This window comes from Panicum hallii, unplaced genomic scaffold (assembly GCF_002211085.1).
Source record: "Panicum hallii strain FIL2 unplaced genomic scaffold, PHallii_v3.1 scaffold_15, whole genome shotgun sequence".
NCBI classification, from domain to species: Eukaryota; Viridiplantae; Streptophyta; class Magnoliopsida; order Poales; family Poaceae; genus Panicum; species Panicum hallii.
Window position 1 is genome coordinate 2914 of NW_020356158.1, and position 288358 is coordinate 291271.

Below are 288358 nucleotides of genomic sequence, written 5' to 3' on the forward strand. Positions count from 1 at the left end.
AGTTACGGAGGTCGGGGCAATATCTCTGGGTGGTTTCTTAATGGCATGGCTAAAACTATACTAGAAAGGGAGTGGTGAAGTTTCGGGTCGATCGGAGGTCGTTTCGCGCATAAAATGACGCACTAAGGAGGGTTTTAGGGGTTAAACGGGGTCTAAGGACCTGTTCGTAATTATCCAGGAAGAGTGAGGACTTATTTACGATTTCCTAAAGGTATCCTAAGTATGTTAAAAAGTGTGTCGAATATAACTAGGTTTGCGTATTGAGGGGTTTGTTTTGAAATAATAAAGAGAGTAGGGTCTCATTAGCAAAAGAAGTAGTTAAAGGAGAGGGGGGGGGGTCCTTTGGGGAAAATAGGAAAACAGGAGGGGGTTTTGGGCAAAACGGCCCCCTTTCTTCCTCCCCTCGCTAACAGGAACAGAGGAGGAGTGAGGAGGGGCGCCGGCGGCCAAATCCGGCCACCTAGGGCTCGGGGCGGCTCGGGTGAGAGGGGGAAAAGAGAGAGGGGGTCACGGGGAACTCGTTCCCGGCCTCACCTCGGGCCGGGGTGGTGCGTGGGGGCGGGGCGACGGCGGGCCGTGGGTGGCGGCGGAGGTGTTCGCGGCGGCGGCACTGTGAGCCGGGGAAGGAGCGGGCGGTGGCAGTGAAGGCTGTGGGGAAGGAAGGAGCGGGATGGGAGCCTATTTATAGGCAGGGGAAGGCGGTGGGGAGGCGGGGCCGCGCGGTGACCGGCCTCCGGGCTCGGCGGGGCGCCATTAAAGGCGTGCGTCTGCTTGCCCGCGTCGTGACGCGGCGCGCGTGCAAGCACAGGACGGTGAGGCGGCGGCGCGTGCGGCGGGACGGGACACGGCACGGCGGGCGGCGCGTCGTTGCAGCTAGGCGTGCGCGTGTAGGCGGCGTGCGGCTCGGCGGGCGGCGCGCCACGCGGGAAAAACAGGGCGCGCGCAGGCGACGCGCTGCACGGCGGGCGGCGCGGCACGCGGCGCACGCGCGCGCGGGCGCGGGTGGCGCGACACGGCGTCGCGCAGGTCAGGGGCGTGGCTCGGCACGGCACGGCGCGGGGGCGTGGCGCGGCGCGACGCAGTGCACGACTGTGCGGCGCGGCCGGGCAGGGGCTGGCGCGGTGGTGCGGCAGGGGTGCGCGGCGCGCACGGGCACACGCGCGTGCGTGTACAAGGGAGGAGGGGCCGAAGCTCAGTACCAAGCAGGAGGGGCGGCGCTCGGGAGCAGGGGAGAGGAGAAGGAGAAGAGGAAGGGAGGGAAAAGAAGAAAGGGAGAAAGAAAAGAAAGAGAAAAGAAAAGAAATAGAGGGAAAGAAAAGAGAAGGGAGAGAGAGGGAGAAAGGGAGGGGCGCGCCGGCGCCGATCGCGGAGGCGACCGCGGTCGGTCGGCCGCGCGCGTGCCTCGTTCGCGTGTGGCGGGATTCGTGTGCGCGACGCGCGCACGCAGCGCGAGGAGATCAGAGGGGGGAAAAGAAATGCGTCGGCGCCATTCGCGGCCGCAGCCGCGGCCGGTCGACCACGCGCGCGGTATTCGCGCGAAGAAAAGAAGTCGCGCCGGCGCTAATCCCGGCGGGCGGTCGCGCGTGGGCAACGAGCCATCGAGCGACGCGGAGCGATCAGTTAGAGTTAGGGTTTTGACATCGGATCGTTTTTACGAACTATTCTAGCGCAGGATTTAATTAAGTGAATTTTCGGGGCGTCACAGTACTTGGGCCAAGACGCGGGGAACATACAACCCCATTTCGATGGGGTTGCTCGTGCGTCGGTTCCACATGGTGCCCGCCACCCGCGCAAATCTTTTGGGGTTCCCGAAGCCTTTTGACCCATGATTTGCTTATCGTCTAGTGAGAGGGAAAGTCGCCCATTAGTCCAAGTGCTAGTAGGAGGGACGTGGCACTTGGGGTAATGCGGTTGTAAGGCGGAATTAAGCGCTAGGACATTAAGATGCGCTCATTTTGTGTTGGTTAAACTCTATTGGATGCTTGTGAACTAAGTCAAGTTAGTCTCATGATTATGGTTATGCCCCGATGTGTTATTAGTAGATTATTTATGCGAGTTATTTGTGTACTTTTCATGCGTGCTTCCTTAAGAGTTAATTATGAGCCCTATATTATCATGTGGAAACGATGTGAGGTAACGACATATTGCACTCATATGTTGCATGCATGCACGCATACGCATATAACAATTATAAAGCATGTGGGTGACCGTTTTCCGTCTATCTTGCTCTCTAAATCTGCCCTAGCGACCTTGAATGGTGATGTTCAAATCTTTGGCAATCGTCACATTTATATATATTTTATTTGATAAGTTATCATCCGAATTTTGATCTTAAGTCAAATCATTATCTACGCTTTATCATTCCATCATTTCTCCTTAAAGATTATTACTTATCTTCCTTGGTCGCTAACTTATCTTAAACTCTTGCTAGGATGAATTTGCGTTCGGAAACCGGCGCGAACCGCGGGAATGGTTCGGGTGGGAATAACAATAACAACAACAACAACAACAATCTTCCCGAACCTCCCGTCCACCCCACTTTCGCGGATGTGCTTGCCCAACAAACTCAACTACTTGGGCAATTGGTCAATCATATTGGCAATTTGGGCAACATTGGAATTCAAGCTCCTAGGGAGGAGCCGCAAGTGAACAAATTTGGAGATTTCTTCCGCACCAACCCACCTATCTTCCGTGGCTCCAAGGATCCACTTGATGCGGATTTTTGGCTTCATGTCATTGAAGAGAAGCTCAATCTCATCCAATGTGATGAGCATGATAAGGTCTTATTCGCCGCTCACCAACTCCATGATGCCCCGGGGGCTTGGTGGCGGAATTGGAAGGCTTCTCAACCCGCCAATCACCGTTTCACATGGGAAGAATTCCGGACGGCTTTTCACTCCTTCCATATTCCCAAGGGTATCATCGACATCAAGAAGAAGGAATTCCTCAATCTCACCCAAGGCCATCGGGATGTAATGGCTTATGTCAATGCTTTCAATACTCTATCTCAATATGCACCCGATGAAGTGTCCTCCGATGCTAAGAAGTGGGAAAGGTTCTATGACGGCCTCTCGGAAGAGCTACAAGACAAGCTATCCAACAACAAGTTTGATGATTTCAATGACTTGGTCAACATTGCTATCCGCGCCGAGCACAAGATGAAGAGACTCGAGGCCAAGCATAAGCATCCCGCTCCTACCTCGGCAGGTGGTAGCTCATCTCGCCCACGTGTGGGGCCTCAACCTCCCCCACCTCGTGCGCCGGGTGCGCAACCACCGCGCCCGATGTGGGTTGTACGTCATCCTCAACCACCTCAAGGACAACCCCCAAGGCCGGCCAATGCCTTTTGGAACCACCCAAGCGGCGCCACAAGGGGTCCGTGCTACAATTGTGGTGGCACGGGCCACATCTCCAAGTATTGTCCTTCTCCAAGGCAAGGCGGCACCTCCAATGCACCAAGACCTAACAATCCTCCATCGCAAGCTTCTAAGCGTGGCCGTCTCAACTACACCACCGCGGAAGAGGTTCCGGATGATGCCGAAGTGCTCATGGGTACGCTTCTCATAAACTCCCATCCCGCCCTTGTTCTTTTCGATTCCGGAGCAACCCTTTCTTTCATTAACAAGAAGTTCACGATGCATAGCAAACTCCAAATGCAAACTCTACCACAACCATACCACATAGAATCACCGGGTAGGGAAATCATATCAAAACATTTTGAAGATAAAGTCCCGATTCTTATTGAGGGAGCCACCTTTCGAGCAAATCTCCTCATCCTAGATAAGCTAGGCTTAGATGTAATTCTTGGGATGAATTGGTTGGGAAAGCATGATGGGGTTATCAAATGTGGGCCATGCACCATCGATCTCTTGCACCCCTCCGGGGATAGGGTTCTTCTCTCTCTCGCCACAAAGAAAGCTTGTCTCTATGCCTTGATGGGTACCGAAACCATGGCGTTGGAAGATATTCCCGTGGTTTGCGAGTATCCGGATGTCTTTCCGGAGGAATTACCGGGCATGCCTCCCGATCGTGAGGTGGAGTTCGTTATTGAATTAATGCCCGGGATGGCTCCCATTTCCAAGCGTCCCTACCGTATGCCTCCTAATGAGTTAAAAGAATTGAAAGAGCAACTCAAGGTCCTTTTGGATAAGGGTTTTATTCGTCCGAGCTCCTCTCCTTGGGGATGCCCGGCTCTCTTTGTGAAGAAGAAGGATGATAGTCTACGGATGTGCATTGACTACCATCCGTTGAATGAGGTCACCGTCAAAAATAAGTACCCCCTTCCTCGAATCGACATCTTGTTTGACCAATTATCGGGAGCTTGCTATTTCTCCAATATTGATCTAAGATTGGGTTATCATCAAATTAAAATTCATCAAGAAGATATTCCAAAAATGGCTTTCTCTACTAGATATGGTCTCTATGAGTACACCGTCATGTCCTTTGGCCTCACCAACGCACCGGTGTATTTCATGTACTTGATGAATAGTATCTTCATGGAGGAACTCGATATCTTTGTGGTTATCTTTATTGATGACATTCTTATCTATTCGAAGACTCGGGATGATCATGCTCACCACATCCATATTGTGTTACAAAAACTTCGGAAGCATCGTCTTTATGCCAAGTTTAGCAAGTGCGAATTTTGGCTTGATAAAGTATCCTTTCTTGGTCACATTCTCTCCAAGGATGGCGTCGCCGTCGATCCTAGCAAGGTGCAAGATGTTCTTGATTGGAAGCAACCTCGAAACATCACCGATATCCAGAGTTTTCTTGGGCTTGCGGGATATTATCGCCGATTCATAGAAAATTTCTCAAAAATTGCCAAGCCTATGACCGAATTGTTGAAAAATGGGGTCAAGTTCGAATGGTCCCAAGCTTGTGAAGAAGCCTTTCAAACTCTTAAAGATCGTCTTACTACCGCTCCCGTTCTAGCTCAACCAAATATTCACAAGAATTTCGATGTCTATTGTGACGCCTCTCGCGTCGGTCTTGGTTGCGTTCTTATGCAAGAAGGCCAAGTGGTGGCCTATGCCTCTCGTCAACTCAAGCGACATGAAGAAAATTATCCAACCCATGATTTGGAGCTTGCGGCCGTTGTCCATGCTCTAAGGATATGGTGTCACTATCTTCTTGGTAATCATTGCAATATCTACACCGATCACAAGAGGCTTAAATATATCTTCACCCAATCCGATCTCAACATGAGGCAACGTCGATGGCTTGAATTAATCAAAGATTATGATCTTGAAGTTCACTATCATCCCGGTAAGGCGAATGTTGTTGCCAAGGCACTAAGCCGCAAGGCCCAATGCAATTGTTTGACCATGGGACCTCCTCTTCATACTCTTTGTGATGAATTCCGAAAACTTGAAATGGGAATGGTCATGGAAGGTCATCTCGGTGCTCTTATAATCAAGTCCAATCTCTATGATCAAATTAAGGAAGCTCAAAAGAATAACAAAGGTATGGCCCAAATTCGTACGTTAATGAAGGAGGGTAAAGCTCAATGTTTTTCTTGTGATGATCAAGGAGTCCTATTCTTTGGGAAACGTATTGTCGTGCCTAAGGATCACAACTTGAGGTGTTTAATTCTTGATGAAGCTCATAATTCTCAATTCTCTATTCATCCGGGTAGCACTAAAATGTTTCAAGATCTTAAGCAAAGATTTTGGTGGACTCGCATGAAGCGGGAAATCGCTCGATATGTCGCCGAGTGCGATGTTTGCCAAAGGGTTAAGGCCGTGCATCTCAAACCGGCCGGTACTCTTCAACCTTTGCCTATTCCATCATGAAAGTGGGAAAATATTGGGATGGACTTTATCACCGGGTTGCCGAAGACTATTCATGGGTATGATTCCATTTGGGTAATTGTTGACCGTTTAACCAAATTGGCTCATTTTCTTCCGGTCAAGACTACCTATCGAGCCAAGCAATATGCGGAGTTGTATCTTACTCGCATTGTATGTCTTCATGGTGTTCCTAAAACAATTGTCTCCGATCGTGGTCCTCAATTTGTTGCCCACTTTTGGAGAAGTCTTCATGAAGCCATGGGAACCGACCTCACCTATAGTACTGCTTACCACCCTCAAACTGATGGCCAAACCGAGAGAGTGAATCAAATCCTTGAAGATATGTTACGGGCTTGTGTTCTAGTGTATGAGAAGAAGTGGGCCACTTGTTTGCCGTTTGCAGAATTTTCCTATAATAATAGCTATCAAGCAAGTATCAAGATGTCTGCTTTTGAAGCTCTTTATGGACGGCGTTGTAGAACGCCTATCAATTGGTCCGAATCCGGGGAAAGGCCTTTCTTTGGCCCGGATTTGGTGAAAGATGCCGAGGACCAAGTCAAGATCATTCGCGAAAATCTTCGCATTGCTCAATCCCGTCAAAAGCTATATGCCGATCGTCGCCGCCATGAACTCCATTTCAAGGTCGGTGATTATGTTTATCTTAAGGTCTCTCCTTTCAAGGGTACTCGTCGCTTCCGGGTTAAGGGTAAATTGGCACCTCGTTTTGTCGGACCTTTCCAAGTCACTAAAAGGATTGGAATGGTGGCTTATCAATTGGATCTTCCCCAATCACTTTCCACCGTTCACAATGTGTTTCATATCTCTCAATTGAAGAAATGCCTTCGTGTTCCTACCGACGCCATCGACCTTGAATCACTCAATCTTCAAGCGGGTCTTACCTACGAAGAGCATCCTATTGCCATCCTAGATCATGTTGAAAGGAAGGTAAAACGAAGTATGGTGAAGTTTGTGAAAGTTCAATGGAGCAACCATTCCGAAGACGAAGCCACATGGGAACGCGAGGATCGTTTGCGTCAAGACTACCCCGACTTCTTCTTCCATGAGTGAGTCCTCAAGCCCTTCTCCCACCGCACCCAACTTTCTTTAAGGAGTTCATCCTTCTAGATATCTTATACGTGTACACAATCACCATCAAAGAGAAATTAGGGATGTCCTACCACGCCACACCACCCATGCCTTGTACATTCTTCCTTCGATGTTTATCTTGTATAGGTGAATATGGCCTTTTTACACCCGAAGCCTTATCGTTTCTATCTACCAAATCTCGGGACGAGATTTTCTTAGGGGAGGGGGGAGAATTGTCACGACCCACAAATTAAAACCACAAGGAGAAAAATTTAAGTACATCATCATGAGCATCATACAAGCATCAAGGAGCATCATATGCACTTAATTACATCATGATCATCCATTTTCTTGTGTGATTTAATGTGTAAGTTGTGAAGAAAGTTTAAAAATTGCTATGTGGCTGTGTCCCCAAATAATTGATTCAAATACTAGATTTCAAATTTTAATTTTAGATAATTTTATTCAATTTTTCGATGTTTAACCCGAGCTATAAAATTCTTGGAAAGTTTGAAAACTGCAGTTTTCTATGAATTATTGTGGGCAATTTTTGACATCTTTTTGAGTGTTTGTTGCTGCATTATATTCTTGGTAGTATGATCTTACTTCAGTAAAAATTTAGTGATTTTTGGAGCCCGGGAAATATTTTTGTTAGAGTTTTGAAGTTGGCCTTCCATTTTCGGTTGTTCTCTTCTCTCCCGGCCCCACCCGTCAGCTCCTCTCTCTCTCCCGCGCGCCCGGGCCCACGCGTCAGCCTCCCCCTCCGCGCCTCCCGTGCCTCTGCCCCCGCCCGTTGGGCGCTCGCGTGGTGGCGCACGCCGGCGGCCACTGGCTGGGCCAGCGTGGCCGCCGCCCCTTCATTTCCCGTGCCGCCCGCTCACCTTCTTCCCCTCCCCGCTTCAAACCGCGCACGCCCCCTCTTCTTCCCCGGCCAAACCCGCACGCCTCCGCCTCTTCCTCTTCCTCCCGCCGCCTTTTCCCCTTCCGCCGACCGCCGCATTCCGCCGACGCCGGTAAGCCCCCGCCCGATTGGCCGCGCCTACACCACCACCTCCTCCTCCTCGTTCGGTTCCGACCAACCGCCGCCGCTTCCTCCGCCCGCAATCCCCTTCCCGACACGCCCCTTCCTCCGCCGCCGCCGTGCTCTGTCGCGCCGCCGCTCCCCGCCTTGCCCCGCTCGCCCGTGCCATGGGCGAGCACCGCCGTCACGCCGTGACCCTCGTGCGCGCGCCGCCCCCATCCGTTCGCGCCCCCGCCGCGTTGCCGCCGGTCGGCCGCCGCGACGCCGCGCCGCGCGCACGTGCGGGCTGCGTCGTGGGCGCGCCCCGGCTGCGCCGTGGTGAGTCAAGGCCGCGCCCCGGCTTTGACTCCGCCCAGCCCGGAGCTGGCAGCCTGGGCCCACCTGTCGGTGCCCAGGAGCGCTAGATCCGGGTGGATCTAGCGTTTTCAGCCTTCCCCCCCCCATTATTTCATGCTGATTCTTGTAAATTGCATAGAAATTGTTTTTGATCTCCAAAAATTGTGAAATTTGTTTTGTTTGACTCCTCTGTAATAGGTCTACTTAGAGAAATTAGTTTTATACATGTTAGAGTTCTGTACCTTGAGTTATAGGTTATTCTTGCTAAACCAAGTTAATTGTTAAACTTGTTGTGTGATGCTTTAGAAATGCTAAACTAAATCTTGTTAAATTTCTGTGTATATGCTTTATCTCATGGTGCAGCTTGTGTAAATGTTCCTAGGCTGTTTGATAGGGTTTTAATGCATTTTTGGTTTTGCTGCCTGCAAACTTGTAAAATGAATAACTTTGATATAAAATTGATAAAATGATAAAACCTCTTCTGTTACTTTTGTTATCATGTCCTCTGTCTCCAGTAATTCTTTGAGAATTTATAGAGATGCTTTGTGTATCTTTTAAAATTTAACTTGAGTTTAGCTGCTGAAAGTTATAAATAACATAAGTAATTCCACAAATATGCTTTTGATGCAATTTCAACTCTCATGATTTCCTCTTGAGATCCCCTGTGTGCAGAAATAAAATCATGATTTATTCTTGCTATATGTTGTGTGAGCAAGTTCGCCTTCGGGCTTAGATTTTGAATTATTGATCGAGCTTCGTCTACTTTGCTTGCGTGCCTCCTTGTGTTGAGTGGTACTTCATTTCCATTTCATATCATACCAACTCTTTTCATATCATTAGCATCATCCTAATGCACACATCTCATTCATGCATTTTAGTGACCGAGACGCCGGAGGAAGCACCCGTTGAGCCCAACGAGTTTGTTGAGACCAAGCCGGGAGCCGAGTGTGTTGTTGAACAAGAAGAGAACCAAAGCAAGCAGCTAAGCATGATCCCTTGACCTACTTAACTTGCTCAAATTTAGTTATTTCACTTGGGATATCTATGTTTATGTTAAATATTTACCTATTGCATCGTTGGTCCTATTTTCATGCAATGTCCTCTCTTGATTTTGTATATCCATGCCCTTGGCACACGTAGCTAGTTGCAACCCATTTAACTAAATGCTTAGTCGTGCCTAGAGTGGTAGATATCTCGTAGGGAAAATTGGAATAGGATCACTTGTTTCACCCACATTCTATTATCTTAAACATGTTGTCCGGTGTCGGGATGTTGGTTTGGATCGGTCTAGTTGGAAGTGTGGTTTTGAGGTTTGAGCGGAAGGTAGGGCCTAGAGAAAGGAGTCTCGGAGGTTTAGTCCACTTGAACCGATTAAGGACCGTCTGTGGATGACCTCGGAAAATGAGCACTTATCGTACTACCACATATCCATTCATGGGGTGGATAAACCGATTACCCTCTAGTTCTAATCGTTGATGCACGGTCCTAGATGCGTGGTCGTAGGGCTTTGTAGAGAGGCTTAGGGGTGTCCCCGGTGGATCTAGGTAACTCTCCGCGCAAGCTAGGTGTGATGTTCAACGGTTACAACTTGTCGGGAAAGGTTGGTGCGAGTACCCCCTTGCCCAATGTAATCGGTTGGGTAAGTCGCATGGTCCTTGTATCGTGTGGGTAAAGATGTACACCTTGCAAGGTTAATGAATCAATTCGAATTGCCGCGCTCTCGGTTATGAGCAAGCTCTTTATCCTACGAAATCTTCGTAGAAGTTTTGGTCAAATGGTTGGTTACATGATGCGTTCCCTCTTGTTGATGCTAGGAATTGAGTTATCTAACTAACTAAAATTTGAGGTGGGTTGGGCAAGTTAATTAAAATGCTAGGAGGCTAGATGGTGGAATTAGGGAGCTCATGCTTATTTAATTTACTTAACCCTAAAGCCTTTTTGTGAGCCTTCATATGCATTTTCTTGATCTATTTATTCGCGTAAGTCTTGCTAGTACCTTTGTACTCATGTTGCTTTATTATACTAAGTTGCAGGTGAGCCGGAAGTGGTGTTCGGCCATTTCTACCCCGTCGAACCCGGCGCAGGCGAGGAATAGGCCGATATGGTCAATGGTGTCCTTGAGCAAGACGCCATTAATATTATCCATCGTTATATTTTCCGCTGCGTATCGTATTTGGGATTATCATGATAAACATTAAACTTTATGGTTTTACCCCTTCTATGTTATTGTGAGCCCGAGGCTTGTATCCTTATTGAACCTTAAAATTCAGATTTGGAACCTTCCCTTATGTCAATGTTGTAATGGTTAATGGCTTAACTTTGTATTAAAATTTGCTCTTTGTGGATCAATGGTGATGTATGAGCTCGTGACGATATGTGCATGTGCGAGATCTTGGGCATATGTTGGAGCACATACCGAGACTACCGGATTTAATATTATTTTTGACGAAAGGTTAAGTTGGTTCTTGCGAGTTTAGATGTGGGTTAACCCGTGGCGCGCCATTGGTGCGAGCGCGAGTTAACTCTCATCTTCAGAATAAGGACCGACGGATTCGCTTAAAATAATATTAAATTAGGCGGTTCTCACGCTAATAGTGGCAGCTGGCTAGCCTGGGGAACGTGACTCCTCTGGTGTTGATATTGGTCACTGACTGACGTGTGGTCCTGGACCTACGCGTCAGTGAGCGCAGCACGTTAGAGGAACTGTGTCTAGTCTATGAGGGAGTGGGAGGAGCAGGAACGGAGGGAGTGGTAGGAGCAGGGACGGAGGAGGGGGCGAAGGCCGCCGCTACCGGCGTCTGGATTTCCGCGCGTGGTCTCGTTATCTCGTTGCCTCGCCGAGGGGCGGCGCCAGTGGCCGCCTCTGCCTAGGCGGTGGGAAGCACCCTGACCTCTACCCCCGGTGATGCAAGTAATAGACCACGATAATATGAATTTATTTTGGACTAGCAAATATGTCCGAACGTTGCTAGGAAAAACCATATAAATATATTGATTAGCATATAAAAATATATATTATACATCATATATAATTTATAATAATATAGTACGTATCGGTTGACTATGTCAATCTTTTTCCATTTTACTTATGGAACGCTAATTCTAAACGGTTTCGAGCCCTCAACTCAACGTATGGTCACTCTGATTTAGGACTCCGATTGACTAACAAAAAATCATTGCTTGATTTAGTAATAGTAGAGATAGAGACGTGACTCATCGTACGGACTGTTATATTCTTTCCTTAGTTTATTTTTTTTACGATTTGGCACCTTACGGTTTCTATGTATACCACCTAGCATAGATATAATTCAGCCATTTAATATTTTATGATCTAGATGTATTTTGATTTAACCCATAAAATATGCTGAGTTTGATATTTTCCTCTTTTCTTTTCTTTTCTTTTCAGCTATATTTTTGCTATGTTCGGCCATTTTTCAAGTATACATACTTTTATTTATTAATCTGTATAATTTGTTCTAGATATACAAATTTTAATTCCAGAAGTATACATATTTTGTTCCAGACAAATAACTATTTATTCGGCTCTTTGATTTATTGTTGTATATGATAATATTTTGTTACACGTGTATAAACTTTTGTTCCCTTAGTGTATATTGTTTGTTCAGGGTATGTAATTTTTTGTTCTACTTGAACTATTTTAAATGATTTTTGTTGTAGTATTATATTGTTTCCGCATACAATTTATATGTATCTCTATATCGATGATCTGTTATATGCGTTTAAATTTATATTTCACTTGAATGAATTTTTATTCCTTGAGTTTGGATAATTCATTCTAGGTATTTAAAATTTTAATCATCATCTACATCGTTTTGTTTCTAAATTTTATATATTTTGTTCTATGTCTCAATTTTTTTCTAAAATGAATTGTCTCACGTGAGCAATTTTTTATTCCCCAAGTTCGGGTGATTTTTTCAAGGTATTTATTTATTTTCCTCCTATGAACTAATTTTTGTTAGTGTTAGATCCGGACCCACGAAACTGCACATATAGTCTACATCTTACAGGATAATGGGCGGGATATAGCCCATGTCCTACACCAGTTACTCGTAGCGTAGTAGAACTACTCATACAGTAGTAAAACTAGTTGAAACGGAAGAAAACTACCTGAATACGACTCGGTAGGACTCCTAAGCTCGTATTTGACTAGGACTTCCATGTAGCCATGTCTCCCCAGACTATATAAGGGCGGGCAGAGACCCCTTCCAAATAGGAGATCACCCGATCATCGCTTAAAGCAATACAAGCAACACAAAACGTAGGGTATTACGCTCTCGGTGATCCGAACCTGTCTAAACTACTTTATGTTCCTGACACTTTCGAGTTCCTGGTCTCGATGATACCCTACCTGCAAACTCATCACCTGTATTCCTCGGTGGACGTGGCGGTAAAACACAGACAGTCAGTCAAGATTGGATGATTTGTTCTATATATTTAAATTTTTGTTTCATCTATAAAATATTTTGTTCTAGTTGATTTTGAGTGATTTGTTCATGTTCAAATTTTTATTCTCTTATACAAAATTTAATATGCAAATATAGACAATTCTAACTATAACTACAAATCATTTGTTTGAACTAAAGAACAAAAAATTAGTTATATATTTTTGAGGAAATTAATGAAACTTATGGCCTTTGTATATGACCTCTGCGTTGGCATAAAAAATGATATTTAGTTACGATTGGTTAAACTAATGTTGTGCATCAATATCGTTTTACTTTTCGGATGCCCTGCGATTCACGGAGGAGTTGCTCGAATTGTAGTAGTTCATTTTTTTATCCTTGATTGAATAGCTATTATTTTATTGTGTGTTTATAGATTTTCCTTTTTTCAATATGTAGGAGTACTACTGCACATTTTGTTTTACAAGAAGAATAGATTCCTCTTAATTGAGCCATGTATTTACTCCCCTTACTTCTTAGAGGCAATAGCTTAAAAAAATCACGACCATCCATTTTTAAACAGATAAAACATTTGAATAATTAAAACAGAAAATCCCTGCCACGTATGGCTGTCCTTTACAAGAGCGTCCCTTTTCTTCTCGCGCCCAAGCTATGCCGTTTGCATGGTGGCGTCTTCAAATCCTCCCACCGGTTCTTCCCTCAAACATGTAAGAAACATGCCCATTAGACCATAATTATGATTTTGGTGACTCAGTGATGACATAGTTATTGCTACTAATATGTGTGTCAAGAATGAATATTTGTAGGGTTTTATAGGTTCTAAAGATGCACCACAAAGAAAACCTCTAAAGCCGGAACAATGAGAGGAATGAATTGGAAATATCCTATGATATTTATATTTTTACTAATCAAATGGGCTATATTTCTAGAGAATCTTGTAGCGCATTTCACAAGCTTTACATAGAGCCTAAGATAATCAAAATCGGAGTCCCGAGTAAAAAGTTATGATCAAAACAACAAAGGCAACAAAGAGAGAAAAGAGGTGACCGGATCAACCGAAGCAATGTTAGTGTTTTGGCATTTAACCGGTACTTAAAATGTGATATAATGAGATTGACTTCTGGATAATCTCGTACAACATCTTACAAGCTTTCCATAGAGTACAGGATCATCGAAATCGGAGTTCGGAGTAGAGAGTTTTGACCAAAATACGAAGCATCATGAAGCTGATCCGTGCGAGTGACAGGTTGATCCGAGGCATGCGTAGGTTAAACCGTTGCACACTAAACTGCACTCATATGTTTAATCGATCTGTACAAAAATAGAAGCATCGTTTCAACTGACCCTACCATTGGAGTTTCGATCAGATGAGCGTCCAGAGAGCATGTTTGTATGAAGAAATGAAGATGGGGGGCATCAGATGATCCGACGCTAGCGTAGTTTAAACCGGTGCTACTGTACTTTTACTTAGCCGTTACTAGCCGTTAGAGCAACAACTCTTTTGAGTTGTTGGGCTAATTATACCCCCTCTACTCACCCATTTGGAGTTGCTGAAGTCTAGAGGAAGCTCATACACATTCTAGAGGACATCCTAGCCACCATAGTGCTTAGTGATCATATCCATAGGCTTTAGTACAAGCTTTGAGAGTGTTAGTGTTAGATTAGGCCAAAAGAGAGTGAGAGGGCAAGGTGTATTTGCCTTGTGTTTGGTTCTAGAGTGAACCATCGCTATAATCTTGGTGTGCCGCCCCCTTGGAGTCTTGGTGATTCGCCGGTAAGTCTACGACCCTCCGGCTTTGGTGTGTAGCGGCGACGACGGCTTTGTGCGGGGGACGAGGAGAGCCCTCCTTTGTGGGAAGCTCTGCAGTGAAGGCGGTATCAAGGTGACCGGGGAACTTGGCGTGAGCGTTAGTGGCCAAGCCTTTATGGCAAGTCAAGGGTTATCCTGGAAGAGACTTGGTGACCGGAAAGCAATACTCTTATGAGTGCTTCAACAACGTGGACTAGGGGTGGCTTAGGGTGCCTTTGGTTGAGCTTTTGCACCTGCTTTTGCTTTTGCAAAAGCCAAAAGCCAACAAAAGGGTGCGTCGGGTTGGCGCAGCGCGGCGGCTGGGGCGTCGCGGCGCCGGATCCAGGCGGGGCGGCGGCGGGCCGGGAGCGGGGGGCATGATTGGGACGCTAGAGCGGATGGCGACGCGAGGTGGATAGAACGGACCGTTTTTTTCATAATCAGTGGTAGGTGGGTAATTTTTTACCCCAAAAGCCACTGAAAGTAGGGGGAGGTGCTTTTGCATTTGTACTAGGGTGAAATCTGCTTTTGGGCAAAAGCACCTGAGCCGTTTAAGCCCTTTGGTTTGCATCGACTTTCGTGCAGTAACGAAACGGTCCGAAACGCTTCAAAACATGAGTTTTGGGTCCAATGGAGTGGATCACATGTGTTCGTTGCAAAAAATTTCGAACTAACTTTCTTTAGCAAACTTGTGCCTTAATGGCACATGTTCGTCCAGCTTGCATCGACTTTCGTGCAGTACCGAAACAGTCCGGAATGCCCCAAAACATGAGCTTTTGGTCAAATGGAGTGGATCGGGTGCGTTCGTTGCGAAAAATTCCGACGCAACTTTGTTTACTGAACTTGTGCGATAATGGCACCAGTTCGGCTAGTTTTGCATCCACTTTCGTGCACTAACAAAATGGTTCGAAACGCCCCAAAATATGAGTTTTGGGTCCAATGGAATGGATCTGGTGCGCTCGTTGCGAAAAATTCTAACGCGACGTTGTTTAGCGAACTTGTGCGATAATGGCACCAGTTCGGCCAGTTTTGCATCGACTTCCGTGCAGTAACGAAACGGTCCGAACGCCCCAAAACATGAGTTTTGGGTCCAATGGAGTGGATCGGGTGCGTTCGTTGCAAAAAATTCCGACATGACTTTGTTTAGCGAACTTGTACGTTAATGGTACCAGTTCGGCTAGTTTAGCATCAACTTTCGTGCTGTATCGAAATGGTCCGAAACTCTCCAAAATATGAACTTTGGGTCCAATGGAATGGATCGGGTGCATTCGTTGCGAAAAATTCTGACGCGACCTTATTTAGCGAACTTGTGCGTAAATGGCACCTGTTCAGCCAGTTTTGCATCGACTTTCGTACAGTAACGAAACGGTCTGAAATGCCCCAAAACATGAGTTTTGGGTCAAATGGAGTGGATCGGGTGCATTCAATACGAAAAATTCCGACGCGACTTTGTTTACTGAACTTGTGCGATAATGGCACGAGTTCGGCCAGTTTTGCATCGACTTTCGTGCAGTAATGAAACGGTCCGAAACACCCCAAAACTTGAGTCTTGGGTCCAATAGAGTGGATCGGTGCGTTCGTTGAGAAAAATTCCGACGAGACTTTGCTTAGCGAACTTGTGTGATAATGGCACCAGTTCGGCCAGTTTTGCATCAAGTTTCGTGCAGTAACGCAACGGTCCGAAACGTCGAAAACATGACTTTTTGGTCAAATGGAGCGGATCGGGTGCGTTCGTTGCGAAAAATTCCGACGCGACTTTGTTTACTGAACTTGTCCGATAATGGCACCAGTTTGGCCAGTTTTGCATCGACTTTCGTGCAGTAACAAAATGCTCTGAAACACCCCAAAACATTAGTTTTGGGTCCAATGGAGTGGATCGGGTGCGTTCGTTGCGAAAAATTCCGACGCGACTTTGTTTAGTGAACTTGTACGATAATAGCACCAGTTCGACCAGTTTTGCATCGACTTTCGTGCAGTAACAAAACGGTCCGAAGCGCCCCAAAACATGAGTTTTTGGTCAAATGGAGTGGATCGGGTGCGTTTGTTGGGAAAAATTCCGACACGACTTTGTTTAGCGAACTTATGCGATAATGGCACCAGTTCGGCAAGTTTTGCATCTACTTTCGTGCAGTATCGAAATGGTCGGAAACGCCCCAAAACATGAGTTTTGGGTGCAATGGAGTGGATCAGGTGCATTCGTTGCGAAAAATTCCGATGCGACTTTGTTTAGCGAACTAGTGCGATAATGGCACCAGTTCGGCTAGTTTTGCATCGACTTTCGTGCAGTATCGAAATGGTCCGAAACGCCCCAAAACATGAGTTTTGGGTCCAATGGAGTGGATTGGATGCGTTCGTTGCGAAAAATTTTGACGCGACCTTGTTTAGTGAACTTGTGCGTTAATGGCACCAGTTCGGCCAGTTTGCATCGACTTTCGCGCAGTAACGAAACGGTCCGAAACGCTCCAAAACATGAGTTTTGGGTCCAATGGAGTGGATCACGTGCGTTCGTTTCGAAAAATTTCGAAGCAACTTCCTTTAGCGAACTTGTGCGTTAATGGCACCTGTTCGGCCAGTTTTGCATCGACATTCGTACAGTAACAAAACGGTCTGAAATGCCCCAAAACATGAGTTTTGGGTCAAATGCAGTGGATCGGGTGCATTCAATACGAAAAATTCCGACGCGACTTTGTTTACTGAACTTGTGCGATAATGGCACGAGTTCGGCCAGTTTTGCATCGACTTTCGTGCAGTAATGAAACGGTCCGAAACACCCCAAAACTTGAGTCTTGGGTCCAATAGAGTGGATCGGTGCGTTCGTTGAGAAAAATTCCGACGCGACTTTGCTTAGCGAACTTGTGTGATAATGGCACCAGTTCGGCCAGTTTTGCATCAAGTTTCGTGCAGTAACGCAACGGTCCGAAACGCCGAAAACATGAGTTTTTGGTCAAATGGAGCGGATCGGGTGCGTTCGTTGCGAAAAATTCCGACGCGACTTTGTTTACTGAACTTGTCCGATAATGGCACCAGTTTGGCCAGTTTTGCATCGACTTTCGTGCAGTAACAAAATGCTCTGAAACACCCCAAAACATTAGTTTTGGGTCCACTGGAGTGGATCGGGTGCGTTCGTTGCGAAAAATTCCGACGCGACTTTGTTTAGTGAACTTGTGCGATAATAGCACCAGTTCGGCCAGTTTTGCATCGACTTTCGTGCAGTAACAAAACGGTCCGAAGCGCCCCAAAACATGAGTTTTGGTCAAATGGAGTGGATCGGGTGCATTTGTTGGGAAAAATTCCGACACGACTTTGTTTAGCGAACTTGTGCGATAATGGCACCAGTTCGGCTAGTTTTGCATCTACTTTCGTGCAGTATCGAAATGGTCGGAAACGCCCCAAAACATGAGTTTTGGGTGCAATGGAGTGGATCAGGTGCGTTCGTTGCGAAAAATTCCGACGCGACTTTGTTTAGCGAACTAGTGCGATAATGGCACCAGTTCGGCTAGTTTTGCATCGACTTTCGTGCAGTATCGAAATGGTCTGAAACGCCCCAAAACATGAGTTTTGGGTCCAATGGAGTGGATTGGATGCGTTCGTTGCGAAAAATTCTGACGCGACCTTGTTTAGTGAACTTGTGCGTTAATGGCACCAGTTCGGCCAGTTTGCATCGACTTTCGCGCAGTAATGAAACGGTCCGAAACGCTCCAAAACATGAGTTTTGGGTCCAATGGAGTGGATCACGTGCGTTCGTTTCGAAAAATTTCAAAGCAACTTACTTTAGCGAACTTGTGCGTTAATGGCACCTGTTTGGCCAGTTTTGCATCGACATTCGTACAGTAACAAAACGGTCTAAAATGCCCCTAAACATGAGTTTTGGGTCAAATGCAGTGGATCGGGTGTGTTCAATACAAAAAATTCCGACGCGACTTTGTTTACTGAACTTGTGCGATAATGGCACGAGTTCGGCCAGTTTTGCATCGACTTTCGTGCAGTAATGAAACGGTCTGAAACGCCCCAAAACTTGAGTCTTGGGTCCAATGGAGTGGATCGGTGCCTTCGTTGCGAAAAATTCCGACGCGACTTTGCTGAGCCAACCAGTGCGATAATGGTACCAGTTCGGCCAATTTTGCATCGGCTTTTGTGCAGTAACGAAACGGTCCAAAACGCCCCAAAACATGAGTTTGGGGTCCAATCGAGTGGAAGGGTGCGTTCGTTGTGAAAAATTCCGACGTGACTTTTTTTAGCGAACTTGTACGTTAATGCCACCAGTTCGGCTAGTTTTGCATCGACTTTCGTGCAGTATCGAAATGGTCCGAAACGCCCCAGAACATGAACTTTGGTTCCAATGGAATGGATGGGTGCGTTCATTGCGAAAATTCTGACGCGACCTTGTTTAGCGAACTTGTGTGTTAATGGCACCTGTTTGGCAAGTTTTGCATCGACTTTTGTGCAGTAACGAAACGGTCCGAAACGCTTCAAACCATGAGTTTTGGGTCCAATGGTGTGGATCACGAGCGTTCATTGTGAAAAATTTTGAAGCGACTTCCTTTAACGAACTTGTGTCTTAATGGCACCTGTTCGTTCAGTTTTGCATCGACTTTCGTGTAGTAACGAAACAGTCCAAAACGCCAGGTGAAATGGAGTGGATCGGGTGCGTTCGTTGCGAAAAATTCCGACGCAACTTTGTTTACTGAACTTGTGGGATAATGGCACCAGTTCCGCCAGTTTTGCATTGACTTTCGTGCAGTAACGAAACGGTCCAAAACGCCCCAAAACATGAGTTTTGGGTCCAATGGAGTGGATCCGGTGCGTTCGTTGCGAAAAATTCCGACGCAACTTTGTTTAGCGAACTTCTGTGATAATGGCACGAGTTCGGCTAGTTTTGCATCGACTTTAGTGCAGTATTGAAATGGTCCGAAATGCCCCAAAACATGAGTTTTGGGTCCAATGTAGTGGATCGGGTGCGTTCGATGCAAAAAATTCTGACGCAACCTTGTTTAGCGAACTTGTGCGTTAATGCACCAGTTCGGCTAGTTTGCATCGACTTTCGTGCAGTAACGAAACGGTCCGAAACGCTGCAAAACATGAGTTTTGGGTCTAATGCAGTGGACCACGTGCGTTCGTTGCGAAAAATTTCGAAGCAACTTCCTTTAGGGAACTTGTGCCTTAATAGCACATGTTCGTCCAGTTTTGCATCGACTTTCGTGCAGTAAAGAAACAGTCCGAAACACCCCAAAACTTGAGCTTTTGGTCAAATGGAGTAGATCGGGTGCGTTCGTTGCGAAAAATTCCGACGAGACTTTGTTTACTGAACTTGTGCGATAATGACACCTGTTCGGCCAGTTTTGCATCGACTTTCGTGCAGTAACAAAATGGTCCGAAACGCCCCAAAACATTAGTTTTGGGTCCAATGGAGTGGATTGGGAGCATTCGTTGCCAAAAATTCCGACGTGACTTTGTTTAGCGAACTTGTGCCATAATGGCACCAGTTCGGCTAGTTTTGCATCGACTTTCGGGCAGTATCGAAATGGTCCGAAACGCCCCAAAACATGAGTTTTGGGTCCAATGGAGTGGATCGGGTGCATTCGTTGCGAAAAATTCCGACGCGACTTTGTTTAGCGAACTTGTGCGATTATGGCACTAGTTCGGCTAGTTTTGCATCGACTTTCGTGCAGTATCAAAATGGTCCGAAACGCCCCAAAATATGAGTTTTGGGTCCAATGGAGTGGATCGGGTGCGTTCGTTGCGAAAAATTTTGACGCGACCTTGTTTAGCGAACTTGTGCGATAATGGTACCAGTTCGGCCAGTTTGCATCGACTTTCGTGCAGTAACGAAACGGTCCGAAACGATCTGAAACATGAGTTTTGGGTCCAATGGAGTGGATCGCGTGCGTTCGTTTCGAAAAATTTTGAAGGAAGTTCCTTTAGCGAACTTGTTCATTAATGGCACCTGTTCGATCAATTTTGCATCGACTTTCGTACTATAACGAAATGGTCTGAAATGCCCTAAAACATGAGTTTTTGGTCAAATGGAGTGGATCGGGTGCGTTCATTACGAAAAATTCCAACGTGACATTGTTTACTGAACTTGTGCGATAATGGCACCAGTACGGCCAGTTTTGCATCGACTTTCGTGTAGTAATGAAACGGTCCGAAACTCCCCAAAACTTGAGTCTTGGGTCCAATGGGGTGGGTCTGGTGCGTTTGTTGCGAAAAATTCCGACCTGACTTTGATTAGCGAACTTGTGCGATAATGGCACCAGTTCGGCCAGTTTTGCATCGAGTTTCGTGCAGTAACGAAACGGTCCGAAACGCCCCAAAATATGAGTTTTTGGTCAAATGGAGTGGATCGGGTGCGTTCGTTGCGAAAAATTCCGATGCGACTTTGCCTAGTGAACCTGTGCGATAATGGCACTAGTTCGGCCAGTTTTGCATCGAGTTTCGTGCAGTAACGAAACGGTCCGAAACGCCCCAAAATATGAATTTTTGGTCAAATGGAGTGGATCGGGTGTGTTCGTTGCGAAAAATTCCGACGCAACTTTATTTAGCGAACGTGTGCGATAATGGCACAAATTCGGCTAGTTTTGCATCGACTAACGTGTAGTATCGAAATGGTCCGAAATGCCCCAAAACATGAGTTTTGGGTCCAATGGAGTGGATTGGGTGCGTTCATTGCAAAAATTTCTGACACGACCTTGTTTAGCGAACTAGTGCGATAATGGCACCAGTTCGGCTAGTTTTGCATCGACTTTCGTGCAGTATCGAAATGGTCCGAAACGACCCAAAACATGAGTTTTGGGTCCAATGGAGTGGATTGGATGCGTTCGTTGCGAAAAATTCTGACGCGACCTTGTTTAGTGAACTTGTGCGTTAATGGCACCAGTTCGGCCAGTTTGCATCGACTTTCGCGCAGTAACGAAACGGTCCGAAACGCTCCAAAACATGAGTTTTGGGTCCAATGGAGTGGATCACGTGCGTTCGTTTCGAAAAATTTCGAAGCAACTTCCTTTAGCGAACTTGTGCGTTAATGGCACCTGTTCGGCCAGTTTTGCATCGACATTCGTACAGTAACAAAACGGTCTGAAATGCCCCAAAACATGAGTTTTGGGTCAAATGCAGTGGATCGGGTGCATTCAATACGAAAAATTCCGACGCGACTTTGTTTACTGAACTTGTGCGATAATGGCACGAGTTCGGCCAGTTTTGCATCGACTTTCGTGCAGTAATGAAACGGTCCGAAACACCCCAAAACTTGAGTCTTGGGTCCAATAGAGTGGATCGGTGCGTTCGTTGAGAAAAATTCCGACGCGACTTTGCTTAGCGAACTTGTGTGATAATGGCACCAGTTCGGCCAGTTTTGCATCAAGTTTCGTGCAGTATCGAAATGGTCGGAAACGCCCCAAAACATGAGTTTTGGGTGCAATGGAGTGGATCAGGTGCGTTCGTTGCGAAAAATTCCGACGCGACTTTGTTTAGCGAACTAGTGCGATAATGGCACCAGTTCGGCTAGTTTTGCATCGACTTTCGTGCAGTATCGAAATGGTCTGAAACGCCCCAAAACATGAGTTTTGGGTCCAATGGAGTGGATTGGATGCGTTCGTTGCGAAAAATTCTGACGCGACCTTGTTTAGTGAACTTGTGCGTTAATGCACCAGTTCGGCCAGTTTGCATCGACTTTCGCGCAGTAACGAAACGGTCCGAAACGCTCCAAAACATGAGTTTTGGGTCCAATGGAGTGGATCACGTGCGTTCGTTTCGAAAAATTTCGAAGCAACTTACTTTAGCGAACTTGTGCGTTAATGGCACCTGTTCGGCCAGTTTTGCATCGACATTCGTACAGTAACAAAACGGTCTGAAATGCCCCTAAACATGAGTTTTGGGTCAAATGCAGTGGATCGGGTGTGTTCAATACAAAAAATTCCGACGCGACATTGTTTACTGAACTTGTGCGATAATGGCACGAGTTCGGCCAGTTTTGCATCGACTTTCGTGCAGTAATGAAACGGTCTGAAACGCCCCAAAACTTGAGTCTTGGGTCCAATGGAGTGGATCGGTGCGTTCGTTGCGAAAAATTCCGACGCGACTTTGCTGAGCCAACCAGTGCGATAATGGTACCAGTTCGACCAGTTTTGCATCGGCTTTTGTGCAGTAACGAAACGGTCCAAAACGCCCCAAAACATGAGTTTGGGGTCCAATCGAGTGGAAGGGTGCGTTCGTTGTGAAAAATTCCGACGTGACTTTTTTTAGCGAACTTGTACGTTAATGCCACTAGTTCGGCTAGTTTTGCATCGACTTTCGTGCAGTATCGAAATGGTCCGAAACGCCCCAGAACATGAACTTTGGTTCCAATGGAATGGATCGGGTGCGTTCGTTGCGAAAAATTCTGACGCGACCTTGTTTAGCGAACTTGTGCGTTAATGGCACCTGTTTGGCAAGTTTTGCATCGACTTTTGTGCAGTAACGAAACAGTCCGAAACGCTTCAAACCATGAGTTTTGGGTCCAATGGTGTGGATCACGAGCGTTCATTGTGAAAAATTTTGAAGCGACTTCCTTTAATGAACTTGTGTCTTAATGGCACCTGTTCGTTCAGTTTTGCATCGACTTTCGTGTAGTAACGAAACATTCCAAAACGCCAGGTGAAATGGAGTGGATCGGGTGCGTTCGTTGCGAAAAATTCCGACGCAACTTTGTTTACTGAACTTGTGCGATAATGGCACCAGTTCCGCCAGTTTTGCATTGACTTTCGTGCAGTAACGAAACGGTCCAAAACGCCCCAAAACATGAGTTTTGGGTCCAATGGAGTGGATCCGGTGCGTTCGTTGCGAAAAATTCCGACGCAACTTTGTTTAGCGAACTTCTGTGATAATGGCACGAGTTCGGCTAGTTTTGCATCGACTTTAGTGCAGTATTGAAATGGTCCGAAATGCCCCAAAACATGAGTTTTGGGTCCAATGGAGTGGATCGGGTGCGTTCAATGCAAAAAATTCTGACGCAACCTTGTTTAGAGAACTTGTGCATTAATGCACCAGTTCGGCTAGTTTGCATCGACTTTCGTGCAGTAACGAAACGGTCCGAAACGCTGCAAAACATGAGTTTTGGGTCTAATGCAGTGGACCACGTGCGTTCGTTGCGAAAAATTTCGAAGCAACTTCCTTTAGGGAACTTGTGCCTTAATAGCACATGTTCGTCCAGTTTTGCATCGACTTTCGTGCAGTAAAGAAACAGTCCGAAACACCCCAAAACTTGAGCTTTTGGTCAAATGGAGTAGATCGGGTGCGTTCGTTGCGAAAAATTCCGACGAGACTTTGTTTACTGAACTTGTGCGATAATGACACCTGTTCGGCCAGTTTTGCATCGACTTTCGTGCAGTAACAAAATGGTCCTAAACGCCCCAAAACATTAGTTTTGGGTCCAATGGAGTGGATCGGGAGCATTCGTTGCCAAAAATTCCGACGTGACTTTGTTTAGCGAACTTGTGCCATAATGGCACCAGTTCGGCTAGTTTTGCATCGACTTTCGGGCAGTATCGAAATGGTCCGAAACGCCCCAAAACATGAGTTTTGGGTCCAATGGAGTGGATCGGGTGCATTCGTTGCGAAAAATTCCGACGCGACTTTGTTTAGCGAACTTGTGCGATAATGGCACCAGTTCGGCTAGTTTTGCATCGACTTTCGTGCAGTATCAAAATGGTCCGAAACGCCCCAAAATATGAGTTTTGGGTCCAATGGAGTGGATCGGGTGCGTTCGTTGCGAAAAATTTTGACGCGACCTTGTTTAGCGAACTTGTGCGATAATGGTACCAGTTCGGCCAGTTTGCATCGACTTTCGTGCAGTAACGAAACGGTCCGAAACGCTCTGAAACATGAGTTTTGGGTCCAATGGAGTGGATCGCGTGCGTTCGTTTCGAAAAATTTCGAAGGAAGTTCCTTTAGCGAACTTGTTCATTAATGGCACCTGTTCGATCAATTTTGCATCGACTTTCGTACTGTAACGAAATGGTCTGAAATGCCCTAAAACATGAGTTTTTGGTCAAATGGAGTGGATCGGGTGCGTTCATTACGAAAAATTCCAACGTGACATTGTTTACTGAACTTGTGCGATAATGGCACCAGTACGGCCAGTTTTGCATCGACTTTCGTGTAGTAATGAAACGGTCCGAAACTCCCCAAAACTTGAGTCTTGGGTCCAATGGGGTGGGTCTGGTGCGTTTGTTGCGAAAAATTCCGACCTGACTTTGATTAGCGAACTTGTGCGATAATGGCACCAGTTCGGCCAGTTTTGCATCGAGTTTCGTGCAGTAACGAAACGGTCCGAAACGCTCCAAAATATGAGTTTTTGGTCAAATGGAGTGGATCGGGTGCGTTCGTTGCGAAAAATTCCGATGCGACTTTGCTTAGTGAACCTGTGCGATAATGGCACTAGTTCGGCCAGTTTTGCATCGAGTTTCGTGCAGTAACGAAACGGTCCGAAACGCCCCAAAATATGAATTTTTGGTCAAATGGAGTGGATCGGGTGTGTTCGTTGCGAAAAATTCCGACGCAACTTTATTTAGCGAACTTGTGCGATAATGGCACAAGTTCGGCTAGTTTTGCATCGACTAACGTGTAGTATCGAAATGGTCCGAAATGCCCCAAAACATGAGTTTTGGGTCCAATGGAGTGGATTGGGTGCGTTCGTTGCAAAAATTTCTGACACGACCTTGTTTAGCGAACTTGTGCGTTCATGGCACCTGTTCGGCCAGTTTGCATCGACTTTCATGAGTAACGAAACGGTCCAAAACGCTTCAAAACATGAGTTTTGGGTCCAATGCAGTGGATCACGTGCGTTCGTTGCGAAAAAATTCGAAGCAACTTCCTTTAGCGAACTTGTGCCTTAATGGCACATGTTCGTCCAGTTTTGCATCGACTTTCGTGCAGTAACGAAACGGTCCGAAATGCCCGAAAACATCAGTTTTGGGTCAAATGGAGTGGATCGGGTGCGTTCGTTGCGAAAAATTCCGACACGACTTTGTTTACTGAACTTGTGCGATAATGGCATCAGTTCGGCCAGTTTTGCATCAACTTTCGTGCAGTAACAAAATGGTCTGAAATGCCCCAAAACATTAGTTTTCCGTCCAATGGAGTGGATCGGGTGCGTTCGTTGCGAAAAATTCCGACGCGACTTTGTTTGGCGAACTTGTGCGATAATGGCACCAGTTCGGCCAGTGTGCATTCGTGCAGTAACGAAACGGTCCGAAACGCCCCAAAAGATGAGTTTTGGGTCCAATGGCGTGGATCGGGTGCGTTCGTTGCGAAAAATTCCGACGTGACTTTGTTTAGCGAACTTGTACGTTAATGGCACCAGTTCGGCTAGTTTTGCATCGACTTTCGTGCAGTATCGAAATGGTCCGAAACGCTCCAAAACATGAACTTTGGGTCCAATGGAATTGACCGGGTGCGTTCGTTGTGAAAAATTCTGACGCGACCTTGTGCGTTCATGGCACCAGTTCGGCCAGTTTGCATCGACTATCCTGCTGTAACGAAACGGTCCGAAACGCTCTGAAACATGAGTTTTGGGTCCAATGGAGTGGATTGGGAGCGTTCGTTTCGAAAAATTTCGAAGCAACTTCCTTTAATGGCACCTGTTCGGCCAGTTTTGCATCGACTTTCGTGCAGTAACGAAACAGTCCGAAACGCTTCAAAACATGAGTTTTGGTTCCAATGGAGTGGATCATGTGCGTTCGTTGTGAAAAATTTCAAAGCAACTTTCTTTAGCGAACTTGTGCCTTAATGGCACCTGTTCATTCAGTTTTGCATCGACTTTCGTGCAGCAACGAAACAGTCCAAAACGCCCGAAAACATGAGCTTTTGGTCAAACGGAGTGGATCGGGTGCGTTCGTTGCGAAAAACTCCGACGCGACTTTGTTTACTGAACTTCTGCGATAATGGCACCAGTTCGGCCAGTTTTGCATCGACTTTCGTGCAGTAACGAAACGGTCTGAAACGCCCCAAAACTTGAGTGTTGGGTCCAATGGAGTGGATCGGGTGCGTTCGTTGCGAAAAATTCCGATGCGACTTTGTTTAGTGAACTTGTGCGATAATGGCACCAGTTCCGCCAGTTTTGCATCGACTTTCGTGCAGTAACGAAACGGTCTGAAATGCCCCAAAACTTGAGTCTTGGGTCCAATGGAGTGGATCGGGTGCGTTCGTTGCGAAAAATTCCGATGCAACTTTGTTTACTGAACTTGTGCGATAATGGCACCAGTTCGGCCAGTTTTGCATCGACTTTCGTGTAGTAACGAAACGGTCTGAAACGCTCCAAAACATGAGTTTTGGGTCCAATGTAGTGGATCATGTGCATTCGTTGCGAAAAATTTTGAAGCAACTTCCTTTAGCGAACTTGTGCCTTAATGGCACCTGTTCGGCCAGTTTTGCATCGACTTTCGTACAGTAACGTAACGGTCCGAAATGCCCCAAAACATGAGTTTTGGGTCAAATGGAGTGGATCGGGTGCGTTCGTTGCGAAAATTTCCGACGCGACTTTGTTTACTGAACTTGTGCGATAATGGCTCCATTTTGGCCACTTTTGCATCGACTTTCGTGCAGTAACGAAACGGTCCGAAACGCCCCGAAACTTGAGCTTTTGGTCAAATGGAATGGATCAGGTGCGTTCGTTGCGAAAAATTTCGACACGACTTTGTTTACTGAACTTGTGCGATAATGGCACCGGTTCGGCCAGTTTTGCGTCGACTTTCGTGCAGTAACAAAATGGTCCGAAACACCCCAAAACATTAGTTTTGGGTCCAATGGAGTGGATCGGGTGCGTTCGTTGCGAAAAATTCCGACGCGACTTTGTTTAGCAACATGTGCGATAATGGCACCAGTTCGGCCAGTTTTGCATCAACTTTCGTGCAGTAATGAAACGGTCCAAAATACCCCAACACAAGAGTTTTGGGTCCAATGGAGTGGATCGGGTGCGTTCGTTGCGAAAAATTCCGATGCGACTTTGTTTAGCGAACTTGTGCGTTAATGGCACAAGTTCGGCCTGTTTGCATCGACTTTCCTGCAGTAACGAAACGGTCCGAAATGCTCCAAAACATGAGTTTCGGGTCCAATTGAGTGGATCACGTGCGTTCGTTGTTAAAATTTTGAAGCAACTTCCTTTAGCGTACTTGTGCGTTAATGGCACCTGTTCGGCCTGTTTTGCATCGACTTTCGTACAGTAACGAAACGGCTCGAAATGCCCCAAAACATGAGTTTTGGGTCAAATGGAGTGGATCGGGTGCGTTCGTTGTGAAAAATTCCGACGCGACTTTGCTTAGCGAACTTGTGCAATAATGGCACTAGTTCGGCCAGTTTTGCATCGAGTTTCGTGCAGTAACGAAATGGTCCGAAACGCCCCAAAACATGAGTTTTGGGTTAAAGGGAGTGGATCGGGTGCGTTCATTGCGAAAAATTCCGACGCGACTTTGGTTACTGAACTTGTGCGATAATGGCACCAGTTCGGCCAGTTTTGCATCGATTTTCGTGTAGTAACGAAACGGTCCTCAACGCCCCAAAACTTGAGTCTTTGGTCAAATGGAGTGGATCGGGTGCGTTCGTTGCAAAAAATTCCGACGCGACTTTGCTTAGCGAACCTGTGCGATAATAGCACTTGTTCGGCCAGTTTTGCATCGAGTTTAATGCAGTAACGAAACAGTCCGAAATGCCCCAAAACATGAGTTTTTGGTCAAATGGAGTGGATCGGGTGCGTTCGTTGCAAAAAATTCTGACGCGACCTTGTTTAGCGAACTTGTGCGTTCATGGCACCTGTTCGGCCAGTTTGCATCGACTTTCGTGAGTAACGAAACGGTCCGAAACGCTTCAAAACATGAGTTTTTGGTCCAATGCAGTGGATCACGTTCGTTCGTTGCGAAAAAATTCGAAGCAAGTTCCTTTAGCGAATTTGTGCCTTAATGGCACATGTTCGTCCAGTTTTGCATCGACTTTCGTGCAGTAACAAAACGGTCCGAGATGCCCGAAAACATCAGTTTTGGGTCAAATGGAGTGGATCGGGTGCGTTCGTTGCGAAAAATTCTGATGCGACTTTGTTTACTGAACTTTTGCGATAATGGCACCAGTTCGGCCAGTTTTGCATCGATTTTCGTGCAGTAACGAAAATGATCCGAATCGCCCCAAAACTTGAGTCTTGGTTCCAATGGCGTGGTTTGGGTGCATTCGTTGCGAAAATTCCGACGCGACTTTGCTTAGTGAACTTGGGCGATAATGGCACCAGTTCGGCCAGTTTTGCATCGTGTTTCGTGCAGTAACAAAACGGTCCCAAATGCCCCAAAACATGAGCTTTTGGTCAAATGGAGTGGATCGGGTGCGTTCGTTGCGAAAAATTCTGACGCGACCTTGTTTAGCGAACTTGTGCGTTCATGGTACCAGTTCGGCCAGTTTGCATCGACTTTCGTGCGGTAACGAAACGGTCCGAAATGCTTCAAAACATGAGTTTTGTGTCCAATGGAGTGGATCACGTGCGTTCGTTGCGTAAAATTTCGAAGCAACTTCCTTTAGCGAACTTGTGCCTTAATGGCACATGTTCATCTAGTTTTGCATCGACTTTCATGGAGTAACGAAAACGGTCCGAAATGCCCCAAAACTTGAGTTTTGGGTCAAATGTTGTGGATTGCGTTCGTTGCGAAAAATTGCGACGCGACTTTGTTTACTGAACTTGCGCGATAATGGCACCAATTCGGCTAGTTTTGCATCGACTTTCGTGTGTATCGAAATGGTCTGAAACGCCCCAAAACATGAGTTTTGGGTCTAATAGAGTGGATCGGGTGCGTTCGTTGCGAAAAATTCTGACGCGACCTTGTTTAGCGAACTTGTGCGTTCAGGGCACCATTTCGGCCAGTTTGCATCGACTTTCGTGCAGTAACGAAACGGTCCGAAACGCTTCAAAACATGAGTTTTGCGTCTAATCGAGTGGACCACGTGCGTTCGTTGCGAAAAATTTCGAAGCAACTTCCTTTAGGGAACATGTGCCTTAATGGCACATGTTCGTCAAGTTTTGCATCGACTTTCGTGCAGTAAAGAAACAGTCCGAAACACCTCAAAACTTGAGCTTTTGGTCAAATGGAGTGGATCGGGTGCGGTCGTTGCGAAAAATTCCGACGCGACTTTGTTTACTGAACTTGTGCGATAATGGAACCAGTTCGGCTAGTTTTGCATCGACTTTCATGCAGTAACAAAATGGTCCGAAACGCCCCAAAACATTAGTTTTGGGTCCAATGGAGTGGATCCGGTGCGTTCGTTGCAAAAAATTCCGACGCGACTTTGTTTAGCGAACTTGTGCGATTATGGCACCAGTTTGGCTAGTTTTGCATCGACTTTCGTGCAGTAATGAAACGGTCCGAAATGCCCCAAAACATGAGTTTTGGGTCCAATGGAGTGGATCGGGTGCGTTCGTTGCGAAAATTTTTGACGCGACCTTGTTCAGCGAACTTGTGCAATAATGGCACCAGTTCGGCAGTTTGCATAGACTTTCGTGCAGTAACAAAACGGTCCGAAATGCTCTGAAACATGAGTTTTGGGTCCAATGGAGTGGATCACGTGCGTTCGTTTCGAAAAATTTTGAAGCAACTTCCTTTAGCGAACTTGTGCGTTAATGGCACCTGTTCGACCAGTTTTACATCGACTTTCGTACTATAACGAAATGGTCTTAAATGCCCTAAAACCTGAGTTTTGTGTCAAATTGAGTGGATCGGGTGCGTTCATTACGAAAAATTCCAACGTGACATTGTTTAGTGAACTTGTGTGATAATGGCACCAGTTCGGCCAGTTTTGCATCGACTTTCGTGTAGTAACGAAACGGTCCGAAACTCCCCAAAACTTGAGTCTTGGGTCCAAGGGAGTGGGTCCGGTGCGTTTGTTGCGAAAAATTCTGACCTGACTTTGATTAGCGAACTTGTGCGATAATGGCACCAGTTCGGCCAGTTTTGCATCGAGTTTGATGCAGTAACGAAACGGTCCGAAACGCCCCAAAATATGAGTTTTTGGTCCAATGGAGTGGATCGGGTGCGTTCGTTCTGAAAAATTCCGACGCGACTTTGCTAAGCGAACTTGTGCGATAATGGCACTAGTTCGGCCAGTTTTGCATCGAGTTTCGTGCAGTAACGAAACGGTCCGAAACGCCCTAAAACATGAGTTTTGGGTCAAAGGGAGTGGATCGGGTGCGTTCATTACGAAAAATTCCAACGTGACATCGTTTAGTGAACTTGGGCGATAATGGCACCAGTTCGGCCAGTTTTGCATCGACTTTCGTGTAGTAACGAAACGGTCCGAAACTCCCCAAAACTTGAGTCTTGGGTCCAAGGGAGTGGGTCCGGTGCGTTTGTTGCGAAAAATTCCGACCTGACTTTGATTAGCGAACTTGTGCGATAATGGCACCAGTTCGGCCAGTTTTGCATCGAGTTTCGTGCAGTAACGAAACGGTCCGAAACGCCCCAAAATATGAGTTTTTGGTCAAATGGAGTGGTTCGGGTGCGTTCGTTCTGAAAAATTCCGACGCGACTTTGCTTAGCGAACTTGTGCGATAATGACACGAGTTCGGCCAGTTTTGCATCAAGTTTCGTGTAGTAACGAAATGGTCCAATGGAGTGGATCGGGTGCGTTCATTGCGAAAAATTCCGACGCGACTTTGTTTACTGAACTTGTGCGATAATGGCACCAGTTCGGCCAGTTTTGCATCGATTTTCGTGCAGTAACGAAACGGTCCGAAACGCCCCAAAACTTGACTCTTTGGTCAAATGGAGTGGATCGGGTGCGTTCGTTGCAAAAAATTCCGACGCGACTTTGCTTAGCGAAACGGTCCGAAATGCTCTGAAACATGAGTTTTGGGTCCAATGGAGTGGATCACGTGCGTTCGTTTCGAAAAATTTTGAAGCAACTTCCTTTAGCGAACTTGTGCGTTAGTGGCACCTGTTCGACCAGTTTTACATCAACTTTCGTACTATAACGAAATGGTCTTAAATGCCCTAAAACCTGAGTTTTGCGTCAAATTGAGTGGATCGGGTGCGTTCATTACGAAAAATTCCAACGTGACATTATTTAGTGAACTTGTGCGATAATGGCACTAGTTCGGCCAGTTTTGCATCGACTTTCGTGTAGTAACGAAACGGTCCAAAACTCCCCAAAACTTGAGTCTTGGGTCCAAGGGAGTGGGTCCGGTGCGTTTGTTGCGAAAAATTCCGACCTGACTTTGATTAGCGAACATGTGCGATAATGGCACCAGTTCGGCCAGTTTTGCATCGAGTTTGATGCAGTAACGAAACGGTCCGAAACGCCCCAAAATATGAGTTTTTTGTCCAATGGAGTGGATCGGGTGCGTTCGTTCTGAAAAATTCCGACGCGACTTTGCTAAGCGAACTTGTGCGATAATGGCACTAGTTCGGCCTGTTTTGCATCGAGTTTCGTGCAGTAACGAAACGGTCCGAAACGCCCTAAAACATGAGTTTTGGGTCAAAGGGAGTGGATCGGGTGCGTTCATTACGAAAAATTCCAACGTGACATCGTTTAGTGAACTTGGGCGATAATGGCACCAGTTCGGCCAGTTTTGCATCGACTTTCGTGTAGTAACGAAACGGTCCGAAACTCCCCAAAACTTGAGTCTTGGGTCCAAGGGAGTGGGTCCGGTGTGTTTGTTGCGAAAATTTCCGACCTGACTTTGATTAGCGAACTTGTGCGATAATGGCACCAGTTCGGCCAGTTTTGCATCGAGTTTCGTGCAGTAACGAAACGGTCCGAAACGCCCCAAAATATGAGTTTTTGGTCAAATGGAGTGGATCGGGTGCGTTCGTTCTGAAAAATTCCGACGCGACTTTGCTTAGCGAACTTGTGCGATAATGACACGAGTTCGGCCAGTTTTGCATCGAGTTTCGTGCAGTAACGAAATGGTCCGAAACGCCCCAAAACATGAGTTTTGGGTCAAAGGGAGTGGATCGGGTGCGTTCATTGCGAAAAATTCCGACGCGACTTTGTTTACTGAACTTGTGCGATAATGGCACCAGTTCGGCCAGTTTTGCATCGATTTTCGTGCAGTAACGAAACGGTCCGAAACGCCCCAAAACTTGACTCTTTGGTCAAATGGAGTGGATCGGGTGCGTTCGTTGCAAAAAATTCCGACGCGACTTTGCTTAGCGAACCTGTGCGATAATGGCACTAGTTCGTCCAGTTTTGCATCAAGTTCGTGCACTAACGAAACGGTCCGAAATGCCCCAAAACATGAGTTTTTGGTCAAATGGAGTGGATCGGGTGTGTTCGTTGCGAAAAATTCCTACGCAACTTTGTTTAGCGAACTTGTGCGATAATGGCACCAGTTCGGCTAGTTTTGCATCAACTTTCGTGCAGTATCGAAATGGTCCGAAACGACCCAAAACATGAGTTTTGGGTCCAATGGAGTGGATCGGGTGCGTTCATTGCGAAAAATTCTGACGCGACCTTGTTTAGCGAACTAGTGCGTTCATGGCACCAGTTCGGCCAGTTTGCATCGACTTTCGTGCAGTAAGGAAACGGTCCGAAAAGCTTCAAAACATGAGTTTTGGGTCCAATGGAGTGGATCATGTGCGTTCGTTGCGAAAAATTTCGAAGCAACCTCCTTTATCGAACTTGTGCCTTAATGGCTCCTGTTGGTCCAGTTTTGCATCAACTTTCGTGCAGTAACGAAACAGTCTGAAACGCCCCAAAACTTGAGCTTTTGGTCAAATGGAGTGGATCGGGTGCGTTCGTTGCGAAAAATTCCGACACGACTTTGTTTACTGAACTTGTGCGATAATGGCACCAGTTCGGCCAGTTTTGTATCAACTTTCGTGCAGTAACAAAATGGTCTGAAACGCCCCAAAACATTTGTTTTCGGTCCAATGGAGTGGATCGGGTGCGTTCGTTGCGAAAAATTCCGACGCGACTTTGTTTAGCGAACTTGTGCGATAATGGCACCAGTTCGGCCAGTTTGCATCGACTTTCGTGCAGTAACGAAACGGTCCGAAACGCCCCAAAAGATGAGTTTTGGATCCAATGGAGTGGATCGGGTGCTTTCGTTGCGAAAAATTCCGACATGACTTTGTTTAGCGAACTTGTACGTTAATGGCACCAGTTCGGCTAGTTTTGCATCGACTTTCGTGCAGTATCGAAATGGTCCGAAACGCTCCAAAATATGAACTTTGGGTCCAATGGAATGGACCGGGTGCGTTCGTTGCGAAAAATTCTGACGCGACCTTGTGCGTTCATGGCACCAGGTCGGCCAGTTTGCGTCGACTTTCATGCAATAACGAAACGGTCCGAAATGCTCTGAAACATGAGTTTTGGGTCCAATGGAGTGGATTGGGTGTGTTCGTTTCGAAAAATTTCAAAGCAACTTCCTTGAGCGAACTTGTGCGTTAATGGCACCTGTTCGACCAGTTTTGCATCGACTTTCGTGCAGTAAGGAAACAGTCCAAAACGCTTCAAAACATGAGTTTTGGGTCCAATGGAGTGGATCATGTGCGTTCGTTGTGAAAAATTTCGAAGCAACTTCCTTCGGCGAACTTGTGCCTTAATGGCACCTGTTCGTTCAGTTTTGCATCGACTTTCGTGCAGTAACGAAACAGTCCAAAATGCCCGAAAACATGAGCTTTTGGTCAAATGGAGTGGATCGGGTGCGTTCGTTGCGAAAAACTCCGACGCGACTTTTTTACTGAACTAGTGCGATAAAGGCACAAGTTCAGCCAGTTTTGCATCGACTTTCGTGCAGTAACGAAACGGTCCGAAACCCCCCAAGACTTGAGTCTTGGGTCCAATGGAGTGGATCGGGTGCGTTCGTTGCAAAAAATTCCGATGCGACTTTGTTTAGCGAACTTGTGCGATAATGGCGCCAGTTCGGCCAGTTTTGCATCGACTTTCGTGTAGTAACGAAACGGTCCGAAACGCTCCAAAACATGAGTTTTGGGTCCAATGGAGTTGATCACGTGCGTACGTTGCGAAAAATATTGAAGCAACTTCCTTTAGCGAACTTGTGCCTTAATGGCACCTGTTTAGCCAGTTTTCCATCGACTTTCGTACAATAACGAAACGGTTCGAAATGCCCCAAAACATGAGTTTTGGGTCAAATGGAGTGGATCGGGTGCGTTCGTTGTGAAAAATTCCGACGCGACATTGTTTACTGAACTTGTGCAATAATGGCACCAGTTCGGCCAGTTTTGCATCGACTTTCGTGGAGTAACGAAACAGTCCGAAACGCCCCAAAACTTGAGTCTTGGGTCCAATGGAGTGGATCGGGTGCATTCGTTGCGAAAAATTTCGATGCGACTTTGTTTAGCGAACTTGTGCGATAATGGCACCAGTTCGGCCAGTTTTGCATCAACTTTCGTGCAGTAACGAAACGGTCCGAAACGCCCCAAAATATGAGTTTTGGGTCCAATGGAGTGGATCGGGTGCGTTCATTGCGAAAAATTCTGACGCGACCTTGTTTAGCGAACTTGTGCGTTCATGGCACCAGTTCGGCCAGTTTGCATCGACTTTCGTGCTGTAACGAAACGGTCCGAAACGCTTCAAAACATGAGTTTTGGGTCCAATGGAGTTGATCACGTGCGTTCGTTGTGAAAAATTTTGAAGCAACTTCTTTTAGCGAACTTGTGCCTTAATGGGACCTGTTCGTTCAGTTTTGCATCGACTTTCGTGCATTAACGAAATAGTCCGCAACGCCCCAAAACATGAGCTTTTCGTCAAATGGAGTGGATTGGGTGCGTTCGTTGCGAAAAATTCCGACGCGACTTTGTTTACTGAACTTGTGCGATAATGGCACCAGTTCGGCCAGTTTTGCATCGACTTTCGTGCAGTAACGAAACGGTCCGAAACGCCCCAAGACATGAGTTTTGGGTCCAATGGAGTGGATCCGGTGCGTTCGTTGCGAAAAATTCCGACGCGACTTTGTTTAGCGAACTTGTGCGATAATGGCACCAGTGCGGCTAGTTTTGCATCGACTTTTGTGCAGCATCGAAATGGTCCGAAACGACCCAAAACATGAGTTTTGGGTCCAATGGAGTGGATCGGGTGCGTTGGTTGCGAAAAATTCTGACGCGGCCTTGTTTAGCGAACTTGTGCGTTCATGGCACCAGTTCGGCCAGTTTGCATCAACTTTCGTGCAGTAACGAAACGGTCTGAAACGCTTCAAAACATGAGTTTTGGGTCTAATTGAGTGGACCACGTGCGTTCGTTGCGAAAAATTTCGAAGCAACTTCCTTTAGGGAACTTGTGCCTTAATGGCACATATTCGTCCAGTTTTGCATCGACTTTCGTGCAGTAACGAAACAGTCCGAAACGCCCCAAAACTTGAGCTTTTGGTCAAATGGGGTGGAGCGGGTGCGTTCGTTGCGAAAAATTCCGACGTTACTTTGTTTACTGAACTTGTGCGATAATGGCACCAGTTCGGCCAGTTTTGCATCAACTTTCGTGCAGTAACAAAATGGTCCGAAATGCCCTAAAACATTAGTTTTGGGTCCAATGGAGTGGATCGGGTGGGTGTCGGTGTTTAACCAGCTGCCCACCGAGGGATATACCCAAGGTGGTAAGTTTTGGGTGAGGAGACGCCGAGATCAAGAACTCGAAGGTGCAAGGAACACAAAGCTTAGACAGGTTCGGGCCGGAAGATGCGTAACATCCTACGTCCTGTATGGTGGTTTGTATCGCCTTTGGCGTAGAATGACCTAAAGATCATGTTTTGAGAGTCCAGGGTTACAAAGATACTAACCAACACCAGCTTAGGAATCGTACCAGAACATATCTCGAGTACATTCCCTCTGTATCAGTTAGCTCTATCTCCTATTTAAACGGGATAAATAAGAGATAAACGAGATAAATAAGAGATAAGACAAACTTAATCTCTTAAACCTCTTTAAACTATGTTATGTACCCAGTCCCGTGGTCCTAGGTCTGACAAGCCCCCGAGCTCTTCATAGCTGAGTACTGCAGGCTTATCGAGTACTTCCGAAGCAGTCTTCGACTTCCTCTGAAACTTCGCCTTGAAGTCCTTCTTCGAGTACTTGCTTGGCTTCATCGAAGCTATGAGGTGCTCGTGCCCCAAATTTTTATTTTTAACATGGTGTGCGATTTGAAAAATCGCACTCCATATGGATTAGCCCCCGAGCCTTAGGTTGAATCGGAGAATCAGGCTGAGGGTCCCATTAGTCTGTAATCCTCCTTATCCGTCAAAGAAATTTGAAAAATAAGTAGTCGATGCCACGTACCCCGTAGCCCCCGAGCCTTAAATCCAAATCTCACAAATATGGAGATAAGGATCCAAAAACCATGGCATGCAGCCTAAAAATGATGACTTGAGAAATTACCAAAATGATGATACAAATGATGGAAACTAGATCATGAACCCAAAAAACCCATTTTTTCGGGCTAACTAGCCCTGAAAAAATGATTAATCGGATATTTAATCCAAACAGTCCACCAAATGACCTCTCATCTTTGGAATGTTCCCAAAAACAACCCTTGAACTTCGGAACAGTAACTTTTCCCCACCCCGCTGGTTATTTAACCCCACGACAACAGTGGGAAAAGACTGTGCTTTCAATCTGCATTTTGCCAAGAGCCGCCAAAATCCCCAAACAGAGCCAAACGCCGCCGCCACCTCTCCAAGGAAATCCTCCCCCTCCAACCTCCCCGCCCCTCTCCCCGCAGCCCCCGAGCATCTCGTGGCCAGCAAATCGGAGATGGCGCCCAAAAAAGCAGAGATCAAGGGGAAGAAGAAAGAGGCGCAGCCTTCGACCGCGGAGTGGACACACAGTAAGTGCTCCCTCAACCATCTGAACAACCTAGTTTCCGAGGGGTTTCTTCAAGAAAAGAACCTTGTCAACTGGCGCCCCTCTTACCGTGAACCTTTCCCCATGGAAAATGTTGACGAAATCGTCACATTTCTCCATTTTGCCGAACGGGGATTGGCCCTCCCCTCTTGTTCCTTTTTCCGAGGCCTTCTGTATTACTACGGGCTTGAGCTTCATCATCTCAACCCAAATTCTATCTGCCACATTTCAATTTTCATCTATTTCTGCGAGGCTTTTCTCGGAATCGAACCCCACTGGGATCTTTTCCGCTTCCTCTTCCGCCTCAAACCACAGCCCACCTCCAAGAATCTTTCCGTTGTGGGGGGCGCCGGCATCCAACTGCGTCAGCAGGCCGGCGACAAATATCTCACATACAAATTCCCCTCCTACCTTCCTCGATGGAAGAACCATTGGTTTTATATCGAGAACCATGCTCCCCACCTCCCAACGAAATCAAACATACCACCTGTAGTGAGGCCCGAGTGGAACCTTGAACCCTCCGGCGGGGAGATGGATCAGGTCAAGGAGCTGCTGGACATCATAGAGGCATAGAAGAAGAAGGGATTGACCGGTGCCTTCATCATGTTCGCATTTTACAAACGCCGCGTCCAACCAATCCAGCAGCGCCATCGCCTGGGATTCGAGTACACAGGCCTCGCTGATCCTTCTCGCATGTGCGCAGAGGATTTGCCAGATGAAACCGCGCTCCAGCGAGTTCAGCGGGTGCTGCTAGACGTGGACGCCGTGCCGTACGTGCCCACATTATTTTCCGCACGAAATCCGCCCAAACCAATAAGTATTCGACATCTTTTTTGCGGAAATCAACCTCTGTTACTCCGTTACTTAACTGAAGAACCTTCTGCAGGGACACACAGAACTGTACCGCAGCTACCCGCCACGACCCGACATCAACCCGACCAGACCACCTCCTCCCCAGTGCCGCTGTTGAGGCCAAGAGAGCTCGCATTGCTGCAGCTCAAAGCAGCAGCGTGTCCACCGAGGGCGTGAGTTCTCAGGCGGGGGAAGGAGCCGAAGGAGAAGCGCGCCGGGACAACTCCTCCGAGCAAAGCGTGGAGTTGATCGGCGCTTTCCCGCTGGTGCGCAAACGGAAGGCACAGGATCTCGAATCCACCGGGTAAGAACCTACTGGTTTGTTGTAATGCGGTACCTTAACATTGAGTCGTACTTACGACATCCTCCTGTAGCCCTTCCGCGTCCTCCTCCTAGGCCAAGCCCGACGAAAAAAGGACGAGCCCGGCGACCGCCGCAGCCGTCACCATTGCCGTGGCGGGTACCACGCCACAAGCTAGTGAAACCCCGCCGCCAGCAACGGGGACGCCGCGTCAGGCCGTGCGGATGAAGAGAGCCATTAAGAAGAAATCTGTATTGTAAGTCTGCCTCTGGTTGCACAGCAAATATTTTGATCTTTCGACTTATGTGTTGATTAACTTTATCGGCCCCGGAAGGGTCGACGCCCACGAAGCCAGCCCCTGGGTAGACGCGACGCTGCCCGACCTACCGCCTCCAGGGCTCCGACAAGTCGAGGTCGGGGCCGGTGGCGAGAAACAAGTTGAGGCCCCTAGCACCGCACCTACGGATGGCGCAGGTGAGCATCTGATCGCCCCGGCTAGCTACCGGGATCCGCATGCTGTATACTGAGAACATTTGTGATTGCAGGTGCGCAGCAGCTGACTACTGAAGAAGTCGCGGGAGCCTCCGGGAGGCCCGTTGAGTTGCTGCTGGCCGGGTCAGGTTGTCAGGATGCCGTCGCCGCCGACCTGGTGGGTGACCTGCTGTTGACGGATGGCAACATAGAGAACCTCAAGAAGGTGCATGACTTTGCCATGGTAAGGCCTGAAAACTTTTTTGCTAGTAAATATATCGAGTTGCTTATCTGGATTTCCCCTTTTTGCAGAGTGTGATCGCTCACTCCCGGAAACAAGCGGAAGAATTGAAGGCCATTGCCTGCGACCGCAAGGAACTTGCTACCCTGAGAAGGCGCCTTGACGATGAGAAGAAGGAGAACGTGCATCTTGAGAAGGTCAACGCCGAGCTCCAGCGACAACTCGAGGAACAGAAGAAGGAGCTCGAGGCACATAAGCTGGCGCACCAGGAGCAGCTCAAGGAGCAAAAGAAAGCGCACCAAGGTAAACCATTGCTTCCCTCGGGTACTTGCATTGTATGACTCAACCTGGATTCTGAAAAGCTTTCCACCACAGAGCTTAGGAGAATCTTAATGAGTAAAGAAGAGCTATTTACTGACGTGAAGAACCTGCTCTATCACCGTACAGATGACGTCGAGAGGCTGCAGAAGGTGATCAGCGACACTGAGCAACAGTTCATTGACAGCCTTCAACGAATCAAGACGCTGGGCGAAGAACTCGAAGACCTCAGGGGGGCCGCCCTGGAGCTGGTGGACATGGTGGATCCACCAGAAGAAAGCGAAGCAAGCCCCCGGCCCCTGCTAGAGCATCTCCGCGAGGCCCCAAAGAATGTAATGAAGTTCCTTTCCGAGGCACCTATCACGTGCGTCAACAACGCCCTCGCAATCGTGAGGTCCTTCCTGCCAAGCGCGCAACTGGAGATATTTGCTCAAGGCATGGCGGCGGACTGCACTGAGGAACAATTCGACAGATACCTTCTGGAAGCCCAACCTGTATCAGAACGTATAGTTCAAAGTGTAATGCAGGATTAGGGTGCTAAAAACAAGTGTTCGCTTCCTTGTATATATGGTTTCTTTTGATGTCTCTACTTGTGTATGTGCCTAGGCTGAATTGGTATCCAGGCTTACAACGCGTAAGTAGTAGACACTACCCTGGGTGCAACGACCCTAAAGGTAGCCATAGCTCCATGTACGAACTTATCTAACAAGTTATCCACAACCCAAACTCGTGGGTTTAGAACTGTTAGGAAAGAACGCGAGCAACGTCGCGCGATTGCTGAGCTTAAGGCAAAACTACCCCGAGTGCATCGACTCTGGACGTAGTCGGGGTCGCTCCTTATAGAAGCGCGCTCCGCAAGTTAGATAGGACCCGGACGGATGGATTGGTCTTGCTGGGCGTGAAAGCGGGCATCGCCGCTCGTATGCCGTGCTCTTGGCAGGGACGAGACTACTCTGGGTGCAACCATGCAGGATATAGTCGAGGCAGCTCTTTGCACGAGCTCATCCAACAAGCTGGGAATAAACCAGTTGAACGGGTCGATTATGTTGGGGAAAATGCGACTGCTGTCGCGTGCGACCATCCAAGGTCGCGGCGGAGATCGATATGTAGAGGGGTTAGACGGAGCCGAGTGTTCCGTCAAAAAATGAAGTCAAAAGGATATGAACGTGGCCGTAGCCCCCGCAACATTCACGACAAGAAGTCGATTTATATAAGTGTTTACACGTGACCGTGGCCATCGTGCGAGTATGAAGGAATGTACAACCCGAATCTTGTGGCTCATAGCCTCCAAATTGATTCGAGGAAAATAAATCTTCTAAGCCCCCGGGGATTCAGCTATCACCGGGCCTCATCTTATGGGTAGAACTTGCGCAGGTTCTGAATGTTCCAGGAGTTCAGGACATCCTGACCCTCAGGATATTGTAGCCGATAAGACCCTGGCCTTATAACTTGCTTGACGACGAACGGGCCCTCCCACCTTGAGTTGAGCTTGTGTAGGCCAGATTCATCCTGAATGCGACGCAAGACCAAATCACCAACACTGAATGACCGCACCCTGACGTTGCGATCATGATATCGCCGGATCCCCTGTAGGTACCGAGCTGACTGAACAAGGGCGGTGCAGCGAGCTTCTTCCACAGAATCGAGCTCTAATTGCCTCGCCTCGTCCGCCTCGCCTTCATTGTACATTTCGACCCTTGGAGACTTCCACATGATATCGGCTGGTAAAATTGCTTCAGATCCATATACGAGGAAGAAAGGTGTTTATCCTGTGGCTTTGGACGGCTGAGTCCGAAGCCCCCAGACAACATGTGGCAGCTCATGCACCCATTTGCTTCCCTTCTTGCTGTTTTCATCATAAAGTCTCTTCTTGAGGCCATCAATTATCAAGCCGTTCGCCCTTTCGACTTGTCCATTGGCCTTGGGTGTACGACCGAGACATATTTAACTTCGATGCAAGCATTCTCGCAGAACTCCCAGAACTGGTTTGCCGTGAAATTTGATCCCAAGTCCGTGATGATGGTGTTGGGGAAGCCGAAACGGTGCAAAATATCTGAGATGAAGTCGACAACCCAATCTGGCGTGAGCTTGGCTATCAGCTTGTACTCAATCCACTTAGTAAACTTATCGATAGCCACCAGAACATGGATGAAACCGCCTGGCGCCATCGTGAAGGGCCCGATCATGTCGAGGCTCCAACAAGCAAAAGGCCAGGATGGCCGTATAGTGATGAGGCTATGGGCTGGAACATGAGTCTGTTTGCCGAAGAATTGACAATTTTGGCACCTGCGCACGAGATCCTCCGCGTCGGTCACTGCAGTGGGCCACCAGAAACTGGCCCTGTATGCTTTCCCCACCAGCGTTCTTGAAGCCGCATGGTTTCCGCAGACGCCCTCGTGGATCTCCCGCAGTATGTCATAACCATCTTCCTTTTGTGACGCACTTCATGAGAACTCCTGACCGAGCGCCACGCCGATAGAGCTTGCCGCCGACCAGGACAAAACCCTTGCTTCTACGTAGGACGCGTGCCGCCTCGGTGCTCTTGGCGTCAATTCCCGCTGGTAGCCTTTGATCTCGAATGAAGTCAATAAAAGCCTCTCGCCAGTCCTCGCCTAGCACCATAACCTCTCGATCGGGTTGTTGGGGACCCGCGTCGATGGTTACCTGCAGAGAAGACTTGATGGATGGCTGCTTGAGCTCTTGGACAAAAACTCCCGGCAGAACCTGAGCACGTGTTGACCCCAACTTGGACAGGATATCCGCGCCAACATTGTGCTCCCGCAATACATGGTGAACCTCCAAGCCGGAGAATTTGCTCTCCAACTTGCGCACTTCCTGTACATAAGCATCCATCGTCTCCTTGTTGCAGTCCCATTCTTTGTTGACATGTTGAACGACAAGGAGAGAATCGCCATACACAAGTAGTTGCTTGATCCCTAGTGATATCGCCAAACGAAGCCCGTGAAGCAAGGCTTCATACTTGGCTTCATTGTTGGATACCTCCCACAGGATCTAAAGGACATATTTCAATTGTTCACCTCGTGGAGAAATAAGCAGAACACTAGCGCCGCCGCCGTCGAGCTTGAGGGACCCATCAAAATACATGGTCCAGTGCTCTGGCTTGTCTACTGGAGTTGGAACTTGATTCTCCCTCCATTCAGCCATGAAGTCGACTAGCGCCTGTGACTTGATTGCAGTGCGTGACTTGAAGTCAATTGACAAAGCCCCCAGTTCCACTGCCCACTTGGATATGCGTCCCGTGGCATCTTGATTATGGAGAATATCCGCCAACAGGAAGTCCGTGATCACAGTGATCGTGTACTCGTCAAAGTAATGGTGTAACTTTCTTGATGTGATTAAGATTGCATATAAAAGCTTTTGAACAGCTGCATACCGTACCTTGGATTCGGAGAGGACCTCGCTGATGAAGGAGACAGGCCTCTGCACTCCAAACGCATGGCCTTCCTCGCTGCGCTCGACTACAATAGCACTACTGACAACATGGGTTGTTGCCGCGATGTAAAGTAGTAGATCCTCCCCTGGTAACGGTGCTGTAAGGATTGGATGTGACTGAAGATGATGTTTCAGATCCTGCAGGGCCCGCTCGGCCTCCTCCGTCCATTAGAACTTATCTTGGCGTTTCAGGAGCTTGAAGAAGGGTAGTCCTCTTTCCCCGAGTTGGGAGATGAACCTGTTCAGGGCTGCCATACAACCTGTTAACTTCTACACATTCTTGATTGTGGCCGGAGCCTCCATATCAGTGATGGCCATGATCTTTACAGGGTTGGCTTCGATGCCCCGGTTGCTGACGATGAACCCGAGCAATTTCCCTAAAGGTACTCCAAAAACGCACTTGGTGGGATTGAGTTTCCACCGAAATCTGCGTAGACTGCTAAATGTTTCCTCCAAATCTGCAATCAAGTCGCTGGACTCCCTAGTCTTGATGACTACGTCGTCCACATAAGCTTCAACATTCCGGTGCAGCTGATCCGTGAAACACATCTGGATCGCACGATGATAGGTTGCTCCTGCATTCTTCAACCCGAAGGACATGGTTTTGTAGGCATAAGTCCCATACGGGGTGATGAATGCAGTCTTGATTTGGTCCTCCTCCTTGAGCGTGATCTGATGATAACCTGAGTAACAATCAAGAAAATAGAGAAGGACACAACCAGCCGTCGAATCGATGACTTGGTCAATGCGCGGCAGCCCAAAATGGTCCTTTGGGTAGTGCTTGTTGAGATCAGTGTAGTCGACACACATTCTCCATTCATTATTCTTTTTCTTTACAAGAACGGGATTCGCTACCCACGAGAAGTTTAGCGATCTCCCGTTTAATGGCCTCACGCTTATCGTGGGCAAACCTTCGTAGGCGTTGCTTTTTAGGCGTAGCCTTTGGGTGTACATTCAAAGCATGCTCGATCAACTCCCTAGGCACCCTGGCATATCCGCTGGTTTCCACGCGAATATGTCTCGGTTAGCCCGAAGGAAGCTGACGAGCGCGAGTTCCTATTTGGCACCTAAGCCCGCGCCGATGACAGCGGTCTTAGATGAATCTCCCTCCTGAAGCTGGATCGTCTTGAGGGCCACGTCATCAGTCGACTGGATGCTCGACTTGCTGGCCTTCTTGGAAGGAATCTCCAGCCTTGACTGGGAAAGCTGCTGCGCGGCCGTGAGTACTTCTCCCGAAGCATCTGGCACGCGAGTAGTCGAAGCATACTGGATTGCCTCCTGATTGCAGTCGTATGACTTCTTCAAGTTCGTTGTGAAAAATTCCGATGCGACTTTGTTTAGCGAACTTGAGCGATAATGGCACCAGTTCGGCCAGTTTTGCATCGACTTTCACGCAGTAACGAAACGGTCCGAAACGCCCCAAAGCATGAGTTTTGGGTCCAATGGAGTGGATCGGGTGCGTTCATTGTGAAAAATTCTGACGCGACCTTGTTTAGCGATCTTGTGCGTTCATGGCACCAGTTCGGCCAGTTTGCATCGACTTTCGTGCTGTAACGAAACAGTCTGAAATGCTTCAAAACTTGAGTTTTGGGTCCAATGGAGTTGATCATGTGCATTCGTTGTGCAAAATTTCGAAGCAACTTCCTTTAGCGAACTTGTGCCTTAATGAGACCTGTTCGTTCAGTTTTGCATCGACTTTCATGGAGTAACGAAATAGTCCGAAACGCCCCAAAACATGAGCTTTTGGCCAAATGGAGTTGATCGGGTGCGTTCATTGCGAAAAATTCCGAGGTGACTTTGTTTACGAACTTGTGCGAAATGGCACCAGTTCGGCCAGTTTTGCATCAACTTTCGTGCAGTAACGAAAAGGTCCGAAACGCGCCAAGACATGAGTTTTGGGTCCAATGGAGTGGATCGGGTGCGTTCATTGCGAAAAAATTCCGACGCGACTTTGTTTAGCGAACTTGTGCGATAATGGCACCAGTGCGGCAAGTTTTGCATCAACTTTCGTGCAGTATCGAAATGGTCCGAAACGCCCCAAAACAAGAGTTTTGGGTCCAATGGAGTGGATCGGGTGCGTTCGTTGCGAAAAATTCTAACGCGACCTTGTTTAGCGAACTTGTGCGTTCATGGCACCAGTTCGGCCAGTTTGCATCGACTTTCGTGCAGTAACGAAATGGTCCGAAATGCATCAAAACATGAGTTTTGGGTCTAATGGAGTGGACCACATGCGTTCGTTGCGAAAAATTTCGAAGCAACTTCCTTTAGGGAACTTGAGCCTTAATGGCACCTGTTCGTCCAGTTTTGCGTCGACTTTCGTGCAGTAACGAAACAGTCCGAAACGCCCCAAAACTTGAGCTTTTGGTCAAATGGAGTGGAGCGGGTGCGTTCGTTGCGAAAAATTCTTACGCCCCGAAACATGAGTTTTGGGTCCAATGGAGTGCATTGGGTGCGTTTGTTGCGAAAAATTCCGACGCGACTTTGTTTAGCGAACTTGTGCGATAATGTCACCAGTTTGGCTAGTTTTGCATCGACTTTCGTGCAGTAATGAAACGGTCCGAAACGCCCCAAAACATGAGTTTTGGGTCCAATGGAGTGGATCGTGTGCGTTCATTGCGAAAAATTTTGACGCGACCTTGTTCAGCGAACTTGTGCAATAATGGCACCAGTTCGGTAGTTTGCATCGACTTTCGTGCAGTAACAAAACGGTCCGAAATGCTCTGAAACATGAGTTTTGGGTCCAATGGAGTGGATCGGGTGCGTTCGTTGCGAAAAATTCCGACGCGACTTTGTTTAGCAACATGTGCGATAATGGCACCAGTTCGGCCAGTTTTGCATCAACTTTCGTGCACTAATGAAACGGTCCGAAACGCCCCAAAACAAGAGTTTTCGGTCCAATGGAGTGGATCGGGTGCGTTCGTTGCGAAAAATTCCGACGCGACTTTGTTTAGCGAACTTGTTCGTTAATGGCACCAGTTCGGCCAGTTTGCATCGACTTTCCTGCAGTAACGAAACGGTCCGAAATGCTCCAAAACATGAGTTTCGGGTCCAATTGAGTGGATCACGTGCGTTCGTTGCGAAAATTTTGAAGCAACTTCCTTTAGCGAACTTGTGCGTTAATGGCACCTGTTCGGCCTGTTTTGCATCGACTTTCGTACAGTAACGAAACGGCTCGAAATGCCCCAAAACATGAGTTTTGGGTCAAATGGAGTGGATCGTGTGCGTTCGTTGTGAAAAATTCCGACGCGACTTTGCTTAGCGAACTTGTGCGATAATGGCACTAGTTCGGCCAGTTTTGCATCGAGTTTTGTGCAGTAACGAAACGGTCCAAAACGCCCCAAAACATGAGTTTTGGGTCAAAGGGAGTGGATCGGGTGCGTTCATTGCGAAAAATTCCGATGCGACTTTGTTTACTGAACTTGTGCGATAATGGCACCAGTTCGGCCAGTTTTGCATCGATTTTCGTGTAGTAACGAAACGGTCCTAAACGCCCCAAAACTTGAGTCTTTGGTCAAATGGAGTGGATCGGGTGCGTTCGTTGCGAAAAATTCCGACGCGACTTTGCTTAGCGAACCTGTGTGATAATAGCACTTGTTCGGCCAGTTTTGCATCGAGTTTCGTGCAGTAACGAAACAGTCCGAAACGCCCCAAAACATGAGTTTTTGGTCAAATGGAGTGGATTGGGTGCGTTCGTTGCAAAAAATTTTGACGCGACCTTGTTTAGCGAACTAGTGCGTTAATGGCACCTGTTCGGCCAGTTTGCATCGACTTTCGTGAGTAACGAAACGGTCCGAAATGCTTCAAAACATGAGTTTTTGGTCCAATGCAGTGGATCACGTTCGTTCGTTGCGAAAAAATTCGAAGCAACTTCCTTTAGCGAACTTGTGCCTTAATGGCACATGTTCGTCCAGTTTTGCATCGAATTTCATGCAGTAACAAAACGGTCCGAAATGCCCGAAAACATCAGTTTTGGGTCAAATGGAGTGGATCGGGTGCGTTCGTTAAGAAAAATTCTGATGCGACTTTGTTTACTGAACTTGTGCGATAATGGCACCAGTTCGGCCAGTTTTGCATCGATTTTCGTGCAGTAACGAAAACGGTCCGAAACGCCCCAAAACATGAGTCTTGGTTCCAATGGCATGGTTTGGGTGCATTCATTGCAAAAATTCCGACGCGACTTTGCTTAGTGAACTTGGGCGATAATGGCACCAGTTCGGCCAGTTTTGCATCGAGTTTCGTGCAGTAACAAAACGGTTCCAAACGCCCCAAAACATGAGCTTTTGGTCAAATGGAGTGGATCGGGTGCATTCGTTGCGAAAAATTCTGACGCGACCTTGTTTAGCGAACTTGTGCGTTCATGGTACCAGTTCGGCCAGTTTGCATCAACTTTCGTGCGGTAACGAAACGGTCGGAAATACTTCAAAACATGAGTTTTGTGTCCAATGGAGTGGATCACGTGCGTTCGTTGCGAAAAATTTCGAAGCAACTTCCTTTAGCGAACTTGTGCCTTAATGGCACATGTTCATCTAGTTTTGCATCGACTTTCATGCAGTAACGAAAACGGTCCGAAACGCCCCAAAACTTGAGTTTTGGGTCAAATGGAGTGGATTGCGTTCGTTGCGAAAAATTGCGACGCGACTTTGTTTACTGAACTTGTGCGATAATGGCACCAGTTCGGCCAGTTTTGCATCGACTTTCGTGCAGTAACAAAATGGTCCGAAACGCCCCAAAACATTAGTTTTGGGTCCAATGGAGTGGATCCGGTGCGTTCGTTGCCAAAAATTCTGACGCGACTTTGTTTAGCGAACTTGCTCGATAATGGCACCAGTTCGGCTAGTTTTGCATCGACTTTCGGGCAGTATCGAAATGGTCCAAAACGCCCCAAAACATGAGTTTTGGGTCCAATGTAGTGGATTGGGTGCGTTTGTTGCGAAAAATTCCGACGCGACTTTGTTTAGCGAACTTGTGCGATAATGGCACCAGTTTGGCTAGTTTTGCATCGACTTTCGTGCAGTAATGAAGCGGTCCGAAACGCCCCAAAACATGAGTTTTGGGTCGAATGGAGTGGATCGGGTGCGTTCGTTGCGAAAAATTTTGACGCGACCTTGTTCAGCGAACTTGTGCAATAATGGCACCAGTTCGGCAGTTTGCATCGACTTTCGTGCAGTAACGAAATAGTCCGAAATGCTCTGAAACATGAGTTTTGGGTCCAATGGAGTGGATCACGTGCGTTCGTTTCGAAAAATTTCGAAGCAACTTCCTTTAGCGAACTTGTGCGTTAATGGCACTTGTTCGACCAGTTTTACATCGACTTTCGTACTATAACGAAATGGTCTGAAATGCCCTAAAACATGAGTTTTGGGTCAAATTGAGTGGATCGGGTGCGTTCATTACGAAAAATTCCAACGTCACATTGTTTAGTGAACTTGTGCGATAATGGCACCAGTTCGGCCAGTTTTGCATCGACTTTCGTGTAGTAACGAAACGGTCCGAAACTCCCCAAAACTTGAGTCTTGGGTCCAAGGGAGTGGGTCCGGTGCGTTTGTTGCGAAAAATTCCGACCTGACTTTGATTAGCGAACTTGTGCGATAATGGCACCAGTTCGGCCAGTTTTGCATCGAGTTTCATGCAGTAACGAAACGGTCCGAAACGCCCCAAAATATGAGTTTTTGGTCAAATGGAGTGGATCGGGTGCGTTCGTTCTGAAAAATTCCGACGCGACTTTGCTTAGCGAACTTGTGCGATAATGGCACTAGTTCGGCCAGTTTTGCATCGAGTTTCGTGCAGTAACGAAACGGTCCGAAACGCCCTAAAACATGAGTTTTGGGTCAAAGGGAGTGGATCGGGTGCGTTCATTGCAAAAAATTCCGACGCGACTTTGTTTACTGAACTTGTGCGATAATGGCACCAGTTCGGCCAGTTTTGCATCGATTTTCGTGCAGTAACGAAATGGTCCGAAACGCCCCAAAACTTGACTCTTTGGTCAAATGGAGTGGATCGGGTGCGTTCGTTGCAAAAAATTCCGACGCGACTTTGCTTAGCGAACCTGTGCGATAATGGCACTAGTTCGGCCAGTTTTGCATCAAGTTCGTGCACTAACGAAACGGTCCGAAACGCCCCAAAACATGTGTTTTTGGTCAAATGGAGTGGATCGGGTGTGTTCGTTGCGAAAAATTCCGACGCAACTTTGTTTAGCGAACTTGTGCGATAATGGCACCAGTTCGGCTAGTTTTGCATCAACTTTCGTGCAGTATCGAAATGGTCCTAAACGCCCCAAAACATGAGTTTTGGGTCCAATGGAGTGGATCGGGTGCGTTCATTGCGAAAAATTCTGACGCGACCTTGTTTTGCGAACTAGTGCGTTCATGGCACCAGTTCGGCCAGTTTGCATCGACTTTCGTGCAGTAAGGAAACGGTCCGAAAAGCTTCAAAACATGAGTTTTGGGTCCAATGGAGTGGATCACGTGCGTTCGTTGCGAAAAATTTCGAAGTACCTTCCTTTATCGAACTTGTGCCTTAATGGCTCCTGTTGGTCCAGTTTTGCATCGACTTTCGTGCAGTAACGAAACATTCTGAAATGCCCTAAAACTTGAGCTTTTGGTCAAATGGAGTGGAGCGGGTGCGTTCGTTGCGAAAAATTCCGACGCGACTTTGTTTATTGAACTTGTGCGATGATGGCACCAGTTCGGCCAGTTTTGCATCGACTTTCGTGCAGTAACAAAACTTGAGCTCTTGGTGAAATGGATCGGGTGAGTTCATTCCGAAAAATTCTAACGCGACCTTATTTAGCGAACTTGTGCGTTAATGGCACCTGTTCGGCCAGTTTGCATTGACTTTCGTGCTGTAATGAAACGGTCCGAAACGCTCTGAAACATGAGTTTTGAGTCTAGGGTCTAATGGAGTGGGTCCGGTGCGTTTGTTGCGAAAAATTCCAACGTGACTTTCATTAGCGAACTTGTGCGATAATGGCTCCAGTTCGGCTAGTTTTGCACCGAGTTTCTTGCAGTAACGAAACGGTCCGAAACGCCCCAAAATATGTGTTTTTGGTCAAATGGAGTAGATCGGGTGCGTTTGTTGCAAAAAATTCTAACGCGACCTTGTTTAGCGAACTTGTGCGTTAATGTCTCCAGTTCGGCCAGTTTTGCATCGACTTTCGTGTAGTAACGAAATGATGCGAAATGCCCCAAAATATGAGTTTTGGGTCGAATGGAGTGGATCGGGTGCGTTCGTTGTGAAAAATTGTGTCGCGACTTCGTTTAGCGAACTTGTGCGTTAATGGCACCAGTTCTGCCAATTTTGCATCGACTTTCGTGCAGTAACGAAATGGTCCGAAACGCACCAAAACATGAGTTTTGGGTCCAGTGGAGTGGATTGGCTGCATTCGTTGCGAAAAATTGTGTCGCGACTTCGTTTAGCGAACTTGTGCGATAATGGCACCAGTTCGGCCAGTTTTTGCATCGACTTTCGTGCAGTAACGAAACGGTTCGAAACGCCCCAAAACATGAGTTTTGGGTCCAATGGAGTGGATTGGCTGCATTCGTGTCGAAAAATTGTTTCGCGACTTCGTTTTGCGAACTTGTGCGTTAATGGCACCATTTTGGCCAGTTTTGCATCGACTTTCGTGCAGTAACGAAATGGTCCGAAATGCCCCAAAACATGAGTTCTGGGTCCAATGGAGTGGATCGGCTGCGTTTGTTGTGAAAAATTCCGACGTGACTTTGTTTAGCGAACTTGGGCGATAAGGGCACCAATTCGGCTAGTTTTGCATCGACTTTCGTGCAGTAACAAAACGGTCCGAAAGGCCCAAAACATGAGTTTTGGGTCCAATGGAGTGCATCGGGTGCGTTCATTGCAAAAAATTTTGACGCGACTTTGTTTAGCGAACTTGTGCGTTAATGGCACCAGTTCGGCCAGTTGTGCATCGACTTTTGCGCAGTAACAAAATGGTCCGAAACGCCCCAAAACATGAGTTTTGGGTCGAATGGAGTGGATCGGGTGTGTTCATTGTGAAAAATTCCTTCGCAACAATGTTTAGCGAACTTGTGCGTTAATGGCACCAGTTGTGCTAGTTTTGCATCGGCTTTCGTGCAGTAATAAAACGGTCTGAAATGCCCCCAAAATAAGTTTTGGGTCAAATGGAGTGGATCGGGTGCGTTCGTTGCGAAAAATTCCATCGCGACTTTGTTTAGCAAATTTGTGTGCTAATGGCACGATTTCGGCCAGTTTTGCATCGACTTTCGTGCAGTTACGAAACGGTCCGAAACGCACCAAAACATGAGTTTTGGGTCCACTGGAGTGGATCGGGTGCGTTCGTTGCGAAAAATTGTGACGCGACTTTGTTTAGCGAACTTGTGCGTTAATGTCTCCAATTCGGCCAGTTTTGCATCGACTTTTGTGCAGTAACGAAATGGTCCGAAACGCCCCAAAACATGAGTTTTGGGTCCAATGGAGTGGATCAGCCGCGTTCGTTGCGAAATATTGTGACGCGAGTTTGTTTAGCGAACTTGTGCATTAATGACACCAGTTCGGCCAGTTTTGCATCGACTTTCGTGCAGTAACGAAACGGTCCGAAAGGCCCAAAACATGAGTTTTGGGTCCAATGGAGTGGATTGGCTGCATTCGTTGCGAAAAATTGTGTCGCGACTTTGTTTAGCGAACTTATGCGTTAATGGCACTAGTTCGGCCAATTTTCAATCGACTTTCGTGCAGTAACGAAATGATCCGAAATGCCCCAAAATATGAGTTGTGGGTCAAATGGAGTGCATTGGGTGCGTTCGTTGGGAAAAATTCCGACACGACTTTGTTTAGCGAACTTCTGCGATAATGGCACCAGTTCGGCCAGTTTTGCATCGACTTTCGTGCAGTAACGAAACGGTTCGAAACGCCCCAAAACATGAGTTTTGGGTCCAATGGAGTGGATTGGCTGCATTCATTGCGAAAAATTGTGTCGCGACTTCGTTTAGCGAACTTGTGCGTTAATGGCACCAGTTTGGCCAATTTTCCATCGACTTTCGTGCAGTAACGAAATAGTCCGAAACACCCCAAAACATGAGATTTGGGTCACATGGAGTGGATTGGCTGCATTCGTTGCGAAAAATTGTGTCGCAACTTCGTTTAGCGAACTTGTGCGTTAATGGCACTAGTTCGGCCAGTTTTCAATCGACTTTCGTGCAGTAACGAAATGATCCGAAACGCCCCAAAATATGAGTTGTGGGTCAAATGGAGTGCATTAGGTGCGTTCGTTGGGAAAAATTCCGACGCGACTTTGTTTAACGAACTTCTGCGATAATGGCACCAGTTCGGCCAGTTTTGCATCGACTTTCGTGCAGTAACGAAACGGTTCGAAACGCCACAAAACATGAGTTTTGGGTCCAATGGAGTGGATTGGCTGCATTCGTTGCAAAAAATTGTGCCGCGACTTCGTTTAGCGAACTTGTGCGATAATGGCACCAGTTCGACCAGTTTTGGATCAACTTTCGTGCAGTAACGAAACGGTTCGAAACGCCCCAAAATATGAGTTTTGGGTCCAACGAAGTGGATTGGCTTCATTCGTGGCGAAAAATTGATTCGCGACTTCGTTTAGCGAACTTGTGCGTTAATGGCACCAGTTTGGCCAGTTTTGCATCGACTTTCGAGCAGTAACGAAATGGTCCGAAACGCCCCAAAATATGAGTTCTGGGTCCAATGGAGTGGATCGGCTGCGTTCATTGTAAAAAATTCCGAGGTGACTTTGTTTAGTGAACTTGGGCGATAATGGCACCAGTTCGGCTAGTTTTGCATCGACTTTCGTGCAGTAACAAAACGGTCCGAAAGGCCCAAAACATGAGTTTTGGGTCCAATGGAGTGGATCGGGTGCGTTCATTGCAACAAATTTTGACGCGACTTTGTTTAGCGAACTTGTGCGTTAATGGCACCAGTTCGGCCAGTTGTGCATCGACTTTTGCTCAGTAACGAAATGGTCCGAAACGCCCCAAAACATGAGTTTTGGGTCGAATGGAGTGGATCGGGTGTGTTTATTGCGAAAAATTCCTTCGCAACTTTGTTTAGCGAACTTGTGCGATAATGGCACCAGTTCTGCCAGTTTTGCATCGGCTTTCGTGCAGTAACAAAACGGTCTGAAATGCCCCAAAAATAAGTTTTGGGTCAAATGGAGTGGATCGGGTGCGTTCGTTGCGAAAAATTCCATTGCGACTTTGTTTAGCGAATTTGTGCGATAATGGCACCAGTTCGGCCAGTTTTGCATCAACTTTCGTGCAGTTACGAAACGGTCTGAAACGCACCAAAACATGAGTTTTGGGTCCACTGGAGTGGATCGGGTGCGTTCGTTGCGAAATATTGTGACGCGACTTTGTTTAGCGAACTTGTGCGTTAATGTCTCCAGTTCGGCCAGTTTTGCATTGACTTTTGTGCAGTAACGAAATGGTCCGAAACACCCCAAAATATGAGTTTTGGGTGCAATGGAGCGGATCGGGTGCGTTAGTTGCAAAAAATTCCAACGCGACTTTGTGTAGCGAACTTGTGCGTTAATGGCACCAGTTCGGCAAGGTGCCATCGATTTTCGTGTAGTAACAAAATGGTCCAAAATACCCCAAAACATAAGTTTGGGTCGAATGGAGTGGATCGGGTGTGTTCGTTGCGAAAAATTCCTTCGCAACTTTGTTTAGCGAACTTGTGGGACAATGGCACCAGTTCTACCAGTTTTGCATCGCCTTTCGTGTAGTAACGAAACGGTCCGAAACGCCCCCAATTATGAGTTTTGCTTCCAATGGAGTGGATCGGGTGTGTTCGTTGCGCAAAATTCCGACCCGACTTTGTTTAGCAAACTTGTGCGATAATGGCACCAGTTCGGTTAGTTTTGCATCGACTTTTGTGTAGTCATGAAATGGTCCGAAACGCCCCAAAATATAAGTTTTGAGTCCAATGGAGTAGATCGGGTGCGTTCGTTGCGAAAAATTCCGACGTGACTTTGTTTAGCGAACTTGGGCGATAATGGCACTAGTTCGGCTAGTTTTGCGTCGACTTTCGTGCAGTAACGAAATGGTCCGAAAGGCCCAAAACATGAGTTTTGGTCCAATGGAGTGGATCGGGTGCGTTCATTGCAAAAAATTGTGACGCGACTTTGTTTAGCGAACTTCTGCGTTAATGGCACCAGTACGGCCAGTTGTGCATCGACTTTTGTGCAGTAACGAAATGGTCCGAAACGCCCCAAAACATGAGTTTTGGGTCGAATGGAGCGGATCGGGTGTGTTCGTTGTGAAAAATTCCTTCGCAACTTTGTATAGCGAATTTGTGCGATAATGGCACCAGTTCTACCAGTTTTTCATCGGCTTTTGTGCAGTAACAAAACGGTCCGAAACGCCCCCAAAATGAGTTTTGGGTCCAATTGAGTCTATCGGGTGCGTTCGTTGCGACAAATTCCGACGCGACTTTGTTTAGCAAACTTGTGCGATAATGGTACCAGTTCGGCCTGTTTTCATCGACTTTTGTGCAGTAATGAAATGGTCCGAAACACCCCAAAATATAAGTTTAGAGTCCAATGGAGTGGATCGGGTGCGTTCGTTGCGAAAAATTCCGACGTGACTTTGTTTAGCGAACATGTGCGATAATGGCACCAGTTCGGCCAGTTTTGCATCGACTTTCGTGCAGTAACAAAACGGTCCAAAAGGCCCCAAAACATGAGTTTTGGGTCCAATGCAGTGGATCGGCGGCGTTCGTTGCAAAAAATTATGACGCGACTTTGTTTAGCAAACTTGTGCCTTAATGGCACCAGTTCGTCAGTTTCGCATCGACTTTCGTGCAGTAATGGAACGGTCCGAAACGATCCAAAACATGAGTTTTGGGTCAACAGAGTGGATCGCGTGCATTCGTTGCGAAAAATACCGACGCGACTTTGTTTAGCGAACTTGTGCGATAATGGCACTAGTTCGGCTAGTTTAGCATTGACTGTCGTGCAGTAACGAAACGGTCCGAAATGCCCCAAAACATTAATTTTCACTGGAGTGGATCGGGTGCGTTCCTTGCGAAAAATTGTGACGCGACTTTGTTGAGCGAACTTGTGCGTTAATGGCACCAGTTCTGCCAGTTTTGCATCGACTTTCATGCAGTAATGAAATGGTCCGAAATGCCCCAATACAAGAGTTTTGGGTCCAATGGAGTGGATCGGCTGCGTTCGTTGCGAAAAATTGTGACGCGACTTTGTTTAGCAAACTTGTGCGTTAACGGCACCAGTTCGTCAGATTTGCATCGACTTTCGTGCAGTAATGAAATGATCCGAAAGGCCCAAAATATGAGTTTTGGGTCGAATGGAGTGGATCAGGTGCGTTCGTTGCGAAAAATTCCGACGCGATTTTGTTTAGCGAACTTGTGTGATAATGGCACCAGTTCGGCCACTTTTGCATCGACTTTTGTGCAGTAACGAAACGGTCCGAAACGCCCCAAAACATGAGTTTTGGGTCCAATGGAGTGGATCGGCTGCGTTCATTGCGAAAAATTGTGACGTGACTTCATTTAGCAAACTTGTGTGTTAATCGCACCAATTCGGCCAGTTTTTGCATCGACTTTCGTGTAGTAACGAAATGGTCCGAAATGCCCGAAAATATGAGTTTTGGGTCAAATGGAGTGGATCGGGAGCGTTCGTTGCGAAAAATTCCGACGCGACTTTGTATAGCGAACTTGTGCGATAATGGCACCAGTACGGCCAGTTTTGCATCGACTCTCGTGCAGTTACGAAACGGTCCGAAATGCCCCAAAACATTAGTTTTGGGTCCAATGGAGTGGACGTTCATTGCAAAAAATTGTGACGCGACTTTGTTTAGCGAACTTGTGCGTTAATGGCCCCAGTTCGGCCAGTTTCGCATCGACTGTAGTGCAGTAATGAAACGGTACGAAACGATCCAAAACATGGGTTTTGGGTCAATGGAGTGGATCTGGTGCGTTCGTTGCGAAAAATTCCGACACGACTTTGTTTAGCGAACTTGTGCGATAATGGCACTAGTTCGGCCAGTTTTGCATCGACTGTAGTGTAGTAATCAAACGGTCCGAAATGCCCCAAAACATGAGTTTTGGGTCCAATGGAGTGGATCGGCTGCGTTCGTTGCGAAAAATTATGACGCGACTTTGTTTAGCGAACTTGTGCGTTAATGGCACCAGTTCGGCCAGTTTTGCATCGACTTTCTAGCAGTAACGAAATGGTCCGAAACACCCCAAAACATGAGTTTTAGGTGCAATGGAGTGGATCAGGTGCGTTAGTTGCAAAAAATTCCGACGCGACTTTGTTTAACGAACCTGTGCGACCATGGCACCAGTTCGGCCAGTTTTGCATCAAGTTTTGTGCAGTAACGAAACGGTCCAAAATGGCCCAAAACATGTGTTTTGGGTCCAATGGAGTGGATCGGGTGCATTCGTTGTGAAAAATTGTGACGCGACTTTGTTTAGCGAACTAGTGCGATAATGGCACCAGTTCGGCTAGTTTTGCATCGACTTTCGTGCAGTATCGAAATGGTCTGAAACGCCCCAAAACATGAGTTTTGGGTCCAATGGAGTGGATCGGGTGCGTTCATTGCAAAAAATTGTGACACGACTTTGTTTAGCGAACTTGTGCGTTAATGGAACCAGTTCTGCCAGTTTTGCATCGACTTTCATGCAGTAACGAAATGGTCCGAAACGCCCCAAAACATGAGTTTTGGGTCCAATGGAGTGGATCGGCTACGTTCGTTGCGAACAATGGTGACGCGACTTTGTTTAGCGAACTTGTGCATTAATAGCACCAGTTCGTCAGTTTTGCATCGACTTTCGTGCAGTAATGAAATGATCCGAAAGGCCCCAAAATATGAGTTTTGGGTCGAATGGAGTGGATTGGGTGCGTTCGTTGCGAAAAATTCCGACGCGACTTTGTTTAGCGAACTTGTGTGATAACGGCACCAGTTCGGCCACTTTTGCATCGACTTTTGTGCAGTAACGAAATGGTCTGACACGCCCCAAAACATGAGTTTTGGGTCCAATGGAGTGGATCGGCTGCGTTCGTCGCGAAAAATTGTGACGCGACTTCGTTTAGCAAACTTGTGCGTTAATGGCACCAGTTCGGCCAGTTTTGCATTGACTTTCGTGTAGTAACGAAATGGTCCGAAATGCCCGAAAATATGAGTTTTGGGTCAAATGGAGTGGATCGGGAGCGTTCGTTGCGAAAAATTCCGACGCGACTTTGTTTAGCGAACTTGTGCGATAATGGCACCAGTTCGGCCAGTTTTGCATCGACTCTCGTGCAGTAACAAAACGGTCCGAAATGCCCCAAAACATTAGTTTTGGGTCCAATGGAGTGGACGTTCATTGCAAAAAATTGGGAGGCGACTTTGTTTAGCGAACTTGTGCGTTAATGGCCCCCGTTCGGCCAGTTTCGCATCGACTGTAGTGCAGTAATGAAACGGTCCGAAACGATCCAAAACATGAGTTTTGGGTCAATGGAGTGGATCTGGTGCGTTCGTTGCGAAAAATTCCGACACGACTTTGTTTAGCGAACTTGTGCGATAATGGCACTAGTTCGGCCAGTTTTGCATCTACTGTAGTGTAGTAATCAAACGGTCCGAAATGCCCCAAAACATGAGTTTTGGGTCCAATGGAGTGGATCGGCTGCGTTCGTTGCGAAAAATTGTGACGCGACTTTGTTTAGCGACCTTGTGCGTTAATGGCACCAGTTCGGCCAGTTTTGCATCGACTTTCCAGCAGTAACGAAATGGTCTGAAACACCCCAAAACATGAGTTTTGGGTGCAATGGAGTGGATCAGGTGCGTTAGTTGCAAAAAATTCCGACGCGACTTTTTTTAACGAACCTGTGCGACCATGGCACCAGTTCGGCTAGTTTTGCATCAACTTTCGTGCAGTAACGAAACGGTCCAAAATGGCCCAAAACATGTGTTTTGGGTCCAATGGAGTTGATCGGGTGCGTTCGTTGCGAAAAATTGTGACGCGACTTTGTTTAGCAAACATGTGCGATAATGGCACCAGTTCAGCTAGTTTTGCATCGACTTTTGTGCCGAAAAGAAACGGTCCGAAATGCCCCAAAACATGAGTTTTGGGAACAATGGAGTGGATCGGGTGCGTTCATTGCAAAAAATTGTGACGCGACTTTGTTTAGCGAACTTGTGCGTTAATGGCACCAGTTCTGCCAGTTTTGCATCGACTTTCATGCAGTAACGAAATGGTCCGAAATGCCCCAAAACATTAGTTTTGGGTCCAATGGAGTGGATCAGCTACGTTCGTTGCGAAAAATTGTGACGCGACTTTGTTTAGCGAACTTGTGCGTTAATGGCACCAGTTCGTCAGTTTTGCATCGCCTTTCATGCAGTAATGAAATGATCCGAAAGGCCCCAAAATATGAGTTTTGGGTCGAATGGAGTGGATCGGGTGCGTTCGTTGCGAAAAATTCCGACGCGACTTTGTTTAGCGAACTTGTGTGATAACGGCACCAGTTCGGCCACTTTTGCATCGACTTTTGTGCAGTAACGAAACGGTCTGAAACGCCCCAAAACATGAGTTTTGGGTCCAATGGAGTGGATCGGCTGCGTTCGTCGCGAAAAATTGTGACGCGACTTCGTTTAGCAAACTTGTGCGTTAATGGCACCAATTCGGCCAGTTTTGCATTGACTTTCGTGTAATAACGAAATGGTCCGAAATGCCCGAAAATATGAGTTTTGGGTCAAATGGAGTGGATCGGGAGCGTTCGTTGCGAAAAATTCCGACGCGACTTTGTATAGCGAACTTGTGCGATAATGGCACCAGTTCGGCCAGTTTTGCATCGACTCTCGTGCAGTAACGAAACGGTCCGAAATGCCCCAAAACATTAGTTTTGGGTCCAATGGAGTGGACGTTCATTGCAAAAAATTGTGAGGCGACTTTGTTTAGCGAACTTGTGCGTTAATGGCCCCAGTTCGGCCAGTTTCGCATCGACTGTAGTGCAGTAATGAAATGGTTTGAAACGATCCAAAACATGAGTTTTGGGTCAATGGAGTGGATCTGGTTCGTTCGTTGCGAAAAATTCCGACACGACTTTGTTTAGCGAACTTGTGCGATAATGGCACTAGTTCGGCCAGTTTTGCATCGACTGTAGTGTAGTAATCAAACGGTCTGAAATGCCCCAAAAAATGAGTTTTGGGTCCAATGGAGTGGATCGACTGCGTTCGTTGCGAAAAATTGTGACGCGACTTTGTTTAGTGAACTTGTGCGTTAATGGCACCAGTTCGGCCAGTTTTGCATCGACTTTCCAGCAGTAACGAAATGGTCCGAAACACCCCAAAACATGAGTTTTGGGTGCAATGGAGTGGATCAGGTGCGTTAGTTGCAAAAAATTCCGACGCGACTTTGTTTAACGAACCTGTGCGACCATGGCACCAGTTCGGCCAGTTTTGCATCAACTTTCGTGCAGTAACGAAACGGTCCAAAATGGCCCAAAACATGTATTTCTGGTCAGATGGAGTGGATCGTGTGCGTTCGTTGCGAAAAATTGTGACGCCACTTTGTTTAGCGAACTTGTGCGATAATGGCACCAGTTCGGCCAGTTTTGCATCGACTTTTGTGCCGTAACGAAACGGTCTGAAATGCCCCAAAATATGAGTTTTGGGTCCAATGGAGTGGATCGGGTGCGTTCATTGCGAAAAATTGTGGCGAGACTTTGTTTAGCGAACTTGTGCATTAATGGCACCAGTTCGGCCAGTTTTGCATCGACTTTCATGCAGTAACGAAATGGTCCGAAACGCCCCAAAATATGTGTTTTGGGTCCAATGGAGTGGATCGGCTGCGTTCGTTGCGAAAATTGTGACGCGACTTTGTTTACCGAACTTGTGCGTTAATGGCACCAGTTCGTCAGTTTTGCATCGACTTTCGTGCAGTAATGAAATGATCCGAAAGGCCCCGAAATATGAGTTTCGGGTCGAATGGAGTGGATCGGGTGCGTTCGGTTTGAAAAATTCCGACGCGACTTTGTTTAGCGAACTTGTGTGATAATGGCACCAGTTCGGCCACTTTTGCATCGACTTTTGTGCAGTAACGAAACGGCCCGAAACACCCCAAAACATGAGTTTTGGGTCCAATGGAGTGGATCGGCTGCGTTCATTGCGAAAAATTGTGACGTGACTTCGTTTAGCAAACTTGTGTGTTAATCGCACGAATTCGGCCAGTTTTGCATCGACTTTCGCGTAGTGATGAAATGGTCCGAAATACCCGAAAATTTGAGTTTTGGGTCAAATGGAGTGGATCGGGAGCGTTCGTTGCGAAAAATTCCGACGCGACTTTGTATAGCGAACTTGTGCGATAATGGCACCAGTTCGGCCAGTTTTGCATCGACTCTCGTCAGTAACGAAACGGTCCGAAATGCCCCAAAACATTAGTTTTGGGTCCAATGGAGTGGACGTTCATTGCAAAAAATTGTGACGCGACTTTGTTTAGCGAACTTGTGCGGTAATGGCCCCAGTTCGGCCAGTTTCGCATCGACTGTAGAGCAGTAATGAAACGGTCCGTAACGATCCAAAACATGAGTTTTGGGTCAATGGAGTGGATCGGGAGCGTTCGTTGCGAAAAATTCCGACACGACTTTGTTTACCAAACTTGTGCGATAATGGCACTAGTTCGGCCAGTTTTGCATCGACTGTAGTGTAGTAATCAAACGGTCCAAAATGCCCCAAAAAATGAGTTTTGGGTCCAATGGAGTGGATCGGCTGCGTTCGTTGTGAAAAATTGTGACGCGACTTTGTTTACCGAACTTGTGCGTTAATGGCACCAGTTCGGCCAGTTTTGCATCGACTTTCCAGCAGTAACGAAATGGTCCGAAACACCCCAAAACATGAGTTTTGGGTGCAATGGAGTGGATCAGGTGCGTTAGTTGCAAAAAATTCCGACGCGACTTTGTTTAACGAACCTGTACGACCATAGCACCAGTTCGGCCAGTTTTGCATCAACTTTCGTGCAGTAACAAAACGATCCAAAATGGCCCAAAACATGTGTTTTGGGTCCAATGGAGTGGATCGGGTGCATTCGTTGCGAAAAATTATGACCCGACTTTGTTTAGCGAACATGTGCGATAATGGCACCAGTTCAGCCAGTTTTGCGTCGACTTTTGTGCCGAAACGAAACGGTCCGTAATGCCCCAAAACATGAGTTTTGGGTCCAATGGAGTGGATCGGGTGCGTTCATTGTGAAAAATTGTGACGCGACTTTGTTTAGCGAACTTGTGCGTTGATGGCACCAGTTCTGCCAGTTTTGCATCGACTTTCATGCAGTAACGAAATGGTCCGAAACACCCCAAAACATGAGTTTTGGGTCCAATGGAGTGGATCGGCTGCGTTCGTTGCGAAAAATTATGACGCGACTTTGTTTAGCGAACTTGTGCGTTAATGGCACCAGTTCGTCAGTTTTGCATCAACTTTCGTGCAGTAATGAAATGATCCGAAAGGCCCCAAAATATGAGTTTTGGGTCGAATGGAGTGGATCGGGTGCGTTCGTTGTGAAAAATTCCGACGCGACTTTGTTTAGCGAACTTGTGTGATAATGGCACCAGTTCGGCCACTTTTGCATCGACTTTTGTGCAGTAAAGAAACGGTCTGAAACGCCCCAAAACATGAGTTTTGGGTCCAATGGAGTGGATCGGCTGCGTTCGTCGCGAAAAATTGTGACGCGACTTCGTTTAGCAAACTTGTGCGTTAATGGCACCAATTCGGCCAGTTTTGCATTGACTTTCGTGTAGTAACGAAATGGTCCGAAATGCCCGAAAATATGAGTTTTGGGTCAAATGGAGTGGATCGGGAGCGTTCGTTGCGAAAAATTCCGACGCGACTTTGTTTAGCGAACTTGTGCGATAATGGCACCAGTTCGGCCAGTTTTGCATCGACTCTCGTGCAGTAACGAAACGGTCCGAAATGCCCCAAAACATTAGTTTTGGGTCCAATGGAGTGGACGTTCATTGCAAAAAATTGTGAGGCGACTTTGTTTAGCGAACTTGTGCGTTAATGGCCCCAGTTCGGCCAGTTTCACATCGACTGTAGTGCAGTAATGAAACGGTCCGAAACGATCCAAAACATGAGTTTTGGGTCAATGGAGTGGATCTGGTGCGTTCGTTGCGAAAAATTCCGACACGACTTTGTTTAGCGAACTTGTGCGATAATGGCACTAGTTCGGCCAGTTTTGCATCGACTGTAGTGTAGTAATCAAACGGTCCGAAATGCCCCAAAAAATGAGTTTTGGGTCCAATGGAGTGGATCGGCTGCGTTCGTTGCGAAAAATTGTGATGCGACTTTGTTTATCGAACTTGTGCGTTAATGGCACCAGTTTTGCATCGAGTTTCCATTAGTAACGAAATGGTCCGAAACACCCCAAAACATGAGTTTTGGGTGCAATGGAGTGGATCAGGTGCGATAGTTGCAAAAAATTCCGACGCGACTTTGTTTAACGAACCTGTGCGACCATGGCACCAGTTCAGCCAGTTTTGCATCAACTTTCGTGCAGTAACGAAACGGTCCAAAATAGCCCAAAACATGTGTTTTGGGTCCAATGGAGTGGATCGGGTGCGTTCGTTGCGATAAATTGTGACGCGACTTTGTTTAGCGAACTTGTGCGATAATGGCACCAGTTCGGCTAGTTTTGCATCGACTTTCCAGCAGTAACGAAACGGTCTGAAATGCCCCAAAACATGAGTTTTGGGTCCAATGGAGTGGATCGGGTGCGTTCATTGCGAAAAATTGTGACGCGACTTTGTTTAGCGAACTTGTGCGTTAATGGCACCAGCTCGGCCAGTTTTGCATCGACTTTCATGCAGTAACGAAATGGTCCGAAACGCCCCAAAACATGAGTTTTGGGTCCAATGGAGTGGATCGGCTGCGTTCGTTGCAAAAAATTGTGACGCGACTTTGTTTATCGAACTTGTGCGTTAATGGGACCAGTTCGTCAGTTTTGCATCGACTTTTGTGCAGTAATGAAATGATCCGAAAGGCCTCAAAATATGAGTTTTGGGTCGAATGGAGTGGATCGGGTGCGTTCGTTGCGAAAAATTCCGACGCGACTTTGTTTAGCGAACTTGTGTGATAATGGCACCAGTTCGGCCACTTTTGCATCGACTTTTGTGCAGTAACGAAACGGTCCGAAACACCCCAAAACATGAGTTTTGGGTCCAATGGAGTGGATCGGCTGCGTTCATTGCGAAAAATTGTGACGTGACTTCATTTAGCAAACTTGTGTGTTAATCGCACCAATTCGGCCAGTTTTGGATCGACTTTCGTGTAGTAATGAAATGGTCCGAAATGCCCGAAAATATGAGTTTTGGGTCAAATGGAGTGGATCGGGAGCGTTCGTTGCGAAAAATTCCGACGCGACTTTGTTTAGCGAACTTGTGCGATAATGGCACCAGGTCGGCCAGTTTTGCATCGACTCTCGTGAAGTAACGAAACGGTCCGAAATGCCCCAAAACATTAGTTTTGGGTCCAATGGAGTGGACATTCATTGTAAAAAATTGTGACGCGACTTTGTTTAGCGACCTTGTGCGGTAATGGCCCCAGTTCGGCCAGTTTCGCATCGACTGTAGTGCAGTAATGAAACGGTCCGAAACGATCCAAAACATGAGTTTTGGGTCAATGGAGTGGATCGGGTGTGTTCGTTGCGAAAAATTCCGACACGACTTTGTTTAGCGAACTTGTGCGATAATGGCACTAGTTCGGCCAGTTTTGCATCGACTGTAGTGTAGTAATCAAACAGTCCGAAGTGCCCCAAAAAATGAGTTTTGGGTCCAATGGAGTGGATCGGCTGCGTTCGTTCCGAAAAATTGTGACGCGACTTTGTTTAGCGAACTTGTGCGTTAATGGCACCAGTTCGGCCAGTTTTGCATCGACTTTCCAGCAGTAACGAAATGGTCCGAAACACCCCAAAACATGAGTTTTGGGTGCAATGGAGTGGATCAGGTGCGTTAGTTGCAAAAAATTCCGACGCGACTTTCGTGCAGTAACCATGGCACCAGTTCGACAGTTTTGCATCAACTTTCGTGCAGTAACGAAACGGTCCAAAATGGCCCAAAACATGTGTTTTGGGTCCAACGGAGTGGATCGGGTGCGTTCGTTGCGAAAAATTGTGACGCGACTTTGTTTAGCGAACATGTGCGATAATGGCAACTGTTCAGCCAGTTTTGCGTCGACTTTTGTGCCGAAACGAAACGGTCCGAAATGCACCAAAACATGAGTTTTGGGTCCAATGGAGTGGATCGGGTGCGTTCATTGCGAAAAATTGTGACGCGACTTTGTTTAGCGAACTTGTGCGTTAATGGCAGCAGTTCCACCAGTTTTGCATCGACTTTCATGCAGTAACGAAATGGTCCGAAACACCCCAAAACATGAGTTTTGGGTCCAATGGAGTAGATCGGCTGCGTTCGTTGCGAAAAATTGTGACGCGAGTTTGTTTAGCGAACTTGTGCGTTAATGGCACCAGTTCGTCAGTTTTGCTTCGACTTTTGTGCAGTAATGAAATGATCTGAAAGGCCCCAAAATAGGAGTTTTGGGTCGAATGGAGTGGATCGGGCGCGTTCGTTGCGAAAAATTCCGACGCGACTTTGTTTAGTGAACTTGTGCGATAATGGCAGCAGTTCGGCCAGTTTTGTATCGACTTTTGTGCCGTAACGAAACGGTCCGAAATGCCCCAAAACATGAGTTTTGGGTCCAATGGAGTGGATCGGGTGCGTTCATTGCGAAAAATTGTGACGCGACTTTGTTTAGCGAACTTGTTCGTTAATGGCACCAGTTCGGCCAGTTTTGCATCCACTTTCATGCAGTAATGAAAGAGTCCGAAACGCCCCAAAACATGAGTTTTGGGTCCAATGGAGTGGATCGGCTGCGTTCGTTGCGAAAAATTGTGACGCGAGTTTGTTTAGCGAATTTGAGCGTTAATGGCACCAGTTCGTCAGTTTTGCATCGACTTTTGTGCAGTAATGAGATGATCCGAAAGGCCCCAAAATAGGAGTTTTGGGTCGAATGGAGTGGATCGGGCGCGTTCGTTGCGAAAAATTCCGATGCGACTTTGTTTAGCGAACTTGTGCGATAATGGCACCAGTTCGGCCACTTTTGCATCGTCTTTTGTGCATTAACGAAACGGTCCGAAACGCCCCAAAACATGAGTTTTGGGTCGAATGGAGTGGATCGGCTGCTTTCGTTGCGAAAAATTGGGACGCGACTTCGTTTAGCAAACTTGTACGTTAATGGCACCAATTCGGCCAGTTTTGCATCGACTTTCGTGTAGTAACGAAATGGTCCGAAATGCCCGGAAATATGAGTTTTGGGTCGAATGGAGTGGATCGGGTGCGTTCGTTGTGAAAAATTCCGACGCGACTTTGTTTAGCGAATTTATGCGATAATGGCACCAGTTCGGCCAGTTTTGCATCGACTTTCGTGCAGTAATGAAACGGTCCGAAACGATCCAAAACATGAGTTTTGGGTCAATTGAGTGGATCGGGTGCGTTCGTTTCGAAAAATTCCGACGCGACTTTGTTTAGCGAACTTTTGCGACAATGGCACTAGTTCAGCCAGTTTTGCATCGACTGTAGTGCAGTAACGAAACGGTCCGATTTGCCGCAAAACATGAGTTTTGGGTCTAATGGAGTGGATCGGCTGCGTTCGTTGCGAAAAATTATGATGCGATTTTGTTTAGCGAACTTGTGCGTTAATAGCACCAGTTCGGCCAGTTTTGCATCAACTTTCGAGCAGTAACGAAATGGTCCAAAACACCCCAAAACATGAGTTTTGGGTGCAATGGAGTGGATCAGGTACGTTAGTTGCAAAAAATTCCGACGCGACTTTGTTTAACGAACGTGTGCGATAATGGCACCAGTTCGATCAGTTTTGCATCAACTTTCGTGCAGTAACGAAACGGTCCAAAATGGCCCAAAACATGTGTTTTGGGTCCAATGAGGTGGATCGGGGGTGTTCTTGCGAAAAATTGTGACGCGACTTTGTTTAGCGAACTTGTGCGTTAATGGCACCAATTCGGCCAGTTTTACATCGACTTTCATGGAGTTACGAAATGGTCCGAAATGCCCAAATATATGAGTTTTGGGTCGAATGGAGTGTATTGGGTGCGTTCATTGCGAAAAATTCCGACGCGACTTTGTTTGGCGAACTTGTTCGATAATGGCACCAGTTCGGCCAGTTTTGCATTGACTTTCGTGCAGTAACGAAATGGTCTGAAACGCCCCAAAATATGAGTCTTGAGTCCAATGCAGTGGTTCGGGTCCGTTCGTTGGGAAAAATTCCGGCGCGACTTTGTTTAACGAACATGTGCGATAATGGCACCAGTTCAGCCAGTTTTGCATCAACTTTCGTGCAGTAACGAAACGTCCAAAATGGCCCAAAACATGAGTTTTGGGTCTAATGGAGTGGATCGGGTGCGTTCATTGCGAAAAATTGTGACGCGACTTTCTTTAGCGAACTTGTGCGTTAATGGCACCAGTTCGGCCAGTTTTGCATCGACTTTCGTGCAGTAATGAAACGGTCCGAAACGATCCAGAACATGAGATTTGGGTCAATGGAGTGGATCGGGTGCGTTTGTTGCAAAAAATTCCGATGCGACTTTGTTTAGCGATCTTGTGCGACAATGGCACCAGTTCGGCCAGTTTTGCATCGACTTTCATGAAGTAACGAAATGGTCCGAAACACGCCAAAACATGAGTTTTGGGTCCAATGGAGTGGATCGGTTGCGTTCATTGCGAAAAATTGTGACGCACTTTGTTTAGCGAACTTGCACGTTAATGGCACGAGTTCGGCTAGTTTTGCATCGACTTTCGTGCAGTTACGAAATGATCCGAAACGCCCCAAAATATGAGTCTTGTGTCGAATGGAGTGGATCGGGTGCGTTCGTTGTCAAAAATTCCGACGCGACTTTGTTTAGTGAACTTGTGCGATAATGGCTCCAGTTCGGCCAGTTTTGCGTCGACTTTCGTGCAGTAACGAAACGGTTCGAAATGCCCAAAACATGAGTTTTGGGTCCAATGGAGTGGATTGGCTGCATTCGTTGCGAAAAATTGTGTCGCGACTTCGTTTAGCGAACTTGTGCGTTAATGGCACCAGTTGGGCCAGTTTTGCATCTACTTTCGTGCAGTAACGAAATGATCCGAAACGCCCCAAAATATGAGATGCTGGTCGAATGGAGTGGATCGGGTGCGTTCGTTGGGAAAAATTCCGACGCGACTTTGTTTTGCGAACTTGTGCGATAATGGCGCCAGTTCGGCCAGTTTTGCATCGACTTTCGTGCAGTAACGAAACGGTTCGAAACGCCCCAAAACATGAGTTTTTGTCTCAATGGAGTGGTTTGGCTGCATTCGTTGCGAAAAACTGTGTCGCGACTTCGTTTAGCGAACTTGTGCGTTAATGGCACCAGTTCGGCCAGTTTTGCATCGACTTTCATGGAGTTACGAAATGGTCCGAAACGCCCAAAAATATGAGTTTTGGGTCGAATGGTGTGTATTGGGTGCGTTCGTTGCGAAAAATTCCGACGCGACTTTGTTTAGCGAACTTGTTCGATAATGGCACCAGTTCGGCCAGTTTTGTATCGAATTTCGTGCAGTAACGAAATGGTCCGAAACGCCCCAAAATATGAGTCTTGAGTCCAATGCAGTGGTTCGGGTCCGTTCGACGCGAAAAATTCTGGCGCGACTTTCTTTAATGAACCTGTGCGATAAGGGCACCAGTTCGGCCAGTTTTGCATCAACTTTCGTGCAGTAACGAAACGGTACAAAATGGCCCAAAACATGAGTTTTGGGTCGAATGGTGTGGATCGGGTGCGTTCGTTGCGAAAAATTCCGACGCGATAATGGCACCAGTTCGGCCACTTTTGCATCAACTTTTATGCAGTAACGAAACGCCCCAAAACATGAGTTTTGGGTCCACTGGAGTGGATCGGGTGCGTTCGTTGCGAAAAATTGTGACGTGTCTTTGTTTAGCGAACTTGTGGGTTAATGGCACCAGTTCGGCAAGTTTTGCATCGACTGTCATGCAGTAACGAAACGGTCCGAAATGCCCCAAAACATGAGTTTGGGGTCCAATGGAGTGGATCGGGTGCGTTCATTGCAAAAAATTGTGACGCGACTTTGTTTAGCGAACTTGTGCGATAATGGCACTAGTTCGGCAAGTTTTGCGTCGAGTTTCGTGCAGTAACGAAATGGTCCGAAACGCCCCAAAACATGAGTTTTGGGTCCAATGGAGTGGATCGGCTGCGTTCGTTGCAAAAAATTGTGACGCGAGTTTGTTTAGCGAACTTGTGCGTTAATGGCACCAGTTCGGCCAGTTTTGCATCGATTTTCGTGCAGTGATGAAATGGTCCGAAATACCCCAAAATATCAGTTTTTGGTGCAATAGAGTGGATCGGATGCGGTAGTTGCATAAAATTCCGACGCGACTTCGTTTAGCGAACTTGTGCGTTAATGGCACCAGTTCGGCTAGTTTCGCATCGACTTTCGTGCAGTAATGAAACGGTCTGAAACGATCCAAAATATGAGTTTTGGGTCAATGGAGTGGATCGGGTGCGTTCATTGGGAAAAATTCCGACAGGATTTTGTTTAGCGAACTTGTGCTATAATGGCACTAGTTCGACCAGTTTTGCATCGACTATAGTGTAGTAACGAAACGGTCCGAAATGCCCCACAACATGAGTTTTGGGTCCAATGGAGTGGTTTGGCTGCATTCGTTGCGAAAAACTGTGTTGCGACTTCATTTAGCAAACTTGTGCGTTAATGGCACCAATTCGGCCAGTTTTGCATCAACTTTCGAGCAGTAACGAAACGGTTCGAAACGCCCCAAAACATGAGTTTTGGGTCCAATGGAGTGGATTGGCTGCATTCATTGCGAAAAATTGCGTCGCGACTTCGTTTAGCGAACTTTTGCGATAATGGCACCAGTTCGGCCAGTTTTGCATCGACTTTCGTGCAGTAACGAAACGGTTCGAAACGCCCCAAAACATGAGTTTTGGGTCCAATGTAGTGGATGGGCTGCATTCGTTGTTAAAAATTGTGTCGCGATTTCGTTTAGCGAACTTGTGCGTTAATGGCACCAGTTCGGCAAGTTTTGCATCGACTTTCGTGCAGTAACGAAACGGTCCGAAATGCCCCAAAACATGAGTTCTGGGTCCAATGGAGTGGATCGGGTGCGTTCGTTGCAAAAAAAAATTCCAACGCAACTTTGTTTAGCAAACTTGTGCGATAAGGGCACCAGTTCGGCCAGTTTTGCATCGACTTTCATGCAGTAACGAAACGGTGCCAAACGCGCCAAAACATGAGTTTTGGGTCCAATGGAGTGGATCGGCTGCGTTCGTTGTGAAAAATTGTTACGCGACTTTGTTAAGCGAACTTGTGCGTTAATCTCACCATTTCGGCCAGTTTTGCATCGACTTTTGTAAAGTAACGAAACGGTTCAAAATGCCCAAAACATGAGTTTTGGGTCCAATGGAGTGGATCGGGTGCGTTCGTTGCGAAAAATTTCTTCGCGTCTTTGTTTAGCGAATTTGTGCGATAATGGCACCAGTTCGAGCTGCATCGACTTTCGTGCAGTTACGAAACGGTCCGAAACACGCCAAAATATGAGTTTTGGGTCCACTGGAGTGGATCGGGTGCGTTCGTTGCGAAAAATTGTGACGCGATTTTGTTTAGCGAACTTGTGGGTTAATGGCACCAGTTCGGCAAGTTTTGCATCGACTGTCATGCAGTAACGAAACTGTCCGAAATGCCCCAAAACATGAGTTTGGGGTCCAATGGAGTGGATCGGGTGCGTTCATTGCGAAAAATTGTGACGCGACTTTGTTTAGCGAACTTGTGCGATAATGGCACCAGTTCGGCAAGTTTTGCATCGACTTTCGTGCAGTAACGAAATGGTCCGAAACGCCCCAAAACATGAGTTTTGGGTCCAATGGAGTGGATCGGTTGCGTTCGTTGCAAAAAATTGTGACGCGAGTTTGTTTAGCGAACTTGTGCGTTAATGGCACCAGTTCGGCCAGTTTTGCATCGATTTTCGTGCGCTGATGAAATGGTCCGAAATACCCCAAAATATCAGTTTTTGGTGCAATAGAGTGGATCGGGTGCGTTAGTTGCAAAAAATTCCGACGCGACTTTGTTTAGCGAACTTGTGCGTTAATGGCACAAGTTCGGCCAGTGGTGCATCGATTTTCGTGCAGTAGCCAAACGGTCCGAAACGCCCCAAAATATGAGTTTTGGGTCCAATGGAGTGGATCGGGTGCGTTCGTTGCGTAAAATTCCGACCCGACTTTGTTTAGCGAACTTGTGCGATAATGGCACCAGTTTGACAGTTTTGCATCGACTTTTGTGTAGTAACGAATTGGTACGAAATGCCCCAAAATATAAGTTTTGAGTCCAATGGAGTGCATCGGGTGCGTTTGTTGCAAAAAATTCCGAAGTGACTTTTTTTAGCGAACTTGTGCGCTAATGGCACTAGTTCAGCCAGTTTCGCATCGACTTTCGTGCAGTAATGAAATGGTCCGCAATGATCCAAAACACGAGTTTTGGGTCAATGGAGTGGATCAGGTGCGTTCGTTGCGAAAAATTCCGACGCGACTTTGTTTAGTTAACTTGTGCGAAAATGTCACTAATTCGGCCAGTTTTGCATCGACTGTTGTGCAGTAACGAAACGGTCCGAAATGCCCCAAAACATGAGTTTTGGGTCCAATGGGGTGGATCGGCTGCGTTCGTTGTGAAAAATTGTGACGCGACTTCGTTTAGCAAACTTGTGCGTTAAAGGCACCAATTCGGCCAGTTTTGCATCAACTTTCGTGGAGTAACGAAATGGTCCGAAATGCCCGAAAATATGAGTTTTGGGTCGAATGGAGTGTATCGGGTGCGTTCGTTGTGAAAAATTCCGACGCGACTTTGTTTAGCGAACTTGTGCGATAATTGCACCAGTTCGGCCAGTTTTGCATCGACTTTCGTGCAGTAACGAAATGGTCCGAAACGCCTCAAAACCTGAGTTTTGGGTCGAATGGAGTGGATCGTGTGTGTTCGTTGCGAAAAATTCCTTCGCGACTTTGTTTAGCGAACTTGTGCAATAATGACACCAGTTCTGCCAGTTTTGCATCAACTTTCGTGCACTAACGAAACGGTCCGAAACACCCCCAAACATGAGTTTTGGGTCCAATGGAGTGGATCGGGTGCGTTCGTTACGAAAAATTCTGACGCAACTTTGTTTAGCGAACTTGTGTGATAATGGCACCAGTTCGGCCTGTTTTGCATCAACTTTTGTGCAGTAACGAAATGGTCCGAAACACCCCAAAATATAAGTTTTGAGTCCAATGGAGTGGATCGGGTGCGTTCGTTGCGAAAAATTCCAACGCGACTTTGTTTAGCGAACTTGTGCGATAATGGCAGCATTTCGGCCAGTTTTGCATCGACTATCGTGCAGTAACGAAATGGTCCGAAACGCCCCAAAACATGAATTTTCGGTCCAATGGAGTGGATCGGCTGCGTTCGTTGTGAAAAATTGTGACACGATTTTGTTTAGCGAACTTGTGCATTAATGGCACGAGTTCAGCCAGTTTTGCATCGACTTTCGTGTAGTAACGAAAGGGTCCGAAACGCCCCAAAATATGAGTTTTGGGTCGAATGGAATGGATCGGGTGCGTTCGTTGCGAAAAATTCCGACGCGACTTTGTTTACTGAACTTGTGCGATAATGGTACCAGTTCTGCCAGTTTTGCATCGACTTTCGTGCAGTCATGAAACTGTTCTAAACGCCCCAAAACATGAGTTTTGGGTCCAATGGAGTGGATCGGGTGCGTTCATTGCGAAAAATTGTGACGCGACTTTGTTTTGCGAACTTGTGCGATAATGGCACCAGTTCGGCCAGTTTTGCATCGACTTTCGTGCAGTAACGAAATGGTCCGAAACGCCGCAAAACATGAGTTTTGGTTCCAATGGAGTGGATCGGCTGCGTTCGTTGCGAAAAATTGTGACGCGAGTTTGTTTAGCGAACTTGTGCGATAATGGCACCAGTTCGGCTAGTGTTGCATCAATTTTTGTGCAGTAACGAAATGGTCCGTAATGCCCCAAAACATGAGTTTTGGGTCCAATGGAGTGGATCGGGTGTGTTCATTACGAAAAATTTTGACGCGACTTTGTTTAGCGAACTTGTGCGTTAATGGCACCAGTTCTGCCAGTTTTGCATCGACTTTCATGCAGTAACTGTGAGACTCAGGTACTTAGTATTGTCACACACTAGATTTTAGTATGAAGTTAGGCGCAAGATATGGTGAAAGTGTTTTTAAAAATTTAAATGATAAGGAAAAAGAGTATTTATATAATTATAATTTAATAAAGGTCCTATATTGTTAAATGAGTGAACATGGGAGGTAGAGTCCGAATATGTGAAGGTTGTTTTGGCAAAAGTCAAAAACTTGTGTTTAAATCACAAATATAGGTGAAACTGCACATAGGATGTACATGTAGTGTAGTTTTTAAATAGGATTTATATAAAGTTTAGAAAGTTTGCTAAGTTTTATGTTAATTTCAAATCCTTAGCTCTTCTGCAAATGAACCTTAAAGCAAAGTTGTAGATTTTGATAAACCCTACACTTTTGCTTTTGGACCCATTTCCATTTGAGCTCTGGTTTGAAAGTTACCAAAATATTACAGTAAGGTCCCTATACTTTTGGAAAACCACAGATCAGTCCTTGTCTTCCTCCTTCAGCTCCCTTCCTCCTCTGTTTCTCTGCGCCCGACTGCCGCCGCCCTCGCCGGCCGCTCTCTCGAGGCCTTTGCCTCAGCGTCGCTCTTTCTCGTGCGACGTGTCGCCTGGCTACTCCTCCCACCGCTCCCACCGCCTCTGCTGGCTCCCTCTCGCCCTGCCACGCCGGGCCGCCTGTGCCGTGCGGCCGCCACGCATGCCCGAAGGGCACGGCGCCGCCGCCCATCGACCTGAGCCTGGCTGCACGACTGCTCTCCCTCTCCCTCCCTTCCACAGAGCAATGGGCCCCTATAAAGCCGACCGAGCCCTTCCTTTCTGCTGTTTTTCCCTTTCTTCTTCCTCGTGACCACCAAGCCGACCGCCAGCCGCTCGCCGGAATTCTCCACGGCCGCTCCACCCCGCCCAAATTCCAGCGCCCCGAAGCTTCCTCTCCCTCCCCACCAGCCTCCCGACCCGCTCTAATCGAGCCTCTGACATCCCTTGGCTGGAATCAACACGACCCCGTGCCGCTGCTCGCCGGAGGCGCCCGAGGTCCACCTCACCGTCGACGACCACCTTCCGCCCCATCTCCAACCAAATTGGAGTCAGCAACGCTCGACGACGGAGACTATGAGCTAGTCCTGGAACAAGACCAAGGGTGTTCTAAAGACCCGATAAACGTCACCGAGACTATAACTGAAGCTCCGAACCAAGGTATGGAAATCCTTGACACTCCTGCTCCCAACCCCACTCAAGAAGGCAAGCCCCGTTGCATAATCCAGTATTTCAATTTACTATAATTTTATACTTATATATATATTATATCTTGCATTAAGTCTAGGAGTTGAAATGGAACCCTAGATGCATTGGTACTAGGAACCTATGTATTGTGCCTGAGTCCTTATCGCATAGATGCTCTGCTAATAGGACCGGCAGAAGTCGAGTGATTTCCTGTCACTCGCACGATATAGGAGTTGCATGTTTACTATTTTGCAATCATTATAAGGATAATGATGTGAACCCGTTAGGGTTTATTCCTGATCTTTCGATGAGAGGCGTGGAATAACTCGATTGATGGAGGAGATGACGTTCACCGCCCGACTACAGCCTTCCAAGGATGCTGCACCTTAGCAACCGATACACCACCTCCTTTGGTTGCCGCGATCTTGTGGAGCGCGACACCCGGCCACTAGGGCACTCATCCTGCAAGCAATCAAAGAACTAGCAAGAACAAGTAGAACAAGTACTGAAATTACAAGATGTAATTGAAGGTCTCAAACTGAATCTCAATATTGATGGGGTTCCGAAAATAAGTGGACGGGCGGCTGGATCAACACGCTCGTCTACAAGGAAGTAGCAAAAGCTAAACTTGCATCTAACAAAACCCGAGTGTTCTTGACAGCGGCTAAAGGTTATAAAGAAGTGGGAGAACGACCACAAGGGTATTGGGGTCGTGTTCCAACCCTAGGACGCATCCGTCTTGGACTCAACTTGATACACGGCCCGTTGGGCCAAATTAGGGTGACGCAGCACCGTGGCTGAAAAGGACTCTGTAGTAAATCTAGGATTGCGGTTGACTCCGAACAGATATGGAGGTGATTCCAGATCCGTTGGAAAGTAGATTTGCTAAGCTTTCCAGAAAGTACTCGATGGACCAAAACGGAGTCCAGATGAAGTCGTGGCGGCTGTCACAAGTTGTGTCTATCCTGCAATCCGAATCCAGCCTGCGCGATGCCTCTTCCCTTTTGATCCAATCCATTGTTCCTGAGTAAAACAAGAGTGCACATGTCTTCATTCTCTAAATATGATGAACCTGAGCTTAAGAGTAAACTTACTTGATGGGTAAGCCGACGAGCATGAGCGCGAGTAATAGGACCAAGAGGTGTTGTTGAAGTAGATACTGGTGTAGGTGTGGATGTATCGTTAGTGGCGATGTCCTCATCATCCTCCCCTTCTTGCATTTGAGTCGTCCTCGACTCAAGCTCATCGTCCTCTCCCAAATATGGCTTCAAATCTGCAATGTTAAATGTGGGACTAACCCCAAAAATCCACAGGCAAGTCTAGCTTATATGCATTATCATTAATTCGTTCTAGCACTTTAAACGGTCCATCAGCCCGAGGCATCAATTTAGATTTTCTCAAAATAGGAAACCTATCCTTTCTCAAGTGCAACCAAACCAATTCACCAGGTTCAAAAATCAATTGCTTTCTACCTTTATCACTAGCAAGCTTATACTTAGAATTCATGCGCTCGATGTTTTCTTTAGTTGTTTCATGCAGTTTTAACATCAGTTCAGCACGTTGCTTAGCATCAAAGTTCAATTTTTCAGAAGTGGGCAAAGGCATTAAATCAATAGGAGCACGAGGAATCAAGCCATAAACAATCTCAAAAGGGCACATCTTTGTAGTAGAAAGCATGGAACGATTATAAGCAAACTCAACATGAGGCAAACATTCTTCCCACAACTTAATATTCTTCTTTAAAACAGCCCTTAACATGGTAGACAAGGTTCGATTAACAACTTCAGTTTGACCATCAGTTTGGGGATGACAAGTGGTAGAAAATAGAAGCTTAGTTCCCAATTGTGCCCATAAAGTTCTCCAAAAGTGGTTAAAAAATTTGGCATCACGATCAGAAACAATTGTGTTTGGCACACCATGCAAACGAACAATTTCTCGAAAGAACGAATCAGCAACATGTGTAGCATCATCAGTTTTATGACATGGAATAAAGTGTGCCATCTTGGAAAATCTATCCACAACCACAAAAACGCTATCATGTCCCTTACTAGTTCTAGGTAATCCCAACATGAAATCCATAGAAATATCCTCCCAAGGAGCACTAGGAACTGGTAAAGGCATATACAAACCATGCGAATTTAAATGTGACTTAGCTTTTTGACATGTAGTGCAGCGTGCAACAAATCGTTCCACATCTCTTCTCATTTTTGGCCAAAAGAAATGACCAGCAAGTACATCCTCTGCCTTCTTTGCTATAAATGCCCCATCAAGCCACCTCCATGCGCTTCCTGTAACAACAACAAACGAACGGAGCTAGCTGGAATGCATAGCTTGTTAGCTCGAAACATAAACCCATCATTGACGATGAATTTGTTCCATGCTTTTCCATCCTTACAATGCAGCAAAACATCCTTAAAATCAGCATCATTCACATATTGTATTTTAATTGTGTCCAAACCAAAAATCTTGCAATCAAGTTGTGTCAACAAAGTATATCGCCTAGACAAAGCATCAGCAATGACGTTCTCTTTCCCTTTCTTGTGTTTGATGACATAAGGAAAAGATTCAATAAATTCAACCCACTTAGCATGTCTACGGTTCAGTTTTCCTTGACTACGAATATGTTTCAAAGATTCATGATCAGAATGGATAACAAACTCTTTGGGCCACAAATAATGCTGCCATGTTTCTAATGTGCGCACAAGAGCATACAATTCCTTGTCATAAGTAGAATAATTCAGAACAGGTCCGCTCAATTTCTCACTAAAATATGCAACAAGTTTACCATCTTGTAACAAAACACCACCCAAACCAATTCCACTAGCATCACATTCAAGCTCAAAGGTCTTATTAAAATCAGGAAGTCGGAGGAGAGGTGCATGTGTCAACTTATCTTTCAACATGGTGAACGCATTCTCTTGTGTGGTGCCCCAAGAAAAGGGCACCCCCTTCTTCGTAAGTGCATTCAACGGTGCCGCAATGGTGCTGAAATCCTACACGAAGCGACGATAGAACCCAGCAAGTCCTAGAAAACTCCGCACCTGTGTGATGGTCTTTGGTACAGGCCATTCCTGAATAGCTTCTACCTTGGCTTGATCCACTTCAATTCCCTGTGGAGTGACAACATAGGCAATAAAAGATACTCGATCTGTGCAAAAGACGCACTTCTCAAGGTTACCAAATAAACGTGCATCACGTAAAGTAGTAAAAACAGCACGTAAATGATCAAGATGTGCCTCCATGGATTTGCTGTAAATCAATATATCATCAAAGTAGACCACAACAAATTTGCCAATGAAAGCACGCAGAACCTCGTTCATTAATCGCATGAAGGTACTAGGTGCATTAGTTAACCCAAAATGCATGACTAACCACTCATATAACCCAAACTTAGTTTTGAAAGTAGTTTTCCATTCATCTCCCAAGTTCATGCGAATCTGGTGGTACCACTATGCAAATCAACTTTGGTAAACACAACAGCACCACTCAATTCATCAAGCATATCATCCAAACGTGGAATAGGATGTCGATATCGAATTGTGATATTGTTAATAGCTCTACAATCGACACACATACGCCACGTTCCATCTTTCTTGGGGACTAAAATAACCGAAACAGCACAAGGACTAAGGGACTCACGTACATAACCTTTGTCGAGTAGTTCTTGCACTTGTCACTGAATCTCTTTCGTTTCTTCCGGATTGGTCCTGTACAGTGCACGGTTGGGCAGTGATGCTCCTGGAATCAGATCAATTTGGTGCTCAATCCCTCATATTGGTGGCAGCCCCGCTGGTATTGCACTTGGAAACACATCAGAATACTCCTGCAAAACGTTAGCGATAGCAGGGGGCAAAGAGTGCTGCATATCATGAATGGAAATCAAAGCATCTTTGCACACCAAAGCATAGGCAACAGAAGTGGTGGCAATCAAGTTATTAGTATCAGCTTTAGTAGCAAGCAAGCAAGTCCCTTTCAAGCGTATCTCATCTTGCTTATTAGCAACCGACTTGACAATTTTATTGGTCTCACTTTTAGCTTTGGCAGCTCTAGCAGTATCATCACGCACAATAGCTTCAGGAGATATAGGAAGCAACACAATTTTCTTATCATGGTGCAAGAGCGAAAACTGATTTGATCTACCATAATGCACACAATCCGTATCAAATTGCCAAGGCCTACCGAGCAGGATATGGCAAGCTTGCATAGGCACAACATCGCACTCAACAACATCATGATATGACCCGATTGCAAAATTAATGCGCACCAGCCTCGTTACCTTAGCCTTACCACTGTTGTTTAGCCATTGAATGTGATACGGGTGTGGGTGTGGTTTGGTGCTGAGTGCAAGCTTCTCCACCAGTTCGCTGCTCACCATATTGTTGCAGCTACCTCCATCAATAATCATACGACAAGAACACTCTTTAATGACACACTTAGTTTGGAACAGCGTGTGTCGCTGATTTTGCTCCGCCTTCTCCATTTGTGCACTAAGCACACGCTGCACAATGAGACTCTCGTAGTGTTCGGCTGCCCCTGCATCAATATGTTCGTCTGGTGGTTCCTCATTACCTGCATGGTCAGCAGCAAACAAAGCAAGTGTATCATCATCAAAATCACTAGCAGAGGAATATGCACCATCATCTTTGACCACCAAAACGCGCTTGGTAGGACAGTCACGCTGCACGTGCCCAAAGCCCTTGCACCGATGACACTGGACATCCCTTGTTCGCTTTGGCGGTTCGTGATGAGAAGATGCTGGAGAAGCTGGCAACTCACCAGGTGGAAACTATCACCACCTTGTTCGCTTTGGCGGACAAATGCGCTAGGGCTGCAGAAGGCCGTGCATGGCACTCTGCAACCCAGGCAGGACCCGCTCAGACGAGCGGGCCCAATGTCGCTGCCCCTGGCGGCGGCAAGAAAAAGAACAAGAAGAGCCGTGGCTTCGACAAGTCACGGATCGGGGGTCCGGCCGTTGCTGCAGCAACGACTGGGGGCCAGAACCCCCGAGGCAAGCACCCACGGCAACAGCGCACCGACCCCGGGTCGTGCCCTGTTCATCCTGGGGCTCGCCACAGCGCCACCGAGTGCCGCGAGATCCAGAAGCTCGCGGAGCGCCTTAGCAAGAGGCATGACCAAGCCTCAAGGGAAGGCTCCTCCCCTCCGCGGCGGTCCGGCAAGGAGAAGGCCCCCGACACCGACGCGGCCGCGACGAAGAGGGAGTTGGGGTATCAAACCCCCAACAAAGACCTCATGGATCTCTTCGACCAGTCCGACTCCGAGTTCGGTGGTCACGAGCGCCGCAAGAAGCTGTACGTCATGTGCGGCAGTTCGGAGCTCATCTCCCGGCGGGACGTCAAGACCCTTCGCCGAGAGGTCCTCTCAGTGAAGCCGGCGACGCCGAAGGTGGCGCCCCACCAGCGGTGGAAGAACATCACCATCTCCTTCGGGCCGTCGGACTGCCCGGAGAACATGGCGGGCGCTGGTGTGCTGCCGCTTGTCACGGCACCCACCATCGCCAACGTCCGCCTCCACCACGTGCTGATCGACGGAGGTGCAGGCCTCAGCGTCATCAGCTATGTAGCGTTCAAACACGTGCAGATCCCGGAGTCCAAGCTGACTCCTTCGCGCCCATTCTCCGAAGTGGGTCCGGACCCAGTGTACTCGGTGGGGACCATCTCCCTACCGGTTACATTCAGGACGGAGGACAACTTCCGTACCGAGTACGTACAGTTCGAGGTTGCGGAGGTTAACCTCCCATTCAACGCCATCATCGGCAGACCAGCCCTGTACCGGTTCATGGCCGTGGCCCATTATGGGTACCTAGTCCTAAAGATGCCTACTCCGGCAGGCGTCCTCACCGTCCAGAGCGACCGGGCCACTGCCGTCGTGGCGGTCGAAAAACTCCATGCGCTGGCAACAGGACTTGCCCCTGCAGCTAGCGCCCAGGGGTCGGACCCCTCCATCTCGTGTGCCAAGGCTCTGGCCAAGGCACCCAAGGTCCAACCATCCGATACGGATGATGTACCCGTGAAGACCGTCCAGGTCGGAGCGGAGACCTCCCAGACCACCCGCATCGGTGGGAATCTGGGAGAGAAATAAGAAAGCGCGCTCATCGCCTTCCTCCGGGCAAATGTTGACGTGTTCGCCTGGGAACCGTCACAGATGCCCGGGATCCCTAGGGAGGTGATTGAGCATCATCTGAAGATCCACCCCGACGCCAGGCCGGTCCGGCAGAAGCCACACAAGCAGTCCATCGAGCGGCAAAACTTCATCCGTGAAGAGGTCCGCAAGCTGCTACAGGCTGGTTTCATCGAGGAGGTCTATCACCCAATGTGGTTGGCCAATCCAGTCGTGGTCCCAAAGGCAAATGGGAAGCTTCGGATGTGCATCGACTACACCAATCTTAATAAGGCATGCCCAAAAGACCCTTATCCACTTCCGCGTATAGACCAGATTGTAGACTCCACCTCCGGGTGTGATTTGCTGTCCTTCATAGATGCCTATTCTGGTTTTCACCAAATCAAAATGGCTAGGGATGATAGGAAGCATACAGCTTTTGTAACAGTGGATGGTCTTTATTGTTATATAGTAATGCCTTATGGATTGCTTAATGCTCTACCCACCTTCGCTCGTGCAATGAACATCACTTTAGGTGATTTGGTTAGAGAAATAGTTGAGGTGTATGTTGATGACATCGTTGTCAAGACTAGAGAATCAAATTCCCTCCTAGAAAATTTAGCTCAAGTCAACCAAGCTACCTCCACCAAGCTCAACCCCGAGAAGTGCGTCTTCGGCGTGTCGGCGGGAAAGCTCCTTGGTTTCCTGGTCTCCCACCGAGGGATCGAAGCCAACCCGGATAAGGTCCGGGCGATCGAGGCAATGAGACCCCCTGCGTGCCTCAAGGATGTACAGAGGTTGACGGGGTCCCTTGCAGCCCTCAGCCGCTTGATCTCGAGGCTGGCGGAGAGAGCGCTTCCCTTCTTCAAACTGATGAGGGGGTCCGGTCCATTCACATGGATTGAAGAGGCAGAACGTGCCTTCCAAGAGATGAAGCAGTACCTCACCTCCTTGCCGGTCCTGGTCGCACCGGACCCAGGTGAGATACTGTTTCTTTATCTTGCAGCAACGGCCAAAGTGATCAGCATGGTGCTGGTCACCGAGAGGTCCGAGCATCTCCCGCAGGGGGCCTCCGTGCACCCTCCTGCAGGAGAAGGAGGTTCGGCCTCCACCACTCCAACAACCGTCCCTACTTCGGAGGGTCCGGCCGGGTCCCAACCCGAAGAAGCACCAAGCGACCTGGGGTCCGACGAGTCCCCAGCTCAAGCAGAAGGATCCAGTCCGCCTGGCAGAGTCAGGACCGTCCAGAAGCCGATCTACTATGTCAGCGAGGTCCTTTATGAGGCAAAGGCCAGGTATCCTGAGATGCATAAACTTCTTTATGCTATACTCGTTGCATCCAGGAAACTCCACCACTACTTCCAGGCCCACAAGATTGTGGTGGTGACCTCCTACCCCTTGAGGGCCATCCTCCACAACTCTAACGCCACGGGCAACATCGCCAAGTGGGTAGCTGAGCTCGCTGGTTTCCAACTCGACTTCCAGCCACGCCATGCCATCAAGAGTCAGGTCCTTGCTGACTTCGTTACGGAATGGACACCATCGCCAAGTGTCCCTGGGGTTCCGGGTGATGGCTCGGACCCCCCACGTCTGGAAGTCAGGGCTCCGGTGTTCACCGGACCTCACTGGACACTCTTCTTTGATGGGTCCGCCCGCAGCAAGAGGGCAGGGGCTGGCGTGGTCCTCATCGACCCACGTGTTGAGCAGTTGAAGTACATGGTGCACCTCGACTTTGGGGCCACCAACAACATGGCGGAGTATGAGGCCTTAATCTTTGGACTCACGGCGGCTCTGTCCCTGGGGGTCCGGGAGCTCCTGGTCAAAGGAGACTCCCAACTCGTCATCAGGCAAGTCCGAGGGGGATGTTGCTGTAACAATCCCCAGCTCGCAGCCTACCTCATTCATGTGAAGAGGCTGGAGAAGGACTTCGATGTGCTAGAACTGCAACATGTTCCACGCGAAGGCAACTCAGCAGCTGATGCACTCTCCGCAAGCGCATCGACTCAGGCACCCGTGCCTGAGGGCGTCTTCCAGAGGCGTCTGCTGAAGCCTTCCGTCCAGCCTGCCGACCTAGGCGAAGGGGGTCGGACTAGCACCTCAAGGCTAGCGATCCCGGCGGCGCTCCATCCGTGGAGCCCGCCAAGGGTCATGTGCTCCCTCGAGGGTCCCGAAGACCTCAGGGAGCCACGCCCAGTTTCTCAGGAAGGTCCCGATGCATGGATCTCTAAGGTCCGGGACTACCTGAAAGATAATTTCCTTCCTGAAGACCAAGCATCTGCTGAGTGCATAGTCCAGATGGCTAAGCGGTACACAGTGGTAGAAGGGGATCTCTACCGCCGTGGCGCCAACGGCATCCTCATGCGGTGCATCACCCAGGAAGAGGGCCATGACTTGCTCACGGAGATCCATGGAGGCGAGTGCGGAAGTCATTCCTCGTCCCGCATGCTGGTCGGTAAAGCCTTCCGGCATGGCTTTTACTGGCCGACAGCGCTCCAGGATGCAGCTGAGTTGGTAAGGTCCTGCAAAGCGTGTCAGTTCCATGCAAAGCAGATACACACTCCAGCTCAGGCACTGCAGATGATTCCTCCCTCTTGGCCCTTTGCGGTATGGGGGTTGGATATCTTGGGACCTTTCCCTAGGGCCGTCAGCGGGTACCGGTACCTCTATGTCGCCATTGACAAATTCACCAAGTGGCCGGAGGCAACCCTAGTGGTCAACATAACCAAGGCGTTAGCAACCGCTTTCCTCAAGTCAATCGTGTGCCGGTTCGGGGTCCCGAACCGGGTCATCACTGACAATGGGACTCAGTTCACAAGCCAATACTTTTAAGAGTACTGCGAGGACATTGGCATCTAGCTCTGTTTCGCCTCAGTGGCACATCCCAGGAGAAATGGCCAAGTCGAGCGGGCTAATGCTGAGATCCTCAGGGGGCTCAAGATCTGGACCTACTACGATCTTGAGAAACATGGCGCAAGATGGATTGATCAGCTTCCAAGCGTGCTGTGGGGAAACCAGACCACACCTAGCCAGGCAACTGGGGAAACCCCTTTCTTCTTGGTCTATGGGGCCGAAGCGTGCCTTCCCCCGGAGATCACCATGGGCTCTCTACGAGTCCAAGCTTTTGATGAGGATTTGCAGGAACAGCAGCGTCGCCAAGATGTGGACCTCGTCGATGAGCGGAGATGGCGAGCAGCAGCCCGAAACGCACGGTACAACCAAGTGCTCCGGCGCTATCACCAACGGTTCGTGCGTAGTAGGGAGCTCCGGGTCAGGGACCTAGTCTTAAGGCGAATCCTAAACCGAGAGGGCCTGCACAAGCTCTCCCCCAGCTGGGAGGGGCCCTTCAAGGTGACAAAGGTGTGCCGACCTGGATCTGTTCGTTTGGCTACGGAGGAAGGCATGCGACTACCCAATCCATGGAACATAGAGCACCTCCGTAAGTTCTATCCCTAGGACCTAGTTAAGAGGAAATTTTTTCTTTGTAATTGGTAGCATCACCGTGCGGACCAGGGCGGTGGAGGTCCGCCCTCGTAAACCCGGACCCTTGTGTACATCGCACAATTCTTCTGTACCAATTCGTTAAGGAAAGATATGTTCTAGTGTGTCCTTAAGGTCTATGCGATTCTATTTTTTCTTTGCTTCCCCTTACACTAACCCCCCACATGGTCTTTTACGTCTGTGCCGTGCCTGAGACCTTGCTTGAGTTGCTACGCCACATCTCTGCCCCAGGACCTCTGTCTCGCAGGAGAAAAGGAACCGGACACATGGGAACTGGCTTCGGGGAGACATGCTCACTCTTTGCTGGCGTCCAGGGTTGTGTAGCCGCTTAGCCTGGTTCCGTACCCTAAGCCTACACGCCCTGCCCCCCTAGGGCGAGTACCGTTGAACCTTGAACCATGGTCCCGGGGGCCGGGACCCCTTTAATCCCCGAACCTAGGCCCTGGCGCTCTGACCCGCTACGCAACTCAGGAGGCCTTCGCTGGCCAGACCGGGACCTCATGGGGATGTCTACTAAGCGTCGATCCTAAGTCATGTGTAGGACCTCGGTTCTATGGCAGCTAGTCCCAACCTATCGCGACTACCTCCCAGGGGGCCACGGGACCTCGGTGTGCTTGAGAACACTTTACAGATTGACAATCAGGAAAATAGCTAAGTTTTTCGCAAAAAGTTGACGCACGAAATACTTAAATACATTACTGATAATGTACATGGAATTATGTTACGATAATGTACATGGAATTATCTAACATCACATCACAAAGTTATATTACAAAAACAATAGCAAAGATGCTAGCCCTATTGTCCTGGTGGTCTGGAGGCGTCGGGACGGCGTCGGATGCGGGACACCACCATATCGGCCGCCTCTTGCACGCCCTCCTTCGCGGCGGCCGCCGTCGCCCGGATGGGACCAACCAGGACAGGAGTTAGTTGAATGGCGGGGTCGTGGCTCCGGAAATAGGTGAGGATATACTCAGCAGTCTCCCAGGCAACTGCTCTCCCTTCTGTCTCCAGGAGGTCGAGCATGCCGGACTCCAGGCCTTGAAGTCGCTCAGCGGCGGAGTCCAGCACCTGGAGGGCGACGCCAAGCGATGAAGGAGCCTCCACCACCCAGATGGGGTTTGCTCCGAGAGCTTCCAGGGAGGAATTCACCTTACCGGCCCACCTTGCGATGCGGCCGATGCTAGCGCTCCGTTCCGCCTGGAACTCCTCCACCTTGGCCTCCCTTTCCTGGAAGGCCGCTTCCCGCTCCCGAAGCCTCCGGGTCCCGACCGCCAGCTCCTTCTCCACAGCCGCCTCCCGCTCCTGGACCTCCTCAAGCCGGGTCACCTCCTCTGCTTCGCGGGCGGTGAGCCTTTCTTCCCTATTTGCCGCGGCTGCCGCCAGTTTTGCAAGAGTGGCCTCCTGCGCCTAGGTCATCTCCACCACCTTCTTGGCCTGGTTGGCCAGCTCCAGGGCGGTCTGCTCCCTCTCCGCCGCTGCCTGCACCCTCGTCTCCGCCAGGAGCTCCCGCTCGGTGGCCCGCTTCTCCCACCGTATAGCCGCTCTCTCCCGTTGGGCAGCTGCTGCCTCTCGGTCGAGAGCTTGCTAAAGCTGCTCCTGCAGGAGCTCGCGCTCCAGCATGAGCTTGGCGTGCTCATTGGTGTAGCGGGCGGTGACAGACTTGATGCGGTCCCCCAGGCACTGCTCCCAGTCGAGGAGCCGGTCACGCTGCCTCCAACCTCTCCCAGTCTCGGCGGATGCCAGCCTCCAGCTCCTCATGAACCTGCAGACTCTTGGCAAAGAGGCGGGGGAGCAGGACCTCCGCTGGACTTGGCAGAAGGCGCCTCCCTGGCACCACCTCCGGCTCCACCTCCTGCGCAGGTGGAGTGGTGGTGCTGGCGGCCTCTGCGACCTCCGCCGCCACTGCCTCTAGTGCTGCCGCCTCCTCCGGCACTACCGCTGCCTCCGGCGCTGCCGCCTCGGCTGCCGCTGCTGGTTCAGCTGGAGGAGGCTCCAGCTCGGCGTCCGGTGCTGCTGCTGTTTCTGGCGCCTCGGTCGACGCAGCAGGTCCGGCGGCATCCTCCTCCAGGGTGGGCTCAGACCTTGGGGGTGTGGCGGCCTCCGGTTCCAGACCTCTAGGTTCGGCTGCTGCAGGTACTGGCTGGGGGTCGGACCCCCCAGCTGAGGCGGCTCCGGCGGACGTGCTTGAAACGTCCGAAGAGAGGGGCCTGTCAGATCATCAACAAGGTTAGGGCCCCAGGAAACAAATTGGGATAGCAAGAAATTCCATGGAAGACCACTTACTCAAAATCAAACCACTCCCAACTGCCCCGCACTTTTGGGGGGACCACCTTTTCTGCCGAAGGCCCACCGGACCTTTGATGGGTGTCCCAGGCCGCCGGCGCTTCTGGCGGCGGGGGTGGGGTTTGCGGCCTTGGCTCTGTCGGTGGTGGTGGCATCACTGGCCGCCGTGTCGATGGTGGCGCTGGAGGAGTCTGCTACCTCGGAGAACGCCGCCGCGCCTCCTCCGGTCTCCTCTCCGGCTGCTGGCGCTGTGGCGGTGGTGGTGGAGCTCCGCTCTGCCCCTCCGCCTCCGCCGTCTTCTGGCGCTTGGGGGCCGACTCCCCGACTAAGGAGCCGTCGCCACGCTGGAGCCTCCGGGACTTGCTCCCCTCGGCTTGGCTGCTCCGCGCGGGCGCCGCCCCCTGGGCCTCGTCGCTCCTTCGAGCCAGGGCGGCACCCGCATCATCCTTTTGCCGGTGCTCCGGCACCGGCACCTTCTCCTTTCCCTTCCCGGCGGGGGTCGGACCTCCGGGTCTTGGCTCCCCGGGACCTTGGCTGGTACACTGCTGGTGGTCCGGTGTGGTGCCGGGGATGTGGAACCCGCGATTGGGGTCGCCTCCCAGCTATCGGACCGCCAGGCCACCCTCATCCAGGGTCGGCATCGATGCTAGGACTGACGCCCGCAACGCCTGGTCCTCGCACAGGGCCTTCACCCCGCTCGGGAGGACCAGGGACTCCGGGCTGAATGCGTTGCCAGTCATCCCCCGGATCGCGACCTCCAGCTCCGCCCTGGTGAAGTCGGCGTCGGGCCCGCGCGCGATCCTGCAGCAGTCATTTAGCCCTGTGTACATGTAGGCTATCCGGGACCGCTGCTGCAGGGGAGCAATTCGCCGCATCAAGAAGTCACCCAGCACCATCATGGATGTTAGGCCGCTCCGTTGGAGATTCTTTACTCGATCAAGGACCGGGCCGAGCTCCTTCGGAATTGTCGGCTTGGCCTTCCAGGTGCTCCGGTCGCTCTAGGGCCCGTCGGTTGGCAACTCCGGGCGGTCGTGGGGGTCAGCCTCCGCAATGACCCAGCCTTCACGCCAGTCCTCCCACTTGGAGCTGGAGAAGGCGCTGATGTAGGAGCTCGCCATCCCGTGCCTGAGCTGGAAGTAGTACACGCCAACCTCGCGCTTGCTCCTCCCAGTCCCGACCAAGGCATAGAAATGCCTGAAGATGGTGGTGCGGGGGCGCACCCCCACGAACATCTCCATGAAATGGGTGAAGACCGCCACGAGGAGGATGGAGTGGGGGGTGAGATGATGAAGTTGGAGGCCGAACTCCTCTAGGAGCAGGAGGAAGAAGGAGGAGAATGGAGGAACCAACCTGCACATGGCATACGAGTTGAAGAGAATGAACTCCCCCGCGGCAAGGTCGCGGAGGGGGATTTTGCCGGCCCTGATCTTCTTGGCGTTTTCCGGCGTGGTCCATCCCATGAGGCGGCGCACCAGGTCCAGTTGGGCCTGGGTCTGGAAGTAGCGCGGGAAAGGAAGCGAAGACATGGTGATGGCGTTAAGATTGCTAAGGATGGATCGCAAAGGAGCAGGAAGAAGAAGGATGCCGAGCACAAGAAAGCTGATCGCAAGGAAGAGTGTGAAGACGAAGGGGCGCTACAGCGTCTGTTGTTGGCAAGAACGAAAAGGTAGCCGTTCCCTTCGGCGCCTACCTTTTATGCAAAAGACTGTCGCCCTCTCGCGCTCCACGGCGACTGAGGAGAAGTTGAACGGTTGCCTGCACCAGGCCCCCTCCTCTCACACCCAATGACCGGTGGGCCCGGGCCCACCAGTCAAAGGCGTGGCCGCTGGAGGAAAGGGGGAAAGGTGGAATCCGAACTGCCCGAGCCGCGGGAATCTGAACCGCTTGACGCGCATGGCGCGGGCGGGGGACGGGCCCCTCGGGGATCCCACTATGGGGGAAAGGACATCCATGCCCTTCCCCGGCGGTAACAAGCTGTCCACCCGGCGCAATGCTGGGATCTGGCCCCACCAGCGAGTTCATCCCTCACCCGAGGTGGGCCCGGGGGCCTCTGTCGGTACATACGGACAGGGGTACCTCCTGCTAGGGTGTCCAGGCCCTTAGCGTCTCACCATCCGTGATCTCCCCCTCGTCTTTTGGGTGACGTGGCGTACGGCCCGGGCCTGACAGCTGAGACCATGGTCTCCGGACCTCCCCCGTGCTCTTAGAGGTCCGGGGCCTCCACGTGCCCATGAAGGCAAGGGGGCTCTCGGGTAGCCCCCACGGACCCGGACTCCCCAGGGAGGTCCGGGGCCGCCACGTGTGATGGCCAGGCCATCACAGGCCAGACTGCTCCAACCGGCCTCGGGGACCCGGACCCCCTCCCCCCGGGAAGGGGTCCGGTGCCGCCACCTGCCCCCCCCCCCCACGGAGGGAGCGGGGCTGGCCCTGCCACGTGCCTGTGGCAGGAGGCCCTTTGCGGGTCTCCAACCCACCTACCAGCATTTAATGTGGTAGTTGGGCCGGGCGCGCCCAAGTCAAAAAGTGTGGCCGGCCACTGACACACGGGGCAGGTATGCTGACACCACAGTAAGCCCGCCTGTTTCCAAGGCGGCGCGTCGTGTCACCGTATACTGTGCGCAAGCGGCGTACAATCCCGTCACGGTGCCACGCGCGGCGTGATGATGGCCTGTAACAGGTGAGCCGAGGCGTGCGCTGCCACAGTGCACGTGGAGGCAACGGCGCAGCGGGTCAGTGCTGCTCCCTCGCCTGACAGATTCTCACCCAACAGTGGCGGCACGGCTCCACTGTTGGGTAACACTGGCAGCGGTCACTGTGCCTGCAAGGCAGCACACGATCGTATCCAGGCTGTGGATACGCACATTATCTTCCCAACCGTGAAGGCTACAGCGAGGAGCTGGAGATGGAGATCTCCATACACATAGAGCAGGCTCCTGTTGGCCGGGCCCACCTGTCGGGGCCCGGCACAGTGTAAGCACCTCCCTTGAACTATAAAAGGGAGAGTGCACTCATTAGAAGACAAGTTCACACTAAGGTCCATCTAGGCTAAGGTTGCAAGGTTCAGGTCGAGCCCACACAATCAATACAACACAAAGTGGTCGTAGGGTATTACGCTCCGGCGGCCCGAACCACTCTAAAATCCTCGTGTCTTTCCTGCGTTCATCCACGCATCGATCGAGCGCTCCTAAGTCTCCTCCAAACCCATCCTTAACTAGGATTAGGCCCGACTACAGCTTCCAAGGATGCTGCGCCTTAGCAACCAATACACCACCTCCAATGGCTGCTGCGATCTTATGGAGCGCCACACCCGGCCACTAGGGCACTCGTCCTGCAAGCAATCGAAGAACAAGCAAGAATAAGTAGAACAAGCAACTCAATTGCAAATATGGAGATAAGAACCAATCTGAAATCATAAAGGTGGGGTTCTGAATCGAGTAGAACAGATGGTCTAGCCGACACATGCGTCTACAAGCAAGTAGCAATGGTAGAACCGCCTGAATTATTCCGGTTCAAGTGCACTAGCCATCGCCATACAGCCGATAACGACTCAACGCACTTCAAACGGAACAATCCGTTGGTCTGTCGGGTCTCCGCCCGATACAACCACGGTTCATCAGGATCGAGGCAGGTTTACCTCGCACGAAGGCGAGTTTACAATCACAGAACAGCTCATCAACCTTTAATTTGCAAATAGTCAAACATTATTACAAACCGGGTTCAAACTTAAGTAAAACTTATACAAGCCGTGTTTAAACTGACAAGCCGAACAACTTGTCCAAACTCACAGCGGAAGGGAAAGAACACGCGACTACACATGTCGCGAAAGTGGACACCATGCTCAGCCCCAGGCCTGGTGTCACTCAGGAGGGTCACTGCCAGCCGGGGACGGATCCCACTCCACGGACCAGCCAAAAGGAACAGTCGTTGGCCATGCAGGGTTGTCCGTAAGATTCTCGAAAGTTAAACCTGAAACAGATACTAGCAAGGCTGAGCATTCTAATCCTCAGCAAGGCTTACCCGGGTTTGGGTATACTTTAGCCCGTAACTAGACTCATGAAGGCATTGTAAAGGTTCGGGGTTTATTTTCAGCTGAAGAGCAACAAAGAGTATGATCTATTTTCAAATTTTAGCTTTCATATTCTAGTTGATTATCCATTCTAGGTTAGCGCCTACACTAAGCAAGCACGATAGAGATTATCATCCATCAATATTGTTCCATCATTAGTTACACTTCTTACTCTATGTGGTAGAAGGAATAAGCAGTCTCAATTTCCGCGAGAGACGGACGATTCTGAATCGAGTTTCAACCTTGCAAGGTAAACCTAACACACACGCTTGGAATACCGACAGGTCGTTCCGAAGCAACCGTTTCCCTCATATTCCGGGTTATGGATCAGGGCCACCACAAGCGACTGTAGGACCGTACGCACACCAATTGTGCAGGACATACGTCTGTAGCATGAATACATGATCCCGTATTCCTGTCTGCCTTGCAGAATGCACTCCCACACGTCGGTACTAGGCTTACCGCTTTACCATATTTCGCGGCATGTGGCTAGTACTTTCAAACGCTTAGCCACCACTACCACACACTGCGACCTTAACCACTTTTACAAAACAGACAGGGTAAACCTTCAGGTCATGATACAGCACATGACCCTGTCCATCATCCTTATAGTGATTGCAGAATTGTAAACAAGCAACTCCTATATCGCACGAGTGACAGGAAATCACCCGACTTTTACCGGTCCTATTTAGCAAAGCATCTAAGCGATAAGGGTTTCATTTCAACTCCTAGACGTAATGCATTCCTAAGATCTTATGCAACTAGGGTTTCATTTCAACTCCTAGACGTAATGCATTGGGGCTTACCTTCTTGAGTGGGGTTGGGGGTAGGAGTGTCAGAGGCTTCCGAACTTTGGTTCGGGGCTTCAGTTAGTTCCTCGACGACTTGTGTTGGGTCTTCAAAAAACCCTTGGTCTTGCCCTAAGACCAACTCATAGTCTCCGTCATCGAGCGTCGTTGATTCTACATGATATGCAACAATTTAAGTGAGACGATGTTTGAATTTAAGATCTTATGTCACAACAAAGTTGCAATCCAACAAAGTTAACACATATGAGTTCATGAAACAAAGGGGTTTAGGCTTGAATTACCATTTATAATTGAGTCATGATTATAGTACTGGATTTATTGCAAACAGGAACTAGAACATTTGAATTTGAATTCAAATTCCAAGTTTAAATTCAAAACTTAGGTAAATAGGATCATAAAGTCTTAAAAATTTAATTATATACTAATTATCAACACTTTAGGTTATGATAAAAAGATCTAATTAAATAAGCCTAAGGAACATGCTTAGTTAATTTCAAATCATCTCAAATTTGAATTACCTAAATTCAAAAGAAGTTAAGCTACAAAACAGTGCTAGGTTTGAAATTTTAACACAAGTTCACACATGACCTATAAAAGTTACATACTAAAAATCATAAGAAGCAAAGCTAATATGTTGAAGTTATGTATAAATTACCTCTTAACCTTAGATTTAAAATAGATGCAAAAATATTTAGTTTCAAACTAAACTTCATTAATAAAAGTTATAGGGTTTGAAATCTAGTTTCCAACAAAATTAGTTTTGCAATTTTTGGATTTTTCTATAGTTTTCTACGAATTTTACAAGACACCAACATCAATCACATGAAATAACAAGACACATAGCGGGGGAGGGGGGGTCCTCGGTATTTTGCGCCTGGGTCCCTGGAACATGGTTTCTTCTCACAGGTATACCCCTGCCCGGCCTCGACAGCGGCCGACCGTTCGGCCCCGGCGCGTTCTCGCCGGCGGCGAGGTCACCGGCGGGGAGGGGCTGGTCGGGCAGGGCCTATGGGACCCAGGGAGTAGTTTGGGAGGAGAGGTGCACGACGGGCGAGGGTGGAACATGACCGGCGATGGGGAGGTGCGGCGGCCGTGGCGGCGCGTCGCCGTTCCCGATGAAGGGCCAGCGAACAGGGGGATCGGACGCGCGCACGAGCACCAGGGGAAGTTGAGGATTTGATTCCCGTACTAGGATTGGCCAAGGAGGTGGCGGAGGGGTGCTGTCAATGGTGAGGTCGAGCTCGGGTGGCTCCGGTAAGGGGCGGCTCGTGGTGGAGGCGATTCTGGCGAGGGAGGGCCGGGGGTTGGACCGGATCAGGTCCGGGGCTAGGGAAGGAGGTGAGGGAGCGGTGTGCGGCAGGAATTTGGGCGGGGTGGAGTGATCGCTGTGAATGCCAGCGAGAAGCACGGGCGGATTTCGGTGGCGCAAGGAAGAAGAAAGGGGGAAACAGGTGACAGCGGTGGGGTTCGGGTCAATTTTACAGGGCAAGCACGGCTCAGCTGATGGGAGAGAGAGGGGGGGAGAGAGAGAGGGCAGCCACGAGCGGAGCTCAAGACGGCGGGCGGCGCCGGCGTGCTTGATGGGGTGGCGTGGCAGCCGCTCGGGGTCGACTGCCCGACGTGGAGTGGCAAGGGGAGGACAGCGGAAGCGGCGTGGCGGTGGGAGGAAGGATAGGGCGACGCGTGGAACAGGTTCAGGGTGGTGCAGAGCTGCAGGTGCGCGGGAAGCGGCCGGCGGCGGCGGTCACGCGCGCGTGCAGAGGAGCAGAGTAGATCGGGGGCTCGGGGAAGACGATGGAGGACCCGGTTGCAAAAAGTAGAAAACTCAGGGGCCTCACAGTAATGCACAAATAACTTTCAAACCAAAGCTCAAATGTAGATGGGCCCAAAAGCAAAATGCAGGGTTTTCCAAAATCTACAACTTTGCTTTAGGGTTCATCTGCAGAAGAGCAACAGTTTTGAAATTAACATGAAACTTAGCAAAGTTTTCAAACTTTATGTAATCCTATAGATAAAACTACACTACACATATATCCAAAGGGTAGTTTCACTTACTTTTGCGATTCAAACACAAGTTTTGAACTTTTGCAAAACAACCCTCATACTTTTGAAATCTACCCCTATCACACCCGATTTATAAAGAACATAAATCGAGCAATCATATATGCGCCAGGATCAAGTCACGCATATATACAACAGATTATCAAGATATCACAACACATGTCACGAATAAAAGCGTATAAATTATAAAAGGAATATCTTAATTACAACTGAATCAAGAATCAGTTCAAGGAAAGTGGAAGCGTAAAATAAATACATAAAGAGTAGGGCGCCACAGGGACGTCGACTAGGAGACACACGCCTAGAAGTCGTCGAAGCCGCTGACGTAGTCCTCCACGTTGCCGGGCACTGAGCAGCAGTCGAAGATATCCGAAACAGAACAGAGGAGTAGAGAGGCAAGTGTGAGTACAAACTAGTACTCAACAAGTATAACACAAACTATGAGGCTCTAGGTTGGCTGACTCAACTGCATTAGCTTTTAGTCTTGGCAACTTTATTAAAACTATTTACTACAGTGGATGAATTACCATAAACCCGAATTGCATAAGAAATTAATCAATATTAATTAAGAACTACAGAGAAACCATCCAAACCAAAACCACCCGGGGAATCTCCCTAATCAAAGGTTGATAACCCCACTAATCAAAAGGAGGATCTGGGCCGCTCATGACTGTGAGCACAGCTGATATATCAGTTTTACACTCTCAAGAGGTTGCACAACTTTACCCAGAAGTCGTGAGCTACGCTAGTTATTCATCACACTTCCTTAGGTGAGATGGCTAGCAAGCACACTACGAGACCGTTACAAAGGATCACGTTGGTAAGGTGTAACCGCTAAGGATTCTAGATCAGCGACGATGGGGCCCACCTCCGGGGGTACAAGACACACAGCACAGACCAAGCTGGAGGAGCAAGGACCATTGACGCTTACCACCCCTCTTGCCCACGCAGGTAAGTTACTCCCGAACCAACACAACCTAATTAGTAAGTCAAGACCGTCCCATTCCAGTCTTGTGGTTGCGCGGTTGTCCCAGGTTGTCGCTCTATGAACCGGTCCTTATGGAGAGTGACCAACCAAGCACTAAGCACCGTGCTGGCCCCCTAAACCAAGTTTCTAACAAAACATCTTTTAAGGAGATGTGAGCAATTCAAGCACACAGCACAGAGAGCCACTCTCAGAATTAAGTTGCATAAGACCATTAGCAAAATTGATTTAAAAAGGACCAAGTGTGTTATAGCGCAGCAACCTAGCACCACTAACCAAAATGCAACCCAAAGGATATATATATATAGGATATAAAGTAGCTAGGAAAGTCCTTATAGGCATACAGTATTAAAATGCAGTATGAAATCTGTATTTAAAAGTGATAGGATGTTCATGTTATACTTGCCTTCCTCAAAGTTCTCCTGCTGCTGCTCAAAAGCTTCAGAAGATGGTGGCTCCTGGTACTGGTCCAAAGGCTCCGCGTCTACTCACGATCATCAAGCATGGTCCACACATACACACATGCACAGACAATAGCAACTATAAGAAAAATAGTACACCAATACAATAGAACAGCACACAAAACTGGCCTAGAACTATTCTACGCGTTACAACGATCGCGTGGACATAAAGAACACCTAAAACGGAGCTAAGACGCGAAAACTACGCTTGAAACAATATCCAGGGACCTATTTGTAAGAAAACTGGAGGTTCTAAGGGGTTCTGCGCAAAACCCAGGGGCTTAAACATAAATAAAGGGTAGACACAGGGGCTAGCATGTGAAAACCCGGGGCTTGGACGGCGGGCACTAAATCTGGAAAGCTCAGGGGTCTAAACGGGTAAAACAGGACTAAAGCGTAAATACTTTTGAACTCAAGAGTACTGCGGGTTGATTTCTCCAAAAGACAGGGGCTCTTTAGCAAGAAAACCAAGCCGAAGCGGTATCCTTTATTCTGGATCGTCAGATCTAATCCCAACGGCTTGGATTAGATCCCTCTCGCGAAAGGGTACGCGCGGTTCTCGCCCGTTGGATCTCGATCCTACGCTCCGGACTCCCTCTTCCCTCAGATCTAATACAGCGCGCCGGATCTGGAATGGACGGCTCAGATTTAAAACAAGGCAAACCGGTACAGGGAAGTTCCATCCACTGGATCACGATCTTACGGCTCAGATCTAAACGACACGCGATCTAATCCCGTCCACTCGTTACAGATCGAACGCTCAGGGGTTTTTAGCTGTAGAGGGGGGCGGCGCTACTATTCCGGCGACGCATTCCGCGGTGGTGCCTCGCCGGCGCTGGCCAAATCCGTCCTCCGAGGGCCTATTCAAGCGGGGCCCAAGCCTAAGAGGACCAGAGGGACACGGCGGGCGCTCCTGGGGGCTCAGCGTGGCTAGCCGGAGCTCGTGCGTGACCTGTGCTGGCGAGGGGCGGCACTGGTCGCCGGTGAGCAGCGCGGTCGGGGTTCTGGCTTGGGTTTGAGCCAAGCCTGGCACGGCACAGCACCAGCGCGACCCCAGGAACCCACTGAGGGTCTTAGCACGGGCATACGGCATAGGAGGGGGGCGGTCGACGGGAAGGGTCTTACCCGCGGCGGTGAGGGGAGGTCGGTGCTCATGGAAGGAGGCCTTGGGGCTGCGCTGCAGGGCTCCTGGCACCTTGGCCAGCGGCACACGCCGATGGGGAAGATCGTGCCGGGGTTAACGGCCCGAAGAGGTGACGGCAAGGCGGATTGCGGCGGCGGCTCAATCCTCACCCGTGGCAACATTGGGTCAAATCCGACGTAGAGGCTCGGGCTCGGGTGCGCTGGAGGTTGGCGGCGGCTTAGGGTGGCCCGAGAGCAACTGCAGATAAGAAGAGGGGGGGAAATGGCTGCCTCGGCGTGCAGATCAACCGAGCAACGGAGCTCCCGCTCCTCACGGGGTTGTTGCGGCCCGTCCCGATCCGATTGCGGCCGAGCTTCTAGAAGAGTCCAGGCGGGGGATAATTGCGGCGGGATGGGCCCAGGGGGGAGCAGCGAGGCGGGGCCACGCCCAGGAACGGGTGGCCGGGCCGGCGGGGAGAAAACAGGGGAGGCGGGGGATCCGGCGCTGGGAGGAAGGAGAAAGGGAAAGCGCCGACAGGTGGGGTCGGGCGACCAGTGAGAGAGAAGAGAGAGCACGGCTTGGGCTGAGGGAAGAAATGGGCTGGGCTGGCTGAGTGCGGAGGAAAGGAAGGGAAGAGAGGGAAAGAGCCCGGCTGGCAGTTGGGCCGGCATGGCCCACGCGGGGAAAAGAGGGGAAGGAAGGGAGAGCTGGGCTAGGCCACGGGTTTGGGCTGCTTTCTTTCCCTCTTCTTTTCCTTTTTCCTTTTCCACACTCAAACTATTCAAACAATTCCATTTGAGTTCAAATAAATTTGAATTCAAACCCAATACAAATAAAACAATGCGCCAGCATGAATGCACAAGCAAGTTGATCCTATAATAAATTTTATTTCCTTGCGTTATAAAATTACTTTAAATGCAAGATAAATTAGGGAAAAACTCTGGAAATTTTATTTAAGCCCAAATAAATTCCTTAAAATTTGGGAAAATTACATTAGGGTGTTACAAACCTACCCCCCTTACAGGAATCTCGTCCCGAGATTCTGATAGGCTAGCTAGCAAAAAGATCGGGATACGTCTTCCTCAGCTCATCTTCTCACTCCCAGGTAGCCTCGTCCTCCGTGTGGTGACTCCACTGAACACGGCACATCTTGATTTTCTTGTTCCTGGTAACTCTCTCGAACGTCTCCAGAATCTTCACCGGATGCTCGGTGTAAGTCAAATCCTCCTGCACATCTAACCCTTCTAGCAGTGCTTGCTCTTCTGGTACCCTCAAGCACTTCTTCAGCTGAGATACATGGAAGACATCATGCACTCCTGAGAGGTTGAGAGGCAACTCCAAACGATATGCCACCTCACCTTTCCGTTCCAACACCTTGAACGGACCAATGTACCGAGGGGCTAGCTTCCCTTTCACATTAAACCTGCGGATTCCTCTCATCGGCGAGACCTTCAGGTATACATGATCACCCACTGCAAAGGTCAGATCCTGACGACGAACATCCGCGTAGCTCTTCTGGCGAGTCTGTGCGACCCTCAGGTTCTCTCGCACCTGTTGTACCAGCTGTTCTGCCTCCTCAACAATATCCGGACCAAATACCTGCCTCTCGCCAATCTGATCCCAATACAGCGGAGTCCTGCACTTCCGACCATATAGAGCCTCGAAAGGGGATTTCTTCAGACTGGCCTGATAACTATTGTTATACGAGAACTCCGCATATGGCAGGCATTTATCCCAGCTGGTACCATACTGAATAGCACAGGCTCGAAGCATATCCTCCAACACTTGGTTGGTTCTCTTTGTCTGCCCATCTGTCTGAGGATGATAAGCGGTACTGAAGTGCAGCTTCGTATCCAACGAATCATGCAACTGCTCCCAGAACCGCGAAGTGAACTGAGATCCTCGATCAGATATGATCTTCTTCGGAACACCATGCAGACAAACAATCCTGGAAATGTACAACTCTGCGAGCCTAGCACCAGAGTAAGTAGTGTTCACCGGAATGAAGTGGGCAACCTTCGTCAACCGATCCACTACTACCCATATCGAGTTGTACCCTTTCTGAGTACGGGGCAATCCAACGATGAAGTCCATAGTGATCTCCTCCCATTTCCACTCTGGAATTTTCAACGGCTGTAATAGACCTGCTGGTCTCTGATGCTCTGCCTTGACACGCTGACAAGTGTCACAGATAGCCACATACTCCGCAACGGCACGCTTCATTCCATACCACCAGAATCGTTCCTTGAGGTCATAATACATCTTCGTGCTGCCCGGATGAATGGAATATGCTGTATCGTGAGCCTCACTCAGAATCAACTTTCTGAGATCTGCTACATCCGGCACACATATCCGGCCCTTGTACCACAAGTCACCCTGATCATCCTCTCGGAAATGAGGGGCTTTGCCAATCTTGAGCAATTCACGGATCTCCTGCAACTTCTTATCATCTTTCTGATGCTGCCTGATCTCCGCCTCTAACGTGGGTTCTGCCTCGAATGATGCACTCGAGGTGTGATGCAAGAAACCCAGACTCAACTGCTCAAACTCCTCGCATAACTCCTGAGGCATCTGAAAAGCCACGGCCATGTTACACATAGCTCTTCCTGCTCAGAGCATCTACCACAACATTAGCCTTGCCCGGATGATAGTGAATCTCCAGGTCATAATCTTTGACTAACTCTAGCCATCTTCTCTGCCGCATGTTCAACTCACTCTGAGTGAAAATATACTTGAGGCTCTTGTGATCGGTGTAAATATCACATCTTTGCCCAAACAAGTAATGCCTCCATATCTTCAGAGCATGCACAACTGCGGCTAACTCCAGATCATGAGTGGGATAATTCAGCTCGTGCCGGCGCAACTGCCGCGAAGCATAAGCTATAACTCTACCTTCCTGCATCAAGACGCAACCAAGACCATCCCTCGAAGCATCACAATACACTGTGAACCTCTTGCCCTGGTCTGGCAGAGTAAGGACTGGCGCCGTAGTCAACCTCTTCTTCAGCTCCTCGAAGGCCTTCTGACGCTCATCAGTCCAAGAGAAATCCACACCCTTCTCTAGCAAGGAAGTCAAGGGCTTCGCAATCTTGGAGAAATTCTCAATGAACCTCCGATAATATCCTGCTAAGCCCAGAAAAGAGCGGACTTCCTTCACCGTCTGGGGTACCACCTAGTCAAGCACATCCTTCACCTTTCCGGGGTCCACAGCGATACCTCCCTTGGAGATGACATGACCGAGGAATGGGACCTCGTCAATCCAGAATTCGCACTTGCTGAGCTTGGCATACAGCTTGTGCTCTCTGAGCCTCTGCAACACAAGCCTCAGATGCTTCTCATGCTCTGCTTCTGACTTGGAATATATCAGGATATCATCAATGAATATCACCATAAAGGTGTCCAGATAATCCATGAAAACCCTGTTCATCAGATGCATGAAGAAAGCCGGAGCATTGGTCAAGCCGAAAGACATGACCGTATACTCATATAGCCCATACTTGCAGGTGAATGCCGTCTTCGGAATATCCTCAGAACGAATCTTTAGCTGGTGATAACCCGAACGCAGATCAATCTTCGAGAACACACAAGCACCCTGAAGCTAATCAAAGAGATCCTCGATACGGGGCAATGGATGCTTGTTCTTGATGGTGACTGCATTCAGATCCCGATAATTGACGCACATTCTCTTGGCGCCATCCTTCTTCTCTACAAGCAATACAGGAAAAGCCCAAGGAGAGAAACTACAACGGATATAGCCCTTGGCTAGCAACTCGTCGATGGTCTTCTTAACTTCCTCATGCTCAACGGGTGCCATACGATAGGGCCTCTTAGCAATAGGAGCTGTGCCAGGCAAGAGATCAATAGAAAACTCAATGTCGCGATCAGGCGGCATACCTGGCAAATCATCCGGAAAGACATCCGGGAATTCAGACACCACGCGAATACCATCCGTGGGTCTAGCCTCCATCTGATGAAGAAATCCAGAAGGCTCTGTGGCACCAACAGTAACCTCCTGACCATCCAGTGCTGACAGAAGAACCGTCCTCTGGGCACAATCTATCCGGACTCCCCACTTAGCAAGAGTCTCCATCCCGAGGATCACATCAATACCCTTGGTGTCTAGCACCATCAGATTAGCACTGAACTCTACCCCCCTTATGGCCACACTGACTCTGGGACAGAAGACATGAGACCTCAACTGCCCTGCCGGTGAAGATACTAACATGCACCTCCTTAATGTGCTAGTAGGAATACCATGATGCTCAAGAAAAGACTGAGTGATGAAAGAATGCGTAGCACCAGTATCAAAAAGCACTGTAGCAGGATGAGTGTTGACCATAAACGTACCAATGACCACGTTAGGAGCCTCGGCCGCTGACTCGGCCGTCACGTGGTTCACCCTGCCCTGAGTTGGGGCCTTGGGCGGTGCTGCACGCCCCTGCTGTCCTGCCTGCGCCTTCCGAGGGCAGACGTTGGCGTAGTGCCCCGGCTCGCCACAGTGGAAGCACACGCCCGGCAGGAGGAGTGGGCACTCCCTGCCTCGGAGCTGGGGGAGCCGGAGGCGCTGGAAGCCTCTGTCCTTGTCCTGCCTGCTGTGGAGGAAAAGGAGGGAACTGCTGCCGCTGCTGGTATTGCTGGGGCGGCCTCTGCTGCTGCTGCTGCGGATGCTGATAGCGGGGATGAGTGTTGCTGCCCGAAGAGGATGGAGCCATCTTCCTATTCTTATCCTCAATCTCCCGGCGCTTACGCTCGGTGTTGAGGGCAGCATCAACCAGTTGGTTGAAGTTGTCGAAGCGGTGGTTCAGCAGCGCATACTGGATGTGATCATCCAGTCCCTCCTTGAAATACTCCTGCTTGTCGCTATCACGGGCGACGTCAGCAGGGGCATAACGGGCAAGCTGAAGGAAACGGTCACGGTACTCCGTCACCGTCCTCGATCCCTGAAATAACGAACACAGATAACAAGGATAGAAATTGCTCAATATGCCAGGCTTACGAAAGAGATCAAGGATAGATCGAAGCTCGAAAGAAATTGCAGGGAACCCATTCAATTTTACCTGCTTAAGGGCACGGAACTCCTTCTGCTTCATCTTCATGATCCCCTCAGGAATATGGTGGCTCCTGAAGCACTCACGGAATTGGACCCAGGTGAGAGAGTCGCGGTCCTGAGCCGGGTAGGACTCCCACCAGTCAAGAGCTGAGCCTCGCAGCTGACCTGCTGCGTAAAGGACTCGCTCATGGTCGTCGCACTGAGCAACAACCAACTGGCGCTCCACCGAGCGAAGCCAATCGTCAGCCTGGAGTGGATCCATGGCATGAGAGAAGGTCGGAGGATGACCTCTCAGGAAATCCGCACGTCGATCACGTGGCTGAGGCGGCGGAGGAGGCGGTGGCTGAGCATGGATCTGCTGCAGAGCCTGAACGGTATTGTTCAGGGTCGCCATCATCTGCATCTGAAGCTGGAAGAACTGCTCCGGGGTCAATGGTGGCGGCATCGGCAGCGGCTGACCAGTACTCTGATTGTTCTGCTCCTGCTAGTCAGAACTGGAACCGGTGCGCCTGGTGTTCACCATCTGATTGCAACAAACGAAATTTTATGAGAACGAGATATTGTGCAGCTGCGGAAATGAAACTTCGGAAGGATATGACAGAGAGAAAAGAATATAGGTTTTACCCCCAATGTTCTAACTCAATTTTATTATTTAGTTCAAGTTGTGTTAGGGTCGATTTGCATGAACCAGTTTAACTACTAGACTATGCAATCAACCAAAAAATCCAAATCAAACATTTACACAATAACAAGCATCCAATATTCACAACTTAGTCGATTTTATCACACCACTCGACTAACATACTCGTTCTAGCGTATTTTCATCGGGACAACCTAAACTTATAAATTACAGGAATAGGCGACTCAGGCCAACGTTTACGGAAAACTCAAGCTGTTTCTCAGAGAAGACAGGAGAGGGGTGGCAAATCAAGGGCTTAAGACTCAAGGAATAGAAGTATGAAATGATGTTTGAAGATTTAAGGAAGCAAGGCAAGAGAAAAGAAGTCCTAAACTCGTCCAATTCTATCTAGGCTTCATCCTACAGTCGATATGGCTCTGATACCAATCTGTCACACCCGATTTATAAAGAACATAAATCGAGCAATCATATATGCGCCAGGATCAAGTCACGCATATATACAACAGATTATCAAGATATCACAACACATGTCACGAATAAAAGCGTATAAATTATAAAAGGAATGTCTTAATTACAACTGAATCAAGAATCAGTTCAAGGAAAGCGGAAGTGTAAAATAAATACATGAAGAGTAGGGCGCCACAGGGACGTCGACTGGGAGACACACGCCTAGAAGTCGTCGAAGCCGCTGACGTAGTCCTCCACGTTGCCGGGCACTGAGCAGCAGTCGAAGATATCCAAAATAGAACAAAGGAGTAGAGAGGCAAGTGTGAGTACAAACTAGTACTCAACAAGTATAACACAAACTATGAGGCTCTAGGTTGGCTGACTCAACTGCATTAGCTTTTAATCTTGGCAACTTTATTAAAACTATTTACTATAGTGGATGAATTACCATAAACCCGAATTGCATAAGAAATTAATCAATATTAATTAAGAACTACTGAGAAACCATCCAAACCAAAACCACCCGGGGAATCTCCCTAATCAAAGGTTGATAACCCCACTAATCAAAAGGAGGATCTGGGCCGCTCATGACTGTGAGCACAGCTGATATATCAGTTTTACACTCTCGAGAGGTTGCACAACTTTACCCACAAGTCGTGAGCTGTGAGAGTTCGTGTATTTGTAATGCTAGGCATATATTTTGTTAGTGTGAAATATATGTTTGTTAAGTATAAAGCTTATGTGTGTTTATGTGAAGCTTTTGAAAATTTAAAGTGCAAGTAAAAAGGGTATTTTTATAATTACAGAAAAAACCTAGGGTTGTTTTTGCAAAATGTATTTGGATTAGGGTAATTTCAAAATAAGTGAAATATATTTTTCTTACTTTATCTCTTGTAAAAATATATATTTATCTAAAAGTTTTATTGGAAATGTATATGTTGAATTGTGTCAAAATTTTGGGTAAAGTGGTAAAACTAAGGGTATTTATGTAATTTTATAAAAGTATAAGTCCTTTTACGCAAATGTTTGATTTACAAAAGTAACTTTCAAAATTACTCAGGACTAAAGTGTAAAAAGTGCAAGTCATCATGACATGTCTATCCAACCATTATCACGAGTCTATCTCGTCATTATGACGTGTCATAAATGCTTGCATTTAGGTCCTGAATTTTATAAAATTCATTCTTTAGGACAAAAGTAATTCAAATCCGACTTTTGCTCAAAGATTCACGTGTAAAAATATAAGTCTTGAGTTTTTGAACTTGGGCCCTAAAGCAATGTTGTAGAGTTTGAAAAACTCTCCAACTTTTGTTTTGGGCATTTCTTCTTTTGGGTTTTAAATCAACGGGAAATTTTGTTTTACAGACAGGCCCTTACAGTTTTCTGTATTTACGCATAGGTCCTTGGGGAAAACTGTTTATCCTTCTCCTCTGTTTCTTTTCTTCCAGGCGCCCCTATCCTTCTTTGCTTCTTCCACTGGCAGTGATATTTCTCTCTCCCTTATCTCCTTCCCGGCCACACCCTTGTTTCCTCCACCAGCTCGGCACAGTGGCGGCTGGGCGAGCGCCCAGGCCAGGCGGGGCGCGCAGACGCGCGGCCCAGGCGCGCGGGGCCGGGTCGGCTCGGGAGCGGAGGCCGTGCGCGTGGGGCGAGGCCGGATCAGGCGCGGCACAGGCGCTCGCGGCGCTAGCAGGCGCTAGCGCGTGGGCGGCGCAAGCACAGCGGCTCAGCTGCGGCTCGGCGCGGCCATCGGGCGGAAGCTGAAATGGCTGAGGCTCTAGGCGGCGATGCACAGCAGGCGCACAGGGGCGGCGAGCGGGCCCAGGCGGTGCAGGCCCGGGTGGGAGCGAGCCAGCAGGCGCGCGCGCAGGCGCTGGGCGATGCGGGCTGGGCTCGTGCGGCGCGCGGCAGCAGGCAGAGCAGGCGAGCGGACGAGCGGGCGCTGCACGAGGTGGAGGTGTGGAGGCGCACGGGCGGCACAGGTACTGGCGGCAGCGCACGAGCGGCACCGAGCGAGTGGTGGCGCAGCAGGTGTTGGGTCCGGCACGAGAGCGAGCGACAGTAGGCGCGCGTGGCGGTGGCATAGGCAGCGTGGGGCGTGAGCGCGCGCGGGGGCTGGAGTACTGGCGTGGAGCAGTGCGCGTAAGCCGAGCGTGTGGCGCGAGCATGCGCGCGGTGGCGCGCGGGAGTTGGCGGTGTGGGCAGGTGTTGAGCGGCAAGCAGAACGGAGCCAAGGCGTTGGACCAGTACAGGCGTGCGTTTACGGTCCAGAGTGAGCAGTGGCATGCAGGGCGGTTTCAGACGCGTGAGCAGCAGCGCGATACGGGCCAAGGACGCACGCGGTTCGGACGTGCGCGGGCGGAAGTGAGGCGTGGCGGATCGGGACAGACCCACACGAAGGGCGACGAGGTCACGCACGGCAGTACCTTGGCTAGGACGGTCGCGGAGGGACCAGCGGCGTGGCAAGGCCGAGGCGAGTGCGGGCTCGGCAATAGGAGGAAGAAGAATAATCATGCAGGGCGATGACGTGCAGGGCGATGATGCGTGGAGGTGGCGACCGGTTGCGGTGAGCTCAGAGGAGCCACGCACGACGAGCTTCCTCGAACCTCGTGGAAGCGGAGAGGCGTTTATGGCGCGGCGAGTCGAAAGGAGGAGTTACGGAGCGAAGATAGTGGTCGGGCGTGACGAGCTCGGAAGAGATGCGGTGCAGCCAGGCACGACGAGCTCCCTTCATCTATACGGAAGTCGAGGTGGGAGCAACGCGATGCGAGTTTGACGTGCAACGCATGACCGGCAAACTTCTTCATCAACCACGGAATCTCGTCACCGTCGAACTTTTCTCCTCGCCAATCCTGTTCGCCACGGGACTTCACTTTCCGTCCGTTCTTCTCCATAACCAAGGTTTGCCCTGACCTACTGACTCTTCTTAATGCCGACGACTCTTTTGCCGGAATATCGTCGTTAACTTCCTGCTATCTGTTTCCCGGACCAGGGACTTGATTGCTATGTTTTAGAAAGTTCTAGGGTGTTCTTTGTAAAATTTCCAAAGCTTTCTGTATTTCAAATCGATGAACTTCTACATTTCATAGATTTTCGTAAGAAGTTCATAAAAGTGTAAAATCAGTTTTGTTTGAAACCCTAAGTCAAAACCTACAAGTTTTATGTTGTAATCTTGAGTGAAAGTCTTTGATGTGTGGATTAGGTCAAATGTTAGGGAATGAACGTTTTATTGTGCTTTATATTGTATGCATGTGATATAGCTGAGAAATAAGTATAGAGTATATGTTTTAAATGGAGATATGTGACAGTTAGTTAATCCTGTCACCCGAGTGCTCATATCTCTGCCCTCAAGACATTGTCCTCGTCTTGATTGTCGTTTCATTAAGGTTCTCCTCGTATAAAGATCCTTGTTAATCCGTGTGTATCTGCTACTTAGCCAATACCTCTTTGCAGCTATACTTCAGTATCGGCTATCAGTTCAGCCGCTAAGCATTCGTTTCCCTTGAGTCTAGGATGTTTCTGTGTAACAACTGTCAGTCGATGTTTCTACCACCGGCTGGTTAGCTGATATAGTTGTTACCTTTCTAGTATCGGCTACTGCCGATACAATTCTTTTGTTCTGTCCTACATCGGCTGCACATAGTCGATATATCGGAGATGCACACACGATCTTAAGGTTCTTGCCATCGACTTATACAAACCGATTTTAGTTACTCTCCATATCAGTTATGGCCGATCAATCCTTAGTTTTCTCATCCTTATCCACATACTTCTATCAGTAGATTTATCGACTGAGAGATCGGCTATATATCTATCGGTCATATACCCTTAACCACATTCCGTTCGGCTATACGTCACTCAATTGTTGTGCCGACGTAATCGAGTCGATATAACCACACTTAGTTACCTAGAATAACACTTAAGCACATCAATTAGTTAAACCCTCGTTGTTTCCAATCGGCTCTGTTGTAATCTTCAACAAGTAGCCGATCATAATTAGATGTCCTCTTAAAGCTCTATCTAAGTTTAGTTTCAGATCTTTTTGGTTGATATGTGAATAGTGTGTTATATGAATGCTAGGTTACAATTGTATTGTGAAGTAAGGTAGTGTTATGTGCACATTTTGAATGTAATGTTGCACTGCATGTAGATACGACTACTTCCGCAAACGGTACCTACGAGATCTCCCCGGAGTCTATTTAGGATATTTCTGAAGACCAAGTGAACATCACCAAGGGATTAACTGAAGCCCCTTACCAAAGTTCGGAAGATATTGACATTTCTGACTTCAGCCCCACCAGTAAAGGCAAGCCCCGGACATATCCCACTACTTTATTTACACTGCAATCTATGTCTATTTATCTATACTTATGCATTAAGTCTAGGAGTTGTAATGAAACCCTAGATGCATGAATACTAGGGATCCAATGTAATGCTCCTGAGTCCTTATCGGATAGATGCTCCGCTAATAGGACCGGTAGAAGTCGGGTGATTTCCTGTCACTCGCGCGATATAGGAGTTGCATGTTTACATTTCTGCAACCACTATAAGGATGACGGACAGGGTCATGTGTTGTATCATGACCTGAGGTTTTACCCTGTCTGTTTTGGTAAAAGCTGATAAGGTCGATATGTGTGGTAGTGGTGGCTAAGCGTTTGAACAGTACTAGCCACATGCCGCGAAATATGGTAAAGCGGTAAGCCTAGTAACCAATCGGCCCGGTAAGTGGACATACCGCCCACCACTCGATCTTTATGTTATGTTCACACGCACCGACCTGTGGGAGTACGTTCTGCATGGCAGACAGGAATATGGGTTTTGTAGTCGCGCTACAGACATATGTCCTGCACGAGTGATGTGCGTACGGTCCTACAAGTCGCTTGTGGTGGCCTGTCCACGAGTCGGAATGAAAGGCAAACGGTTGCTTCGGAACGCCTTGTTGGTATTCCAAGCGTGTGTGTTAGGTTTACCTTGCAAGGTTGAATCTCGATTCAGGAATCATCCGCCTCTCACGATGTATGAGACTGCTTATCCCTTTTACCACATCGAGTAAAAAGTGTAATTGCTGAAGAAATAATCTTGATGGATGATAATATCTACATTGGTTGCTTAGTGTAGGTGCTAATCTAGAATAAATACTCAACTAGAAGATGAAAGCTAAAACTTAAAAGTAGTTCATACTCTTTGTTGCTTTTCAGCTGAAAATAAACCCAGAGCCTTTACAATGCCGTCATTCGTCTAGTTACGGGCTAAAGTATACCCAATCCCGGGTAAGCCTTGCAAAGTATTAGTATACTCAGCCTTGCTAGTTTTATGTTTTTCAGGTAAAGCCTTTGAAGATCCTACTCTTCCCCTGTCTTGGCCCTGTGCTCTTCCAGATGGTTGGTCCGTGGAATGAGATCCGACCCCGGCCAACATTGATGGTATCGAGTGATGTCGTGCCAGGGCTTAGCATGACATCCGCCTTGACGACGAGTTGCAAATCATCGCGTATGTTTTCCGCTGCTAAAAACCATAGCTTCACAGTTTGTAATGTCTTTTCTAAATTTAGAACTTCGCACTGCTTTAAGAAACTCTTGTATTGTAAATTTTCCTGTGATGTAAAATATGATGGTGACTGTATCTCTGGACTCACCTTCGTAGGTAACCTTATTTGATCCTGTGTATCGGTGGTTTATCGGGACGTTATCCGACAGGCCAAGGGATTATACCGTTTGAAGCACGTTGGAGCCCTCGGGAATGGACTCACGTACTTGAGCCGGTATAATTCAGGTTGGTTCTGCCACATGAGCTACGCTAGTTATTCATCACACTTCCTTAGGTGAGATGGCTAGCAAGCACACTACAAGACCGTTACAAAGGATCACGTTGGTAAGGTGTAACGCTAAGGATTCTGGATCAGCGACGATGGGGCCCACCTCCGGGGGTACAAGACACACAGCACAGACCAAGCCGGAGGAGCAGGGACCATTGACGCTTACCACCCCTCTTGCCCACGCAGGTAAGTTACTCCCGAACCAACACAACCTAATTAGTAAGTCAAGACTGTCCCATTCCAGTCTTGTGGTTGCGCGGTTGTCCCAGGTTGTCGCTCTATGAACCGGTCCTTATGGAGAGTGACCAACCAAGCACTAAGCACCGTGCTGGCCCCCTAAACCAAGTTTCTAACAAAACATCTTTTAAGGAGATGTGAGCCACTCAAGCACACAGCACAAAGGGCCACTCTCAGAATTAAGTTGCATAAGACCATTAGCAAAATTAATTTAAAAAGGACCAAGTGTGTTATAGCGCAGCAACCTAGCACCACTAACCAAAATGCAACCCAAAGGATATATATAAAGGATATAAAGTGGCTAGGAAAGTCCTTATAGGCATACAGTATTAAAATGCAGTATGAAATCTGTATTTAAAAGTGATAGGATGTTCATATTATACTTGCCTTCCTCAAAGTTCTCCTGCTGCTGCTCAAAAGCTTCAGAAGATGGTGGCTCCTGGTACTGGTCCAAAGGCTCCGCGTCTACTTACGATCATCAAGCATGGTCCACACATACACACATGCACAGACAATAGCAACTATAAGAAAAACAGTACACCAATACAATAGAACAGCACACAAAACTAGCCTAGAACTATTCTACGCGTTACAACGATCGCGTGGACATAAAGAACACCTAAAACGGAGCTAAGACGCGAAAACTACGCTTGAAACAAGATCCAGGGACCTATTTGTAAGAAAACTGGAGGTTCTAAGGGGTTCTGCGCAAAACCCAAGGGCTTAAACATAAATAAAGGGTAGACACAGGGGCTAGCACGTGAAAACCCGGGGCTTGGACGGTGGGCACTAAATCTGGAAAGCTCAGGGGTCTAAACGGGTAAAACAGGACTAAAGCGTAAATACTTTTGAACTCAAGAGTACTGCGGGTTGATTTCTCCAAAAGACAGGGGCTCTTTAGCAAGAAAACCAAGCCGAAGTGGTATCCTTTATTCTGGATCGTCAGATCTAATCCCAACGGCTTGGATTAGATCCCTCTCGCGAAGGGGTACGCGCGGTTCTTGCCCGTTGGATCTCGATCCTACGCTCCGGACTCCCTCTTCCCTCAGATCTAATACAGCGCGCCGGATCTAGAATGGACGGCTCAGATTTAAAACAAGGCGAACCGGTACGGGGAAGTTCCATCCGCTGGATCACGATCTTATGGCTCAGATCTAAACGACACGCGATATAATCTCGTCCACTCGTTACAGATCGAACGCTCAGGGGTTTTTGGCTGTAGAGGGGGGCGGCGCTACTGTTCCGGCGACGCATTCCGCTGCGGTGCCTCGCCGGCGCTGGCCAAATCCATCCTCTGAGGGCCTATTCAAGCGGGGCCCGAGCCTAAGAGGACCAGAGGGACACGGCGGGCGCTCCTGGGGGCTCAGCGCGGCTAGCCGGAGCTCGTGCGTGACCTGTGCTGGCGAGGGGCGGCACTGGTCGCCAGTGAGCAGCGCGGTCGGGGTTCCGGCTCGGGTTTGAGCCAAGCCTGGCACGGCACAGCACCAGCGCGACCCCAGGAACCCACTGAGGGTCTTAGCACGGGCATACGGCACAGGAGGGGGGCGGTCGACGGGAAGGGTCTTACCCGCGGTGGTGAGGGGAGGTCGGTGCTCGTGGAAGGAGGCCTTGGGGCTGCACTGCAGGGCTCCTGGCACCTTGGACAGCAGCACACGCCGACGGGGAAGATCGTGCTGGGGTTAACGGCCCAAAGAGGTGACGACAAGGCGGATTGCGGCGGCGGCTCAATCCTCACCCGTGGCAACGTTGGGTCAAATCCGACGTAGAGGCTCGGGCTCGGGTGCGTTGGAGGTTGGCGGCGGCTTAGGGTGGCCTGAGAGCAACTGCAGATAAGAAGAGGGGGGGGGGAAATGGCCGCCTCGGCGTGCGGATCAACCGAGCAACGGAGCTCCCGCTCCTCGCGGGGTTGTTGCGGCCCGTCCCGATCCGATTGCAGCCGAGCTTCTAGAAGAGTCCAGGCGGGGGATAATTGCGGCGGGATGGGCCCAGGGGGGAGCAGCGAGGTGGGGCCACGCCCAGGAACAGGTGGCTGGGCCGGCGGGGAGAAAACAGGGGAGGCGGGGGATCCAGCGCTGGGAGGAAGGAGAAAGGGAAAGCGCCGACAGGTGGGGTCGGGCGACCAGTGAGAGAGAAGAGAGGGCACGGCTTGGGCTGAGGGAAGAAATGGGCCAGGCTGGCTGAGCGCGGAGGAAAGGAAGGGAAGAGAGGGAAAGAGCCCGGCTGGCAGTTGGGCCGGCATGGCCCACGCGGGGAAAAGAGGGGAAGGAAGGGAGAGCTGGGCTGGGCCACGGGTTTGGGCTGCTTTCTTTCCCTCTTCTTTTCCTTTTTCCTTTTCCACACTCAAACTATTCAAACAATTCCATTTGAGTTCAAATAAATTTGAATTCAAACCCAACACAAATAAAACAATGCGCCAGCATGAATGCACAAGCAAGTTGATCCTATAATAAATTTTATTTCCTTGCGTTATAAAATTACTTTAAATGCAAGATAAATTAGGGAAAAACTCTGGAAATTTTATTTAAGCCCAAATAAATTCCTTAAAATTTGGGAAAATTACATTAGGGTGTTACAACCCCCCATGCTCACCCATTTAGCACAAAAGGTCCCTGATTTAAATATAATTATATAAATAACCCTTTCCCCTTCGCATTTAAATTTCTAATTACACTTTTGCCACATTTTGCACATAACAACATATTAAAAGCCTAGGGTGTGACCATGCTATTTATCTGAGTGTCACAGCCTTCCCCTCTAAAAAGAATCTCGTCCCGAGATTCCAGAATAGAAGAATTTGGATGCTTACTTTCGGAGGTTAGCTTGGAAGAAGCCTAGGAAATTATGCTGAAGATAAGATTCGGTTTCCCATGTTGCTTCTTCTTCTGTGTGATGGTTCCACTGAATCTTGTACATTCTAATGGTTTCTCTTCTAGTGCTCCTTTCTTTAGTGTCTAGCACTTTAAGGGGGTGTTCTGTATAAGTCAGATCAGGTTCGATTTCGATAGCCTGAGGATCGATGATTTCGGTAGGAATCTTGACACACTTCCTAAGTTGGAATACATGGACAATGTTATGAATAGCTGCTAACTGAAAGGGAAGTTGAAGGCGATAAGCTACGTGTCCATAGATTTCTAGGATTTCAAAAGGTCCGATGTATCGAGGAGCAAGTTTCCCTTTTACGCCGAACCTTTGAATACCCCGAGTAGGAGATACTCGAAGATATACGAAGTCTCCGATTTGAAACTGTAATGGTCTTCTTTGTACATCAGCGTAGTTTTTCTATCGAGATTGGGCTGCTTTCAGATTCATCTGTATAATTCTCACTTTCTCTTCTGCCTCATTGACAAGGTCTGGTCCAAAGTTTTTACGCTCGCTGGTTTGTGACCAACTCAAAGGAGTTCTGCAGCGGCGACCGTACAATGCTTCGAACGGGGCCATCTTAAGCCTAGTCTCATAGCTGTTATTGTAAGAAAATTCTACCAGTGACAAGCATTTATCCCAATTCTTGTCATATTGAAGGGCGCAGGCTCTAAGCATATCTTCCAAAATCTAATTTACTCTTTCAGTCTGTCCATCTGTTTGAGGGTGATACGCGGAGCTTCGAATTAACTTAGTTCCAAGAGCATCTTGGAGTTGCTCCCAGAACTGAGCGACGAATTGTGCTCCACGATCGGAAATGATCGTCTTAGGTATTCCATGAAGACGAACAATCTGATCCAACTAAATCTTAGCATACTTCTTGGCATTATATGTAGTGTGTACGGAAAGGAAATGTGCAATTTTGGTTAATCGATCAATGATCACCCAAATGGAGTCATGCCTTAGAGATGTATTGGGCAAACCAATAATCAAGTCCATACTGACCTCCCACTTCCAAGAGGGAATAGGTAGAGGTTGAAGAATACCAGCAGTTTTCAGATGACTGGCTTTGACTCTTTGGCAGATATCACATTCTGAGACATACTTGGCGATTTCTCATTTCATACGAGTCCACCAAAAGTTCTATTTCAGATCCTAGTACATTTCGTACTGCCAGGATGCATAGAGAATTTGGATAGGTGAGCTTTGTCCAATATCTGTTTACGGAGCTTATGGTCCTTGGGTACAACGATACGTTCGTTGAACCATAATACTCCTTTTGGATCCACTTGGAAGCATTTATATTTCCCTTCTCCTTGCGTTATCTTTTGCTTAATGATTCTAATTCCCTTACTGCGCTGCTGAGCTAGAACAATGTCATCCCTAAGCGTGGCTTCAACTGAGAGATGGTTCAAGTCACCTTGGGGAATGATTTGTAGATTAAGCTTTCTCATTTCCCAACAAAGAGTTTCGTTGAAAGCTTCAACAGATAAGCAAGAACAATGTGCTTTGCGACTGAGTGCATCTGCAATGACATTGGCCTTGCCTGGATGATAATGTACCTCTAGATCATAATCCTTGATTAGTTCTAGCCAGTGTCTTTGCCTCATATTCAAATCTGCTTATGTAAAGATATATTTGAGGCTTTTGTGGTCGGTGTATATATGACACTTTGCACCCATTAGATGATGTCTCCAAATTTTCAAGGCATGAATGACAGCTGCTAGTTCAAGATCATGAGTAGGATAGTTCTGTTCATGAACCCTGAGTGCTCGTGATGCATATGCAATTACTCGGTTGTCCTGCATAAGTACACAACCAAGCCCGGTTCCTGATGCATCACAATAGATGTCAAAGGGTGTTGACACATCTGGTTGAGCTAAGACTGGAGCAGTAGTAAGAGGATCTCTGAGGATGTGGAATGCATCATCGCATTTTTGATCCCAAGCGAATTTAACACCTTTCTTTAGTAGTTCGGTCATAGGTTTGGCTATTCTGGAAAAGTCAGGAATGAAATGACGATAATAGCCAGCTAGACCGAGAAAACTACGGATCTGATGGACTGTTGTGGGAGGTTTCCAATCCATCACTTCTTGTACTTTGCTGGGGTCAACGGATATACCGTCACCAGAAATGGTATGACCCAGAAATTTCACAGTATCTAACCAGAACTCACACTTGGAGAATTTGGCGTATAAATGGTGGTCTCTTAACTGCTGAAGAACGACATGAAGATGTTTGGCATGATCTTCGGGGTTTTTGGAATAGATCAAGATGTCATCAATGAAGACCACAACAAACTTGTTGAGTTCTTGCATGGAAACAGAATTCATGAGATACATGAAATAGGCAGGAGCATTGGTAAGACCGAACGACATGACCAGATATTCGTATAGACCATATCGAGTGGAGAAAGCTGTTTTTGGAATGTCACTGGGCCGAATCTTAATTTGACGATAGCCGGAACGAAGATCAATCTTAGAAAATACCTTAGCTCCGGCTAGCTGATCGAAGAGAATATCAATGCGGGGTAGAGGATACTTATTTTTGATAGTTACCGCATTGAGAGAACGGTAGTCCACACTTAGCCTTAAGCTATTGTCTTTCTTTTTCACAAATAAGGCTGGACAACCCCATGGTGATGCACTTGGATGAATGAAACCTTTGTCTAAGAGGTCTTGGTGTTAGATTTTCAACTCGGCCAACTCGTTAGGAGGCATACGATAGGATTTCATAGAGATAGGGGCTGTGCCAGGTTGGAGTTCTATGATAAACTCGATATCTCTGTCTGGGGGCATTCCAGGCAAATCGTCCAGAAAGACATCTGGATATTCACAAACAATAGGGATATCCATTAACTTAATCCCAGATGCAGCATAGGTGTAAGAGTTGAGGTACTTTGGTTGTGGAAGATAACGAATGGTAGGTTCATGTTCAGGTGAATCTATCTCCACAGTTCGAGAAGAGATATCTAAAGACACATGGTGTTGAGTCATCCAATTCATTCCCAAAAGAACATCCATTCCTTCTAGGTCTAGTAATAGTAAATCTGTCCTCATCAGATTGTTACCCATTGGAATTGGCAAGCTTCTACAAACTTGGTTTGAGGAGATTCTACCACCAGGAGTTGTTATCATATATACCCCACTAACAGGATAAATATCCAGGCCTATTTTAGTTCCAAGCTTTGCACTGACAAAGCTATGGGTGGCACTAGTATCAAAAAGAACAATAACGGGGTAATGGTTGATAGAAAATGTACCCGTTAATATTGGTGCCCCTTCGGGAAGTTCGGAGAGTGTGGTGAGGTTCACCCTTCCTTGGCGGACCTGGACCACTTGCCTCCTGTTCTTGCCCTTGCTGGTTGGACTGGATGTCTGCCCTTGGAAAGATTTCCTAGGTTGAGGGCAATCCTTGATAAAATGGGACGGGCTTCCGCAGTTGAAACAATGATAGTTGCTATTTCCTTGGTTGGCTGGCGGAAAGCTCGGCCGCGGACCTTGTTGTGGTTGCTGTTGAATTTGTGGCGTCGGTGGTCGGTTGAATCATGCCGGTTGGGGTGGTCTGGCTACCCATCTGCCAGGCAAATTGCCTCGAGGCGGGGCTCGAGGGGCGTTACTCGGGACCAACCGATACCTTGATGGTTGCGTAGTTGCAGGCCCTGTAGGTGCCTTCCGTTTCTTTTTGGCTCTGTAGGCTGAGATACAATCTTCTTGAGTAATGGCCATGTTGACCAGTTCATTGAAATTATCGGCCCTTACCAAATTCAGTCGTTCCTTAAGTTTGGTGTTCAGGCCTCGGCGAAAACGATCTCTTTTGCGGGCATCACTGTCCGCATGGTATCCCGCGTATTGGCACAAGTGGTTGAAAACTTGTGCGTATTGCATGACGGTGCGGGTTCCTTGAGTCAAGTTCAAAAATTCATTGAGCTTATGCTCAATGAGTCCCTCGGGTATATGGTGTGCTTGAAAGGCGGTCCGAAACTCATCCCAGGTGACAACATGATCGGCAGGCTGCATGGCGTAAAAATGATCCCACCATAGGCGAGCTGTGCCGCGGAGTTGCTGGGCTGCAAAAAGCGCCTTGTTTTCTTCTGAACATGAAGCAAATAATAAGGCAAGCTTGGACTCGATGGTTCGAAGCCAAGCGTCTGCGTCCAGAGGCTCATCTGCCTTATGGAATAAAGGAGGCTGGGTACTGAGGAAGTCTTGGTAACTAGCCGATAGGGGTTCATCTCGGCCTTAGGGTTGCTGATGGAAGTGGCCCATTTGAGCCTGCACAAGCTGGTTGAGAAGTTCTGTTTGTCGGGCCATGACCTCGGCCAAATTTGGAGGTGGCGGTGGCGGTTGCTGAGAACCACTAGCCTGATCTGCCTGAAATCCTTTCGGGGTTCCGCGAGTAGCTCCAACCATCTGAAATAAAGGAGATATCCATTATCAACCATATTCTTACTCCAATTTCAGATGATATACAATTACCAAATGGAAATGTAATTCATATGCTCCATTCAATCCACTCAGAACAGATGCAAGGATATTGAGCAAGATAAAAAAACACACGATTTAGATTGCTATATAAACACTGGTGATCCTTACATCTTACATCAATGCACTTAAACCACTACAAATCTTTGCCTAAGTGCACATGCCACATATACAACAGGTGGCTCTAGATCTAGATAGACTACACACCGCCTATGTCACATTTTTCTACACTAGTTACAACTAGACTATCACCCACTCAACCACAACTAAAAGTCATCAAAGTTGCCCACTGATGACTGACTGCCAGAAGAAGAATGATGGGGACTAATAACAGGATCTCCGTGCTCAGAATCGATCTCGGAGACTCCTTCGATTTCTTCGGGATCTTCCTCTTCCTCTTCGGGGGCTGGTACAGCAGGGGGTGCTGGCTGCTATTGGAGTTCGTTGATCTGGGCTTGGGCATCATTAATCTCGAGAATGAGGTCATGGATCTGTTCTTGAAGGAACTCAATGATCGTGTTGCGTTGGGTGATTATCGCATCATTTTCATTGATCTGATCTTCCCGGTGATGAATAGTCTCATTTCGAGCAGCGATGATCCCATCTTTCTCAATCACCAAGGCTCGAAGTTGGTCAACTTGGGTGACTTGTTGATCAGCCTCCCTATAGTAACTTCGCGCAGTATTAATCAGCTGACCCATCTCGCGACGTAGTAGCAGTTGATAATGATGCTGCACACCCATAAACCGCATAGTACCCCGAAGTGCTTCCTCCGTGGAACCTTCTAACCTGTGACCTTCGGGGACTACTTTGAGATCCCACTCTGGATCCTCGGGATCAGTGGTAGAAAATATACCGATCGGCTGTCCTGCAGCTTCTCTCGGATGCTGTTTACAGAAAAGATAAATGGCCTCCAGTGCTGCTCCTTCAAGGTTGTCAACTATTCGATAACCCATCACATCAACTTCAATAGATTGCCATTGGGAACGGAAGGGATGCTGGGGAATAGTCATTCTAACTTGACATCGGCAAACACCCTCCTCCTGATATTCCACTGCGTTGTACTGTGGTGGCTCAGAATAAAGGAGTGAATGCAACGACTCCCAGAGAAGGCGAGGGAAACCCTCCCAGTGCAAGGCATCTGTATGAAAATGCCCGGCCGGATCCGAAAAGATGTTAGGAGGGGCTGCCATCTGCAACAAGAATGAAAATGGTGAGACTCTTTACCTTGCTGAAAAAGCACAAGATAAATGAAACGAGATAATCAATTCTGATAACAGCAAAGACTGAAAATCAGATGAAAGCCTAAGGTACTTTAAGATACCCAACTTAAAACTACTATAAGAACCCTATCAACCCATTCCAGAGACAAACAACATACCATTCATCCTTAGCAGTATTAAACATACATTACATTCTTTTGTTTGACAACGAACTATGCATGCACGTACTACTCGTCCTCACAACCAAAACAATTGCCGAATATCCTCGGACTTACGTGGTTAATTCCGGTGGCACACCCATACGTCTCTCACTATATAACTAATCGATAAATCCTATTCGTCCTAACCTCTTAATCGTAGTTAGTGTACCTGCAGAAGAAACACACACACACATATATATATATATCATGAACCTTTCATGGCAGCACGACATGAAAGCGTCCCCAAACAGTACTGTTCACTATAGAAACAGCATCTATACAATTACCGCTGTACAGACAACGTTAGCATACGTCGTGAAATCAACGTATTCACGGGGGGTACCGCAAAATGCGGGGGTATGAACAGTGATCGCCATACCCTGCGCCGAACCATATATTCCCAATATGATCAACCTAAGCTGATATATTGGCAGCATCTCAAGTAAGCCACTGCTTGAGAAACAGCGTTCGGTTCGCATCACCGACGGAAAGGCTAACTCCCCAGTTAGCTGAGGATCTTTACCTTCTTACCTCACGATCGTAGGTTGAGTTGTACATGAATTTAAATTTTGACAAAGTAGTGCTGCAAGTCAGAACTTATCTATATATATATACATATTTTGGTAGCCACCTGTTAATTCCCATATAAGTCCCTAGGGCTTTACGTTCTAGGCATCAACCTTAACGGATCCAACGTACTTTGTAAACTCATTTGTTGGCCAGTTTCATCCTGAAAACACTTTATAAGAGCTTTTCCAGATGTAAGAGTAAACCTACAGCTCTGGTACCAGCTGTTGCAGAACCGCCTGAATTATTCCGGTTCAAGTGCGCTAGCCATCGCCATACAGCCGATAATGACTCAACGCACTTCAAACGGAACAATCCGTTGGTCTGTCGGGTCTTCGCCTGATACAACCACGGTTCATCAGGATCGAGGCAGGTTTACCTCGCACGAAGGCGAGTTTACAATCACAGAACAGCTCATCAACCTTTAATTTGCAGATAGTCAAACATTATTACAAACCAGGTTCAAACTTAAGTAAAACTTATACAAGCCGTGTTTAAACTGACAAGCCGAACAACTTGTCCAAACTCACAGCAGAAGGGAAAGAACACGCGACTACACACATCATGAAAGTGGACACCATGCTCAGCCCCAGGCCTGGTGTCACTCAGGAGGGTCATTGCAAGCCGGGGACGGATCCCACTCCACGGACCAACCAAAAGGAACAGTCGTTGGCCATGCAGGGTTGTCCGTGGGATTCTCGAAAGTTAAACTTGAAACAGATACTAGCAAGGCTGAGCATTCTAATACTCAGCAAGGCTTACCCAGGTTTGGGTATACTTTAGCCCGTAACTAGACTCATGAAGGCATTGTAAAGGTTCTGGGTTTATTTTCAGCTGAAGAGCAACAAAGAGTATGATCTATTTTCAAATTTTAGCTTTCATATTCTAGTTGATTATCCATTCTAGGTTAGCACCTACACTAAGCAAGCAAGATAGAGATTATCATCCATCAATATTGTTCCATCATTAGTTACACTTCTTACTCTATGTGGCAGAAGGAATAAGCAGTCTCAATTTCCGCGAGAGATGGACGGTTCTGAATCGAGTTTCAACCTTGCAAGGTAAACCTAACACACACGCTTGGAATACCGATAGGTCATTCCGAAGCAACCGTTTCCCTCATATTCCGGGTTATGGATTAGGGCCACCACAAGCGACTGCAGGACCGTACGCACACCAATTGTGCAGGACATACGTCTGTAGCGCGACTACATGATCCCGTATTCCTGTCTGCCTTGCAGAATGCACTCCCACACGTCGGTGCGTGTAAACATAAAATAAAAGTCGAGTGGTGGAGACATGTCCATTTGCTGGGCCATTCAGGTACTAGGCTTACCGCTTTACCATATTTCGCAGCATGTGGCTAATACTTTTAAACGCTTAGCCACCACTACCACACACTGCGACCTTAACCACTTTTACAAAACAGACAGGGTAAACCTTTAGGTCATGATACAGCACATGACCCTGTCCATCATCCTTATAGTGATTGCAGAATTGTAAACAAGCAACTCCTATATCGCGCGAGTGACAGGAAATCACCCGACTTTTACCGGTCCTATTTAGCAAAGCATCTAAGCGATAAGGACTCGGGTACAATACATTGGATTCCTAAGATCTTATACAACTAGGGTTTCATTTCAACTCCTAGATGTAATGCAGGATATATAATATAATAATGAAGTTGTAATAAATTAAAATACTGGGGTATGCGTCGGGGCTTGCCTTCTTGAGTGGGGTTGAGGGCAGGAGTGTCAGAGGCTTCCGAACTTTGGTTCAGGGCTTCAGTTAGTTCCTCGACGACTTGTGTTGGGTCTTCAGAAAACCCTTGGTCTTGCCCTAAGACCAACTCGTAGTCTCCGTCGTCGAGCGTCGTTGATTCTACATGATATGCAACAATTTAAGTGAGACGATGTTTGAATTTAAGATCTTATGTCACAACAAAGTTGCAATCCATCAAAGTCAACACACATGAGTTCATGAAACAAAGGGGTTTAGGCTTGAATTACCATTTATAATTGAGTCATGATTATAATACTGGATTTATTGCAAACGGGAACTAGAACATTTGGTTTTAATTCAAATTCCAAGTTTAAATTCAAAATTTAGGTAAATAGGATCATAAAGTCTTGAAAATTTAATTATATACTAATTATCAACACTTTAGGTTATGATAAAAAGATCTAATTAAATAAGCCTAAGGAACATGCTTAGTTAATTTCAAATTATCTCAAATTTGAATTACCTAAATTCAAAAGAAGTTAATCTACAAAACAGTGCTAGGTTTGAAATTTTAACACAAGTTCACACATGACCTATAAAAGTTACATACTAAAAATCATAAGAAGCAAAGCTAATATGTAGAAGTTATTTATAAATTACCTCTTAACCTTAGATTTAAAATAGATGCAAAAATATTTAGTTTCAAACTAAACTTCATTAGTAAAAGTTATAGGGTTTGAAATCACATTAGTTTTCTATGAATTTTACAATACAGCAACATCAATCACATGAAATAACAAGACACATAGGGGGGGTCCTCGGTATTTTGCGCCTGGGTCCCTGGAACATGGTTTCTTCTCAAAGGTATACCCCTGCCCGGCCTCGACAGCGTCCGACCGTTCGGCCCCGGCGCGTTCTCGCCGGCGGCGAGGTCACCGGCGGGGAGGGGCTGGTCGGGCAGGGCCTACGGGACCCAGGGAGTAGTTTGGGAGGGGAGGTGCACGACGGGCGAGGGTGGAACATGACCGGCGATGGGGAGGTGCGGCGGCCGTGGCGGCGCGTCACCATTCCCGGCGAAGGGCCAGCGAACAGGGGGATCGGACACGTGCACGAGCACCAGGGGAAGTTGGGGATTTGATTCCCGTACTAGGATTGGCCGAGGAGGTGGCGGAGGGGTGCTATCGATAGTGAGGTCGAGCTCGGGCGGCTCCGGTTAGGGGCGGCTCGGGGTGGAGGCGATTCCGGCGAGGGAGGGCCGGGGGTTGGACCGGATCAGGTCGGGGGGCTACGGAAGGAGGTGAGGGAGCGGTGTGCGGCGGGAATTTGGGCGGGGTGGAGTGATCGCTATGAATGCCGGCGAGGAGCACGGGCGGATTTCGGTGGTGCAAGGAAGAAGAAAGGGGGAAACAGGCGAGAGCGGTGGGGTTCAGGTCGATTTTATAGGGCAAGCACGGCTCAGCTGATGGGAGAGAGAGGGAGGGAGAGAGAGGGCGGCCACAGGCGGAGCTCAAGATGGCGGGTGGGGCCGGCGTGCTCGACGGGGTGGCGTGGCAGCCGCTCGGGGTTGACTACCTGACGTGGAGTGGCAAAGGGAGGACAGCGGAAGCGGCGTGGCGGTGGGAGGAAGGATAGGGCGACGCGTGGAACAGGTTCAGGGTGGTGCAGAGCTGCAGGTGCGTGGGAAGCGGCCGGCGGCGGCGGTCACGCGCGCGCGCAGAGGAGCAGAGGAGATCGGGGGCTCGGGGAAGACGATGGAGGACCCGGTTGCAAAAAGCAGAAAACTCAGGGGCCTCACAGTAATGCACAAATAACTTTCAAACTAAAGCTTAAATGTAGATGGGCCCAAAAGCAAAAGTGCAGGGTTTTCCAAAATCTACAACTTTGCTTTAGGGTTCATCTGCAGAAGAGCAACAGTTTTAAAATTAACATGAAACTTAGCAAAGTTTTCAAACTTTATGTAAATCCTATAGATAAAACTACACTACACATATATCCAAAGGGTAGTTTCACTTACTTTTGCGATTTAAACACAAGTTTTGAACTTTTGCAAAACAACCCTCATACTTTTGAAATCTACCCCCCATGCTCACCCATTTAGCACAAAAGGACCCTGATTAAATATAATTATATAAATAACCCTTTCCCCTTAGCATTTAAATTTCTAATTGCACTTTTTTGCCACATTTTGCACATAACAACACACTAAAAGCCTAGGGTGTGACCATGCTATTTACCTGAGTGTCACAGATATGGACATGAGTCTAGATTCATATGAAAGTAGACTTTATAAGCTTTCCGTGAAGTCCAAGAACTCCCCAATCGGAGTCCGTATGAAGTCGTGGCATACGTTACAACTTGGTTCTGTCCTGCAGTCCGACTCCAATATCCAAAACGTGTTGGATTTGGACTCTTCCTTTCCTTGCACCAAAAGTGACGTGGTGGCCTAGTGGAGAACATTGGGAAGACTTGGGCTTGGTCCCCAATCAATTTCTTTGGTCCTCCATGTTTTCCATGTAATTTCCACACACGGCTTTATCCAATCAAGTAATTCTAAAAACGAGAATGCAACGAAATCATAGTGCAGCATTAATTGTTCAAATGTATCAAATTTAATCTTGATATAGAGTTGATTAACCTTTGGACAAGAAGGTACTAATATGGTCGTATCCATGCTAGTGAGGTCCTCATCAAGTTTTGCATCGACTTTCGTGCAGTTACAAAATGGTCCGAAACGCCCCAAAATATGAGTTTTGGGTCGAATGGAGTGGATCGGGTGCGTTCGTTGCGAAAAATTAAGACACAACTTTGTTTAGCGAACTTGTTCGATAATGGTAATAGTTCGACCAATTTTGCATCGACTTTCATGCAGTAAAAAAATGGTTTGAAACGCCCCAAAACATGAGTTTTGGGTCCAACGGAGTGGATTGGCTGCATTCGTTGCGAAAAATTGTGTCGCGACTTCGTTTAGCGAATTTGCACGTTAATGGCACCAGTTTGGCCAGTTTTGAGTCCAATGGAGTGGATCAGCTGCATTCGTTGTGAAAAATTGTGACGCGACTTTGTTTAGCGAACTTGTGCGTTAATGGCACCAGTTCGGCTAGTTTTGCATCGACTTTCGTGCAGTAACGAAATGGTCCGAAACGCCCCAAAATATGAGTTTTGGGTCAAATGGAGCGGATCGGGTGCGTTTGTTGCGAAAAATTCCGACACGACTTTGTTTAGCGAACTTGTGCGATAATGGCACCAGTTCGACCAGTTTTGCATCAACTTTTGTGCAGTAACGAAACGGTTCAAAATGCCCTAAAACATCAGTTTTGGGTCCAATGGAGTGGATTGGCTGCATTCGTTGTGAAAAATTGTGTCGCAACTTCGTTTAGCGAATTTGTTCGCTAATGGCACCAGTTCGGCCAGTTTTGCATCGACTTTCGTGCAGTAATGAACTGGTCCGAAACGCCCCAAAACATGAGTTTTGGGTCCAATGGAGTGCATCGGCTGCGTTCATTGCGAAAAATTGTGACGCGAGTTTGTTTAGCGAACTTGTGCGTAAATGGCACCAGTTTGGCCAGTTTTGCGTTGACTTTCATGCAGTAACGAAATGGTTCGAAACGCCCCAAAACATGAGTTTTGGGTGAAATCTAGTAGATCGGGTGCGTTGATTGTGAAAAATTGTTACGCGACTTTGTTTAGCGAACTTGTGCGTTAATGTCACCAGTTCGGCCAGTTTTGCCTCAACTTTTGTGGAGTAATGAAACGGTCCGAAACGCCCCAAAACATTCATTTTGGGTCAAATGGAGTGGATCAGGTGCGTTCGTTGCGAAAAATTCCTTCGCGACATTGTTTAGCGAATTTGTGCGATAATGGCACCAGTTTGGCCAGTTTTGCATCAACTTCGTGTAGTAACGAAACGGTCCGAAATGCCCCAAAACATGAGTTTTGGGTCTAATGCAGCGAAAAATTATGACGCGAGTTTGTTTAGCGAACTTGTGTGTTAATGGCACCAGTTCGGCAAGTTTTGCATCGACTTTCGTGCAGTAACGAAATTGTCCGAAAAGCCCCAAAACATGAGTTTTGGGTCCAATGGAATGGATCGGCTGCGTTCGTTGCGAAAAATTGTGACGCGACTTTGCTTAGCGAACTTGTGCGTTAATGGGACCAGTTCGGCCAGTTTCTCATCGACTTTCGTGGAGTAATGAAATGGTCCGAAACGCCCAAAAATATGAGTTTTGGGTCGAATGGAGTGGATCGGGTGCGTTCGTTGCGAAAATTTGTGACGCGACTTTGTTTAGCGAACTTGTGCGCTAATGGCACCAGTTCGGCCAGTTTTGCATCGACTTTCGTGCAGTAATCAAACGGTCCGAAACGACCCAAAACACGAGTTTTGGGTCCAATAGAGTGGATCGGGTGCGTTCGTTGCAAAAAATTCCGACGCGACTTTGTTTAGCGAACTTGTGCAATACTCGCACCATTCGGCCAGTTTTGCATTGACTTTCATGCACTAACGAAACGGTCCCCAAAACATGAGTTTTGGTTCCAATGGAGTGGATTGGGTGCGTTCGTTGCGAAAAATTCTAACGCGACTTTGTTTAGCGAACTTCCACGTTAATGGCGCCAGTTCGGTCACTTTTGCATCAACTTTCGTGCAGTAACGAAATGGTCCGAAACACCCCAAAACATGAGTTTTGAGTCAATGGAGTGGATCGGGTACATTCGTTGCGAAAAATTCCAAAGCGATTTTTTTTAGCGAACTTGTGCGATAATAGCTCCAGTTCGACCAGTTTTGCATCGACTTTTGTGCAGTAACGAAACGGTCCGAAATGCCCAAAATATAAGTTTTGAGTCCAATGGAGTGGATCAGCTGCGTTCGCTGTGAAAAACTACGACGCGATTTTGTTTATCGAACTTGTGTTTTCATGGCACTAGTTCGGCCAGTTTTGCATCGACTTTCGTGCAGTAACGAAATGGTCCGAAACGCCCCAAAATATGAGTTCTGTGTCCAATGGAGTGGATCGGGTGCGTTCGTTGGAAAAAATTCCAACGCAGCTTTGTTTAGCGAACTTGTGCGATAATGGCACCAGTTCGACCAGTTTTGCATCGACTTTCATGCAGTAACGAAACGGTGCCAAACGCCCCTAAACATGAGTTTTGGGTCCAATGGAGTGGATCGGCTGCGTTCATCGTGAGAAATTGTTACGTGACTTTGTTTAGCGAACTTGTGCATTAATGTGACCAGTTCGGCCAATTTTGCATCGACTTTTGTGGTGTAACGAAACGGTCCGAAACGCCCCAAAACATTCGTTTTGGGTCAAATGGAGCGGATCGGGTGCGTTCGTTGCGTAAATTCCTTCACGACTTTGTTTAGCGAATTTGTGCGATAATGGCACCAGTTCGGCCAGTTTTGCATCGAATTTCGTGCAGTAACGAAACGGTCCGAAACGCCCCAAAACATGAGTTTTGGGTCCAATGGAGTGGATCGGCTGCGTTCGTTGCGAAAAATTGTGACGCGAGTTTGTTTAGCGAACTTGTGCGTTAATGGCACCAGTTCGGCAAGTTTTGCATCGACTTTCGTGCAGTAACGAAATGGTTCGTAACGCCCCAAAACATGAGTTTTGGGTCCAATGGAGTGGATCGGGTGCGTTCGTTGCAAAAAATTCCGATGCGACTTTGTTTAGCGAATTTGTGCGTTAATGGCATAAGTTCGGCCAGTTTTGCATTGACTTTCGTGCAGTAACGAAATAGTCCGAAAAGCCCCAAAACATGAGTTTTGGGTCCAATGGAATGGATCGGCTGCGTTCGTTGCGAAAAATTGTGACGCGACTTTGTTTAGCGAACTTGTGCGTTAATAGGACCAGTTCGGCCAGTTTTGCATTGACTTTCGTGCAGTAACGAAATGTTCCGAAACGCCCAAAAATATGAGTTTTGGGTCGAATGGAGTGGATCGGGTACGTTCGTTGCGAAAAATTCCAACGCGACTTTGTTTAGCGAACTTGTGCGATAATGGCACCAGTTCGGCCAGTTTTGCATCGACTTTCGTGCAGTAACGAAATGGTGCGAAACGCCCCAAAATATGAGTTTTGAGTCCAATGCAGTGGATCAGGTGCGTTCGTTGCGAAAAATTCCGACGTGACTTTGCTTAACGAACTTGTGCGAAATGGCACCAGTTCGGCCAGTTTTGCATCGACATTCGTGCAGTAACGAAATGGTCCGAAATGCTCCAAAACATGAGTTTTGGGTCCAATGGAGTGGATCGGGTGCGTTCATTGCGAAAAATTGTGACGCGACTTTGTTTAGCGAACTTGTGCGTTAATGGAACCAGTTCGGCCAGTTTTGCATCGACTTTCGTGCAGTAATGAAACGGTCCGAAATGACCCAAAACACGAGTTTTGGGTCCAATTTAGTGGATCGGGTCCGTTCGTTGCAAAAAATTCCAACACGACTTTGTTTAGCGAACTTGTGCGATACTTGCACCATTCGGCCAGTTTTGCATTGACTTTCATGCAGTAACGAAATGGTACGAAAACCCCAAAACATGAGTTTTGGTTCCAATGGAGTGGATCGGGTGCATTCGTTTCGAAAAACTCCAAAGCGATTTTATTTAGCGAACTTGTGCGATGATAGCACCAGTTCGGCCAGTTTTGCGCCGACTTTTGTGCAGTAACGAAATGGTCCAAAACGCTCCAAAACAAGAGTTTTGAGTCCAATGGAGTGGATCAGCTGCATTCGCTGTGAAAAACTATGACGCGACTTTGTTTAGCGAACTTGTGCATTAATGGCACCAGTTCGGCCAGTTTTGCATCGACTTTCGTGCAGTAACGAAATGGTCCGAAACGCCCGAAAACATGAGTTCTGTGTCCAATGGAGTGGATCGGGTGCGTTCGTTTGAAAAAGTTCCAACGCAACTTTGTTTAGCGAACTTGTGAAATAATGGCACCCGTTCGGCCAGCTTTGCATCGACTTTCATGCAGTAACGAAACGGTGCCAAACGCCCCTAAACATGAGTTTCGGGTCCAATGCAGTGGATCGGCTGCGTTCATTGTGAAAAATTGTTACGCGACTTTGTTTAGCGAACATTTGCGTTAATGTCACCAGTTCGGCCAGTTTTGCATCGACTTTCGTGCAGTAATGAAACGGTCCAAAATGACCCAAAACACGAGTTTCGGGTCCAATGGAGTGGATCGGGTGCATTCGTTGCAAAAAATTCCGACGCGACCTTGTTTAGCGAACTTGTGCGATACTTGCACCATTCGGCCAGTTTTGCATTGACTTTCATGCAGTAACAAAACGGTCCCCAAAAAATGAGTTTTGGTTCCAATGGAGTGGATTGGGTGCTTTCGTTGCGAAAAATTCTAACGCGACTTTGTTTAGCGAACTTCCACGTTAATGGTGCCAATTCGGTCACTTTTGCATCGACTTTCGTGCAGTAACGAAATGGTCCGAAACGCCCCAAAACATGAGTTTTGAGTCAATGGAGTGGATCGGGTACATTCGTTGCGAAATATTCCAAAGTTATTTTTTTAGCGAACTTGTGCGATAATTGCAACAGTTCGGGCAGTTTTGCATCGACTTTTGTGCAGTAACGAAACGGTCCGAAACGCCCCAAAAATATGAGTTTTGGGTCGAATGGAGTGGATCGGGTGCGTTCGTTGCGAAAAATTCCTTCGCGACATTGTTTAGCGAATTTGTGCGATAATGGCACCAGTTCGGCCAGATTTGCATCGACTTTCTTGCAGTAACGAAAAGGTCCCAAACGCCCCAAAACATGTGTTTTGGGTCCAATAGAGTGGATCGGCTGCGTTCATTGCGAAAAATTGCGACGCGAGTTTGTTTAGCGAACTTGTGCGTTGATGGCACCAGTTCGGCAAGTTTTGCATCGACTTTCGTGCAGTAACGAAATGTTCTGAAACGCCCAAAAATATGAGTTTTGGGTCGAATGGAGTGGATCGGGTGCGTTCGTTGCGAAAAATTCCGACACGACTTTGTTTAGCGAACTTGTGCGATAATGGCACCGGTTCGACCAGTTTTGCATCAACTCTCGTGCAGTAACGAAACGGTTCGAAACGCCCCAAAACATGAGTTTTGGGTTCAATGGAGTGGATTGGCTGCATTCGTTGCGAAAAATTCCGACACGACATTGTTTAGCGAATTTGTGCGTTAATGGCACCAGTTCGGCCAGTTTTGCATCGACTTTCGTGCAGTAATGAAATGGCCCGAAACGCCCCATAACATGAGTTTTGGGTCCAATGGAATGGATCGGCTGCGTTCGTTGCGAAAAATTGCGACGCGAGTTTGTTTAGCGAACTTGTGCGTAAATGGCACCAGTTCGGCAAATTTTGCATCGACTTTCGTGCAGTAACGAAATGGTCCGAAACGCCCAAAAACATGAGTTTTCGGTCCAATGGAGTGGATCGGGTGCGTTCGTTACGAAAAATTCCGACACGACTTTGTTTAGCGAACTTGTGCGATAATGGCACGGGTTCGACCAGTTTTGCATCGACTTTCGTGTAGTAACGAAACTGTTCGAAACGCCCCAAAACATGAGTTTTGGGTCCAATGGAGTGGATTGGCTGCATTCCTTGCAAAAAATTGTGTCGCCACTTCGTTTAGCGAATTTGTGCGTTAATAGCACCAGTTCGGCCAGTTTTGCATCGACTTTCGTGCAGTAATGAAATGGCCCGAAACGCCCCAAAACATGAGTTTTGGGTCCAATGGAGTGGATCGGCTGCGTTCGTTGCGAAAAATTGTGACGCGAGTTTGTTTAGCGAACTTGTGCGTTAATGGCACCAGTTCGGCAAGTTTTGCATCGACTTTCGTGTAGTAACAAAATGTTCTAAAACGCCAAAAAATATGAGTTTTGGGTCGAATGGAGTGGATTGGGTGCGTTCATTGCGAAAAATTCCGACACGACTTTGGTTAGCGAACTTGTGCGATAATGGCACGGGTTCGACCAGTTTTGCATCGACTTTCGTGCAGTAACGAAACTGTTCGAACGCCCCAAAATATGAGTTTTGGGTCCAATGGAGTGGATTGGCTGCATTCCTTGCGAAAAATTGTGTCGCCACTTCGTTTAGCGAATTTGTGCGTTAATGGCACCATTTCGGCCAGTTTTGCATCGACTTTCGTGCAGTAATGAAATGGCCTGAAACGCCCGATAACATGAGTTTTGGGTCCACTGGAGTGGATCGGATGCGTTCGTTGCGAAAAATTGTGATGCGAGTTTGTTTAGCGAACTTGTGCGTAAAAGGCACCAGTTCGACAAGTTTTGCATCGACTTTCGTGCAGTAACGAAATGGTCCGAAACGCCCGAAAACATGAGTTTTGGGTGCAATGGAGTGGATCGGGTGCGCTCGTTGCGAAAAATTCCAACGTGACTTTGTTTAACGAACTTGTGCGATAATGGCACCAGTTTGGCCAGTTTTGCATCGATTTTCGTGCAGTAACGAAACGGTTCAAAACGCCCCAAAACATGAGTTTTGGGTCCAATGGAGTGGATTGGCTGCATTCATTGCGAAAAATTGTGTCGCGACTTCGTTTAGCGAATTTGTGCATTAATGGCACCAGTTGGGCCAGTTTTGCATCGACTTTTGTGCCGTAACGAAACGGTCCGAAACGCCCCAAAACATGAGTTTTGGGTGCAATGGAGTGGATTGGCTGCGTTCAGTGTAAAAATTGTAACGCGACTTTGTTTAGCGAACTTGTGCGTTAATGGCATTAGTTCGGCCAGTTTTGCATCGACTTTCGTGCAGTAACGAAATGGTCCGAAAAGCCCCAAAACATGGGTTTTGGGCCCAATGGAATGGATCGGCTGCGTTCGTTGCGAAAAATTGTGACGCGACTTTGTTTAGCGAAGTTGTGCGCTAATGGGACCAGTTCGGCCAGTTTTGCATCGACTTTCGTGCAGTAACGAAATGGTCCGAAATGCCCAAAAATATGAGTTTTGGGTCGAATGGAGTGGATCTGGTGCGTTCGTTGCGGAATATTCCTTCGCGACATTGTTTAGCGAATTTGTGCGATAATGGCACCAGTTCGGCCAGTTTTGCATCGACTTTCGTGCACTAACGAAATGTTCTGAAACGCCCAAAAATATGAGTTTTGGGTCGAATGGAGTGGATCGGGTGCGTTCGTTGCGAAAAATTCCGACACGACTTTGTTTAGCGAACTTGTGCGATAATGGCATCAGTTCGGCCAGTTTTGCATCGACTTTCGTGCTGTAACGAAATGGTCCGAAAAGCCCCAAAACATGGGTTTTGCGCCCAATGGAATGGATCGGCTGCGTTCGCTGCGAAAAATTGTGACGCGACTTTGTTTAGCAAACTTGTGCGCTAATGGGACCAGTTCGGCCAGTTTTGCATCGACTTTTGTGCAGTAACGAAATAGTCCGAAACGCCCAAAAATATGAGTTTCGGGTCGAATGGAGTGGATCGGGTGCGTTCGTTGCGAAAAATTAAGACACGACTTTGTTTAGTGAACTTGTACGATAATGGCACCAGTTCGACCAGTTTTGCGTCGACTTTCATGCAGTAGCGAAACGGTTCGAAACGCCCCAAAACATGAGTTTTGGGTCCAATGGAGTGGATTGGCTGCATTCGTTGCGAAAAATTATGACGCGACTTTGTTTAGCGAACTTGTGCGTAAATGCACCAGTTCGGCCAGTTTTGCATTGACTTTCGTGCAGTAATGAAATGGTCCGAAATGCCCCAAAACATGAGTTTTGGGTCCAGTGGAGTGGATCGGCTGCGTTCGTTGCGAAAAATTGTGACGCGACTTTGTTTAGCGAACTTGTGCGTAAATGGCACCAGTTCGGCAAGTTTTGCATCGACTTTCGTGCGGTAAAGAAATGGTCCGAAACGTCCGAAAACATGAGTTTTTGGGTGCAATGGAGTGGATCGGTTGCGTTCGTGTGACAGTTCATGTACTGGTAAACTAGATATATTAATTGTTAGTGTGAAATATGTGTTTGTTAGTGTAAAGCTTGTGTTTGTTTATGTGAAGCTTTTCAAAACTTAAATTGCAAGTAAAAAGGGGTATTTTTGTAATTACAGAAAAACCTAAGGTTGTTTTTGCAAAATGTATTTGGATTAGGTTTATTTCAAAATAAGTGAAAGGTGGATTTGTAAACATATTTTTATTATTTTATCCCTTGTAAAAATATATATATTTATCCAAAAGTTTCATTTGAAATGTATGTGTTGAAGTGTGTAAAAATTCTGGGTAAAGTTGTGAAAACTAGGGTATTTATGTAATTTTATAAAAGTACAAGTTCTTTTATGCAAGTATTTGATTTACAAAAGTAACTTTCAAAATTACTTAGGACTAAAGTGTAAAAGGTGCAAGTCATTATGACATGTCTATCCAATCATTATGACGTGTCTATCCCGTCATTAGACGTGTCATAAATGCTTGCATTTAGGTCCTGAAATTTTATGAATTACACTTTTAGGACAAAAGTAATTCAAATCCAACTTTTATTCAAAAATTCACGTGTAAAGATTTAAGTTTTGAGTTTTTGAACTTGGGCCCTAAAGCAATGTTGTAGAGTTTGAAAAACTCTCCAAATTTCATTTTGGGCATTTCTCCATTAGGGTTTTAAATCAATGGGAAATTTTGTTTTACAGACAGGCCCCTGCAATTTTCTGATTTTGCGCTTAAGTCCTTGGGAAGTCTTACTTCCCTTTCCTCTCTCTGTTCTGCCTCCCTCCCATGGCGTCTTCTTCTTTTCTTCTTCCACCGTTGGCGTCTCTCTTTTTCTCTCTCTCACCTCCAACCTTATCTCCTCCCGTGTCTTCCTGCGCAGGCGCGTACGGGCGTAGGGAGCGAGCAAGCGGCGGCGCCCAGGGGCGCTCCTGCCCCGGGCAGCGGCGCAGCGCGTTGGGGCGAGCGGCCCCACGCGGGCACAGGCAGCGTGGCTCCGGGCGGCGCGCGGTTCGGCTGCGGCTCGGCGCGGCCGCCAGGCGAGCGCAAGCGGGCGCGTGGGCGCGAGCGCGCCGCGGGAGGTAGGCGCTGGCGGCGCGCGTGCAGGCAGGCGCGAGCGCGCGGGCACGGCTCGCGGGCGGTGCGGGAGCTGGAGTGCGGCGCCAGAGCGGGGCCCAGGTGGATGCGTGCGGCCCGAAGCGAGCACAGGCGCACGGGCGGCGGCGCGCAGGACGGCTCGACGCAAGCGCGTGCGCTGGAGTGCTGGCAGGGCGCACGGGGACTGGCGCGGTGCTGGCGCGGCGGGCGTCTGCGGCGCGAGCGGGCAGCGCGTGCACGGCAGAGCAGGAGCGGCGTGAACAGGCGCCAAGTTGGTGGCGTGAGCAGGTGTGGCGTGTGGGCGCGGAAGCTGGCGTGCGGGTGCGGCACGGATGCGCTGGATGCGAGCGGCCCCGAGCGAGCAATGGCGCGCAGGGCGGACACAGGTGGAGCTACGGGCGCGGCGTGGATTCAGCGTGCAGGACTGGCACGCGCGAGTAATGTTGCGCCGTGGGGCTCGGGGCCAGCGACGACCGGAGCTTCCTGTCCCCGAGCAAACGGTGGCGGAGCAGAGCAGAGCGCGAGCAGCTGCGGCACACGCGCGACGCGGGCCAAGGAACGCGCGCGGCTCGGGTGTGCGCGGATGGAGCTAAGGTGCGGCAGCTCAGGACAGACACGCACAGAGGGCAGCGAGGCCGCGCACGGCAGTAGCCTGGCGAGGGCGGCCGCAAAGGGACCTGCGACGCGGCAAGGCCAGAGCGGAGCGCGGGTCCGGCATCAGGAGGAGGAGGAAGAGTAGCGAGGAGCGGATGTGCGTGCCACAGAAGCATGCGCAAGGGAGCAGAAGGGCAGCAGAGATGGTTTTGGCGGCAAGCAAATGGCGTCGCAACAGGTGGGATGGACAACAAAGTTGCAGAACCCGGAGGTCTGAGCGGAATTGAGCCGGCGCGTTCGCGAGTGCGAGCGGAAGCGTTTTCCCAGTGGCCGGCTCGGCTCGATTCCGCAGGCGAGTGCGTGTGCAAGACAACAGGCCACGCGCGAGCAAGTGGAGGGCCAGTGGTGTGAGAGCAGAACGGGAACAGCACACAGGAGGTGCGGCCAGACGCGACGATCCTGCAGGAAGCTACGCGGGTGTGCCGGCCGTGTTTCAGTGGCACATGTGTGTGAGCAGAGGAAGTTCAAACCGTGAGCAGGAAGACCCTGAGGTTCGCGGAGGAGTTGGCATAGCGAACCAATCCGGCTCTATCGTCTCGTCCCAGGGGTCCACGACATCCAGCAGCCCCTATCTCTCGTCGATCGTCCGAGCAAAACCATAGCACCTCAAGAAAGCTCATGAACCCTCTCGTCGAGCACTTCCCATCGCCAATCCTGTTCATCGCAGGAATTCACTTTCCACCCATTCTCCTCCACAATCGAGGCTACTCCAAGGTTTGCCCTGATTCACTGAATCTTCTTAATACCGGCGATTCCTTTGCCGGAATATCATCGTTATCTTCCTGTTCTTGTTTTCCCCGACCAGGGACTTAATTGCTTTGATTTAGAAAGTTCTAGGGAGTTCTTTGTAGAATTTCCAGAGCTTTCTTTATTTTAACTCAGTGAACTTCTACATTTCATAGATTTTTGTAAGAAGTTCATAAAAATACAAAACCAGTTTTGTTTGAATCCTTAGGTCAAAATCTACAAGTTTTATGTTATGATCTTGAATTGAAATCTTTGATTTGTGATCTAGGTTGAATACTAGGAAATGAATGCTTTATTTGTACCTTGAGTTGTATGCATGTGTTGTAGCTAAAAGGTTAATCGTAGGATATATGTCTTAGGCAGAAAGGTGTGATGTCTAGTTAATCCTTTCACACGAGTGTTCCTATCTCTGCCATCAACACATTGTCCTTGTCTTGATTTCAGTCTTCTTAAGGTCCTTTTCATATAAGAATCTTTGTTATGTGCATCTGTTGCTTAGCCAATACATCTCGGCAGCTATACTTCAATATCGGCTATCAGTTCAGCCACTAAGCATCCATTTCCTTGAGTCTATGATGTTTCTGTGCAACAACTGTCAGCCGATGCACTTCTTTTGGTATGTTTCTACCATCGGCTGGTTAGAAGATCCGGTTGTTACCCTTCTAATATCAGCTACTGCCGATACAATTCTTTTGTTCTATCCTACATCGACTGCACATAGTCGATGCATCGGAGATGCACACACAATCTTAGAATTCTTGCTATCGGCTGATCTAAGCTGAATCTAGTTGTTTTCCATATCGGTTATGGCCGATCAATCCTTAGTTTTCCATCCTTATCCACATACTTCTATCAGCCGATTTATCAGCTAGGGAATCGGCTATAAATCTATCGATCACCTACCCTCAACCACACTCCAATCGGCTGTACGTCACTCAATTGTTATGTTGATGTAATCGAGCCGATATATCCACACCTAGTTACCTAGGATAACACTTAAGCACATCTCAGTTAAGACACAACTGCTTTAGGAATCATCCCTCCGCTAAAGTAATCGATGCTTTCATCGATCAATTAGGAGCCCGATGCACCTTTTAATCGGCTAAACTCCTGTTGTTCCAATCGGCTCTGTTGTAATCTTCAACCAGTAGCCGATCCTAATTAGTTGTCCACCTAAAGCTCTATCTAAGTTTAGTTTTAGATCTTTTTGGTTCTTATGTGAGTAGTAAGTTAAATGAGTGTTGGATTGCAACTTTATTGTGAAGTAAGATAGTTTAATGTGCATCCTTTGATTGTAATGTTGCATTACATGTAGATACGACTACTTCCACAACCGGTACCTACAAGATCTCCCAGGAGTCTGCAGAGGATGTTTCTGAAGACCAAGTGAACATCACTAAGGGATTAGCTGAAGCCCCGAACCAAAGTTCGGAAGATAACAACACTAACATCCCTGACCCCAGTCCACCAGTAAAGGCAAGCCCCGGACATATCCCACTACTTTATTTACACTGCAATCTATGTCTATTTATTTTATATCTTGCATTAAGTCTAGGAGTTGAAGTGAAACCCTAGTTGCATGATATCTTAGGAATCCAATGTATTGTACCCGAGTCCTTATCGTTTAGATGCTCTGCTAAATAGGACCGGTAAAAGTCGAGTGATTTCCTGTCACTCGCGCGATATAGGAGTTGCTTGCTTACAATTCTGCAACCACTATAATGATGATGGACAGGGTCATGTGCTATATCATGACCTGAGGATTACCCTGTCTATTTTGATAAAAGTTTTAAGGTCGAAATGTGTGGTAGTGGTGGCTAAGCGTTTGAAAGTACTAGCCACATACCGCGAAATATGGTAAGCGGTAAGCCTAGTACCCGAATGGCCCGGCAAATGGACGCGTCTCCACCACTCGACTTGTATTTTATGTTTACACGCACCGACGTGTGGGAGTACGTTCTGCATGGCAGATAGGAATACGGGTTTTGTAGTCGCGCTACAGACGTATGTCCTGCACAATTGGTGTGCGTACGGTGCTGCAGTCGCTTGTGGTGGCCCCGATCCATAACCCGGAATATGAGGGAAACGGTTGCTTCGGAACGCCCTGTTAGTATTCCAAGCGTGTGTGTTAGGTTTACCTTGCAAGGTTAAATTCGATTCGAATCGTCCGCCTCTCACGAGGATTGAGACTGCTTATCCCTTTTGCCACATCGAGTAAAAAGTGTAATTGTTGATGGAATAATCTTGATGGATGATAATCTATATCTTGCTTGTTTAGTACAGGTGCTTACCTAGAATGGCTAATCAAGCTAGAATCTGAAAGCTAAAACTTGAAAGTAGACTATACTCTTTGTTGCTTTTCAGCTGAAAATAAACCCAGAGCCTTGGCAATGCCTTCATGAGTCTAGTTACGGGTTAAAGTATACCCAATCCCGGGTAAGCCTTGCTGAGTATTAGTATACTTAGCCTTGCTAGTTATGTGTTTTTCAGGTAAAGTCTATGAAGACTCTTCTCTTCCCCTGTCTTGGCCCGGAGCTCTTCCAGACGGTTGGCCCTTGGAATGGGATCCGTCCCTGGCCAGCACTGGTGATATCGAGTGATGTCGTGCCCGGGCTTAGCATGACATCCATCTTGACGGCGTGTTGTGAATCGTCACGTATGTTTTCCACTACTAAAAGCCATAACTTTAACAATTTGTAATGTTTTCTCTAAATTTGAAACTTTGCACTATTGTTGGAAACTCTTGTAACGTAATTCTCTGTGATGTAAAATATGATGGTGACTGTATCTCTGGACTCACCTTCGTGTGAGGTAACCTTATTGATCCTGTATTCGGTGGTTTATTGGGACGTTACCCGACAGGCCAAGGGATTATACTGTTTGAAGCACGTTGGAGCCCTCAGGAATGGACTCACGTACTTGAGCCAGTATAATTCAGGTTGGTTCTGCCACAGCTCGTTGTGAAAAATTCCGACGCGACTTTGTTTAGCGAACTTGTGCGATAGTGGCGCTAGTTTGGCCAGTTTTGCATCAACTTTCGTGTAGTAACGAAACGGTTCGAAACGCCCCAAAACATCAGTTTTGGGTCCAATGGAGTGGATTGGCTGCATTCGTTGCGAAAAATTGTGTCGCGACTTCGTCTAGCGAAATTTTGCATTAATGGCACCAGTTCGGCCAGTTTTGCATCGACTTTCATGCAGTAACGAAACGGTGCCAAACGCCCCAAAACATGAGTTTTTGGTGCAATGGAGTGGATCGGCTGCATTCATTGTGAAAAATTGTTACGCGACTTTGTTTAGCAAACTTGTGCGTTAATGTCACCAGTTCGGCCAGTTTTGCATCGACTTTTGTGCAGTAACGAAATGGTCAGAAACGCCCCAAAACATTCGTTTTGGGTCTAATGGAGTGGATCGGGTGCGTTGGTTGCGAAAAATTCCTTCGCGACTTTGTTTAGCGAATTTGTGCGATAATGGCACCAGTTCCACCAGTTTTGCATCGACTTTCTTGCAGTAACGAAACGGTCGAAAACGCCCCAAAACATGAGTTTTGGGTCCAATGGAGTGGATCGGGTGCGTTCATTGCGAAAAATTGTGACGCGAGTTTGTTTAGCGAACTTGTTCGTTAATGGCACCAGTTCGGCAAGTTTTGCAGCGACTTTCGGGAAGTAACGAAATGTTCTGAAACGCCCGAAACATGAGTTTTGGGTGCAATGGATTGAATCGGGTGCGTTCGTTGCAAAAAATTCTGACGCGACTTTGTTTAGCGAACTTGTGCGTTAATGGCATCAGTTCGGCCAGTTTCGCATCGACTTTCGTGCGGTAACGAAATGGTCCGAAAAGCCCCAAAACATGAGTTTTAGGTCCAATGGAATGGAGCGAAAAATTGTGACGCGACTTTGTTTAGCGAACTTGTGCGTTAATGGGACCAGTTCGGCCTCTTTCGCATCAACTTTCGTGCAGTAACGAAATGGTCCGAAACGCCCAAAAATATGAGTTTTGGATCGAATGGAGTGGATCGGGTGCGTTCGTTGCGAAAAATTCCAACGCGACTTTGTTTAGCGAACTTGTGCGATAATGGCACCAGTTCGGCCAGTTTTGCATCGACTTTCGTGCAGTAACGAAATGGTCCGAAACGTCCCAAAATATGAGGTTTTAGTCCAATGCAGTGGATCGGGTGCGTTCGTTGCAAAAAATTGTGACGTGACTTTGTTTAGCGAACTTGTGCGTTAATAGCACCAGTTCGGCCAGTTTTGCATCGACTTTCGTGTAGTAACGAAACGGTCCGAAATGACCCAAAACACGAGTTTTGGGTACAATGGAGTGGATCGGGTGCGTTCGTTGCAAAAAATTCCAACGCGACTTTGTTTAGCAAACTTGTGCGATACTCGCACCATTCGGCCAGTTTTGCATTGACTTTCATGCAGTAACGAAACGGTCCGAAAAACCCCAAAACATGAGTTTTGGTTCCAATGGAGTGGATCGGGTGCATTCGTTGCGAAAAATCCTAACGCGACTTTGTTTAGCGAACTTCTGCGTTAATGGCGCCAGTTCGGTCACTTTTGCATCGACTTTCGTGCAGTAACGAAACAGTCGGAACACCCCAAAACATGAGTTTTGAGTCAATGGAGTGGATCGAGTGCGTTCGTTGCTAAAAATTCCAAAGCGATTTTTTTTAGCGAACTTGTGCGATAATAGCACCAGTTCGGCCAGTTTTGCAACGACTTTTGTGCAGTAACGAAACGGTCCGAAACGGCCCAAAACATTAGTTTTGAGTCCAATGGAGTGGATCAGCTGCGTTCGTTGTGAAAAATTGTGACGCAACTTTGTTTAGCGAACTTGTGCATTAATGGCACCAGTTCGGCCAGTTTTGTATCGACTTTCGTGCAGTAACGAAATGGTCCGAAACACCCCAAAATATGAGTTTTGGGTCGAATGGAGTGGATCGGGTGCGTTCGTTGCGAAAAATTGTGACGCGACTTTGTTTGGCGAACTTGTGCGCTAATGGTCACTATTCAAAACCAATGCAGCATCATAATCGCTTAAGATAACTACTATTACTCGCCATCAAAAACGCTTCAGTACGAGAAACACAAGATAAACAGATAAACGCAACGCTGCTCGGACCATGCGGAGCATGATCGGAGCAGCATGTCGATTACCTGGAGAATGCCCTTGGGGAAGGGGTGGCAATGCGCCGAGAGTTTGTTGTGAATGATTGATTGATTATTGAATCTCACGATACATATTTATAGTCCGGAGACTTAATCTTTTCTAACTAACACTAGCTGATTACGATACAATCTCTAACTTACTATATTTAAACTATCCTTAGATACACGACCATTCTGGCCCTTAACACGTTCGCACAGAAGCCGATTTGCAGACCATTAGGATGATTTCCTTCAGCCCATGTTGCTCTCGGCCCATCCCTTGGCCCAGTCAAATTATGGCAATAACATATGCCCCCCTAGTTTTGGCAATGATAATTCCGAAACCATTGCCTCTTCGACTTCTCAAACTTGTGCACGCACATACCGCTCCCAATGCCATTGGACGCGGCCCTTCGACTTCCAAGGCCTGCACACGCGCGCTGCCTTCCGATACCACCGGACGCGTCCATTCGACTTCTCCCTCAGGAACCGCGATAATGCCGCTTCGCCTTCCATCTCTGCCTTTATAAACTATCATCGGCGGATTTATTTCTGTCCATCTTCTCTCCCCGTGCATTAGTCGCATCAGCACACTCTGCATCCCCTGACAATGGCTTCCTCTTCCTCTGTTTCCTCCAATTCCCCTTCGTCTTCTTCCATCATCTCCATCACTTCTCCTGACTTCGAAACCTCCAGGGAGGCGACGCCGGAGTTCAATCCAATAGCTTCGTATGAAGCTCTCGCTCCTCTGCATTGGGACGCAAAGGAGTGGGACTTCAGCACTTGGTCAGAGGACGATGAGCCCTGACCGACGATGAGGACCTCCTGATTCTCCTTCGTGGGGACCTGTATGAAGGCGACGACGAAGATTCCTAGGATGATGATCTCTTCTCTTTCTCAGAAGAAGATGCCGAGGACACTTCCTTCGACAATGACTCAGCGGCAGGAGGGTTCCTGCATGGTGGATCGTCAACTTCAGAAGACGACGGGGACGCCAGGGACAACACCAGTGATGATGGTGGCAACAGCAACAGCACCGGCGGCGGCGATGGCAGCAGCGACGATGACACTAGCGCGCCCCCCTGTACAAGCGCCGCAAGACCTTAGGGACTTACTGGTGGTAGTTCGTAGGGTCTTCCGCCGTTGTGCGCGTAGCCGGTAGATCGGCTTCTTTTGTAATAATTTCTTGTAAATGAACCCTTTATTTCAGCGAGCCAGTGTCTAAAAATCTAATCTTCTAAAGTCCGATGGCATCGCATCGGCCTCTTTCCTTGAATCGCCCAATCCAATCTCAAACTTTTCTTTATTCCAGATCAAAAATCCCAAGAACTCGAGTACCCTTCCGATGAACTCGTCAATAACAAGAGTACTCCGCAGTCGACTTCTTTGCTTGTTGTTAAATCTCAATCCCCAATCAGGTCGGAAAATATGAGTACCTAGGAAACCCCACAAAGAAGTCAAACCTGTTCTTTCAAGATCAAGAGACACCTACAACCATCCTCTTTGCTTTTATCGAAACCCAGGATTTGCAAGGCCCGATTATTGCTTCTAAAGTCGATGGCTTAACATCGGCTGTTCAATCTTCGGCTCTATACACGGACAGGCGCTGCTTTTCTTCACAGATCTGGCTTGCTCATCTCATTCCACCTTACAGCCTGATGCATTGCACCGGCTTCCAAAGTACCCGATAGACGCTGACCTGCAGCCTAGTATACTATGAGGTACCCGATCAGATCAGCTCGATGTACCGCAAAGTACTCGATTATATCTTGCAGCCCAATATGTCATATCGGCTTTCCTTGCAAATACCTTGATTGTATTGGTCCATAGCCTGATGCTTTACATCAGCTTCATTACTCATCTTCCCACATGCTCGGGAAATATTTCTTAAGATGCTGACCATTGACAGCCACCGGAAATTTAACCCCATCCAATTCCTCAAGCATGTATGCATTCCCTGGCAGAGCTTGACCAACTCTATAAGGCCCGTGCCAATTCAGAGACCATTTACCATATGTCGCATCCTTAGTCCCCAATGGTAACACCGCTTCCCACACTAAATCCCCAACTTGGAATTCCTTCAGTTTAACCTTCTTGTTGTACGCGCAGGCTACCTTGGCCTTATTTTCCTTGATCTTTTCCAATGACCAAAGCCTGAGTTCTGTAATGTCTTCCACATTGTCGCTCATTAGTGCTGCATATTCTTCAGCAGTCAACTTATTCTGAAATTCTATCCATCTTGAACCGGCCGTAATTTCCCATGGCAATACGGCCTCCTGCCCATATACTAAATGATATGGTGAAGTTCTTGTTGCCCCGTGGCATGAAACACGATAAGCCCATAACGCTTCTGATAATACTTCATGCCAACACCGTGGATATTCATCAATCTTCCTTTTGATCAACTTGATCAGGCTCTGATTGGACGCTTCGGCTTGTTCGTTTGCTTGAGCGTAGTATGGAGATGACCTGATTAATTTGATTCCCATGTTGGCAGTGAACTTTTTGAATTCATCAGATATAAACACCGACCCTCCATCTGTTGTAATGGTCTGAGGAATCCCAAACCTATGAATAACGTGTTCTTTGATGAAATTGATGACGTCTCTCGACGTTACTGACTTCATAGGAACAACCTCTACCCATTTAGTAAAATAATCTGTGATGGCCAAAATAAACTGATGGCCTTTACTTGATGGAGGATTAATCTTACCGATCATGTCCATACCCCAGCCCCTGAACGGCCAAGGTTTAATGATAGGGTTCATTGCTGACGCTGGTACTATTTGTATCTTTCCAAACCTTTGGCAGACCTGGCATCCTTTATAATACTTGAAGCAATCTTCCAGCATATCAGGCCAATAATATCCCGAGCCTCTGATCAACCATTTCATCTTGTGAGATGATTGATGAGTACCACACGTCCCTTCATGGACTTCATGTAAAAGCCGATTGGATTCAATTGGGCCCAAGCACTTAAGTAGTAGCCCTTCCAGAGTCCTGTAGAACAAGTCGTCCCCTATCAGGACGTACTTCATGGCTCTGTAACGTATCTTCTTAGGTGCCCCCCGAGTCGGATCCTTCAAGTAATTAAAGATATCGGCTCTCCAATCCCCCTAATCCAGCAAGTTTATTGGAAAATCGGCTCCATTTGCCATGTCCTTGTAACCTGAAGCCATCTGGGCAAGATCGTTGGGCTCAGAATTTTGTACCCTTGGTATCCACTAGAAATTTATATACCTGAACTGGGCCATTAGCTCCTGGCATAGTCTCCACAAGGGAAACAACAACTCGCCCTCACATCGGTATGTCTCTGTGAGCTGAGAAATGACCAGTTTCGAATCCCCAAAAACTTCTACTGCTTCTGCTCCAGCTTCGAGAAGTAACTTCATACCTTTGTGCACTGCTTCATACTCGGCTAGATTATTGGTGCAAGGTGTTGGCAATCTGATTGAAAAGGAATATGTTGCCCCCGAGGCGAGACGAGCAAGATACCTATGCCGGAACCATCTCCACAGACCGACCCATCAAAATACATTGCCCATACGCGGATGGAAAGCGCTGCTATGTCTGAGCTGGTCCTTTCCGCAACGAGGTCAGCCAGCGCCTGCCCTTTGACTGCTTTTGCAGGCTGGTACCGGATATCAAATTCTAATAGAGCGAACATCCATTTACCGAGTCGGCCTTTCAACACCGGGGCCGACAGCATATGCTTGATAACATCTGATTTGCAGATGATAATTGTCTCGGCGGAAAGCAGGATGTGGCGGAGCTTCGTACAGGTAAAGAATAGACAAAGGCATAGTTTCTCAATTTCAGGGTACCTTATCTCTGCATCTAGCATCCTCCTGCTGAGATAAAAAACAACTCTCTCCTTGCCATCCTACACTTGTACGATGACCGAAGCAATGGAAGTGTCACCCACTGACAGATAAACATAAAATGGCTTACCCTGCTGGGGTGGGACTAACACAGGCGGCTTGGATAAATATTCTTTGATTTCTTCGAACGCCTGTTGTTGCTCTGCCCCCCAGCGGAACTCGTCATTGGCTTTAATTTTCACCAACTCCATGAATGGCTCGATTCTTCCTGACAGATTGGAAATGAATCTCCTAACAAAATTTATCTTACCAATGAGTTGTTGGAGTTCCTTCTTTGTAGTAGGTGGCACCATTGTTTTTACAGCTTCTTGACTTTTTAGGCCGATCTCAATTCCTCGTTCATGAACCAGAAAACCCAGGAACTGATCGGCCGATACACCAAAGGTGCACTTCTTAGGATTCATTCTAAGCCTGAACTTCCAAGTTCATTCCAGAACTCGCCGTAGATCTCCTAAATGTCCCTCAGCCGATGCAGATTTTACCACTACGTCATCAATATAGATTTCCACCAGCTTGCCGATCAAATCATGAAACATATAGTTCATGGCCCGTTGATATGTAGCACCAGCATTTTTGAGCCCAAAAGTCATGACCACGTACTCAAATAATCCCACTGCACCTGGTACTCTGAATGCAGTCTTATGAATATCTTCTAGAGCCATAAAAATCTGGTTATAACCAGTGTTGCCATCCATAAAACTCAACATCTTGTGACCAGCAGCCGCATTAATCAACATTTCTGCAACTGGCATCGGATACTCATCTTTTGGTGTGACTCTGTTAAGATCTCTGAAGTCTACACAGACTCTCCATCGGCCGTCCTTCTTCTGTATAGGCACAATACTGGAAATCCATTCAGCATACCTACATGGCCTGATGAAGCCTGCTGCTATCATCTTTTCGACTTCTTTCTTGACTTCTTCTAGGACTTCGGCCTCCATTTGCCGTGCTCGTTGCCGGAACGGCCAAAATCCTGGCTTAAGAGGGAGTCGATGCTCAACAATACTTCTATCCAACCCAGGCATCTCTATGTAATCCCAGGCAAAACAGTCTGTATATTCTTTCAGCAGTACTATTATCGCCTCTCGTAACTCTGGATTTAACTTTTTGCTGATAAATGTTGGCCGTGGCTTATCCCCAGGACCAATATCGACTTCTTCCAACTTATCAGCAGATGTAAACCCGTATCCTAGCTTCCCTTCATCCATCAAGTAGATACTGTAAATAGACAAAGAATATGAAGCAGAAGGATTTGGCCGATCGCAGGGATCGGCCGACTTGTTCTTTGCATTAATATGTATTATTTTACAATCACATGGCCGGCTGCTCGAGCAGGCCTCTTTACGATCATTATAACAGTGTAATATGGATGACAAAAACAACTCGATTCTATTTTTTGGGGCCGATCGCAGGGATCGGCCTTTCCTGTTACTTTCCCATCTACTCCGTAAGGCCAGTGGATAAGACCAGCCTCACCCCGTTTTTTTTAGCTTCCACGTGGTCGCAGCCCTCCAAGCTAATCCTTGAGATTGGCTCCTGGTCCTCCGCATCCCAGACACTCATGGCGGCATGTGAAACTTCAACAGAATCGTCCGCGTGGACCACTTCTACATCATCTCTGTCCCATTGAATCAGACACTGGTGCATTGTAGAAGGGATACAGCAATTGGCGTGGATCCAATCTCTCCCAAGCAGAACGGTGTACGAGCCCTTGCTGTTGACCACAAAAAATGATGTAAGGACGGTTTTACCTCCTACCGTCAAATCCACGCTGAGGACTTCTTGCATCTCTGAAGTTTGTCCGTTGAAGTCACTTAGCGTGATGTTGGTTTTGATCAAGTCCCCTACAGAATGCCCCAACTTGCACAGCACTGAATATGGCATTATGTTAACCGCCGCTCCTATATCGATTAGCATCTTGCTGACAGGCTGACCGTTTATGTATCCCTTGAGATATAAAGCCTTCAGATGCCTGTGATTCTTTTCTCGGGGCTTCTCAAATATGACTGGTCGTGGCCCCAAGTCAAGCTGAGCCAGTGGCACTTCCTCATGTCTTGGTGCATGAAACTCTGCAGGAAGAACAAACACCATGTGTGCATCAGCCGATATCTTCACATCAGCTTTCGACTTCTTGGGTCGCCATACCTTCTTGGAAGAACTCTCTGCTTTTAGAGGGTTGTGGACCTTTTCCGCCAAATCTGGCCGCGCCTTCCTTAATGTTTCTAAGTATTGGGCCTCGGCTTCCTCCAGGCTGCGCAGCCGCTGTACCCTCCGCTTCTGGGACCGGTTGAGCCCATCAGGGCACCAGCGTGGTCGGTGATACTTGTCCTCCTCATCTTCTGAATTTCCCGCTGTATGTGTTGTCGGTGTTTAACCGGCTGCCCACCGAGGTATATGCCCAAGGTGGTAAGTTTTGGGTAAGGGGACGCCGAGATCAGGAACTCGAAGGTGCAAGGAACACAAAGCTTAGACAGGTTCGGGCCGCAAAGCGCGTAATACCCTACGTCCTGTATGGTGGTTTGTATTGCCTTAAGTGTAGAATGACCTAATGATCTTCTATTTTTGAGAGGGGTCCCTGACCTCCCTTATATATCCAAGAGGCTAGAGTTACAAAGGTGCTAACCAACCTCCACTGAGGGATCATACCAGAACATATCTCGAGTAGATCCCCTCTGTGTTGGTTAGCTCTATCTCCTATTTAAACGGGATAAACAAGAGATAAACAAAATGAATAAGAGATAAGACGAACTTAATCTCTTAGACCTCTTTAAACTACGTTATGTGCCCAGCCCGGTGGCCCCGGGTCTGACAAGCCCCCGAGCTCTTCGTAGCTGAGTACTGCAGGCTTATCAAGTACTTTCAAAGCAGTCTTCGACTTCTTCTGGAGCTTCATCTTGAAAACCTTCTTCGAGTACTTGCTTGACTGCATCGAAGCTATGAGATGCTCATGCCCCGAATTTTTGTTATGGTGTGCGATTTAAAAATCGCACTCCATACGGAGTAGCCCCCGAGCCTTAGGTTGAATCGGAGAATCAGGCTGAGGGTCCCATTTGTCTTTAATCTTGCTTATCCTTCAAAAAAATTGAAAAATAAGTAGTCGATGCCATGTATCCCGCAGCCCCCGAGCCTTGAATCCAAATCCCACAAAATTTGGAGATAAGGATCCAACAACCGTGGCATGCAGGCAAAAAAGGACAACCTTGAAAAAATGGTTAATCGAATATTTTAATCCAAACATTCCATCCAATGACCCCTCAGATTCGGAATATTCTCGGAAGTGACTCCTGAACTTCAGAACAGTAACTTTTCCCCACCCCGCTGGTTATTTAACCCCGCGATAACGGTAGGAAAAAACCGTGCTTTCAACCCGCATTCCGCCAAAAGCCACCCAAATCCCCAATCTGAGCCAAGCGCCGCCGCCATCCCCCCTAGGAAATTCTCCCGCTCCGACCTCCCCGCCCTCTCCCTGCAGCCCCTGAGCATCTCGTGGCCAGCGCATCGGAGATGGCGTCCAAGAAGTCAGAGATCGAGGAAAAGAGGAAAGAGGCGGAGCCATCAACCGCGGAATGGACACACAGTAAGTGCTCCCTCAACAATCTGAACAGACTAGTTTTCGAGGGGTTGCTGCAAGAGAAGAACCTTGTCAACTGCCGCCCCTCATACCGTGAACCTTTCCCCATGGAGAATGTCGACGAAATCGTCACATTCCTCCATTTTGCCGAACGGGGATTGGCCCTCCCCACTTGTTCCTTCTTTCGTGGCCTTCTTTATTATTATGGGCTTGAGCTCCATCACCTCAACCCTAACTCCATTTGCCACATTTCCATTTTCATCCATTTCTGCGAAGCCTTTCTCGGAATCGAACCCCACTGGGATCTATTCCACTTTCTCTTCCGTGTCAAACCCTAGCCTACCACGAAGAAACTGTCTGTAGTAGGGGGCGCCGGCATCCAACTGCGACAGCAGGCTGGCGAAAAATACCTTTCATACAAATTCCCCTCAAATCTTCCTGGATGGAAAAACCATTGGTTTTACATCGAAAACCATGCTCCCCATCTTCCGACGAAGTCGAACAGACCCCCGGTAGTGAGGGGAGAATGGAACCTTGAACCCTTCGGCGGAGAAATGGATCAAGTCAGAGAGCTGCTGGACGTCATTGAGGCACAGAAGAAGAAGGGAGTGACCGGCGCCTCCATCATGTTCGCATTTTACAAACGCCGCGTCCAACCCATCCAGCAGCGCCATCACCTGGGCTTCGAGTACACAGGCCCCGCTGATCCTTCTCGCATGTGCGCAGAGGACTTGCCCGACGACGTCGCGCTCCAGCGGGTTCAGCGGGTGCTGCTAGACGTGGACGCCGTGCCGTACATGCCCACATTGTTTTCCGCATGAAATCCGCCCAAACCAGTAAGAATTTGACTTCTTTTGCTGAAGATGGACGCTTTTGCACCGTTACTTAAGTGAAGAACTTTCTGCAGGGACACACTGAGCTGTACAGCAGCTACCCGCCGCAGCCTGACATCCCCCGACCAGATCACCTCCTCCCCTCTGCTGCTGCTGCAGCCAAGAAGGCTCGCCTTGCTGCAGCTCAACGCAGTAGCGAGTCCACCGGAGGCGCGGGTTCGCAAGCGGGAGAAGGAGCCGAAGGAGAATCGCGCTGGGACAACTCCTCCGACCAGAGCGTGGAGTTGACCAGCGCTTTACCGCTGGTGCCAAAGGGCCATCGACTGGTGCGCAAACGCAAGGCGCAAGAAGTCGAGTCCTCTAGGTACTGATTTGCCGCTTTGACGAGCTGCTAAGTACCAATAGCACTGAATACTGACAGTATGCACTTGTAGCCTTCCTACTCTGCCCCCCGGGACCGAACCCGAAGGGATGGAAATGGGCCCATCCACCGTCGCTGCGGTGACCATTGCCGTGGCGGGGACCACTCAATCGGCCGTTCAAGCCTCACCGCCGGCGATAGAGGCTCCGCGACGGGCCTTGCGGGTGAAAAAGGCCGCCAAAAAGAAGTCGACACTGTGAGTTTACCTCCATCGCTTGAAAATCTTGCTCTTGCCAGCTTAGATAACGATGACTTCGACGTCATTAGGGCTGCGAGCGCGGTGCAGCTTCAGCTGGACCCGGGCACGACTACTGCAGCCCCAGAGCCGTCAACGCGGGCTGGTCCTTCCAGTGCGGAGCCAGCCCCCGCTGCTGCGGCCTCCGAGCCCTCGGCGCCCAGAGAGCCAGTGCCCATAGATCTGGCCCCTGAAGCAGATGCGGCGCTTCCCGACTTGCCGCCTCCCGAGCTCCGACGGGATGAAGCCGAAACTGGTGGCGGAGAACAAGTCGAAACCCCTGATGCCACTCCTACCGATGGCACAGGTACGCGCGTATCTGTCGGCGACCGGCTACCGAGGACTGGGCACAATATACTGATGACATTATGTACGTGCAGGTGTCCAGCAACCGCCGCCCGGAGATGTCGCCGGGTCCTCGAGGAATCCCCGTGAGATGTTGAGGGCTGGGCCGGGGTACCAGAACGTCATCACCACCGACCTGGTGGACGACCCCCTGCTGACAGCGGAGAATTTGAGGACCTTCAAGAGCACCTTCAAGGAGTTATACGATTTTTCCATGGTAATACTTGGGTGATGTTCCGGTTGTGCATATTGATGAGTTGTTTTGACTCAGTCTCCGCCTTTTGCGCAGCATGTGATCATGAAGTCCTAGAAAAAATCAGAGAAGCTCAGCGCGGTTGTGAGTGATGCGCGAGAGGTAGCTGCCCTGGACAAGCGCGTCTCCGAAGAAATTACGAAGAACTGCTATCTGCAGCGAGAGCTAGATATGCTGAAGCATGAAAGAACTCAAGAGACTTGGCTGCTCAAGAATGACCTGCAAAACCTCGAGAAGGCCAACTCCGAGCTCCAAAAACAGCTCAAGGTGCAACAAGCGGAGTACCAGGAGCAGCTCAAGGCAGAGAAGAAAGCACACCAAGGTAGGCCCTCGCTTCCCTCGAGTACTTTGCCTTGGTAACTTCCCTTAGTTGCTGAAATATCTTCACCGCAGAGCTTAAGAAAGTAATAAAACACAAAGAGGAGCTGCTTACTGACGTGAAGAATATGCTGTATCGACGTACAGATGATGTTGAAAGGCTGCAGAAGGTGATTGGCGACACTAAACAACAGTTCGTCGACTGCCTTCAGCAAATCAAAACGCTGGGCGAGAAGGACGAGCAGCAGCGGAAGGAGCTGGAGGACCTCAGGGGGGCCGCCCAGGAGCTGGTGGACATGGTGGATCCACTAGAAGAAGGCGAAGCGAGCCCGCGGCCCTTGCTGGAGCGACTTCGCGAAGCCCCGAAGAAAGTGGTCAAGTTCCTATCCGAGGCTCCAGTCGCATGCGTGAGTAATGCCCTCGCGTATGTGAAATCCTTCTTGCCAAACGCGCAGCTAGACATTTTTGCGCAGGGGATGGCGGCGGACTGCACGGACGAGCGATTCGAGGAGTACCTGCGAGAGGCCCAACCTGTAGCAGAATGAATTGTACACAGTATACTGCAGGATTAGGGTATGAGAAACAAATAATTGTTCCTGTATGTGAATGCTTCACGCGATATCTCTACTTGTTTGCATGCCTTAACTGAATTGGGGTCCAGGCTTACAAGACTTAAGTAGTAGACGCTCCTTGGGTGCAATGACCCGAAGGGTAGCTAATATTCGTCTAACAGATTAACCACAACTCGATCGAGCGGGTCCAAACTTGTTAGGAAAGAACGCGAGCATCGTCGCGAGGTTGCCGTGCGTAGGGCAGAAAAACAGGACTACCCCGAGTGCGGCGACTCTGAGTGTAGTCGAAAGTCGCTCCTGCTGTGAGCGTGCTCCGTAAGCTAGGCAGGACTCGGACGGGCGGATCGAGCTTGCCAGGAGCAAGTGCGGGCGATGCCGCGGGTTTGCCATTCTTGTTGGCAGAAACAAGACTGTTCTGAGTGCAGCCACTCAAGATGTAGTCGAGATAGCTCTTTATGCGAGCCTTTCCAGCGTACTGGGTGTAAGCCAGTCGAGTGGATCGACTGTGTCGGAAAAATGCGACTGCTGTCGTGTGCGACCATCCAAGGTTGCGGCGGAACCCGATATGTAGAGGGGTTGGCCGGAGCCGAGGGTTCCGTTAGGAACAGGAGTCGAAAGGAGATGATCGTGGCCGTAGCCCCCGCATCATTCACGACAAGAAGTCGATTTATAGTTGTGTCTGCACGCGACCATGGCCGTCATGTAAGTAAAAAGGAATGTACAACCCGGGTCATGTGGCTCATAGCCTCCAAACTGATTCGGGGAAGGGAGACCTTCTGATCCCTCGGGAATTCAGCGATCGCCGGGCCTCGTCTTAAGGGTAGAACTTGCGCAGGTTCTGAACGTTCCAGGAGTTCGGGACATCATGACCCTCAGGAAATTGTAGTCGATAAGACCCTGGCCTTGTAACCTGCTTGACGATGAACGGGCCCTCCCATCTTGAGTTTAGCTTGTGTAGGCCAGATTCGTCTTGAATACGACGCAAGACCAACTCACCAACATTGAATGACCGCTCCCTGACGTTGCGATCATGATATCGCCGGATCCCCTGCAGGTACCGAGCTGACTGGACAAGAGTGGTGCAACGAGCTTCTTCCACAGAATCGAGCTCTAACTGCCGCGCCTCGTCCGCCTCGCCTTCGTTGTACATTTCGACCCTTGGAGACCTCCACATGATATCGGCTGGTAGAATGGCTTTAGATCCATACACAAGGAAGAAAGGTGTTTGGCCTGTGGCTTTGGACGGCTGAGTCCGAATCCCCCAGACGACGTGTGATAGCTCGTGCACCCATTTGCCTCCCTTCTTGCTGTTCTCATCATAAAGTCTCTTCTTGAGGCCATCAATGATCAGGCCGTTCGCCCTTTTGACTTGTCCATTGGCCCTTGGGTGTGCAACCGAGACATATTTAACTGCGATGCAAGCATTCTCACAGAACTCCCAGAACTAGTTTGCCGTGAAGTTTGATCCCAAGTCCATGATGATGGTGTTAGGGAAGCCGGAACGATGCAGAATATCTGAGATGAAGTCGACGACCCGATCTGGCGTGAGCTTGTCTATCGGCTTGTACTCGATCCACTTGGTGAACTTGTCGATGGCCACCAGCACATGGGTAAAGCCGCCTGGCGCCGTCGTGAAGGGCCCGATCATGTCGAGACTCCAGCAAGCGAAGGGCCAAGATGGCGGTATAGTGATGAGGCTATGGGCGGGAACATGAATCTGTTTGCCGAAGAATTGACACTTTTGGCACCTGCGCACGAGATCCTCCGCGTCAGTCACTACGGTGGGCCACCAGAAACCGGCCCTGTATGCTTTCCCCACCAGCGTTCTTGAAGCTGCATGGTTGCCGCAGACGCCCTCGTGGATCTCCCGCAGTATGTCGTAACCGTCTTCCTTTGTGACGCACTTCATGAGAACTCCTGACTGAGCGCCACGCCGATAGAGCTTGCCGTCGACCAGGATGAAGCCCTTGCTTCATCGTAAGACGCGTGCTGCTTCTGCGCTCTTGGCATCGATTCCCGCTGGTAGCCGTTGGTCTCGAATGAAGTCAATAAAAACCTCTCGCCAGTCCTCCTGCAACACCATAACCTCTCGATCGGGTTGTTGGGGACCCACGTCGATGGTTACCTGCAGAGAAGACTTGATGGATGGCTGTTTGAGCTCCTGGACGAAGACTCCCGACGGGACCTGGGCACGCGTGGACCCCAGTTTGGAGAAGGTGTCCGCGCCAACGTTGTGCTCCCGCAATACATGATGAACCTTCAGGCCGGAGAATTTGCTTTCCAATTTGCGCACTTCCTGTACATAAGCATCCATTGTCTCCTTGTTGCAGTCCCATTCCTTGTTGACCTGCTGAACGACAAGAAGAGAGTCGCCATATACAAGTATTCGCTTGATCCCTAGTGATATCGCCAAACGGAGCCCGTGAAGCAAAGTTTCATACTCAGCTTCATTGTTGGATACCGCCCACAGGATCTGAAGGACATATTTCAACTGTTCACCTCGTGGAGAAATAAGCAGAACACCAGCGCCGCCACCGTCAAGCTTGAGGGACCCATCAAAATACATGGTCCAGTGCTTTGGCTTGTCTACTGGGGTTGGGACTTGATTCTCCCTCCATTTAGCCATGAAGTCGACTAGAGCCTGTGACTTGATTGCAGTGCGTGGCTTGAAGTCAATTGACAAAGCCCCCAGCTTCACTGCCCACTTGGATATGCCCCCCGTGGCATCTTGATTATGAAGGATATCCGCCAGCGGGAAGTCCGTGATCACAGTGATCTTGTACTCGTCGAAGTAATGGCGTAGCTTTCTTGATGTGATTAAGATTGCATAAAAGAGCTTTTGAACAGCTGGATACCGTACTTTGGATTCGGAGAGGACCTCGCTGATGAAGTAGACAGGCCTCTGCACTCCAAACGCATGGCCTTCCTCGCCTCGCTCGACTACGATAGCACTGCTAACAACATGGGTTGTCGCCGCAATGTAAAGTAGTAGATCCTCCCCGAGCAACGGTGCCGAGAGGATCGGAGGTGACTGAAGATGATGTTTCAGATCCTGCAAGGCCCGGCTCAGCCTCCTCCATCCATTGGAACTTATCTTGGCACTTCAGGAGCTTGAAGAAGGGTAGTCCCCTCTCCCTGAGTCGGGAGATGAACCTGTTCAGGGCCGCCATACAACCTGTTAACTTCTGCACATCCTTGATTGTGGCCGGAGCCTCCATATTAGTGATGGCCGTGATTTTACAGGGTTGGCTTCAATGAACTGGTTGCTGACGATGAACCCGAGCAATTTCCCTGAAGGTACTCCAAAGACGCACTTGGTGGGAATGAGTTTCCACCGAAATCTGCGCAGACTACTAAATGTTTCTTCCAAATCTGCAATTAAGTCACTGGATACTCTGGTCTTGATGACGACGTCGTCCACATAAGCCTCAACATTTCGGTGCAGCTGATCCGCGAAACACATCTGGATCACACGCTGATAGGTTGCTCCTGCATTCTTCAACCCGAAGGACATTGTTTTGTAGGCGTAAGTCCCGTACGGGGTGATGAAAGCAGTCTTGATTTGGTCCTCCTCCTTGAGCGCGATCTGATGATAACCTGAGTAACAATCAAGAAAACAAAGGAGGACACAACCCACCGTCGAATCGACAACTTGGTCAATGCGCGGCAGCCCAAAATGGTCTTTTGGGCAATGCTTGTTGAGGTCAGTGTAATCGACACACATTCTCCATTCATTGTTCTTTTTCTTTACAAGAACAAGATTCGCTACCCACTCTGGATGGATTACTTCTTTAATAAATCCAGCCGCGAGAAGTTTAGCGATCTCCCGTTTAATGGCCTCACGCTTGTCGTGGGCAAACCTCCGTAGGCGTTGCTTCTTAGGCGTAGCCTTCGGGTGTACATTCAAAGCATGCTCGATCAACTCCCTGGGCACCCCTGGCATATCCACTGGTTTCCATGCGAATATGTCTCGGTTAGCCCGAAGAAAGCTAACGAGCACGAGTTCCTATTTGGCACCTAAACCCGCACCGATGACAGCGGTCTTAGATGAATCTCCCAACTGAAGCTGGATTGTCTTGAGGGCCACATCAGCAGTCGTCTGGATGTTCGACTTGCTGGCCTTCTTGGAAGGAATCTCCAGCCCGGACTGGGAAAGCTGCTGCGCGGCCGCGAGTACTTCTCCCGAAGCATTTGGCACGCGAGTAGTCGAAGCGTATTGGATCGCCTCCTAATTGCAGTCGTATGACTTCTTCAAGTCGCCACGGAGGGTGAGTACTCCACTGAGTCCTGGCATCTTAAGAAGCAGATAGACATAATGCGGCACTACCATGAACTTGGCAAGTGCCGGGCGACCCAATATGGCATGATAAGAAGATTCGAAGTTAGCCACCTCGAATTTGATGAACTCGGTACGATAGTTCTCCCGCGTGCCGAAGGTGACTGGGAGGACCACCGTACCCAACGGGTGTGCCGCGTTACCTGGAACGATGCCGTAGAAGGGAGACTTACTGGGAACCAGCATGTCCTTGAAATCCAGGCCCATTTTCTTCAAAGTGCTGACGAAGATGAGATTGAACCCACTCCCACCATTGATTAGGACCTTGGTGAGCCTGACCTCCGCCACCACAGGGTCCAGGACCAAGGGGAACTTACCGGGCTCCGAAAAGCTCGTCCACTGGTCATCACGGGAAAACGAGATGGGGACCTCCGACCAACGGAGCGGTCGTGGTACCGCCGGCTCGATGGACAAAATCTCCCGGAGGAGCAACTTCTGATCCCGTCTGGAACAAAAATCCTCGTCTCCCCCGAAGATGACGTTGACAACCTTTGATGTGTCTTGAAACTTCGGGTTGCGCCCGTGATCCTCCTGATCATCATCTTCGGGTTCTTTGTCAGCGGGCTTCTTGTTCTTCTTTCCGCCACCGGAGTTGCTGAACGTCCTCCAAAGGTGATAGCAGTCGATGGCGGCATGGCTGGCGCCCGGATGCCATGGGCACTTCTTCTGCAGGAGCTTCTCGAACTCCTCCTGCGTCGTCGACTTCTTGCCCCGTGAAGGACGATCAATAGCCACGATGACATCATCTGGCTTTCGTTTCCGGGGTGGTCCCGAAAAGTCCCGCTGGCCTTTGTCATTGCGGTTGTCGTTTGGGCGCCGCAGATTGCTATCTTGACGCCGCGGGAACCGCTCCCGCATCTTCTCCTTCTGCTCGGACCAATCGTGCATCATATCACGAAGGCCCGCAACAGTTTTCGGCCTGTTCCGCCCGAAATCCCTGTATATGCCCGGGTCGGTGATGCCGTTGTAGAAGCAATCGATGATGTCGTCCTCCGAGATGTTCGCGATTGTGGCGCGAACGTCGAAAAAGCGATGCGTGTAGGACCACAGAAGCTCGTTACGCTCTTGTTTGCACTGGGCAAGATCGTGTCGAGTACCTGCACGGGTAATCGCTCCCTGGAAATTGTCAATGAAGACCTTCTTAAGTCGTTCCCAGGAGTTGATGGAGTTGCTGCCGAGGCTCTCCAGCCAAGTGAGTGGTGCAGGATCCAAAGCCATCGGGAAGTAGACGACTTTGGTGATATTTGAACCCCCTGCGACCTCAATGGCCATGGAGTAGCAACGGAGCCACTGCTGGGGAGCCTGCTTGCCATCGTACTTGGTGATACCGATCGGCTTGAAGCCCTCTAGGTACTTGTAGCTGCTGAAACGAGCAGAAAAAGCAGGGAATCGGTCACTATAGTCAGTACCTTCAGTTTCGACTTCTTCGTGAATCTTGCGTCTGGAGGAGATCACGGTCCGTGCGTCGCGACCTTCATTGATGTGTTGGCGCAGGTCCTCCGGAGGAGGTCGACGATTGGCCTGTCGCAGATGACCCCCTTGCGGTGGCTGTTGCCTCCCGCCAGGGGCCTGGCTCCCACGGGCGTTGTCGTTGCTGATCTGGTGCTGAAGACGGCCCCCAGCCGTTCGACTGCGAGCCTGACTTCGACTCTCGTCCACGCGTTCTTCCCGGATGGTGGATGCCGGATTGTATTGATCCAGCTGGATCCAAGCCCTCTGCGCATAGAGAAGTGCTTGACGTACCTCCGGATCATGGCTGCGCTCGAGGATGGCCGTCACCCTGGCGATGTTGGCCACCGAAGTCCTGAAACCCCGCTCGCTTACGGCGGCGAACTCAGGGTCAAGCTCGCGATGCATAGATCGCCTATGCTCATTGGCCCTTCTCCGCCTAATTGTGCGGGCCCTGTTCCTGGCCCTCCACGCCTCACAATCGGCGTCGTTCTCATCGCCAGCGTTGGCCGTGATCTCATCTTCGGAGATCGCTTCAAAGTTGATGATGGGAAGATCCCCATCGTCCTCGCCTTCTTCGGCCATCAGCACATGGCAGAAGGAAAGGTCATGAGAGCTTTCGTCGACTAGTTCAGTCGACCCCTCCGCCACAGTGGCCAAAGGCCTGCCCTCTTGGAAGGGCAACGGCTCGAGGTGAGCCACTAGCCGTCCCTCTGCCTCGAGTAGATCGGAGAGCACCATGCCCTTCCAATGCACAATGCGCCCCTTCGGCAGAGAGGTGATCTCCAAATCACCAGGACCGGACAACCCGAAGCCCCCCAACACGCGGTGACTTCAGGCTTTTCGTCCTGGAGCAGCAAGTCCAGATCCTTCTCTAACATGGAGAGGGACCCAGCGTCGTTGGCCTCCTGAAGATCAGTGGCTGGTTTGCATGAGCCGAGTTGAGATCGACCATGCGGATCCCTAGATTGGAACAAGCCCAAACCAGGGGAAGTTGTCGCAACACCAGAAGAAGTCAAGCCTGGAGCAGACTCCATCTCGATCCGTGCTGCGGAAGTATGGAGCGGCAAGTTGTCGAGCTCGTTGACAAACTTGTCGAGGCCGCTGCCAGGATCCGCAGCAAAGGTTTTTGGCTTCATGTCGATGAGGAATCGCCGAAAGTTGCCCTCACCATCTGCGATGCAAACCCATGAGCCAAAAACGAATGTCGTACCCTGAGAGGGAATTGACCTGATGAAACTAAAAGATGCCATCGAGCTCACCGGTGGATCTTCGACGCGCCCCCCTATCTGGCGTGCCAGCTGTCAGTGTTTAACCGGCTGCCCACCAAGGGATATGCCCAAGGTGGTAAGTTTTGGGTGAGGGGACGCCGAGATCAGGAACTCGAAGGTGCAAGGAACACAAAGCTTAGACAGGTTCGGGCCGCAAAGCGCGTAATACCCTACGTCCTGTATGGTGGTTTGTATTGCCTTAACTATAGAATGACCTAATGATCTTCTGTTTTTGAGAGGGGTCCCTGACCTCCCTTATATATCCGAGAGGCCAGAGTTACAAAGGTGCTAACCAACCTCCGCTGACGGATCATACCAGAACATATCTCGAGTAGATCCCCTCTGTGTTGGTTAGCTCTATCTCCTATTTAAACGGGATAAACAAGAGATAAACAAAATGAATAAGAGATAAGACGAACTTAATCTCTTAGACCTCTTTAAACTACGTTATGTGCCCAGCCTGGTGGCCCCGGGTCTGACATGTGTCGACTTGTCTTGTTCACGGCGGGGTTGCCCTGGTCCCAAACGCTGAAAAACCGAGGCGCTTCTTGTATCTTGCTTCTGAGAATTGCATTCTGGGCAATCCTCAAGGGTAGGTAGTCTTTTCATACCAAAATCCCAGCAATATTTGAAGAACGGGCAATGCCAATGATCTCGTGTATCCTCTCGCTTCCTGAGGTGTTTCCCAGTGCGTCGCTCGTACTCTTCTTCCTCAGTCTCGCGTTGGAGACGCTGTTGATACTGATACTGGTATTTTCTCAGAAGATGAGAGGAAACCGGTCGTTGATTCCTGAGATGCCTGACTTGTTCTTCGGTGATATAGTCTCTTTCTTCTTTTTGGGGCCGATCGCGGGAATTGCCCTCTTGCCTCCTTGTATGTTGACGTGATATACGTCCTGCCATGTTGATACTGAGCGTGAAATCCAGCTGACAACATGTTGACCGGTCATACCCTTCTACCATATTTACATTCAGGAATGGTTGAGTATCGACCTTCATGGCGTACTGCCCCAAGATTAATCGGCCTTGCTGAATGGCCGATTGTATTTGTCGCCGGAGTTCCTTGCAGTCATTGGTTCCGTGAGTCAAAGAGTTATGCCACTTGCAGTATGACCTCCCCTGGAGCTCCTGAGCTATTGGGATCTTGAATCCTTCAGGGAACTTCAGCTGCTTTTCCTTCAAGAGTAGGTCGAATATCTACTCGACTTTTCTTACATCGAAATAAAAACCTTTCAGAGGGCCCTGTTGTTTCACCCACTTGCAGGGCACGGGCTTTGCCCCCCGTGTCCACTCCACAACTGCGATCTCCTGGTCATCCTCAGAGTCTTCAGAGTCTTCAGCGTCAACCATTACTACTTGACGTTTGAACTTGTCCTGGTATAATTCTGGGTGACGTTGCTCGTATACAGTCATCTTTTGCACCAGATGTGCCAAAGATCTCTGATCGGCTTTACCAATCCCAAAGTCTCTAATTCAATAGCCTCCTTCTCTGAAATTCGAATCGAGTAGCATCGATTCTTGACTTCCCTGAAACTTTGGATGTACTCCGCCACTATTTCTCCTCACTTCTGGCGGACCTGTGCCAAATCAGCAATCCCAGCTTCTGCAGCTTCTGAATGATATTGTATATGGAATTGTTCTTCTAGCTGCTTCCAGGTGCGGATAGAATCAGGGCCCAATGATGTGTACCATCCAAAAGCCGGCCCTGTGAGAGATTGCGAGAAAAACCTCACCCGCAACGGATCCGACACCGAAATCATCCCCAGCTGCGCTAGATATCGGCTCACATGCTCTATGGAGCTGGATCCTTCTGCTCCGCTGAACTTGGTGAACTCAGGTAGCCGATATTTGGGCGGCAGAGGAATCAAGTCGTAGTCGCTTGGATACGGCTTGATGTAGCCGATCGCTCGCCTTCTTGGGAGAATGCCAAATCGATTCCTCAAAATGGCACTAATTTGATCCACTGTATGAACTCCTGGGGCTGAGTGTGTACCTTCATGACTCGGCCCTGTTGCATAAGTAGCCAGCCATGCCTGTTTGTCGGCATCGACTGCAGATGTTCCTCCAGTTGTTCTCTGCATCGGTTGCGCCGAGTTACCACCATCTGGTATATACGCACAAACATATCCATGCGGTACCTCCTTGGGTGGTTCACTGAAGAATTGGTGATTAGCAGGGTCACCTCCCACCTTGTATATGACATATGCTGGACAATTCTGTTGCTCTGGGGCAGCAAATACGTAAGGCACTGGTGGTCTGGACTGAGAAGGCAACTCCCCTCTATGACTCCCTAAAGCAGGTCCTGTTGGAGAGTATTGGTGTTTCATAATTTCCTTCACCACGCGCACCGCAACGCGCTCGAGGGTGTTCACCAAACTCTCAGAATGTCGATGTAAGGAGTGAGCCACCATGTAGTTGATCTCCTGGCGGAGAGCTCTCGTGCGTTCTTCCGTAGGAGTAGACAGATCCACCTCGTCGAGTACCCCTTCAGATGAAAATCCCTTCCATCTGATGATGTGGTGACGAGTTCTTTCAAACGAGCCGATGAGATCGCTTCAAAAGCAGCTTTTATTTCATTGTACCTCTGCTTGTGCTCATCGGACAACTCCTCAAAAGTAATCGGGTTCTCGTCCGGCATCTTGACAACGGAAGTCGATGAAGCCGAAGAAGATGATTCAGCCGATTGTAGTCGAAGTAGTCACTGGAGTAGTCGATGTAGTCGACGCAGTAGACGATGTAATCGGTGAAGTCGATGAAGTAGTCGATGAGGTCCCACCGGGCGTGCCAAAATGTGTTGTCGGTCAAAACCCACCGGCGAGCAACGACAGGCAACACGAGGAGCCGGGAGGCTTCCGAGACTGATGGTGGGTCCTGGTCCCTCGGTCAACAGCCCAGAAGTCCGGCACACGCCCTGGCTTGGTGAAGTGCTAGGCGTGCCACCTGACCTATACCTGATCAGGAAGGTGTAGAAATCGTTCGTCAATTATTTTCCTGCGTGCACAGCTATATCAAACATTAGTCCGAGCCGTGATCGGCTCTGACAACGACCCCGAGATCGGCTAAAGAAGCTGATAGAATCATTGTACTAGGTCAGACCCTCGGGTACCTGCCAGAATCGGCTAAAAGAAGCCGATTGCCACATTTAACAGATTGGATCTACTAATATGTGAACTTTTGTACAAATCCGATATAAAAGATAAAAGCATGCTCTATAATTGCCAAGCTGATCCAATCTGCGACGGTAAAAGCTTTCACCGTATAACCGGAACATCCTACGCGTGGTTAAGCCTAACGAACATGAAAGATAACAATACGCTAACCCGAAGAGAGGCCTAAAAACCAACTTAACAAGTTGATTCCCAGAACAATCCCTCGCCAGGTTACCATAAGGCACCAAACATGCAGCCGGAACATTCAACCCGTTTGAAAGGCCTAATCATACGGATATTAAACCAATTCCTTGTAACACAAAGAACTACCATAACAGATTAGATCTGCTAAGCAATAACAGAGCAAGGCGCTGCCCTTGCACCTGAGGTCACGTACAAGAACAGCTAAACGATTACGAACAGCAAGCAACATGGATTCACTATTCAAAACCAATGCAGCATCATAATCGTTTAAGATAACTAGTGTTACTCGCCATCAAAAACGCTTCAGTACGAGAAACACAAGATAAACAGATAAACGCAACGCTGCTCCGACCATGCGGAGCATGATCAGAGCAGCATGTCGATTACCGGGAGAATGCCCTTGGGGAAGGGGTGGCGATGCACCGAGAGTTTGTTGTGAATGATTGATTGATTATTGAATCTCACGATACATATTTATAGTCCGGAGACTTGATCTTTTCTAACTAACCCTAGCTGATTACGATACAATCTCTAACTTACTATATTTAAACTATCCTTAGATACACGGCCATTCTGGCGCTTAACACGTTCGCACAGAAGCTGATTTGCAGACCATTACGATGATTTCCTTCAGCCCTTGTTGCTCTCGGCCCATCCCTTGGCCCAGTCAAATTATGGCGATAACACGTCTGCAGAGACTTCTACTTCGGGTTCCGGGAAAATCTGATAATCTCCGTCGGCGAGAAGCATCGAGTCTACATGTGATGAAACTGATGCAGTTTAGAAAATGCATAGATTGTTATTCTACTTCACGATAAAATTGCAATCTAATGAACAAAATATTACATATTAGCAAACAGCGCAATTGCCCTTTACTGAGCAGTCATTTATCGGGTATTAACCCATTTACTTAGCTACATTGGGTAACATGGGTGGTAACCCTAAACATTTAATTAACTACATGAAGTAGCATGTTGGACTATTAAATTAATTACATTTAACACCTTTATTTATTTGACTAGTTAGTTATCTTAATAACCTTAGGTTATTATTTAATATGGATCTATTTAAAAAGTTCTATTTATTTTAGTTGTTCTACACCTGATCATGGATTGAGAATTTGTGGTCATGCTATACTACTCAAGAGCAATATCTCAAATTATTTTCATAATTTTTCATGAATTACAGCTATGGTTTTTGAATTTTTCCTTGAATCTAAACTTAAATTCACTACTTGAGTTATACTTGGATTCTATCTCTCTAAGTTTTATCTTGGATTAAGCATGCAGAAGCAAAGCTAAGATAAAATTTTGAGCTTTAAACATGAAGGAATGCATCTAGAATTAAATTATGAACTTTCTATCAACATATAATAAAGGTACTCGAATTTCTAAGCAAATGAGCAGTAAAAAACTCGAAATTTTTACACAAAGCTACTCATGTGACATATAACCTAGGTTCCTAAATTCAGCCACAACACATGCATATAACAGGAGATACAAATAAAACACTCATTTCCTAGTATTTAATTTACACCATAAACTATATACATACTGTGGCAGAACCAACCTGAATTACACCGGCTCAAGTACGTGAGTCCTCTCTTGAGGGCTACCTCGTGCTTCAAACGGTATAATCCTTTGGCCTGTCGGGTAACGTCCCGATAAACCACCGAACGCAGGATCCAACAAGGTACCTCACACGAAGGTGAGTCCAGAGATATAAATACCAATACATTTTACATCACAGGCAGATATATTACAAAAATATACAAAGCATCATTAGCTCCCACTAAGGAGAGATTATTACAAAACAGGTTTAAGTTTCAAGTCAAGCAGCGGAGTTTGAAAAGCGTAGACAATGTACACGTCGTTATTACAGATATTATGCTAGCCCTGGCATAATATCACTCGGCGGAATCGGTGTTGGCCGGGGACGGATCCCACTCCACGGACCAACCATCAGGCAGGGGATAGGGCCACGGTGTAATAAATGCTGGTTCATCAGTGGGATTACCTGAGGTAAATCAACAAAAGCAAGGCTGAGTATACTAATACTCAGCAAGGCTTACCCATCTCATGGTATACTTAGCCATGTATCTAGACTTATGCAGACTTTACAGGTTTTGGGTAAAGTTTTCAGCTAAAAAGCAACAAAGAGTAGATCCTTAATTTCAACTTTTAGCTTTCAGATTTTAGTTGATTAACCATTCTAGGTAAGCACCTATAACTACTCAAACATGGTAGAATCTTTAACCAAACATCATCTTTCATAATCACAAAGTTGCTCTTGTTACTCTATGTGGTAAAGGGATCAAACAGTCTCAACCATCGTGAGAAGCGGACGATTCCTGAATCGAATTCAAACCTTGCAAGGATGAACCTAACACACACGCTTGGAACACCAAAGGGTCGTTCCGAAGCAACCGTTTGCCTTTCATTCCGACTCATGGATCAGAGCCACCACAAGCGACTGCAGGACCATATGCACTTCCAAAGTGCAGGACGTACGTCTGTAGCGCGACTACAAAACCCGTACTCCTGCTTGCCCAGCAACACGTATTCCTACACGTCGAACAAAGTAACCAAAAGAAGCAAATACATGTGGTGGGGGGTATGTCCACTCCTCGGGCCGATTGGTTACTAGGCTTACCGCTTACCATATTTCACGGCATGTGGTTAGTACTTTCAAACGCTTAACCACCGCTACCACACACTGCGGCCTTATCAAGTTCCACAACACAGACGGGGTATCCTCTCAACCATGATACCTCACAAAAATTCCCGTCCGTCATCCTTATAGTGATAACAGAAATGTAAGCATTACAACTCCTATATCACGCGAGTGACAGGAAATCACCTGACTTTTACCGGTCCTATAAGCAGAGCAGCTATTCGGACTCAAGTACTAGTGTTCAATACATCGGTTCCTGGAATTATGCAACTAAGGTTTCCAAACAACTCCTAAGAACTTAATGCATAAAGACATATATAAATAGTATAGTTTGTAGTGTAATAAAGTAGGGGTTATGTCCGGGGCTTGCCTTCGCTGGTGGGGTTGGGGTTAGTCAAGTTAATATCTTCCGAACCTTGGTTCGGGGCTTCAGAGAATTCCGTGACAAAGTTCCCGGGGTCTTAAGAACAACCTCCTTCTGGTTCCGGGATAAGTTCGTAGTCACCGTCAGCGAGAGCGGTCGAGTCTATATGAGATGCAAAGTTACAAGTTATGGAATGCATATACTTTTATGTTAATTCACAATAAAGTTGCAATCCAAACAAAAGAACATTACATTTCGACAAATAACCTAACTACCCTGCACTGGGCAGTCATTTATCGAGTATTAGTTATTTTATCTAAATACATTGAATAGCTAAGTTAACCCTACTAAGTGTCTAACTAGTGGCATGGGGCAACAGGTTGGGTGTGTTTCTAATAATTATATTAAATAAATTTACTTATTTATTATATTAATTACTTACATGAACCTTAAGTTACTTCTAGTTATATTATGTCTAATTTGTTTGATACCTAATCCTTGATTGGAAATCTAATAGCAGATTATACTATTAAAGAATAGTACCCTAAAATATATCCATGATTTTTTTAAACATTTAAATGTATAAATATTAATTATACAAAGTAAACTACACATTATTTCTAATTAAACTTCCACATTAAGAAAATAATACTTAATTACTAGTATAATTATTTTTCTTAAATTCTACATGTTAAAAGAAAACTAACACAACTGGTTTCACCATTTTATCATTTTTCTATGAATTACTATGCATTTCTTAAGCCTACAAGTAACCAAACTTAACATTTAAATTAGATCATCAAACATTCAGAAACTGAATTTTATCCCTTAAGTAAAGTTGTAGATCTTTATCTAAGGATTCCAACAAAATTTAGTTTGCATTTTTATGATTTTTCCCCGAATTTATATAGAATTTCAAAGTTGGCAGCTTAAATTACACAAAGGGTCCTTCGGTTACTATTCATCTGAGTCTAAGACTTTGCAGGAAACCCCCTGGCCTTCTATTTCTTCTAACCCGAAGTCCCTGGGTTGGAGACAGGAGCAGAGCAAGAAGAGGGCGGCCATGTTGCGGCGAGACAGGCCACCGGCGGCGAGGTCCAAGGGGAGGAGAGGGCTCAGGGGCTTACGGCGGTTCTGTTGCACCACTTGTCGAGGGCTGGGGTGGTCTGCAAGATGGATCTCGACGAGGACCCGAGGTGGCGGCGGCGGGGTCAACGACGACGACGGTGCTCCGGCGATCGACGTTGGCAGCAAACCTGCGCACGAGCTTCAGTGAGACACGGGGAAAGTGGTGGTACAATCAATTGGAAGGATATGCTTCGGATCGGAGGTAATCGACGAGAACAGTGGCGGCGGCGGCGAGGAGGAATACCGACGATTGTCGGGGAGGCAATGCAAAGCACTAGAGATGCCATGAAGTGGCTGTAGAGCTCCGGGGTGGTGATGTGGTGCTGGCTAAGGGGTCATGGGGGTGTGGGAAGGCTCGAGTCGCGCTGCCCACGGTGAGACCGAAGGCGGCGGCCGGGGAGAAACGGCGCGGCGGCGCTCCGGTGTCCGAGCGGGGAAAAGGAATGACTGGGGAGCTGCGCAAGGATGATGTGTAGCTGAAACTAGGGTCAGTGCAGGTGGAGCAGCTGTGAAGAGGTGGGGCGACGGTGAGCTCGAGCTCGCCGGCGTTCGGGTGGAAGAGGTGGCGGTGTTCTGAGGCGTCGGAGTGGAAAACGAAAAGAAGAATGCGACCAATAGCTCCACGAGGTAGTTGTAGTGCTCAAGCGCGTGCAAACATGAGGATCGGACGCTCGGTTTGGAGCTTACCACGGCGACGGCTCAGTGGCGGCCGAGCGGCGGTGGCGCACGCGTGGCGAGCACAGGAGACGCCAGAGAGGGAGAGGAGCAGAGGTGGGGGAGGTAGGAGGCGACGCGTGGGCATGTGTAGCAGCTGGAGGTGGCGCTGCGGCGGCGGTGAAGCGGCGGCCAGAGGGCAGCGCTGCCGGCGGCAGAGCCGAACAGAGCAGGACCCACGTGCGGGAGGAAGAAGAAGAGAGGGGAGAGGTCCGGGGGACTGGTTTGATTTCCAAAAAGTGTAGGGACCTCTTGGTAAACTAAAATTTCTCACTGCTACAAAGGTCAAATGAGAAAATGGTCAACATGAAAGTTGTAGAGTTTTTCAAACTCTACAACATTGTTTTAGGGCTTAGGTTCAGAAAATCAAAGTTTTCAACTCTTTAAGTTAAGTTTATGAATAAAGGTGGAATTTAAATTACTTTTGTCTTTATTCAAATAATTTGATCAAACTTTGGGTATGTTTACACATTTTCCTGGAATGTCATGATTACTTGTGTTTTTATACATTAGTCCTTAAGTAAAGATGAATTTGACTTTTATATTCCAATCATTTCATATGTAACCCTTATATTTGTGTTAATTACACATAGATCCTTAGTTTCATACAAAGTCTATTTCTCTTAGGTTTTAACTTAATATTTGTACTTTTCTTCTCTATAGACATTTGATTTTGACATTTAAGAGCATTTTTACACAATTGCACATAGGGACTTATAAAATTCATAATTTACAATTATACCCCTAGTTCTCTATACAACTCATATACACCTTAACATGCATACAACTTACTAATACCTAGTGTCTATATTTCTAATTACCTGAATGTTACACATACAGCTTAAAATTACTATACAAAAGTAGTCGAGTTTAACTTAAGGATTCAAACAAAACTGGTTTGGCATTTTTCTAAATTTTCTACACATTTTTGAAGTTCACACCTTTTGAATTGGGGGGGAGGGCCTCTGGAATTTTACAGGGACGCCCTTAGAATTTTTTAAATCATTTCAATCCGGTCCTTGGCTCATCGGGGAAGAAGGGCAGGGGCGTTTGCTGGCCAAATTCCAGTGAGGGAAGTGACGGGGGGTGGACAAGGGCTGGTCAGTGAGCCATAGGAGCTCAAGCCGCACCTGCTGGGGGCCTGGGGAAGGGGAGGGGATGGTCGGAGGTGAGGTTCCACGGTGGCCGAGGCGGCGGCGGAGGGGAGCTCGTCGGCGAGGGGGTTCCCGGTGAGGAGGAGGGCCAAGCTCGGGCTTGACAGCTGCAGCAGGATGAGGGGGAACTGTTGGGGTAGTCGAATTGGACAGAGGAGGGGCGGAGGTATAGGCTCGATAGTGACAGGAGCTTATCGGCGAGGAGGGGCTCGACGGCGAGGTAGCTCCGGTGGAGGTCCGGCCATGGGGGTGGCTTGGGAGCATCAGTGAGATGAGGGGAAGCTTCCTAAGGGGTCGTAGTGGTGCGGGGTGGACTGTAGTAGGCTACCCACGGCGAGCAGGGGGGTCACCGGAGTTGGAGGAGGAGGCAGCGGCGGCGTTCGGGTTTCTGTGTGTGCACGGCAAAGGGAGAACGAGCGGAATGGAAAGGGCTTGATGTAACGCCCGCATTTTTACCTTATTCAAATTACAGCACAAATCGCTCGCTAGAAAAATTCTTTCGTCAAGCTCAGATCGCTCCTAAACCCTTACCGTCCGAGCTCCTAATCACCCAAAACATTTCCCGACCTTTCGCCGTCTGACATCCGAAATTAACCGCCATACTTTCTTTTTTTTCTTTCCTCGACCCCCGCGCCGTGCCGCGTGCTCAACCCCACGCTCGCGACCGTCGCCACGAAACCCGCCGACGCATCTTCCCCGCGTGCTCAACCTCGCGCGTCGCGCCGCACTCTCGCGACCGTCGCCGCGAAACCCGCCGACGCATCTTCCCCGCGTGCTCAACCTCGCGCGTCGCGCCGCACTCTCGCGACCGTTGCCGCGAAACCCGCCGACGCAGCCCCCCCCTTTCCTTCCCTTCTCCCCTGATCCTCTTTCCCCCCCCTCTCTTTTTTCCCCTTTCTCTTTTCCTCTTTCCTGCTCCTTCCCTCATTCCCCTGCACGTGCAGCACGACGCCGAGCAGAGCCCGACGCCGGGCGCCCGGCCACCACCACCCCCCTCCATTGACGACTCCACAGGAGCTGCCTAACTTGGCCCTCCTCTGCGCGCGTCGTACCCTCTTGCCACCTCGGCGCTCGCGCATGCCCCGGCGTGCCGCGGCAGAGCAGAACCGGCCGCCGCGTGTCGCCTCGCCACGGGCCGCTTTCCCCTGCGCAGCGCGTCCCCAGGCCGCCCCTCCCCGCTACGCGCCACCACCCGCCCTGCGCAGCGACGACCCAGCACCACCGCCGCCCCCACCGCCATTACTGGCCGCCACCGGCCTCCACCGCGCCCCCCTCCTTCCCGCCCTCACCAGCCTACAAATACCCCCACGACGCGCCCCGCCGCCACCACAACCTCCCCCGCAGCCGCTAGGCCCCCTCCTCGGCCCTGCATTGCCGCCGCCGCAAGGCCCTCCGCCCGCCGCCCCTGGCCCTCGTGGGCAGGCCGCCTCGCGCCGCCCCAGCTCGTGGTGAGTGGTGGGATGGGTCCCCCTTGCTCCCCTCTCCGTTTTGCCCCTGCCCCCGGCCGCCGCCGTGCCCTAGAGCCGCCGGAATCGGTGGCGCCGCCGGCTCCTCTCCCCCTCCTCTGTTCCTGGTAACGGGAGGAGGAAGAAGGGCGATTTTGCCCAGAGCCCCCTGCTCTCCTGCCTATTCCATTAAGAGCTCTCCCTCTCTTTACTCCCTCTTTCAAAATAGACCCCATGTTCACCCTATTTAGAAAAATAAACCCTTCCACTACACAAAATAATTACGATTAAACCCCTGACCCTTTTCAGAGTACCCTAGGTATTCCCAAAAATTCTAATCAAGCGCTCCCTCCCAACAGTAATTACAAATAGACCCCTGGACCCTTATTCGCTCCCTAAACCCTGCTCGGCCTATTATTTTATGCGCCAAAAACCTTCCGTTTGCCCCGAAACTTTACCACGCCATTTCTAACATAATGCCGGCCACGCCATCAAGAAATCTCCTAGAAATATTCTTTCTACCGTTGTTTCTTAAGTTATTCTTGATTCGGGCTTGTAGATAAAATCTTTATTTCTCTTCTTTATGGAATGTTTATTTGTGTGCGCCGTAGATCACGAAGTGACCGAGGGAGAACCCGTCGATGAGAAGTACTGCGAGCAAGAGTCCGAGGACCAGTACCGTGAGCCCGAACCTGAAGGACAGTGCCTCGATCAGGACTTCCCGGAAGGCTTTGTGAATGGCAAGTCCGATTCCACCCTTTGATGCATATTTATCCCAGTTTTATAAATGCAACCTATTGGCCTGTTTTATAAAATGCATCGTTTTATTGCAAAACATGGTCGGATAGCCACCCCTTGATTGCCAAGACTATTCCTTGATGACCTAGGATTTGCTCTGTTAGACGTTAACCACTGCTAGAGATGCTTATTGCCTGATTATTCCTTTATTATATTTTAAACCATGACCACAAGCGATTTACCAAAAATAAGGGTACGAGTGTTTTAAAAGATAAAATGGGATTTTGAGAAAAATAAAAGAAAGACATAATCTGACGAGATGGACGGTGTTTTCTGTGTGAAATGCCACTAGCGTGCTCGTACCTTTGTGGTTGAGCATGGACGGGATATGTCTGTCTGGTCATTATAAGGATAAACTGAGGTGTCATCTTGCCTAACCCATTTATCGTACAACCACTCGACCGTTGTGTGGGCAACGGCTTAGCATAAACCCCACTAGTTGTTCTGCTGGCCAAAAAGGAGAGCGGGTGAGCAACGGGAGACCATGGAGAAGGAATACGATCTGTGTGAGTTATGTCCCGGTTATGACCTGGTTGATGGGTCATGAACCCCATGGTAGCTTCCGTGTTGGCTAGTTAGATTCAGCTAAGGTGGGTAATGGCTTTGCTAGGATCCGCCGCGACATTAAGGTGTTCGTAGCGTGGTACCCTACTTGTGGGTAAAGTGTACCACCTCTGCAGAGTGAAAAATCTATTCGAATAGCCATGTCCACGGTATTGGATGCGTTACGGCATGGTCACTTCAATAGATATTCTGGGATAGTTGGTTTTGTGGCGGGAGTTGTTTTGAAAAGTGCCCGGCCGCTGTGCCGTAAGCTACTGTGGACGTGGAGTCCGGTAGCAGTAAAACTAGGATCCTTTGTGTAGGATCAACCCCACTTATTATTCGATTACTATAAAACTATCTTGAGAAAACTCTTTTATTAAACGAACCCTTGCATGTGTAAAATTTCGCTTTACCGCAAATGAACCCAAGCCTTACCCTTGATATACCCGTGCATGATCCTTATCATTTCCCCTCCGCGGGTGTGGTGGGACTTGTTGAGTACCTTTGTACTCACCCTATATATATTTGTGGTTTTCTTCAGAGGAAGACCCGGACTTTGTTGTTGAAGACGTCGAATAGAGGTTGCGTCCGCACCCAACCTTGCCTGTGGTGCTAGCCCTCCGCAAGATGCTTCTGCTAGCGTGTTACTCTGAGCCCGAGCTGGATCCCGCGTGGGTCATGCTTTGGTGTATCACCATAGCTATTTTATTACTGATTATCGTTTGTATCGAGTGTCCGCCTCCTCGGAGGTTTGTACAGTAATGTACCATCTGATGTAATAAATGTGTATCAGCCTCCTGGGACTGATTTTTATATCATATTTAAGTCACCTCGGTTGATGGGACGCTTCAGGTGGTATCAGAGCTGTAAGTTGGCTGTAGGACGCGACCCTTAAGACCAAGGACATTTTCTAAGCCATTTCCCGCTAGGTCTTTCCCCAATTAGCCCACCTTTTCACACGACACTCACTTTTGGCCCTTGTCTGATTCCAGATGCTGACAATGGATGGGATGACGGGATCTGCCCCGCAGAGCCTGGCCTTCCGAAATTATTGCTACTCAGCCTGGGACGCGTCGGAGTTGTGGACCCACCGGAGTACACCTACCGGGAACACAGCTTCAGAGGGACCCCTCGGTGTGACCTGATGATCTTCGTGGGAAAAAACACACTTTACCCCGACGTGGATCCCTAGTTCATCTCCACCACTGGCTTTGGGTTCCCTGACACCTTCCGAAAGGCTGCCCGAAAAGCCCTGCGACGCTTACGCGTGGTCTATAAGCATCATCTTTAGCGAACTCCTATGGGACTTTTCCCACCTGCCGGAGGGAGAGGACGCTCGTGGATTGCCCGGATGAGAAGATTAGGGAGGGAAGAAGAAGAACTAGAAGATACGGTTTCCCACCTATCCATTTACCTCACCGGCCTAGACCGACTTTACAGCGAACAGACACAACAACTGAAGCACCAAATCCGTAGGGCAGAAAAGGCAGAGCAAGAGTTGGAAATTCAATGCAGGAGAGCAATAGAAGCTGAAGCACAAGCTGAGAGTTTCCTAGCCTCTCTCCGAGACATATGGCAAAGCAACGCTCAAGAGAGGGAACATGTCGAAGCACACAGAAGAGAAGCTGGGTTACTGGAAGGAGAACCCGAGGAAACCCACTGGGATAAAAGCACTCAGACCGAAGGGGAGGCATTGGAGCAATGTCTTCCACCAAAGAAGTGACCTAATCGGATCGGGGAAGGATTCCCTTGGGGAGAGTAGAGTACCTAAACTAGAGCTATCACCTTAGTAATAATGTATCCTGGGAAAATGTACCCAATCCTAATAAAGACCATCTGTCCCTTTTATACCCTACCTTGTGCGCAAAACTTGTTCACTCTACCTTTGTTTTCAAATGGCCGAGAATGGGTGGACCCAGGGCATTTGCCAAGAGGAACCTGGTTTTCCCCACCTTTTGATCAACTCCCTGGAGCGCCTCGGTGTTACCGAGCGCCCAAGGTATTACAGCAGGGAGTACGAACACCTCGGTACTCGCCGCTGTAGGGTGGTTCTCTCCATCGCCAGAAGCACCCGCCACCCCGACATCGAGCCATGGCGAGTGACTGCCACAGGATTTCAACATCGGGATGCCTATCCCTTGGCCATCAGAAAGGCTCTCCGCTACCTGTGCCGGATCTTCGAGGAACACCTCATTCCCACACCAATGAGGCTTTTTCCTCCGGTCATCAGGACGCAAGTCTGGCAGGCCCGCATGAGGAACTTGGAACGGCGCCGCCATCAGGAAGACCTTTTGTACCATGTGGTCACCTACCTCGTCTCCTTGGATAAGCTCTTCGACGAGCAAGCCCAAATCTTAAGGGAGCAAACCCACCGGGCTGAACAAGCTGAGCTTGCAGTGAGAATGCACCAAATCCGGGTGGCTCAAGCCGAAGCAAGGACCGCGGCTGCTATAAGTAGCGAAGCCGTCACTCATGAAAGCCTCAGGCAGATCCAGGATCGGCGCATGCAAGAATGGACCAATGGTGGAACGCCCATCCCGGCAATCGGGGAGACCCAAGTTCTAATTGGAACACCCATCACCGGATGGGGAGGACTTCTTAGGACCCCGCAAGCTTCACCTGAAGGTGCCAGAAGGACAGTCGCAGCCGTAGAAGGAGGAGCTGTCGAATAGCCCCGAGAAAATGGGATCCTCGAGGACGACGAGGAAGAGCTACTCATTCCACTGGAAGTGCACTCCGCCCCGGAAGACGACTCGCCCCGCGAGTAGCATGCCTTGGAAGTACCCCGGGGATGAAGCCGTTCTGGCCCCAAGCTTAGAGTGTGCCCACCCATCTGTCGTGCCCTTTTGTACCAGATCGTGTAGTTCTTGTTTTAGCCGTACCCTCCCAAGTGTTGTACCCCAGCGTAATAAATAAAACTATTTGCACTTGATGCTTGTTAGTCTGTGCGATTGCCGGCAGTAAGTGGAGTCTGCCTTTTCGAAAATAAATATCACTTAAATCCAAATTTAAGTCTCATAAAGGTTTTGCCCAATCCACAGATGGCCCCCAGGCGTAACAACAGGACCCCCCAAAGACAGGCACATACCACTCCGAGTACGGAGAGACAACAGGGCATGCAAGGACAAGCCCCCGGCCATGAAGATCAGGAAGATCAGGAAGTGAGTCAGCAAGGAGGAGAAAGCCAAGTAGGAGCACGTCATGCCCCACCCCCACCGGCCATTGACCTGGTGCAAGTATTGAACAACCAGAACCTCCTACTGGCAGCTTTCACCAATGTCATCACCAACCCAAGGCCCCGTGAGCAGAGTACAAACGACAAACTGACGGCTTTTCTAAGGACCAAGCCACCCACCTTTGCAGGATCCTACAACCCCTTGGATGCAGATGACTGGCTACGTACTGTCAAGAGAAAGCTCAAACCATTTGAGCATGGAGACCGTGACAAGGTCCGCTTGGCTGCTCACCAGCTCACTGGGACTGCCTTGGCTTGGTGGGAGAACTACTGTGCAGCTGTTCAGGATGCCTCCGCCATCACTTGGAAGGAGTTTGTGGATGAATTCCGTCGCTATCACATTCCAGCAGCCACTGTGAAGCGCAAGGCAGATGAGTTCCGTGAGCTGCAACAAGGCAACAAGTCCGTTGAGGAGTACACACACCAGTTCATAGAACTAGCTCGCTATGCACCAGAAGAGGTAGACAAGGATGAAAAGAAGCAAGATATGTTCAGAAAGGGGTTAAATGCAGAACTTAAAAAGCTACTTTCCGCATGCATCTATCCAGACTTCAACACACTGATGAACATGGCTATCATCACCGAGAGAGCCATGGAAGAGGAAAAGAGAGACAATAAGCGTAAGTTCCTAGAAACCAAGGCCCGCCAGCAGGACCGTTTCCAGAAACCAAGGCACTTTGACTTTCCAGTGACTAAGTCCCAAGCCCCAATGCAGTATAGGACCCAGTCACAAGCTACTGGCTCTCAAGCCCCCAGCACCCAGCTTAGACAGTTCAAGAGTCAGAACACCACAAAGGCCCCACAAAGCAATGCAAGCCAGGTTACTGCCAGCAGCAATGCCCGAGCATGCTTCAACTGCCATGAGACAGGACACTTCATTGCCAATTGCCCATACGCCAATAACAAGCCAGCAGCATCAGCCCTCTCCAACTCGGTGAATGGACCAAGGCCAGCTTTATCAGGAGCCAACCGCGTACCCATCCGCAATAACAATACCGGCAACAACCACCAACAGATGGGGCCGCCCCAGCAGTCCTTCGGACGAGCCCGCATCAACCACATCAACACGCAAGAGGCTCAGGACGCTCAGGGCGTAGTGCTCGGTGAGTTCCTAGTCAGCTCGGTTTTGGCAACAATATTATTTGATTCTGGAGCATCACATTCATTCGTATCCTCAAGTTTTGTGGAAAAGCACAATATACCTACAGTACTACTAAAAACACCCCTATTAACCCGAACGCCTGGAGGTGACATTAGGTGCCGACTGGGTTGTTCTCGGGTAAGGATCATTTTAAGTGGGGTAGAGTTCCTAGCAGACCTAGTAGTACTAAAATCTAAAGGTATAGATGTGATCCTTGGAATGGATTGGCTAAGCCTGCACAATGGCCTTATAAGTTGTGCTGACAAGGTGGTACACCTAACCAACCTCGAAGGAGTACAAGTAACCTGCCATACTCGGGGAAGTGGACCTGACCCAATGGTTTTTAGTATGGAAGCTAAATGCTTGGAAGAAGTTCCAGTAATAAATGAATACTTAGGTGTTTTCCCGGAAGAACTCCCGGGAATGCCGCCAGATAGGGATATAGAGTTTGTCATTGACCTTGTCCCTGGGACCTCCCCTATAGCTAAGAGACCATATAGGATGGCAGCCTCTGAATTGGCAGAACTAAAGAAGCAACTGGAAGAGTTACAACAGAGCGGTTTCGTTAGACCAAGTTCATCACCATGGGGAGCTCCGGTCTTGTTCATCAAGAAGAAGGATGGGAGCATGAGGATGTGTGTGGATTACCGCTCACTAAATGAAGTCACCATCAAGAACAAATACCCTCTCCCTAGAATTGATGACCTCTTTGATCAACTGAAGGGAGCCAAGCATTTCTCCAAGATAGACTTAAGGTCAGGGTGTCACCAGCTCAAGATTAAGGAAAGTGATATTCCGAAGACGGCCTTCGTCACCCGCTATGGGTAGTATAAGTTTACAGTGATGTCCTTTGGACTCACCAATGCACCTGCTTATTTCATGAACCTCATGAATAAGGTGTTTATGGAAGAGTTAGATAAGTTTGTCGTAGTTTTCATTGACGACATACTCATTTACTCTAAGAGTGTCAAGGAACATGAGCAGCACTTACGAGTGGTTTTGGGAAAGTTGAGAGCACACAAGCTCTACGCCAAGTTCAGCAAGTGTGAATTTTGGCTTGAGAAAGTAGCATTTCTCGATCATATCTTGACCGTGGAAGGAGTGGCAGTGGACCCCGAAAAAGTTGAAGCGGTCTCCAATTGGCAGCAACCGACCAATGTTAGTGAAATCCGGAGCTTTCTCGGTTTAGCCGGATATTACCGGAGATTTATTGAAGGATTCTCCAAAATAGCCCGACCCATGACGGAGCTACTCAAGAAAGAGAAGAAGTTCACCTGGACCGAGTCATGTGAGAGAAGCTTCCAGGAGTTAAAGAGGAGGCTGACAACTGCCCCGGTACTAACCTTGCCAGACATTCAACGGGACTTTGTCATTTATTGTGATGCATCCCGTCAAGGATTAGGATGTGTCCTTATGCAAGGTGGGAAGGTAGTGGCATATGCTTCCCGACAACTCAAGCCTCATGAGCAGAATTACCCAACCCATGACTTGGAGTTTGCAGCTGTAGTACATGCCCTCAAGATTTGGAGACACTATCTGATTGGGAATAAGTGTGAGATCTACACGGACCATAAAAGCTTAAAGTACATCTTCACCCAGCCAGATTTGAACTTAAGGCAAAGAAGGTGGTTAGAACTAGTTAAGGATTATAATGTGGTAATTCATTACCATCCTGGTAAAGCAAACGTGGTAGCAGATGCTTTAAGCCGGAAATCTTATGGACCTAAGGATGCCCACCTACAAGAAGAAATGGCACGATTAAATATGCACATCGTCCCCCAGAGTTCCAGTCGCAAGTTGAGTATTCAACCCACTTTGGAGGACAAGATCAGAAGGGCTCAAAGTTCAGATAAGGACTTGATGAGGATCCGCATGCATACTGGAGAAAACGAGGCACCGGATTTTAGAGTGGATGACAAAGGGACCTTATGATACAAAGATAGAATCTGTGTACCTAAGGAAGGGGATTTCCGACAGACTATCATGGATGAGGCCCACAACTCAGCATATTCCATCCACCCAGGATCCACCAAGATATATGTGGATATAAGACAAAAGTATTGGTGGAATGGAATGAAGGCGGACATTGCAAGGTTCGTCGCCCATTGTGATACTTGTCAAAGAATCAAGGCCGAACATCAGAAGCCAGCAGGACTGCTGCAACCCTTACCCATCCCGGTTTGGAAATGGGATGAGATAGGAATGGATTTTGTAGTAGGTTTACCCAAGACACAGAAAGGGCATGACTCCATATGGGTAATAGTGGACCGGCTCACAAAAGTCGCTCACTTCCTACCTGTACGGACCAACTATGGTGGTGAAAAGCTAGCCCGGCTCTATGTGGACAACATAGTGAAGCTGCATGGCATGCCTAGCATAATTGTTTCGGATAGAGGAACCCAATTCACCTCTAGGTTTTGGAAAAGTTTGCATAAGGCCATGGGCACCAAGTTGGACTTCAGTTCGGCTTATCACCCGCAAACTGATGGTCAAACAGAAAGGGTGAACCAGATTATGGAGGATATGCTGAGAGCACGTGTCCTCACTTATGGCAAAGATTGGGAACAAAAGCTTACCGTATGCTGAGTTTTCATACAACAACGGTTATCAAGCAAGCTTGGGCATGGCACCATTTGAAGCTCTCTATGGGAGAAAGTGCAGGACCCCCCTGATGTGGTCGGAAGTCGGAGAGCGTGCCCTAGTTGGACCCGCACTCATAAAGGAAGCGGAAGAAAGAGTGGTCGAAATTAGAGGGAAACTGAAGGCCGCCCAATCGCGACAGAAGAGTTACTCAGACAGAAAGAGACGAGAAGTAAGTTTCAATCCAGGAGACTTCGTCTATCTCAAGGTTTCACCTATTCGAGGGACTCGAAGATTTCAGGTACGTGGGAAACTAGCCCCTCGGTACGTTGGACCGTACCGAATACTGAAGAAAATTGGAGCTGTGGCATACCGTCTAGAGCTACCAGAAGGAATGGCTGACATACACCCAGTATTCCATGTATCCCAACTGAGAAGATGCCTGAAGGTACCCGAGAGGGAACGGGTGCTGGAGGAAGAGATAGCTTTACAAACAGATCTTCAGTACCAGGAAATGCCTGTCAAGATTTTGGACACTGTCATAAAAAGGACAAGAAACTCTGAAGTACGGATTTGCAGAGTTCAGTGGAGCAGACATGGGGTGGAAGAAGCTACATGGGAACGCGAAGATGCCCTTAAGAAGGAGTTTCCCCATCTATTTAGGAACTAGCCGAATCTCGAGGATGAGATTCATTTTAAGTGGGGTAGGTTTGTAACACCCGCGTTTTTACCTTATTCAAATTACAGCACAAATCGCTCGCTAGAAAAATTCTTTCGTCAAGCTCAGATCGCTCCTAAACCCTTACCGTCTGAGCTCCTAATCGCCCAAAACATTTCCCGACCTTTCGCCGTCTGACATCCGAAATTAACCGCCATCCTTTCTTTTTTTCTTTCCTCGACCCCCGTGCCGTGCCGCGTGCTCAACCCCACGCTCGCGACCATCGCCGTGAATTCCACCGACGCATCTTCCCCGTGTGCTCAACCTCGCGCGTCGCGCCGCACTCTCGCGACCGTCGCCGCGAAACCTGCCGACGCAGCCCCCCCTTTCCTTCCCGACCCCCCCTTTCTACATGTTAAAAGAAAACTAACACAACTGGTTTCACCATTTTATCATTTTTCTATGAATTACTATGCATTTCTTAAGCCTACAAGTAACCAAACTTAACATTTAAATTAGATCATCAAACATTCAGAAACTGAATTTTATCCCTTAAGTAAAGTTGTAGATCTTTATCTAAGGATTCCAACAAAATTTAGTTTGCATTTTTATGATTTTTCCCCGAATTTATATAGAATTTCAAAGTTGGCAGCTTAAATTACACAAAGGGTCCTTCGGTTACTATTCATCTGAGTCTAAGACTTTGCAGGAAACCCCCTGGCCTTCTATTTCTTCTAACCCGAAGTCCCTGGGTTGGAGACAGGAGCAGAGCAAGAAGAGGGCGGCCATGTTGCGGCGAGACAGGCCACCGGCGGCGAGGTCCAAGGGGAGGAGAGGGCTCAGGGGCTTACGGCGGTTCTGTTGCACCACTTGTCGAGGGCTGGGGTGGTCTGCAAGATGGATCTCGACGAGGACCCGAGGTGGCGGCGGCGGGGTCAACGACGACGACGGTGCTCCGGCGATCGACGTTGGCAGCAAACCTGCGCACGAGCTTCAGTGAGACACGGGGAAAGTGGTGGTACAATCAATTGGAAGGATATGCTTCGGATCGGAGGTAATCGACGAGAACAGTGGCGGCGGCGGCGAGGAGGAATACCGACGATTGTCGGGGAGGCAATGCAAAGCACTAGAGATGCCATGAAGTGGCTGTAGAGCTCCGGGGTGGTGATGTGGTGCTGGCTAAGGGGTCATGGGGGTGTGGGAAGGCTCGAGTCGCGCTGCCCACGGTGAGACCGAAGGCGGCGGCCGGGGAGAAACGGCGCGGCGGCGCTCCGGTGTCCGAGTGGGGAAAAGGAATGACTGGGGAGCTGCGCAAGGATGATGTGTAGCTGAAACTGGGGTCAGTGCAGGTGGAGCAGCTGTGAAGAGGTGGGGCGACGGTGAGCTCGAGCTCGCCGGCGTTCGGGTGGAAGAGGTGGCGGTGTTCTGAGGCGTCGGAGTGGAAAACGAAAAGAAGAATGCGACCAATAGCTCCACGAGGTAGTTGTAGTGCTCAAGCGCGTGCAAACATGAGGATCGGACGCTCGGTTTGGAGCTTACCACGGCGACGGCTCAGTGGCGGCCGAGCGGCGGTGGCGCACGTGTGGCGAGCACAGGAGACGCCAGAGAGGGAGAGGAGCAGAGGTGGGGGAGGTAGGAGGCGACGCGTGGGCATGTGTAGCAGCTGGAGGTGGCGCTGCGGCGGCGGTGAAGCGGCGGCCAGAGGGCAGCGCTGCCGGCGGCAGAGCCGAACAGAGCAGGACCCACGTGCGGGAGGAAGAAGAAGAGAGGGGAGAGGTCCGGGGGACTGGTTTGATTTCCAAAAAGTGTAGGGACCTCTTGGTAAACTAAAATTTCTCACTGCTACAAAGGTCAAATGAGAAAATGGTCAACATGAAAGTTGTAGAGTTTTTCAAACTCTACAACATTGTTTTAGGGCTTAGGTTCAGAAAATCAAAGTTTTCAACTCTTTAAGTTAAGTTTATGAATAAAGGTGGAATTTAAATTACTTTTGTCTTTATTCAAATAATTTGATCAAACTTTGGGTATGTTTACACATTTTCCTGGAATGTCATGATTACTTGTGTTTTTATACATTAGTCCTTAAGTAAAGATGAATTTGACTTTTATATTCCAATCATTTCATATGTAACCCTTATATTTGTGTTAATTACACATAGATCCTTAGTTTCATACAAAGTCTATTTCTCTTAGGTTTTAACTTAATATTTGTACTTTTCTTCTCTATAGACATTTGATTTTGACATTTAAGAGCATTTTTACACAATTGCACATAGGGACTTATAAAATTCATAATTTACAATTATACCCCTAGTTCTCTATACAACTCATATACACCTTAACATGCATACAACTTACTAATACCTAGTGTCTATATTTCTAATTACCTGAATGTTACACATACAGCTTAAAATTACTATACAAAAGTAGTCGAGTTTAACTTAAGGATTCAAACAAAACTGGTTTGGCATTTTTCTAAATTTTCTACACATTTTTGAAGTTCACACCTTTTGAATTGGGGGGGAGGGCCTCTGGAATTTTACAGGGACGCCCTTAGAATTTTTTAAATCATTTCAATCCGGTCCTTGGCTCATCGGGGAAGAAGGGCAGGGGCGTTTGCTGGCCAAATTCCAGTGAGGGAAGTGACGGGGGGTGGACAAGGGCTGGTCAGTGAGCCATAGGAGCTCAAGCCGCACCTGCTGGGGGCCTGGGGAAGGGGAGGGGATGGTCGGAGGTGAGGTTCCACGGTGGCCGAGGCGGCGGCGGAGGGGAGCTCGTCGGCGAGGGGGTTCCCGGTGAGGAGGAGGGCCAAGCTCGGGCTTGACAGCTGCAGCAGGATGAGGGGGAACTGTTGGGGTAGTCGAATTGGACAGAGGAGGGGCGGAGGTATAGGCTCGATAGTGACAGGAGCTTATCGGCGAGGAGGGGCTCGACGGCGAGGTAGCTCCGGTGGAGGTCCGGCCATGGGGGTGGCTTGGGAGCATCAGTGAGATGAGGGGAAGCTTCCTAAGGGGTCGTAGTGGTGCGGGGTGGACTGTAGTAGGCTACCCACGGCGAGCAGGGGGGTCACCGGAGTTGGAGGAGGAGGCAGCGGCGGCGTTCGGGTTTCTGTGTGTGCACGGCAAAGGGAGAACGAGCGGAATGGAAAGGGCTTGATGTAACGCCCGCATTTTTACCTTATTCAAATTACAGCACAAATCGCTCGCTAGAAAAATTCTTTCGTCAAGCTCAGATCGCTCCTAAACCCTTACCGTCCGAGCTCCTAATCACCCAAAACATTTCCCGACCTTTCGCCGTCTGACATCCGAAATTAACCGCCATACTTTCTTTTTTTTCTTTCCTCGACCCCCGCGCCGTGCCGCGTGCTCAACCCCACGCTCGCGACCGTCGCCACGAAACCCGCCGACGCATCTTCCCCGCGTGCTCAACCTCGCGCGTCGCGCCGCACTCTCGCGACCGTCGCCGCGAAACCCGCCGACGCATCTTCCCCGCGTGCTCAACCTCGTGCGTCGCGCCGCACTCTCGCGACCGTTGCCGCGAAACCCGCCGACGCAGCCCCCCCCTTTCCTTCCCTTCTCCCCTGATCCTCTTTCCCCCCCCCCCTCTCTTTTTTCCCCTTTCTCTTTTCCTCTTTCCTGCTCCTTCCCTCATTCCCCTGCACGTGCAGCACGACGCCGAGCAGAGCCCGACGCCGGGCGCCCGGCCACCACCACCCCCCTCCATTGACGACTCCACAGGAGCTGCCTAACTTGGCCCTCCTCTGCGCGCGTCGTACCCTCTTGCCACCTCGGCGCTCGCGCATGCCCCGGCGTGCCGCGGCAGAGCAGAACCGGCCGCCGCGTGTCGCCTCGCCACGGGCCGCTTTCCCCTGCGCAGCGCGTCCCCAGGCCGCCCCTCCCCGCTACGCGCCACCACCCGCCCTGCGCAGCGACGACCCAGCACCACCGCCGCCCCCACCGCCATTACTGGCCGCCACCGGCCTCCACCGCGCCCCCCTCCTTCCCGCCCTCACCAGCCTACAAATACCCCCACGACGCGCCCCGCCGCCACCACAACCTCCCCCGCAGCCGCTAGGCCCCCTCCTCGGCCCTGCATTGCCGCCGCCGCAAGGCCCTCCGCCCGCCGCCCCTGGCCCTCGTGGGCAGGCCGCCTCGCGCCGCCCCAGCTCGTGGTGAGTGGTGGGATGGGTCCCCCTTGCTCCCCTCTCCGTTTTGCCCCTGCCCCCGGCCGCCGCCGTGCCCTAGAGCCGCCGGAATCGGTGGCGCCGCCGGCTCCTCTCCCCCTCCTCTGTTCCTGGTAACGGGAGGAGGAAGAAGGGCGATTTTGCCCAGAGCCCCCTGCTCTCCTGCCTATTCCATTAAGAGCTCTCCCTCTCTTTACTCCCTCTTTCAAAATAGACCCCATGTTCACCCTATTTAGAAAAATAAACCCTTCCACTACACAAAATAATTACGATTAAACCCCTAACCCTTTTCAGAGTACCCTAGGTATTCCCAAAAATTCTAATCAAGCGCTCCCTCCCAACAGTAATTACAAATAGACCCCTGGACCCTTATTCGCTCCCTAAACCCTGCTCGGCCTATTATTTTATGCGCCAAAAACCTTCCGTTTGCCCCGAAACTTTACCACGCCATTTCTAACATAATGCCGGCCACGCCATCAAGAAATCTCCTAGAAATATTCTTTCTACCGTTGTTTCTTAAGTTATTCTTGATTCGGGCTTGTAGATAAAATCTTTATTTCTCTTCTTTATGGAATGTTTATTTGTGTGCGCCGTAGATCACGAAGTGACCGAGGGAGAACCCGTCGATGAGAAGTACTGCGAGCAAGAGTCCGAGGACCAGTACCGCGAGCCCGAACCTGAAGGACAGTGCCTCGATCAGGACTTCCCGGAAGGCTTTGTGAATGGCAAGTCCGATTCCACCCTTTGATGCATATTTATCCCAGTTTTATAAATGCAACCTATTGGCCTGTTTTATAAAATGCATCATTTTATTGCAAAACATGGTCGGATAGCCACCCCTTGATTGCCAAGACTATTCCTTGATGACCTAGGATTTGCTCTGTTAGACGTTAACCACTGCTAGAGATGCTTATTGCCTGATTATTCCTTTATTATATTTTAAACCATGACCACAAGCGATTTACCAAAAATAAGGGTACGAGTGTTTTAAAAGATAAAATGGGATTTTGAGAAAAATAAAAGAAAGACATAATCTGACGAGATGGACGGTGTTTTCTGTGTGAAATGCCACTAGCGTGCTCGTACCTTTGTGGTTGAGCATGGACGGGATATGTCTGTCTGGTTATTATAAGGATAAACTGAGGTGTCATCTTGCCTAACCCATTTATCGTACAACCACTCGACCGTTGTGTGGGCAACGGCTTAGCATAAACCCCACTAGTTGTTCTGCTGGCCAAAAAGGAGAGCGGGTGAGCAACGGGAGACCATGGAGAAGGAATACGATCTGTGTGAGTTATGTCCCGGTTATGACCTGGTTGATGGGTCATGAACCCCATGGTAGCTTCCGTGTTGGCTAGTTAGATTCAGCTAAGGTGGGTAATGGCTTTGCTAGGATCCGCCGCGACATTAAGGTGTTCGTAGCGCGGTACCCTACTTGTGGGTAAAGTGTACCACCTCTGCAGAGTGAAAAATCTATTCGAATAGCCGTGTCCACGATATTGGACGCATTACGGCATGGTCACTTCAATAGATATTCTGGGATAGTTGGTTTTGTGGCGGGAGTTGTTTTGAAAAGTGCCCGGCCGCTGTGCCGTAAGCTACTGTGGACGTGGAGTCCGGTAGCAGTAAAACTAGGATCCTTTGTGTAGGATCAACCCCACTTATTATTCGATTACTATAAAACTATCTTGAGAAAACTCTTTTATTAAACGAACCCTTGCATGTGTAAAATTTCGCTTTACCGCAAATGAACCCAAGCCTTACCCTTGATATACCCGTGCATGATCCTTATCATTTCCCCTCCGCGGGTGTGGTGGGACTTGTTGAGTACCTTTGTACTCACCCTATATATATTTGTGGTTTTCTTCAGAGGAAGACCCGGACTTTGTTGTTGAAGACGTCGAATAGAGGTTGCGTCCGCACCCAACCTTGCCTGTGGTGCTAGCCCTCCGCAAGATGCTTCTGCTAGCGTGTTACTCTGAGCCCGAGCTGGATCCCGCGTGGGTCATGCTTTGGTGTATCACCATAGCAAATTATTACTGATTATCGTTTGTATCGAGTGTCCGCCTCCTCGGTGGTTTGTACGGTAATGTACCATCTGATGTAATAAATGTGTATCAGCCTCCTGGGACTGATTTTTATATCACATTTAAGTCACCTCAGTTGAGGGGACGCTTCACTTTAACCAGAGGAGCTCACGGTAACTAATACTAGGCGAGGGAAGAGAAGGAAACGCTGGCATTTGCCACGGTGTCGGCGAGCTGTCGCTCGGCGGAAGCTCGGGCAGGAGAGGAGGAGGTCGTGGCAAGCGCGTGGGAGTCCAGAAGAGGGGAGCTAGAGCGGCGCTCGGGCTGGGGTCGACGCGTGGAGGTGGAGCATGGCAGGAGGTGGCGAGGGATGGCCAGAATCGGCGGGCAGCGGTGTTGTAGAGGAGCAGAGCAGAGCATGTGCCAGAGGAGGAAGAAGAGGGGAGGAGGTCCGAGGGACCTCATTGGAAATTGCAAAAACCTCAGGGACTCCTCTGTAAACTAAATTTTCCCTCTGATCCATAGCTCTAATGAGGAAATGGTCAAAATAGAAGTTGTAGAAATTTTCGAATCCTACATCTTTGCTTTAGGGCTTAAGTTCAGAAACCTAAAGTATACTACTTTATTTTACAATTTTGCACTCAACTCAAACTTAATAAAGTTTGTGTCCTTAGTAGTGTAAATTTTATGTAATCTTGGGCTTATCTGCAAGCATTTATGACTGGTCATGATTACTTTCATATTTACATTTTAGCCCTTAGTAACTTTAAAAGTTACCTTTACAATTCAACTACTTACATAAAAGAGACTTGAATTTTTGTGAAATTACATAAATACCCTTATTTTTATAACTTCACTCAAATTTCACACAATTCCAACCATACACAACAATTTTTCCTATTGGCTTGCTATTTTTAACACCTAGGGTGTCACAACCTTCCCCCCTAAAAGGAATCTCGTCCTGAGATTACAGGTATGATGTAATAAGAGGGTAGATACCTAAAAATTCTTGAGGAAGGCTGGGAAGTTCTTCTGAAGATAGTCTTCGGTTTCCCAGGTAGCTTCTTCTTCTGTATGATGATTCCACTAGATCTTAAATATTTTGACTGTTGCTCTTCTAGTACTTCTTTCCTTGGTATCTAAGATTCTGATTGGATGCTCCTTATAGGAGAGATCGGGCTCGATGTCGATACTTTGTGTATCAACGATTTCAGTAGGAACGCTGATACATTTCTTCAGCTGAGATACATGGAAGACATTATGAATGGCTGCTAGCTGAGGAGGAAGTTGAAGTCGATAGGCTACAGGTCCACAAATTTCAAGGATTTCAAAAGGACCAACGTAGCGAGGAGCGAGTTTGCCCTTGATACCAAATCATTGAACACCTCGAGTAGGAGACACTCGCAAGTACATAAAATCACCTAGTTTGAACTATATGGGTTTCCTCCTTTTGTCTGCGTAGCTCTTTTGTCTTGATTGAGCTGCTTTTAAATTGTTCTGAATGATCTTTACCTTTTCTTCTGCCTTGTTGACAAGATCAGGTCCAAAGATTTCGCGTTCACCAGTCTGAGACCAACTTAAAGGAGTTCTGCATTGACGACCATATAAGGCTTCAAAAGGAGCCATTTTGATACTTGAATGATAACTGTTATTGTATGGGAATTCTGCTAGAGCTAGAAATTTGTCCCAATGCTTGTCATACTGGATCACGCAGGCTTGAAGTATATCTTCTAGGATTTGGTTTATCCTCTCTGTTTGCCCATCTGTTTGCGGATGATATGCGGAGCTTCGGATTAACTTGGTTCCAAGAGTTTGTTGAAATTGCTCCCAGAAACGAGCAATAAACTGTGCTCCACGATCAGAGATGATCGTTTTAGGTATCCCATGGAAACGAACGATCTGGTCTAGATAAATTTCAGCAGACTTCCTAGCAGTGTAAGTGGTATATGCTGGAAGAAAATGAGCGGTCTTGGTTAATCTATCCACAATTACCCAAATGGAATCATGTCTCTGGGAAGTATTGGGTAAACCTACGATAAAATCCATACTGATATCTTCCCATTTCCAAGAAGGAATAGGTAAAGGCTGTAGCGTACCAGAAGTCCTTAAGTGACTGGCCTTAACTCTCTAGCAAACATCGCACTCAGAAACGTACTTTGCTATTTCTCTTCTCATACGAGTCCACCAGAAATTCCGTTTCAAGTCTTGGTACATCTTCGTACTGCCAGGGTGCATAGCAAATTTGGATAAATGTGCTTCATCCATTATTTGCTTGCGAAGCTGATGGTTTTTGGGTACAACCATACGTCCATTAAACCGTAGAACTCCCTTAGGATCTTCTTGGAAACATTTATACTTTTCTTCTCCTTGGGCTAATTGTTGCTTGATAATTTTGACTCCCTTATCATGTTGTTGTGCCATAACGATACTATCTTGGAGTATAGGCTCAATGGCTATATGATTCAGACTGCCTTGAGGAACGATCTCTAGGCTAAGCTTTCTCATTTCCCAATAGAGAGTATTGCTAAAAACTTCTACTGATAAGCAATTACAATGTGATTTGCGGCTAAGTGCATCCGCGACCACATTGGCTTTACCTGGATGGTAGTGTACTTCAAGATTATAATCCTTTATAAGCTCTAACCAACGTCTTTGCCTCATATTCAAGTCCGCTTGTGTAAAGATGTACTTTAAACTCTTATGATCTGTGTAAATGTTGCACTTGGTACCCATAAGATGGTGTCTCCAAAGTTTAAGTGCATGTATAATGGCTGCAAGCTCAAGATCATGAGTAGGATAATTTTGCTCATGAGTCCGAAGTGCTCTAGAGGCATATGCAATCACGCGGTTATCCTGCATAAGTACACATCCAAGTCCGGTGCCTGATGCATCACAATAGACATCAAAAGGTCTGGATGTATCTGGCTGAGCCAAAACTGGAGCAGTGGTAAGATGTGCTCTTAAAGTGTGGAAAGCTTCTTCGCATTTCTCATTCCAGGAGAATTTCACTCCTTTCTTCAACAGCTCAGTCGTGGGCTTGGCTATTCGGGAGAAATCTGGAATGAAACGATGGTAATAGCCAGCAAGACCAAGAAAACTACGGATCTGATGGACCGAAGTAGGAGGCTTCTAATCCATCACTTCTTGAACTTTACTCGGGTCAACAGATATACCGTCCTTGGAAATGGTATGACCCAAAAATTTAATGGTATCAAGCTAGAATTCACATTTAGAAAATTTGGCATACAGAGGGTGATCTCGCAAACGTTGAAGAACAACATGAAGATGTTTAACATGATCTTCAAGATTTTTGGAATAGATCAAAATATCATCGATAAAAACCACGACGAATTTATCGAGTTCCGGCATGAAGACAGAGTTCATGAGATACATGAAATATGCCGGTGCATTGGTAAGACCAAAGGACATAACCAGATATTCATAGAGTCCATATCTGGTGGAGAAAGCTGTTTTTGGAATATCACTTGGCCTGATCTTTATCTGATGATACCCAGAGCGAAGGTCAATTTTGGAGAATATCTTGGCTCTGGCTAACTGATCAAACAGGATATCAATGCGGGGAAGAGGATACTTATTCTTAATAGTAACCGCATTGAGGGGGCGATAGTCAACACATAGTCTAAGACTGTTATCCTTTTTCTTAACGAACAAAGCGGGGCATCCCCAAGGTGAAGTACTTGGGCGAATATAACCCTTATCCAGGAGTTCTTGAAGTTGAAGTTTTAACTCTGCTAGTTCATTGGGTGGCATACGATAAGGTCTCTTAGAAATGGGGGCTGTGCCAGGTTGTAGCTCTATAACAAACTCAACATCTCTATTTGGGGGCATTCCAGGTAACTCATCTGGAAAACATCTGGGTATTCACACACAACAAGAATATCTTCTAACTTGATCCCTTCTATAGCATATACACAAGAGCTGATATACTCTTGTTGTGGCAGATGAAGGATAATATGTCCATATTCCGGGGAGTTTATTTCAACTACTCGAGAAAAGATGTCTAGAGATACCCGATGTCTGGTCATCCAATCCATACCTAGGAGAATATCCATTCTGGGTCACGAGAATCCATTGCAGGAAATAACCCAATAGGATATCCTGCAACTTCCTCAGGATGTTGATCGCAGAAAATGTGGATAGCTTCCATTGCTGCCGCTTCAAAAGTATCAGCGAGGCGATGCCCAATCACATTAACTTTTGATGGGCTGCCACAGAGATAAGGTAGGATGCGGGGGAACAGCCATTTTCACCCTGCAACGAGGAACACCTTCTTCATCATACTCTACTCCATCATAAGGTGGAGGCTCGGTGTAGCCAAACACCTGGAGAGATTCCCACAAAAGACGAGAAAAACCCTCCCAATGCAAGGCATTGATATGAGCATGTCCTGCGGAATCCCAAAAGAACCTTGGAAGCTCGGCCATCTAAAATAAGGATTCAAATGGTGATATTACAAGTTTTCAACCATACACCTTGAGAAGACTGCAGGAATAATGGGAGTTAGACTGATGGAATAATTGGAATGCCGCTATCCGGCTAGAAACTCACAGGGTAAAAGAAACAAGATGGCCTATTCTGATAATAGCAGAATCTGAAAATCAGAAGATTATTCTAGATCTTGAGAATGAAACGATAAAGGGCGGATCACTATAACCCAAGACTGTTGGTAGACTATTGCAAGGCGGCACCAATGAGTAACAACACTCTAGTCATCCATAAAACAACAAACCATGCCACTCATTCAATCAAATCAAGGAATATGCATGCACGTGCTACGCATCCTTACAACTCAAAATAATTGCCAAATATGTTTGGACTTACGTGATTAGTTTCGGTGGCACAATATATTCATCTTTCCCTATAATAGCTAGTCGAAAATCCTTATCCGTCTTAACCTATCTAACCGTGGTTAGCGTACCTACAGAAAACCACAATATATATGAACCTTCCATGCCAGCACTCATGAAACCATCCTCAACATTACTGTTCACTATAGAAACAGCATCTGTACAATTACCACCGTACAGATGACGTTAACATACGTTATCGAAACAACGTATTCACGGAATACCGCAAAATGCGGGGGTACTGCTGTTCATACCCTGAGCTTAACCATATACTCCCAATATAATCAACCGAAATTGATACATTGGCAGCATCTCAAGTAGGCCACTACTTGAGAAACAGCATTCGGTTCGCATTACCGACGGGAAGGCTAACTCCCCAGTTAGCTGAAGATCCTTACCTTCTTACCTCATCGTTGAAAGCGTTGTTACAGGATGTAAAGTTGATTGTGCATAAATTTAAGGTTTAACAGAAAGTAGTGCTGGAAGTCAGAGTTATATATATATACTATAGCCACCTCTAATTCCCATATTAACATTACCCTAGGGCTTTACGTACTAGGCACATTCCTTAACGGCACCAACGTAGTTTTGCAAAATACTTTGTTGGTTTAATTTTATACTAAAAGATATTTTTAAGGATAATTATATCTCCAAGGTACACTTGTTAGCTCTGATACCAGCTGTGGCAGAACCAACCTGAATTACACCGGCTCAAGTACGCAAGTCCTCTCTCTCAAGGGCTCCAACGTGCTTCAAACGGTGTAACCCCTTGGCCTGTCGGGTAACGTCCCGATAAACCACCGAAAGCAGGATCCAACAAGGTACCTCGCACGAAGGCGAGTCCAGAGATACAATCACCATCATATTTTACATCTCAAGCACTTATATTACAAGAGTTTTTAGAATAACATAAGTACTAGACTAATGGAAGTTATTACAAACCAGTTTTAAAATTCAAGTTCACAGCAGCGGAATTTAAAGTACGATAACTATACATGTCGCCAGTATGGACATCATGCTAAGCCATGGCATGACATCACTCGTTAGGGTCGGTGTTGGCCGGGGACGGGTCCCACTCCACGGACCAACCATCAGGCAAAGCATAGGGCCAAGGCATCGGGAGAGTAGGGTCTTCAGAGACATTACCTGAAATAAGAACAAATTGCAAGGCTGAGTACTCTAATACTCAGCAAGGCTTACCCGGAATTAGGGTATACTTAGCCCATAACTAGACCATGAAGGCTTTAATAGGGTTTTGGGTCTTGTCTCAGCTAAAAAGCAACAAAGAGTAGATCCTTAATTTCATATTTTAGCTTTCAGTTTCTAGTTCCTTTATTATTCTAGGTAAGCACCTACAACTACTCAAGCAAGGTAGAGCTTCCTTAAAACATATCTCAGTATTACTCCTCATAAGATTTCTCTTGTTACTCTATGTGGCAAAAGAGTTAAGCAGTCTCAATCTCCGCGAGAAACGGACGATTCTGAATCGAATTTCAACCTTTGCAAGGTAAACCTAACTCACACGCTTGGAACACCAATAGGTCGTTCCGAAGCAACCATTTGCCTTTCATTCCAGGTCGTGGAACAATGCCACCACAAGCGATTGCAGGACCATATGCACACCAATTGTGCAGGACATACGTCTGTAGCGCGACTACATGACCGTATTCCCGTCTGCTCTGCAGAATGTACTCCCACAGTCGGTGCGTGTAAACATAAATTAAAAGTCGAGTGGTGGGAGACGAGTCCACTTGCCGGGCCGATTGGTTACTAGGCTTACCGCTTACCATATTTCACGGTATGTGGCTAGTACTTTCAAACGCTTAACTGCCACTACCACACACTGCGACCTTAACCAAATTCATCAACACAGACGGGGTATCCTTCTTTTCTATGATACAACACGTAACCCCGTCCGTCATCCTTATAGTGATTGCAGTATTGTAAGCAACCAGTTCCTATATCGCGCGAGTGACAGGAAATCACTCGACTTCTACCGGTCCTATTAGCATAGCACAAGTCGGACTCAGGTTCTAATATTCAGTACATCGGTTCCTGGGAATATGCAACTAGGGTTTCCAGACAATTCCTAAGAACTTAATGCACAAGTATATATATAAATGTAAATTGCAGTGTAAATAAAGTAGTGGGTTTATGTCCGGGGCTTGCCTTCACTAGCGGGGCTGGGGTCAGAGATGTTAACAATTCCTTCCGAACTCGGGTTCGGGGCTTCAGTGAATTCTCCGACAATGTTCCCGGCGTCTGCAGAGACTTCTACCTCGGGTTCCGGGAAAATCTGATAATCTCCGTCGGCGAGAAGCGACGAGTCTACATGTGATGAAAAGGATGCAGTTTAGAAAACACATAGATTGTTATTCTACTTCACGATAAAGTTGCAATCTAATGAACAAAACATTACATATTAGCAAACAGCGCAATTGCCCTTTACTGAGCAGTCATTTATCGGGTATTAACCATTTACTTAGCTACATTGGGTAACATGGGTGGTAACCCTAAACATTTAATTAACTACATGAAGTAGCATGTTGGACTATTAAATTAATTACATTTAACACCTTTATTTATTTGACTAGTTAGTTATCTTAATAACCTTAGGTTATTATTTAACAAGGATCTATTTAAAAAGTTCTATTTATTTTAGTTGTTCTACACCTGATCATGGATTGAGAATTTGTGGTCATGCTATACTACTAAAGAGCAATATCTCAAATTATTTTAATAATTTTTCATGAATTAGAGCTATGGTTTTTGAATTTTTCCTTGAATCTAAACTTAAATTCACTACTGGAGTTACACTTGGATTCTATCCCTCAAAGTTTTGTCTTGGATTAAGCATGCAGAAGCAAAGCTAAGGTTAAATTTTGAGCTTTAAACATGAAGGAATGCATCTAGAATTAAATTATGAACTTTCTATCAACATATAATAAAGGTACTCAAATTTCTAAGCAAATGAGCAGTAAAGAACTCGAAATATTTACACAAAGCTACTCATGTGACATATAACCTAGGTTCCTAAATTCAGCCACAACACATGTATATGACAGGAGATACAAATAAAACACTGATTTCCTAGTATTTAATTTACACCATAAATTATATACATACAGCTTAAACTTACTGTACAAAAGTAGTCGAGTTTAACTTAAGGATTCAAACAAAACTAGTTTGGCATTTTTCTAAATTTTCTATAATTTTCTACACATTTTTGAAGTTCACAGCTTTTGAATAGGGGGGGCTCTGGAATTTTACAAGGATGCCCTTAGAATTTTTGAAATCATTTCAATCCGGTCCTTGGCTCATCGGGGAAGAAGGGCAGGGGCGTTTGCCGGCCAAATTCCGTGAGGGGAGTGATGGGGGGTGGACAAGGGCTGGTCAGTGAGCCTTAGGAGCTCAAGGCGCACCTGCTGGGGGCCTGGGGAAGGGGAGGGGATGGTCGGAGGTGAGGTTACACGGTGGCCGATGCGGCGGCGAAGGGGAGCTCGTCGGCGAGAGGGTTCCCGGCGAGGAGGAGGGCCAAGCTCGGGCTTGACAGCTACAGCAGGATGAGGGGGAACTGTTGGTGTAGTCGAATTGGACAGAGGAGGGGCGGAGGTATAGGCTCGACAGCGATAGGAGCTTACCGGTGAGGAGGGGCTCGACGGCGAGGTAGCTCCGGTGGAGGTCCGGCCACGGGGGTGGCTTGGGAGCGTCAGTGAGATGAGGGGAAGCTTCCTAGGGGGTCGTAGTAGTGCGGGGTGGACTGTAGTGGGCTGCCCACGGCGAGCAGGGGGGTCGCCGGAGTTGAAGGAGGAGGCGGCGGCGGCGTTCGAGTTTCTGTGTGTGCACGGAAAAGGGAGAACGAGCGGAATGGAAAGGGCTTGAACCAGAGGAGCTCACGGTAACTAATACTAGGTGAGGGAAGAGAAGGAAACGTTGGCATTTGCCATGGCAGCGGCGAGCTGTCGCTCAGTGGAAGCTCGGGCAGGAGAGGAGGAGGTCGTGGCAAGCGCGCGGGAGGCCAGAAGAGGGGAGCTAGAGCAGCGCTCGGGCTGGGGTCGACGCGTGGAGGTGGAGCACGGCAGGAGGTGGTGAGGGACGCCGAAATCAGCAGGCAGCGGTGCTGCAGAGGAGCAGAGCAGAGCATGTGCCAAAGGAGGAAGAAGAGGGGAGGAGGTCCGAAGGACCTCTTTGGAAATTGCAAAAACCTCAGGGACTCCTCTGTAAACTAGATTTTCCCACTGATCCAAAGCTCTAATGAGGAAATGGTCAAAATAGAAGTTGTAGAACTTTTCAAATCCTACAACTTTGCTTTAGGGCTTAAGTTCAGAAACCTAAAGTATGCTACTTTATTTTACAATTTTGCACTCAACTCAAACTTAATAAAGTTTGTGTCCTTAGTAGTGTAAATTTTATGTAATCTTGGGCTTATCTGCAAGCATTTATGACTGGTCATGATTACTTTCATATTTACATTTTAGCCCTTAGTAACTTTAAAAGTTACCTTTACAATTCAACTACTTACATAAAAGAGACTTGTATTTTTGTGAAATTACATAAATACCCTTATTTTTATAACTTCACTCAAATTTCACACAATTCCAACCATACACAACAATTTTTCCTATTGGCTTGCTATTTTTAACACCTAGGGTGTCACAATGCATCGCGAGCTTGACGCCAAATTCGCTGCCTTAAGCGAGCGGGGTTTCAGGACTCCGGTGGCCAACATCGCTAGGATTACGGCTATACTCGAGCGCAGTAACGATCCAAATGTGCGTCAAGCACTTCGTTACGCAAAGAGGGCTTGGATTCAGCTTGATCAACAAAACCCGGCGTCTACCCTCAGGGAAGAGTGCGTGGGCGAAAGCCGAAGCGAGGCTCACAGTCGAACGGCAGGCGGCCGTCCCCGACCTTAGTGCAGCAACAACAACGACAACGCTCGGGGGAGTCAGGCCCCTGGAGGAAGGCAGCAGCAACCTTCAGGGCATAACCGGCGACAGGCCAATCATCGGCCTCCTCCAGAAGACATGTGCCAGCGAATCAATGAAGGACGCGATGTGCAGTCCGTGATCGATTCCAAGCGCAAAGAGCGCGAAGTAGCCGAGACAGAGGTTACGGACTGCAGCGACCGTTTTCCAGCTTTCTCCGCACGGTTTAGCAGTTACAAGTACCCTGAGGGCTTCAAGCCAATCGGCATCACCAAGTATGATGGTAAGCAAGCTCCTCAGCAATGGCTACGTTGCTACTCCACCGCCATTGAAGTCGCAGGGGGCTCCAACATCACCAAGGTTGTCTACTTCCCGATGGCTTTGGACCCTGCGCCGCTCACGTGGTTGGAGAGCCTCAGCAACAACTCGATCGACTCCTGGGAGCGGCTCAAGAAGGTCTTCATCGACAACTTCCAGGGGGCGATCACTTGTGCAGGTACTTGTCATGATCTTGCTCAATGTAAACAGGAACGTAACGAGCTTCTATGGCCCTATACACGCTGTTTCTTCAACGTTCACGCTACCATTGCGAATATCTTGGAGGAAGACATTATCGACTGCTTCTACAATGGCATCACCAACCCAGGCATCTACAGAGACTTTGGGCGGAACAGATCGAAAACTGTTGCAGGGCTCTATGATATGATGCACGACTGGTCTGAGCAGGAAGAGAAGATGCGGGAGCGGTTCCCGAGGCGCAATGATAGCAACCTAAGGCGTCCAAATGACAACCGCAATGACAAGAGCCAGTGGGACTATTCGGGTCCATCCCGAAAGCGCAAGCCAGATGATCTCATCGCGGCTATGGATCGTCCCTTGCGAGGCAAGAAGTCAACGACGCAGGAAGAATTCAAGAAGCTTCTGCAGAAGAAATGCCCATGGCATCCAGGTGCCAATCATGCGGCAATTGATTGCTACCACCTCCAGAGGACATTCAGCAATCCCGGTGGCGGCAAGAAGAACAAGAAGCCAGTGGACAAAGAACCCGAAGACGACGACCAAGGGGACCAAGCGCACAACATGGAGTTCCAGGATGCTTCAAAGACTGTCAACGTCATCCTCGAGGGAGATGGAGATTTCGGTTCTAGGCGGGAACAAAAACTGCTTCTCCGGGAGATCATGTCCGTCGAGCCGGCGGCACCGCGACCACTCTGCTAGTCAGAGGTTCCCATCTCATTCTCCCGTGATGATCAGTGGACAAGTTTCTCGGAGCCCGATAAGTTCCCCCTGGTCCTGGATCCGATGGTGGCAGAAGTCAGGCTCACCAAGGTGCTCATCGACGGCAGGAGTGGTCTCAACCTCATCTTCACCAGCACTTTGAGAAAGATGGGTCTGGACTTCACAGACATGCTGGTTCCAAGCAAGTCTCCTTTCTACGGCATTGTCCCAGGTAATACGGCACACCCACTTGGCACGGTGGTTCTTACAGTCACCTTCGGCACGAGGGAGAACTACCGCACCGAGTTCATTAAATTCGAAGTTGCTAACTTTAAATCTTCTTATCATGCCATACTGGGCCGACCGGCACTTACCAAATTCATGGCAGTGCCACATTATGTTTATCTGCTTCTCAAGATGCCAGGACAAAATGGAGTACTCACTCTCCGAGGCGACTTAAAGAAGTCATATAATTGCAATCAGGAGGCGATCCAGTATGCTTCAACTATGCGTATGCCAGATGCTTCAGGGGAAGTACTCACAGCCGCGCAGCAGCTCTCCCAAGCCGGGCTGGAGATCCCTTCGAGAAAGGCTAGCAAGTCGAGCATCCAGTCGACTAGCGACGTGGCCCTCAAGTCAATCCAGCTCCAGGAGGGTGACTCATCCAAGACCGCCGTCATTGGCGTGGGCTTAGATGAGAAATAGGAACTCGCGCTCGTCAGTTTCTTCCGAGCTAACCGAGACATATTCGTGTGGAAACCAGCGGATATGCCAAGGATGCCTAGGGAACTGATCGAGCATAGTCTGAATGTACACCCATAGGCTGTGCCCAAAAAGCAACGCCTTCGAAGATTTGCTCACGACAAGCATGAAGCAATTAAACAGGAAATAGCTCAACTCCTCGCGGTTGGTTTCATTAAAGAAGTGATTCATCCAGAGTGGGTAGCTAATCCCATCCTTGTAAGGAAAAAGAATAATGAATAGAGAATGTGTGTTGATTACACCGATCTTAACAAGCATTGCCCAAAGGATCACTTCGGGCTACCGCGCATTGATCAAGTCATCGACTCGACGGAGCAACCTATTAGTGCATGATTCAGATGTGCTTTGCTGATCAGCTACATCAAAATGTTGAAGCCTACATGGATGACATGGTCATCAAGACCAGGAATCCCGATGGCCTCATTGCAAACTTGGAAGAGACGTTCAGCAGCCTACGCAGGTTTCGGTGGAAGCTCAACCCAACTAAATACATTTTTGGAGTACCATCAGGAAAATTGCTCGGGTTCATCATCAGCAACCGGGTAATTGAAGCCAACCCTGTGAAGATTTCGGCCATCACTGATATGGGGGCTCCGGCCACAATTAAAGATGTGCAGAAGCTAACAGGCTGTATGGCAGCCCTGAACAGGTTCATCTCCCGGCTCAGGGAGAGAGGACTAGCCTTCTTCAAGCTCCTGAAATGCCAATACAAGTTCCAATGGATGGAGGAGGCCGGGCGAGCCTTGCAAGACCAGAAACATCACCTTCAGTCTCCTCCGGTCCTTACAGCACCATTGCCGGGAGAAGATCTACTATTCTACATTGCAGCGACAACTCATGTTGTCAGCAGTGCCATTGTAGTCGAGCGTAGCGAGGAAGGCCATGCGTTTGGAGTGCAGAGGCCTGTGTACTTTGTCAGCGAGGTACTCTCCAAATCCAAGGTACGATACCCGGCAGTTCAGAAACTCTTATATGCAATTTTGATTACATCGAGAAAGTTGCGCCATTACTTCGACGAGTACAAGATCATTGTGATTACGGATTTTCCGTTGGCGGATATTCTCCATAATCAAGATGCCATGGGGCATATATCAAAGTGGGCAGTGGAATTAGGGGCTTTGTCTATCGACTTCAACCCACGCACTGCAAGCAAGTCTCAAGCTCTAGTCGATTTTATGGCTGAATGGAGAGAGAATCAAATTCCAACTCCAGTCGACAAGCCAGAGCACTGGACCATGTACTTCGATAGGTCTCTTAAGCTCGATGGCGGCGGTGCTGGAGTTCTATTTATTTCTCCAAGAGGCGAACAACTGAAGTATGTACTCTAGATCTTTTGGGAGGTATCCAACAATGAAGCCGAGTATGAGGCATTGTTTCACAGGCTACGTTTGGCGATATCACTAGGCATCAAGTGACTACTTGTATATGGCAATTCACTTCTAGTCGTTCAGCAAGTCAACAAAGAGTGGGATTGCAACAAGGAGACGATGGACGCTTATGTACAAGAAGTGCGCAAGCTGGAAAACAAATTTTCTGGCCTGGAGGTTCATCATGTGGTATGGGAGCATAATGTTGGCGCAGATATACTGTCCAAGCTGGGGTCCACTCGTGCACAGGTTCTAGCGGGAGTCTTCATCCAGGAGTTAAAGCAGCCATCCATCAAGCCCTCACCTCGGGTAACCACTGATGCTGGCCTTCAACAGCCTGATCGGGAGATTATGGTGCTTGGAGAGGACTGGAGAGAGGCTTATATCAATTTCATCCGGGATGAAAGACTACCAGCAGGGATGGATGCAAGAAGCGCAGAGCTGGCTCGACTCATACGCAGAAGTAAGGGTTTTGTCCTAGTCGACAGTAAGCTCTACCGGCGTGGCGCACAATCAGGGGTGCTCATGAAGTGCATCCCGAGAGAAGACGGCTATGACATACTGCGGGAGATACATGAGGGCGTTTGCGGCAACCATGCAGCTTCAAGAACGCTGGTGGGGAAAGCATACAGAGCTGGTTTCTGGTGGCCCACCGCAGTGTCTGATGCTGAGGACCTCGTGCGGAGATGCTAGAACTGCCAATTCTTTGGCCAGCAATCTCACGTCCCAGCTCATAGTCTCATCACCATACTGCCATCCTAGCCGTTCGCTTGCTGGAGCCTTGATATGATTGGGCCCTTCACAATGGCGCCAGGCGGTTTCACTCACGTATTGGTGGCTATCGACAAGTTTACCAAGTGGATTGAGTACAAGCCAATAGCCAAGCTCACACCAGATCGAGTTGTTGATTTCATCTCCGATATCTTGCATCGCTTCGGCTTCCCGAATACCATCATCACAGACCTGGGTTCAAATTTCATGGCCAACCAGTTTTGGGAGTTCTGTGAAAATGCATGCATCAAGGTCAAATATGTCTCTGCTACACACCCAAGGGCCAATGGTCAAGTGGAGAGGGCGAATGACATGATAATTGATGGTCTCAAGAAGAGACTTTATGATGAAAACAGCAAGAAAGGAGGAAAGTGGATACATGAGTTGCCACATGTCGTCTGGGGGCTCAGGACTCAGCCGTCCATAGCCACAGGACAAACACCGTTCTTCCTGGTCTACGGCTCTGAAGCTGTCCTACTAGCCGACATCATGTTGAAATCCCCAAGGGTTGAAATGTACAATGAAGGCGACGCGGATGAAGCTAGGCAGTTGGAGCTCGACTCTGTCGAAGAGGCTCGCTGCACCACTCTGGTTCAGTTAGCACGATACCTGCAGGGGATCCGGTGATATCACGATTGCAACGTGAGGGAACGGTCGTTCAGTATAGGCAATTTGGTCCTACGCCGCATCCAAGACGAGTCCGGCTTACACAAGCTCAACTCAAGGTGGGAAGGTCCGTTTGTCATCAAGCAGGTTACAAGACCGGGGTCGTATCGACTACAATACCCCGAGGGCCAAGATGTCCCGAATTCTTGGAACATTTAGAACCTGCGCAAGTTCTACCCATGAGGAAGCGTGCGGGGATAGCTGTTCTCCGGACGCCTAGGGGGTCTTTTTTCTTCCGAATCAATTTGGAGGCTACGTGTCACAAAATTTGGAAGGTAAATTTTTCTATTAACAGATGGAGGCTACAGCCACGTTCATGTTTTATATAAATCGACTTCTTGTCATGAGTTTTGACGGAGGCTACGGCCACATTCATGTTTTATCAACTTCTTGTTATAAATTCTAACGGAGGCTACGGCCACGTTCATGCTTTATATGAATCGACCTTCACCATGACCTTCGATGGTCGTTTGTGATGATGATCGCATTTTTTCCAACAAGTTCGATCCATTCGATTGGTTTATGCTTAACTTGTTGGACAGGCTCACAAGAGGAGCAATTTCGACTACGCCTAGAGTCACACGATGATGCTCGCAGTCTTTCCCAACTAGTTAGATGTCACACCCGATTTATAAAGAACATAAATCGAGCAATCATATATGCGCCAGGATCAAGTCACGCATATATACAACAGAATCATCAAGATATCACAACACATATCACGAATAACATTAATATAAATCGTAAATGAATTATTTTATTACAACCGAATCAAGAATCGGTTCAAGAGTTGCGGAAGCGTAAAAGAGATACATGAAAAGCTGGGCGCCACAGGGACGTCGACTGGGAGACAAACGCCTAGAAGTCGTCGAAGCCGCTGACGTAGTCCTCCACGTTGCCGGGCACTGAGCAGCAGTCGAAGATATCCGAAATAGAACAGAAGAGTAGAGAGGCAAGTGTGAGTACAAACTAGTACTCAACAAGTATAACACAAACGATGAGGCTCTAGGCTGGCCGACTCAACTGCCTTAGCTTTTAGTCTTAGCAAAATTTTATTAAAGCTAATTACTACAAGTGGATTAATTACCATGAACCCAAATTTCATAAGAAATTAGTCAGTATTAATTAAGAACTACTGAGAACCAACCAAACCAAAACCACCCAGGGAATCTCCCTAATCAAAGGTTGATAACCCCACTAATCAGACGGAGGATCTGGGCCGCTCATGACTGTGAGCACAGCTGATATATCAGTTTTACACTCTCGAGAGGTTGCACAACTTTACCCACAAGTCGTGAGCTACGCTAGTTGTTCATCACACTTCCTTAGGTGAGATGGCTAGTAAGCACACTATGAGACCGTTACAAAGGATCACGTTGGTAAGGTGTAACCGTTAAGGATTCTGGATCAGCGATGATGGGGCCCACCTCCGGGGGTACAAGACACACAGCACAGACCAAGCTGGAGGAGCAGGGACCATTGAAGCTTACCACCCCTCTTGCCCACGCAGGTAAGTTACTCTCGAACCAACACGACCTAATTAGTAAGTCAAGACCGTCCCATTTCAGTCTTGTGGTTGCGCGGTTGTCCCAGGTTGTCGCTCTATGAACCGGTCCTTATGGAGAGTGGCCAACCAAGCACTAAGCACCGTGCTGGCCCCCTAAACCATGTTTCTACAACAACATATTTTTAAGGACGCACAAACCACTCAAGCACACAGCACAGAGGGTCGGCTCCAGATACCAATCCTGTCACACCCGATTTATAAAGAACATAAATTGAGCAATCATATATGCGCCAGGATCAAGTCACGCATATATACAACAGAATCATCAAGATATCACAACACATACCACGAATAACATTAATATAAATCGTAAATGAATTATTTTATTACAACCGAATCAAGAATCGGTTCAAGAGTTGCGGAAGCGTAAAAGAGATACATGAAAAGCTGGGCGCCACAGGGACGTCGACTGGGAGACAAACGCCTAGAAGTCGTCGAAGCCGCTGACGTAGTCCTCCATGTTGCCGGGCACTGAGCAGCAGTCGAAGATATCCGAAATAGAACAGAAGAGTAGAGAGGCAAGTGTGAGTACAAACTAGTACTCAACAAGTATAACACAAACGATGAGGCTCTAGGCTGGCCGACTCAACTGCATTAGCTTTTAGTCTTAGCAAAATTTTATTAAAGCTAATTACTACAAGTGGATGAATTACCATGAACCCAAATTTCATAAGAAATTAGTCAGTATTAATTAAGAACTACTGAGAACCAACCAAACCAAAACCACCCGGGGAATCTCCCTAATCAAAGGTTGATAACCCCACTAATCAGACGGAGGATCTGGGCCGCTCATGACTGTGAGCACAGCTGATATATCAGTTTTACACTCTCGAGAGGTTGCACAACTTTACTCACAAGTCGTGAGCTACGCTAGTTGTTCATCACACTTCCTTAGGTGAGATGGCTAGCAAGCACACTACGAGACCGTTACAAAGGATCACGTTGGTAAGGTGTAACCGCTAAGGATTCTGGATCAGCGACGATGGGGCCCACCTCCGGGGGTACAAGACACACAGCACAGACCAAGCCGGAGGAGCAGGGACCATTGAAGCTTACCACCCCTCTTGCCCATGCAGGTAAGTTACTCCCGAACCAACACGACCTAATTAGTAAGTCAAGACCGTCCCATTCCAGTCTTGTGGTTGCGCGGTTGTCCCAGGTTGTCGCTCTTTGAACCGGTCCTTATGGAGAGTGGCCAACCAAGCACTAAGCACCGTGCTGGCCCCCTAAACCATATTTCTACAACAACATATTTTTAAGGACGCACAAACCACTCAAGCACACAGCACAGAGGGTCGGCTCCAGAATTAAGTTGCATAAGATCATTAACAAATTAATTAGAAAGTACCAAGTGTGTTATAGCGCAGCAACCTAGCACAACTAACCAAAATGCAACCCAAAGGATATATATAAAAGATATAAAGTGGCTAGGAAAGTCCTTATAGGCACACAATATTAAAATGCAGTATGAAATTGTATTAAAAAGTGATAGGAGGTTCATGTTATACTTGCCTTCCTCGTACTCTCCCGGCTGCTACTCGAACTGCTCGGAAGATGGCTGCTCCTGGTACTCGTCCAAAGGCTCCGCGTCTACTCACGATCATCAAGCATAGTCCACACATACACACATGTACAAACAATAGCAAACTATAAGAAAACAGTACACCAATACAATAGAACAGCACACAAAACTGGCCTAGAACTATTCTACGCGTTACAACGATCGCGTGGACATAAAGAACACCTAAAACGAAGCTAAGACGCGAAAACTACGCTTAAAACAAGATCCAGGGACCTATTTGTAAGAAAACTAGAGGTTCTAAGGGGTTCTGCGCAAAACTGAGGGACCTATACGCAAATAAACCCTAGACACCGGGGCTAGCTGGCTAAAAACCCTAGGCTGGATGGCGGGCACTAAATCCCGGAAGCTCAGGGGCCTAAAAGCATAAAACAGGACCTAACCGTAATTATTTTTGAACTACAGGTGGACTGCGGGTTGATTTAAGAAAAACCCGAGGGCTCTTTAGCAAAAAGACTGGCTGAAGCGGTACGTTTTAATCTGGATCGTTGGATCGTGATCCGGCGGCTCGGATTAGATCCGTCTCGCGAAGGGGTACGCGCGACTCTCCCCCGTCGGATCCAGATCCGACGCTCCCGACTCTCTCTTCTCTCGGATCTAATGCAGCGCGCCGGATCTAAGATGGATGGCTCAGATTCAAAACAAGGGGCAAACCGGTACGCGCGATTTGGGTCCCTCGGATCTCGATCTCACGGCTCAGATCCACCTCGAGCTCGATCTAATCTCACGCGCACCCCACCGATCGGACTGCTCAGGGAAAAGGGAAAGGAGGGGGCGGCGCTGCGACGCCGGCGACCCAAGTCCGCGGCGGCGCGGCTCGGGACTCGCCGGAGCTCGGCGTTCCCGCCGCTCCGGGGGCCAAAACAACTCGAGCTCGAGTCGGGCGTGATCAGCGCGACATGCGTGATCCACCTGGGGCCAAAGTGAGACACAGGAGGGGTTCTAGCGACGAGCACGACGGCGGGGGCGGGTCGGTGCGGCGGCGCCACGGCGGCGCGCGCGCGTTCCGGCCTCGGGTGCGATCTACGGCCTACAACAGCCGGCGCAAAAGGAGCAGGGGTTGGAAGAGGTGCTCACCAAGGGGTTGTGGAGGTCGGGGCTGCAGCGGAATGGGGAAGTCGACGACGACCGGCGGAGGAAACGGGGCGGCGCTCGTGGGCAGGCGGCAGCGGAGAGGCTCGGGGTCCCTTGGCCGCGCGGATTGGTCGGGGGGGGGGGGGTTCCTGCGGAGGTAACCAGGGGGTCAGGTCAGCCCGAGCCCGGCGACAAGTGAATTGGAGCGGCGACACATCTCACCGGCGGCGGTTCTTCGCGGAATCCCGACGATGCACAGGACCGGGGTGAAATTGCGGGGCTCAGAAAGATTCTAGATGGTGAGATGAGGTGAGCGCGGGGTTTGCCGGGGTCTGTGGCCCGCCGGAGCAGCGGCCCGACGGCAAGGCAGAGAAGGCGACGCTGCGGTACAAAGGGAGCGGCGGCGCTGGGGTTTAGCTGGCGATGAGGGCTAGGGTTCTGGGTACCAGGGCGCAGGGGTTCCCCTTTTGTGGGGTGGCGGAGGGCACACTGGCGTGCGGGCCTGAGACGAGGGAGCTCGCCGGAAGTTTCGGGGGCCGTTGCGCCGGAGAAGAAAGGGGAGAGGGGAAGAGAAAGCGCTGACACACGGGGCCGGCCTAGCAGAGAGAGAAAAGAGAGGAGGGCGCGCCTGGGCTGGGGAACGGGAGGGCTGGGCCGGCGCGGCCCAAGCGGGGAGGGGAGAGAGGAGGGGAAAAGAGGGAGAGGGAAAGGAAGTGGGCCGGGCTGAGAGAAGGTTGGGCTGCCTTCTTTTATTCCTTCTCCTTTTTCTTTTTCTATACTCTAACCATTCAAACCATTCCATTTGAATTCAAATAAATTTGAATTCAAACCCAACACAAATAAAACAATGCACCAGCATGAATGCACAAGCAAGTTGACCCTACAATTAATTTTATTTTCTTGTGTTATAAATTGCTTTAAATGCCACAAACTAAAGAAAAACCTGGAAATTTCGTTTGAGCCAAAATTAATTCTTTAAAATTTAAGGAGATTACCTTAGGGTGTTACATTAGACCTGCTCGTTCGGGTTATACCTAACTTGTTGGACGGGCTCACATGAGGAGCCATTTCGACTATGCCCAGAGTCGTTACACTCAGGGTAGTTTCGATTTCTTGCCATAAGCACGGTAGTCACGCGATGATGCTCGCGTTCTTTCCTAACTAGTTAGACCTGCTCATTCGGGTTATACCTAACTTGTTGGATGGGTTCCTACTCGGAGCTACTTCGACTACTTCCAGGGTCGCTGCACCCGGGGTAGTGTCTACTACTTAGCCTTTAAACTTGGATGACAATTCAGTTAAGGCACGTACAAGTGGGGACATCAAATAAAAATATATACACAAGGAAACGAGTACTTGTTTTTACATCTCAATCCTATAGTACACTTTTTACTATCTGTTCTGCTACAGGTTGGGCCTCTTGGAGGTACTCATTGAATTGTTCTTCAGAGCACTCCGCAGCCACACCCTTCGCGAACGCTTCTAGTTGAGCTTCTGGCCAAAAGGATTTTACAAAGGAAAGAGCGTGGCTGACACACGCGATCGGGGCTTCGGTGAGGAAACTGAGGACCTTCTGTGGTGCTCCAAGAAGTCACTCCAGCAAGGGCCGCTCGCCTGCTTCGCCATCTTCTTGTGGGTCCACCATGTCGACAAGCTTCTGGGCGGCTCCCCTGAGGTCCTCTAGCTCCTTTTGCCGCTGCTCCTTCTCCTCGCCCAGCGTCTTGATCTGCTGAAGGCACTCGGCGAACTGTTGTTCAGTGTCGGTGATTACCTTCTGCAGCTTCTTGACATCATTTGTATGGCGATACAGCATATTCTTCATGTCAGTAAGCAGCTCTTCTTTATATGTTAAGATTTTCCTAAGCTCTGCGGTGAAGATATTTTCAGAATCCAAGATAAATTGTTAAGTGAAAGTACCCGAGGGAAGAAAGGGCTTGCCTTGGTGCGCCTTCTTCAGTTCTTTGAGTTGTTCCTAGAGCTCGGCGTTGGCCTTCTCGAGATTGCGTAGATCGTTCTTGAGGAGCCATGTCTCTCGCGTCCGCTCCAGCTTCAGCTTGTCGAGCTCTCTCTTAAGATAAATGTTCTTTGTCTTCTCTTCATATATGCGTTTTTCTTTTGCAGCGAGCTCCTGGTGGCCACTAACGACTGTCTTTAGCTTTTCGGTCTTCTTTTGTGAGTGCTTGATCATATCCTGCATAAGGGGGTAGATTAAGACAAGCAACTCGACAACGTATACTGGCAGAAGAGTAATCATGTCTTACCAAGGTAAAATTGTACAACTCCTTGGAGATCTTCTTGAAGTATCGTATATTGTCGTCCATCAGAATCGAATCATCCACCAGATCTGTGGTGATGATGTTCTGGTATCCGCGTCGGCCAACAGCAGATCTCCAGGGCTCCTTGAGGTCCCTGCGGCTTCTTCAGTAGATGGTTGTTGGGCACCTGCAAGTCAAGATGCATTCAGTACATAATGTCTACGGTCTAAGCAGCTAGCCATGGGCGGTCAAACACTTACTTGTGCCATCTGCAGGAGCAGCTTTAGTTGCCTCGACTTGTTCTTCACCACCAGCTCTGGCTTCGGCTTGCTGGGGCTCGGGGGGTGGCAGGTCGGGCAGTGTTGTGTCCGCCTCGGGGGCTGGTGTGACACTCAGGTATTTAGCATGGTCACATCTTAGATTTTTAGTATGATGTTGTGTGCAAAATGTGGTAAAAGTGTGTTGAAAAATCTAAATGTTAAGGGAAAAGGGTTGTTTATATAATTATATTTTAATAAAGGTCCTTTAGTGCTAAATGGGTAAGCATGGAGGGTAGAATTTAAATGTATGAGGGTTGTATTGCAAAAGTCAAAAACTTGTGTTTAAATCGCAAATTTAGGTGAAACTACACATAGGATATATATGTAGTGTAGTTTTAAAATAGGATTTATGTAAAGTTTGGAAATCTTGTTAAGTTTTAAATTAATTGCAAATCCTTAGCTCTTCTGCAAATGAGCCTTAAAGCAAAGTTGTAGATTTTGAAAAACCATACACTTTTGCTTTTGGGCCCATTTCCATTTGAGCACTGGTTTAAAAGTTATCAGATCATTAAAGTAGGGCCCCTGCTTTTCTTTTGCACCTAGGTCCTCCATCGTCTTCCTCGAGTCCCCGATCTCCCCTGCCTCTGCCGCGCGCGCGTGACCCGCCGCTGCCGGCCACTTCCCGAGCTGTTGCAGGTCTGCACCACCCTTCCCTCACCCACGCGTCGCCCCACCACTCCTCCCACCGCCCGCGCTGCCCCCACTGGCCGTCCCTCGCTCAGCCATGTCGGGCTGCCGGTGCTGAGCGGCTGCCACGCTCCCGAGGGGCACGCCGGCGCCGCCCGCCATCCTGAGCCTGATCCCGTGACCACTCTTCCTCTCCCTCTCTTCTACGAAGCAATGCACTTCTGTAAAGCCCGACCCAAACCCCTTTTCCTCGCCTGTTTCCTCTTCTTCCTCCTCGCGACACCGAGCCCGCCGCCGCACTCCTCGCCGGAATTCGCCGCGACCACTCCACCCCGCCCAAATCCCAGCTGCTTACCGCTTCCTCACCTCCTCCACTAGCTCCCCGACCTGATCCGGTCCAGCTCCCGGCCCTCCTTCGCCGGAATTGCTCCAACCCCGTGCCGCCCCTCACCGGAGCCGCCCGAGGACGACCTCACCGTCGACGACCCACTTCCACTACTTCCTCGGCCAAATTAAGTACGGGAATCGTATCCTTATCTCCCCCTGGTGCTCTTGCGCGCATTGGTTACCCGTGTTCGCTGGCCCCTCGCCGGGAACGCTAGCACGCCGTCGCGGCCGCCGCCCCTCCTCGCCGCCGGCCGTGTTCCGCCGCCTCCCGTCGAGCACATCCCCTCCCAAACAGCCCCCTAGGTCCCACAGGTTGTGCCAAGCCAGTCCCTCCCCGCCGGTGACCTCGCCGTCGGCGAGAACGTGCCGGAGCATATCGGCCGGCCGCCGTCGGGGGCTGGCAGGGGCATATGTGCGAGTATATTTCTTGTTCTAGGGACCCAGGCACAAATAGACTAAGGACCCCCCCCTAATGGTTTTATTATTTCATGTGAGCAAAGCTGCAACCTTGTAAAATTCGTAGAAAATTGTAGAAAAATCCAAAAATTGCCAAACTAGTTTAGTTTGAAGCTAAATACTTTTGAATCTATTTTAAACTCAAGGTGAAAGGGTATAGTGTGCATAACCTCTACATACTAGCTTAGTTTCTTGTAATTTTTGGTGTGTAACTTCTATAGGTCAGGTGTGAGCTTGTGTAAAAATTTTAAGCTTAGCACTGCTTTGTAGTTTGAGATCTTTTAAATTTGGGCATTTCAAATTTGAAATGGTTTGAAATTAGTTAAGCATATTCCTTAGGCTTATTTACTTAGATCTTTTTATCATAATCTAATGTGTTGATAAGTAATTCATAATTAAATTTTCAAGACTTTATAATTCTATTTACCTAAGATTTGAATTTAAACTTGAAGTTTGAATTCAAATTCAAACGTTTTAATTTCTGTTTTCAGTAATTCCAGGGCTATAACCATAACTTAAATGTGAATAGTGACTTAAGATTAGCCCCCCTTGTTTCATGAATTCATGTGTGTTAACTATTGGATTGCAACTTTATTGTGAAATAAAATTCTTAAACTCAAGCACCATCTCATTTTAAATTATCGCATGTCATGTAGAATCCACGACACTCGATGACGGAGACTACGAGCTAGTCTTGGGTCAAGACCAAGGGTTTTCTGAAGACCCGACAAACGTCGCTGAGAATCTAACTGAAGCCCCGAACAAGGGTTCGGAAGCCTTTGACACTCCTACTCCCAACCCCACTCAAGAAGGCAAGCCCCGATGCATACCCCAGTATTTCAATTTATTACAATTTCATTATTATATTATATATCTTGCATTACGTCTAGGAGTTGAAATGAAACCCTAGTTGCATAAAATCTTAGGGATCCAATGTATGGTACCCGAGTCCTTATCGCGTAGACGCTCTGCTTAATAGGACCGGTAAAAGTCGAGTGATTTCCTGTCACTCCGCGATATAGGAGTTGCGTGTTTACTATTCTATAATCACTATAAGGATAATGGACAGGGTCATGTGTGACACTCAGATAAAAAAAAACATGGTCACACCCTAGGCTTTTAATGTGTTGTTATGTGCAAAATGTGGCAAAAGTGTAATTAGAAATTTAAATGCTAAGGGGAAAGGGTTATTTATATATTTATATTTAAATCAGGGTCCTTTTGTGCTAAATGGGTGAAGAGGGTAGATTTTGAAAGTATGAGGGTTTTTTTGCAAAAGTTAAAAACTTGTGTTTAAAACGCAAAAATAGGTGAAACTACCTTTTGGATATAAATGTGGTGTAATTTTAAAATAGAATTTATGCAAAGTTTAGAAATCTTGTTGAATTTCAAATTGATTGCAAATCCTTAGCTCTTCTGTGGATGAACCTTAAAGCAAAGTTGTGCATTTTGAAAAACTACACAGTTTTGCTTTTGGGCCCATCTCCATTTGAGCACTGGTTGGAAAGTTACCTATACATTACAGTAAGGTCCCTGTGTTTTCTGCTTTTTGCAAGTGGGTCCTCCATCGTCTTCACCGAGCCCTCGATCTTCTCTGTTCCTCTGCGCACACGCGTGACCACCGCCGCTGGCCGCTCCCCCGAGCACCTGCAACACGGCACCACCCTGAACCTGTTCCACGCATCGTCCTACCCCTCCTCCCACCACCACGCCGCTTCCGCTGTCCTCCCCTTGCCGCTCCACGTCGGGCAATCGACCCCGAGTGGCTGCCACCCCCCCTCCCCCCCCCCCCCGTCGAGCACGCCGGCGCCGCCCGCCGTCTTGAGCTCCGCCCGTGACCGCCCTGTCCCTCCCTCCCTCTCTCTCCCTTCAGCTGAGCCGTGCTTGCCCTATAAAGCCGACCTGAACCCCACCGCCCTCGCCTGCTTCCCCTTTCTTCTTCCTTGCGCCACCGAAATCCACCCGTGCTCCTCGCCGGCATTCACAGCGACCACTCCACCCCACCCAAATTCCCTGCCGCACACAGCTCCCTCACCTCCTTCTCTAGCCCCCCGACCTGATCCGGTCCAACTCCCGGCACCCCCTCGTCGGAATCACCCCCGCCCGAGCTGCCTCTCACCGAAGCCGCCCGAGCTTGACCTCACCGTCGATAGCATGCCTCCGCCACCTCCTCGGCCGATTCAAGTACGGAGATCGCATCCACAACTCCTCCTGGTGCTCGTGTGCGCGTTAGATTTTTCCCTGTTCGCCGGCCCTTCGCCGGGAACGGCGACGCGCCACCACGGCCGCCGCACCTCCCCGTCGTTGGTCCCGTTCCACTATCGCCCATCGTGCATGTTCACCTCCAAAGTGTTCCCTAGGTCTCGTAGCCCGTGCCAAGCCGGCCCCTCCCCGCCGGCGACCTCGCCGCCGGCGAGAACGTGCCAGGGCCGAGCAGCCGGCCCCTGTCGAGGCGTGGCAGGGGCATATGTGTAAAAGTTTTTAGTGTTCCAGGGACCCAGGCGCAAAATACCGAGGACCCCCCCCTAAGTGTTTGTTATTTCATGTGATTGATGTTGCTGTCTTATAAAATTCGTAGAAAACAGTAGAAAAATCCAAAAATTGCAAAACTAATTTTGTTGGAAACTAGATTTCTATCCCTATAACTTTTATTAATGAAGTTTAGTTTGGAACTAAATATTTTTGCATCTATTTTAAATCTAAGCTTAAGAGGTATTTTATACATAACTTCTATATTTTAGCTTTGCTTCTTATATTTTTTAGTGTGTAACTTTTATAGGTCATGTGTGAACTTGTGTTAAAATTTCAAACCTAGCACTTTTTTGTAGCTTAACTTCTTTTGAATTTAGGTAATTCAAATTTGAGATGATTTGAAATTAACTAAGCATGTTCCTTAGGCTTATTTAATTAGATCTTTTTGTCATAACCTAAGGTGTTGATAATTAGTATATAATTAAATTTTCAAGACTTTATGATCCTATTTACCTAAGTTTTGAATTTAAACTTGGAATTTGAATTCAAATTCAGATGTTCTAGTTCCTGTTTGCAATAAATCTTATACTATAATCATGACTCAATTATAAATGGTAATTCAAGCCTAAACCCCTTTGTTTCATGAATTCTTGTGTGTTGACCTTGTTGGATTGCAACTTTGTTGTGACATAATGTCACACCCGATTTATAAGAACATAAATCGAGCAATCATATATGCGCCAGGATCAAGTCACGCATATATACAACAGAATCATTAAGATATCACAACACGTTCTCGAAATAAAAGCGTGTAAATTATAAATGAATATCTTTATTACAACTGAATCAAGGATCAGTTCAAAGAATGCGGAAGCGTAAAATAAATACATGAAGAACAGGGCGCCACAGGGACGTCGGCTGGGAGACAAACGCCTAGAAATCGTCAAGTCCGCTGATGTAGTCCTCCACGTTGCCGGGTACTGAGCAGCAGTCGAAGATATCCAAAAGAGAACAGAAGAGTAGAGAAGGCAAGTGTGAGTATACAACTTGTACTCAACAAATATAGCACAAACTATGAGGCTCTAGGTTGGCTGACTCAACTGCATTAGCTTTTAATCTTGGCAATATTTTATCAAAACTATTTACTACAAGTGGATGAATTACCATAACCCAAGTTGCGTAATAATTAATCAAAATTAATCATGAGACTACCGAAAACCAAGCCAAAACACCAAAGATCAACCCCACTAATCAGACGGAGGATCTGGGCCGCTCATGACCGTGAGCACGGCTAGTATACCAGTTTTACACTCTCGAGAGGTTGCACAACTTTACCCACAAGTCATGAGCTACGCTAGTTGTTCATCACACTTCCTTAGGTGAGATGACTAGCAAGCACACTACGAGACCGTTACAAAGGATCATGTTAGTAAGGTGTAACCGCTAAGGAGTCTGGATCAGCGACTATGGAGCAAGCCTCGAGGGGGTACAAGACACACAGCACAGACCAAGCCTCGTAGCGTGAGGGCCATAGAAGCTTACCACCCCTCTTGCCCCGCAGGTAAGTTACTCCCAAACCAAAATGACCTAATTAGTAAGTCAAGACCGTCCCATTCCAGTCTTGTGGTTGCGCGGTTGTCCCAGGTTGTTGCTCTATGAACCGGTCCTTATGGAGAGTGGCCAACCAAGCACTAAGCACCGTGCTGGCCCCCCTAAACCATGTTTCTAATAAAACATATTTTAACGAGACGTGAGCCGCTCAAGCACACAGCACAGAGAGCCACTCTCAGAATCAAGTTGCGTATATCATTAATCAAATTTAATTAAAAGGACCATAATATGTGAGAGCGCAGCACCTAGCACAACTAACCACAGTGCAACCCAAGGTATTTATATAAAGGGTAAAAGTGGCTAAGAAATCCTTATAGGCTTACAGTATTAAAATGCAGTATGAAATTGTATTTAAAAGTGATAGGATGTTCATGTTATACTTGCCTTCCTCAAAGATCTCCTACTGCTGCTCAAAGGGCTCTGAAGAAGCTGGCTCCTGGTACTCTTCCAATGGCTCAACGTCTACTCATGATCGCAACGCCAAACATGGTCCACACATGCACATACATACAAGCAATAGCAAAAGATAAGAAATAGTACAACAATACAGTAAAACAGCACACAAAACTAAGCTAAGACTATTCTACGCGTTACAACAATCGTGTGAGCGCGAGAACCACCTAAAACGGAGCTAAGACGTGAAAACTAGGGTTAAATTAAGGTCTAGGGGCTTTTCTGTGCAAAAACCGAGGGCCTAAACCTAATTAAACTATAGATGCAAGATCTAACGTATAGAACGGCGCTCCAAGGATGGCGGACCCTATTTCTAGAAAACTCAGGGGCTTCGGCGTAAAAACTAGGGCTTAACTGGAATTATCTTTGAACGGAGGTGGATTGCGGGTTGATTCCAAGGAAGCTCAGGAGCTCTTTAACAAAACTGCCACAGCTGAAGGGGTAACTTCTAATCTGGGCCGTCGTATCTAGATCGGACGGTTCGGACCCGATCTAGTTCGAACGGTCCGATCTACACGGCGAGGGTCCGGACGGTCTGATCTGACAAGAACGTGGCCGGCGGCGGGGGGATCGCCGGAGATTGGTTTCCGCGGTGGCGCGTCACCGGAGCTCCTCAAATCCAATGCCCCGGGGGTCAAAACTACTCGAGCTCGGGTCGGGGATGGCCTACGCGACATGGGTAATCCACCTAGGGCTACTGCGGGGCTTGGGAGGCCTCTGAGCGGTGATATCGACGGCGGCAGAGGGTTTGCACGGCGGCGCTCGCCGGCGTGCGACGCTCCGGGCGTTGCGGTGGCCCTAAAGCTACGGGGTCTAGCGCAACAGGTAGAGGGGGCTCACCGAGGGCTTGGGGTGAGTTGAGGTGCGGCGGAGGGTGACCGTCAACAATGGCCGGCGGCGGAGACGGGTCGGGCTTCGTGGGAAGGTCGATGCAGAGGCGCTCCGGGCTTCTGGTCACCGTGGGTCGACTCGTGGAGATCCTGCGAAGGTCCTATGGGGGTTAGGGAGGTCCGGGGATCACCGGCGGCGAGGAATCGCAAGGGCGGAGCAGGATACCGGCGGCGGTCCTCGGGCTCGATTCCGGCGCGGGCAGGGCTCGGGGTCGAGGGTGGAAGCCTCGGGGAGCTTCTTGGCGGGACGGCAAAGCTGCTGCGAGCCTTGGCCGGAGCTGGGATGCACCGGAGCGGCCGGCCCACGACGGAGCAGAGGTGCTGCACGGCGGAGCAAGCGGCCGGTGGTACTGGGGATTCGGGGCGGCTGCAGTGCGGCGGTAGGGCACAAGGAGGGTTTAAGGGAAGGGTTACGGGGGCCAATTAAGGAAGAGGCCGGTGGTTTGGGCGTGCATGCCCCGGTGGGGATTGCGGCCGTCATCCGCGCAGGAGAAGCGGATCGTGCAACTGCCCTACGCGATTCGGGCTCGGGGAAGGAAACTTCTGGAAGGAGGGCGCGCACGGGAGACTGGCCGATGGGCTCGTGCTCAGGTACGGGGTGGAGCGGGGCCACGTGCAGCGATGGCACGGCAGGGCGGAACAGAGGGAGCCGGCTCGGGGAAGAAGAAGGAAAGGAAGGAGATGGTCACCGACAGGTGGGGTCGGGCTGAGGGAATGACTGAGAAAGACGGAAATGACTGAGAAAAGAAGGAGATGACTGAGAATAGAAGGAATGACTGACCTACTTTCCTGTTTTCTTCCTTTTCTTTTTCAAACCAACTCAAATCCATTTGAATTCAAATGAGATTTGAATTCAAACCTAACCATTCAACAAACAAAAGAGATGCACCAGCATGAATGCACAAACATGTTGACCCTAAAATAAATTTTAATTACTTGTGGTATAAAATTAATTTAAATGCAAGATAAATCAAAGAAACCCTTAGAAATTTTATTTAAGCCAAAATAAATTCATTAAAATTAGGAAATTCACATTAGGGTGTTACAAACCTACCCCCCTTACAGGAATCTTGTCCCGAGATTTGAATAGGCTAGCTAGCAAAGAGATCGGGATATGTCTTCCTCAGCTCATCTTCTCGCTCCCAGGTAGCTTCATCCTCCGTGTGATGACTCCACTAAACACGGCACATCTTGATCTTCTTGTTCCTAGTAACCCTCTCGGATGTCTCCAGAATCTTTACCGGATGCTCGGTGTAGGTCAGATCCTCTTGCACTTCCAACCCTTCCAATGGTGCTTGCTCTTCCGGCACTCTCAAGCACTTCTTCAGCTGAGATACATGGAAGACATCATGCACTCCTGAGAGACCGGGAGGCAACTCCAAGCGGTATGCTACCTCACCCTTCTGTTCCAACACTTTGAACGGACCAATGTATCTAGGAGCTAACTTCCCCTTCACATTAAACCTGCGGATTCCTCTCATCGGCGAGACCTTCATATACACATGATCATCCACTGCAAAGGTCAGATCTCGATGACGAACATCCGCGTAGCTCTTCTGACGAGTCTGAGCAACCCTTAGATTCTCCCTCACCTGCCGTACCAGCTGTTCTGCATCCTCAATAATATCCGGACCGAACACCTGCCTCTCACCAATCCGATCCCAATACAGCGGAGTTCTGCACTTCCGACCGTACAAGGCCTCGAAGGGAGACTTCTTCAAACTGGCCTAATAACTATTGTTATACGAGAACTCCGCAAATGGCAGGGATTTATCCCAGCTGGTACCATACTGAATAGCACAGGCTCGAAGCATATCTTCCAACACTTGGTTGGTTCTCTATGTCTGCCCATCTGTTTGAGGATGATAAGCAGTGCTGAAATGCAACTTCATATCCGTGAAGTGAACTGAGATCCTCGGTCAGATATGATCTTCATAGGAACACCATGCAGACATACGATCCTGGAGATGTACAACTCTGCGAGTCTAGCACCAGAGTAAGTAGTGTTTACCGGAATGAAATGGGCAACCTTCATCAACCGATCCACTACTACCCATATAGAGTTGTACCCTTTCTGAGTACGAGGCAATCCCACAATGAAGTCCATAGTGATCTCCTCTCATTTCCACTCTGGAATCTTCAACGGCTGAAATAGACCTGCTGGTCTCTGATGCTCTGCCTTGACACGCTGACAAGTGTCACAGACAGCCACGTACTCCGCAACGGAACGCTTCATTCCATACCACCAGAATCGTTCCTTGAGGTCGTAATACATCTTCGTGCTGCCCGGATGAATGGAATATGCTGTATCATGAGCCTCACTCAAGATCAGCTTCCTGAGATCCTCCACATCTGGCACACATATCCGGTTCTTGTACCACAAGATTCCCTGATCATCCTCTCTAAAATGAGGTGCTTTGCCAATCTTGAGCAATTCATGGATCTCCTGCAGCTTCTTATCTTCTTTCTGATGCTGCCTGATCTCCGCCTCTAGAGTGGGTTCTGCCTCGAATGATGTACTCGAGGTGTGATGTAAGAAACCCAAACTCAACTGCTCAAACTCCTCACATAACTCCTGAGGCATCTGAAAAGCCACGGCCATGTTAACATAGCTCTTCCTGCTCAGAGCATCTGCTACAACGTTGGCCTTGCCCGGATGATAGTGGATCTCCAGGTCATAATCCTTGACCAACTCTAGCCATCTTCTCTGCCGCATGTTCAGCTCACTCTGCGTGAATATGTACTTGAGGCTCTTGTGATCGGTGTAAATATCACACCTTTGCCTAAACAAGTAATGCCTCCATATCTTCAGAGCATGCACAACTGCGGCTAACTCCAGATCATGAGTGGGATAATTCAGCTCATGCCGGCGCAACTGCCGCGAAGCATAAGCTATAACTCTACCTTCCTGCATCAGAATGCAACCAAGACCATCCCTCAAAGCATCACAATACACTATGAACCTCTTGCTCTGGTCTGGCAGAGTAAGGACTGGCGCCGTAGTTAACCTCTTCTTCAGCTCCTCGAAGGCCTTCTGACGCTCATCAGTCCAAAAGAAATCCACACCCTTCTCTAGCAAGGAGGTCAAAGGCTTCGCAATCTTGGAGAAATTTTCAATGAACCTCCGATAATATCCTGCTAAGCCTAGAAAAGAGTGGACTTTCTTCACTATCTGCGGTATCACCCAATCAAGCACATCCCTCACCTTGCCGGGGTCCACAGCAATACCTCCCTTGGAGATGACATGACCGAGGAATGGAACCTCGTAAATCCAGAATTCGCACTTGCTGAGCTTGGCATACAGCTTGTGCTCTCTGAGCCTCTGTAACACAAGCCTCAGAAGCTTCTCATGCTCTGCCTCTGATTTGGAGTATACCAGGATATCATCAATGAATATCACCATGAAGGTGTCCAGATAATCCATGAAAACCTTGTTCATCAGATGCATGAAGAAAGCCGGAGCATTGTGATGAGGACATCAACTACAATACAAGCACATCTACACCAGCAGCACCAGAAGCACCCCGGGCGCCTCCACTCCAGGTCCAGGCGCCATCCTCACCAGGCGCGCCTCCACTCCAGGCCTAGGCGCCATCCCCTCCACCTGGGCCAATTACTCGGGCCCGTGTGAGGATATTGAACTACATCATGCTATTGAAGAACGAGGGCCCAGAAGAGTAGCAGTCGGCCCAACAGGAGGCCCAACCCTCGCAACCCTAGGCGTGAACAGTACCGCGGTACTATAGCGCGCCGCCCCTCTTGGCCGCCAGGGGCTGTCCTCGTGTGATTCAGAACTCTACCTTTGAGTGATATTGTGATTGCTCGCATCTTTTTCTTGTTCGTTCTTCGATTGCGTACAGGAAACAATCTTCGTGATCAGGCTGATCTTGCATCAATAAGGTCGGTAACCACAGGGAGTTGGTTCAGCGATTGCATTGGCGCTTCGGGCTCGCTCGTCGTAGTCGGATCATGAGGGTCATCTTCCACCAGATCGAAATTATCTCCACTCACCGAAAGATCGGGCACTCCGACCCTATCACATTGGTCAGGCCGAAGGACATGACCATATACTCGTATAGCCCATACTTGCAGGTGAATGCCGTCTTCGGGATATCCTTAGGATGAATCTTCAGCTGGTGATAACCCGAACGCAGATCAATTTTTGAGAATACACAAGCACCCTGAAGCTAATCAAAGAGATCCTCTATGCGGGGTAATGGATGCTTATTCTTGATGGTGACTGCATTCAGATCCCGATAATCGACGCACATCCTCTTCGCGCCATCCTTCTTCTCTACAAGCAATACAGGGAAAGCCCAAGGAGAGAAACTGCGACGGGTATAGCCCTTGGCTAGCAACTCATCGATGGTCTTCTTAACTTCCTCATGCTCAACGGGTGCCATACGATAGGGCCACTTAGCAATAGGAGCTGTGCCAGGCAAGAGATCAGTAGAGAACTCAATGTCGCGATCAGGCGGCATACCCGGCAAATCATCAGGAAAGACATCCTGAAATTCAAACACCACGCGAATGCCATCCGTGGGTCTAGACTCCATCTAACAAAGAAGTCCAGAAGGCTCCGAAGCACTGACTGTGACATCCTGTCCATCTGGTGCTGCCAAGTGGACAATCCTCTGAGCACAATCAATCCTGACACCCCATCTAACAAGGGTCTCCATTCCCAAGATCACATCGATACCCATCAAGTCAATGACGATAAGCCCGGTGCGAAAATCTACCCCCCTTATGATCACACTAATCCTGGAACAGATAGAGCAGGTATGGATCTTGCCTCCAGGCGTAGTAACTACCATAGGAGTCCTCATGCAGGATACCGGTATACGATGTTTCTCAGCAAATGACCGAGTAATAAACGAATGCTAGCACCAGTATCGAAAAGCACTGTAGCAGGGTGGGTATTGACCATGAATGTACCAATAACCACGTTAGGAGCCTCAATTGCCGACTCGGCATTCACGTGGTTCACCCTGCCCTGGGATGGCGCCTTGGGCTGAGCTGGGCGCCCCTGCTGTACAGGCTGCGCCTTCCGGGGACAAACGTTGGTGTAGTGTCCCTGCTCGCCGCAGTGATAGCACGCCCGTGGGAATGCTGGAGCCTGCTGTGTGGTAGGAGGAGTAGGCACTCCCTGCCATGGGGTGGGGTCTTTTCACCGAAGGCGCCTCTGGCGACGGAGGCGGGACCTCTGGCTATGGCTGGGATGGTGGTGGTGGCGGCGATGCCTGGTGCTTCGGCGTTGGCGGTGGTGGTGGTGGTCGATGCTACAACGAAGACCGTTGCGCCTCCTCCAGCCTATCCTGCGGCTACTGGTGTTGTGGCGGCGGTGGTGGAGCCTGGGAGCTAGTCTGCCCCCTCGACTCCGCCGTCTTCTGACGCTTGGCGGCCGGCTCCCCCATGAAGGATCTGTCACCGCGGCGGAGCCTCCGTGATCTGGCCTCCTCACGGTCCCGGCTGCTCCACGTGTCGCCGCTCCCTGCACCTCGTCATCCTTCCGGATCGGAAGGAGCGCTCCTCACCGCCCTTCCGGATTAGGACAGGCTCCTTCTCCTTCCCCTTCCCATCGGGGGGCCGGACCTCCGTGGCAGGACCCGCCGGGGCCTTGGTCGGTGTGCTGCTGGTTGTCAGGCGAGGTGCCAGGGATCCGAATCCCACGATTGGGGTCACCTCACACCTGCCAGACCGCCAGGTGTGGCAGAACCAACCTGAATTACACCGGCTCAAGTACGCAAGTCCTCTCTCAAGGGCTCCAACGGACTTCAAACGGTGTAACCCCTTGGCCTGTCGGGTAAAGTCCCGATAAAACCACCTAACTTAGGATCAAAACAAGGTACCTCGCACGAAGGCGAGTCCAGAGATACAAATGCCAACCATTTTTATATCACAGATATAATAATACATGGTATATATCTATAGTATAAAAACCTAGCTAGTACGAATGTATATAAACTGTATAAAGTTAGAGTATCTGCAGCGGAAAGACAAAATGCGACACTACCAGACGTCACGGAACAGATGTTGAACTAAGCCCAAGCTCAACATCACTCAGAGGAACCTGTGTTGGCCGGGGACGAATCCCACTCCACGGACCAACTATCGGGAAGAGCATAAGGCCAGGGTACAGGTAGAGCAGAGTCCTCAGGGGAATTACCTGGAACAAAAGTCACAATGCAAGGCTTAGTGTACTAATCTCAGCAAGACTTACCCGTTTCATGGTATACTTAGCCATGTAACTAGACTATGGAGGCTTTAGATGGTTCTGGGTTTAGTTTTCAGCTGAAAAGCAACAAAGTGTAGATACTTATTTTCATATTTTAGCTTTCAGGTTCTAGATGATTATCCATTCTAGGTAAGCAACTATAACTATTCAAGTATGGTAAAATCTTTTAAACAAGCATCATCTTTGATACTATGTGGCAAAGGGATCAAGCGGTCTCAATCTCCGTGAGAAACGGACGATTCCTGAATCGAATTTCAACCTTGCAAGGGTAAACCTAACTCACACGCTTGGAACATCCAACGATTGTTCCGAAGCAACCGTTTGCCTTTCATTCCGACTCGTGGATCAGATCCACCACAAGCGGCTGCAGGACCATACGCACATCCAATGTGCAGGACGTACATCTGTAGCGCGACTACATGATCGTACTCCTGTCCGCCTGTGCGAAACGTACGCCTACAGTGTGTGTGACTGTAGGACGTACTCACATCCGCTGCGGAACGTACTCCCGCACGTCGGTGTGTGTGCAAAAAACCAAATTACGAGTGATGGGAGGTATGTCCACTCCTCGGGCCGATTGGTTACTAGGCTTACCGCTTACCATATTTCACGGCATGTGGCTAGTACTTTCAAATGCTTAACCACCGCTACCACACACTGTGGCCTTAGCCAAATTCATTAACACAGATGGGGTATCATCTCAACCATGATACTTCACATAAATCCCATCCGTCATCCTCATAGTGATTACAGGAATGTAAACATAGCAACTCCTATATCGCGCGAGTGACAGAAAATCACCCGACTTCTACCGGTCCTATTAGCAGAGCATCTATGCGATAAGGACTCAGGCACAATACATAGGTTCCTAGGATTCAATGCATCTAGGGTTCCATTTCATCTCCTTGACTTAATGCAAGATATAATATATAAGTATAAGATTGCATAATATAGTAATTTGAAATACTGGGTTATGCACCGGGGCTTGCCTTTACTGGTGGGGCTGGAGTCAGGGATGTTAGTATTATTATCTTCGAAACTTTAGTTCGGGGCTTCAGATAATCCCTTGGTGACGTTCACTTGGTCTACATGCAATGCAACATTACATTCAAAGTGTGCACATAAAACTATCTTACTTCACAATAAAGTGGTAATCCAACACTCATTTAACATATTACTCATATAACAACCAAAAAGATCTGAAACTAAACTTAGATAGAGCTTTAGGTGGACAACTAATTAAAATCGGCTATTTGTTGAAGATTACAACAGAGCCGATTGGAAACAACAGGGGTTCAGCCGATAGAATTGGTAATGGAGGGAGCTATCTACACAGTTTTAGGAAATCTGCTGATTTCTGTTTGGAAGAGAAATCGGCAGGAGCGATCTCTGTATATGAGCAGAAGAGATTAGCCGATTTGAGTTCACCTAGGGTCAAATTGGCTGATATGGATAGGAATGTTAAAGGTACAGGGTTTCAAGGATAGAACAAGGAAGGATCTTGCTGATTGGCTCTAGTTAGCAGCATGTTTTTGTTTAGCTGATTGGTTGGTGCATTGGCTTGCCTTAGTCGATGAGGGTGCATCAGGTTTAGCCGATTGATGTGCCTTGGTTGTGCCTAACAGAGGCGTGTCGACTGTACTATCTTACTGATCTAGAGGAGTGTACTTTGGCCTGTGTAGCCGATTGATAGGTGTATCGACTTCCTAATTGATCGATGAAGGTATCGATTATTTTAGCAGAGGGGCGTTTTCTAAAGCAGCTGTGTCTTAACTAATCTGTGTGAGTATTGGCATATCTAGCCGATCGTGTGCGTATCGGCAGAGCCGATCCATGCTTTAGCAAAACTAGTTGATTAGTGAACATCGGCTAAGCCGATTTGTGTACATGTACTAGTCGATCAGCGAATCGTCATACTAATCGATTTAGTGCACCGGCACATTAGCCGATTTACACCTCGGGTAGAACTAGTCGAGTGATGTATCGGCATAGCTAGTTGATTAGTGCGAGTAACTAGCCGATGGTGCATTGGCAGACTAGTCGAACTATGTATCCATACGGTCTGTGCCTCGGCGTATTCAGCCGATTGGTGGGTCAGCTGTGTAGCCGGTTTTCATCCTTAATGTTCTCCTATATATCTACGGGGGCATATCAGCCGTGTAGCTGATTGTCCTACTTTGCACTGACTGTGCCTAACTGAGATGTGCTTAAGTGTTATCCTAGGTAACTAGGTGTGGTTGCATCGGCTTGATTACGTCAGTACAACAATCAATTGACGTACAGCCGATGGGGTCATCTAAACCGAACTCGCTACAAGAACCAGGTGGAATAGAACACTAATATCGGACTAGGCTGATGAGACCACAAGTGCGGAACTAGACTAAAAAGGATGTGGCTGATGGGCTTGTGCTGATAGATGTGTAGCTAAAGAGGGCGTGTGGTGGGTAGGCATATAGCCGATGGGTGTTCTATAGACGCGCAACCAAAAGGCATGTAGCCGATAGGGGTGTGTTCTATGGGTGTATAGCTGAGGGGTGTGTGGCCAAATATCTCAGCCGATGAATCGGCCGATAGAAATATGTTGATAGAGAGGGTAACTAAGGATTTTGATATAGAAAGGGGCCCTAAAAGATTGCAAACCAGACAAGGACAAGGTCGCGATAGCAGGGCATGAGCATTCATGTAAAAGGGTTACTAAATATCACACAGATCTACCACAAAAATATGAGCTAAGACTATCAAACTTATCAACAATGCAAAATGAAGAACATTCTATTTACCAAATATATCATTCACTCTTCTACTGGGCAGTCATTTATCGAGTATAGACTAACTTAATTAGCTACACTAAACAACAGGTTTAACTATGTAAAATAATTAGGGCTGGTTTCATTTTAACCTAATAGATATGATTTATAACTAACAACTACTAATCTACAGACAAAGTTTGGCATTAAAATTATCATGCTACACAGATTCAACATAGACCATTTTACCCTACACAACCAGACTAATTATATTAAACATCACTATTAACTTTGCAAAACCAGCTAATTTATTTCTTAAAAGCACTTAGATTATTACTAATGAAGAATTATAGCTTTTGATTAATTAGATAAGTCCTAAGTTAGCAATGGATTCTAATACCATCAAATTTAGGATACAAGGAGTTATCAGAAACAAACTTATATTAAATTTTCCAGAATATTTTATGCACCAACTAAATTAGGGTAAATATGGTAAGTAAATCATGTGCAAAATATAACTCATTTTTATAGATCAAACTACTGCAATACTGGGGTTGAAAGTTTTACTAGGTACTGATTGATCCACAACTAAGCTACTGTAATGTTTTCATAATTTATCTCTAAATGAAACATAGCCACAAGAATAAACAAAACTGATAACAACCCATCAAACTATATTAATAACTTGAGTTTCAGAGAAGATTTATCTATGAAACTTCATGGATATACTATACTACCTTAGATTAACTCCCCAGAATATTTTCATCATTTTTCATGAATAGGATCTAGCACAAATTAATTAACCTTAGAACTAAATCATAAATTCATAGCTTAAGTTAGACAGTACTACTGATTCTGAAAATTTTATCATAGATTATATTCCACTAGCAGAAATTACTGTAAAAGATTTAACCATAAATTCTAACAGGATCATTCTAGAATAAATATTAGAGATTCAAGAAACATATCACAAAGGTATTTAAAATCCTTAGCTAGGCATCAGCACTAGATCTGCAAATTTTATATAAATCTCTACTTTAGACACACATCCCATGATTCAAATTTCAACTGCAGCCAATGCATATAACATGAGATACAAATAAAATACTCATTTCCTAATATTTAACCTAGATCACAATCCAAACACATTCAGCTCAAGATCACAACATAAAACTTGTAGATTTTAACTTAAAGATTCAAACAAAACTGGTTTTGCATTTTTATAATTTCCTACAAATTTCTATGGAATTTAGAAGTTCACTGATTTGAAAACTAGAGCTGAAACAAAATATTACAGATAGGCCCCTGGAAACTAGCACCGGGGACCCTGGAAATAATTGGGGGCTCGCAATTGGGCCCTTGGCTGGATTTGGGAACAGAGGAGGCGGCGGCAGCCGTATTTCCGACGGCGGCAGTCGCCGGCGGCGAGGTGCCAAGGGTGGGGGAGCACAAGGAAGTGGAGAAGAACCTCGGGCGGCGTTCGGGTGGAGCTGGGATGGTCGGAAGCGGGCCGGCCACGGAGCTCTGCTTCGGGCGGCGGCGGCGGGTGGCGGCGGTGGCGCTCCGGCGGTCGTGAGCAGCGGGGAAGGGGTCGGGGAGCTTCGGTGCGCCGTGGGGAAACTAGTTGAGGGGTCGATTGGAGCCGAGGAAGGTCGGGGAGGGGTGCTCCACGGCGAGCAAGGGGCGGCAGCGGCCATGGCATACGGTGGCGCCACTGGCGCGCAGGCAGGGGCTCGGCTTGGCTCTAGGTGAAGCGGAGCAGGTGCGGGGCGAGGCGAGGCGGCCTGGAATGCAAAGAATCGCAGTGGGGCGGCGGAGGATGGCCGGAGAGGTACTCCCCTTGGTGACCCGAGGTGGCGGAAGGGTCACTGGCGATGAGGAGGGGCTTCGGCAGGAATTTAATGGCGGTTCGGGGCTGGTGAGCTCGAGCAGATGATGGAGAAGATCGCTAGGGGGTCGGTGGGTGCGTGTGACACCATAGGTATTAAATAGAGCAAGCCAATAGGAAGAATGTTTGGTGTGGATTAAATTGTGTGAAAATTTAGCAAAGTTATGAAATAAGGGTATTTGTGTAAATTTATGAAAGTACAAGTCCTTTTATGTAAATTATTTGAAGTATAAAAGTAACATCCAAAATTACCAAGGGTCAAAATGTAAAAAGTGTAAGTCATCATGACATGTCATAAATACTTGCAATTAGGTCCAAAGTTATAAGAAATTTACCTTACTAAGGACAAAAACTTAAGTTAGATTTGAGTGCAAAATAGTAAAATAAAGCATTGTGCTTTAGGTTTTTGAACTTGAGCCCTAAAGCAAAGTTGTGGGATATGAAAAGTTCTACAACTTATATTTTGACCATTTCCTCATTAGAGCTTTGGATCAGTGGGAAAATTTAGTTTATAGTGAGATCCCTCAGGTTTTTGCAAATTCCAAGAAGGTCCCTCGGACCCCTTTCCCTCCTCTTCTTCCTTTGGCGCCTGCTCTGCTCCCCTGCTCTGCCTCTGCCCCTCTGCCGCCGGCCGTCAACGCCGCTCACCGCTGCTCCAGTCCCTCCCCGGCGCCACCTCCTGCTCGGGCAAGCCCCACGCGTCGCTCTCCGCCTTCCGCGGTCCTGCCTTCCTCCCCCTCTGGCCTTTCCCGCGCGCGCCACGCCAACCCGAGCGCCGCCCGGCCGCCACCTCATCGCCGTCATGTCCCGCGCTCATGCTTGCTCCTCTTCCCTTCCTCTTCTACCCAGTACCACCAGCAGACGGCACTAAACCCATTTCCCTCCCTTTCCGCTGCCGTGCGCACCCGGAGCCCCGAACACCACCGCCGCCACCTTCTTCAACTCTGGCGACCTCCTGTTCACCGTGGGCAACCCACCCCAGTCCTCCCCGCACCACTACAACCCCCTGGGAAGCTTCCCCTCACCTCACTGACGCTCCCCAGCCACTCCCCGTAGCCGGACTTCCCCCGGAACCACCTCTCCGTCGTTCCCCTTCTCGCCGGTAAGCTCCTGTCGCCGTCGAGCCCCTACCTCCCCCCCTTCTCCGCCCAATTCGACCACCCCAACAGCTTCCCCTCCTACTGCTGCAGCTATTAGACTAGAGCTTGGCCGCCCTCCTCACTGGGGAACCCCTCGCCGACGAGCTCCTCCGCGCCGCCGCCTCGGCCGCCGTGGGAACCCCACCTCCGGTCATCCCCTTCCCTTCCCAAGACCCCCAGAAGGTGCGCCTTGAGCTCCTAAGGCTTGCTGACCACTCCTTCTCCACCCCCCATCACTTCCCTCACCGGAATTTGGCCGGCGACATCCCTGCTCTTCTTCCCTGACGAGCCAAGGGCATAGTTGTGAAGATTTCAAAAGTTTTAAGGGTCTTCCTGCAAGATTCAAGAACCCCCCCAATTCAAAAGCTGTGAAATTCAAAAATATGTAGAAAATTGTAGAAAATTCAGAAAAATATCAAATAAGTTGGGTTTGAATCCTTGTGTTAAATACTACCACTTTTGTATGATGATCATGAGATGAAAATATGTATTTTGTGCTGTGTTTGATTAGTAGATAAGGGGTACTTTAATTAGATCTTTTGATTCCTAGCAATGCTAAGGCTCAAATTTGAAACATGAGATGTGTATGCCATAAGTAGAGTTGTGTAAAATTTGGAAGCCCAGACTAGGATGTTTAAATTAATTTGCTTTATGTTAATAAAAATTTCATGATTTAGTTCTACTTGCATTTCTGCATATTTATGGCTGAAAATTTCACATTAGCCTTGTTTTAGCATCTCTAATCCAAGATAAAAGTTTGAGAGTCAGAAAACTAATGTAGCTTCAACAATGAATTTAAGTTTAGATTCAAAGAAAATTCATGAACAATAGCTATAGTTCATGAAAAATTATGAAAATATTTTGAGGTGTTGTTCTTGAGTAGTGTAACATGTCCACAAATTCTCAACCTATGATCAGGTGTAGAATAACCAGAATGAATAGGACATGATATGATAATGTTATATTCCTAATTAATCAAAGTAAGTCCATAATTAAATAATAACCTAGGGTTATTAAAGATAATTAGTTAGGCAAGTAAATAAAGTTATGAAGGGTAATTAGTTTAATTTTTTAAGATAACCAAACATGCTATCTCATGCAGTTAGTTAAATGTTTAGGGTAACCAACCATGTTACTTAATGTAACTAGGTAAATTGGTTAATACCCAATAAATGACTACCCATTAAAAGCAAATTGTGTTGTTTGCTAGTATGTAATGTTAGTTTCGTTGGATTGCAACTTTATCGTGAAACAAAATAGAAATCTATGCATTTTCTAAACTGCATCATTTACATCATATGTAGACTCAACGCTTCTCGCCGACGGAGACTATCAGATTCTTCTGGAATCTGAAGTGGAAATCTCTGAAGACCTCGGGAACATCGTCGAAGAATTAACTGAAGCCCCGAACCCGAGTTCGAAAGAATTTGTTAATGTATCTGACCCCAGCCTCGCCAGTGAAGGCAAGCCCCGGACATAAACCCACTACCTTATTTACACTGCAATCTGTATTATATATATACTTGTGCATTAAGTTCTTAGGAATTGTCTGAAAACCCTAGTTGCATATTCATAGGAACTGATGTACTGAATATTAGAACCTGAGTCTGTCTAGTGCTATGCTAATAGGACCGGTAGAAGTCGACTGATTTCCTGTCACTCGCGCGATATAGGAATTTGTTTCTTACAATACTGCAATCACTATAAGGATGACGGACGGGGTTATGTGTAGTATCTTGGAAAGAAAAGATACCCCGTCTGTGTTGATGAATTTGGTTAAGGTCGTAGTGTGTGGTAGTGGCAGTTAAGCGTTTGAAAGTACTAGCCACATGCCGTGAAATATGGTAAGCGGTAAGCCTAGTAACCAATCGCCCCGGCAAGTAGACTCGTCCCCCACCACTCGACTTTTAATTTATGTTTACACGCACCAACGTGTGGGAGTACGTTCTGCAGAGCAGACGGGAATACGGTCATACAGCCACACTTTAGACGTATGTCCTGCACATTGGATGTGCGTATGGTACTGCAGTCGCTTCTGGTGGTATTGTTCCACGACCCGGAATGAAAGGCAAACGGTTGCTTCGGAAGGACCTATCAGCGTTCCAAGCGTGTGAGTTAGGTTTACCTTGCAAGGGTTGAAATTCAATTCAGAAACGTCCGTTTCTCGTGGAGATTGAGACTGCTTAATTCTTTTGCCACATAGAATAACAAGAGCAATCTTATGATGAGTAATACTGAGGTATGCTTTAAAAAGGCTCTACCTTGCTTGAGTAGTTATAGGTGCTTACCGAGAATGGTTAAAGGAACTAGAAACTGAAATCTAAAATATGAAATTAAGGATCTACTCTTTGTTGCTTTTCAGCTGAGACAAAACCTAAAACCCCATTAAAGCCTTCATGGTCTAGTTATGGGCTAAGTATACCCTAATCCCGGGTAAGCCTTGCTGAGTATTAGAGTACTCAGCCTTGCAATATGATTTTATTTCAGGTAATGCCCCTGAAGACCCTACCCTTCCCATGCCTTGGCCCTATGCTCTGCCTGATGGTTGGTCCGTGGAATGGGACCCGTCCCCGGCCAACACTGATCATACCGAGTGATGTCATGCCAGGGCTTAGCATGATGTCTGTACTGGCGACGTGTATAGTTGTCGTATTTTAAATTCCGCTGCCGTGAACTTGAAACTTTAAAACTGGTTTGTAATAATTTCTATCAGTTTGGAACTTATACTACTTTTGGAAACTCTTGTAATATAAATGCCTGTGATGTAGAATATGATGGCGATTGTATCTCTGGACTCGCCTTCATACGAGGTACCTTGTTTGATCCTGCTTTCGGTGGTTTATCGGGACGTTATCCGACAGGCCAAGGGGTTACACCGTTTGAAGTACGATTAGAGCCCTTGAGAGAGAAGACTTGCGTACTTGAGCTGGTGTAATTCAGGTTAGTTATGCCATAGTGATGTCAAAGACTTCTGAAATTTGGTTTGGGGCTTCGGATATAACCTCGGCGACGTTCGCAGGATCTTCAGAAAATCCTTGCTCGTGTTCCAAGACTAACTCGTAGTCTCCGTCGTCGAGCGTCGTTGACTCTACATGATATGCAATGATTCGATTTAGATGGTTCTTGAGTTAAGAGTTTTACTTCATGATAAAGTTGCAATCTAACAATGGATAGACACAACTTCATAATACAAGTAATTTGAATTTAATCTTATTACCATTGGTATGCTAATTCAATTATCCTAATTAGTTGAGTTAATTGAATTAGATTGACAAGTTTGATTTTTATTTTGAAATCCACAAAGGCTAGGGTCCTGAATTTTTGCAGGTAAGCTTATTCCTAATTGATGGGCTTACTACGAATTTTTCATAATTTTCTGAAAACAAACACTAAAGTATTTGAATTTAATTCAAATGTCAAGTTTAAATTCAACTCTTAAGCAAAACAGTGTTATAAATTTTTGAAAGATTTACTATGAACTACTCTATTGCAGAACATCACATGGTAAAAAGATCTAAGCATGAACACCTTAGTAACATGCTTGAATAAATTTAAACCATTTCAAGCTTGATTGCCATAGGTTTAAATTAATTCAAGCTAGGGTTCATTACTCCAGGTGAAATGTTTACACAAGCTCACTCATACCCTAAACAGGCTACTCACCAAAATTCAAAAACAATAGAGCTAATATGCATAAGTTATACTCAAGATACCCTTTTGCTAAACTTTAAAATAACTCTAAAAATATTTTGTTTCATACTACACTTTAGTAACAAAAGTTGTAGTTCTAAACTTCTGGAACACAACAAAACTTGTTTGGTAATTTTTCGATTTTTCTACAAATTCCTATGGATTTTACAAGTTGGCTGATTTTACAAGTTGGTTTATAATAATTTCTATCAGTTTGGAACTTATGCTACTTTTGGAAACTCTTGTAATATAAATGCCTGTGATGTAGAATATGATGGCGATTGTATCTCTGGACTCGCCTTCGTACGAGGTACCTTGTTTGATCCTGCTTTCGGTGGTTTATCGGGACGTTACCCGACAGGCCAAGGGGTTACACCGTTTGAAGTACGATTGGAGCCCTTGAGAGAGAGGACTTGCGTACTTGAGCTAGTGTAATTCAGGTTGGTTCTGCCATAGCTGGTATCAGAGCTAACAAGGGTACCCCGGAGATATGAATTGCCTTAAAAATACTTTTACAATAAAAATTGGACCAACAACTTATTTTATAAAACTACATTGGGTTCGTTAAGGATTGTGCTTAGTACGTAAAGTTCTAAGGTGATATTTAAGGGAAATAGAGGTGGCTATAGTATATATATATATATAACTCTAACTACCAGCATTACTTTTCTGTCCAAAACTTAAATTCATGCAAAACCCAACTTTACTTTCTGTAATGACACCTTCGTTGGTAAGGTAAGAAGGTAAGTATCTTCGGTGATGCGAACCGAACGCTGTTTCTCAAGCAGTGGCCCACTTGAGATGCTGCCAATATATCAATTTAGGTTGATTATATTGGGAGTATATGGTTCGGCGCAGGGTATGGAGATCGCTGTTCATACCCCCGCATTTTGCGGTACCCCCGTGAATACATTCTTTCGATAACGTATGCTAACGTTGTCTGTATGGTGGTAATTGTATAGGTGCTGTTTCTATAGTGAACAGTAATGTTTGAGAGCGCTTTCATGAGTGCTGGCATGGAAGGTTCATATATATTGTAGTTTTCTGTAGGTACGCTAACCACGGTTAAATACTAATATGAACGGGGGTGCCCGATCTTCCGTCAGGTGAAGGATAACTCGTTTTGGTTGGAATGCGACACACCGATCCGGCTTCAAGTCAGCAACTCGAACCCCGCAATCTTAGCACCACAACTCCTCTGGTTATCAACCATAGTCACAATCCGGTTGACCTCGCCGAGAAGGCTAATCCCTGCCTGCGAAACGAAGAACACAAGCAAGAACTCGAAAGAAACGCAGCACTCAAATTGAAGTGACAACTGCAGATGATTGATTAAGCTCGAAAGTTGGGGTTCTACAAACCGAAGGACGGCGACTGTTCAAAGACAGATTGATCTAAAGCAAAACCCTCCTAACCTAATGGCAGCTGCTGTGTATATAGAAGAGAGAGGCTAGGGGGGCGGCCAAGGGGGTGGCCGAGCAACCCTAGGGAGTACAAGGACTTCGGGCCCAAAAACTGGCGTCGCTGCATCCAGACAGATTCTGGTTGTCATGTTGTTTCGACGATTCCCATCGACTCCAAACATATTTTGATATGGGATCAGTTGGGTTGGAAAGCTTATCTCCTTAGCTTTCCAACGATACATAGAACGCCCAAAACGGAGCCCGTATGTGGCCTGGGCGTCCGTTTTCATGAGGCCTGCTCCTGCAGTCCGAACCGGACTCGCGAATAAATCGGACTTCAATGTGGATTGGGCTTTGAACTCTATCTTCGCTTGGGCCTTGGTCATATGCGTATTAGTCATGTCCTCATCATTCTCCCCTTCTTGGTTGTGAGTCGTCCTCGACTCAAAGTCGCTGATGCTTGCGGAAGTAGTTGTTCCCATGCGTGACATGATCCTGCGTTGCTCCCCTTCTTGAAATTGAACCTATTGTGACAAAACAAACAAAGAAGAACAAGAGGAACTTTGTGTGATAGGATTAGTCTTAAAATAGCCCTCTGTTTCTTCAAATTGTTGCACAGCAAAAGGAGATTTCAGATTTGAACACATATAAACACGATGCACCATGTACTCTCCTTTACAATTATAATTGCCAATAAAGTGATATGTACATCGAGATAACCATGGCAACCCAACACATTTAAATTTCTCCTCCAAACTACTAAGTGCGCACAAAGTATTAAACTCTATATAACCCAAAGTATTTAAAGAAGACAACAATTTTCTTTCATCCTTTTCTGTAGCAATTGGAATCAAATGTTTATTTTTAGCATAAGTCTTTGGTTCCAAAACAAAAGGATCAGTTTCCTTCACAAGTTGTGGCACAGGGATAAACATAGAACTATCACACAACTCTTCTTTATCACAAAAATTAGTAGAATATTTATCATGTGACAAAGTCAATTCAGATTTGGTGTCCACTAAATGTTGCTCTATTATAGCATGAGTGGTGGACAATTTCAGCACATCAAGAGAGCTCTTACCTGAGACAATTACCTGTTCATTCTCTATCACCTTGTCTTCTATTTTAGATACATGCTGCAAAATATTAGGTCCAATAGAAGACAAAGCGATATCTTTAATTTGTACAAAATCAGATTTAGAGGAAGGCACTGTAACATCTGAAATAATCCATTCTTTTCTAAAAGGCTCATTCTTTCTTCGCTCTACTCTGTCAAGATCGGCTTCGAAAATTTCAGTTGCGGTCATAGAGTTAAGTGTAATTTTTCTACCATTGTAGTTGAAAGAATATCTATTTGCAACCTTTTTATGTACCACATTATTTATATTAAGCCATGGCGTTCCTAGCAATAAATGACATGCTTGCATGGGTGCTATATCAAAATCAGCACTACTCTTGTAAAAACCAATGCTAAATTCAATATGTGCAAATTCAGTTACCTTAATCTTATCGTAAGAATTTACCCACTGCATGTAGTATGGATGTGGATGTGGCTTTGTGGTCAGACCAAGCTTCTCGACCACCTCTAAACTTGCAAGGTTGTTGCAATTCTCACCATCAATGATGACTCGGCAACGTCATTCCATCACGACAAAGAAAGTCTGGAACAAATTGTTGAATTGATTTTGCTCCACTTTCTCCATTTGAGAACTCAGCACTCGTTGAGCAATCTCAGTGTTTCCTGACATTGTTAGTAAGTAGACAAGAGAAAACACAAAAGGTTATCCCTATTAACTACTATATGTGGATGTGGATGGTGGAAAAACAATCTCGCACGTCTTACCAAGTTCTTACAAGTGTTCTTACCAATGCAAAGCAGAGGATGGTACAACCGGTGGCTGGTTCGTGATACCTGTGAGGAAGTGGTACCAAGATTGCAAGATCCTCTAGGTGTACTGATCTGAAGTAATATGTAGATCTTCGGAGGGCTTTATTTAGTAGCAAGGATTAGCACAATTGAAAATCAGATAGCAAAAATTGAATAAATATCCAAAGTACTTATCAATGTTGCTGGCCTAAACGTGTTCCTAGAACTAGTTTAAGCAAGCAAGCGACATATACCAACCACAAAGGACACAAAAGGATGCAAGCACTTCTGATTTTTTTCTTTTTTTTGTGCGGCTCTTTTTTATGCACTTGCTTTTTTCTTTCTTTCTTTTTCTATTCAAAAGTGCCACAAGAGCAAGAGACAACTCCACGCTATCACAAAATTGTTGTCTGTAAATTACAGATTTGCTACACAAACTTATACAGGCTGTTTGACAAATTGAGAGACCTCAAACACGAAAACTTACAACACGAAAGTTGTAGATCCTCCTTTTCTCTTTCTTTGCAATATATGGAAAGTCTCTTTTGGATAAAGGAAGTAGAAGATATTTACCCCGAAATACAGACTACTCAGAAATTTCTGGGTCACCAACAGATTGACTTCCAATACAGATTAGGCGCAGATAACTACGTTTTCTGGAATTCTCACAATTGATAAAGTTGTAGATAAGTTCACAAGCTTTCCAGAAAGTACTAGAACACAAAAATCCTAGTTCGTATGCGAGAGATATCAACAAAATACCGAACTGGACAGAGACAAGTCCGAACCGGACGTGATGACGGGCTGGAAAAGGACACGGTGACACGATGCAAAACTCAAACCAATCTAAGAACTCGATCTAAACCAGCAACAAGACCATGACTATGGACACAAACTCAATGATGCGGACTCCGATATCAAAATATGCAATGGCTTAAAAGGGTAATGGGATGGGAAAACAGCACGAACACAAAATTTTCTAGGGCTTTTTGGTGGACCGTGGGACAATGGTGAAATTGATGAAACTAAAGATAGATGTGAAACCTGACAGTAAACCTGAGTCTCTGACTACCACTTGATATGAACGGGGGTGCCCGATCTTCCGTCAGGTGAAGGATAACTCGTTTTGGTTGGAATACGACACACCGATCCGGCTTCAAGTCAGCAACTCGAACCCCGCAATCTTAGCACCACAACTCCTCTGGTTATCAACCGTAGTCACAATCCGGTTGACCTCGCCAAGAAGGCTGATCCCTGCCTGCAAAATGAAGAACACAAGTAAGAACTCGAAAGAAACGCAGCACTCAAATTGAAGTGACAACTGCAGATGATTGATTAAGCTCGAAAGTTGGGGTTCTACAAACCGAAGGACGGCGACTGTTCAAAGACACATTGATCTAAAGCAAAACCCTCCTAACCTAATGGCAGCTGCTGTGTATATAGAAGAGAGAGGCTAGGGGGGGCGGCCAAGGGGGTGGCCGAGCAACCCTAGGGAGTACAAGGACTTCGGGCCCAAAAACTGGCGTCGCTGCATCCAGACAGATTCTGGTTGTCATGTTGTTTCGACGATTCCCATCGACTCCGAATATATTTTGATATGGGATCAGTTGGGTTGGAAAGCTTATCTCCTTAGCTTTCCAATGATACATAGAACGCCCAAAACGGAGCCCGTATGTGGCCTGGGCGTCCATTTTCGTGAGGCCTGCTCCTGCAGTCCGAACCGGACTCGCGAATAAATCGGACTTCAATGTGGATTGGGCTTTGAACTCTATCTTCGCTTGGGCTTTGGTCATATGCGTATTAGTCATGTCCTCATCACATACTGTAACCATTTATTAGGAAGTCTGGCCGGAGAGACTCTATGCACTGCGGTCAGATTCATGAATGCACAGTACCGCTACCAGACACTTCAGTAGCACGGTATATATCGATTGACCCATATAGCCCAAGGGTATCGTAATCAGGTTGGCCGACAGAATACGCAGATTGAGGAACTCCAAGCCACTGTTACGGCCAAGGAAGAGGTTATTACTTAGCGGGAAGAAACCATTCAGCATCGAGAAGAATAGATTGTTGAGAGTGATGCTCTCATTGTCTAGCGCGACACTGTCATTGACTTCCTCCAGGATCAAGTTCACGAGCTCAACCTTAATCTTGGCCAAGCTATTGACCATATCAACATGCTTCATGAGGAACCAGTGCCTCCTGATGTTGATGAGTTTGAGAGTGAAGAAGAAGAAGAAGAAGAAGAACCTGAAGAAATTGAAGGAGTCTCCGAGATCAACTCTGAGCATGGAGATCCTGTTCTTAGTCCCCATCATTCCTCTTTTGGCAGTTAGTCATCCGTGGGCAACCTTGATGACCTTTAGTTCGTTTGAGTGAACGACATCCTAGATGTATATAGTGTAACATAGTGCAACATGGGAGTGAGTAGTTAGATGACCTGCGAGCCACTTGTTGTAGTATATGTGGCAAACCTATGTACGGTTTGGTTTGTAGTAAGGAACAACATAATATAAGATGGAATAAGTTTCAGTGATAATGTAAATCTGAGTTGCTGTTCGGATTGTTGAGTTAATACTTTGTGACTTGGACAACTTCTATATTTCAGATGGTTGGCGCTACGCGCGGAACCCCGGAGGGATTCAGACCAGACCAGGCTAGTGGTTCACAACAACCACCTCCGCCACCGCCAAATCTATCGGAAGTGATGGCCCGTCAGACCGAACTCCTGGACATGCTAGTGCAAGCCCAGCAACATCAGTTCCGTTCTTCTCAACGTGGACGTGAAGAACATCCATCGGCTGGTTATCAGAATTTCTTTAGTACGCAGCCTCCGCTTTTCCATAAAACTGAAGAACCCCTTGATGCAGATGCCTGGCTCCGTACCATTGAATCCAAGTTTGCACTACTCTCTGTCCCATGCTCCGAAGCAAACAAAACTCTCTTCGCAGCCCAACAGCTCCGTGGTAATGCTCGCATTTGGTGGGACAACTATTATGCTATGCAACCGGATGGACATGTTGTCAACTGGGAAGAATTCAAAACCGCCTTTAGGTCGCACCATATCCCGGAAGGACTCATTGAGCGAAAGCTCAATGAATTTTTGGCACTTACCCAAGGAAACCGCACTATACTTCAATATGCATAGGCTTTTCAATCACCTATGCCAGTACGCGGGCTATCATGCTGACACGGATGCCAAGAAAAGAGATCGATTCCGTCGCGGACTGAACACCAAGCTGAAGGAACGCTTGAATCTGGTTAGGGCTGACAACTTCAATGAATTGGTCAACATGGCCATTACCCAAGAAGATTGTATTTCAGCACATCGTGCTGAGAAAAGGCAGAAAGTATCACCTGGACCCTCGAAGTTACAACCTTCGAGGTATCGGTTGGTCCAGAACCCAGTTCCCCGAGCTCCGCCCCAAAATGTTCCAGCAGGCAGATGGGTAGCTAGACCTCCTCAGCAGCCCCGATTCAATAGGCCACCAGTGCCTCAACCTTTGCAGCAGCAACGACAATTCGGTCTAGGACCAAACCTTCCGCAAGTTAATCAAGGGAGTAACGTCAATCTATGTTTCAACTGTGGTAGTCCAACATATTTTGTTAAAGACTACCCACAACCAAGGAAGACATTCCCTGGACAAGCCTCTAACTCCAACTCCAACTCCAGGAACAAAGGCAAGAGGCAGGTTATGCAAGTCTGTCAAGGAAGAGTAAATTTCACTACTCTATTGGAACTTCCGGAAGGTGCACCAGTGATGACGGGTACATTCACTCTACACCATCACCCTGCTATTATACTTTTTGATTCTGGTGCAACCCATAGTTTTAGCAGTACAAGGTTTGGGACCAAAATAGGTTTGGATTTCTACCCCACTGATGGAACCTATATGATAACAACCCCTGGAGGTAGAATTGCATCAAGTCAAATTTGTAGAGGTGTACCAATCCAGATGGGTAGCACTTTAATAAGAACAGCCTTAATTTCATTAAACCTAGAAGGAATGGATATTCTCCTAGGTATGGATTGGATGACCAAACATCGGGTATCTTTAGATATCTTTTCTCGAATAGTTGAGATAAATTCACCGGAATATGGACATACCATCCTTCATCTTCCACAACGGGAGTATATCAGCTCTTGTGTGTATGCCATAGAAGGGATCAAGTTAGAGGATATTCCTATTGTGTGTGAGTACCCAGATGTTTTTCCGGACGAATTACCCGGAATGCCTCCAGATAGAGATGTTGAATTTGTCATAGAATTACAACCTGGCACAGCCCCCATTTCTAAGAGACCCTATCGTATGCCGCCTAATGAACTGGCAGAATTGAAAATTCAACTTCAGGAACACCTTGATAAAGGTTATATTCGCCCAAGTGCTTCACCTTGGGGATGCCCTGCTTTGTTTATTAAGAAAAAGGATAATAGTCTTAGACTATATGTTGACTATTGCCCCCTCAATGCGGTTACTATTAAGAGTATCCTCTTCCCCGCATTGATATCCTATTTGATCAATTAGCCGAAGCTAAGATATTCTCCAAAATTGACCTTCGCTCTGGGTATCATCAGATAAAGATTAGGCCAAGTGATATTCCAAAAACAGCTTTCTCCACCAGATATGGACTCTATGAATATCTGGTTATGTCCTTTGGTCTTACCAATGCACCGGCATATTTATGTATCTTATGAACTTTGTCTTCATGCCAGAACTCGATAAATTCATCGTGGTTTTTATCGATGATATTTTGATCTATTCTAAAAATCTTGAATATCATGCTAAACATCTTCATATTGTTCTTCAATGTTTATGAGATCACCGCCTGTATGTCAAATTCTCTAAATGTGAATTATGGCTTGATACCATCAAATTTTTGGGTCATACCATCTCCAAGGACAGTATATCTGTTGATCCGAGTAAAGTCCAGGAAGTGATGGATTGGAAGCCCCCTACTTCGGTCCATCAAATTTGCAGTTTTCTTGGTCTTGCTGGTTATTACCGTCGTTTCATTCCAGATTTCTCCCGGATAGCCAAGCCCATGACAGAACTATTGAAGAAAGGAGTTAAATTCTCCTGGAATGAGAAATGTGACGAAGCTTTCCACACCTTAAGAGCACATCTTACCACTGCTCCAGTTTTGGCCCAGCCAGACCCATCCAGACCTTTTGATGTCTATTGTGATGCATCAGGCACAGGACTTGGGTGTGTACTTATGCAGGATAACCGCATGATTGCATATGCCTCTAGAGTACTTCGGACACATGAGCAGAATTATTCTACTCATGACCTTGAGAAACTTTGGAGACACCATCTTATGTGTACCAAGTGCAATATTTATACGGATCATAAGAGCTTAAAGTACATCTTTACGCAAGCAGACTTGAATATGAGGCAAAGGCGTTGGTTAGAGCTTATAAAGGATTATGATCTTGAAGTACACTACCATCCAGGCAAAGCCAATGTGGTTGCGGATGCACTTAGCCACAAGTCACATTGTCATTGTTTATCAGTAGAAATTTTCAACAATACTCTCTGTTGGGAAATGAGAAAGCTTAGTCTGGAGATCGTTCCTCAAGGCAGTCTAAATCATATAGCAGTTGAGCCTATACTCCAGGATAGTATCATTATGGCACAACTACATGATAAGGGAGTCAAAATTATCAAATAACAATTAGCCCAAGGAGAAGAAAAGTATAAATGTTTCCAAGAAGATCCAAAGGGGATTCTATGGTTTAAAGGATGTATGGTTGTACCCAAAAACCATCAGCTTCGCAAGCAGATAATGGACGAAGCACATTTGTCTAAGTTTGCCATGCACCCTGGCAGTACGAAGATGTACCAAGACTTGAAACAGAATTTTTGGTGGACTCGTATGAGAAGAGAAATAGCAAAGTACATCTCTGAATGTGATGTTTGCCAGAGAGTTAAGGCCAGTCATTTAAGGATTTCTGGTACGCTGCAGCCTTTACCTATTCCTTCTTGGAAATGAGAAGATATCAGTATGGATTTTATCATAGGTTTACCCAACACTTCACAGAGGCATGATTCCATTTGGGTGGTGATTATGGATAGATTAACCAAGACCACTCATTTTCTTCCAGTACATACCACTTACAATGCTAAGAAGTATGCTGAAATCTATCAAGATCAGATCATGCATCTCCATGGAATACCTAAAACAATCATCTCTGATCGTGGAGCACAGTTTGTTGCTCGTTTCTGGGAACAACTTCAACAAGCTCTTGGAACCAAGTTAATTCGAAGCTCCGCATATCATCTGCAAACAGATGGGCAAACAGAAAGGACAAACCAAATCCTAGAAGATATGCTTCGAGCCTATGTGATCCAATACGACAAGCATTGGGATAAATGCTTAGCTCTGGCAGAATTCTCCGATAATAACAATTATCAGTCATGTATCAAAATGGCTCCTTTTGAAGCATTATATGGTCGCCAATGCAGAACTCCTTTAAATTGGTCTCAGATTGGTGAACGCGAAATCTTTGGGCCTGATCTTGTCACCGAGGCAGAAGTAAAGATCATTCGGAACAATCTAAAAGCAGCTCAATCAAGACAAAAGAGCTACCCAGACAAAAGGAGGAAACCCATATAGTTCGAACTAGGTGATTTTGTCTACTTGCGAGTGTCTCCTACTCGAGGTGTTCAACAATTTGGTATCAAAGGCAAACTCGCTCCTCGCTACGTTGGTCCTTTTAAAATCCTTGAAATTTGTGGACCCGTAGCCTATCAACTTCAACTTCCTCCTCAGCTAGCAGCCATTCATAATGTCTTCCATGTATCTCAACTGAAGAAGTGTATCAGTGTTCCTACCGAAATCAATGATACACAAAGCACCGACATCGAACCTGATTTTTCCTATAAGGAGCATCCAATCAGAATCCTAGATACCAAGGAAAGAAATACTAGAAGAGCAACAGTCAAGATGTTTAAGATCCAGTGGAATCATCATACAGAAGAAGAAGCTACCTGGGAAACCGAAGACTATCTTCAGTCAAACTTCCCAGACTTTCTTAAGATTTCTTAGGTATCTACCCTCTTATTATATCATTCCTGTAATCTCAGGACGAGATTCCTTTTAGGTGGAAAGGTTGTGACACCCTAGGTGTTAAATAGAGCAAGCCAATAGGAAGAATGTTTGGTGTGGATTAAATTGTATGAAAATTTAGCAAAGTTATGAAAATAAGGGTATTTGTGTAAATTTATGAAAGTACAAGTCCTTTTATGTAAATTAGTTGAAGTATAAAAGTAACATCCAAAATTACCAAGGGTCAAAATGTAAAAGGTGTAAGTCATCATGACATGTCATAAATACTTGCAATTAGGTCCAAAGTTATAAGAAATTTACCTTACTAAGGACAAAAAGTTATTTAAGTTAGATTTGAGTGCAAAATGGTAAAATAAAGCATTGTGCTTTAGGTTTTTGAACTTGAGACCTAAAGCAAAGGTGTAGGATTTGAAAAGTTCTACAACTTCTATTTTGACCATTTCCTCATTAGAGCTTTGGATCAGTGGGAAAATTCAGTTTATAGTGAGATCCCTGATGTTTTTGCAAATTCCAAGAAGGTCCCTCGACCCCTTTCCCTCTTCTTCTTCCTCTGGCGCCTGCTCTGCTCCCCTACTCTGCCTCTGCCCCTCTGCTGCCGGCCGTCAACTCCGCTCACCGCTGCTCCAGTCCCTCCCCGGCGCCACCTCCTGCTCAGGCAAGCCCCACGCGTCGCTCTCCCCCTTCCGCGGCCCTGCTTCCTCCCCCGCTGGCCTTTCCCGCGCGCGCCACGCCAACCCGAGCACCGCCCGGCCGCCACCTCATTGCCGTCGTGTCCTGTGCTCATGACTGCTCCTCTTCCCTTCCTCTTCTGCCCAGTAGCACCAGCAGACGGCACTAAACCCATTTCCCTCACTTTCCGTTGTCGTGCGCACCCGGAGCCCCGAACACCACCGCCGCCACCTTCTTCAACTCTGGCGACCTCCTGGTCGCCGTGGGCAACCCACCCCAGTCCTCCCCGCACCACTACAACCCCCTGGGAAGCTTCCCCTCACCTCACTGACGCTCCACAGCCACTCCCCGTAGCCGGACTTCCACCGGAACCACCTCGCCGTCATTCCCCTTCTCGCCGGTAAGCTCCTGACGCCGTCGAGCCCCTACCTCCACCTCTTCTCCGCCCAATCCGACCACCCCAATAGCTTCCCCTCCTACTGCTCCAGCTATTAGACCAGAGCTTGGCCACCCTCCTCGCCTGGAAGCCCCTCACCGATAAGCTCCTCCGCGCCACCGTCTCGGCCGCCGTGGGAACCCCACCTCCGGTCATCCCCTTCCCTTCCCAAGACCCCCAGAAGGTGCGCCTTGAGCTCCTAAGGCTCGTTGACCACTCCTTCTCCACCCCCCGTCGCTTCCCTCATCGGAATTTGGCCGGCGACATCCTTGCTCTTCTTCCCCGACGAGCCAAGGGCATAGTTGTGAAGATTTCAAAAGTTTTAAGGGTCTTCCTGCAAGATTCCAGAACCCCCCCCCCCAATTTAAAATCTGTGAATTTCAAAAATGTATAGAAAATTGTAGAAAATTCATAAAAATGTCAAATCTTTTGGATTTTAATCCTTGTGTGAAATACTACCACTTTTGTACTATGATCATGAGATGAAAATGTGTATTTTGTGCTGTGCTTAAATTAGTAGATAAAGGGTACTTTAATTAGATCTTTTGATTCCTAGCTATGCTGAGGCTCAAATTTGAAACATGAGATGTGTATGCCATAAGTAGAGTTGTGTAAAATTTGGAAGCCCAGACTAGGATGTTTAAATTAATTTGCTTTATGTTAATAAAAATTTCATGATTTAGTTCTACATGCATTTCTGCATATTTATGGCTGAAAATTTCACATTAGCCTTGTTTTAGCATCTCTAATCCAAGATAAAAGTTTGAGAGTTAGAAAACTAATGTAGCTTCAACAATGAATTTAAGTTTAGATTCAAAGAAAATTCATGAACAATAGCTATAGTTCATGAAAAATTATGAAAATATTTTGAGGTGTTGTTCTTGAGTAGTGTAACATGTCCACAAATTATCAACCTATGATCAGGTGTAGAACAACCAGAATGAATAGGATATGATAATGTTATATTCCTAATTAATAAAGTAAGTCCGTAATTAAATAATAACCTAGGGTTATTAAAGATAATTATTTAGGCAAGTAAATAAAGTTATTAAGTGTAATTAGTTTAATTTTTTAAGATAACCAAACATGCTACCTCATGCAGTTAGTTAAATGTTTAGGGTAACTAACCATGTTACTTAATGTAACTAGGTAAATTGGTTAATACCCGATAAATGACTGCCTAGTAAAGGAAAATTGTGCTGTTTGCTAGTATGTAATGTTAGTTTTGTTGGATTGCAACTTTATCATGAAACAAAATAGAAATCTATGCATTTTCTAAACTGCATCATTTACATCATATGTAGACTCGACGCTTCTCGCCGATGGAGACTATCAGATTCTTCCGGAATCTGAAGTGGAAATCTCTGAAGACCTCGGGAACGTCATCGGAGAATTAACTGAAGCCCCGAACCCAAGTTCGGAAGAATTTGTTAATGTATCTGACCCCAGCCTCGCCGGTAAAGGTAAGCCCCGGACATAAACCCACTACCTTATTTACACTGCAATCTGTATTATATATATACTTGTGCATTAAGTTCTTAGGAATTGTCTGAAAACCCTAGTTGCATATTCATAGGAACCGATGTATTGAATATTAGAACCTGAGTCCGACTAGTGCTATGCTAATAGGACCGGTAGAAGTCGAGTGATTTCCTGTCACTTGCGCGATATAGGAATTTGTTGCTTACAATACTGCAATCACTATAAGGATGACGGACGGGGTTATGTGTAGTATCTTGGAAAGAAAAGATACCTCATTTTTGTTGATGAATTTGGTTAAGGTCGCAGTGTGTGGTAGTGGCAGTTTAGCGTTTGAAAGTACTAGCCACATGCCGTGAAATATGGTAAGCAGTTAGCCTAGTAACCATTCGGCCCGGCAAGTGGACTCGTCCCCCACCACTCGACTTTTAATTTATGTTTACACGCACCGACGTGTGGGAGTACGTTCTGTGACACCCTAGGTGTCAAAAAATTGAAAAATATTAGGAAGAATGTGAAATGTAAATACATTGAAGTAAATGAAATTGGATGAATGTGTGAAATTTGAGTGCATATGTGAAAAATAAGGACTTATGTGTAATTTTTGCAAAAGTATGAGTCCTTTTATGCAAAATATTTGAAGTGCAAAAGTAACTTTCAAAGTTACTAAGAGCTAATGTGTAATAATGCAAGTGATCATGACATTGCAGGAAGACTTGCAATTAGGTCCAAAATTATAAGAAATTTTCCTTAATAAGGACAAAACTTTATTAAGTTTGAATTGAGTGAAAAGTTGTAAAATAAAGAATTGTACTTTAGGTTTTTGAACTTGAACCCTAAAGCAATGTTGTAGAGTTTGAAAAACTCTACAACTTCTATTTTGGTCATTTTCTCATTAGGGTTTTGGATCAGCGGGAAATTTTACTTTATAGAAGGATCCTTGAAATTTTTGAAAATTGCAAAGAGACCCCTCGGACCCCCTCTCTTCTTCTTCCTCTGGCACGCTGTGCTCCTCTGCCTCCTCTGCCGCCGACGCAGTACACCTCCCCCGACCGCCGCTGTGCTGCTGCTGCCGCTCCACCTCCTGCCTGCTAACTTCTCCACGCGTCGCGCCAGAGCTCCCCACCGCCCTCTACTCCTCGCGCTGGCGCCTCCATCCCAGTGCCACGCGCCCAGAAAAGCACAGCCGGCCACCACCTCGCCGCCGCTGTGGATGGCTCGCAGCTACACCCCAGAGCCCTATCCTTCACGCGCATTAGCACTACAAGAACCCCCGCAAACCATTCCCCTTGTTCTTTTGCCGTTTCCCCAACCCCAGACACCCGATCACCACCGCCGCCCGTTCCTCCAGTCCGGTGAGCTACTGGCTGCCGTGGGTAGCCGCCGTCGATCGCCCATTGCCTCCACCGACCCCCTAGCGAGCTTCCCCATCACCTACTCGTGCTCACCAGCCCCTAATCGCCATCGAATTTCGGCCGGAGCGCCACTGCCGGCGATCGCCGTCCGCCGCCACCCCCTGCTTGCAATGGAGCACCCATCCCCGACCTTCCTCGACTCCAATTGACCCCATATCTAGCTTCCCCACACCGCACTGAAGCTCCCCGACCCCTTCCTCGTCGCTCACGACCACCGGAGTGCCGCCTCCGCCATTCTCCTCCGCCGCCGACCGCTTGCTCTCATCGCGCCGCCGCTACAGGCCACCCCGACCCAAATTCCGGGTAGCTACAGGTGTGCATGGACTTGGTGAAGCTCCCCCGCCCCTCCACCCTCGCCGCCGGCGAACACCGTCACCGGATTTGGCCGGTCAAACCCGCGCCCCCCCTCTGACCACGGCCAAGGACCTCGGGTTGAAAGAAACAAAAGCCCAGGGGGCTGTCTGCAAAGCCCGTGACTCAAATGAATAGTGCCTTCAGGGACTCCTTTGCTATTTTGTGTTGCAAGCTTTGAAATTCCATAGCAATTCAGGGAAAAATCACAAAAATGCAAATCTTGATGTTTTGGAATCCTCTTGAAAAGATCTTTACAGTAGAATCATAATATGTTGGGTGTTAGTTGAAAGTTTTTGCTGTAAAAATAGGTTTGTGTTACTAGTGTTTAAATGCTAGTTGTTTTTATCTTTTCCTTAACTAATGATTGAAACCATGTATTGCTGTGAAATTTTTATGGTGAGATGCTCATGTGACTCTAGTGTTGCTATAAAAATTTCATAGTCATTCCTTCTGTTTAACTATTTCTTTGATTTAATAATTTGAAGTAAGCTTTAATCATGTTAAATAGTTTCCTTGCTTAAGAAATCCTGGAAATTTATGTAGAGCTTTGTTTTAGTCATATGCTGCTGTCTATAAAATTTGAGCACTAGTTCATGACTAGAACAGAAGCTAAAAATGAATCTTTTTAGCTTGTGGTTAGTTTTATTTATTTTCTCAGAATTAATTCTATGGAGAATAATTCTTGAAAAATTTACAGTAGCTTAGACATAGCTTAATCTATAATTAATAAAAGTTTCAACCCCAGTGCTAAAGTAGTCTGTTCTGTAATAAAATGAAATATGATGTCTAGTGTAGCTAACTAGGTAAATTTATACTCGATAAATGACTGCCCAGTAAAGAGGAACTGTGTTGTTTGTTAGTATGTAATGTAATTTCTTTGGAGTGCAACTTTATTGTGAAGTGAAATAAAAGTGTATGCATCCATTGAACCACATCTTTGCATATCATATACACTCAACTGCTCTCGCTGACGGAGATTACAAGCTGATCCCGGAACCAGAAGGAGGTTATTCTGAAGATCCCGGGAACGTCGTTGGAAACCTAACTGAAGCTCCGAACCAAAGTTCGGAAAAATTTGATACTCCTACCCCTAGCCCCACTCAAGAAGGCAAGCCCCGAACATAAACCCGCTACTTTATTTACACTGCAATCTACATTTATATATATATATACTTGTGCATTAAGTTCTTAGGAGTTGTCTGAAAACGCTAGTTGCATATTCCTAGGAACCGATATACTGAATACTAGAACTTGAGTCCGAATAGCTGCTACACTAATAGGACCGGTAGAAGTCGAGTGATTGCCTGTCTCTCGCAAGCTTTATAGGAATTGTAATGGTTATATTCCTGTAATCACTATAAGGATGACAGACGGGATTTTTATGAAGTAACATGGTTGAGGTGATACCCCGTCTGTGTTGATGAATTTGGCTAAGGTCGCAGTGTGTGGTAGCTGTGACTAAGCGTTTGAAAGTACTAGCCACATGCCGCGAAATATTGTAAGCGGTAAGCCTAGTAACCAATCGGCTCGAGGAGTGGACATACCTCCCACCACTCGTATTTGGTTTTTCCGGTTACTCGCTTCGATGTGTGGGAATACGTGATGCAGGGCAACCAGGAGTATGGTCATGTAGTCGCGCTACAGACATACATCCTGCACATTGAGTGTGCGTATGGTCCTGCAGTCGCTTGAGGTGGATCTGATCCACGAGTCGGAATGAAAGGCAAACGGTTGCTTCGGAATGATCATTGGATGTTCCAAGCGTGTGAGTTATGTTTGCCCTTGCAAGGTTGTGAAATTCGATTCAGAATCGTCCGTTTCTCATGGAGATTGAGACTGCTTGATCCCTTTGCCACATAGAGTAACAAGAGCAACCTTATGGTTATCAAAGATGATGTTTGTTTGAAAGATTGTACCATGCTTGAATAGTTATAGTTGCTTACCTAGAATGGATAATCAACTAGAACCTGAAAGCTAAAATTTGGAAGTAAGGATCTACTCTTTGTTGCTTTTCAGCTGAAAACTAAAAATTCAGAACCATTTAAAGCCTTCTTAGTCTAGTTACATGGCTATGTATACCATGAAACGGGTAAGCCTTGCTGAGTATTAGGATACTCAGCCTTGCATTGTAACTTTTGTTCCAAGTAATCCCCCTGAGGACTCTACTCTGCCTGTGCCATGGCCTTATGCTCTGCCCGATGGTTGGTCCGTGGAATGGGACCCGTCCCCGGCCAACACTGATCCTACCGAGTGATGTCATGCCAGGGCTTAACATGATGTCCGTAGTAGCGACATGTATAATGGTCGTATTTTTAATTCCGCTGCTGTAATCTTGAAAACTTTGAACTGGTATGTAATAAATTCTATCAGTTTGAGAACTGATACTACTTTTAGAAATTCTTGTAATATAAATACTTGTGATGTAAAATATGATGGCAATTGTATCTCTGGACTCGCCCTCGTGCGAGGTATCTTGTTTGATCCTGCAGTCGGTGGTTTATCGGGACGTTACCCGACAGGCCAAGGGATTACACTGTTTGAAGTACGTTGTTGCCCTTGAGAAGGACTTGCGTACTTGAGCCGGTGTAATTCAAGTTGGTTCTGCCACACGTTCTGCAGAGCAGACGGGAATACGGTCATATAGTCGCGCTGTAGACGTATGTCCTGCACATTGGATGTGCGTATGGTCCTGCAGTCGCTTGTGGTGGTATTGTTCCACGACCTGTTATGAAAGGCAAACGGTTGCTTCGGAATGACCTATTAGTGTTACAAGCGTGTGAGTTAAGTTTACCTTGCAAGGGTTGAAATTCGATTAAGAATCATCCGTTTCTTGCGGAGATTGGGACTGCTTAATTCTTCTGCCACATAGAGTAACAAGAGCAATCTTATGATGAGTAATACTGAGGTATGCTTTAAAAAGGCTCTACCTTGCTTGACTAGTTATAGGTGCTTACCTAGAATGGTTAAAGGAACTAGAAACTGAAATCTAAAATATGAAATTAAGGATCTACTCTTTGTTGCTTTTCAGCTGAGACAAAACCTAAAACCCCATTAAAGCCTTCATGGTCTAGTTATGGGCTAAGTATACCCTAATCCCGGGTAAGCCTTGCTGAGTATTAGAGTACTCAGCCTTGCAATATGATTTTATTTCAGGTAATGCCCCTGAAGACCCTACCCTTCCCATGCCTTGGCCCTATGCTCTGCCTGATGGTTGGTCCGTGGAATGGGACCCGTCCCCGGCCAACACTGATCATACCGAGTGATGTCATGCCAGGGCTTAGCATGATGTCTGTACTGGCGACGTGCATAGTTGTCGTATTTTAAATTCCGCTGCCGTGAACTTGAAACTTTAAAACTGGTTTGTAATAATTTCTATCAGTTTGGAACTTATGCTACTTTTGGAAACTCTTGTAATATAAATGCCTGTGATGTAGAATATGATGGCGATTGTATCTCTGGACTCGCCTTCATGCGAGGTACCTTGTTTGATCCTGCTTTCGGTGGTTTATCGGGACGTTACCCGACAGGCCAAGGGGTTACACCGTTTGAAGTACGATTAGAGCCCTTGAGAGAGAAGACTTGCGTACTTGAGCTGGTGTAATTTAGGTTAGTTCTGCCATAGTGATGTCAAAGACTTCTGAAATTTGGTTTGGGGCTTCGGATATAACCTCGGCGACGTTCGCAGGATCTTCAGAAAATCCTTGCTCGTGTTCCAGGACTAACTCGTAGTCTCCGTCGTCGAGCGTCGTTGACTCTACATGATATGCAATGATTCGATTTAGATGGTTCTTGAGTTAAGAGTTTTACTTCATGATAAAGTTGCAATCTAACAATGGATAGACACAACTTCATAATACAAGTAATTTGAATTTAATCTTATTACCATTGGTATGCTAATTCAATTATCCTAATTAGTTGAGTTAATTGAATTAGATTGACAAGTTTGATTTTTATTTTGAAATCCACAAAGGCTAGGGTCCTGAATTTTTGCGGGTAAGCTTATTCCTAATTGATGGGCTTACTACGAATTTTTCATAATTTTCTGAAAACAAACACTAAAGTATTTGAATTTAATTCAAATGTCAAGTTTAAATTCAACTCTTAAGCAAAATAGTGTTATAAATTTTTGAAAGATTTACTATGAACTACTCTATTGCAGAACATCACATGGTAAAAAGATCTAAGCATGAACACCTTAGTAACATGCTTGAATAAATTTAAACCATTTCAAGCTTGATTGCCATAAGTTTAAATTAATTCAAGCTAGGGTTCATTACTGCAGGTGAAATGTTTACACAAGCTCACTCATACCCTAAACAGGCTACTCACCAAAATTCAAAAACAATAGAGCTAATATGCATAAGTTATACTCAAGATACCCTTTTGCTAAACTTTAAAATAACTCTAAAAATATTTTGTTTCATACTACACTTTAGTAACAAAAGTTGTAGTTCTAAACTTCTGGAACACAACAAAACTTGTTTGGTAATTTTTGGATTTTTCTACAAATTCCTATGGATTTTACAAGTTGGCTGATTTGAATTAAAGGGGGGGTACTGATTTCCTACAGAAAGGCCCCTGGAAAGATTAAAATCCTTGCAATTGTGTCCTTAGACGGGCTACACAGCGATGCCGATCGGTGGCGATCAAATTCCGACGAGGGGGCTCATCGGCGGCGAGGGGTGTGACACTCAGGTAAAAAAAAACATGGTCACACCCTAGGCTTTTAATGTGTTGTTATGTGCAAAATGTGGCAAAAGTGTAATTAGAAATTTAAATGCTAAGGGGAAAGGGTTATTTATATATTTATATTTAAATCAGGGTCCTTTTGTGCTAAATGGGTGAACATGGAGGGTAGATTTTGAAAGTATGAGGGTTGTTTTGCAAAAGTTAAAAACTTGTGTTTAAAATGCAAAAATAGGTGAAACTACCTTTTGGATATAAATGTGGTGTAATTTTAAAATAGGATTTATCCAAATTTAGAAATCTTGTTGAATTTCAAATTGATTGCAAAAACTTAGCTCTTCTGTGGATGAACCTTAAAGCAAAGTTGTGCATTTTGAAAAATTACACACTTTTGCTTTTGGGCCCATCTCCAATTGAGCACTGGTTGGAAAGTTACCTATACATTACAGTAAGGTCCCTGTGTTTTCTACTTTTTGCAACCGGGTCCTCCATCGTCTTCCCCGAGCCCTCGATCTTCTCTGTTCCTCTGCGCACGCGCGTGACCGCCGCCGCTGGCCGCTCCCCCGAGCACCTGCAACACGGCACCACCCTGAACCTGTTCCACGCGTCGTCCTACCCCTCCTCCCACCGCCACGCCGCTCCTCCCCTTGCCGCTCCACGTCGGGCAGTCGACCCCGAGCGGCTGCCACGCCCCCCCCCTCCCCCCCCCCCCCCGTCGAGCACGCCGGCGCCACCCGCCGTCTTGAGCTCCGCCCGTGACCGCCCTCTCCCTCCCTCCCTCTCTCTCCCTTCAGCTGAGCCGTGCTTGCCCTATAAAGCCGACCCGAACCCCACCGCCCTCGCCTGCTTCCCCTTTCTTCTTCCTTGCGCCACCGAAATCCGCTCGTGCTCCTCGCCGGCATTCACAGCGACCACTCCACCCCGCCCAAATTCCCGCCGCACACAGCTCCCTCACCTCCTTCCCTAGCCCCCCGACCTGATCCGGTCCAACTCCCGGCACCCCCTCGCCGGAATCACCCCCACCCCGAGCTGCCCCTCACCAGAGCCGCCCGAGCTTGACCTCACCGTCGACAGCACGCCTCCGCCACCTCCTCGGCCGATCCAAGTACGGAGATCGCATCCCCAACTCTTCCTAGTGCTCGTGCGCGCGTTAGATTTCCCTGTTCGCCGGCCCTTCGCAGGGAATGGCGACGCGCTGCCACAGCCGCCGCACCTCCCCGCCGTTGGTCCCGTTCCACTGTCGCCCGTCGTGCACGTTCACCTCCAAAGTGTTCCCTAGGTCTCGTAGCCCGTGCCAAGCCGGCCCCTCCCCGCCGGCGACCTCGCCGCCGGCAAAAATGCGCCAGGGCCGAGCAGCTGGCCCCTGTCGAGGTGTGGTAGGGGCATATGTGTAAAATTTTTTAGTGTTCCAGGGACCCAGGCGCAAAATACCGAGGACCCCCCCTAAGTGTTTGTTATTTCATGTGATTGATGTTGCTGTCTTATAAAATTCGTAGAAAACTGTAGAAAAATCCAAAAATTGCAAAACTAATTTTGTTGGAAACTAGATTTCAAACCCTATAACTTTTATTAATGAAGTTTAGTTGGGAACTGAATATTTTTGCATCTATTTTAAATCTAAGGTTAAGAGGTATTTTATACATAACTTCTATATTTTAGCTTTGCTTCTTATAATTTTTAGTGTGTAACTTTTATAGGTCATGTGTGAACTTGTGTTAAAATTTCAAACCTAGAACTGTTTTGTAGCTTAACTTCTTTTAAATTTAGTAATTCAAATTTGAGACGATTTGAAATTAACTAAGCATGTTCCTTAGGCTTATTTAATTAGATCTTTTTGTCATAACCTAAGGTGTTGATAATTAGTATATAATTAAATTTTCAAGACTTTATGATCCTATTTACCTAAGTTTTGAATTTAAACTTGGAATTTGAATTCAAATTCAAATGTTCTAGTTCCTGTTTGCAATAAATCCAGTACTATAATCATGACTCAATTATAAATGGTAATTCAAGCCTAAACCCCTTTGTTTCATGAATTCTTGTGTGTTGACCTTGTTGGATTGCAACTTTGTTGTGACATAAGATCTTAAATTCAAACATCATCTCACTTAAATTGTTGCATATCATGTAGAATCAACGACGCTCGACGACAGAGACTACGAGTTGGTCTTAGGGCAAGACCAAGGGTTTTCTGAAGACCCAACCCAAGTTGTCGAGGAACTAACTGAAGCCTCGAACTAAAGTTCGGAAGCCTTTGACACTCCTGCCCCACCCCCACTCAAGAAGGCAAGCCCCGATGCATACTCCAGTATTTCAATTTATTACCATTTCACTTATATATTATATATCTTGCATTACTTCTAGGAGTTGAAATGAAACCCTAGTTGCATAAAATCTTAGGAATCCAATGTATTGTACCTGAGTCCTTATCGCATAGACGCTCTGCTTAATAGGACCGGTAAAACACGAGTGATTTCCTGTCACTCGCGCGATATAGGAATTGCTTATTTACAATTCCGCAACCACTATAAGGATGATGGACAAGGTCATGTGCTATATCATGACCTGAAGGTTTACCCTGTCTGTTTTGTTAAAAGTGGTTAAGGTCGCAATGTGTGGTAGTGGTGGCTAAGTGTTTGAAAGTAATAGCCACATGCCGCGAAATATGGTAAAGCGGTAAGCCTAGTACCTGAATGGCCCGGCTAATGGACATGTCTCCACCACTTGACTTTTATTTTATGTTTACATGCACCGACGTGTGGGAGTGCGTTCTACAAGGCAGACAGGAATACGGGATCATGTAGTCGCGCTATAGACGTATGTCCTGCACAATTGGTGTGCGTACGGTCCTGCAGTCGCTTGTGGTGGCCATGATCCATAACCCGGAATATGAGGGAAAAGGTTGCTTCGAAACGATCTTTGGATGTTCCAAGCGTGTGAGTTAGGTTTACCCTTGCAAGGTTGAAACTCGATTCAGAATCGTCCGTCTCTTGTAAATTCAGACTGCTTATTCCTTCTGCCACATAGAGTAAGAAGTGTAACCAATGATGGAACAATTTTGATGGATGATAATCTCTATCTTGTTTGCTTAGTGTAGGTGCTAACCTAGAATGGATAATCAACTAGAATATGAAAGCTAAAATTTGAAAATAGATCATACTCTTTGTTGCTCTTCAGCTAAAAATATACCCAGAACCTTTACAATGCCTTCATGAGTCTAGTTACGGGCTAAAAGTATACCCAAACCCGGGTAAGCCTTGCTGAGTATTAGAATGCTCAGCCTTGCTAGTATCTATTTCAGGTTTAACTTTTGAGAATCCCACGGACAATCCTGCATGGCCAACGACTGTTCCTTTTGGCTGGTCCGTGGAGTGGGACCCGTCCCCGGCTGGCAATGACCCTCCTGTGTGACACCAGGCTTTGGGCTGAGCGTGGTGTCCACCTTCGCGACGTGTGTAGTCGCGTGTTCCTTTCTTTCCGCTGTGAGTTTGGACAAGTTGTTCGGCTTGTCAGTTTAAACACGGTTTGTATAAGTTTTATTTAAGTTTGAATCTGGTTTGTAATAATGTTTGAATGTCTATAAATTAAAAATTGATGAGCTGTTCTGTGATTGTAAACTCGCCTTCGTGCGAGGTAAAGCTGCTTCGATCCTGTTGAACCGTGGTTGTATCGGGCGGAGACCCGACAGACCAATGGATTGTTCCGTTTAAAGTGCGTTGAGTTAATGCCAGCTGTATAGCGATCATTAGCGCACTTGAGCCGGAATAATTCAGACGGTTCTACCACAGCTGGTATTAGAGCTGTAGGTTTACTTTTACGCCTGGAATAGCTCTTACAAAGTGTTTTCAGAATAAATGAGTTTACAACGGATGTTGGATCCGTTAAGGTTGATGCCTAGAACGTAAGCCCTAGGGACTTATATGGGAATTAACAGGTGGCTACTAGAATATGTATATATGTATAGATAGTTCTGACTTGCAGCACTACTTTTTGTCAAAATTTAAATTCATGTACAACTCAACCTTACTTTTGTAATGACACCTACGATCGTGAGGTAAGAAAGTAAGGATCCTCAGCTAACTGGGGAGTTAGCCTTCCCATCGGTGATGCGAACCGAACGCTGTTTTTCAAGCAGTGGCCTACTTGAGATGCTGTCAATATATCAACTGAGGTTGGAGTATATGGTTCGGCGCAGGGTATGGCGATCGCTGTTCATACCCCCGCATTTTATGGTACCCCCGTGAATACGTTGATTTCATGACGTATGCTAACGTTGTCTGTACGGCAGTAATTGTACAGATGCTATTTCTATAGTGAACAGTACTGTTTGGGGACGCTTTCATGTCGTGCTGCCATGAAGGGTTCATGATATATATATGTGTTCTTCTGCAGGTACACTAACCACGATTAAGAAGTTAGGATGAATAGGAATTATCGATTAGTTATATAGTGAGAGACGTATGGGTATGCCACCGGAATTAACCACGTAAGTCCGAGGATATTCGGCAATTGTTTTGGTTGTGAGGGCGAATAGTACGTGCATGCATGGTTCGTTGTCAAGCAAAAGAATGTAATGTATGTTTAATACTGCTAAGGATGAATGGTATGTTGTTTGTCTCTGGAATGGGTTGATAGGGTTCTTATGGTAGTTTTAAGTTGGGTATCTTAAAGTACCTTAGGCTTTCATCTAATTTTTAGTCTTTGCTGTTATCAGAATTGATTATCTTGTTTCATTTATCTTGTGCTTTTTCAGCAAGGTAAACAGTCTCACCATTTGCATTCTTGTTGCAGATGGCAGCCCCTCCTAACATCTTTTGGGATCCGGCCGGGCATTTTCATACAGATGCCTTGCACTGGAGGGTTTCCCTCACCTTCTCTGGGAGTCGTTGCGTTTGCTCCTTTATTCTGAGCCTCCACAGTATGACGCGGTCGAGTACCAGGAAGAGGGTGTTCGCCGATGCCGAGTTAGAATGACTATTCCTCAGCATCCCTTCCGTTCCCAATGGCAGCCTATTGAAGTTGATGTGATGGGCTATCGAATAGTTGACACCCTTGAAGGAGCAGCACTGGAGGCCATTTATCTCTTCTGTAAACAGCATCCGAGAGAAGCTGCAGGACAGCCGATCGGTATATTTTCTACTACTAATCCCGAGGATCCAGAGTGGGATCTCAGAGTAGTTTCCAAAGGTCACAGGTTAGAAGGTTCCACGGAGGAAGCACTTTGGGGTACTATGCGGTTTATGGGTGTGCAGCATCATTATCAACTGTTATTACGTCGTGAAATGGGTCAATTGATCAATACTGCGTGAAGTTACTATAGGGAGGCGGATAGACAAGTCACCCAAGTTGACCAACTTTGAGCCTTGGTGATCAAGAAAGATGGGATCATCGCTGCTCGAAATGAGACTATTCAACATCGAGAATATCAAATCAATGAGAGTGATGCGACAATCACCCAACGCAACACAATCATTGAATTTCTTCAAGAACAGATTCATGATCTCATTCTCGAAGTTGATGATGCCAATGCGCACATTAATGAACTCCAACAGCAGCCAGCACCCCCTGCTGTACCAGCACCCGAAGAGGAAGAAGAAGACCCTGAAGAAATTGAAGGAATTTCCGAGATCGATTCTGAGCACGGAGTTCCGGTTATTAGTCCCCATCATTCTTCTTCTGGCAGTCAGTCATCAGTGGGCAACTTTGATGACTTTTAGTTGTGGTTGAGTGGGTGATAGTCTAGTTGTAACTAGTGTAGAAAAATGTGACATAGGCGGTGTGTAGTCTATCTAGATGTAGAGCCACTTGTTGTATATGTGGCATGTGCACTTAGGAAAAGGTTTGTAGTGGTTTAAGTGCGCTGATGTAAGATGTAAGGATCACTAGTGTTTATATACCAATCTAAATCATGTGTTTTATTATCTTGCTCAATGTCCTTGCATCTGTTCTGAGTGGATTGAATGGAGTATACGAATTATATTTCCATTTGGTAATTGTATATCATCTGAAATTGGAGTAAGAATATGGTTGATAATGGATATCTCCTTTATTTCAGATGGTTGGAGCTACTCGCAGAACCCCGGAAGGATTCCGGGCAGATCAGGCCAGTGGTTCTCAACAACTGCCACCCCCACCTCCAAATCTGGCCGAGGTTATGGCCCGACAAACAGAACTTCTCAACCAACTTGTACAGGCTCAGATGGGCCACTTCCATCAGAAATCCAAAGACCGAGATGAACCCCTGTCGGCCATTCCATAAGGCAGACGAGCCTCTGGACACAGACGCTTGGCTTCGAACCATCGAGTCCAAGTTCGCCTTATTATCTGCTTCATGTTCAGACGAAAACAAGGTGCTTTTTGCAGCCCAGCAACTCCGTGGCACAGCTCGCCTATGGTGGGATCATTTTTACACCATGCAGCCTGCCGATCATGTTGTTACCTGGGATGAGTTCCGGACCGCCTTTCGAGCGCACCATATACCCGAGGGACTCATTGAGCGCAAGCTCAATGAATTTCTGAACCTGACTCAAGGAACCTGCACCGTCATGCAATACGCACAAGTTTTCAACCACTTGTGTCAATATGCGGGATACCATGCGGACAGTGATGCCCGCAAAAGAGATCGTTTTCGCCGAGGCCTGAACACCAAACTTAAGGAACAACTGAATTTGGTAAGGGCCGGTAATTTCAATGAACTGGTCAACATGGCCATTACTCAAGAAGATTGTATCTCAGCCCACAAGGCCGAAAAGAAACGGAAGACACCTACAGGGCCTGCAACTACGCAACCATCAAGGTATCGGTTGGTCCCGAGTAACGCCCCTCGAGCCCCGCCTCGAGGCAATTTGCCTGGCAGATGGGTAGCCATACCACCCCAACAGGCACGATTCAACCGACCACTGACGCCACAAATTCAACAACAACCACAACAAGGTCCGCGACCGAGCTTTCCACCAGCCAACCAAGGAAATAGCAATTATCGTTGTTTTAACTGCGGAAGCCCGTCCCATTTTATCAAGGATTGCCCTCAACCTAGGAAATCTTTCCAAAGGCAGACATCCAGTCCAATCAGCAAGGGCAAGAACAGGAGGCAAGTGGTCCAGGTCCGCCAAGGAAGGGTGAACCTCACCACACTCTCCGAACTCCCCGAAGGGGCACCAATATTAAAGGGTACATTTTCTATCAACCATCACCCTGTTATTGTTCTTTTTGATACTGGTGCCACCCATAGCTTTGTCAGTGCAAAGCTTGGAACTAAAATAGGCTTGGATATTTATCCTATTAGTGGGGTATATATGATAACAACTCCTGGTGGTAGAATCTCCTCAAACCAAGTTTGTAGAAGCGTGCCAATTCAAATGGGTAACAATCTGATGAGGACAGATTTACTATTACTAGACCTAGAAGGAATGGATGTTATTTTAGGAATGAATTGGATGGCCCAGCACCATGTGTCTTTAGATATCTCTTCTCGAACTGTAGAGATAGATTCACCTGAACACGAACCTACCATTCTTTATCTTCCACAACCAAAGTACCTCAACTCTTGCACCTATGCTGCATCTGGGATTAAGTTAATGGATATCCCTATTGTTTGTGAATATCGAGATGTCTTTCCGGACGATTTCCCTGGAATGCCCCCAGACAAAGATATCGAGTTTATCATAGAACTCCAACCTGGCACAGCCCCTATCTCTAAGAAATCCTATCGTATGCCTCCTAACGAGTTGGCCGAGTTGAAACTCCAACTCCAAGACCTCTTAGACAAAGGTTTCATTCATCCAAGTGCATCACCATGGGGTTGTCCTGCCTTAATTGTGAAAAAGAAAGACAATAGCTTAAGGCTATGTGTGGACTACCATCTTCTCAACGCGGTAACTATCAAAAATAAGTATCCCCTACCCCGCATTGATATTCTCTTCGATTAGCTAGCTGGAGCTAAGGTATTTTCTAAGATTGATCTTCGTTCCGGCTATCATCAAATTAAGATTCGGCCCAGTGACATTCCAAAAATAGCTTTCTCCACTCGATATGGTCTATACGAATATCTAGTCATGTCGTTCGGTCTTACCAATGCTCCCGCCTATTTCATGTATCTCATGAATTCTGTTTTCATGCAAGAACTCGACAAGTTTGTTGTGGTCTTCATTGATGACATCTTGATCTATTCCAAAAACCCAAAAGATCATGCCAAACATCTTCATGTCATCCTTCAGCGATTAAGAGACCACCACCTGTACGCCAAATTCTCAAAGTGCGAGTTTTGGTTAGATACAGTAAAATTTCTGGGCCATACCATTTCTGGTGACGGTATATCCGTTGACCCCAGCAAAGTGCAAGAAGTAATGGATTGGAAACCTCCTGCAACAGTCCATCAAATTCGAAGCTTTCTTGGTCTAGCTGGCTATTATCATCGTTTCATTCCTGACTTTTCTAGAATAGCCAAACCTATGACCGAACTACTAAAGAAAGGTATTAAATTCGCTTGGGATCAAAAATGCGATGATGCATTCCACATCCTCAGAGATCATCTTCCTACTGCTCCAGTTTTGGCTCAACCAGATGTGTCAACACCCTTTGACATATATTGTGATGCATCAGGAACCGGGCTTGGTTGTGTACTTATGCAAAACAACCAAGTAATTGCATATGCATCACGAGCACTCAGGGTTCATGAACAGAACTATCCTACTCATGATCTTGAACTAGCAGCTATCATTCATGCCTTGAAAATTTGGAGACATCATCTAATGGGTGCAAAGTGTCATATATACACCGACCACAAAAGCCTCAAATATATCTTTACACAAGCAGATTTGAATATGAGGCAAAGACGCTGGCTAGAACTGATCAAGAATTATGATCTGGAGGTACATTATCATCCAGGCAAGGCCAATGTCGTTGCAGATGCACTTAGTCGCAAAGCCCATTGTTCTTGCTTATCTGTTGAAGCTTTCAACGAAACTCTTTGTTGGGAAATGAGAAAGCTTAATCTAGAAATCATTCCCCAAGGTGACTTGAACCATCTCTCAGTTAAAGCCACACTTAGGAATGACATTGTTCTAGCTCAGCAATGCAGTAAGGGAGTTAGAATCATTAAGCAAAAGATAACACAAGGAGAAGGGAAATATAAATGCTTCCAAGTGGATCCAGAAGGAGTATTATGGTTCAACGAACGTATCGTTGTACCCAAGGACCATAAGCTCCGTAAACAGATTTTGGACGAAGCTCACCTATCCAAATTCTCTATGTACCCTGGCAGTACGAAGATGTACCAGGATCTGAAATAGAACTTTTAGTGGACTCGTATGAAATGAGAAATCGCCAAGTATGTCTCAGAATGTGATATCTGCCAAAGAGTCAAAGCTAGTCATCTGAAAACTGCTGGTATTCTTCAACCTCTACCTATTCCCTCTTGGAAGTGGGAGGATATCAGTACGGACTTTATTGTTGGTTTGCCCAATACATCTCTAAGGCATGACTCCATTTGGGTAATCATTGATTGATTAACCAAAACTGCACATTTCCTTCCCGTACACACTACATATAATGCCAAGAAGTATGCTGAGATTTACTTGGATCAGATTGGTCGTCTTCATGGAATACCTAAGACGATCATTTCCGATCGTGGAGCGCAATTTATTGCTCGGTTCTGGGAGCAACTTCAATATGCTCTTGGAACTAAATTAATTCGAAGCTCTGCATATCATCCTCAAACAGATGGACAGACTGAAAGAGTAAATCAGATTTTGGAAGATATGCTTAGAGCCTGCGCCCTTCAATATGATGAAAATTGGGATAAATGCTTGTCACTGGCAGAATTTTCTTATAATAACAACTATCAGACTAGTCTTAAGATGGCCCCGTTCGAAGCATTGTACGGTCGCCGCTGCAGAACTCCTTTGAGTTGGTCACAAACCGGCGAGCGTAAAAACTTTGGACCAGACCTTGTCAATGAGGCAGAAGAGAAAGTAAAAATTATACAGACGAATATGAAGGCAGCCCAATCTCGACAGAAAAGCTACGCTGATATACGAAGAATACCCTTACAGTTTCAAGTCAGAGACTTCGTATATCTTCGAGTATCTCCTACTCGAGGTATTCAAAGGTTCGGTGTAAAAGGGAAACTTTCTCCTCAATACATCGGACCCTTTGAAATCCTTGAAATCTGTGGACCCATAGCTTATCGCCTTCAACTTCCCTTTCAGTTAGCAGCTGTTCATAACATTTTCCATGTATCCCAACTTAGGAAGTGTATCAAGATTCCTACCAAAATCATCGATCCTCAGACTATCGAAATCGAACCTGATCTGACTTATACAGAACACCCCCTTAAAGTGCTAGACACTAAAGAAAGGAGCACTAGAAGAGAAACCATCAGAATGTACAAGATTCAGTGGAACCATCACACAGAAGAAGAAGCAACATGGGAAACCGAATCTTATCTTCAGCATAATTTCCCAGGCTTCTTCCAAGCCAACCCCCGAAATTAAGCATCCAAATTCTTCTGTTCCGGAATATCGGGACGAGATTCTTTTTAGAGGGGAAGGCTGTGAACTCAGGTAAAAGGAAAAACATGGTCACACCCTAGGCTTTTAATGTGTTGTTATGTGCAAAATGTGGCAAAAGTGTAATTAGAAATTTAAATGCTAAGGGGAAAGGGTTATTTATATATTTATATTTAAATCAGGGTCCTTTTGTGCTAAATGGGTGAACATGGAGGGTAGATTTTGAAAGTATGAGGGTTGTTTTTCAAAAGTTAAAAAATTGTGTTTAAAACGCAAAAATAGGTGACACTACCTTTTGGATATAAATGTGGTGTAATTTTAAAATAGGATTTATGCAAAGTTTAGAAATCTTGTTGAATTTCAAATTGATTGCAAATTGTTAGCTCTTCTGTGGATGAACCTTAAAGAAAAGTTGTGCATTTTGAAAAACTACACACTTTTGCTTTTGGACCCATCTCCATTTGAGCACTGGTTGGAAAGTTACCTATATATTACAGTAAGGTCCCTGTGTTTTCTACTTTTGCAACCGGGTCCTCCATCGTCTTCCCCGAGCCCTCGATCTTCTCTGTTCCTCTGCGCGCGCGCGTGACCGCCGCCGCTGGCCGCTCCCCCGAGCACCTGCAACATGGCACCACCCTGAACCTGTTCCATGCGTCGTCCTACCCCTCCTCCCACCGCCACGCCGTTTCTGCTGTCCTCCCCTTGCCGCTCCACGTCGGGCAGTCGACCCCGGGCGGCTGCCACGCCCCCCCTGTCAAGCACGCCGGCGCCACCCGCCGTCTTGAGCTCCACCCGTGACCGCCCTCTCCCTCCCTCCCTCTCTCTCCCTTCAGCTAAGCCGTGCTAGCCCTATAAAGCCGACCCGAACCCCATCGCCCTCGCCTGCTTCCCCTTTCTTCTTCCTTGCGCCACCGAAATCCGCCCGTGCTCCTCGCCGGCATTCACAGCGACCACTCCACCCCGCCCAAATTCCCGCCGCACACAGCTCTCTCACCTCCTTCCCTAGCCCCCCGACCTGATCCGGTCCAACTCCCGGCACCCCCTCGCCAGAATCACCCCCGCCCCAAGCTGCCCCTCACCGGAGCCGCCGGAGCTTGACCTCGCCGTCGACAGCACGCCTCCGCAACCTCCTCGGCCGATCCAAGTACGGAGATCGCATCCCCAACTCCTCCTAGTGCTCGTGGGCGCGTTAGATTTCCCTGTTCGCCGGCCCTTCGCCGGGAACGGCGACGCACCGCCACGGCCGCCGCACCTCCCCGTCGTTGGTCCCGTTCCACTGTCGCCCGTCGTGCACGTTCACCTCTAAAGTGTTCCCTAGGTCTCGTAGCCCGTGCCAAGCCGGCCCCTCCCCGCCGGCGACCTGGCCGCCGGCGAAAACGCGCCAGGGCCGAGCAGCCGGCCCCTGTCGAGGCGTGGTAGGGGCATATGTGTAAAAGTTTTTAGTGTTCCAGGGACCCAGGCGCAAAATACCGAGGACCCCCCTAAGTGTTTGTTATTTCATGTGTTTGATGTTGCTGTCTTATAAAATTCGTAGAAAACTGTAGAAAAATCTAAAAATTGCAAAACTAATTTTGTTGGAAACTAGATTTCAAACCCTATAACTTTTTTTAATGAAGTTTAGTTGGGAACTGAATATTTTTGCATCTATTTTAAATCTAAGGTTAAGAGGTATTTTATACATAACTTCTATATTTTAGCTTTGCTTCTTATAATTTTTAGTGTGTAACTTTTATAGGTCATGTGTGAACTTGTGTTAAAATTTCAAACCTTGCACTATTTTGTAGCTTAACTTATTTTGAATTTAGGTAATTCAAATTTGAGATGATTTGAAATTAACTAAGCATGTTCCTTAGGCTTATTTAATTAGATCTTTTTGTCATAACCTAAGGTGTTGATAATTAGTATATAATTACATTTTCAAGACTTTATGATCCTATTTACCTAAGTTTTGAATTTAAACTTGGAATTTGAATTCAAATTCAAATGTTCTAGTTCCTGTTTGCAATAAATCCAGTACTATAATCATGACACAATTATAAATGGTAATTCAAGCCTAAACCCCTTTGTTTCATGAATTCTTGTGTGTTGACCTTGTTGGATTGCAACTTTGTTGTGACATAAGATCTTAAATTCAAACATCATCTCACTTAAATTGTTGCATATCATGTAGAATCAACGACACTCGACGACGGAGACTACGAGTTGGTCTTAGGGCAAGACCAGGGGTTTTCTGAAGACCCAACACAAGTTGTCGAGGAACTAACTGAAGCCCCGAACCAAAGTTCGGAAGCCTCTGACACTCCTGCCCCCACCCCCACTCAAGAAGGCAAGCCCCGATGCATACCCCAGTGTTTCAATTTATTACCATTTCACTTATATATTATATATCTTGCATTACGTCTAGGAGTTGAAATGAAACCCTAGTTGCATAAAATCTTAGGAATCCAATGTATTGTACCTGAGTCCTTATCGCATAGATGCTCTGCTTAATAGGACCGGTAAAAGACGAGTGATTTCCTATCACTCGCGTGATATAGGAATTGCTTGTTTACAATTCCGCAACCACTATAAGGATGATGGACAGGGTCACGTGCTATATCATGACCTGAAGGTTTACCCTGTCTGTTTTGTTAAAAGTGGTTAAGGTCGTAGTGTGTGGTAGTGGTGGCTAAGCGTTTGAAAGTACTAGCCACATGCCGCAAAATATGGTAAAGCGGTAAGCCTAGTACCTGAATGGCCCGGCTAATGGACATGTCTCCACCACTTGACTTTTATTTTATGTTTACACGCACCGACGTGTGGGAGTGCGTTCTGCAAGGCAGACAGGAATATGGGATCATGTAGTCGCGCTACAGACGTATATCCTACGCAATTGGTGTGCGTACGGTCCTGCAGTCGCTTGTGGTGGCCCTGATCCATAACCCGGAATATGAGGGAAAAGGTTGCTTCGGAACGATCTTTGGATGTTCCAAGCGTGTGAGTTAGGTTTACCCTTGCAAGGTTGAAACTCGATTCAGAATCGTCCATCTCTTGCGGAATTTGAGACTGCTTATTCCTTCTGCCACATAGAGTAAGAAGTGTAACCAATGATGGAACAATTTTGATGGATGATAATCTCTATCTTGTTCGCTTAGTGTAGGTGCTAACCTAGAATGGATAATCAACTAGAATATGAAAGCTAAAATTTGAAAATAGATCATACTCTTTGTTGCTCTTCATCTGAAAATATACCCAGAACCTTTACAATGCCTTCATGATTCTAGTTACGGGCTAAAAGTATACCCAAACCCGGTAAGCGTTGCTGAGTATTAGAATGCTCAGCCTTGCTAGTATCTGTTTCAGGTTTAACTTTCGAGAATCCCACGGACAACCCTGCATGGCCAACGACTGTTCCTTTTGGCTGGTCCGTGGAGTGGGACCCGTCCCCGGCTGGCAGTGATCCTCCTGAGTGACACTAGGCTTTGGGCTGAGCGTGGTGTCCACCTTCGCGACGTGTGTAGTCGCGTGTTCCTTTCTTTCCGCTGTGAGTTTGGACAAGCTGTTCGGCTTGTCAGTTTAAACATGATTTGTATAAGTTTTATTTAAGTTTGAACCTGGTTTGTAATAATGTATGAATATCTGTAAATTAAAAATGGATGAGCTGTTCTATGATTGTAAACTCGCCTTCGTGCGAGGTAAACCTGCTTCGATCCTGTTGAACCGTGGTTGTATCAGGCGGAGACCCGACAGACCAATGGATTGTTCCGTTTGAAGTGCGTTGAGTTAATGCCAGCTGTATAGCGATCATTAGCGCACTTGAGCCGGAATAATTTAGACGGTTCTTTCTCAAGGGAGAAGTGAGGGGAAAGATTCAGGAGCTCACGGCGGTCACGGGGGTGGCCGGTGTTGGGGAAGAGAGGGGCTGTGGCGGCATGTCGGCGGCGAATAGGGGCGGGCGGCGGGGCTCCGAGGGACGACGGTGGCGTTCCGGTGGCTGGAGGGCAGGAGAGCGGTGGGGAAGTAGCTAGGAAGCTTCCTCGCGATAATGTGGTGCTGATGGGGTACTTGTCCGGGGCTGAGAGGCGGTGGATCGTCGGGACGACGGCAAGGCCGAGCGGCGGCAGAAGCTTGAGCTCACCGGCGTAGTGGTCCAGGCTATGTGGATGCGGAGAATGAAATTGTTTGGTCTATGAGCTTCAGTGGGTTGCGACGGTGCTGCAAGAGTACTGGATCGGGGGTGGGAAGCGGCAGCGGCGGCTGTCGACGGTGAGCCAAGGTAGCGGCGGGGCTACGGCGAGGCGTGGAGCTCGGGGGAGAGAAAAGTAGTGGAAATGCAAGCGCATGATGGCAAGAGTGAGTTCGTGGGGAGCTCCAGGATGTGCTTTAGGTCCAGAAGAAGGCACAGGCGCGCGGGAGCAGCTGCTGGCAAGCCGGCAGCACGCGTGGAGGCTCGGGCGGCAGCGGCGCGACGTGGAGGAGCAAGGAGAGGCCAGCGCGGGCCGGGAAGCGGTGGGCGGGGTGCAGGAGCGGCACGTGGCGTGAAGAGAGGTGGCGCGGGGGCAGCTGGAGCTCGGCACATGGCCGGCGAGGCTGGCGGGGTCAGGCAGAGAGAAAACAGAGAGAGGGGGACTAGAGGTAGACGAAGGGGGATCTAGCTGCAATTTTCCAAAAGTGCAGGGACTCCACTATAAATCCTAGTTAACTTTCAAACCATAGCTCAAATGAAAATGTGCCCAAAAGCAAAAGTGTAGGGTTTAGTAAGATCTACAACTTTTCTTTAAGGTTCAATTGCAAAAGAGATAAGGATTTGAATTTAAATGAAAACTTGCAAAGTTTTAAACTTCGGAGAAATTCTATTTAAAATCTACACTACACTTGAATCCTTTGGGGTAGTTTCACCTCTATTTGTGGTTTAAAGGTAAGTTCTTGCCTTTTTGCAAAACAACCTTCATATGTTTTGATTTTACCTCCCATTCTCACCTTTTTAACACCTAAGGGCCTAAATTTTCCAAAATTACTAAAAGATCCTTTTGCCTGTGCATTAAAGTTTTAGCACACATACATAAAATCAAACATACACACTTTATACTAGAATCTAGTATGTTTTAATCCTAAGTACCTGAATGTCACACTTGCTTGTACAAGAATGCCCAGCAGGAGGAGGAGTGGTTAGTGGTAGTGGTGATCAGTGTTCCTGATGAGAGGTATGGCAGTCGGATGGAGTACTACAAGCACTTCGATGACGTGCCCAGAAGTACCTTGGACACAGGGACCAGTCAAGCTGCCAGAAGAGCTCTCTACTATCTCTGCCATGCTTATCGAGATGAGCTCCAGAGCATCAAGTTTCAGCAGTTCCCACGGTGCATGAAGGGTGCCACTAGTGCACAGATTCCTGCCCCGCCCCCTGGGGAAGGAAGCTTGCTCATGGACACCACGCAAGAGTTGGTTGCTGCTCTCAGCACAGACTTGGATGCTGCTGGAGCAGAGATCAGGGAGAAGGCAATTCTGGAAGCTCAGCTAAGGGGAGATCCGGAACTACCCCCAGAGTACGACAGCGATGAGTCTATCGAGTACCTGCCAGAGTCACCTCCCCCAAGCGCGTTCACTATGGAGAGCCTAGCTACCGCACCCGTTACCTTTAGAGATGATAGGTCTAGAAGTTAAGTAAGGAGAGTTTCTAAGATAGAAGTTTTTCTAAGAGTCTTTTTGTAATCACTAGTTCGAACGGTCTTTATAGTTTGCTTAATTTAGTTATTGTGCTTGTGTGCTTTGTTTTGTGAGAACAATTTGATTTGGATCTTTGTAATAATTGTGATAAATTGTGGAGTGATGACCACAATTATATCAAGTTTATAATAAAGATGGATAGTTTAATAAAGTTTGGGGTTGTCTATTTCCTTTACTATCTTTATCTTATCCTTGCTCCTATCCTTTTTTTCCATGATTAATTTCATGAGTCTCACTTTTCTATTCGATCAGATGGTGAACACCAGGTCTGCGTCAAGAGTTGATCAGCCTGCAGGCCATGACAGGAAACGAGCAACAATACCAACCCCGATCCTCAGCAGAGTCAACAGCACCAGGCACCATCTGCAAGGATGGAGCAGTTTCTCGCCGTCAAGACTCAGCTGCTTACCAACATGGTGAACACTATCACGAACATGCAGGCTCAGATGAACCAAGCTCCACCACCGCCAGCTAGAGACAGACACAGGAAATTCATGAGCCATAAACCTCCCTCATTTTTTCACTCACCTGGTCCTCTGCAAGCCGATGACTGGATCCAGACGGTGGAGAAGATGCTAAACATCGTCCAATGTACTAACAGGGAGAAGGTCCTTTATGCTTCGGGCAGATTGGAAGGAACTACTGTAGATTGGTGGGATGCTTACACCGCAGCTCATGGCACCCCCAACACCATCACCTGGTAGGAGTTCAAAAACAAATTCTAGGACCAACACATACCCCAAGGTCTGATGAAGCTCAAGAACCAAGAGTTCCTTGCGCTGAAATAAGGATCAATTTTTGTGATTGAGTACCAGGACAAGTTCATCCAGTTGTCTCGCTACGCGCCCGCAGATGTAGCAGATGATGCAGAAAAGCAGGATCACTTCAGAGATGGTCTGATTGGTCCTATCAAGTATCAGCTGATGGTGCACACTTTTGAGAACTTCCAGAAGATGGTGGACAATGCCATCATGGTGGAGCATGATCTCAAGGAGATGGGTGAGCTGAAGAGAAAGTTTGCGTCGTCAGGGCAGTTCAGCAGCAACTCCCACCCTCGTTTCGTGCCCCCGTAGGGAACACCTTTTCGCACTGGAGGACAGGGTGTCAACTATGGGCAGAATCAGTACCAGTGCCCCAACCAACAGAGCCAGCAGCAGCAGCAAACTCAGCATGCCGGTCAGATGGTGCAGCATCCCAACTTTCCACAGAATCGTCAGAACACCTCTACTGGAACACCTGTGAGGAACAATACCCCTGTTCCCACTGGTGGTAACGCGTGCTTCAGATGTGGCGAGACTGGTCACTATGCCAATCGTTGCCCCAAGGGAAATGCCCAAAATACTCCAGGCCAGTTCAACAACAGTGGACAGAGGCAAACTCCGTAGCAGCAACAGCCTAGAAACAACAACTAGACGCCGCAGAACAACAAGGGTCAGCAGAACTTCATCCATGGGTGTGTGAATCATGTGGCCGTGGAGACCGCTCAGGAGGCTCAGGACGTTGTGTTTGGTATGTTCCTCATCAACTCAGCCCCTGCATCAGTTTTATTTGATTCCGGAGCATCGCATACTTTCATTTCTACCGAGTACGTTGCTAAGTACTCCATTCCCATATACACCATGCCTAGTTCCATGCTAGTGAATTCACCTGGGGAAATATGAGGGTTGTGTATTAGTGTCTTGGGGTGAAAATACAGATTATGGGAAGATAATTCTGTGCAAATCCAATAGTCTTGTAGTCCAGTGGCATTGATATCATTTTCGGAATGGGATGGTTGACAAAGTATGACGCAGTCATTCGCTGTTCCAAGCGATCTGTGATTCTCACTAGCTTAGAAGGTGAACGGTTTGAGTTCATTGCAACACTTCCATCGCCAACAGACTATGCAGTGAATCAGTCGAAGACAGATTCGATTGAGGACATCAGAGTTGTGTGTGATTACCCGGACATCTTCCCTGATGATTTGCCAAGTATGCCACCTGAACGCGACATTGAATTACTCATAGATCTTTTACCTGGTACTGCACCTATTGCTAAGAGGCCATATAGAATATCAGTTGGTGAACTAGAGGAACTTAAGAAATAGCTAAAAGAATTGCTAGATAAGCAATTCATTCGTCCTAGTTCTTCACCTTGGGGAGCACCCATGATATTCATAGAGAAGAAAGATGGTACACAGAGGATGTGTGTTGATTATAGAACATTGAATGAGGTTACCATCAAGAACAAGTACCTGTTGCCTCGTATAGAAGACCTATTTGATCAGTTGAAGGGAGCCAGAGTATTCTCTAAGATTGATTTGAGGTTAGGATATCATCAGCTGAGGATACGACCCTCAGATATTGCCAAGACAGCTTTCACTACCAGATTCAGGCTTTATGAATAAACAGTAATGTCATTTGGGTTGACTAATGCTCTAGCTTACTTCATGTATCTAATGAATAAAGTGTTCATGGAGTATCTTGACAAGTTTTTTATGGTGTTCATTGATGATATTTTGGTGTACTCTAGGAATGAGGAGGAACACGAGGAACATTTGAGGCTTGTTCTGCAGAAACTCAGATACAATCAGTTGCATGCCAAGTTCAGCAAGTGTGAATTCTGGTTGAAAGAGATCTCGTTCCTTGGTCATGTTATCACAGGCGGAGGTATTGCAGTGGATCTAGGGAAGGTCTGAGATGTGTTCAATTGGGAACTGCCAACAATAGTATCAGAGATCCGGAGTTTCCTAGGACTCACGGGATATTATCGGAGATTTATAGAAGGCTTCTCTAAGATAGTGAAACCCCTTACATTACTACTGGAGAAAGACAAGAAGTTTATATGGTCAGAGTGTAACACCCTAATGTGAATTTCCTAATTTTAATAAATTTATTTTGGCTTAAATAAAATTTCTAAGGGTTTCTTTGATTTATCTTGCATTTAAATTAATTTTATACCACAAGTAATTAAAATTTATTTTAGGGTCAACATGTTTGTGCATTCATGCTGGTGCATCTCTTTTGTTTGTTGAATGGTTAAGTTTGAATTCAAATCTCATTTGAATTCAAATGGATTTGAGTTGGTTTGAAAAAGAAAAGGAAGAAAACAGGAAAGTAGGTCAGTCATTCCTTCTTCTCTCAGTCATTCCTTCTATTCTCAGTCATCTCCTTCTTTTCTCAGTCATTTCCTTCTTTCTCAGTCATTCGCTCAGCCCGACCCCACCTGTCGGTGATCATCTTCTTCCCCGCGCCGGCTCCCTCTGTTCCGCCCCGCCGTGCCGTCGCTGCACGTGGCCCCGCTCCACCCCGTACCCGAGCATGAGCCCATCGGTTAGTCTCCCGTGCGCGCCCTCCTTCCAGAAGTTTCCTTCCCCGAGCCCGAATCGCGTAGGGCGGTTGCATGATCCGCTTCTCCCGTGTGGATCACGGCCGCAATCCCCACCGGGGCACGCACGCCCAAACCACCGGCCTCTTCCTTAATTGGCCCCTGTAACCCTTCCCTTAAACCCTCCTTGTGCCCTACCGCCGCACTGCAGCCGCCCCGAATCCCCAGTACCACCGGCCGCTTGCTCCGCCGTGCAGCACCTCTGCTCCGTCGTGGGCCGGCTGCTCCGGTGCATCCCAGCTCCGGCCAAGGCTCGCAGCAGCTTTGCCGTCCCGCCAGGAAGCTCCCCGAGGCTTCCACCCTCGACCCCGAGCCCTGCCCGCGCCGGAATCGAGCCCGAGGACCGCCGCCGGTATCCTGCTCCACCCTTGCGATTCCTCGCCACCGGTGATCCCCGGACCTCCCTAACCCTCGTAGGACCTTCGCAGGATCTCCACGTGTCGACCCACGGTGACCAGAAGCCCGGAGCGCCTCTGCATCGACCTTCCCGCGAAGCCCGACCCATCTCCGCCGCCGGCCATTGTTGACGGTCACCCTCCGCCGCACCTCAACTCACCCCACCCCAAGCCCTCTACATGTTGCGCTAGACCCCGTAGCTTTAGGGCCACCGCAATGCCCGGAGCGTCGCACGCCGGTGAGCGCCGCCGTGCAAACCCTCTGCCGCCATCGATATCGCCGCTCAGAGGCCTCCTAAGCCCCGCAGTAGCCCTAGGTGGATTACCCATGTCGCGTAGGCCATCCCCGACCCGAGCTCGAGTAGTTTTGACCCCCGGGGCATCGGATTTGAGGAGCTCTGGCGACGCGCCACCGTGGAAACCAATCTCCGGCGACCCCCCCCCCCCCCCCCCGCCGCCGGCCGCGTTCTTGTCAGATCGGACCGGTCCGATCCAGATCGGACCGTCCGGACCCCCGCCGTGCAGATCGGACCGTCCGAACTAGATCGGGTCCGAACCGTCTGATCTAGATACGACGGCCCAGATTAGAAGATACCCTTCAGCCATGGCAGTTTTGTTAAAGATCCCCTAAGCTTCCTTGGAATCAACCCGCAGTCCACCTCCGTTCAAAGATAATTCCAGTTAAGCCCTAGTTTTTACGCCGAAGCCCCTGAGTTTTCCAGAAATAGGGTCCGCCGTCCTTGGAGCACCGTTCTATACGTTAGATCTTGCATCTATTGTTTAATTAGGTTTAGGCCCTCGGTTTTTGCACAGAAAAGCCCCTAGACCTTAATTTAACCCTAGTTTTCGCGTCTTAGCTCCGTTTTCGGTGGTTCTCGCGCTCATGCGATCGTTGCAACGCGTAGAATAGTCTTAGCTTAGTTTTATGTGCTGTTTTATTGTATTGTTGTACTGTTTCTTATCTTTTGCTATTGCTTGTATGTATGTGCATGTGTGGACCATGTTTGGCGTTGCGATCATGAGTAGACGTTTAGCCATTGGAAGAGTACCAGGAGCCAGCTTCTTCAGAGCCCTTTGAGCAGCAGCAAGAGATCTTTGAGGAAGGCAAGTATAACATGAACATCCTATCACTTTTAAATACAATTTCATACTGCATTTTAATACTGTAAGCCTATAAGGATTTCCTAGCCACTGTTGTCCTTTATATAATACCTTGGGGTTGCATTTTGGTTAGTTGTGCTAGGTGCTGCGCTCTCACCCACCTTGGTCCTTTTTAATTAATTTGATTAATGGTTATATGCAACTTAATTCTGAGAGTGGCCCTCTGTGCTGTGTGCTTGAGCGGCTTACGTCTCCTTAAAATATATTTTTGTTAGAAACATGGTTTAGGGGGCCAGCACGATGCTTAGTGCTTGGTTGGCCACTCTCCATAAGGACCGGTTCATAGAGCGACAACCTGGGACAACCGCGCAACCACAAGACTGGAATGGGACGGTCTTGACTTACTAACTAGGTCATTTTAGTTCGGGAGTAATTTACCTGCATGGGCAAGAGGGGTGGTAAGCTTCAATGGTCCCTGCTCCTCCGGCTTGGTCTGTGCTGAGTGCTTGTACCCCCGTGAGGTGGGCCCCATCGTTGCTGATCCAGAAACCTTAGCGGTTACACCTTACTAACGTGATCCTTTGTAACGGTCTCGTAGTGCGCTTGCTAGTCATCTCACCTAAGGAAGTGTGATGAACAACTAGCGTAGGTCACGACTTGTGGCTAAAGTTGTGCAACCTCTCGAGAGTGTAAAACTGGTATACTAGCCGTGCTCACGGTCATGAGCGGCCCAGATCCTCCGTCTGATTAGTGGGGTTTACCTTTGGTGGATTGGCTTGGTTTTCAGTAGTCTCATGATTAATTTTGAATAATTATTATGATTAATTTTGAATAATTATTATGTAACTTGGGTTATGGTAATTCATCCACTTGTAGTAAATAGCTTTGATAAAATATTGCTAAGATTAAAAGCTAATGCAGTTGAGTCAGCCAACCTAGAGCCTCATAGTTTGTGTTATATTTGTTGAGTACAAGTTGTGTACTCACACTTGCCTTCTCTACTCTTCTGTTCTCTTTTGGATATCTTCGACTGCTGCTCAGTACCCGGCAACGTGGAGGACTACATCAGCGGACTTGACGATTTCTATGCGTTTGTCTCCCAGCCGATGTCCCTGTGGCGCCCTGTTCTTCATGTATTTATTTTACGCTTCTGCATTCTTTGAACTGATCCTTGATTCAGTTGTAATAAAGATATTCATTTATAATTTACACGCTTTTATTTCGAGATACGTGTTGTGATATCTTGATGATTCTGTTGTATATATGCGTGACTTGATCCTGGCGCATATATGATTGCTCAATTTATGTTCTTATAAATCGGGTGTGACAGGATTGGTATCAGAGCCGTGTCAACAGTAGGATGAAGCCTAGATAGAAACGGTCAAATTTAGGACTTCTTTTTCCTTACCTCGCTTTCGCAAAACTCCCAAAAAAATCATTCCTGCCTCTATTCCTTGAGTCTTGGAACCTTGGTCTGCTCGCTCTCTCTCTTGTCCTTTCTGAGAATTAGTTTGATCTTTTCCGTAGACGTTGGCCTGAACTCGTATAATCCCATAAGTTTAGGCTATCCCGTTGAAAGTGCGCTAGAACGAGTATGTTAGTCGAGTAGTGTGATAAACTCGGCTAAGATGTGAATATTGAATGTTTGTGATTGTGCAAAAGGCTTGATTTGGATCTTTGGTTGATTGCATAGCTTAGAAGTTAAACCTGCTCATGCAAATTGATTTTAACGCCAACTTAAATTAAGTAGTAAAATTGAGATAGACCATTGGGGGGTGAAACCGTACTCTCTTTACTCCCTACTTTATCCTGTCAGAGTTTTCTTTCCGTAATCATACAATATCTGTCCCTTATCAATTTCATTCCGCTACAAACAGATGGTGGACACCAGGAGCACCGGTCCCGGTTCTGGCTAGCAGGGGCAGAACAACCAGAGTACCGGTCAGCCGATGCCGATGCCTCCACCTCTGACTCCGAAGCAGTTCTTCCAGCTCCAGATGCAGATGATGGCCACTCTAAACAACACTTTTTAGGCTCTGCAGCAGATTCACACCCAGCCACCACCTCCTCCACCACAGCAGCCCCGCGACAGGCGTGCGGATTTTCTGAGGGGTCACCCGCCGACGTTCTCCCATGCGGCTGATCCACTCCAGGCTGACGACTGGCTTTGTTTGGTGGAACGCCAGTTGGACATCGCTCAGTGTGATGACAGGGAGCGAGTTCTGTACGCAGCAGGGCAGCTGCGTGGCTCAGCTCTTGATTGGTGGGAGTCCTACCCAGCTCGGGACCGCAACGCCATCACTTGGGTCCAGTTCCGGGAGCGTTTTAGGAACCACCACATTCCTACTGGAGTGATGAAGATGAAGCACAAGGAGTTTCTTGCGCTTAAGCAGGTAAATTAGATTAAATTCTTTCCGCAATTCCTTTTGAGCTCAAGCCCACCCTTGTTTATCCTTGTGAAATTGGAAATGCTGAGGGATTTCTATTTTCTTTTTTTTTGATAATTATCATTTCAGGGAGCTATGACGGTGACCGAGTACCGTGATCATTTTCTCCAGCTCGCTCGCTACGCCCCCGCTGAGGTCGCCAATGATGGCGATAAGCAGGAGCGCTTCAGGGAGGGGCTAGATGATCACCTGGAGTACGCGCTCATGAACCATCGCTTCGACAACTTCAATCAGCTGGTTGACGCTGCCTTCAACACCGAGCGCAAGCATCAAGAGATTGAGGAGAAGAAGAGGAGGATGGTTCCTGCTGCGTCTGGCAGCAACACCTGGCCTCGGTACCAGCAGCAGCAGCAGAGGCAGATCCAGCCGTACCAGCTGCGACAGCAGCAGTACCCGCCTCGTCCTCAGCAGGAGCAACAGGTGGGATAGGGCCAGAGGCTTCCAGCACCTCCGGCACGCTCAGCTCCACTGGCTCCACCAGCTCCGCGGCAGGGAGTGCCTACTCCTCCTGCCAGACAATAGGCTCCAGCATTCCCACGGGCGTGCTATCACTGCGGCGAGCAGGGACACTACACCAACGTTTGTCCCCGGAAGGCGCAGCCTATACAGCAGGGGCGCCCAGCTCAGCCCAAGGCGCCATCCCAGGGCAGGGTGAACCACGTGAATGCCGAGTCGGCAATCGAGGCTCCTAACGTGGTTATTGGTACATTCATGGTCAATACCCACCCTGCTACAGTGCTTTTCGATACTGGTGCTAGCATTCGTTTATTACTCGGTCATTTGCTGAGAAACATCGTATACCGGTATCCTGCATGAGGACTCCTATGGTAGTTACTACGCCTGGAGGCAAGATCCATACCTGCTCTATCTGTTCCAGGATTAGTGTGATCATAAGGGGGGTAGATTTTCGCACCGGGCTTATCGTCATTGACTTGATGGGTATCGATGTGATCTTGGGAATGGAGACCCTTGTTAGATGGGGTGTCAGGATTGATTGTGCTCAGAGGATTGTCCACTTGGCAGCACCAGATGGACAGGATGTCACAGTCAGTGCTTCGGAGCCTTCTGGACTTCTTTGTCAGATGGAGGCTAGACCCACGGATGGTATTCGCGTGGTGTTTGAATTTCAGGATGTCTTTCCTGATGATTTGCTGGGTATGCCGCCTGATCGTGACATTGAGTTCTCTACTGATCTCTTGCCTGGCACAGCTCCTATTGCTAAGCGGCCCTATCGTATGGCACCCGTTGAGCATGAGGAAGTTAAGAAGACCATCGATGAGTTGCTAGCCAAGAGCTATATCCATCGCAGTTTCTCTCCTTGGGCTTTCCCTGTATTGCTTGTAGAGAAGAAGGATGGCGCGAAGAGGATGTGCGTCGATTATCAGGATCTGAATGCAGTCACCATCAAGAATAAGCATCCATTACCCCGCATAGAGGATCTCTTTGATCAGCTTCAGGGTGCTTGTGTATTCTTGAAGATTGATGTGCGTTCGGGTTATCACCAGCTGAAGATTCGTTTCGAGGATATTCCGAAGATGGCATTCACCTGCAAGTATGGGCTATACGAGTATACGGTCATGTCCTTTGGCTTGACCAATGCTCCGGCTTTCTTCATGCATCTGATGAACAAGGTTTTCATGGATTATCTGGAAACCTTTATGGTGATATTCATTGATGATATCCTGATATATTCCAAGCCAGAAGCAGAGCATGAGAAGCATCTGAGGCTTGTGTTGCAGAGGCTCAGAGAGCACAAGCTGTATGGCAAGCTCAGCAAGTGTGAATTCTGGATTGACGAGGTTCCATTCCTCGGTCATGTCATCTCCAGGGGAGGTATTGCTGTGGACCCCGGAAAGGTGAAGGATGTGCTGGACTGGGTGGTACCGCAGACAGTGAAGGAAGTCGGCTCTTTTCTGGGCTTAGCAGGATATTATCGGAGGTTCATTGAAAATTTCTCCAAGATTGCGAAGCCTTTGACCTCCTTGCTAGAGAAGGGTGTGGATTTCTTTTGGACTGATGAGCGTCAGAAGGCCTTCGAGGAGCTGAAGAAGAGGTTAACTACGGTGCCAGTCCTTACTCTGCCAGACCAAAGCAAGAGGTTCACAGTGAATATTGTGATGCTTCGAGGGATGGTCTTGGTTGCGTTCTGATGCAGGAAGGTAGAGTTATAGCTTTTGCTTCGCGGCAGTTGCGTCGGCATGAGCTGAATTATCCCACTCATGATCTGGAGTTAGCCGCAGTTGTGCATGCTCTGAAGATATGGAGGCATTACTTGTTTGGGCAAAGGTGTGATATTTACACCGATCACAAGAGCCTCAAGTACATATTCATGCAGAGTGAGCTGAACATGCGGCAGAGAAGATGGCTAGAGTTGGTCGAGGATTATGACCTGGAGATCCACTATCATCCGGGCAAGGCCAACGTTGTAGCAGATGCTCTGAGCAGGAAGAGCTATGTTAACATGGCCGTAGCTTTTCAGATGTCTCAGGAGTTATGCGAGGAGTTTGAGCAGTTGAGTTTGGGTTTCTTACATCACACCTCGAGTACATCATTCGAGGTAGAACCCACTCTAGAGGCGGAGATCAGGCAGCATCAGAAAGAAGATAAGAAGCTGCAGGAGATCCGTGAATTGCTCAAGATTGGCAAAGCACCTCATTTTAGAGAGGATGATTAGGGAACCTTGTGGTACAAGAACTGGATATGTGTGCCAGATGTGGAGGATCTCAGGAAGCTGATCTTGAGTGAGGCTCATGATACAACATATTCCATTCATCCGGGCAGCACGAAGATGTATTACAACCTCAAGGAACGATTCTGGTGATATGGAATGAAGCGTTCCGTTGCGGAGTACGTGGCTGTCTGTGACACTTGTCAGCGTGTCAAGGCAGAGCATCAGAGACCAGCAGGTCTATTGCAGCCGTTGAAGATTCCAGAGTGGAAATGGGAGGAGATCACTATGGACTTCATCGTTGGATTTCCTCGTACTCAGAAAGGGTACAACTCTATATGGGAAGTAGTGGATCGGTTGACGAAGGTTGCCCATTTCATTCCGGTGAACACTACTTACTCTAGTGCTAGACTCACAGAGTTGTACATCTCCAGGATCGTCTGTCTGCATGGTGTTCCGAAGAAGATCATATCTGACCGAGGATCTCAGTTCACTTCACGGTTCTGGGAGCAGCTGCATAATTCGTTGGATACGAAGCTGCGTTTCAGCACTGCTTATCATCCTCAAATAGATGGGCCGACAGAGAGAACCAACCAAGTGTTGGAAGATATGCTTCGAGCCTGCGCTATTCAGTATGGTACCAGCTGGGATAAATGCCTGCCATTTGCGGAGTTCTCGTATAACAATAGTTATCAGGCCAGTCTGAAGAAGTCTCCCTTCGAGGCCTTGTACGGTCGGAAGTGCAGAACTCCGCTGTATTGGGATCAGATTGGTGAGAGGCAGGTGTTCGGTCCGGATATTATTGAGGATGCAGAACAGCTAGTACGGCAGGTGCGGGAGAATCTGAGGGTCGCTCAGACTCGTCAGAAGAGCTACGCGGATGTTCGTCGTTGAGATCTGACCTTTGCAGTGGATGATCATGTGTATCTGAAGGTCTCGCCGATGAGAGGAATCCGCAGGTTTAATGTGAAGGGGAAGTTAGCCCCTAGATACATTGGTCCGTTCAAGGTGTTGGAACGGAAGGGTGAGGTAGCATACCGCTTGGAGTTGCCTCCCAGTCTCTCAGGAGTGCATGATGTCTTCCATGTATCTCAGCTGAAGAAGTGCTTGAGAGTGCCGGAAGAGCAAGCACCATTGGAAGGGTTGGAAGTGCAAGAGGATCTGATCTACACCGAGCATCTGGTAAAGATTCTAGAGACGTCCGAGAGGGTTACCAGGAACAAGAAGATCAAGATGTGCCATGTTCAGTGGAGTCATCACATGGAGGAAGAAGCTACCTGGGAGCAAGAAGATGAGCTGAGGAAGACATATCCCGATCTCTTTGCTAGCTAGCCTATTCGAATCTCGGGATGAGATTCCTGTAAGGAGGGTAGGTTTGTAACACTCTAATGTGAATTCCCTAATTTTAATGAATTTATTTTGGCTTAAATAAAATTTCTAAGGGTTTCTTTGATTTATCTTGCATTTAAATTAATTTTATACCACAAGTAATTAAAATTTATTTTAGGGTCAACATGTTTGTGCATTCATGCTGGTGCATCTCTTTTGTTTGTTGAATGGTTAAGTTTGAATTCAAATCTCATTTGAATTCAAATGGATTTGAGTTGGTTTGAAAAAGAAAAGGAAGAAAACAGGAAAGTAGGTCAGTCATTCCTTCTTCTCTCAGTCATTCCTTCTATTCTCAGTCATCTCCTTCTTTTCTCAGTCATTTCCTTTTTTCTCAGTCATTCCCTCAGCCCGACCCCACCTGTCGGTGACCATCTCCTTCCTTTTCTTCTTCTTCCCCGCGCCGGCTCCCTCTGTTCCGCCCCGCCGTGCCGTCGCTGCACGTGGCCCCGCTCCACCCCGTACCCGAGCACGAGCCCATCAGTCAGTCTCCCGTGCGCGCCCTCCTTCCAGAAGTTTCCTTCCCCGAGCCCAAATCGCGTAGGGCGGTTGCATGATCTCCTCCCGCGTGGATCACGGCCGCAATCCCCACCGGGGCACGCACGCCTAAACCACGGGCCTCTTCCTTAATTGGCCCCTGTAACCCTTCCCTTAAACCCTCCTTGTACCCTACCGCCGCACTGCAGCCGCCCCGAATCCCCAGTACGACCGGCCGCTTGCTCCGCCGTGCAGCACCTCTACTCCATCATGGGCCGGCCGCTCCGGTGCATCCCAGCTCCGGCCAAGGCTCGCAGCAGCTTTGTCGTCCCGCCAGGAAGCTCCCCGAGGCTTCCACCCTCGACCCGAGCCCTGCCCGCGCCGGAATCGAGCCCGAGGACCGCTGCCGGTATCCTGCTCCGCCCTAGTGATTCCTCGCCGCCGGTGATCCCCGGACCTCCCTAACCCCCGTAGGACCTTCGCAGGATCTCCACGAGTCGGCCCACGGTGACCAGAAGCCCGGAGCGCCTCTGCATCGACCTTCCCGCGAAGCCCGACCCGTCTCCGCCGCCGGCCATTGTTGACGGTCACCCTCCGCCGCACCTCAACTCACCCCACCCTAAGCCCTCTACCTGTTGCGCTAGACCCCGTAGCTTTAGGGCCACCGCAATGCCCGGAGCATCGCACGCCGGCGAGCGCCGCCGTGCAAACCCTCTGCCGCCATCGATATCGCCGCTCAGAGGCCTCCCAAGCCCCGTAGTAGCCCTAGGTGGATTACCCATGTCGCGTAGGCCATCCCCGACCCGAGCTCGAGTAGTTTTGACCCCCGGGGCATCGGATTTGAGGAACTCCGGCGATGCGCCACTGCGGAAACCAATCTCCGGCGACCCCCCCCCCCCCGCCGGCCGCGTTCTTGTTAGATCGGACTGGTCCCATCCAGATCGGACCGTCCGGACCCCCCCGCCGTGCAGATCGGACCATCCGAACTAGATCGGGTCCGAACCGTCTGATCTAGATACGACGGCCCAGATTAGAAGATACCCCTTCAGCCGTGGCAGTTTTGTAAAGAGCCCCTAAGCTTCCTTGGAATCCACCCGCAGTCCACCTCCGTTCAAAGATAATTCCAGTTAAGCCCTAGTTTTTACGCCGAAGCCCTTGAGTTTTCCAGAAATAGGGTCCGCCGTCCCTGGAGCACCGTTCTATACGTTAGATCTTGCATCTACAGTTTAATTAGGTTTAGGCCCTCGGTTTTTGCACAGAAAAGCCCCTAGACCTTAATTTAACCCTAGTTTTCGCGTCTTAGCTCCGTTTTAGGTGGTTCTCGCGCTCATGCGATCGTTATAACGCATAGAATAGTCTTAGCTTAGTTTTGTGTGCTGTTTTACTATATTGTTGTACTGTTTCTTATCTTTTGCTATTGCTTGTATATATGTGCATGTGTGGACCATGTTTGGCGTTGCGATCATGAGTAGACGTTGAGCCATTGGAAGAGTACCAGAAGCCAGCTTCTTCAGAAGCCTTTGAGCAGCAGCAGGAGATCTTTGAGGAAGGCAAGTATAACATGAACATCCTATCACTTTTAAATACAATGTCATACTGCATTTTAATACTGTAAGCCTATAAGGATTTCCTAGCCACTGTTATCCTTTATATAATACCTTGGGGTTGCATTTTGGTTAGTTGTGCTAGGTGCTGCGCTCTCATCCACCTTGGTCCTTTTTAATTAATTTGATTAATGGTTATATGCAACTTAATTCTGAGAGTGGCCCTCTGTGCTGTGTGCTTGAGCGGCTCACGTCTCCTTAAAATATGTTTTTTTTAGAAACATGGTTTAGGGGGCCAGCACGATGCTTAGTGCTTGGTTGGCCACTCTCCATAAGGACCGGTTCATAGAGCGACAACCTGGGACAACCGCGCAACCATAACACTGGAATGGGTCGGTCTTGACTTACTAACTAGGTCATTTTGGTTTGGGAGTAACTTACCTGCGTGGGCAAGAGGGGTGGTAAGCTTCAATGGTCCCTGCTCCTCCGGCTTGGTGTGTGTTGTGTGCTTGTACCCCCGTGAGGTGGGCCCCATCGTTGCTGATCCAGAAACCTTAGCGGTTACACCTTACTAACGTGATCCTTTGTAACGGTCTCGTAGTGCGCTTGCTAGTCATCTCACCTAAGGAAGTGTGATGAACAACTAGCGTAGCTCACAACTTGTGGGTAAAGTTGTGCAACCTCTCGAGAGTGTAAAACTGGTATACTAGCCGTGCTCACGGTCATGAGCGGCCCAGATCCTCCGTCTGATTAGTGGGGTTTACCTTTGGTGGATTGGCTTGGTTTTCAGTAGTCTCATGATTAATTTTGAATAATTATTATGTAACTTGGGTTATGGTAATTCATCCACTTGTAGTAAATAGCTTTGATAAAATATTGCCAAGATTAAAAGCTAATGCAGTTGAGTCAGCCAACCTAGAGCCTCATAGTTTGTGTTATATTTGTTGAGTACAAGTTGTGTACTCACACTTGCCTTCTCTACTCTTCTGTTCTCTTTTGGATATCTTCGACTGCTGCTCAGTACCCGGCAACGTGGAGGACTACATCAGCGGACTTGACGATTTCTACGCGGTTGTCTCCCAGCCGACGTCCCTGTGGCGCCCTGTTCTTCATGTATTTATTTTACGCTTCCGCATTCTTTGAACTGATCCTTGATTCAGTTGTAATAAAGATATTCATTTATAATTTACACGCTTTTATTTCGAGATACGTGTTGTGATATCTTGATGATTCTGTTGTATATATGCGTGACTTGATCCTGGCGCATATATGATTGCTCGATTTATGTTCTTATAAATCGGGTGTGACACAGAGGCATGTCAGAACAGCTTTGATGAGATGAGAAAAAGGTTGACTACCGCACCAGTATTGGCTATACCTGATATTCACACGAGTTTTGACATCTACTGTGAGGCTTCTAAACAAGGTCTTGGTTGTGCATTAATGCAAGAGGGACACGTGATTGTATATGTGTCCCGGCAGTTAAGGAAGCATGAGCAAAACTATCTTACACATGACCTGGAGTTAGCAGCAGTAGTACATGCTCTGAAGATATGAAGGCACTATTTGTTGAGTCACAGATGTCAGATATACACCAATCACAAGAGTCTGAAGTACATTTTCACTCAGAATGACCTCAACCTAAGACAGCGAAGATGGTTGGAGCTCATAAATGATTATGACCTGAAGATACACTATCATCCAAGGAAGGCAAATGTGGTTGCCGATGCCTTGAGTCGCAAGAGCTATGTGAACGTGACAATGGTTAGCCAGATGCCTCGGGAGTTATATAAAGAGTTTGAACAACTCAACCTTGGGTTCATTGCTCATACGGAAGGAATCACTATGGAAGTAGAGCCGACTCTCGAGCAAGAGATACGAAAGGGTCAGCTTGAGGATCCTAAGATTCAGGAGATAAAGGAGATGCTAGAAGCAGGCAAGGCACCTGACTTTATAGAAGATGAACATGGAACTGTGTGGTTCTGAAAGAGGATATGTGTGCCCGATGTGGATCATCTTCATGAGAAAATTTTGCAAGAAGCTCATGACTCAGCTTATTCTATCCATCCAGGCAGTACCAAGATGTATCAAGATCTGAAGGAGAGATATTGGTGGTATGGCATGAAGCGTGATGTTGCAGCTTATGTGGCACTGTGCGATGTGTGTCAGAGGGTCAAGGCAGAACATCAGAGACCAGCCAGTTTGTTACAGCCATTGAAGGTGCCAGAATGGAAATGGGAAGAAATTGGTATGGATTTCATCATGGGGTTGCCATGCACACGAGATGGTTATGATTCCATATGGGTTATAGTGGATCGTTTGACCAAAGTAGCTCACTTCATACCGGTGAAGACTACTTACACAGGGGCACGATTAGCAAAGTTATATATCTCCTGAATTGTGTGCTTTCATGGGGTACCTAAGAAGATAGTGTCAGATAGAGGTACTCAGTTCACATCTTGGTTTTAGCAGAAGTTGCATGAGTCGATGGACACGAAGTTGAATTTCAGTTCCGCTTATCATCCGCAAACTAATGGGCAGACAGAAAGGACAAACCAGATATTAGAGGATATGCTTAGGGCTTGTGCTCTAAAATATGGAGGTAGTTGGGATAAGAGTTTGTCGTTTGCAGAGTTCTCGTACAACAACAGTTATCAGGCCAGTTTGAAGATGGCACGGTTTGAGGCATTGTATGGCAAGAAGTGCAGAACTCCGTTGTATTGGAGTGAGACAGGTAAAAGTCAGTTGTTCGGGCTTGAGATCATTAAAGAGGCCGAATGATAGGTACAGGTTGTCCATGAAAATCTGAAAGTGGCTCAGTTAAGGCAGAAGAGTTACGCAGATACTCGATGATGGAGTTAACTTTTGAAGAAGAGGACTTTGTGTATCTGAAAGTGTCACCTATCAGAGGTTTGCACATATTCAAGGTCAAAGGGAAGTTGTTACCTCGTTACATTGGCCCGTTCAAGATCTTGGAACGGAAAGGCGAGGTAGCTTACCAGCTAGAGCTACCTGCGCGATTGTTAGATGTGCACGACGTGTTCCATATATCACAGTTGAAGAAGTGTTTGAGGGTACCAGAGGAAAAGTTGCCACTAGAGGAGTTGAATGTACAGGATGATTTGACTTACACGGAGCACCCGGTCAAAATCTTGTGACACATCGGAGAGAATCACTCGGAGTAAGAGGATATGGATGTGTAAGGTTCAGGGGAGTCACCATGCAGAGGATCAGGCTACTTAGGAACGAGAGGATGAGTTATAGGCAGAATTTTCCTAGCTCTTTGCTAGCCCAGCCGAATCTCGAGGACGAGATTCCTTTTAACCGGGGGGGTAGGTTTGTAACACCCTAATTTTCAAATTAGAAACCTAAATAAATTTTGCTAGATTTATTTTAGGATCCATAAGGTTTTTATTCCATCATTTTGATTTTAGAGCATTCACCGTGAATTAATAGTAATTTACTTAACCATAAAAAGAAATATAAGGAAATATAGGTTTTGTGCATTCCATGCCGTATTGCATTGTTTTATTGTTTGCCTTCCATTTGAATTTAAATTTCAGATTCAAATTCAAATGCATTTGAATGCAATTCCTTTTCTCCCTTTTTTTCTCATTGGGCTCGGCCCACTATCTCTTTTTCTTTTTTCTCTATCTTTTCTTCCTTGCGGCCCAGTCCATCCTGGCCTTTTTCCTCCCCTTCCTCTCCTCCCGCACGGCCCAGCTGGCCTTCTTTCTTTTCCTTCTCTTCCCCAGCGTAGGCCCAGCCCACTTCCTTCTTCCTCCCTCCACCGCACAGCCTGCTTCTCCGGCCCAGTCCGCCCGCACGGCCTGCTTCCTCTCCCCTTCCCCCTTCTCTCGCTGATAGGTGGACCCCACCTGTCAGAGCTGTCTTCTTCCCCGAGCCAAACTCGGACTCGAGTTCGAGTTCGGCCGGCACCTGGCGCCGTCCCGCGCCGCGTGGACCTCGGGCCCGCACGCCAAGACCCTCGCGACTGCCCTATAAATCCACCGCCTTGTGCCCTAGGGTTTTCCCCAAGCCGCAGCTGCTGCCTTCACCCAAAACCCTAGCCGCACGAGCTTTTTCCGCCACCGCCACCTCCGCGCTTCGGTCGCCGTCGCTCTCACTGCTCCGCCGCTCTTTTGCCGCCTCAAACCGCCGCAGAAGCTCCACCATGGGGTAAGGATCGTCGACATCCGGTTATCCCCCATTTTCCCCGCTTTCTTGCTCCCAGGCTAAACCCGAGCCACAGCCGTGGCCGGAAACCCATTTGCGCATTTATCCGGCGAGCCGCCGCCGCCCGCCGCCGCTTCCCCTCGCCGCCCGTGACCAGCGCCGCCCCGCCTGAGCTGCCAGCCATGCTCCGCCGCCCGATCCAGATCCGATGGTCTCGATTAGATTTAGACCATGGTCAAACAATCCGATACCAATCAACCCGAGGCAATTTTGCGCTTTAGCCCCTGAGTTTCATAGAAATCAACCCGCAGTCCACGGCAGTTCAAAAGTATTCACGAATAGATCCTTTTTATTCTGTTTAGGCCCCTGTCCTTTTCTAAAATAGGAGCCCCCGTCCGTAGCCCCTCTGTTTTGCAATCTAAACCCTAGATCAAAGGTTTAATTATGTTCTAGTCCTCGGTTTCTTTGCCTAGAGCCCTTCTAGTTTCAAATCTTCTACAAATAAGCCCCTAGAATCATGTTTTAGCCATAACTTCTCCGTTTTAACTTTGTTTTCATCGATTCTCGTGCTCACGCGACCTTTGCGACGTATACAGTAGCTTTATAACGATGTTTTGCTCCGTTTATATATTTTTTTTGAACAAACGCAGGAGAGCTGCGTGTCATTTCATTAAGGAGAAAGAAATAATACAACAAGGCGGAACAACAAATGTCCCCCCTCAACACAAGGCCAGTCAGGGCAGAGCCATGACTAGGCCAAACACACCCCAGCCACTAGTACAACACTGGCAGCACTACTAGGGATGACCAAGAAACTATTCTATAGATAGGTGCGGTGAGAGCAGGCCCCTAAGGGCAGAAGCTCCAGCCCAGCACCAAGCGCTACCTTCCTCAAAAACAGCCACCACAATACTTTGAACACAAGGCCTGACCCCTTCAAACACACACAAATTATGATGTTTCCATATTTCCCAAGCGACCAATATGATTAGGGAGTTGAAACCTTTTCTAGAACTTTTTTCAATATTTTTTAAACCTTGGCACCACTAGCTTGAAAATTGGGAGCTTCCAAGTTGAGGAGCCAAAGCACCTAGGCCCATCCTAATAAGGATTAAGGTCCAAACTTGGTGGGCAAAAACACATGAGATGAGTATGTGTTAGATGGTTTCATCTGCTTTATCACAAAGAGGACAAGTTGTTGGGTGAGATAACCCTCTCTAGGCCAATCTATCTGCTGTCCAGACCTTGTTTTTAAGCGCCAACCAGATGAAGAATTTGCACCTCAAAGGAGCCCATGTCTTCCAAATCCTCTTCCATGGGGCAAAGGTTATAGATCCTGTGAAGAATGCCTGGTATGCAGATTTACTGGAGTAGTTGCCCAGATTAGAGAGTCTCCATACATGCTGATCAGCCGTGTCAGGGCAAATCTCCACTTCTTCAATCAGATTCCAGAGGTGGAGATATTCTACTAGCACTTGAAAAGTCAAGGCTCCTTTAATATCTAAAACCCATTTGTGGTTAGCAAGTCCTTGTGCAACTGTCCTTTGTTTAGAGGCCCTCTTGGGGATCAAATTGATTAGATTAGGGTAGTGTTCAGCAATAGTCTTTCATTGCAGCCAACGATCAGACCAAAATTTTATCGATTCTCCATTGCCAAGCACTGACACAACAGCAAACTGGAATAGGGCCTTTGCATTCTGGTGAACCTGAATAGGGAGACCAGCCCAAGGTCTTGATGCATCTGTTTTTTTGTAGCCACGGCCAACGGATCCGTAAGGCCCAACTCAAGATTTTGAGGTTGAGAATGCCTAAGCCACCAAATTTGAACGGTCGCTGTACAGTTTCCCATGAAACAAGACAGTTTCCACCATTTGCATTGTCCTGCCCTTTCCATAAGAAACCCCTTCTTTTCTTATCAATTGCCTTCAGAACCCATTTTGGAAGATCCAATGCAACCATGAGATAGATAGGGATAAAGGACAACACAGATTTGACCAAAACAAGGCGTCCAGCTCTACTCAATAGTGTGGCTTTCCAACTAGGAAGTTTATTAGCCACTTTATCAATTAGTGGTAGGAAGTCAGTTTTGGTGAGCTTACAGACTGAAAGAGGAAGCCCAAGATAGCTGCAGGGGAAATTTTTCATTTCACAAGGCAGCAAGTCCTCAATGGTGGTCAAATCTTGATCTCCACAATGAATAGGAGTGACTGAACTTTTAGAGATATTGGTCTTCAGAACTGAAGCGTGCCCAAAAATTTCCTGCATGCTGATGATAGTTGATATATCTTGAGTAGATGGCTGGAGAAACAATATCACATCATCAGCATAAAAGGAGATACGATGTTTTGCTTGTTGATATACGATTGGCTGCAATAGTTGTACCCTCTCAATATATTTGCACATAGCATTTAGAGCTTCCATCGCTAGGATGAACAACATGGGGGACAAAGGATCTCCCTGCCGAAGACCCCTATGATGAAAAATAGAATCTCCAGGTTCTCCATTGATTAAAATCCTGGTGGAGGAGGTGGATAATAAAAGGCTAATTAGATTGCACCATGCTCGACCAAAACCCTCGACCAAAACCCAAGTGTTGTAGCAGTTTGAGCAAGAAGGACCAAGACACAGAATCAAAGGCCTTAGAGATATCAAACTTCAAGAGAATGTGAGGTTCTCTTTTGTGATGTAAGGCTCTAGCCAGCTGCTGGACCATCAAAAAATTGTCCTGAATGCTCCTTCCTTTGACAAAAGCGCTTTGATTGATAGAGACAATCTTTGGCAGATGCGGAGCCAATCTTATTGCAAGGATTTTGGCAACCACCTTAGCAAAACTGTGAATAAGACTAATTGGCCTATAATCTTTGACTTGGAGAGCACCCACTTTCTTAGGGAGGAGAGTGATAAAGGCTGTGTTCAGGAGCTTGAACTTAGAGATATGACCTCTATGCACAACAATGAGAGCAGCCATTATGTCCTTTTTAATGGTGTCCCAGCAGACCTTGTAGAAGCGACCGGTGAAGCCATCCGGTCCAGGGGCCTTGTCCATAGGCAGTTCCTTCACAACACTCCATACCTCTTCCATAGAAAAGGGGGAATCAAGATCATGGAGATCATGCTGCTGAATGCCTAAGGCATTGAAATCCAGGCTGTAAGATCTGTGCTCCGCTGTCCCAATCAGATTATCAAAGAAATCTAGAGCTGCCTGCTGCTTATCTTCTTGTGTCGTGAGGCTGTGATCTCCCACCTGAAATTTTGCAATAAAGTTCTTCTTCTTGCGGTAGCGAGCTTGCTGATGGAAAAAGGAGGTGTTCGCATTGCCTTCCCGAAGATATAAGATACGATAATGCAGTCTTGCAATAGTGCATTCAAGGGATGCCAGGCTGAGACAGTGCAGTTTCAGTTTTTGCCTAAGCCAATCCTCACCAGCCGATAGACCTCTAAAGTCTCTAGTGAGGTGGACCCGTTAGGGTTTGTTCTTGATCTTTCGATGAGAAGCGTGGAATAACTTGATTGATGGAGGAGACGACGTTCAAGGCCCGACTACAGCCTTCCAAAGATACTGCGCCTTAGCAACCAATACACCACCTCCTTTGGTTGCCGCGATCTTGTGGAGCGCGACACCCGGCCACTAGGGCACTCGTCCTGCAAGCAATCGAAGAACCAGCAAGAACAAGTAGAACAAGTACTAAAATTACAAAATGTAATTGAAGGTCTCAAACCGAATCTCAATTATGGTGGGGTTCTGAAAATAAGTGGATGGGCGGCTGGATCAGCACGCGCGTCTACAAGGAAGTAGCAAAAGCTAAACTTGCATCTAACAAAACCCGAGTTTTCTTGATGGTGGCTAAAGGTTATAAAAAAGTGGAAGAACGACCACAAGGGTGCTGGGGTCGTGTTCCAACCCTAGGGCGCATCCGTCTTGGACTCAACTTGATACACGGCCCGTTGGGCCAAATTAGGGTGGTGCAGCACCGTGGCTAAAAAGGACTCTGTAGTAAATCTAGAATTGCGGTTGACTCCGAACAGATATTGAGGTGATTCCAGATCCGTTGGAAAGTAGATTTGATAAGCTTTCCAATAAGTACTTGACTGACCAAAACGGAGTCCATATGTAGTCGTGGCGGCCGTCACAAGTCGTGTCTGTTCTGCAGTCCGAATCCAGCCTGCGCGATGCCTCTTCCCTTTTGATCCAATCCATTGTTCCTGAGTAAAACAAGAGTGCACGTGTCTCCATTCTCTAAATATGATGAACCTGAACTTAAGAGTAAGCTTACTTGATGGGTAAGCCGACGAGCACGAGCACGAGTAATAGGACCAAGAGGTGTTGTTGAAGTAGATACTGGTGTAGGTGTGGATGTATCGTTAGTGGCGATGTCCTCATCATCCTCCCCTTGTTGCATTTGAGTCATCCTCGACTCAAGCTCATCGTCCGCTCCCAAATATGGCTTCAAATCTGCAATGTTAAATGTGGGACTAACCCCAAAATCCACAGGCAGGTCTAGCTTATATGCATTATCATTAATTCGTTCTAGCACTTTAAATGGTTCATCAGCCCGAGGCATCAATTTAGATTTTCTCAAAGCAGGAAACCTATCCTTTCTCAAGTGCAACCAAACCAAGTCACCAGGTTCAAAAATCAATTGCTTTCTGCCTTTATCACCAGTAAACTTATACTTAGAATTCATGCGCTCTATGTTTTCTTTAGTTGTTTCATGCAGTTTTAACATCAGTTCAGCACGTTGCTTAGCATCAAAGTTCAATTTTTCAGAAGTGGGCAAAGGCATTAAATCAATAGGAGCACAAGGAATCAAGCCATAAACAATCTCAAAAGGGCACATCTTTGTGGTAGAATGCATGGAACGATTATAAGCAAACTCAACATGAGGCAAACATTCTTCCCACAACTTAATATTCTTCTTTAAAACAGCCCTTAACATGGTAGACAAGGTTCGATTAACAACTTCAGTTTGACCATCAGTTTGGGGATGACAAGTGGTAGAAAATAGAAACTTAGTTCCCAATTGTGCCCATAAAGTTCTCCAAAAGTGGCTAAAAAATTTGGCATCACGATCAGAAACAATTGTGTTTGGCACACCATACAAACGAACAATTTCTCGAAAGAACAAATCAGCAACATGTGTAGCATCATCAGTTTTATGACATGGAATAAAGTGTGCCATCTTGGAAAATCTATCCACAACCACAAAAACGCTATCATGTCCCTTCCTAGTTCTAGGCAATCCCAACACGAAATCCATAGAAATATTCTCCCAAGGAGCACTAGGAACTGGTAAAGGCATATACAAACCATGTGGATTTAAACGTGACTTAGCTTTTTGACATGTAGTGCAGCGTGCAACAAATCGCTCCACATCTCTTCTCATTTTTGGCCAAAAGAAATGACCAGCAAGTACATCCTCTGTCTTCTTTGCTCCAAAATGCCCCATCAAGCCACCGCCATGCACTTCCTGTAACAACAACAAACGAACGGAGCTAGCTGGAATACATAGCTTGTTAGCTCCAAACACAAACCCATCATTGATGATGAATTTGTTCCATGCTTTTCCATCCTTACAATGCAGCAAAACTTCCTTAAAATCAGCATCATTCACATATTGTGTTTTAATTGTGTCCAAACCAAAAATCTTACAATCAAGTTGTGTCAACAAATTATATCGCCTAGACAAAGCATCAGCAATGACGTTCTCTTTCCCTTTCTTGTGTTTGATGACATAAGGAAAAGATTCAATAAATTCAACCCATTTAGCATGTCTACGGTTCAGTTTTCCTTGACTACGAATATGTTTCAAAGATTCATGATCAGAATGGATAACAAACTCTTTGGACCACAAATAATGCTGCCATGTTTCTAATGTGCGCACAAGAGCATACAATTCCTTGTCATAAGTAGAATAATTCAGAACGTGTCCGCTCAATTCTTTACTAAAATATGCAACAGGTTTACCATCTTGTAACAAAACACCACCCAAACCAATTCCACTAGCATCACATTCAAGCTCAAAGGTCTTATTAAAATCAGGAAGTTGGAGGAGAGGTGCATGTGTCAACTTATCTTTCAACATGGTGAACGCATTCTCTTGTGTGGTGCCCCAAGAAAAGGGCACCCCCTTCTACGTAAGCGCATTCAACGGTGCTGCAATGGTGCTGAAATCCTTCACGAAGCGACGATAGAACCCAGCAAGTCCTAGAAAACTCCGCACCTGTGTGATGGTCTTTGGTACAGGCCATCCCTGAATAGCTTCCACCTTGGCTTGATCAACTTCAATTCCCTTTGGAGTGACAACATAGCCAAGAAAAGATACTCGATCTGTGCAAAAGACGCACTTCTCAAGGTTACCAAATAAACGTGCATCACGTAAAGCAGTAAAAACAGCACGTAAATGATCAAGATGTGCCTCCATGGATTTGCTGTAAATCAGAATATCATCAAAGTAGACCACAACAAATTTGCTAATGAAAGCACGCAAAACCTCGTTCATTAATCGCATGAAGGTACTAGGTGCATTAGTTAACCCAAAAGGCATGACTAACCACTCATATAACCCGAACTTAGTTTTGAAAGCAGTTTTCCATTCATCTCCCAATTTCATGCGAATCTGGTGGTACCCACTACGCAAATCAACTTTGGTAAACACAACAGCACCACTCAATTCATCAAGCATATCATCCAAACGTGGAATAGGATGTCGATATCGAATTGTGATATTGTTAATAGCTCTACAATCGACACACATACGCCACGTTCCATCTTTCTTAGGGACTAAAATAACCGGAACAGCACAAGGACTAAGAGACTCACGTACATAACCTTTGTCGAGTAGTTCTTGCACTTGTCGCTGAATCTCTTTCGTTTCTTCCGGATTGGTCCTGTACGGCACACGGTTGGGCAGCGATGCACCTGGAATCAGATCAATTTGGTGCTCAATCCCTCGTATTGGTGGCAGCCCCGCTGGTATTTCACTTGGAAATACATCAGAATACTCCTGCAAAACATTAGCGACAGCAGGGGGCAAAGAGTGCTGCATATCGTGAATGGAAATCAAAGCATCTTTGCACACCAAAGCATAGGCAACAGAAGTGGTAGCAATCAAGTCATTAATATTAGACTTAGTAGCAAGTAAGCAAGTCCCTTTCAAGTGTATCTCATCTTGCTTATTAGCAACCGACTTGTCAATCTTATTGGTCTCACTTTTAGCTTTGGCAGCTCTAGCAGTATCATCACGCACAATAGCTTCAGGAGACATAGGAGCAACACAATTTTCTTATCATGGTGCAAGAGCGAAAACTGATTTGACCTACCATAATGCACACAATCCGTATCAAATTGCCAAGGCCTACCGAGCAAAATATGGCAAGCTTGCATAGGCACAATATCGCACTCAACAACATCATGATATTATCCGATTGCAAAATTAATGCGCACCAGCCTCGTTACCTTAGCCTTACCACTGTTGTTTAGCCATTGAATGTGATATGGGTGTGGGTGTGGTTTGGTGCTGAGTGCAAGCTTCTCCACCAGTTCGCTGCTAGCCAAATTGTTGCAGCTACCTCTATCAATAATCATACGACACGAACGCTCTTTAATGACACACTTAGTTTGGAACAGCATGTGTCGCTGATTTTGCTCTGCCTTCTCCATCTGTGCACTAAGCACATGCTGCACAATGAGACTCTCGTAGTGTTCGGCTGCCCCTGCATCAATATGTTCGTCTGGTGGTCCCTCGTTACCTGCATGGTCAGCAGCAAACAAAGCAAGCGTATCGTCATCAAAATCACTAGCAGAGGAATACGCACCATCATCTTTGACCACCAAAACACGCTTGGTAGGACAGTCACGCTGCACGTGCCCAAAGCCCTTGCACCGATGACACTAGACATCCCTTGTTCTACCCGTGGATGCAACCGAGGAAGCACTAGCGGCTAGCTTCTGGACAGTCTTGGTTGCTGAAGTGGTGGGAGGAGCGTGTGGCTTGTCGCTGGATGGAGAAGACGCTGCTGTACGACTCGGTGAAGGAGCTGGTACAGGTGCACGTCCGCCCATAGAAGTAGTCGTGCGTGGCTGTCATGATGTAGATTTACCTGCAGAAACATTAGACCTAGCACTAGCACGTCGTCCCTATACCTCCCTTTCAGCTTTACAAGCAAGATGGAACAAACGGGTTACGTTAGTATAATCTTTATACGCAAGAATGTCCTGAATTTCTCTATTTAACCCGCCCAAAAATCTAGCCATAGCAGGTTCCTCACCCTCCACTAAATTACAACGTAGCATACCCATTTGCAATTCCTAATAATATTCTTCTACACTTCTAGTGCCCTACCTCAATTGTTGTAACTTATGTAACAGATCACGTGCATAGTAAGAAGGAACGAATCTAGCCCGCATGACCCGTTTCAAAGCATCCCAAGTTTGTGGCATGTCATCAGCATTTTTCTTGCCATGTTCTATCCACCAAATAGAAGCAAAATCAGTGAACTCACTAGTAGCAGCCCTAACACGTGCATTCTCAGGAAAATCATGGCATGCAAACTTTTGATCAACAGCAATTTCCCAAGAAATGTATGCATCAGGGTCATATGTACCATCAAAAGGAGGTATCTTAAATTTAATCTTGCTTAAAGCGTCATCATTGGTGCGTACCTCACGGTGGCGAAAACCACCCATACCTCTACGATTAGTGCGTAGCCGTCGGCGATGACGAGCGTCTTGTTCATCCTGTTCCGTATCAGCAATATATTCCTCCTCCCGATCATCACGCTGTTCGTTGGTCTTCGCATGGAGCTCATCAAAACGCCGCAAAAGAGCAGCAAGACTCTTGTCAATAGTGCCGATCGCTGTCTCCAGACCGGTAAGCTTAGTGTTGGTGGCAATCTGCGTAGCCTCCAATTGTCCAATCTTATCATTTGTCACCTGCATATCATTATCAAGTCCCTCTATGTACCACTGCACTTGCCTTTCAAAATGTTGTATGATGCCCCTGGTACGTGGAGACTGATGCAAGCTATGATCCTCCTCGGAGCCTGCCATGGTGAGAAAAACAAGAACAACAAGAAAAGCAAGTGAAGTAGTAAAATCCCTACAGCTAATAGGGTGCAGCTACTGCAAGGCGCTCACTCTCAACCTGTTGCACAAGCTCTTACCAATTCTTACCTTGCTGCTAGGAGGGGACGGCAACCAACAAGTCCGCAACCGTGGAATGAAGTATATCAGCGCTGCAGCAACAAGACCTGTGGAGCTGTAGTCGGATATGTGGAGCTGTAGGTGGGCTTGAACAAGGAAGTACTAGCACCACGTTAGTCACAAAAGCAAGCTGAATAATCGTTCAACGGTGGTACTGTGCTGGTACTAGTCTAGACCGTGCTAGAGACGCGAGCCTGGACACAAAGGAAGTCACAAAGCACCACTCCGAACAGAAGGGAAAAAAACAAACGCAATGAATTAGCCCCTTGCTTCTTCTTCTTCTTTTCTTTTTTTTTAACACTGATCCTTTTTTTTTTTTCAGGGGAAACCTCAAAAACAGATGCTATGAACAAAGGAATACAAGTGAGCAAGTCACCACACACGCTCTCTCTCTCTCTGGAGTGGGCCGAACACTTAAATATATGTGTGAAGTGCTATTGCCTTTAGTGCACAGTTCGGACTCAGATGCAACCAGCACCGAATTCAACTCAGACTTGATAACAAACAGGCACCAAGTCCAACTCGGACTTGATAACAAAGAGACACTCAAATTCGGCAACCGCAAGATGAAAAGGCTACCTGAAATCAAGTCAGTCTCGGCCAACACGCGCTTAACCGATTCCAAGTCGAACTTGACAGCCAAAGTGTATTCTGATTCGGCCAAAACAGTGATGAAAAGGCAGCATACGTGACCAAACGTGACAAGAACTCGAAACTCTAAAAGACTACAACTAAGACCAGCAACTCGACACAACCGATGCAATCGAAAACTCAACAAGCCCTAACTAAGCAGTACTAGTAAAGGCTCAAAAGGGTCTATAGGATTGCGGTGGGGAAAAAAATTCTACTATTTTTGGCTTTTTCTGGACTGTAGGAAAATAAAAACAGCGAACGATTGGAAGTCTCTCACCGAACAACCTTGCTCTGATTACCAACTGAGGTGGACCCGTTAGGGTTTGTTCCTGATCTTTCGATGAGAGGCGTGGAATAACTCGATTGATGGAGGAGACGACGTTCACGGCCCGATTACAGCCTTCCAAAGATGCTGCGCCTTAGCAACCGATACACCACCTCCTTTGGTTGCCGCGATCTTGTGGAGCGCGACACCCGGCCACTAGGGCACTCGTTCTGCAAGCAATCGAAGAACCAGCAAGAACAAGTAGAACAAGTACTAAAATTACAAGATGTAATTGAAGGTCTCAAACCGAATCTCAATTATGGTGGGGTTCTGAAAACAAGTGGACGGACGGCTGGATCAGCACGCGCGTCTACAAGGAAGTAGCAAAAGCTAAACTTGCATCTAACAAAACCCGAATGTTCTTGACGGTGGCTAAAGGTTATAAAGAAGTGGAAGAACGACCACAAGGGTGCTGGGGTCGTGTTCCAACCCTAGGGTGCATCCGTCTTGGACTCAACTTGATACACGGCCCGTTGGGCCAAATTAGGGTGGTGCAGCACCGTGGCTGAAAAGGACTCTGTAGTAAATCTAGAATTGCGGTTGACTCTGAACAGATATTGAGGTGATTCCAGATCCGTTGGAAAGTAGATTTGATAAGCTTTCCAGGAAGTACTTGACCGACCAAAACGGAGTCCGGATGAAGTCGTGGCGGCCGTCACAAATCGTGTCTGTTCTGCAGTCCGAATCCAGCCTGCGCGATGCCTCTTCCCTTTTGATCCAATCCATTGTTCCTGAGTAAAACAAGAGTGCACGTGTCTCCATTCTCTAAATATGATGAATCTGAACTTAACAGTGAACTTACTTGATGGGTAAGCCGACGAGCACGATACTGATGTAGGTGTGGATGTATCGTTAGTGGCGATGTCCTCATCATCTAGCAATCTCAAGACGGTGCAAAATTTCCTTGGCAATGGCCAATTGCAGCCTCACATTGCCCACTTTGCGCTGACTCCATCTCTGTAAACCTTTGCTCAATCTCTGAAGCTTAAGAAAGACACATTCAACTGGGCAATTGGTGGGAACTGGGGCATCCCAATTTTGACTGACTGCCTCCATAAACCCTGGCAATTTGGGCCAGAAACTTTCGAA

The 288358-nt window shown here is 47.5% G+C and overlaps 1 protein-coding gene across 1 annotated transcript; it reads right to left on the minus strand.

The window, feature by feature from the left end:
- Positions 1 to 83708: 83708 nt before the first annotated feature.
- LOC112878574 (uncharacterized abhydrolase domain-containing protein DDB_G0269086-like) lies at positions 83709 to 86722 on the minus strand. The gene is made up of 3 exons (XM_025942835.1): positions 86547 to 86722; positions 84632 to 85120; positions 83709 to 84273 (listed from the first exon to the last, which is right to left on the minus strand). The coding sequence occupies exons 1-3, from the start codon at positions 86720 to 86722 to the stop codon at positions 83709 to 83711; spliced, it is 1230 nt and encodes a 409-aa protein (XP_025798620.1).
- Positions 86723 to 288358: the final 201636 nt, after the last annotated feature.

What these genes read in the sequence shown, in the direction of transcription:
- LOC112878574 (XM_025942835.1), bottom strand. Translation starts at nt 86,722, where the DNA reads ATGTCTTCGCTTCCTTTCCCGCGCTACTTCCAGACCCAGGCCCAACTG. An exon ending in AACTCGTATGCCATGTGCAG is followed by an intron (nt 85,121 to 86,546) that starts GTTGGTTCCTCC and finishes ATGATCTGACAG; the next exon opens with GCCCCTCTCTTCGGACGTTT. An exon ending in ATCCGCCGAGACTGGGAGAG is followed by an intron (nt 84,274 to 84,631) that starts GTTGGAGGCAGC and finishes CGCGGCAAATAG; the next exon opens with GGAAGAAAGGCTCACCGCCC.